Consider the following 288,358-nt stretch of genomic DNA (forward strand, 5'->3'; position numbering starts at 1 on the left):
CCGACACTGCTTCTAGGGCCATAAATACCAGTGTCCTGCTTCGTCGCCACGCCTGGCTCAGGATCTCAGGTTTCAAGCCTGAAGTCCAGGCATCCATACTCAATCACCCCTTTGACCAGGAAACACTCTTTGGGCCAAAGGTAGACGAAGCGCTCGAAAAGATGAAGAAAGACACAGACACAGCAAAGTCCATGGGGGCACTCCAAACACAAGCCTCCAAACGTTCCTTTCGACGCTCGTCCTTTCGTGGCACAGGCAGAGGCTCCTCCACCGATAACGCCTCTACCTCCTACAAGTCCCCTCCTCAAAATACCTTTTCAAAGGGCAATCAGAGAGGTGGTTACAGGGGTAACAACAATAAGGGCAGGGGCAAAACCAACAACACCCGTTCTGCCACCCCCCCCCGCACAATGACTCCCCTCCGCTCCCCCCAGACCATTCCACTCCGGTCGGGGGCAGACTACAAAACTTTATCCACGTATGGGAGTCCATAACATCGGACAAATGGGTAACCCAAATCATTCGGTCAGGGTACTGTCTCGAACTAACATCTACCCCACCCAATATCCCACCAAGGCACCGTCAAATGTCTCAAGAACATTCCACACTGCTCAAACAAGAGGTACTCTCACTCCTCCAAAAACACGCTATAGAGCAGGTCCCCGTCAATCAACAAAATCTAGGGGTCTACTCCCTATATTTCTTAATACCAAAGAAAGACGGGACCCTCAGACCCATTCTCGACCTCCGGCCTCTAAATGCCTACATACACTCAGACCATTTTCACATGGTCACCCTACAGCAAGTCCTCCCACTCCTCTGCCAGGGAGACTTTCTCACAACCTTGGATCTGAAAGACGCATACTTTCACATTCCAATACACCCCTCTCACAGGAAATACCTCAGGTTCGTGGTGGACGGGCAACATTACCAATTCACGGTTCTCCCCTTCGGGGTCACCACCGCACCGCGGGTGTTTACCAAATGCCTAGCAGTAGTAGCAGCACACCTCAGACGTCAACACATTCACGTCTTCCCTTACCTGGACGACTGGCTGATAAAAGCCGCGTCCTACGACCAATGTGTGCAGCATACAAACAGCACCATCCAACTGCTCCACCAGCTAGGCTTCACGGTGAACTACCAAAAGTCCCACCTCATACCATCTCACACAAAGCAATATCTCGGGGCCACTATAGACACCTCCAAGGGTATTGCCTATCCAAACTCAGCCAGAATCACAAGCATTCAAGCCTTACGCAAAACATTCCTTCCTCAACACTCTCTTCCAGCAAGAGTGTTTATGAAGCTCATAGGGATGATTGCATCTTCATAGTGCCCCATGCAAGACTCCACATGCGTCCACTCCAAGAGTGCCTAGCACAACAGTGGAACCAGGCCCAGGGTCAGCTGACGGATCTGGTGTTGGTGGACGGCCGCACACATCACTCTCTGCAGTGGTGGAACACCACAAACCTTTCCAAAGGGCGGCCGTTCCTGGACCCGGTTCCTCAGGTGATTCTAACAGCGGACGCATCGCTCTCCGGCTGGGGAGCGCACCTCCTACACCTCACCATGCAAGGTCTATGGACGCCACAGCAAAAATCGCTCCACATCAACCACCTGGAGCTCTTGGCGATCTTTCTAGCCCTAAAATCTTTCCAAAAACAGATTTCGGGCAAAGCAGTCCTCATTCGCACAGACAATATGACTGCGATGTATTATATACAAAAACAGGGGGGGACACACTCTCCCCAGCTCTCCCGCTTAGCCCAGAGCATATGGAGATGGGCAATTCCCCAAAACATCTTTCTCCTGGCACAGCACGTTCCAGGCGTACAAAACACCATGGCAGATCTGCTCAGCAGACAAACACAACAACTACACGAATGGGAACTGCATCCACAAGTTCTTCACCCATTCTTCCAACAGTGGGGGCATCCTCAGATAGACCTCTTCGCCACCCACGAAAACAAAAAATGCCCAAGCTTCGCCGCCAGATACCCACACCCATTGTCCAAGGGCAATGCGATATGGATGAACTGGTCAGGCAGATTTGCATACGCCTTTCCACCTCTCCCACTAATTCCATTAGTGGTCAGGAAGCTACAACAGCACTCCCTCACACTCATTCTGGTAGCTCCGACGTGGGCCAGGCAGCCGTGGTACACCACGCTACTACAACTGTCAGTGGTACCACATCAAAAATTGCATCTATCCCCATGCCTCCTAACCCAGAACCATGGAGAAATCAGGCACCCGGACCCAGCTCAGCTCAACCTGGCGATCTGGCTCCTGAAATCCTAGAATTCGGATACCTTAACCTTCCCCCTGATTGCATGAACATCATCATGGAAGCCAGGCGTCCTACCACTAGAGCATGCTATGCCGCAAAGTGGAAAAGATTCGTAATTTACTGCCGTAACAATACAATCAACCCTCTAGATGCATCCATACAGCACATAATATGCTATCTGCTCCATCTTCACAGGTGTAACCTGGCATATTCATCCATACGCCTACACCTAGCAGCGATCGCTGCCTATCTACAAAACAGGCAGCATTTATCACTCTTCAGAGTGCCCGCTATTAAAGCCTTCATGGAAGGCCTTAAACGAGTAATTCCTCCCAGGGCACCACCCTCCCCTGTATGGAATCTAAATTTGGTTCTTACACGTCTAATGGGTCCGCCCTTCGAACCAATGCACAAATGTGAGCTACAGTTTCTCACCTGGAAAACAGCTTTTCTTGTAGCTATCACTTCCCTTAGAAGGGTTGGTGAAATACAGGCGTTCACCATACAGGAACCCTACATACAAATGCATCACAGCAAGGTCATACTTCGCACAAATCCGAAGTTTCTGCCCAAAGTCATTTCCCCCTTCCACCTCAATCAATCAGTGGAATTACCTGTCTTCTTTTCGCAACCCCAATCTGTTGCAGAAAGGGCCTTACACACGCTTGATGTAAAAAGGGCGTTACTATACTACATACAAAGAACGCAACCCTTCAGGAAGACTAAACAATTGTTCGTTTCCTTCTCTCCACCACATAAAGGCAACCCCATTTCAAAATCAGGGATAGCTAGGTGGATTGTAAAATGCATACAAATTTGCTATCAAAAGGCAAAGAGAACATTATCTGTTCCCCCTAAAGCCCACTCTACAAGAAAGTTAGGGGCTTCTATGGCTTTTCTAGGGAATATACCCTTAGATGACATCTGCAAGGCAGCCACATGGTCTACACCGCACACCTTCACAAAACACTACTGTGTAGATGTGCATTCCAAGCAGCAAGCTAGGGTGGGCCAGGCTGTACTAAAGACACTTTTTCAAACAGCTGCAACGGATACCGGTGGTCGCCGCTAAGGTTGGGTACTGCTATATAATCTATGCTAAGTGTACAATCTGCAGCTCATATGCCTCGAACGGAATATGCTACTTACCAGTATGCATCTGTTCTTGGCATGTAGAGCTGCAGAGTTGTACACGCCCACCCGCCTCCCCGGCTACCTGTATCCGTTCCAGTACATCTTATTTAGATACAACACATGGGTTTCTCACTGTTATTACTACGCTCCATCATTTCCCTGTTGGCGAAAAACAATCTGAGGATGGAGCCGAAGCCCATGCGCAGTACGGACCGAAGGAGGAGTCACCAAACTCGTGACTTCCAAAGACTGTCCAAGAAGAAAAACAAACTGCAAACATCCGGGCCCAACACCAGATGGCGATCTATGCTAAGTGTACAACTCTGCAGCTCTACATGCCAAGAACAGATGCATACTGGTAAGTAGCATATTCCATCTCACAAATGGGAGGCAAATGCTAACATTTGAAATTGATATGGTAGATTTTACTTTTAATCATGCAATGGGTAAGGTTGTTCCTACATGTTCAAAACTCCAATTAACCCTTACCACACATGTACTTTTATATACATCACTCCAATGTTTATGCTGTTGTGGAAGCGTACATGCACATGTCTATTGTAACTGAAAATACACAGTCTGCAGAAGCAGACTCTTAGCACACACCCAGCTGCTTATCCTGTACTATCATGCTTAGTATTCACAACTGTGTGGTGTTTCAGATAGCAGTGAGTAATGCTAATACATTCAACATCACCAAGGCTCATTTCCTTTGCTGGAGTGTAGTCAGTCACCCAGGTTACACATGTTCATGGTCTCAAAAAGCTGTTTGGACATGTGCTCTTTTCTGTTTCTGAAAACTATAATGAAAATGTGTCAGATTGTTAGAGTAATTATTACTTGCTCTACCACAGTAGTAAGTGTGCTTTCAAATTGCAAATCAAATTTCGTTTTCTGCCTAGAATCACACCATGAGTCTGTGCGCACACAGGAATTGTTGTCAGAGATTTAATTCGTATTACTCTGGTTCTTTTAGAATTGCATTCGTAGGAAAGGGGAAGCTTTAATTCGTGTTGGTTTTATTGTGTTTTTCACTCGTAGGAAAGGGGTAGATAGTATAAGATTTGAAAAGCTCAAAAAAAATATAGTAATATATTTAAATTACATAAAGGTATTTTTTTTTTAAGTTTCTTTCAGGTATTGCTGAACAACAGTGAAATAAATTAAAGATGCCTATAAAATCAAGAAAGAGAAAAGAACAGAAAAAACATTTATATTTGAAGACAACTGGAGGACCCAAATTAGTTGAAGATCCTCATGTTGGAAAAAAGAAAAAGTCTTCTGGTAAGCAGACTAAGGATTTTGTTTAAAATATCTTCAAAAAAAGAAAAAAATTGAAAAATGTCCCCTCTGCAAATAGTGTTTCAAGTACAAAACAGGACAAAAGTGAGAAATTACTAAATGCTAATGTACAATCAGAAGCAATAAAGATTGACTTAAAAAGAAAAACAGCATTTAAAGACATTCGTAGAAAAATGTTTCAGAGAAGAGTGATGTCCAATTTGCTAAAGGATTTGAAAAAATATAAGAAGAAAGCGAAATTTTATAAGAGAAAGAAAGATATAGAATCAATTGTAGCTAAGGCTTTAGATTTGAAAAGAAAACTATTCATTTTAATTTTGAACAGGATCCGTACATTAGATAAAATGGTCAATGTAATGAAGTCACAAAGCAAAACGAAAAGAGAAGTGAAAAGAAATAACTTTTGTAAAGTGTTTTTAGGAGAATGGATGCATAGTTCAAATACTGAACCGTTTTTAAATTAAGAGAGTTCTCTTCAAAGTAATAGTTTGCTGCATGCAGTTGACACCAGAGGTCGTGCTTATGAAGTGAAAGATGTGTAATGGAAAAGGAGAAAATGGTTCCAAGAAATGAGGAAGAAGTGATAGCTGATGAGGTTATGGGGAGACGTCCTAAAGCCCCAGTGTACACTTGGAATTGTAGTAGTAGTTGTACTGTATGACAAGAATCTATTGATAAATTACGTGAGTTTCTAAGAGAATATAGTAAAAAAAAAAAGTGTTAAACAGAAGATTAAGGTGCTTCAAAGACTAGATCCATGTAGAGTGAGAGAATACTGGTTTGCAAGGACATTCTCTGGCTTGTCTTTCTAGGAAAGTTTGCCAAAGTGTTTTTCACCATTTTAGGATGCTGGCAGTTCATCATACTGAAATGAGAAAGTTTGTGAGAAGATTGTATTTTGCTAAAAGTCCAGCACAAAAGTTAAATGAGTTGAATAGGGCTCTGTTCCGTGGATCTGTATCAGATGTACAGAAGGTTACTCATGAAATTCAGTTTTGTTACTTTGGTCCGGAACAAGAAAGTGCAGGTAATGACACAGTTATTGAAGAAAATGTGGAAGAAAATGTAGAACCCACTGTTAGTAAAAAATTTGAAGATCAAATGACAACATTTACTATCATCTCTAATGAAAGACCAAATATTACTTGTGTTTGTTGCCGGAGAAGCCATTACAAAATTCAAACAAGAAATGTTGATCTGTATAAAAAAAAAAGTGAAAATGAAGATCATTATAAGTGGAAGAATTTTGCAACATATATATTTCTGGAAAATAGTTTTGATTTGGGTGAAGATCAGCGTATTTGTAAATACTGTTATAACAAGTTAGAAGAAAATAGAATACCAGCCAGAGCTGTAGATAATAATTTAGAATTGGTTGATATTGCTGCAGAACTTTCTGATTTAAATACGTATGAGTCTATACTCATTCAATGTGTCCATCCGTTTCAGACCATAGTGCGTAAGGAGCCAAAAACAGGTAAATTACCTCCTTCGGATTTACAAAGAGGTTTAAAAGGAAGAGTTGTCTATTTGCCATTGGATTTGAAAAAAAATATGGAAACAATTGATGCAGATAGATTGGAAACTGAACCATTAGTTATTCTGGTTAATGGAGTACCAACAAAGAATAAGAAAATTTGGCAGGAGCTGGTAGATGTACGAAAAGTACAAAGAGCAAATTTATATTTGAAAAGAAATAATAAATGGTATGAAACCATTTATATGGATGAAGAAGTTTTACTACCAGACTCAGGAATACCAGCTGGGCAAATTGAAAAAGTGGATAAGTCAAAAGAAGAAGAAATTTATGAACATTTCAGCATACATCCTCTTCATTCAAAAGAAGTTATGGCAAACACTATTGATCTGTTTCAGATTAAAAAAGCACAAGGAACTCCCGTGAGTGTATGGGAGGAGAGCTTGGAAGCTCGTTGTTTTCCCCAGCTGTTTCCTACAGGAAAAGGTGGACGATATGATGAACGTCCAGTACAGATTCCTGCTTCTGAGTATCGGACTACAAGATTATATGCAGAAGATCCCAGATTTCGTCAAAGTATTCCTTATTTGTTCCATCTTTTATTTGAAAGTGACTTATCTGCACTATTTTATGCAGTAAATCCCATTTTAAAAACTGGAGTACATCTACATAATGTGTCTGCAAAGGATTTTATTAAACAAGTGCAACAGCGAGATGATCATTTGGAATCTCAATTGATTAATCTGATGGCTTGTCAGCGTGGGACAAATTAATATTGGTACCGACGCCATGGAGAATTGAAATGTATGTTACGGAATTTAGGAACTCCTACACGGTTTCTCACCCTAAGCTGTGCTGAGTACACTTGGGATGTTCTTCTGGATTTTCTTCGAGAGGCAAATTCAAATATTGAAAACATCCAATACAAGACAGCAGGAGAATTGTGCTCATTGGATCCGGTTAATGTTTGCAGATATTTCAATCATAGATTTGAGGCTATGATGTCCTTCATCTGCAATAAAAAAAATCCACCTCTTGGAGAAGTTGTGGATTTCTTTTGGAGAAAAGAGTACCAAGCAAGAGGTGCTATTCATATGCTGTTGTGGATCAAGGATGCCCCAAAATTTGGAACAGATTCTGATGATGCAGTTTTAAGTTTCATTGAAGAATATGCAACATGTGCTATACCTAAAAGCACAGAAGAGAAAAACTTAAAAGAGCAAGTTTTACGTTTCCAAAGTCATCGGTGTGGAAAATACTGTCGACGAAAGTACAAGAGTAAAGAAAAATTCTACACAAAATGTCGATTTGGATTTCTACGACCTGTTCTTTCAAAAGGAAGAGTCAACAGTTTTATGTCAGCTGTGCGACATACTATTACAAGAAAATCGCCCAAAAATACGTACAACCTAAGAAGAAAAGAAGAGTCAAAATATATAAATGACTACAACCCAGTCATTTTATCCATGTGGAATGCTAACATGGATATACAGTATGTTGCTGACAATTCTATTGCTGTTGCTCGGTATGTCACATCTTACATCACTAAATCTGAGAAAACGGAATTGAAGGAAATGTGGGAAGAGATTTCTCACGAGAAGACTGTCAGTAAGAAGCTATACAGTTTCAGTTTAAAGATGTTATCGCATCGAGAAATTGGATCCTACGAATGCTCAGATAGGTTATCATCTGCAAGTCTGTACTCCAAATCCAGAAGAATAATTTGGGTAAGTTTAGGCCTTGCAGGAATGCGAAATCGGGTACTGAAATCTGTTGGAGAAATTGAATATTTGGCAGAGAACGACCCGGAAAGTACCGATATTTTGAAATCAAACATGTTGGACACATATTACCCAAAAAGAAGTCGTCCTCTTGAGAACGTGTCTCTAGGAAGTGCTGCAGAACTATATTTTTACACGGAAAGCCACAGAAGACATCAACAATGGAAAATATAAAGTCATTGGTGAGGAAGGATGTTTGGTGAAGCAAACAAAAGGAAGTTTGATTAATCACAGGAAGCTGAGTTGCGACACTCCTGACAAAAAGGAATTTTACTACTTAGCACTTTTACAGCTGTTTAAACCATGGTGTTCAGAGGATGAATTACTTGGAGATTTTCACAGCTATGAAGATTCCTTTAATGCATGTAAAGATACGATTGAATGCAGTACTTTCACAAATTATGTACAAATGTTAAATGAAGAAATTGAACAGGAAGCTACAATTGCAGCTGAAGTAGCTAGAGACAGTTCTCAAGACAGCCAAAGTTCTGGAACGCTCAGTCAAGATCCCCTAGGACAACCAATCGTAGAAAATGAAGCTGCAATAGCAATGACTGAAGTGGAAACAGCTATGAATCAAGCTCAGGAAGATTTAATAGACTTACCAAATTTGGAACAGCAACTGAATGAAGAACAACAACAAATTTATGAAGTCACACAAAAAATTGATCATGGATTACTACATGAAAGAAAGAGTGCTCATGCACATCATTTGAACCAATCAGGATGTATGTGAGTGGACAAGCTGGAACTGGAAAAAGTTTCTTAATTAAAGTCATCAGAAGCTACCTACAGCAAAAAACAGATTCAACTTTGTCTTGTGTTGTTACTGCTCCAACTGGGTTAGCAGCATATAACATAAAAGGAATTACCTTACATCGCTTGCTAATGTTACCAGTGGAGCATGAGAACAAAATAGAATATCACAAGCTAACAGGAGAAGCATGCTTCGAAGTTTCAAGAGTGTTGAAGAAGATGCAAGTTCTCATTATTGATGAAGTAAGCATGGTATCAAACTTAATGCTTGCCTTTGTGCATTTAAGAATGCAGCAAATTCTAAAGAGACTGACGTGTTATTTGGTGGAAAACATGTTATAGTTTTTGGGGATCTTCTGCAGCTCACTCCAGTTAAAGGACAACCAGTGTTTAATACTGTGACACATGAAGACACAAAGAAGTCATTAGGAAGTATTGGTAATGCAAATATTTGGTCATTCTTTGAGTATAAAGAAATCACTACCAATATGAGGCAAGCAAATGATGAAGATTATGCAAGTATTCTGAAAAAGATCAGAATTGGACTACACACAGAAGTTGGCAGAAAAGCATTACAGAGTCGGTTGCTACATAATTTATTTCCAAGTGAAGAAATAGTTGCAGAGAAAATATATCAGAACATTGCAGAAAAAAATACTGTAGTCTGCTTAATGCCAACACTACGTGAATGCTCGATATTCAATGAGGAACTTTTGAAATTGGAAAAGGAAGAGATTAAGAAAATGGAAGCAGTGAACAAAATTCAGCATGAAGGAATTACTATTACATTAACAGGCAAATTGAAAAATAAATTGGATTCTCTAGAGAAGAACATTTCGAAAACAGCTGGATTAGAAAAAAATCTTTGTTTGTATGAACTGTCGAGTATTTTTAAGAAGAAATTTGGATGTAGAAAAAGGTTTAGTGAATGGAGCTATGGGTAAAGTTGTGGGTTTTGTGAAATACCAGAAAAAAGATGGGATTGAATTTTTAAAAATAAAATTTGATCGGATTGAAGAGGTTAAAGACATTAGTAGTTGTTCAGTCCGTTTTTTGCTTGTAAAAGACTTATATGTACGTAGGAAGCAGTTTACGTTTTCTCTAGCATATGCTGTAACTATTCACAAATCTCAAGGATTAACTGTAGATAGTGCTTTTGTAAACATTGGTTCTACTGTGTTCAAAGAAGGTATGGCATATGTTGCTTTGTCACGAGTGAAAACATCTGGTTTATTCATGATAGACTTTGATGACTCAAAAGTTAGTGCTGATGCAAATTGTGTAAAGGAGTATAATAGATTAAGAAGAACCTATGCTCCTCATTTAGGTCAGTATCCTGTGTTTGAAAAACGTGTTGTTTCTCGGAAAAGGAGAATTGAGAATATCTGTAATGAGGATGTACAGAAGAGAAAACAAAAGGAGAGTGATGTGATTGCAAGCAAAAAGAAAAAGGACAATGTTCAAGATGTTAGAAAACTTTTAGATGTATGTTCAGGATGTACACAGTTTACTCAAAATGTCCAGCAAGATGCACAGGAATTCTTGATGTATATCCTTATGGTACTGGAAGAAGAAGGGGTAGAAATAGAAAATAGGTTTGGTCTCTTATAAATGGGAACATAGTTGTGAAAACTGTTTCAACACATGCAGCTCTAATGTTGATTCAGAAAGGTTTATATATTTAACATTACCAGAGACTAAATCAGTGACTTTTAGTAAATTAGTTAAAGATGCCAATCACAACATGGAATGTTGTAAATGTAAATCAGACATGTTTTCAACGTTATTTTTAAAGAAATATGGACAGTATGTAATTTTAATGATGCAACGTTGTAGAGCTGATGGTTCAAAATTGGACACTTTAATAAAGAAGTTTACAGGACATCAATTATCAATATCTGGAAAAACTTTTGTTGCTATTTCAATAATTTTCCATGATGGACCTTCTATAACTTCTGGTCATTACACAGTTTATCTTACATGTGAAAAAGGCTGGACACTGTGTAATGATTCTCAATTGATTTTCAAGCAACGTTTGCCTGCAGAATTACCAAATTCCTATTTAATTTTTCTGAAACTAAAATTTTAGATACAAATTGCAACATCTGAACAAATCATTTTTGCGATTTTATTGGATTACCATTGGATATTTCATCAAAAAAGAAGTTAAAAATTACCATTTGGCCTCATGGAAAGGTAAAAATTTCTCTTGTGGACTTCTTTGACAGATATTATTTTGATGTATGTGCTTAAGCAACAAGATTTACAGACTATATTTATTGAAAATAGTTATTGTTTTTAGATGATGTTTTTATTAAATATGTTACATTTCTATAAAGGTATGTTTTACTACAAAGATTGTTAATTGTTTTGGCCGCTGTTAAGTGATAAATGCAATTGGTTTCACGATTTACAGTGAAATTCAATATATTCTGAAAACAGCAAAAAAAGGGCAAAATATTGTTTTTTTAAATAAGAAAATGTGTACTGTATTCTAAAATGTATTGTTAAATATTAATACTTTTTTTCTTTTTTTACAGATTGAGAAAGAACATTTAGGAAAATTAATCCTTTTTTCTAGCAATTAAAAAAAAACATTTATTGATAATTAAGTTATTTTGTTGGTCAGGTAAGTTTGAAATATCTGTATTTATCACACATTTACTTTCATACTCCCTTTTTTTCACTTCTCCTCACTCTGCTTTTCTCATTTCCCTTGTGGTCCCTCAAGTACCTTGAAGGGTGAAATAAATATTTTTTTTATTTATTTTTTTAAATGGGTGCGCGCATGGTAAAAATATTTTTTTTAAAAAGTGATAAAAATAATTAAAAAAACATTGTGAGGTAAGGTGGCTCTTAAAAGAGCCGTTGTGTTAATACAGGGACAGAGGAAGGAAAGAATGGCAATATTATAAGGTACCACACTTGTGCTGTTCTATCTTATTGTCTATTAGAGAAATACTAGACTCCCCATAAGCAATAAGAGAGTAGCAAGTATTGCACCTTATATGTACACTCTGAAACCGAGGGTAAATGTCCAGAGGAGCAGAAGAGGGTGACTCTCCCACCGCAGAGGAAGTGCTCGACTGAGCTGCCGAAGATGTACTCGGCTGAGCAGCTGCGGATGTGCTCGGCTGAGCTGCTGAAGGGGTTGCTGCAGTAGCTCGAGCAAAAGTCTTGGGATGTACATCCCTAATGTGTCTGAACATAGTGCAGATTCCAAAAGAGTACTTCTTCTTTGGATCTCCTCTAGACAAGACACGCTCACAAAGTTTGCAGGTTGACTAATGGAGCATTGACTTTCTTCTGCCCCTCTGGAAATGTAAAATATTGCCAGACAAAAGAATCCTTCTGTTTCCTCTTTCTCTGTCTGATAATGCTGTCCTGCTCACTCCCAGAAGAGGACTGCTGCTCTGCCATTGTATCCCAAAGACACTTCAGCTCCTTCTCCTAGGGAATCACAAACAACAATGAGGGGAATGGGTGTGGTGTTGGGCGTTTCTGGAAATGAAAGAAGTTTAAACCAATGAAAAGTGTTGTTTCTGGATCACATGACCTACCGTGCGTGCTCCGTACGCTTACCGTACGCGCACGGTAAAAGTACGCATGCGCGTACGTAAGACGCAGGCACATGCGCATTAGAGGCACGCGCGCATGCGCGTACGGCGTTTCCGCGTAAGGTGCATGCGCGCATGCGCGTAGGAAGCAAGCGCATAAGCGTCGCATACGAAGTACGGATGCGTTCGTAAATCGCGTACGCATGCGCGCACGGAACATAGATATTACGTACGCGCACCGTACTTGTAGCGTACCGTGCGCGTACCGTAAGCTTACCGTACGCGCACGGTAAAAAATCCTAAAAAAAAAAGTATAAAGGTTTGTAGAAGATATTAACTATGTTGTTCAACTATATCTAAACATTTATTTAAAAAAGGTGAACCATTCCATATTGCAGGATACAGTAAATCAATGATTATATACATAGGTAGCATATTGTTTTAAAAAAAAAATCTCAAAAGAAATAATAAAAAAAAAAAATGGATTTAAAAAACCTTGCAAATTCATTAAAAAAAACATTGGTTTCACACACGTTATAGTTAGGAATTAGCATTTAAAAAACCTTGCAAATTCACTGAAAAAACCAGAGGTTTCACACATGTTATAGTTAGCTGGACATTTCACTCGTACAAAACCATTGAAATTCCCCGTTATAGTTAGTTCAGCTAACTATAACTCGTGCGCCCGCAATCCACTGCTGATGACGTCACATATTGCATCACTCATGACATGGTCAGTGACATCACTCATGACATCACTGATGACATTTCAAATGACATCACTGATGACGTCATCCATGTGATAAATTACCACATCTTCTCACACCCTAATATAACGTTTGATACACCGACTCAAAATTTAAGAGTTCCATTCTCAAAACCATACATACTGCAATACCAATAACTACATAACCACTTATTAACTCTTAGGTCTACATACACCTCCGACTCACTCACCTGTAAAGTCACTCATACTTAGTCACTCCATACAAAACTATCATATGCATTTATACACCTATATAGACACTCACACACTTCCAATCATCCATAGAGCTACTCTCACACCTACTCAGTCATGCAAATAATCACACTCCCATTTACTCACCTATGCGGTTATACACACTCAAGTTCACTTACTCATAAAAATAGTATCACATTCTTACACTCTTATAGGATCATTGATACAAGCACACACTCATCCATACAGTCACTCTCACAATCACACACTATCACATCTACCCACTTATATACTTTTACACGCATATATACTGCCTTTCACATATGTAGTTAGTCACAAATGTACCACTGAGATATACATTCAATCCCTAACACACCCATACATACACTCACTCAACCATACAGTCCATCACAGATGCACTCTTAAAACCATGCACCCATAGAATCACCCACTCACACATCTATGCATAGTCACACACACCCTACCCTCAAAAAAACACTCAGGAACCCATACAGATACTGAGACAAGCAATCAATAACTCATATAGACACTTATATAGGTATTCACAAAACCATGCCGCCACTTATACACCAACATACAGACACATACAAACATTTACACAGTTTAGTCACTAGTCTGCAGTGAGATGCATTTAATGACTTATAGAGTCAGTTACGCACCACAGAAAATCATCCATTTACACACTTGTACACCCACTCATTCTTCAACAGGCCTTTCCCTATATATATTAAACATATTAAAATTGTTCAGAAACACATACTCAATGGATGATGTCATCAGTGATGTCACTGACCATGTCATGAGTGATGTAATATGTGACGTCATCAGCAGTAGATTGCGGGCACGCGAGTTATAGTTAGCTGAACTAACTATAACGGGGGAATTTCAATGGTTTTGTACGAGTGAAATGTCCAGCTAACTATAACGTGTGAAACCTCTGGTTTTTTCAGTGAATATATATATATATATATATATACACATATATACACATATATACACACACATATATATGCACATATACCTTGTTTAACAAACTTTAAACATTTATTGTGTTTGAGAGCACAAATTCTGTAAGTGGATTTCCAGAATGGAGCTAGCTGTCCTTTGTGCAAGAGTAGAAAAAAATCAAGTTGGCAGTGGTACATCCGCCTTTTTATGGGAAGACACATTCTCAAAATGTGCCGAGGTGAAACATGGTAAACTTTCACAAAGTTGAAACATCTATTTGTTCAGCCTTTTATATTTGGAGTGTAAAATAGAAATTCTTAAACAAGGCTTAAACATTCTCAAAAGTGCCCATGTCCGCTACAAACGACTTATTCAGCTTTGATTGTTGTGCTATTTGAAGGGCAAATCATATACAAGAGTCTTACAAATTGTATTCCTGAACTGAGCTTGTATGCTCATAATGTAAGAGTAGAGAAAGTCACTGTGGCTGACATACAGCTGTCTTTTTCATGGAAATAAAAACCTCAGAATGTGCCTACTTTAATTACAGGAATCTTTCACACTGTTAAAGTATTTTTGAGGAGTGAGCCCAAATGTTGTACTTCGGTGTGTGGGGGTATAAAACTAGGCTTCCTGAAAGGAGCCGTTTATTCCTTTGTTCAGGAAGGACAATTTGATAGTCATGCACTAGCTGTTTTTGTGAGAAAAGAAACCTTAAAATGTGCCAATGTTAAAGATAGGAGTCCTCCACAAAGTTGAAAAACTTGTTTTTGGCAGTGGGAATTTTATACATACAGTCTTAAACACTAAGGGCCTCATTTATGAAAAGTGTTGCATCGCTGCGGGAAATCAGCAATGCAAAACTATTCAGTGTGCCCTCCTTGCGACATGATGGATGTGCCGCATTAATTGTACTGCGCACCATGTCGCAAGGAATGACAGATACTTCAGGAATCCTGACGTATCTGTCGGCATGAAACCCACACATTGCTGGAGTTGTGTAGTAAGCATGATGCAACTCCAGCAATGAATGGGGGAAACCTATTCCCATTGCACTGCGTCACCCTTATGCCTGATGTGAGGCAGGCGTTAGGTTGTGTCACAGTAGCGTCCTAGAAGTGGCACAGTGAAATCCAATAGATTTCACTGTGCCACTTCTACTAGGCTTTTGCCGGGGAACACCCACCCTACATACATTATACCAGACACAGGTATAATGTGGCGCAGGGCTTTATACAGTGACGCATCTGCTTAGATGCATCACTTTGTAAATATGGTGCAACATGGCACATATTTTATGCAGCTGCACCCTCACAAAAAGTGACGCAACAGCAGGGCAAAAGTGTAAAAAGGGGCTCATAAATAAGCTCCTCATTTTGCAATTAGGTTTGTGGTCCCTTTGTGCCGGAGTAGAGAAAATGACTAATAGTTCTGTAACTACACTTTACATGAGAAAAGGGACATTTTCAAAATGGGCGCATGTTAAATATGGTGAATAAAACATATTGATTCCAAAATATCATGTGACATAAATATGTTGTCAAAAATATCACCGCTGCAAAAATATAGAGGAACAGAATATCAAAATTAGGAATGTAAGTTTTATTGTATACAATATGGTAAGAGAAAGTGTTGGACTTCAGAAAGGTTACATATACTATTCCAATACAGTCATTTAAAAAAAATGTAAATACCTAAAAACATAAAATGATTAACCATAGTTAAACTATAAAATACATATTGGATAAATGTAAATAAATGCACAATTTATTATAAATATACTAAATAAACGTATCAAATGAAATATTTAAATTAACTTAAGTAAAATTCACTTCTCTCGCTACTACTGAAACCGCAAACACCAAGAAAATAAATTAAAATATTAATAAAATAATACAATTTAAATAAATGAAACATATAAAAATAATAAATATAATATACACTTGCTGATACATATTACTAATTATTTCTTGCATAGTCTAAATAAAACTATTTTTTTCATTTTAAATATTCAATGAAAAAATATCATTTATAAATTAAATATTTAAATAACAATTATTTTCATTTAAATATTTTCTCACCCTATTCCCCTACAAACTGAACATGCTGCTAAATTGGGTATAACTAATTATGCAGTACAAAATATAAATTAAATATCAGAAATTAAACCCAAATGAATGAAAGAACAATTAAAACATTGCATACTAATAATTTATGTATTGATTTTACCTTACATTACTTAACATTAAAAAACATTTAGTTAAAATGTAATTTACCTCCCACCATATTCCCCCAAAAACCCAATATCCCACTACTAAATTATAAACTACTTAAAATAGGTATTTGTAGATCGCACATTAACTCTTAGGCATTTTAGCACTAACAGATGTTTATTGCTACCCAACGGTACTCATTTTGTCGACCTCAGATGGTTGAAAGGCTGAGTGGACCCGCCGGGATTTGAACCTATGACCATGAGATTGAACACAGGGCCCTGACGTGGACACTTTAGTCCACTGAGCCACCAGACCCATCTAATTGTCTTTTAAAAATTCAATTACACATTTAAAATTGCAAACTATATTTTAAAAAAGACAATTTTACTAGTATTATAAGTATATATATATTTAATAAAAAAAACAATGTTTATTACAAGTATACTAAAGTACACAATATTAATTACAACAATTTTCTTCATTGTACTGTTGCTTAAATTGGAGTGGGAAGAGTAAATCTAGTCAATCCAATTCCTATGTTTTCCTTATTATTGCTTAATTGGGGTGGGGATAGTTAATATAACCCTTACAAAGTCCAACACTTTCCCTACTGTTGCTTAGGATGGAGTGAGAATAGTAAATATAACCCCTTTCAAGTCCAGTACTTTTCCTTCTGTTTCATATATGTTGGGGTGGGAATAGCAAATCTAATCCCTCTGAAGTCCAACACTTTTCCAGCTGTTGCTTACATTGCAGTGGGAATAGCAAATCTAACCTCCAAAATTCAGCACTTTCCCTACTTTTGCTTAGGGTGGAATGGGAATAGTAAATTTGACCCCTCAGAGGTTCAACACCTTCCCTACTGTTGTTTAGACTGGAGTGGAAATGGCCATTTGAACCCCTCTGAAGTCCCACACTTTCCCTACTTTTACTTGGATTGGAGTGGAAGCAGCAAACACCGACTTTCTAGAGGACTTACTCCCTTCACAGCGAAGCTCTGCCTGGTGGCTGCTGCTGCCCCTGTTGCTGCTTCTGACCCTTGGTCAAGGCCTACGTCCACCCGCAGGCCCCTGCCTGCGCCTCCTATCTGGTGGTCTAGTGGTAGAGCGTCACTGCTCTGCTGCTGGGCTGTCCCTCTGGCTCTTTTTTGATTTCTGCCTTAGAGCCTTTATTCGGCTTTTTCCTTTTTTGCCTTTTTCTTCCGTTTGTTTGCCACCCTTGTCCCTGTTGCAGTGACCCCCAGGCCCGCCCCCCTCCAGTGACCCTTCCCGCATTTCCTGCCACCCAGCTGTCCATCCCCCCAGCACAACTGAATGGCAGCCGATGGGGCACCAAAGATAAACCTGTTTGCACTGGTCTGTGCCTGGACCATGCCCAGCGCCTGGTATCCTGGTTCTCAGACCTTCCACCCCTTTGACGCCAGCACCCTCCTCACCCACAACTCAGGACGCCATACTGCCTGTCACCTCGCGTCACCGAAGAAGACCCAAGGACCTTTCTCCTGCCAGAACTGCAGCCACATCCTCACCCATGCCAGCATGCTAGATCCTCTTGCCGCCCAACCGACCAACAGCACACTTGACCGACTCAACTACATCCTCTTCAATGTGCGATCCCTCCACAAACACGGCACAGAAATCTGGGATCTTCTCACCCAACATCACCTTCACGGAAACCTTGATCGACCCCTGGACCGGACCGGACATCGCCATCACCATCACCATCCCTGACAGCTACAAAATCACCTACAAGGACTTCATGGACCGACCAGGAAGAGGCATCGCCATCATCCACAAGAACACCCTCCGACTGACCATGCACTCAAACGACCCAATGACAACCATCTTGAACCTGGTCCTTGAAATGATTATTATGTAATGTTTTAATTGATTTAATTGTTCTTTCATTTATTTGGGTTTAATTTCTGATTTTTTAATTTATATTTTGCATAGTATAATTAGTTATTGCTAATGTAGCAACATGTTCAGTTTGTAGGGGAATAGGGTGAGAAAATATTTTGTTTTCTTTATTAATTTTTGTTATTTAAATATTTAATTTTTAAATCATTATATCATTTTTTTCATTGAATATCTGTGCAAGAGTAGGGAAAGCATTGGATGTCAGAGGGGTAACATTTACTATTCCCACTCCAGTCTTTGCAACAGTAGAAAGTGTTGGGCTCTCAAGGGGTAAAATTTACTTATCCCAATCCAGTCTGTGCAACAGCAGGGAAATCATTGCACTTCGGAGAGGTAAAATTCACTATTCCCACTCCAGTCTGTACAACAGTAGGGTTAGTAGTTCACTTCAAACACATAACTTACATGAAACACAACACTAATAATATAATAAAGATCTTAATATAAACTTTATTAATTAACCAAAAAAATAAAAAAACAATTAGCATAATTATTAACCAAATTTATAATCAATTATCAATAAATACAAATTGGCAATTATTTATTACTTAAGTGAAATACCACACTATACCCCACAAACCTAGCAGATCACACTTCATGCCATAATCAATTGCTAATTAAATATTAATTAATACATTAATATGTAATCGTTAATCAATCTGTTCTTAATTCATAATTATTTATTCATGACTTTAATTACCAATTAACTTTCCACCCTATATCCCTACAAACTCACCAACCCGCACAAATAACTTAGAAAATATAATTTTATAAACGAGCTCATTGAACAAAATAATAATCAATTGTATAATAATAAAGTGTAAATAAGTTGTTAATTCATTATTACTTAACTTCCCACCCTCCACCCCTACAAACCTAGCAACCTACACCTGATAAATAACTTGGTAAATAATTTAGATAATTATTAATCAAGTAAATATCGATAATACAGTTATTATTATTAATTACTTAATTATACTTAAATAACTTCCTACCTTACAGCTCTACAAACCTAGCAACCCACTACAGAAGTGTAAATTACTCTTGTAATTAAATTAAAAATTAGAAATCACTTAACTTTACAATCTATATTTAAAAATATTATATATAACAAAACGATATTTAAAAAACTATTTTTACAACTATATTAATGAACAATATTTACAATGATATTCTTGAACTATATTACTAATCTAAAAATAAAATCGATATTCTTGACCACTATATTCCTGCATCATGATATTGTTGTGTTTCAATATTTTTTTCTTGATATTTCTGCATCCAATATTTCCAACTCAATATTTTGTCACAACACTAATCTGTCACTTTAGGGAGCTTTTCAATGCAAATCATGATTTGCGTTGAAAAGTAAACCCCACTACAACAGTTTGCACTTGGTTTGCATCACTTTGGGTCTAAATCACATTTTGAGACCGCCTACCTTATACTGTAATACTATTTTTAAAATATGACTTGCATATTCTCAGTGTTTTCAGTCACAGGATGGGACATCCTAGCACTATAAATGTCACTATTCACCAGTGCACCAACCAGAAATCTGTTCTGTGGGTAGTTACACAAACCGAAATCTGCAATGATTGCATTAGCGAACTGAGCTTTCATAACATAAGACAGTTGTTCCCAACAATCACTTGTAAAAAGTTCCCAATTTTTTTATGCACTTTAGCCTGTCAATGAACTGCAAAATATTAGGGCCGTATTGATGACCAAGTCATGCACTGCAGCGCAGCAAGTCACCTTGCTGTGCTGCACTGCGTGAGAAGGAATGGGTAGGAATGCACCTTTTGTATATTAATAGGTGCATGAATGAATGACGTCATTTGTAAAGCGCTGGCTTTCACTCTGAAGGAGCATCTTGGCGCTGAAAGCGGGTAAGCTGAGTGTCAAGGAGTGTGGTCTCTGATGGCGCCGTTATCAGATGAGAGATAAGGCCAGACTATCTGGTACTGCGAAGACCCAGGAAATGGGGGAGTACTAACAGATTTTCCGTGGTGGATCTCAGATTGCATGCAGGTACATAAGCTTTTATTCTAGTCCTGAGGTATTTGGGGCCGCTTTTGTTTTACAGCTCTGAAGGTTCTTATCCGGATCTTAAAGAGAATCCTCTTGTGTATTGGCAACCAGTGGAGGATTTAGAGGGCCTCCGAGGTAGATGACCCCCTTGGTAGTTTCAGTACCATTCGGGCTGCTGCATTTTGAACAGTCTGCAGCTTTTTCAGAGAACTCTTCTTTACTCCTGCATAGAGACTGTTAAAAAAGTCTAGGCGTGATAAGATCAAAGCCACTGTCTTACGAGCTGTAACTGGAAGGAGGTAAAATCATTTTTTTAAGAGTTTTTACCCAATGGAAGCAGGCTCCTGCCACCGACAGTGCCTGCTGGTGAAAGGAGAGGGAGGTATTGAATCTGAGCCCTAGGTTCTTAACAGTATCCACCGTCGTGGGGGGGCGGGGGGGGGGGGGGGGGTGGGGTGGGGTGGGTGCTGTATCGGTTGGCTACCACAGTTTGGGCGTGAAGATGTTACATTTTCCCAGCAGCATAATCTCCGTCTTTTGGCTGTTGCACTTGAGGTGATTGGCCTTCATCCATTCAAAGACAGCAGAGAGACATTGTTGGAAATGTTCTTCTGCTGCTGTGGATTCTTTATCCAGGGTTAAAATAAGCTGTGTCGTCAGCGCAAGACAGTCTCGATGTCAAAAGATGACACCAGGTCTAATAAGGGCACCATGTATATATTAATATGCATTCCTGCCTTTTCCCCTGCACTGGCACTCTTTTGGCTGCCTAGTGCCAACGGCGGCACCCTTGCCTGCGTTGCGGATTGTTTTTATGCAGCGTTGCGGATTGTTTTTGTGCAGGCATCTTCCATCACTAAAGCAATCCACTGAGACTTTTTCCTCTTTCTATGTATATTACAGAATGCAGCACACAAAGAAAGAGGAGATAACTGTTACGCCTCACCTGGGAAGGTGTAGGTTTTGGTGCATTCCCGGCTCTACCACTTCTGGAAATACATCAAAATCCATGCATGTTGCGTGGGAAATGACTCCATGGCACATAGTAATACAGTGCAGCGATTTGCGCTGTATTGCAGTACTCAAGATTTAAGAAGTCACTCAGGACCACACAAGATGGCCTGGCATGACTTCATGAATCTAATTTTTAATTTGCATCGCTCTTGCATGAGTGAAGCAAAGAGGCTTGTAAATATGCCCCTTAGTTTGAGGCTGTCACTCAGGTACCATCTTCAGCGCAGCTAAACAACTGTATATATGGTGGAGGCACATGACGGAGGAAATGGGGAAGAGCTCTTCTCTTTAGAAGAAGAAAACTTTCTGCAATGATACTTGAAAAGAACGAGCTGTCAGACTCAAATTCCCTACATGTTGCTCATGCTAGCAGTGACTACAGGGAGGACATTTTTCTTACACCTATGAAAAGGGGCATTTCTCACCCACTTATGCTGACTGTCAAATGCAGTCTAGAATTTGCCTAGCACCAGTAAGTGACTTTTAGGGTAAAAAAAAATATAATTATGAAAAATGTCTTATTTCAAAAATACTTAAAAATACTACCATCTCTACACATGCATTAGGGATATATATATATATATATATCTGAAGCAAAGGGTGTCCCCAATGGAAAGGTCGCACACAGTAGGGTATCCGCACAATATCTCCGGTAGTAACCACCACCATGGGCATACGCAGCCATCCTGATTGCAGTATGCCAAACGTTTCAAGCCGTAGCCCTTGATCACCGGCCTGCAATCAACACAAGGAGGCATCCACATAGAATAGGAACTTGTTTATTGGCTAATAACAGTCCCGCCCCAGTGGGCGTAAGCAGGCATGGCATTCTGGTAGATGCAGTCCATCTGCTAAAAACTGACGTTCCCTATACACCCCAGTGGATTGGATGCCTCATAGTGTCACAAACCAACCGGGTTTTGTATGGGATCTTGACTCAGCGACGATGGGCTGTACTACAAAGACCATGATGCCCTGTTTTGCTTACGCCCACATGGGCGGGTCTACACATTCAAATAAAAGGTGTTCCCACTCAAATCCGTTTTTCCTTGTCTAATTGGAATGAGCCAGTGATCAAGAGGAGAGTATCCTCGAAACGCGTATGGCAGTCACTTTTGAGAACTGAAGGGCCGGCTGAGAACCCTGCTGCCGGTAGCTGTGTGGGCTACCTCTTCATGTGTGATATCCTCACTTGGGGCAACCTGTGGCTTTTGTATTTAGCGGCTGGTCCGGCCGCGAGGATGTCCTGCCGCCGCTGCGGTTCCTTGACGCTCGGATTTGACGAGCGCTGTTTGGGAATGAAGGGGGCCTAGCTGCTGGACTGACATTGGCAGAGTTGGAAGCGGCCTTTTCAGTCCTCATGCCCACTGGGGTAGACATTATTTTAGTGAACATTTCAAGTTTCAAAAGCTTTATTCGACAGCATGTCATAAAAGCAAATACATCCTAACCATTTCATAAATACTAAGCTAAAATACAATATATAAAAGTACATTAAATCATAATGCTGGCGAATAACATTGAGTAAAAACAACATCAATAGATAAAATCCTTTTAAAAGATCAAATATTGAATAAGAAATTAATTAGACATTTCTTGGTATCAAGCATTCACTGGCCAGTTTCAAGGGATTTCAGGGCACGAAGACGTAATATCCATGCCCACCCCAGAAATTTTGCAACAGCAATAGCCAAGCAGGGGGTGCAATCAGATTCAAGAATTCTTAGGGCTTCCTTGTAACTACGTGTTCCCAAGTTTGAACATACTGGCTTTAACCACCTAAGGCGGGGGGCAATATACAACGGACACACAAACAACAAGTGACCTGTATCCTCAATCAGGTCTAAACAATAATGGCATTTATCATCCTGGGAAGGTGACCATCTATGGGTAAAAGCTTTTACAGGGAGAGACCCAATTCTAAACTGGAAATACAGTTTCCTGTCCATGGGCCTCTCTATGATATCCCAAAATGCCTCACAAGATGGTAGAGATTTAATATAAAAAAATCGACCAGTCAAGTTGGAGTCTTGGCCAGCACAAGAGGCAGATGTCAAGGTCATATCCCAGTACAATTTCTTAAGGATTGGCTTTGATGGAAGACTTGAACGATTTGGGTCATTCCATAAGTGCCCTAACACCAATTTTGTAAGCAAATCCTTAATTTCTTTAAGCCATAAGATAGAATGAAAACAATCAGCCCTAATAATATCTTTCAGGGCGGTGGCGTAATGTGCTAATTCTGGCGTTGCCATGATTCGCCGCCAATACAGGAGTGGACGTAATCGTGCCAGATCCTCAACTTTTTTCCTACCTAGATCATATTTTAGCGGGATCATTGGAGTACTTTGGGGAACACCTGTTAGGCAACGTAAGAACTTGTTTTCAGCCAACCTTAAGTGATTCAGGTTGGCAAAACCCCATAGTTCCGAGCCATACAAGGAAGCACGAATAACTTTCATGTTATAAATTTCCAGGGCGGGACTAATTGGTTTAGTCAGAGAAGATTTATATTTAGAAATAATCGCACCTGCTAGCTGGTGAAACTTTAAAACAGCCATGTCAATATGGTTTGACCATTTCATGTTATTTTGAAGGGATATTCCTAGATATGTAAAAGCCTCAACCTGTTCCAGCGGAATACCATTAAATTTAATAACTCCTCTAAAGTTTTGTCGCTGGTTTAAACACATAAATTTAGTTTTGGAGGTATTTATCTCAAGGCACCGTTCTTGGCAGAAATCAGCAAACACATTTAGCGCTTTCTGTAATCCACTTGGAGTTCGCGAAACTAACAACGTGTCATCCGCGAACATGAGAACAGGCACTCGGGACCCTGCCAATATAGGGGCGTCCGTGGGGGAACATCCAAGGTGGTCAACTATCCCATTGATGTACAAGGAGAACAACGTAGGCGCCAAGACACATCCCTGTCGAACACCACGTTCGACAGGAAATGGGTCAGTCACCTCCCCCTGACTTCCCCATCTAATTTGTGCGTAATTATTCTCATGTAAGCGGATAAGTAACGTTAGTAGTTCCGGGGCCATTCCTTCTTGAGCGAGGACCCTCCAAAGTTTAGGACGAGGCACCAGGTCAAAAGCTGATCTCAGGTCTATAAAGACCGCATAAAGGGTCCCGTTAGTCATTCCTCCAGTAAAGAGCTAAAAAATAAAAAAACTTGGTCAATAGAGCTAGTGCAAGGTCTAAACCCGGCTTGATATGGTGATAAAATATTATTTTCTTCAACCCAAGATTGTAACTTATTTTGCACTAATCGACCTATTAGTTTTTGTGCTGAGTCTATAAGACTAATAGGTCTATAGTTACTTGGGAGTGATTTGTCCCCTTTTTTAAAAACCGGAATTATTTCCGCCCCTTTCCAAGAAGAAGGAATAGGTGCACCCATAGCTATTGAGTTGGCTAGCCATTGAAAATATTGACACCAAGATGATCTGTCTGTTAAAAACACATCCGCGGGTATCCCATCCATTCCAGGAGCACGGCCCACTGTTACACTATCCAAAGCTAAGTTGACTTCTTTAATCGAAAACACCTGCGTTTGGACATAGATGGTAGGGGGAAGTGGATACTCTCCTTCAGATAAGACAGAAGCATACTGTGGTCTAAAAAAGTCTATCCATTGGTTTTTTGCCACATTATTTTGGGGAGAAGGTACAGTCCCACCTCTATCCCACTTTACTATGGCCCAAAATTGTTTTTGGTCTTTGGCCGAGCATGCATGTTTCAAATCTTGCCACTGTTCCTCATCCCACTCTTTCTTAGCTACTAACTGCGCTTGTCTATATAGCTTCCTAGCTAGTCTCACATCTTCCGTGTTTCTTGATCTCAAAGCTACATTCAAATTCTGGCGAGCTATTTTACAGGTTTTATTGAACCATCCCTCCTCAGGTGGATATCCCTTATTGGCTTTTCCAGTCCTAGAAGGCTTCATAAAAAACCCTTGAAGTTTTGAGAAAAAGATATTATGGGCCTCAAGCATAGTTAGATGGAAATTTTTATTAGTCAATTGGGAACTTAAATTGGCCACCTCACTAGTGGTCGCTTTTTTAAGGTCCTCTAAATTTTCCAACTTCTCTATAAATCTATCCCATTTGACATGTCGCATGTTATTCGATACGACAATGTCCAGGGTAATTTTCTCTCCTCCAGTTTTGGGTACTCTAGGACTATTTGGCAATTGTAGTTCCAAACACAGGGTATTATGGTCACTTTCATCCCGTGGGATTATGGACATATCATTCAGTCTATTCCAGACTCTAACATCCACCAGAAAATAATCAATACGACTAGAAAACCTGCCATTATCAAACGTACTTGCGCCCTGGCGGTCTGACTGGGTACGCCCATTGGCGGCTCTGAGCCCTCTTTCCAGACAGAGTGCTTTAAGTTGAATAGCTGCAGCTAACCATCTCTTGACTGGGGGAAGATCCAGCTGGGGAATACCCCACCTATTATCCTCTTCAACGGCAAGAAACTGATCCTCCGGGCCAAGGGGCTCAAAGGTTGTATTAAAATCTCCTCCTACGATTATCATCATTTCAGGAGGAAGCGCTGCAAGCTGATAATCCAAAACAGTTGTCACATCAGACAAGGTTCCTCCAACCATCCCTCGAGCGTAAGTATTGAAAATAGCCATACCCTGGTCATTGGGCCAGATGAGATTTAGAGACAAAATATCTTTAGATGGAAGGTTAGGTTGGTTAATTTTGCAACATAATGATTGACGTACCCAGATTATTAAACCACCCGATGGTCGACCTTTTGCTTTTTTAGTAGCAGGTATGTGGAAGTTGAGAAATCCAGTGCGAAAGACTGGGACCAGGGACCACGATTCCTGGAAGAAAATTATATCAAATTGGTCAACAAAGCTGCACCATGCAGTAGAATGTAGCTTGTTGGCTATACCTGCAAGGTTCCAGGATAGGATAGTCAATCCTGAATTGATTGCAGGAGGGCAAGGAGGATCTTTAATCAATAAGCCTTGTGTCTCACCAGCTGTCCTACCCACATGGACAATATTAGTGCATGAAAAACCTGGTGAGACATTTACTAATGCATCGGGTACTAAACTCGCACCCCCAGGATTATTGAGGAATGTTAGCCCCGGTGGTTCAATTGTGTTGACCTGGATTTCTCTATGGTTATCTACTGCCCCAATTTCTCTGGAGCTAACTAGAATTGTAGAGGCGGTCACAGTATTGGACAGTACTATATTCTTGTTCACTGGATTAGTTTCTCCATCAAGTCAATCGCATGCATTTAAGTCTGATAAAACCCCAAACCTATTTTGTAGACTAATATTCCACTTACTGGTGGAATCACTCCTGCCCCCTTTACTTAGGGCCGGAATCCACCCTGGTCTCAATGTCACTCGGTGGGCATCTCTGTTTCTCCTATAATAGAAATGTTTGAGAGTTAGTGGTATAATAGCACCCTGTCTTCGTTGGGGGGGATGTATATTAGCCAAAACATTGGGGAGGACTTCGGGATTAGAAAAATTAAGAACCACACAATCTCCTTTGAATTTTTTTGGATAGTGCCCTAGCCATTGGACTCTTCTAGCCATAATAATTTCCCCTGCTAGTTTTTGCTCGCCCCAAGGAGACATCGTCATATTGTTTACCAACCAGTGCAAAGATTTACTGATCAAGGAAGATGTAGATTCTGCTTTATCAGCCGACAAAGTAGGGACATTAGCAAGAACCAATGTAAGGGGTTCAGCCTCAGTGATACATTGGAATTGGTCACTTACCAGTGGTAGGACATTATAACTGTCTTTATTTGCCTTCCGGAGATTTTTATTAGTTCCAGATTGCTGGAGTGGGGCATTGGCTATCTCGTTTGCTGCAGCACTTAATCCTCCATTAGAGGGCACCCTATTAATGATAGATGCTTTTGGTGACAAAGGTATTACTCTAGTGACTTTGTCCACTGGCCTATTTATTATAGCGTTCAATCTAGCTACCTCTGCCATAAGGTGATCGATTTTAGCTACCAATGGTGTGATGATACTTTCTATTTTGGTATCGATCATGTTTACAATCTTCGCAGAGAGCTCGGTCTCAGGATCTTTGTTAGCAAGCGGCCCTAATACATCTTCTTTATTCGCGCTTTTGTTTGCAGTGGTTACCCTTTTCCTCCCTAAGCGAGTCCCATTATTTTTAATCTGGGATTTTCTACACGCTCTAACTACCCTGGTCCTCGGGGGAAGGGCAGGAGACTGTAGATCTGCCCCTTCAACAACCTCTACTATGTCTGAGACAAGATTTGATGGCGAATTAAGAGCTAGGGGCACACATGATTCAAAATTGTCGCTATCTAGGATCGCTAAGTCGGTGGAAGTGCTACTAATGGCCTGTGAAGGAGAATCCAACGGTAAACCGGACAAGGGAATCAACGGTGGGGAATTGGGAGAACATGTTAACCCCAGTGACGCCCTCCTATCATTATTGATTTTGCTAACGATCTGGACCAAGTAGTTGTCCATGGTATTTGTCGTCAAAGGATTTTTTTGTTTAGACATTGTACCACTATACTATAGCACTAACTGGAGTTAAATCAAGTGTTAGTATCACGAAACGTCAATTGACTTCAACAGCAGCAATACCTGTAAAGTCTCAGTCCCAAAGGTAGTGGCACATAAGCGCAGATGCCAATAATGTGGCCCGTCCCGTCCTCGCTCGCCCTCGGACGGCCTCAGACGGCCCGCCCTCTGCCCGGGCTCAGACCGGCGTCGCCCGCGCGCGTCCGCGAGGCGGAGGGGGCTGTGCTCTTTTCAACTCCTCCGGCGCGGGAAGCAGGCAGTGGGCGGAGTCACTGGGCAGGCTGGGAATTGTAGTCCGCACCACTCCGCGGCCGCGCGATGTAAGGGCACGGCGGCGGGTGCGACCACAACTGCAAGGCTCTTGGGCTGCTCCGCTTCAATATTACCAGGTAGGCGAGCAGGTAATAAATGTCAGCGTGACCTCCTCCGAATCTACTGCGGCTCGATAGTGCTCCCCCCAGATACTACTGGTGTTCCTCCAGGCTCAAGGTGACATTTCTCGCGTGGATACTAACGACGCGCTGGTGTGATCGTTCTTGCCCGGTGATGGTGAGAACCCTCTCCTTGTGGGAGTACGGTACCCAACCGGGTTTTGTATGGGATCTTGACTCAGCGACGATGGGCTTTACTACAAAGACCATGATGCCCTGTTTTGCTTACGCCCACATGGGCGGGTCTACACATTCAAATAAAAGGTGTTCCCACTCAAATCCGTTTTTCCTTGCCTAATTGGAATGAGCCAGTGATCAAGAGGAGAGTATCCTCGAAACGCGTATGGCAGTCACTTTTGAGAACTGAAGGGCTGTCTGAGAACCCTGCTGCCGGTAGCTGTGTGCGCTACCTCTTCATGTGTGATATCCTCACTTGGGGCAACCTGTGGCTTTTATATATATATATATATATATATATATATATATATATATATATATATATATATATATATATATATTACACACTGTCATCTTAATTTTGTGTGCTTATGCTTTTTACCTAATTTGAATGTTGTACATAAAATGCCTGAATTTAAAGAGTGTCCATAGTATGTTGCAGGGATGTCTTACTCACACTTCACTCTCTAATAAGGAAGGGGGCTGAAGACAGAATTATAAAGTTAAACTTGCTGTGGTCGGTTGGCAAAATATAAATTAAATCATATAAGAACTGTGCCACTGATCCCAATCTATTATTTTAAGGTTTTTAGAGGGACTATGATTGATAGTTCTCCATCAGAATCACAAACTTTCACCCCACTGTGGCGAGTCAAAAGGTTGCAAAATATATGTATGTCAAGAAACACTTGAGGGATCATAAAACGTAACATGTCACAGAAAATGTTGGAAACTGGTAATCGGGGACATTTTCTTATGCAGTGTAGAGGAAATATTGCATCTAGTTTAATTTAGTGTTCAACTTTACGATGATATACCTTACCTTTTTTTAAATCTAATTGCATGCAATGGATCAGGGTATTAATTAGGGTATTTCATTCACTGACTTTGCATAGAAAAAAGAGTACAGAAAAATGTCTCAAAAGGGTTATTCGTAACAAAAAATAATTAAAAAACTAAAGTTACACATGCACCACACAGATGATTGACATTTGCTCTGTTTTTTTGTAACAAACTCCGCTTTTTATTTTCCATTTTTCATGCTATGTTTCAAACCCAGAGGTAACGTCCATAGTTTTAAATGACATGATAGACACATAGCTTCTGTTTGCATCTATCCAATTTTGTAGCACACACAAAAACAAGTTGAATGCATATGCGTATTGAAGGCGAAGTCACAGAAAACTCTCTTTGGAGGAGTCACAGTTGTTGGACTAAGTTACTTGGTCTGATTTAGCAGGGTGATCCACACCAATGAAGTAAAGGTCCAGTGGACACATTTTGGTGAAGGGTTATAAAAGGCTTTACCAGGCCAAATGGGCAACCATAGTAATCAAACATGACAGGCACATGTGTGGCCTTAGTTCATTACTTCATTAACAGTACCCGTAAAATTATGAATATTTTTAATAAAGCTGATTATAAGAACATAAACAAGTTAGTGAGGAACAAGAATTAATGTAAAGATGAGGAATGGAAGTTTTCCTACACATACAAGGACTCCCCCGCGATTGTATAAAGTCAACGCCAAAACAAGATCATCTCTTTGCTTGGCTCAAGGAGATTATAATTGTAGTGAACACTTGGGGCCAGATTACGAGTTTGGTGCTCGGAGGCTGCAGAACAGGCATTGACTCAACACACCATAGATTCTGCCCCAGGAAGAGAGATATAGGTTGACAAAGCAGAGCACCATACTTTCTGCAGCCAAGACGAAGTGAGTGTTGGGATTCCATGCAATCTCAAGGGTTCAATACAGCTTCCAGATTTGCATGTGTCCTCCCATATGGGATGTCTAGCACGGAAACATGACACGGGTATGAACACAACTAGCGCCCAAAATTCAGGGCGATGTGGGGGCAGACTTAGACTTGGACTGGGTTCCTCTGCAAGATCAACACAACTCTGTAGGCCAATGGCACTCCAATTAAAACCCCTGACCTCTACCATTGGCAAGATCTCTGGCACCTTCGTCCCACAGCCCCACTTTCTTCACATGTACAGATGTACCATCCCCAGAAAAATTCAGACATTATCCACTGTGAACAAGTGATCAATCTCCACTGATGTGCCTGGAAAGCGATTTCTCATTGTGAGAAACTGGGTTGTTGGTTTAGGGGGGGTGGGAGCCCTTTCCACGCAGCATCCACAATCCCTGTCAGAGTGCCCACATAAAGTCACTAAATTAACTGTTGCTTAATCCTTTGTTAGGTTGGTACAAAAGCAGTCAGGCTTAACTTAGAGGCAATGTGTGAAAACGCACCCAAGAAAAATTCCACACTGATTTAGAAAAATAGAGTAAAATTTAATAAATTATTTGACACCACAACAACAATAATCCAATAAGTAGAACCGGAAATATGCAATTTTATAGAATTCAAATAAGTAAAGCCCCCAAAAGCACAAAGTGCTACTCACAGTTATCCGGCTGTGCAAGACCAGGAGAAAGTCACAAGTTCAGGTCAACCACACTGAAGTCTGGGCCAGATACAGGGAACAGTTAAGTCCAGCTGAAAAAGTTACCTTTTAAAGTCCAGCGCGAAGAGTACTGTCATGGTGGATGAAGCTGCGAGGAGTAGGGAAAGCATTGCAGATATTCTTTGCTGTAGCGTGTAGATCCTGTTAGACGTTGCAGGCTGTCATTGCTGGGAGCTGCATTGGCAGAACCGGAGGGCTGCCGATGCTGTAGCGCGAAGTGCAGATCTTCCATTGCCAGTCATCACTGGTGGTCTCTGTAGCACAAAGAGTCTGGTTCACCAGGCACAGGCAGCAGGACCTCAGCGTTAACAAGCTCATTTGCATTTGGGAAAAGCCCAGAACATCAGGATCTCTCCTTTTCTTCACTGAGAAGCTCAACTGATGCCATACAAAGGGTCCAGGATCTGGGAGGCACCTCTTGGGGATGAACAGCATCATCAGCAGAGTTCAGGCAGGTCTAGTTGCAGGTTCAGTCAAGTCCAGTTACTGCAGGTCAGCTGGGCAGTTGCAGAAGGTGCTCTAGAGCTTGTTGTGGCCTTGTAGCACAGAATTGGAGGTCGGTCAGCTGACCCTTGGAGTCACTTTAGCCTGTGATGAACGGTGCAGGTCTAGTCTCTCTTCTCAGACAGCAGGACAGGCCTCAAGCAACAAGATAATCCTCTTACAGTGGGGCAATCCTTCTTCTGTAGTATCAACAGGCCAAGAAGTGCACCGAAGAGTCGGTCTGAGGGTCACACTTTTATACCTGGTGCCATGCTACAGAAGTGTCTGGAATTTTCTGCCTCCCTACCCTGGTTCCAATCTGCCTGTGTGCACAATAGGCTATTGCCAGTCATGTGACCCAGGAACAGGCTGCAGGCACCAAATGGTTAGGATAAGAAAATACCAACTTTTTAAAAATGCCATTTTCAGAATTGCAACTTAAAATCAGAATTTACCATTAAAGAGGCTTTTAAATTACAATTCCTTAGATACCAAACATGATATTCCTACCAGCTCCCAACAAAAGTTATCACTTATTAAATGCAATAAGGCAACTCAATGTTATCCTATGGGAGAGGTAAGCCTTGCAATAGTGAAAAATGAATTTGAGAATTTTGTTTTATTACTGGGACATGTAAAACATAATCATACATGTCCAACTTTTTAAATATAACACACCCTGCCCCATGGGCTGTTTAGGCCCTACCGTAGGGGTAATTTATAGGGATTAAAAATGAAGATTTAGGCCTAACAAAAGTTTTAGTTTGTCAGGTCGAAATAGCAGTTTAAAACTGTACACAGAGACTGTAATGGCAGACCGAATACTGTGTAAGTGAGTGGCACAATGAGTGCTGCATGCCCACTAGTAGCATACAATTTAAAGGCCCTGGATACATGTAGCAATACTTTACAAGGGACTTATAATAGCGTGTGGGTAGACCAGTGTGTAGATTAGAGATGTGGGCCTTGGTGTCCACCTAGAGGGCTTAAGGTGTTTTTCCCTCATCTACTGCACCGCACTTAGAGGATGAGTTTTAAGATTACGCTTACCTGAGAGGCACCAGTACCCCACAGTCAAGAAGCACCCCACCTGCATTTATTAACTGATTTAAACTGTGTTCATCCAGGAAGGTCCACACTTACTTAAAAAGGCAGGTATTTGAGTTCTCGTTTTCTTTTCTAGCACCATTTTATGAATTCTAGTCTCCATAAGAAAGATACGACGGTATTTCTGATTGCAACTAACTCCCCATACTGATTCGTTCTAGCCCTTTAATTTCAGAACTGGCACACCTTTATAATTTTTGTCTCTATAATAAGAGAATGTAATGGTCCTCTCCTCACAAAGCTCTTATTTCTCTCAAAGTATTTATTCTACCTGATTTGTGGCTCTTTCTAGCTACCCAGGCTCACACTCTATAAATACCTGTATATATGTACATAAATCTTGTTTAACAAACTTAAATTCAATCCGGGCCTAATTACAAGGACCGCCAGACTCATAGTGGGGCAGCAGTGGTGGTCTTCTGACTGCCACATTGCGACCGTTTCGGCCGTGCCTCCCTGGGACCACCGACTCCACCGGGAAACTGCTGTTCAAGAGGCATCAATATGCTTGGTGGGACCGCCGCGGTACCCCCTAGCATATTACAACTTTTCTCACCACCACTGATTACATGGAGGTCTTTCCTCCATGAAAACAATGGCAGTGAGGAAAAAAAGTCCCCTTGTGCTTCACTCCATGTGGATGAACAAAGGGGGGGCACAATATGCACCCCCCTGTGTGCATGCACCCCCAGTTCCAGCATGCCATGGACTTCACAGCCCATGCCGTGCTGGAACTTCCTTTGACATTCCCAATGCGGTGCCTATTTTATAGGCACCGCCTTGAGAATGCCAAATAATCTCCCACCAATGACTAAAAAAGTAATTATACAGGGGTTTGGCGGTGGGGTGGCCCTGCTGCTGCACCATCAAACTCGTAATCTGGCCCTTACTGTGTTTGGGAGCCCAAAGTCTGTAAGTGGATTTCCAGAATGGGGCTATCTAGCCTTTGTGCAAGAGTAGAAAAAGACCACGGCAGTGGTACATTCACCTTTTTATGGGAAGCCACATTCTCAAAATGTGCCCAGGTCAAACATGGGAAACTTTCACAAAGTTAAAACATCCATTTGAGAACCAACACTTTATATTTGGAATGTAAAATCTAATTTTTTAAACAAGACTTATACAATCTCAGAAGTGCCCATGTCAACTACAAGAGACTTTCTCAGCGTTGAAGGTCCTGTTATTTGAAGGCCAAATCATATATAAGAGTGTTACAAATTGTATTCCTGAACTGAGCTGGTATGCTCCTTCTGTAAGATTAGAGAAAGTGATGTACAGCGGTCTCTTTCATGGGAATAAAAACCTGAGAATGTGCCTACTTTAATTAAAGGAATCATTTGCAACGTTAATAAAAATATTTTTGAGGGGTGAGCTTAAATGTTGTACTTAGGTGTGTGTGGGGTATACAACTAGGCTTCAGAAAAGGAGCTGGTGAATCCTTTGTTCGGGAATAGAGAAGGACAATTTGATAGTCATGCACTAGCTGTTTCTGTGCAAAAAGAATCCATAAAACATGCCCCTGTTAAAGATAAGAGTCCTTCACAAAGTTGAAAAACAGGTTTTCAGCAGTGGGCATTTTGTACTTCGTCTTAAACACACATTTTTGAATTAGCTTAGTGGTCTCTTTGTGCCGGAGTAGACAAAATCACTTATAGTTGTGTAACTACACTTCCGTCCGCTCAAGGGAGTCAATGCTTTGTTAAAAAATTAGATTTTTTAGTGCGGCATGTGGCTATATTAGTCCTATTGTTTCTCTCGTATTTTTCTTAATCTTGCCAGATAGATGAAAATGTATTTTGTGGTATTTTGTTGTATTTCTCTGATAGTTTTTGCTATTTTAGTGCTTTTATGACTGTTCGCAGTTGAATAAAGAAGAACTACTCTTTTCATGAGAAAAGGGACATTTTCAAAATGTGCACATTTTGAATATGGTAAATGAAAGAGATATTGATTGCCAAATATCATGTGACATAAATATGTTATCAAAAATATCACCACTGCAAAAATATAGAATATCAAAAGTAGGAATACAGGTTTTATTGTATACAATATTGTAATGAAGAAATTGTTGTAGTTAATATTGTGTACTTTAATATTGTTGTAATAAACATTGAGGGTCATTCTGATGACTATCGGACCGCATCTGATGTTTTATCGAATGCAGTCCAACCACCATCTGCCGTTGTGCTCCGACCGACGCATTACAATGCGTTCGGTCAGAGGTAGCCGGGGGAGGGACAGACAAGAAGCTGTCGGACCGTCGAAGGATCAGTAATCACTACAATAGGGGTGGTGCCTTCACAGACAATGCGGTAGGGATTACAATGTCCCTTTCTGCCTGCACTTTCATGATGGTTCGTCCGCCATGAAAATGCATGCTAAAAGTGATTTTGTGATCTCTACCAGGCCCCCCTTTCCCTTTGTCCCTTCACTATGGGGTCCGGGTGGCACCTATGGTACCCACCTAAACAAGTGGAACCAGGAGCTTTTGATTAGGTCCAGCACACATGCTCCCTTTCTGTAATAGTTAAATACAAGGGTGTGCAGTCCCTGAAACGGGAAGGTGGTCAGGTCAGTGAAACAGCCTCCAATTGGAGGAAGTGCCCTCACACACCCCGAGAGGTGTCATGCTTCATCATCTGAGTGTGCTTGTCGGACCGGCGCTACAATGCCCGACAGGCACCTGTGAAGGGGCTCTTTGGGGGAGTTCTTTTTGATAATGTTGTTGGGTGAATTAAGGTATGTGGACTGTGATAAATAGTGGAGTGGAGTGATAGAGGTGGTTAAAATAGGTTTTTTGATGCTTGATTTTACTAAACTTTATTGGTGGGGCTCTCGGGGTGTGTGAGGGCACTTACTCCAATTGGAGGCTATTCCACTGACCTGACCACCTTCCCCTGTTTCAGGAACTGCACCCCCTTGTATTTAGCTAAGGCCACCTAAACATCCCTGCACCATGTGGCAGGTAACGCATGGTGCCTGCCACACTGTGCAGGGATGTATTTAAAGTGTATTTTTTCAATTGAGGCTTGTGCTGCAGCCTGCACACACACACACACACACACGATAATAATATTAGTATAATTGTCTTTTTTAGTTAGATTACAATGTTGAATGTGTAATTTAAGTTTTAAATTTAATTTGTAGTTTAGAATTTAGTTGCAGGATATTTTGTTTGTATGGGAATATGGTGGGAAGTTAATTACGTTTAGAAGAATTGTTTTTTAATGTTAAGTAACAAGGTAAATGAAATATTTAGGGGCCTATTACGTGCTCGTCAGGAAGGTCTCTAAAGGAGATTTGGAAAAAGCATCTGAATCGGATCCAATGTTATTGAACAAATCGTCCCCCTTTCCGAACGACCAAGTACTATGCGAGGAAGCAGTCTGCGCTGAACTAATTGGTTCTGAACTCGAATCGGGCAGACTGAGTCGTTCAGGGCTGTATCGTGAAGCTCAATGAGGACGGCTTCCAAACGAGCGAGTATGATGACCAATTCCGACAGCCGTACCGGCTCGGTATTCCCGAGATGAAACAGCTGTGGGAATCAGACTTCGGGGGGCTGTAGCAGGCCCCCCTTCACCCGTGGCCCTCCAATTCAGTCACAGGGGGGTACCCATGGGGCCCCCCTTTCCATGCATGCACAGTGTGGCAGGCACCATGGGTTGCCCACCACTGGGTGCATGATTTTCCCCACCTACCCCTTTTTTTTAATGGGAGCCTGTGTTCACGTTGGGTTCACAGGCTCCCATTGAAATCAATGAGAGTCTGACCGAACTGAGTCCGTGCACACACTCGGACACATCATACTCGGTTGTTGGGACTCCTGGAGTGCGATTCATTCGGAAAGCATTACCAACCTGATTTGGTGGGAATGCTTTCTTAGCGAGATCGTAATCGGCCCCTTAGTTATTATGTAAATGTTTAAATTGTTTAATTGGTCTTTCAATTATTTGAGTTTCAGTTCAGGTTTTTAATTGATATTTTGTATAGCATAATTAGTTATCTCTAATTTAGTAGTGTGTTGTTCAGTTTGTACAGGAATGGGATAAGACAAGATTTAAATTAAAATAGTTGTCTTTATTAATATTTTGTTATTTAAATAATTAATTATAAATCATTGTATAATTTTTTACTTGATTATTTAATATGTAAAATTATTTTATTTAGACTGTGAAATAATTAGCAATATTTATAAATAAGTGTATATTATATTTATTTTTATATGCTTCATTTATTCATTTTATTTGGATTTTTTTATTGTTTTTATGTATATTTTAGTTTATCTTCTTGGTGTTTGTGTTTTTTTTAAGTAGAAGTGAGAGAAGTGAATTCTATGTATGTTTATTGAAATAATTTATTTATACATTTATTTTGTATACTTATAATGAATTGTGCATTGTATTTAATTGTATACACTATTTATTATTTAGTTTAAATATGGTTAATCATTTTATTTTATTAGGTATTTAAATATTTTTTTAATTATTTTTTTAAATGACTGTGTTGGAATGTTATATGTAACCTTTCTGAAGTCCAACATTTTTTCCTACTGTTGCTTAGATTGAAATGAGAATAGTACATCTAGCTCATCCAGTTCCAATACTTTCCTTATTATTGTTTAATTGGAGTGGGGTTAGTTAATAAAACCCTTTCAAAGTCCAACGCTTTCCCTACAATTGCTTAGGAAAGAGAGAGAATAGTAAATATAACCCAATACTTTTCTTTCTATTGTTTATATATTGGGGTGGGAATAGTAAATCTATCCCTCTGAAGTCCAACACTTTCACAGCTGTTGCTTACATTGCAGTGGGATTCGTAAATCTAACCTCTCCAAAATTCAGCACGTTCCCTGTCTTGGCTTAGGTTGGAATGGGAATAGTAAATTTGACCCCTCAGAAGTTCAACATCTTCCATACTGTTGCGTAGCAAATTGAACCCCTCTAAAGTCCAACACTTTCCCTACTGGTATTTAGATTGGAGAGGGAGTAGCAAATCTAACTTGTCCAGAGTACAACACTTTCCCTACTGTTGCTTAGACTGGAGTGGAAATAGTAACTCTAATCCCTCCTAAATCCAACCCCATCCCTACTGTTGCCTAGATCCGAGTGGGAATAGTAATTTCATCCCTTCTGAAGTCCAACATTTTTCCTTGGGTTGCTTAAATAAGAGTGGGACTAGTTAATCTAACCCCTCCAAAATCCAATCCTTTCTTTACTGTTCCTTAGGCTGGAGTGGGAATAGTTAATCTAACTCGTCAGAAGTCCAATATTTTCCCTTATTTAGTTTCTGTTGGAGTGGGAATAGTAAATGTAACCCCTTTCAAGTGTAATATTTTTCCTACTTTTATTTTAATTGGAGTTAAATAATGTATTTTTGCTGTTTCTTTTAATTGCTGTAATTATTTATAAAATGATGTATCTGTGTATTATTTTTATTTTTAAATCTATTTTTATTTGGATTTATTTTATATTTTTATTTATTTACCTAATTGTGTTATGTTTTTAATATGTGTTTTACAATTATTTTTATTAATGTTAATATTATTCATGTACCTACAAATTATCAGGTACTTTAAAAATTGTGCAGTTCACCCTAATCTGCTATAAAAATATAGAATTTTTAAAGTAAAAATCTCCACCTATTACCACTTAAATAAAGCGGTAATAGATAGTGAACAGCAATAAAACCTTATACATGCCTATAAGTAAGACCCTAACCCAGAAGGCAGCAAAACTGTGATAAATAGTTCATGACTGACTTTTGCCTTTGGTAAACACAGCCAATCACATATTCATTGATCAGCCCCATATCGTGGTATACCACGAGCGTACCACGGTAAAACGTGGCACAGTATACAAGTACATGTTTTAAAAGGTATATGTTTAACACTACTTACGCTATTTACGGATATAACCAAAAATGACCATTTACACATCACAATGTATATCACTGCCACATGACAATTTCATTTGTTTCCACACTTAGGGGCCAATTATGATTTCGTTAGGAAAGCCTTCCCGACTAGTCGGTTCGGTAAAGCTTTTATGTATGAATCGCACTCTGGGAGTCCCACTGAACGATTACGATGTGTCCGTATGTCTACGGACTTGGTTCGGTCGGACTCCCATTGAATTCAGTGGGAACCTGTGTACCCAACGTGAACACAGGCTCCCATTGAAAAAAGGGGTAGGTGGGAAAAAGTATGCACCCTGTGGCCGACACCCCATGGTGCCTGCCACAATGTGCATGCATGCAAAGGGGGGACCCATGGGTACCACTACAGGACAGATTTGGAGGTTCATGGGTGAAGGGGGGCCTGCTACGGGTCTCCAGAGGTAAATTCCGAAGACCGATCCGTCTCGGAATAACCAAGTCTGTTGAGCTGTCCGATTCGGACATCCTAATCGCTCGGCTAGAAACGTAGTCCATAGACGGCTACATATTGGCCCTGACCAACTCAATTCCTCCCAATGCCTATGGGAACCAAGTCGGACTTCGCGAACGCTATCCAGAAATCCTAATCGGTCGTCCGGAAAGCTATCTGAGTTCTTTGCAAACAAGGGGACCGAATCGGATTTGATAGTTTTGGATGTCGTTAGGAGGCCTTCCTAACGACATCGTAATCAACCCCATCTGTCTACTTTAATTAACACACCCTGCTCTACGCCACGCCACTTTATGACACTTCACTTTACGGAACTCCACTCTATACTATTCAACTCTAAGCGACTCCACTTTGCGTCAGTCCATTATACATCACTAAACTGTACGCTAATCCACTGTATGCCACTCCACTGTACTCCACCCCACCCCACTCTAGGGCACTCCATGCTACAGCACTCTCCTTTACGCTATTATACTGTATTCCACTCTATTCTATTACACTCCAGTCTATGCCACTTCACTGTACCCCCCTCCACTGTACGCTATTCAACTATATGCAACTATGTCTACAACACTACATTCTATGTTACTCTACTCTGTGCCATTCCACTCTGCTCAACTTTGTGGTATACCACTGCTCTCTACATTATTCCACTGGCTACCACTCCACTCTCTGGCACTCAACTGCAGTATACGCCACTCCACTCTACCACAATCCACTGTATGCTACTACACCGTACAACACTACATTGTATGCCACTCCACTGTATGTCACTACACTCTACACGTCTACAGTCTATGCTATTCCACTGTATTACCCTGTACTCTACGGTACTCCACTAAATGCCACCCCGCTGTACATCACTAGACTTAATGCCACTAAAGTCAACGTTATTCCACTCGACACTAGTCCTTTGTATGCTACTCCACTGTACGGCACTCCACTCTATGCTACTCCATTGTCTCTATACTGTACGACAATATACTTTACAACATTGTCCTTCACTGTTTTGTACCACACTCAATTTAATGACACTCCACTCAACAGCAGCTCACTGTATGATTATAAACAAAATGCTACTAAAATGTTAACAACCATTGAAACCCCAAGAAAAGGGTTAAGGATAAGATATAGTTAGGAAAACTTTATTTCTTCTTTGTATACAAACCAAACTTAAACTACACAGACATTAGAAATTCTAAAGTTATAGTTATAACTTTAATTTATGATTTACGCACGACCCTCAAATTATTAGACGTTGTGCACCTCCCTACACAGACTTGTCACCTCACTCGCCACACTGAATGGACTATAACTCGTCACAATACCATGCACTGTGTTCTGACAAATTATGTCATTTCAGATGTCATAAGTGTTATCAGTGCTATGATTTCACATGCTATTACTTATATAATATGCAAGGATATTGCTAGTGCATGGAAAGGGAGAGAGTTATAGTTCATGTGTGGCGAGTGAGGCGACCCGACTGTGTACGTAGCTGAACAATTTATAGTAATTTCAAGGTTGTGCACAAGTATAAATGTGAGTTATAACTATGACATATTACTTTGAAAGTGGTATGTAAATCATAAATTAAAGTCATAACTTTTGAATTTCTAATATTTGTGTAGTTTAAGTTTGGTTTGCAAACTAAGAAGAACTAATGTTTTCCTAACTATAAATTGTCCTTAATCTCTTTTTACACAAAGTTTAATGAAACATTTAGGTTAGGTCTTCTAATAATCAAAAAACTGGAGCTTCAATGATGGATTTATTGAGTTAATTATAACGTGATCCACTGCCATGCACTGCTTAAGACTTCTCATATTACTTCACCCATGACATTTTCAGTGACCTCATTGATGAAACTACTGATGACATCTCAGATTACATGATTGATGACATCACTGATGACATCACTAATGGCATCATCCAATGAGTGTATGTTTGCTATACTCTTAAATGTATTTAGTATGGTACATCTAGAGAAAATCATATATACCTTCTCTACTGCTAATGAGTGTATTTTTTTGCAACATGCTTGGTCACCTAATCGGGCTTGGGAGTCTGGAGGGAGTTCTTGGCTGTGTGTAGTAGAGTCTTGGCCATCTAGTGGGGCTTGTGTGTCTACAGGGAGTGGACTCTCTTTGAAGAGCTCTGCACAGGGTGAAGGTTGTGTATTGTAGGAGTTTGGGCACCTAATGGGGCTTGGCTCTCTGGAGGGAGTGGGCTGTCCGTGAAGAGCTGTGCACATGTCAAGGGTTGTATATAGTAGGGGATTAGCCACGGAATTGGGATAGGGTGTCTGGAGGGAGTGGGCTGACCACAGGATGAAAGCTATGCATGCTTAATAGGTGCCTGGCCACTTAGAAAATCACTTTAACCTTTACTTTTTGTCTGTGAATTTCCGTGTTTTTTTAGATAGATATTTAAGTAGTTAGATACCATGTCCATACCGAAGTATAATGTCACTGAGAGAAAGTGGATTATTAATTGGGGTAAATGGTAGTCCCCAACAAGTAATAATGGCACTGTTCCTGTTTGGTTCAGTAAAGGTTTCAGTAATTTAAACCTGAGCTCAACCCCTGGTAGTTATGGCACAGAACAGACAGGCTTACATTAGGAAAATGTGGAAAGCATTTGTGCGTACTAAAACAGCTAAAAAGTTGAAAACACAACATCATAAGAATTCCTCTCCAATTTATGAAAATAGAGAATATTTTAATTAACAAAATGACATCAAAACGATTAAATTCCAGTAAGGGGAACCGGAGAAAGAAAGACAAAATGGCAGGGAGAGATGCAAAATATACAATGCTGCACATTGAAAAATTGGACCAATTATCTTTTACCGTGGCTGAGTACACCCTCCACAGAATGGTTAATCCATGACCATATTACATTGCCAGTCACAACATTCCAATTTCAGTACTGTTTACAGTATCACCAGATAGGCAGGTATGAAGCATTGGGAGATAGGTACATACATGAATCTTGGGAATTACCTGTACAGATTTATATACAGGCTGTGAGGATTCTTTAAGTGGGTCACTAATGTGTCACGATATTGTGCTTCATGGAGCATGTAATGCTTCAGTTGCAAACCTATTGTGTTACTTGAAAGGGTCCCCAGCTGCCATGATTCATTGGGTGTTCAAACTGCTCTCCAATGGGACTTATTTGATATTGAATGATAAAGGTTGTTGTGGGATGCTGCCAGGCATTGCATATCTGGTCACAGTAAGTTCTAGGGTTACTTGTTGTATGCAAGTATTGTTTCCACTGACCCACACAGTCAGGGAGGTGCCGCTATGGCCTTTACTCAATGTTACCCTTATACGGATTGATTCACTGAGCAGACTGAAACCCATGCTTTTACAGAAGGATGTGGCCTTTACCTCAGCCCAAAAGACTTTTGATCTCCAGGTTGCAACGTCTTCAGCTAAGATACAGGCACTAGTCCGAACGAACTTCCCACTCCATTTCAGGAAAATGATACATTGTATCTTTAATGAAATCTTCTAGAATGCTATCCATTATAACTTTAATATGGTTCCAGACCTACCAATGGTGAAGTCGCCTCTACTACTATTAATATTAGGGCTTTCTTTAAATCAAGGATTCCTTGTTCTTACCCAACTACTAGCCTAGTACTAGGGTCCCTATGTCAGCGATAATTAAGCAGCTAGACTCTCCATTGGCAGAGAATCCACCAAAAGGAACACTTGGCTTGGTATTGTAAGCAGCTATCACTAAATCAGCGTGCATCTAAATCACACAATGAGAAATTAATTTGTTTAACCACACCAATTCTGGACGGTGAATGCTGCTACCGGTAAACCAAATAATATCCCAGAAATACACTGTTTCTTTTGATACTTTGAAGTACCATATTTCGTAGTACCATTTGGAAGTTACCAACAACACCAAGGAACATTACAACATTGTTAAGGAATTCTCCAATCTGGCTGCCAGTGAAATCATCACACCCTCACAGGAGCTGTGTGATAACCTTGTCTACTTCTTCCACAATAAGATTGCAACCATATACAGAAACTTCAAACCCCAACCCACACCTACGGACTTCCTTGACAGATACGCCAACACCATAACCGACACAAACCACACACTGACCACCTGGAACATCCTCTCCACCCAGGACACCTCTTCCCCCATGAAATCCATCCACTCAGGAGCTCCCAAAGACCCATGCCTGCACCACATCTTCAACCTCAGAAACCAAAAGAGCGGCCAGAAACTCCCCACCCTACTCAACACTTCTGTCACCATTGCAACATTTCCTTACACATGAAACATGCCAAAGTCAGGCCACTAACCAAAATACTCTCCACCGACCCCAGCAAACTCAAAGACTGCTGGCTAATCTCCTTGCTTCCATTGCCAGCGAAGGTACTGGAAATGATAATCAACAATCAACTCGTGACACCTGGAGCAGAACCAGCTGCTCAGTGCCTCCCAATCCAGCTTCTGCAGCAATCACAGCACCAAAACCTTCCTGATCACAGCAACCAACATCATCCATACCCTCCTCGACTGAGGAGAAGCAGCAGCTTTAATCCTCCTTGACCTCTTGGCAGCCCTTGACACTGTATCCCACCACTCACTGTTCATAAGAGTCCACCACGTTGGCATCCAAGGGGTCGCACTCAGATGGATTATCTCCTTTCTTACCAGAAGAACCCAGAGGATATACCTCCCACCTTTCACCCTGAACACCAGGAGATCATCTGTAGTGTTCCCCAGGGCTCATCCCTCAGCCCCACACACTTCAACGCATATATAACCCCGCTGACCAACATCGTCCGATCCCACATTTTCAACATAAGTTCGTATGCAGACGACACCCTACTCATCCTCTCACTCACGGATGACCCCACCACCACCAGAACCAACATCCACAGATGCATGACAAACGTCACCGACTGGAAGAAGAACTGCCTGCAGCTGAACACAGATAAGATGGAAGTACTGATATTTGGCAACAGCAGCAACACATGGAATGACTCCTGGTGGCCATCAGACCTAAGAGCCACACCCACTCCCTCCAAACACGCCAGAAGCCTCAAAATCATCATTGACAACAAGCTCACCATGAAATTACAGATTAATGCTGTCTCCTCTGCCTACTTCCTCACTGTGCAAGCTATGTAAGATCTTCAAGTGGCTACCCCTACACACGAGACGCACCATGACACGAGTCCTCATCACCAGCCGACTAGACTACAGCAGTGCCCTCTACATAGGAATCACCACACATTTTCTACAGAGACTTCAGACCATACAGAATGCCGCAGCCAGATTCATCTTCAGCCTTCCCTGACAAACCAACATCACACCATACCTCAGCAAACTCCACTGGCAGAAAATATACCAATTTACGCTGCTTCCTCACGCACACAAGGCTCTACTCAATCAAGGACTCGCCTACATTAACCACCGCCTGAACTTCCACCAATCATCTAGAAGACTACGATCCACCTCCCTTTCACTTGCCCATACTACCTGCATCTACTGAAGCAGAACTGGAGAACACTCCTTCTCCCACATTGCAGCAAAGAACTGGAACAGCCTCCCCATGCACCGGACCATCACCTCACTTCTGGAATTCTGAATGACTCTCAAGACCTGGCCGTTCGAATAAGCCTCCAGGGCCTGCAAGCAACTGGATACCCTATCGGGTGATTAGCTGCGCTTTAAAAATCCTGATTGATTGATTGAGCACTGCTGATTTGTCTAAATGTAACTCTGTACTCACCAGTGTGGCCAGTAGCCTCTCCACAGTAAAAAATGACAATGCAAGGTTAAACTGTCAGGACATGTAAAAACATAACACGTCTTTGTTTCTAATTCAAACTACCCTGCCCTAGGGCTAATTATGCCTACCTTAGGGATGACATATATATATTAAAAAGAAAGGTTTGGGTTTTGCCATAACTTCAAATGCAGACATCGAGGTAGCAGTTTAAAAAATGCTCTACCAGTCTGCAGTGGTAGGGTGGGAGACATGGTTTACTTTGTCACACTTGTGGTGGCAAAATCAGTGCTGTATCTGTGATGGACACTTAGCTTACAGGTCCTTGGTACACCTGGTATCATACACTAGGGATTCATATGTAAGTTAACATGTTTGTTGGGGGTAAGACAATTAAACCTATACTTTTAGCGGTTCGAGCACATGCACTGAGGCCTGGTAAGTAGGACCCAGGGCTCTACAGAGTCATTACACCAGCACCTAACAGTCAAAAAATTGGGGCCAAAAATTAGTGGTCAATCTGCAAAAAAGCCAGTGTTGCACAGTAGCAACTTCATAACGGACAATATGGCATATCTGACCTGTTTGGAATGTATGTAGAGTGTTCTGTCTAATGCATTATAATGGATCTATATGTGTGATGAATTTTGTTGGGAAGTACTGTTGGAAGTGGAATGATGTAAGATTTTGAGGCATATTTGTGCTTTGTTGTTTAGCTGTGCCAGTAGGTGCCATGTCCTATAGGTAAAACTCCATGAAAGAAGCAGAAGTCCAGAAGAAAAGTGCTTGTAAAGTCCCAATAAAGGTGAAAAAATCCTGTTCACAAATATATCAGCCATCATGAAAAGTGCAAGTATTGTCAATTATTGTTATAGTAACCCAGTGGAGAAGTGCAGGAACTGTCCCTCATACGTAAACCAGTCCTAACGAGTGAGTGTAGTATCAGTAGTTAAACACGTGTGGTGCTGGACTTACTGTTTCTTTTTTAGAGGTAGTAACTTACACTTGTACATTTGGCTCTAACCACTTCTTCAGGAAGTGAAGACATAGGTTTATATACTTTACACTCAGATTTTGTGAATAACCAAAAGTTGTAACTCGAAAGTGTAAATTACATGTGTAAAAGTAAATTACATGTATAAATTAAACACATGTGTAAGTTACCTTTGTAAATAACCCTGCTAGAGTTTTTGATTCCCTAAACTGATGGGCATGACCGATCATCCTTTTGTAAAATATCTTTGTCTTGTTGTCTGTACCTCCTGTAGTAGAGCTGGCAGTGGAATGTTTCATGAGGGCAGAGTGTCTGGAATGTATGGTTTGTTCTGGAGTTTGTGCAAGTCTGATGTGTGTGCGAGACTGAATGGTATGACATTGTGAGTGGCAGTTGATGGTCAGAATTACCAGGTGACAGCCTTCCTCTTGCACTCCTCATGTGGTTCTGTAACTTCTTCAATAACCTCCAGGAAGGTGTTAGTGCATACCTCTATCTTTTTTCTGACCTCGTTACATCTTCCTCTTCCATTGCTCTGTCCTAAGGCCATATCTCAAAGTTTATTTCTCCCTATTACAGTGTTCCTGTACTAGTGCTCATTTCTTTCTGTGCCAATATATGTGTCTGCCTATATCAGAGTCAATGTAAGCATGTCTCACTGACAGAGAATGCGCGTTAGTGGGCTTTCCTTCTTTTACCATACCTTGACCATTCTTTTCTTCCGTTTCTATATCTCCCCATGTCACTGTCTCATGACTCTACCTCTCTGTCTTCATTCTGTGTCTTCAATCCTTGTGATACTGAGTGCCTGAGTCTGTGTCTTCTTGTGGCTATGTGATTTTTTTGTATCATTATTTTTTCCCCATTTCTACCCGAGTCCTAGCATCCTATGTTGTCTCTCTTTTTGTTTGTGTCTTTCTGTCTTCCCACATCTGTCCATTTCCATATCCTCCCATGTCTACCTTCCTCTGTCTCTCGTTCTCTATCTTCCCCTTTGTTTATGACTCCACGTGTGTCTATTTCCAGTGCCAAACATCAGCAAAATAAACACTGCGTTTTCATTTTTTTTTTCTGTTCAACATACAGTATTTATAACTTCCAGGAACAGCAGGACAATGTACAGGGAAGACTTTTATTTAGAAGGAGCTTCTCGAACACGAGATGCTGTACGTCGAAAAATGCGTGCAGGGCCAGCAGTGAGGATTACAGACACAAGGATATGATAGGAACTTGCAGAATGTAAAGACAGTCAAGAATGGAGATTAAGCGACTGCCTTAGATTTGCAAAGTGTTTTTGTTTAGCGCATAAGACACATCTGATGTCGAGGTGCAAAACAATTTCCTTAAATTCTCCTAACAAAATTAATAACTCATTCTTCACCATCTAGACTTCCAGATCTGAATGGTCATTTGTATGTGGACAATATAGAGAGATACGGTATTGTGAAATAAATCTTTTTTTGCGCTAAATCCTTAATTACGCTATGCTTATGAACACGCATCATTCTTGTAGTACTCTGATAAAGGTTTATTAAATTCAGATTGCTGCTGTCATTGCCCATTATTAGATCACTAAACATTTTACAACTTAAAGAGATTTAGTGTAAAATTAAAATTTTGACAGCAGCTTGCAGCATCAAAGCTTTTTGCATATGGAGAAAGCGCACTAACCTTTTAGAAATATGTTTTGCAACTAAACAGAAAACAGTAATCATGTTGTTATGTGCGTAGCTACACTTGCCTTCCTTTCCTTGCACATTTGAGAGGTGAAGTTCTGAAAAAGTTAGTTTTCAGTGAAAAGCTTTCTGTAAATGTCTATGCCATGCTTAATTCAAGGCTATTACGTTCAGATAAAAGTAACTGTTTCATATGCTAAACTCGTGTGAAGACAGCTTCGTGTGACACAACACACCACCAGCCCCTGGATCCCTTCCCTCACTTCAGCCTGCTGCAGGTGTTTCCCGGGAAGGCACACTGCTGGGGAAGTCAAGCTCTCGGCCCTTTGTTATGCTGAACCTGGGGTAGAGGCATTCACACCTCTCCTCAGCCATAGTCCTGACAACGGAGGCCAGCCGGCCTGGGCGAGGCTCTCAACTTGCATATCAACAGGTACACTGGGAGGGCTGCAAAAAGGATACAACTGCCTGCCTACCTATAGTGCCCGCCTACATTTCCCTTCACCAAGTGGCAGGCACTGCATGGTGAAGGGACCGCATGGTGCCTGCCACATAGTGCAGGGAAATGCAAACAGTGCATTTTTAACATTGCGGCGGGTGCTGCAGCCAGCAACACCCACTGCAATATAAAACGTTCTATTTGCAACCGCCGTAGTGGCGGTCGCATCGTAATGTCATTTGCGGGACCGCCGCCTTATAGGCAGGCAGTCCCAATCCCCGACATGATCCGTCTGCCATCGTAATAAGGCCCTATGTGTTTAGAGGAGTTTCGAAAACGATTGGGCTCAGTACCACTGCACCTGCTGCACCATTCAAATCATGCCCCTAATGCCTGCAAGACAACTGCATTTTGACTGCCTGCTTAGTATTAAAGTATAGCAATATTTGGTATTTAGAACAGTTCTGCCAACTTTCAGTCCTGGTGCCACTGCACCTGCTGTACCATTCAAATCATGACCCTATTGCCTGAGGTAATCGAACTTGTCACTGCCTGCTTAGTAGTAAAATTTTGCAATATTTGGTGTTTAGAGGGGTTCCTAGAGCTTTGGGCCCCGGTGTCACTGCACTTGCTGCACCATTGAATTCATGACCCTAGTGCCTGCAATGTAACTGCACTTGTGACTGCTTGTTTAGTAGTTAAATATAGCAATATTTGGTGTTTAGTGGGGTCCCTAGAGTTTTTGGCCCCAGTGCCACTGCACCTGCTGCATCATTCAAAGCAAGCACCTTTTAACTGCAAGATAACTGCAATTGTAACTGCCTGTTTGGTAGTCAAATATAGCAAGATTATGTGTTTAGAGGAGTTATGACAACTGTTGTGCCAAGTGCTACGGCACCTCCTGTACCATTCAAATCATGACCCTGTGGTCTGCACTTGTGGTTGCATGTTTAGGAACAAAAAGTAGCAATATCCGGTGTTTAGTGGGGTGCTTGAAGCTTTTGGTCCCAGTGCCACTAAACCTGCTGCACGATTGAAATCATGACCCTAGTGCTTGCTAGATAACTGCACTCAAGCTTCATCCCATTTTCAATGCAAAGTTAGCATATGGGGTGTCACATAATAACCTTGGTGCCCATCAACTTATAATCAAATGTACACATAGTCTCTCAAACGCAAAGTTAAAATTATTAAATGGCAGAGTTGGAATAATTGAGCCACTGTTCCATACTTTAGTGTGCTTTGCGGGACATCCTGTCGACTTATATACAAATTATTCAGCCTTGGCACAGTAGTCCATTCCATGGGTCAATACAGCCACTGTTAGGGCCGTTATAGATCTCCACTGTCTTGCCAAGTCTCTTTTGTATATTAGATAACCCTAGGCCACTAATAGACAGGTGTGTCTTCTACCTTCCAACGCATTCATCAGTTCTAGCAGTATCATCTTGGGCTCCAGTTCTATTCACTACATACCCCAGGATGTCGTAGTTGTTATGCCAGTATTTTGGGGCAGTCCCATATCATGTGAAAAAAAGGTTCCCGCTCCAGATCACATCTTTGGCAGCAATGATGTGTGACAGGTTTCATCTTACTCATAGGGCTATAATGTACCCTGTGCAGGTATTTAAGCTGTTTCACCCTCAGTCTCTTAGAGACCAACAATACTCTGAGGGTCATTTTACCCTCCACCGTGTCTTTCTCTTCCAGTGTACTTACATCTTGCTCCCAGCGTTCTTCAAGAGTTAACATGGGTCTGGAGTGCTGTTGACCAGCGTGAGCTACAGTCGAGAAATTCTCTTCTCACTATGCCTTCACATAGAGATGCATGCCTCTATGAGTTTGGCCCCAAATTGGTAACAGTACAGCTTTTGCTTCTCTGTTTCCTATTTAAATAAATAAAGTGCTGTTTGATGAATAACACCACACATTTGCCATGCATCCTTTCATACATCTCAATCAGCAATAAAGGAGAAAAGTCAAAATCTGGCTAACAGGAAAAATGTATGTGTTTGCACAATGTACACTTGCAATCAGGAACATTTTTTATCTTGGTGCATCCTCCTTTTGCAATGATTGTTCTTCACCCACCCTTTGGAAAGTCAAAAAACGGTTTTAATTTGTAAAGGTTTAGGAACAGTTTTTAAATTAAGCAATTCAAATGATTTTTATGTAGTTACATATTACAATATTTGAATATATCTGCAAAGAAATTCATTAATTTTATAAGAACATGCCTTTTCTGTTAAAAATAAACTTTGCAGTGCTTTGGGCATAACAGTGCTTCAGTTTGCTGTCTGCAAGAACGTATGCCTTTAGTAAAATGCAACCCTAATTGCTCACTCATCCAGCCATCATCTAAAATAACATATTCCATTGTGCATATTTATATCCAAACAAAGGAAAAGCAAAATAAAGACTCTGAAGTCCTGGTACAAGCAGTAACATGTAACAATAGACATTGATGCCTGTAAGTTATATGCAAAACCGGATCAAATCAGTTTAAATTGAATCACTGTGTAGTACACCTTCATTGTTTAATAGCAGTACGGCAATAGTGAAGCATTTTCGGATTTGAAACTGGCCCAAATTGCTTTAGCAATGTTCATAAAACCACTAAACATTTTCAGACACAAAAAGTCTAAATTTAATAGCTTCATATAAATAAAGTTTTATTTTAATTAATAGAGGAAAGGTGAATATGAATGAAAAATATTTGGCTAAACACTAGTTATTTAGTTTTTCCTTTGAAATGTCTTTCCTTGCTGCTGCTAGTGTGTGTTTCTGCAGAGAAAAGTGTGTTTAAATGCAGTGTGTTTAAGACTGCAGTACCACTACCTGTCTACAGGGGCAGAGCTGAGCAAAAATATAAACACACTTGATGAAACACAGGTCCATGCCAACTCCAGCAATGCGCCAAAAAACCCTGCGTCATGGTGCGCCGTATTGTAAATACGGCGCATCCATGGTGGCGCAAGAGTTTCTCCCGCAGGTGCAAAAAAACTGATGCATCCGCTCCTTTAACGCAGCGATGCGTCACTTCTTGTAAATCTGCCCCTAAGTGTTTCTACACCCGGCTGTGTCGCACAGGGTGGACAGCATTCCCAGGCTCGCATTCCCAGGCTCCCAGTCCCTGTCTGAGCGACGAACTGGAACGCTCAGACTTATCATGGAGCTGTTGTCATGCTGGTAATAGTATTGCCAGCATCATGATTGGCTTAGGGGTGTCTGGGAGCCTGTGTGCTTCCGTGAGTCGACCCAAGAGGACGGAGGAGAGGCGGCAGCCAGCAAGTAGGTGAATTTTTCTTTTATTTCCTTCCCACCGCTCCCCACCAGTAATATTCTGTGGCAGCCACCATTGCCCCCACATTCCAAGTTCCGCTGGACAGCAAGCGGGAGAACATGTAAATGCTGAATTATTTCTGCATTCCGAAGTTTAAATGTAAAAATATTGCAATCTGTGCCATAATTCTGTACTTTTGTGCGGATTTAGAGTTTGCCGGAGAAGGTACAGACTACCCTCTCCCAAAAATGTTTGGTCTGCCTCCTCGATTTAGACTTCCGATTTATACCGATGGATTGACATTTACTCTGTTTGTAAACCTGATGCCCAGAAGGAGTAGAGACCATCTGAGCCAAATCATCCAGCAGATGGCTTTTCTTTTACTGTCCATCACCGGTAGGATATACCTCGTGGTGAAGGACATTCAAAATAGAAAATATCCCCACACCATGGGAGACAACTCGCCATCATGGCAGTTCCTGCCAATATATAGAGATGTCAGCAGGACTGGTAGACATCTCTAAATGTGGCTGGTAGGATAAAGGCAGGGTGTTGGACTTGGCCCTCTCTGCAGAGATACTCTGAAACGGTTTACCTTCTCCTGTTTACAAAATTTGTTTTTGTAGGCCTTCAATAAATCAATCAATCATGACATTTGTAAAGCACGCTACATACCCGTGAGGGTCTCAAGGTGCTGGGGGAAGGGTGGGGCTGCTACTGTTCGAAGAGCCATGTCTTGGGAAGTCTTCTGAAGGCAATCAGGTCCTACGTCTGTCGTAGGTCGGTGGGGAGAGTGTTCCAGGTCTTGGCGGCGAGGTGGGAGAAGGATCTGCCGCCAGAGGTGGATTTCCGGATGCGCGGGACTGTGGCGAGGTTGGCAGAGCGGAGGCTGCGGGTGGGAGTGTAGAAGTTGAGTCGGTCGTTGAGGTATTCTGGTCCGGCGTTGTGTAGGGCTTTGTGCGCGTGGATGAGGTGTTTGAAGGTGATCCTCGTATTGACGGGGAGCCAGTGCAGGTCTCTCAGGTGGGGTGTGATGTGGCTGCGTCGGGGGATGTTGAGGATCAGTCGTGCTGAGGCGTTCTGGATGCGTTGCAGCCGTCTCACGAGCTTGGTTGTTGTTCCTACGTAGAGGGCGTTCCCGTAGTCCAGTCTGCTGGTGACGAGGGCCTGGGTGACAGTTCTTCTTGTGTCCGAGGGGATCCATTTGTAGATCCTGCGGAGCATTCGGAGGGTGTTGAAGCAGGATGCGGAGACCGCGCTGACTTGCTTGGCCATGGAGAGGGAGGAGTCGAGGATGGCCCCCAGATTACGTGCGTGGTCGCTGGGTTCTGGGGCTGTTCCCAGCGATGTTGGCTACCAGGAGTCGTCCCAGGCTGAGGGGGTGCGGCCGAGGATGAGGACTTCCGTCTTGTCAGAGTTCAGCTTCAGTCTGCTGTGCTTCATCCATTCTGCGACTGCCTTCATTCCTTTGTGTAGGTTGGCTTTGGCGGTGTGGGGGGTCTTCGGTGAGGGATATGATCAGCTAGGTGTCGTCGGCGTAGGAGGTGATGTTGAGGCAGTGTTGTCGTGCGACGTGGGCGAGTGGTGCCATGTAGATATTGAACAGCGTCGGGCTGAGGGAAGATCCCTGAGGGACGCCGCAGATGATCTCGGTGGTCTTGGAGTGGAAGGGTGGGAGGCGGACACTCTGGGTTCTGCCGGAGAGGAAAGGTGTGGTCCATGCCAGGGCCTTCTCTCGGATACCGGCGTCATGGAGGCGTGCTGTTAGGGTGCGGTGGCAGACCGTGTCGAAGGCTGCTGACAGGTCCAAGAGGATGAGGGCGGCTCTTTCTCCTTTGTCCATGAGGATTCGGATGTCGTAGGTGGCGGCGATGAGGGCCGTCTCGGTGCGGTGGTTGCTGCGGAAGCCGAACTGGGATGGGTCCAGGATGTCCTTGTCATCAAGGTAGCGGGTGAGCTGTTTGTTGACGATCTTCTCAATAACTTTAGGACCTTAGGACTCTGTGCACTTTACCACTGCTAACCAGTGCTAAAGTGCTTCTACTCACGCTCTAAAACATGGTAACATTGTCTTCCACCATAATGGCTCATTTATTTTACTTGTAGGTCCATAGTAAATTGGTAATGCATGTACCCAGATCCTACAAATCAAATGCTGCTAGTGTGCCTGCAGCACTTATTGTGCCACCCACTTAAGTAGGCTTTTTTAAACATATCAGGTCTGCCCCTGTAGCCTGTATGGAGTTTAAATTGACAATTCGACTTGGCAAAATTAAACTTTTGGCAATCAAAAAATTCCTTTTTTAGAACAAATAAGTCACACCTAGTATAGTCTCTTTGAAGTCCACAGGGCAGGGTGCAGTATATTTGCAGTGCATTTGAAGAGTTGGACATGTATTTTTAAGTTTTACATGTCCTGGTAGTGGAAAACTCTCAAATTCATTTTTCACTACTGTGAGGCCTACCATAACACTTCATTTAATAAGTTGCAAGTTTTGTTTGGGAGCAGTTAGAAATGTTATGTTTGGTGTCTAAGGCATTGTAATTTAAAATCCTCTTTAATGGTAAAGTCGGATTTTAAGCAACTATTCTGAAAATGCCACTTTTAGTAAGCTATTAAACAAAAAACAGTGGTTCCTGTGGACACTAAATGATTGATATTACAATATATATATCAGCGCAGTTGCAATAAAATGTGGGTGCAGGAGTGTCAGAGAAAGAAGGACATGTACCACAGAGTGTGTAGAGAAACAAAATGTTTTATATATAAAAATTGACATTTGTTATAAATTTTGAGTGCGAAGTGTCCCATGTGAAAAAAAGTGAAACCTAGGAGTATCAATTGTGACTTTTTGTGACATAAGAACAAGGTTTCAATATTGTTAGGGACTGAGAATTGGTTCGCTTCAAGTTGACAAATTGAAGCGAACCAATTCTCAGTCCCTACTATTATACTAGGAGGCTGCTAACATTTATTGTGTATCCATTGAATGGTCGTTTCTGTAGGTTTGTGCTAAAATGGTGTGTCTACTAGACAGTGACATAATAAGAAGAAATATCTTTATTTCTCCCATTACTTGCTCTTTCCATGTGTGCTGCACTCTGCAGCACACATGGAAAGAGTAATATGCCTCTATGAAGTGTTTTTGTGTAGGAAGGTATGCCTTCCTGAACAAAAGAAGTCCTGTCCGAAACACAGATACCCTTGCACCAGGCTGTAAAGGTGGTTATGATGGCGCTGGGCGGCCTCAACTGTGCCAGTGCTTCAAAGAGCTGAAGTAGATATTCTGTATATAGGTGTCAATGTCTGTATTTTCAAAGTGTTGTATAGCTAGCATGTTTATTTCTTATTGTAATTGAGCTCTGATGTCAACTGGGCATGGGCCATGCTATAAAGTACTTCCAAAATACATAGAAAAAAAATCTAAGTTTGTTAATGGAGATTTGGCCTTAAACCCTAGGAGCAAAGAGTCACCAAATGAGCCAACGTGACCTGCGTGAAAGTAGGGAAAATCAGAACCCAAACCAAGTCTATGCCTGCCCGGGACAATTACAGAATCTGAGTTAATCGCAGTGCTTTAAATGGGCCGGTACTCACCGGTACGGAGTACTGCTACTTTTTATTTTTCACCCTTTGAGTACCAGAACTTTTCCTTGGCCAAGGAGAGTACCGGGTACTCTGAAAGTCAGGCAGTGCAGGCTTGATGGCATTGGGGGCTGTGCTGCTGCGCAAAGAGTGCTTTGCTCAACTGCTGCCGAAAAAGAGAAGGCAGAATGGGAGGGGCAGTGTACACCTCTGAAAGGAGCCGCTGCTGAGCAATCCCGCAGCGGCTCATTTGCATCACTTAAGGGATGTTTAGGGTTGTGGATGCCCTGCTAATGAAAGTGAAGGGTCCAATAAGACCCTTCCCAGTCAATCCTACTGTAGGTGTGGGACTCTGAGCCTATCCCCTACCCCAAAAATCTAATTACAGTGTGACACCTGAGATTAATGCACCTCTCAACACGAGTCGGGGGGGGAGGTTTACGCGCTACCCAGCATCAGATTGGGAAGGCGGGCATTGGGTGATGGGATGGTGCCTAAGGGTCTCTCTGCTGTTCTTTCCTGCTCCCTGTCCAGGCTAACACCCTGAAGCTATAGTTTCCTGGGAAAGGGGGAGAGTTAGTGAATTGGCCTTGCTGTGTGCCTGTTTTTAGCACCTTCACTCCAGTGTCTTTTAGGCCTTGGCAAGGTATTTATGTTTGCATAGGCTGTGAGGCAGCTTTCCCAGATAGGAAAATTGAGAGGATGTAATGTTAGGGTCAGAGCTACCTAATAAGGTACTATGGAAATAGGTTTGAGTCCCAGCTTCCGCTCAACATCCTGTGATTCTGGGCAGATGACTTAATTGTCCAAGGCCTAAAATAAAAATGTATTTGATTTTCTGTAATGTAACTGGTGCTCGTGTAATCTCTGACTTGGGCCTAGTTCACCTTACATAAATAAAAGTGCAATAAAAAAAGAATGTTCTGTTTGCTCATGCTTTCAGAGTCTGCAAAGGCTGCAACATAATGACAGCGGATTATTTATACAATAATACAAAAGTTTGTATTTCTTCAAAATTGCTTTTTTTTGTTCTAACCAACAGTATCGGGTCATTAAAGCAGCTATACGCTACATTTTAAACTGCTTTCACCTTATGTTTACTGTTTATACTTTAAAGTGCATATCGATCAGAGGAGAAAATATCGGCTTTAGGGGATTTTCTTTATTTTTATACCGGCAAGGACATTCGAATACTGGTAATGGCGGTAAAAAAAAACAGTCAGGTGTCAAACATAGCCAGATCAGGAGTTGCAGCCACTTTATTTCACATCCCCTGTCTGGCCAAAATGTGGTGCTTCTAGTATTTGCTGATATTTCTGGATCTATGAGCTTTAACCCCTTCCATGCTCATGACGGAACGGTTCCGTCATGAGCATCGGTTGAGCTGTGCTCATGACGGAACCGTTCCGTCATGGCCCCGCCCGCGCTCGAACCCTTCAGCACCGCGGAGGAATCCGCGCAGCGCTGAAGGGGTTAAAATACATAATTTATCAAACGTGTCTAAAAATGAGCCCAATGAGATTTGCTGTTTCAGGAACAGGCATGATCCGGGAATGTGGGCCACTTTTTTGTTGGTGCCCAGGCCGAATTGTGATTCCAATCCGACGCTGCTGTTACCATCTATTGGGCGATTATCATTCAGCTAGGCAGTCCATTGTAGGGAAGGCAGACAGTCCCTCAGCATGCACAGTACTGTCTCTACCAGTCCCAGCCCACCTGTGTCCATTTGACAAGTTTCACATACTCACCCGAATTGCAGTATTAATTTGGTTAAGTGATGTGCATGCTCCAATTGTTCCTTTGACTTTTCAAGGGGCAGAGTGTGCTAAAGCAAGAAAACTGGGAATCCACTACATATTTCTGTAACAGAACTTTGGGACGAAGTGATTTAGACAGACTTGAGGTTCGGAGGAAAAACTGATTCTACAGTTGTGGGGTTAATCCTTTTTACTATCAAAAGATTTGAAAATACCAAAAGGCCCCCTTCGGGCAGCGAGTACTCTACAAATTTCAGTGATATCAACCTACTAACAATTAATTAAATTCCCCTGCCCGTAAGATCAGGGTTGAATGTCTTTAGTTTAGTTGCCCATTAAAAAATGAACTCCATCATCAGTTTTGTAATCTGCAACCTCGTCTCATGTTTGTGGGCTTTTTATTGTGTGCATGAATATTACTTTTTCTGACTTCTGAAAGATTATTGTGGACAAGGGGTGTCCACCATAGGTTCAGAAGGGCCAGTGTGAGTGCAGGTTTTCTGGCTATTGATATTAGGTAAATGTGCAAGCTAAATATCTGAATCAAATTGTGTTTCAGTGGTCGTGAATGTGTGTGAGTTTTTTTATGTGATGGGTGAGTATGTGTGTATAAACGTGTTTAGTCTGGGAAGACGAGCTCACAACCACATAATGGAGTACAGCCGGGTCTGTGTGAACCAGGGGCAGCATAAGTTCATACTACAGGGTTTGCCAGACTGAGGGTGAGAGGTAGATGACCCACAGAACACAAGATAAAGATCCTCCAGGCATGGGAGAGCAGGCAGTCAATGAATACCAAAGGTGAGAAAGCAAGAGGTTGGGGGTGTGTTCAAGCATGGATGATAGGGTTCAACAGACTGTGGATAATAAACAGGTTTCCTTGGCACTGAAAAAGAGGTGTTGAATAAAATCTCATGGATTTTGAGACGCAGAAGGAGATGGGAAATGAGTGACTTGAGTGGCTTGAAAAAGAATGGTCTTCAAAATAACGCACACTCTGATGATACATACCTGACTTTAATATTTATGACTAGTGTGATTTTGTCCAGGTGTAACCTCGTCACATTCTGTCTTTTTGTTCAGGCACTTCCGCAAACCCTTTTTTAAAAAAAAACATTTTGTCTTTACTGAGCCTCTCACACCATAGGTGATCTTGAAAAGTTGTGATTATGCATTAAGCGTGGTGTTGTCCTATTTTTGAAAAACTGAAGAGCTCATACCCCTTAAGGGACTCTCAGTCTAAGAAAAAAACACAGTTCTCGCAGCCCAGGCCAGCATCTCTCTAAAAAAGGTACGATAGAATGTTTGATGATGTCAGACGGGGTTTGAGATCTAATGTGACAGTATTCAATAGATGGCCTCTTTAATTTGTGTGTTATTCAATGAGAGGTATCAAGAAACAGAGGTGCGTTTGCTCGTGTTTCATATTGCAGTAAAGCAAAGCTTTAATTACATTTAGTGAAAAGCAACACAGCCTTTGCATTCTGGGCCAGTATTACAGCCAGAGTCTCTGTTTGAGGTAGTCAGGCTGCACATAAATTCCAGACCGCGCATAAAGTCTTTTGTTGGTGATCCATTATATTGGAAAGAAGAGAAGCAGGGGTGGAACCTTCTTTGTTTTTTGCACCTTTCATATGAAGCTCTTTTCTGAAACCAAAATGTTTTTCCCAATGTCTACGCTTGTACTATCTGGAGGGATGTTGTAGGGAACACCCAAATTCTAGAAAATTGTACTAACATCTCTTTTGCATCTCTCAAATGCCCAGGAGGCCTGGTCCATGCTACAAAAACTACTTTAAAATCCCATGGTCTCCTGACCTTTAGGTGCCCACTGTACCTACAATGTGCTGGATTTATCCAGCCTTTACATGCCTTGCACATCTTCTGTTTGCTTTATGCCGCTCCCACAGACCCAGATTACTTGCTTTACTCAACCGGTCATCATCTAGACCACCATGTACTCACCTGTGCTTTACTCACCCATCCTGTATTTTCCTTGCCAACCCTTGCTTACATCAAGCAAGATGTGCTTGGCTCTTCCACTCTGCACAGACCCACCATGTTTGATTTACTCAACCTGCCTTAACTGACCCATCCTTTTTCTCCTCTCTTCATTCTCACCTTACCCACCCAGTTCAAGGCACATTTGCCCTGTGCTTGCCTTGCTTACCCTGGTGCCTCTCGTTGTTAATTTCATTCATTTTATGTTGACATATGCTAGGTCAACTTGTCCAATTGCGTTCATCTCAGCCATTTATATAAACCATTCATCATGTGTCACCACTCTAGTTCGCTGTAATCAATTCACTTGACCACTGCTCACATTAGGTACCTTGTGCTCCCTTTGAAGGAGCTGTGGATGGTTTTGATTGTCTATAGTGGGTGCCTGCTGAATAACAGATGATGGCTGAGACAGTATTGTAGGTAAACAATGTTTACCACGAAAAGTTTTCTCTGCAGGGAATTACAACGCGGTCGTTACAATGACCGCTTTGTAACTACGCATACCATTACTCCGCAAGTCGGAACAACGACTTGCGGAGGGGGGGGGGGGGGGAGGTGATGGATTTAAAATCCAACACCTTCCCTACTGTCTGCACAGACTGGAGTTGGAATAGTAAATTATACTACTCCAACATACAGCGCCCCCCCCTCCGCAAGTCGTTGTTACGACTTACGGGTAATGGTATGCATGGTTACAACATGGTCGTTATAACAACCGCGTTGTAATTCCCTGCGGGAATAAATAATGCGTGAAAATGAGGTATATTCAGTATTGTAGTCTGCATTGTGTTGAAAACCAGATTGAAAATGTTCCCTTTCCATTGGGTTGGTTCTGTGACTTCAGTTTTGATGTTTACTGTGTGAAAAGTGGAGGAGGCAACAGAGAGGAAAAGGATGTAAAGATGTAAGGTGTACCCTAAAGAGTAAATGCCAAAAGGAATAGGCCTATTGTTATCCAGGTTTCTTAGTCAAATTGCCTACAATAGCTTTTGTGCACAATGAGAAAATTCATGAGTTTTATGGTTCACATGTGCCTAGGCTCAGAGACAATCTGCATTGGTATGATATTCCCGCAATAATAAATGTAACCTTTTGCACATGGGAGGAAAAAATACTCTTCAGATAGCAGAAATATTTCTGTATGATCAAGCACAATTGGCACTAAGAAAATGTGTCTCCCATTAAAAAAAGCCTGCCTCCAATGTCTGCCCCTAGTCCCGCCCATAATTGCTCCTCCTCTATTCAATGCTTAAATTGATGAGTACCTGAATTTATTTTTTCCCATTTAATGCACTGGTTAATCGGTATAATATTTGCACATATGCCCTGCCTCCACTCTGTGATTTTGTTTCGGAAAGCTGGGCAAGCCAGGCCCAAGCTTATAAGGTCTGTTGACTAAATGCTTACGGTACCAGGCATTGATCTCTTTGCAAATGTGTATTTATGGGATCACCGCTAGCTAGAAATCTTGTGCTAAATATGTACACAGAGGGAGACTTACTGCAAACCGATTTAGATCTCACTACACAGACAAGCCCCTAGGTGGGAGGCCAAACCCTAGATGCAATGACTGTTCAGATGCTTTAGCAAAAAGCAACTGCCCAGGCAACGTTCGCAGTATCTATGTCCACTTTACTAGCACTATCAGCTTAAGCAAACACAGGTCCAAAGAGCAAAAGCAGCACTAATAAGTGGGGTTCAAGAGGGACTTGTAAAGTGACAGCGCAGAGGTTGGGTAGCTGCAGGCAACGCAGAGGGATGCCACTAGGGCATAGCAGAGCCTGAGCAACAGTCATGCTAGGAAGCCTTCAGCAGAGATCCTTCCTGACCTGTTCTGCCTGCAACGAAGGATCCATATTCACTAACCACAGAGCCATCTCCAGCCAGAAGAAGAAAGACCATAGAGTACTCAAGCTAGCTGGATGGGACATTCTCCATTGGTGGACCTAGTCCTTCCACCTCCTTGTCAGCGGCCGGGCTTCCTCCCACCCCTTATGTTCCACTTGCCTCAATATTCTCTGCCTGCAGTGCCTCGCCCTGGTCTCCTGCTGAAGGAAGAACTGATTGTCCATCACACCAACTCCAGCACTCCTCGGTGCGCACTAAAATACAAATATGCTCCTAAGTGTATACTCTGCATCTGAACTGGTTTCCAGCTTGATGGTTTGTTACACGGATGGGTGCAAAGATGGCTGACACAGAGCTCACATTACCCTGTTTAACGGATGCCCATAGGTATACTGATGTATGGCCAAAGGTATGTAAATGACACTACGGCTCATTCGGTTGATTCTCATGCAGGCACACACCGATGTATATTTATTTTGTATGTGGTATTTGTGCCGCACATTTCACCCTATAATCACTGTGGTTAACACTTGCGTTCAAATAAACAGATATATACCTACATCTGGTGCACAGAGCCCTGGCTTGTGTGATAGGTATTAACATGTACACATCACACACATTAGGTTGATATACAGATGCATGCACACACACAGAGAGGGCACACACATAATGCACAGTTGACAGCTTGGTTGGGTCTCTAATATTAAAGCCAGAGGTTTGAGGTATCTATCACACATAATGCCACATTCGATCAATTCTCGCATTAATAAACATTACACACAATGTCCCTGTTAGCTAGTAATAGAGTGTACACAAACAGATTGCGGGCACATGTTGGGAACAATTGCAGGTTAGCTCATACACACTTACACGTATCCATGTATAGAGACAAAACACACGCCGTCATCTTCCTGTTGCTAGCCATGTTGGTGGTTGATCTGGGGTTCACATGATTGTGTTTTCTTTCTTTTTTGTGCATTTAGAGGTTTTGTATATAGGGGCTGTTTTTCTTTAACCTGAACCGAGCCCAGGACCTTGCTTGTAGTTCTAAGGGGGTTGCAGTGCACTCTGAACCTTCCCTCAGTGCTTTATGCCTTCACTAAGGGCACCCCCATTCCTATCCTATTTGTTGGGGGCTGATGTTCTTCTGACTTTAGTGAACGTTCTGCTTTTTTCACGATTGAGATGTATATTGAATCAAACTCCTCTACTACCATTTTATTTTGGGGAGAATGAGTCCTATTTTGTTTGTCCCTACTATGCTTGATATACATTTATTTAATCTTCTCCCTACAGTTTGCAGCCCATTTAACCAATATTTCCACATATGCCTTATTTTTGATCTCCAGCAGAGTTTCTCAGGTGGTTGTTGGAGTTTATTATGTGCAGATCGCATTGTTTTGAACACGTTTCTAGTGTTTGAAGTCGTCAATCTCCCCTAACACTTTAACAGCAATTTTGTTTACAAATTTCCAATTTGGAAAGCCCATGCTCACTTTGGCTGTTTTTACTCCAGCGGGGTATTTTGCTGTAAAGTCTTAACTGTCATTTCAAGTTATGGGTAGCCAAGAGGCAATGTTTATTCCTTGTTTCTATTTGGAGGATTCGTCAGTTCCACAGTGTTGCACCCTATGTATTGTTAGTGGCTCTTTAGAGATTGTCCAGATTGACTTAATGTATTTTATATTTTAATTAGTGTTCGAGTTTTTTTGTAATGTGGGTTTTAGTACTCTAGTACTTGTTCATTTTAATTGATTTGAGGATATCTGTCAATTTCACGATAACCCATCATTTCTGCCATGATGCCGGGTCTGGTGGCTCGGTGGACCAATGCATCCACTGCAGGGGCCTCTGTTGGACTTCATGGTCACAGGTTCAAATCATGGCGAGTTCACTCATCCTTTCTGAGGTCGATAAAATGAGTACTGTTGGGTAACAATAAACATCTGTTAAACAGGGCCAAAATGCCCCTACGGGGGTGAACGTGCGCTTTACAAATACACATGTTGTGTTATGCGGCCTAACTGCATCAGTCACTAATGGTGCTGGGTTTGTTTTGTACAGTCAATGTTACTAGTTGCTGCACTATATCACATGCCTTTTTGTTGTTTACTCTAGTGTTGTTTATTAGGCTGTAGGTATTGTAATTGCTTTCATTTTTCATTTTACTGTGCTATTAATTGAAAATGAGCTTGCTTCACATTAGTGTTCTGTTCTTCATGTTACTTAAATGCTAACTATGTTTATTCGGTATGTACTGACTTCATGCATAAACTGCATTGACATGTTTGTTCTTTTGACTTTTTTTTTCTATCCTCTAAGTTGATTATGTTATCTGTTAAAGACTAAACTGTTCTCTCCTCTATTCTCATGCATGCTGGTGCCTCAGGGTTCTTCGTATTGAGTTCTATTTAACAGTTTGCCAACTTTTACATTTGTTTTCTGTTGCATTGTGATCTTTTATTTGAGGTCAGACATGCTGGCTTCTTTTCATCAAAATATGTCAGAATAATCCTTCTATTCTATTATAAGTATATTTCAGCATACACGCAGCTCCTCTCAAGGTCTCCTTTATACATTTTTTCAGTATCAAGGTGTCTTTCAGGGCCACTAGTGGATGATATGTTGCAGTAGTAATTCAAGAAGACAGAGCAGGTGTCATAGAAGTGACAGATGATTCACTGGTGGCCCGGACCGCTTGTTTACCCATTTCAAAAGGGCAAACATCCAGTTGTTTGCTTTTCCTTTGAGTTCGACTTGCTGTTTCCTTACCCCTTAATGTACCCCTTCTTTATAATCCCTCTCTCTTTTTAGGTCTCGCCTGAGCCAGCGCGCATGTGTTGCTCTGCGTGTGTTTTTTTTTTAATCACTTGCTATTGGGCTTTGCATGCGTCTTTCTAAGAAAGATAGCACAAAATTGGCCCAAGGAGGGGTGCGTGTCCTTCATCCCCCCATCCTCCTACGCCTCTTCCCGCTTTGGAACAAAACACAGCTCCCCGGATCCCGAGACTCAACTCGGCCGAAGAAGCAGGTGAGCGAGAGGTTTCCTCTTCCAGGCAGCAAGAAGCGATTGGCAGGCACCCAGTGCAGTTGGAGCCGGTCCACTAAGTTGATAGGGAATTTTCGATACGTGTAAACGTCACACTTTGTAAGAAACTCTCCGTGACCACCCAACAACACTTCAGCGGTGAGCTACTTCCTAATCTGAGGGGGGTGCCGCAGGTGCCATGAAACCCAAAAGGTCAAACAGGTAGCACCGAAGAGCTTGAAAGTAGAGTTGCGTCAGCAAGAAAGATCAACGTGTACACCTGCATACCCCACTGCCTGCGTTCTCAGCTATTCCATGGGAATACGTACCAGTCATATAGTGTCTGCAGCCGCAAGCGTAGAGGGTGATGTCTATGGTGTATTGTATATGACTAGGCGATTTTGACAAGCGGATCCAATATTTAAGCGTCAAACCATTTAAAATCATAGCTTAAGCACTAGAGTGCACTGTGTGATTCAGGATTTCTCTGTAAAATAATCACGGAAGGCATTGTGTGTGGTCTGGGAACATTTGAGTCAGTAAGAAATGGCACTTTCTAGCCCCGAATGTTCATTATTGGCTATTTAAACAAGCATTGACAAAGTTAACAGTTAGGGCTGTTGTAAAGACAGAACTCTGAAGATTTTATCAAACGTCACAAACGCACAGAGAAAAGGTACAGCAAAGCCAGAAGCGGTACAAACATCCCACACTCGGAAAAGGTTCGGCAGAAGGAAGTGGAGTAAGCTTGCTTTACGCGCAGAAGGGCCCAGCAGAGGTAGACCTAGTGCAAACATCAGATGCAACCACAACAGACGAGTTATGGCACGGACCGCAACACTACAAACCTGCCTCATCCACAAAGCAGGCTTCCCTCAGGAACACTGAATGGGTGCAGCTGTAGGTGGTGAAAGAGTCTCTCTGTACACATAAAAGTGCACAGGACAGGAAGTTCACAGGGAGAGCGGAGGCAGAGCCAGCCAGGGGTCTGACTTGACTATAAACCCCAAAACACGAGCCGGGCCATAAAAGACTATGCATGTAAAAGATACAGCAGAAGTCTTGTAAAAACGCGACAAAGACTTTCAGATCGAATTGCTTATTCTACGAGTGCCCCAAGAGATGTCCATTTATCATGTGCAGTGTATACATGGCCGCCAATGTTATACGTCGAATAACACTATCTATCAAACCACACGTGTGTGTTTTTTATATAGCATGCATCCAAGTTTCAAGTTTAAGTTTATTGTTATTTAAAACCTTAACAATTGTGGAAAGAAAACCGATCACAACTACATTTATAAGATAGACCAGATTACTTTGTATTCACATGATTATGACCGGCCTTAACACATCATAATCAGACCTTCCGTTCTTGACTTGTATTTCTACGTAACTAAAGTGCCATTGTGCATTATATAAATAGTTAGTTGTTAATCCTTAGCAACACCTAATACTTCACAATCAATTGTAAGACCCTATCAAACCTTATTTAAACATGAAAACAATCTGAAGCTTTCTTCTGCGAAGGAGACAAAAGAATTTGCAATACGAGACATTTCCACCACCTGAATATTGCATGAGAGTAAGGCTGGGGATACAATTAAAATCCTACATTGTGCTAAAGTGCCTATGTGGTTGAATAACTCATCCAGCTGTTCCAATGTTCTTGGTTGAGTGCTTTTTTGCCCTTACAAAACGTTTTAAAATACTCAGTCAGTCATAAAGCCTAATTTACGGGAAGGGGTGTTGCCTAACGGCTAGAGCATTGGCCCACGAAGCTGGGGAACCCGGTTCGAGGCTCAGCAGGGAGGATCAACATCCAGCGATTCTGGGCAAATCACTTAATCTCCACGTGCCTAACAAAACAAGCATTTGCAATGCAATAGGTCTCGCATATACAAGAGTTTGAGCTATTCTCATTGTAAATGACAATGCCTTTTATTTATGTTTTGAAAACCTGCAAGCGGTGCGTAAACACGCACTTTGTACTTATAGTCCTTGCTTTCGAGAAGCAAGGCTAGCAGTAAAAGAGGCGCGGTTACTGTCAGCCTTGCTTCTCATAAGCAATGACTAGAAGTTCAAAGTGTGTGCTTACACACCGCTTGCAAGGTTTTCAAAACACATTAATAAAAGGCATTGTCATTTACAATGCCAATAGCTCAAACTCTAGCAAATGCGAGACCTATTGCATTGCAAATGGTTGTTTTGCCTTCCTTTTACCAAAGTATAGCTAACTTCTCTTGCTTCATCGTTAGGCAATTATTGATGCAATAGGATTCGATCGCTCCCAATGTATGTTGCAATCCTATGCTGGCATGGCCAAAAATCCCAGCGTTGCCTGCATACATTAATAGTGGAATTGGACCACCCCAAAATGTTGGTGACATGCCCTTTATTTGACCTGTGCTTTGGAAATGTCAGACCATTTGCTCTACAATAATGCCTGTGTAACGAAGGAGGAAGTCACCTGATTACAAATTATTGATGACTGTATAATGGTTTTCCATTGAATTACAACTTCATCAGTTTTCAAAACTGCTAATTTTCCTAGGTGAGTTGTCTGTCACTTCAGCCTATTTAATTTTTGTAAACTTGTGACGGGTTTGTTGTAGTATCCATTTAAATTGGAATTATTGACAAGCTTGGGGATTGAAGGATGCCATAACTTTCAGGACAATACAGTATTTTGTAATCTGTTACATATTTGAACAGGGAGAGACTAGCAAAGGTGGAATCCGAAAATGCTCTGATATGTTTTATGAGTATATCTAGTTGGTTTGTCTGATGGAAATCTCCCACTGAAGATGCACTTGCCCAGGGGCAGTTTCTGCTTTATGGCCCTAGAATACTTACATCTTTTCTGCAAAAAAAAAATTATATATATATATATCTCGATTTATTTAGAGATATGAACTTCGATTCTATTGCTAAATAAATCGATGTATTAAACATCGAGCTGCCTGTCCCACTTGCCTTCTACGCCTCACTCTGAACAAGGAGCTGGAAGCTAGACTGTAAATCAACTTTCTGAAATATGACACACAATGCTGAACGTACCTTTCTACAGCCCTTCAGTGCCATGGGAGTCTTTGGTGATATCATGTTTGAGCCAGTGACGCTGGCGCTTTCACGGTTTCGGGCGTTGCAGGCTGCATCTCTGCTTGAGGCGAGGAGTCGTTCCACAGGCATAGATCCCGCCCTTTCAACACAGGGTAGGATTAGATGCAAGAGTGTGAATGAGATTTGGCACCTTTTCCTTGGTAATATGCTAAACTGGTGCTGGGTATATTGTGCTGAGACACCTGATCACACTAACCTCCCCCACTACGACTCTCCAGGCTAGGGCTGTTGGTCGCTGGCCTGTTTTTTTAAAAGTGGAGCTACTGTATTTGTTCCGCAGCAAAGTTGATCCAAAAGTCATGCAAGGCTTTTGCTGCCTGGCGAAGTTGATCCAGCTATCCTCAGCATTTGAGGGAGTCGAGCACAAAGGGAGAAATATGTATATATGGTCTCCAGATTTGGGGAATACCAGAACATTTTAAAAATAATTAAATACCGAGTATGCATGCCTAGAATATGGGGCACATACTTTGTGCTTATTTACTTAGATTGATCGGTTCAGGAATGTTTATTCCCACTCTGAATATGTTTCGATTTTAAAGACAGGTGCTGTAGCATGATAGATGTTTGTGGTTGCATAATTCTGGGGATCTGGCTCTGCCATATGGCATTAAAATAAACATTGAGATGGGTCCCTGACGAGCTCTATGCTCATGCCCTTAACATTAATGGCGAAACACTGATTGATTCCCGAACAATGAGTGTCAAAAACGTTAAGGAAATGCACGTCAGCGATTTAGTTGCATTCCCTAACAGTTTTCACTATTTCCAGCATGTTGTGTTTCTCTGTTCTTTTCGTGCATACCACTTATTACTCATATATTGTGCAGTCATTGAATTGAGTCGCACCAGGTGTTAATGGGGAGCCACGATTGAGAGCGCTGGCATTGAGGCTGAAGGCAGTGTGAGTTTCTCACAGTGCCTGTCAGTAAGTTGGCCTCTTTGCAGGGCACACAGAGCAGTGATCAAGCATTTCAGATGCAACTGAAATTCTATGTAAAGAAGTAAAAGAAAATAAAGTGCTTTCATGTGAGTGAGTGCAGTGTATGTTTAAGGGCAGAAGGGAAGGCTATGCAAAGAGGTGCATTCCGGAGAGAGTAAAAACTGAGTGCTGAAGAGGAAAAAGATGAGGTTTAAGATATGCAGATAAACGAGATGTGAAGAGAAAAAAGAGATAAATGGGTAACATAAATTGCACATAACTGAAGACCAATACTCTTTCCACAAGCCTCCATAACATTTAATTCACAGACTCACAATTTCAGAATGTAAACATTTTCATAATTCATTTTTTACAGCAAAATCATTGTTGATACTCATTGATCTTAAACAACTAACAACCATTAACAAAGCCAATTGTGCTGGAAGGTTTAGGTGCATGTCAGTTGTTGTGATATATCTGGATGCGCAATAGAAAGCTCATAGAAAAACTAAAATACTGGTTTGGTGGCACACTATCATAATCATAGAAGTGTAGTTTACATGTTTAAGTCAAGCCCCTTTTAGAGCCCACCTCTTTTTTTCATCCCATTTAATGCAATGTCTGCACATATTCTCACTTATTCAATATTGGCACTTACATGGGGAGCGATTAATTCATGTTACCTAGGGGGAGCAGAATCGGTAGCGGGAATCTATCACAGGGTTCTTGACAATTTGAATTATTATGACATTATCACAATTTACTGTTGAACTTGACATAATCATTTGCCAAAAAGTGAAACTTGCTGAAAATCGTACATAATTTCTCCACCATCGTTTCAGATGCTTTTGCTCGATTTCCTCCTTTTGACTTACCGTTTGCTCGTCATTTTTGCATTTGTCTTTCTGTTCTTTTTTTTTTCTTCTTCTCTCCTTTTCTTTGAATGTTTCAGCCCTTTTTTCGCTGTATTCTTTTCCTGTTCTTGTGAGGAAGTGTTTACTCTTGGATTATACATATCAGAACAGAACTATAATGTATCATGATGACTTAAGAATTAAGATGTTAGTAAGAAAAGAGTACAGTTATAACCATCTAACTTCATGTACAATTGCTTAGATGAAATGGACATTAACAAAACAAATTCAAAAGTGTGGTGAACAGCTGTCAAATCCGACGGCAGCCATCCACAACACCCTTTAGTAGATTGAAAGGAACCGTGCACCATGACGATGGGTCCTTTCAAGGTACAGAAATGACTGAAGGGTAGGCACTCATCATCTCTCAATTTAGCAGGGAGAGAGCTCTTGAGATTGCGGACACTATTCAGACCCTCACTGTAGGGTCAAACTGTTTTGGTACCGTCTGCATAATATATGACATGCAAAAACTCAAACTACGAGAGTATTCTAAGAGAAGTTAATCTGCATATTAATAACATATTACAGCATTTACATACACTGTAAATGTGATGCCACTACAGTTACTGAGATAAACTATACACAAACATTGTAGGCACTGTGTGGATAAATGCATACATGAAAATAAAAGCTTAGCAGGAAGTATGCAGAATGTAATCCTGATCTGCAGATGGTGCTTCAGTATTATTATCCAGGTTTGTTTTGACAAAGAGACTGGTCCCAGACCAGTGTCATTTGAAAACCAATGCGTCTTTCCAGAGCTGCTGCTCCTCAATTCTCGATATGTTTCAAGTTAAAAGAGTAGTGGAGTAAGGCACTTCCTACAAAAGGTCTTCCGGTAGACCTAGATTCCCTCGATTGCAAGCAAGATGGCCACCCCTTGTGTTTGGGTGAAAAGATGTATGACTCCAGGTTCCATATGCCGAAGCACTGAAAATCATTCAACGTTTGGCTGAGGAACACTTCTTGGCAGGTTTCAGCCGCACACTTGAAGCTGGGCTCCATGTACTGTTGCCACTGACCTCCCAGGACTCCAGCCTGCTCCGGAGTGGGCTTTTCCACTGACCAGTTCTCTCCAACCCTCTCTATGGTACCATCTCCATCACGACACCCAGTGGAATCCACAGCTGTTATGCCAACATCTCCTCCACAGTGTAGAGCTCCAAACTTCAGCCCTAACATGCCAGCCACTGCTTGTAACAAAGTTGTCTCCACCTGTCCCAGGAGAACTTGTTAGCCACAGTAAGAGAGGAAGGATCAGATGTATTAAGATGTTGGGGCAGTGCCACCTGCCTATTCCTCGAGTCTGCTCAGCAATAAGTCATAGTCCACTGTGTCTTGACTGCTCAAAGGTTGAGGTATGCTGATGCTGTATTCTTGCTTTGATCTAAGGACAGTAGCAGCTTTTCTTTGATGTTAGCCAGGGTGCAGAGCTCAATTTGAGGGTAGATGCAGGTACATGCCATCTAGCCACTATTTTCAGAGGATGACGCTGTCTACCTTGTTGCAAAGCTGGCCACTTTCAGTGGAGTGCCACGTTCCTTGAAATTCACAGAAATATGCTGAAATCATTCCTGTGTAACTTTGTGACACCCGGGGAGAGGGTTGATCGGATTCAAGCTTTGCCCATGACAAAAGCCAAAGTTAGGGGGCCATCAGGCCTCCTTTTGTTGGTGAATCCTGGCTGGGAGCTATCGGAAGCCTCATACCTAAATGCAATGGAGGGGAAACACACACAGCTTATTACTTCACAGGTACTTAAGAGCAGGGCCGGACTGGGAACCAAAACCAGCGCTGGCAACGTGCTCGGCAGGCCCCCACCCCTGGGAGGGGGGGTGTTGGGGGTGCCGTCGAGCTCTTTGCCAGGGCCAGTTTTCGGCCGATTTCGTTACAGGGCCGATTTTGCAGCTATGCTGCAAAAACGGCCCGGTAACAAAACCGGCCCCCTGGGGCTCAAAACCGGCCCCCACCCATGCGGCGAACCGGGGGATTGCCCGGTGCCCGCTACGGCCAGCCCTGCTTAAGATAGAAATGCGTTTGACTTTTTTCAGTTCCTGTATATAAGAGATGTGCATGCACTGTAAGAATGTCAGATGTGTTGGTTGTCCCAGTGTTTACACAAATAATTTAAATACCACTATTTTGTTTTATTTCTGTTATAGCGCTTTAGCACTACTCATCCCAGTGCAGGGTGTCAGAGCACTTTACATCACACATGCAGATTATACATTGACAATAAATCATATGCGTGTACATATGGTCAGGTTCCCCGGGCTAGGCTGGAGCTGCTGGCCTGACCTTCGGGCACAAAAAGGTATTCCTGCGAGGACAGTTGCAGCCCTGACAGTCCTGTGTATGGCTTTATTGCTTTGACAATCGAAACACTAATGCATGTTATCAGAATACAACATGATTCTTTCTTTCCATAATAAAGAGTTGTGAGTCGCTATTTAAAGTGAACAGGTGAAATGGGTCAAAGCTGCAATTATGGCATCCCACACCCGCCAAGAAATAACAGCCGGGGTACCCAGCAACACTTTCACTCTAACCAAAGAGCTAGAATAAGTATCCATCAGAATGGCAGTTAAGATAGGCAATTTTTGACCAGAAGAATAACTTTGCGTCATATATTAAACTATAACATACATTTTAATAGCATCTTGTCTCATACTTTCTTGGTGCTGTAAAGAGTAGACATCGATATTATGCAACACTAATTAAACAAAGTGCAGAAAGGATATATTGCTTTTTGACATCAAGGAAAAAAGAATACTCCACTCTTTTTAATAAACATTATAGGCAACTGCATATCAATAGTAATATGTACCATTATTATGCCAGCTGCAGACATATAAAGACAACCTGCTTAAATGTTCAATGCCAGTAGGGGTGTTTCAGACATTCATCTCTCTGGGATTGACAACATCACTATAACTTGGTTAAGGTCAGCACACGATGTTTGCAGGGATGCATAATTGGAGCAGGACCAAGGTGGATTTACATATCACTAGTTCCAGTCTGAGGTCACATGATGGGCAAAAATCAATGGACTAGAATGCAGCACTAAGTAATTGCCAGTGGCTGAGATTAATTCAAGCATTCCACCCATCACTTGTTTGCTTTCTTCGGTGTGACACTCAAAGAGCGATGGGTGTACCCAGACCAGGGTCCTATGTTCAATGTACTATAGCACTCAAGTTGTACCGTACCAGCTGTGGCCCAAATAGGTTGAAACTTGTTTAGGGTTACCTATGTTCCCATTCATAGGCTTCCTGGCCTTGTAGATTAGCCTAGGCTTTTCCTATTTCAGCAGGGCCAAGGCTGATCTGCATATTTCTTCTTCCTGTCAGAGATGGTATGGTGGACAAAAAACAAAATGAATGAACTGGAACATAGTCCCAAATAATTACAAGTGACTGATTTAATTCAAGGATTCTACCCATCACTTTTTTGCTTTCTGCAAAATCTTCTGTAGCAAGCAACCTTATATATTTGCAAAATGAAAAAAAGGTTCCATGAATGTCGTTGGATTACGCACCCTGGCCTGGCTGGTAATTTTGGAAATGCTGTCACATCCCAGCCTTTTAACTGTTTGGAGGGTGAAGTAGGATACGGTACCAGAGGATATAATGTTTGTTTTCCTATCTTTGATTGTAGTCCAATCAAGTACCCTAAATTTCTAATGTGAAACATCTAATCACATAAGTAATCAATGTAAATTGTTAAACATTTTAGCAGGTTACATTATGGGAGGGTGGGGTGTACCAAAATAATTTTAACTCGAGGGTGGCTCTGCATAAAAGGTTTGAAAACCACTACATTAAAATGTGTGCCCTTTGTCATTTTAAAAACATTCCAATTCTCATGCTTTTGTCAAGCATTCCCAAAGAGGTAGCTAGGCCATTGACAGATTTTTCGGTCCATGAGCCCCACCAGCCAAAAATCCATGCAGCTAGTAAAGGACTAGTGGCAGGAAATATGATGACCGCTTTGTGGCAAGCATTCCTTCCAGCTGGGTGGTTAAGTTTCTGACTTTGTGCGATCTGCATTTGATTGTAAATAACACTTGCACCTCACCCAAGAGATCACCCTTTACCAGGATTTTGTTTTGCAGCAGGCCTTGTCATGCAGTGTGGTGGAGGACTAGGGAGAAGGTAGATAGGAGATTGATGAAGAGAGCAAGCATATTTTCCAGTGGAGAATAAGGTTGAAGAAAGGTCAGAACAGAGACTAGTAGAAGGGACTGTAGTGGAAGATGGAAAGCATGTAACAGTAAAGAATGCGGACAGTGAAAGGATGAGCATGGCAAGTGGAGATGGAGGAAAATCTCTAATGTAGATCTGAAGGAGTATGTAGGAGTAGGTGAATAGCTATGGGGAGATGGATAAGGGAAGAAGAAGTGCTAAGTGTTTGCAGGATGAGGAGCAGAGGAAGGACTCAGGGATGTGGAAGGGCTTGCTGTTCTGGAACAAGAGGATGATGCACTTTGTGGCAAAGAATTTGGGACTGTTTAGTGGAGGATGATAGCGAGAAGTACAGCAGAGACTGCATATTGATTTTCAAAGTCTTGTGAATCATTCTTGTTCTCTATACAGTGACTATGCACATGCCAATATGAAGTACTTAAGAGAGATCTAGAGAAGGAGGCATTCAAAGAGAGATTGGCAGAGAAAGAGAGACACTGAAAGAAGCCTTAAAATAGAATCCCAGAGAAAGTGACAAAGACCAAGGTAAATTTTAGGTTAAGAGAGGTACTCAAAGAAATATAAAGAGGAAGAAAGAGAAACATTAGTGGTTCAAAGTAAATAAACTGTTAACTTATACTTTTAGAACGAAGGGACTTCAGTTGATGTCTTTGTTTTAAGATTTTACATTGCTTATTTGTATTGCTTTTTAAGCTGTGATAAGCTCATCTAAAAGCACAAAGTGGGTGAGAGAAAACATGGGCAAGGGAGAGACAACAGGAAAGGACACTTGTTGGTGAAGCTGATAATGCCCAAAACATTGGTATCTCACTGGATAGGCAACAATGATTTATAGGTAACCAACCTTAGGCATCTTACAACAGGTAGGGGGCGAAGAAAAGGAGATGCAGTGGGTGGCAGGAGGGCTGATGGGAAGGAAGTACGTTTTTGGGGCAACATTGAGAAGAATCAGATAGTGACCGTGCTTTGTAAATCATGGTATACTATTAGTGATGGTAAGGTATCTCAGGTGGTGTCCCTTGAGGTAGGAAACGGTTCAGCCGCTATTCAAAATCTAAAGTATGACCTCTCGTGCCTCTTCCTAATAGTAACATTTCACTGTGTGGTCACTGCTGAAGATGGAATAAGTTTTAGAGGAATATCTGAGGTCCTAGGAGGGTAGAGCGGGCATCAAGGTTAGGTATTAGGTCTTTTTGCAATTATTTAAGGGGTGTGAGTGAATGAGTTAGGTTAAGTGGAGCAACAGTGATCATTACTCATGTTTATCCACTATTGTTATCTTAAATTTTCTGAGTTTCCACACATCACTGCTGTTTGAAGCCAGTCAGCCATTGTTCTTTAAATATATTTTTATGCTTTTACTGAATATAATCCCAAAAAGTCATATTCCATGATCCTTTTGCTCCACACAAGGATTCCAATTAAATATATACAGCATGCTATGTGTAAAACATTAACTTCCACAGACGCAAACTTTTGAGTTGTAGCATTTTCTTCTCTATGTACTGTTGCTGCATATTTCTAGAAAGTATTATTACTCAAACCTCTCCTGATAATAATAATTATGTATGTGATACATGCTTGGGAATTGAGTCTGTGCTGCTATGGATTTCAAATGTTTAAAATGCCAAAGTGGAAGTGACTTCAAACACGTTCCCCGCAAATAGCTAGTCACGGTTGACACCTTCAATCTCGTAGAGTTTCTCAACAGACTCCCAGTGACTCATCTAGCTGGAACAAAAGGAGTGTGAACCAAATAACATTTGATTGATGGTTAATTTCTGATCTTGTAACTGTATTGATGAACCCCAAAACCAGCCGCTAGCGACAGTGCCATGTTAGCAAATGGCCTAACAAGGTTTACCTGTTAATATGCTAGTTAAGTTTAATTTGTATAGTTAGATCAAGCTAGCCTGGCTGATGAGTGGTGATACCCTGAAACCGGTCCCAGGATGCTTGTTTCTGGTCCAGGGAGGACCTGGCTTAGCAGTTCGGGTGGACTGTTCCCACAAGGAGCAGGGTCAAGAATGATTTGCAAATGGCTGGGTCTAAACTGGGGTGTCATGGTGAGCAAAAGAAAGATGAATTTAACCTAGATCTCTTGACAGGGGGTGAAAGTTTATTTGTTCTCTATTCCGTCCAACATTTGTAAGTCATTTAACAAACTAGCTAATATCACAATTGGAGATAATGTATTCCTCCACAAGAAGATTAATGTGATTATAGTGATGATGGACCTAGCAAGACCTCCCACAATGTACTCGTCAATGTGCAGCATGACGCCGGCCTTCTGTTATGTAAAGCAATACAATTACATATTTTTTTTAAAGTACAATTTGGAGGCAACTTTGTTTTATGTTATTTTCCAAGCTTTGCAGGTAGAAAATATCTGTGCACCATAAGAATATCAGATGCATCTTTCTATAGAAATAATTACACTAAAAGCCATTTATACAGCACTTGCTAATGTCTTTCTTATAACCAATAAAACCCTTCTTAGCAACATTAGAATAATAAAAGAATGAGCAAAAATAGTAATGTCTAAGCTTATGCCTTGCAGTTTGTAAGCAGGTCCTTGAAGCTGGTTCACAAATCACTAAACTATATTACAAGGGTTGTAACTTGTGACCTACAGGTAACACAAGCATCTCTGCAACAAAAGCAGTAACCCATTGATCTGCTTATATAAAATACGTCACCTAAATGTTACAAACTGTCCTTTGCAACACGTATGTTAGCCCCTTGCCCTAAGTCAAACCTGTGGTCCAACTGCACACAAATCTCTCAGGCTAGTGCAATGCAGTGGCAGCTGGTGGGGAATGGTGGCGGGGGGTATGGCGCGAGGGGGTTAGGGGGTAGCATGGAGGGGGCCAGAGAAAATAAAGAAATATAGAAAGAATAAAGCAAACTTAACTGTCAGTCGCGTCCCAGCCTCCGCTGCCTCTGCTCCTCGCAGGAAACACCCGGGCTCCCAGGCTCCCTAAGCCAATGACGACGCTGCAATGTAGTGTTGTGATTGGTTCCTCTAAGTTCCCCTAAGCCAGTCACACCATGATTGGTCTGAGCGTTGGGGTTTCGGCGCTCAGACAGGGGCTGGGTGCTTGTGCATGTTTCCAACCAGGCTGTGTAATGCAGCCTGGTGGGGAACATGCAAAGTGCCCATGAATGTTTGGCCGACCCAAGACGGCCGATCATACATTTATGCACACTTTAAGTGTGCTCACCACTCCTTTCCTGGCCTCTGATTTGGCCAGCCCCACCCCTCCTCGCACCTAGGAAGGAAAAATAAAATAATGCTTCAGTATCATTTTATTTTCCATCTGCACTGCTCATAAAGCAGTGTGGCGACGCTCCTCTGCCTTAGCGGGGGAGTCGCCCCTGTTGCACTGACAACCCCAGTTTTCTCACCACTATTACACCCTGGAACTTACTGACTACACCAAGTTCTCTGTAGCAGGTGCCTTAACCCCATACTTTGAAACTTGACTGGTCTGTGACCAACTGTGCAAGGCAGAACAGATTTACTATTCCATATGTCCTTGTCAATTTCTTTGGGGCAGAGATTATTATTATTTTTTTAAATAAATGTATACTTTGACTTTCAGACTCAATTACTCACAACTTTGTCATTTGTGGCTCCCCTTCGCTTGGGCCACCAACCATTCGGTAGAGCTGCCAATGAGTATAACTGATATAATAGTAAGGGACACCGCCCTGCTGTAGGCAGGATTGAAGGGTGTTGACACTGACTATAGCCAATGTCAATAATGGACATGGCTCTGCTGTGGATCAGGATTGATGCGCATTGGTAGTAGAGCCGTCTGCCATTATGGCTAGTGTAACAACTAGGTGAACCGCACTGGTACAGAGCAGGACCAAGAGACATGCACAGATCTGGACAAGTCTAATGGGTCATTAAAGGGGCGCTGCACTGTGTAGGCCAAGATCAAGGGACATTGGCAGAGTCTGTCTGTATAAAACCTAATGTGACCATACAGGACACCGAAATGCTGCTGGCGAAGATTGAGGGACATTGGCAGAGCTGCCGGCATACCTGCCAACTCACACGGGTGCTACCGTGTATAACACGATTTCAGCTTCCTTCACACTGTCACTCGGTGAGAAGCCAAAATTACACAGTGGCAGAGAAACAAGCTGAAAACCACCGTCAACAGTGGATTTTCAGCTCTTTTTCAGAGACTGTAAGCAGCCGATGTCCATTGCGGGGGAGGGTGGGAGGGTAGCTGGGTAAGGGGCAGAGTGCCTCTTAGGTAGCTCTCGACATGAGACTTCACCCCCTTCAAGGCCCTGACCCCTACTTACACAGTGGCATTCATTTGTAAGTTGGTAGATAGGTGCTTGTGAGTATGTGTTACATAACAATAGGGGGCACCTCACCGCTGTAGGCTGGACTAAGGGACATTGGCAGAGCTGATCTTTTCTAATGTGACTTTAGGGAACACCTCACTGCTGTAGGCTGGATTGAGGGACATTGGCAGAGCTGGCAAATCTAATATGACTTGAACGGGCACCTCACCGCTGCAGGCTACACTGAGGGACATTGGCAGAGCTGCCACATCTAGTGTTACTTTAAGGGGCTCCTCACCGCTGTGGGCTGGATTGGGGGACATTGGCGGAGCTGATCTTCTCTAATGTGACTTTCAGGGACTCGTCACCTTTGTAGGCTGGACTGAGGGACATTGGCAGAGCTGATCTTATCTAATGTGACTTTCAGGGACTCGTCACCGCTGTAGGCTGGACTGAGGGACGTTGGTAGAGCTGATCTTCTAATGTGACTTTCGGGACTCGTCACCGCTGTAGGCTGGACTAAGGGACATTGGCAGAGCTGATCTTCTCTAATGTGACTTTCGGGGACTCGTCACCGCTGTAGGCTGGACTGAGGGACGTTGGCAGAGCTGATCTTCTCTAATGTGACTTTCGGGGACTCGTCACCTCTGTAGGCTGGACTGAGGGACGTTGGCAGAGCTGATCTTCTCTAATGTGACTTTCAGGGACTCGTCACCACTGTAGGCTGGACTGAGGGACGTTGGCAGAGCTGATCTTCTCTAATGTGACTTTCAGGGACTCGTCACCTCTGTAGGCTGGACTGAGGGATGTTCGCAGAGCTGATCTTCTCTAATGTGACTTTCAGGGACTCGTCACCGCTGTAGGCTGGACTGAGGGACGTTGGCAGAGCTGATCTTCTCTAATGTGACTTTCAGGGACTCGTCACCGCTGTAGGCTGGACTGAGGGACGTTGGCAGAGCTGATCTTCTCTAATGTGACTTTCGGGGACTCATCACCTCTGTAGGCTGGACTGAGGGACGTTGGCAGAGCTGATCTTATCTAATGTGACTTCCGGGGACTCGTCACCGCTGTAGGCTGGACTGAGAAAGGTTGGCACATATGATCTTCTGTAGTGGGACTTTCGGGGACTCGTCACCGCTGTAGGCTGGACTGAGGGAGGTTGGCACAGCTGATCTTCTGTAATGGGACTTTCGGGGACTCGTCACCGCTGTAGGCTGGACTGAGGGAGGTTGGCAGAGCCGATCTTCTCTAATGGGACTTTCAGGGAATCGTCACCGCTGTAGGCTGAACTGAGGGACATTGACAGAGCTAATCTTCTCTAATGGGACTTTCAGGGACTCATCACCACTATAGGCTGGACTGAGGGACGTTGGCAGAGCTGATCTAATCTAATGGGACTTTCAGGGACTCATCACCACTGTAGGCTGGACTGAGGGACGTTGGCAGAGCTGATCTAATCTAATGTGACTTTCAGGGACTCGTCACCGCTGTAGGCTGGACTGAGGGACGTTGGTAGAGCTGATCTTCTAATGTGACTTTCGGGACTCGTCACCGCTGTAGGCTGGACTAAGGGACATTGGCAGAGCTGATCTTCTCTAATGTGACTTTCGGGGACTCGTCACCTCTGTAGGCTGGACTGAGGGACGTTGGCAGAGCTGATCTTATCTAATGTGACTTCCGGGGACTCGTCACCGCTGTAGGCTGGATTGAGGGACGTTGGCAGAGCTGAATTTCTCTAATGTGACTTTCAGGGACTCTTCACCACTGTAGGCTGGACTGAGGGACGTTGGCAGAGCTGATCTTCTCTAATGTGACTTTCGGGGACTCGTCACCGCTGTAGGCTGGACTGAGGGACGTTGGCAGAGCTGATCTTCTCTAATGTGACTTTCGGGGACTCGTCACCTCTGTAGGCTGGACTGAGGGACGTTGGCAGAGCTGATCTTCTCTAATGTGACTTTCAGGGACTCGTCACCGCTGTAGGCTGGACTGAGGGACGTTGGCAGAGCTGATCTTTTCTAATGTGACTTTCAGGGACTCGTCACCTCTGTAGGCTGGACTGAGGGACGTTGGCAGAGCTGATCTTCTCTAATGTGACTTTCAGGGACTCGTCACCGCTGTAGGCTGGACTGAGGGACGTTGGCAGAGCTGATCTTCTCTAATGTGACTTTCAGGGACTCGTCACCGCTGTAGGCTGGACTGAGGGACGTTGGCAGAGCTGATCTTCTCTAATGTGACTTTCGGGGACTCATCACCTCTGTAGGCTGGACTGAGGGACGTTGGCAGAGTTGATCTTATTTAATGTGACTTCCGGGGACTCGTCACCGCTGTAGGCTGGACTGAGAAAGGGTGGCACATATGATCTTCTGTAGTGGGACTTTCGGGGACTCGTCACCGCTGTAGGCTGCACTGAGGGAGGTTGGCACAGCTGATCTTCTGTAATGGGACTTTCGGGGACTCGTCACCGCTGTAGGCTGGACTGAGGGAGGTTGGCAGAGCCGATCTTCTCTAATGGGACTTTCAGGGAATCGTCACAGCTGTAGGCTGAACTGAGGGACATTGACAGAGCTAATCTTCTCTAATGGGACTTTCAGGGACTCATCACCGCTATAGGCTGGACTGAGGGACGTTGGCAGAGCTGATCTAATCTAATGGGACTTTCAGGGACTCCTCACCACTGTAGGCTGGACTGAGGGACGTTGGCAGAGCTGATCTAATCTAATGTGACTTTCAGGGACTCGTCACCGCTGTAGGCTGGACTGAAGGACACTGGCAGAGCTAATCTTCTCTAATGGGACTTTCAGGGACTCATCACCGCTATAGGCTGGACTGAGGGACGTTGGCAGAGCTGATCTAATCTAATGGGACTTTCAGGGACTCATCACCACTGTAGGCTGGACTGAGGGACGTTGGCACAGCTGATCTAATCTAATGTGACTTTCAGGGACTCGTCACCGCTGTAGGCTGGACTGAAGGACACTGGCAGAGCCGATCTTCTCTAATGGGACTTTCAAGGACTCTTCACCGCTGTGCGCTGGACTGAAGGACGTTGGCAGAGCTGATCTTATCTAATGGGACTTTCAGGTACTCGTCACCGCTGTAGGCTGGACTGAGGTACATCCGCAGAGCTGATATTTTCTTATGTGACTTTAAGCGGCACCTCACTTCTGCAGGCTGGAATGAGGCACATTGGCAAATCTGCCACTTCTAATGTGACTTTAAGTGGGACTGCAGCGCCATGGGTCAGCGGCAGTGAGGTGCACCGCCGGCGCTGTGTGTGTTGCAGGCCCAGAATAGCCCAGGCTGGGTGCTGCCTTGACAGAGCTGGACGGGAGAGCTGCTGGCGTTTTTCAGCAGGTGGGTTGCAGGATTAGAGTGACAGGGGAGGGTCTGAAATAACAGACAGCAGAGCCCCATACCCACCCACACAGCACACACTCTCTCTATACATCTGTCGAATTCTTCCACACATTCCGATTTTATTATCTTAACCTCATAGTTGATCCATTTTCCCACTTCAAAAACCCTCCAGACCCAGCTCACAAACTCACAAGTATGCAGCCAGTGGTTCTTAGTGTCATAGGTATTTTCCACTGCTTTCAGTCCCGTGGCAGCCTCACAACAAAGGAGGCCTCCTAGCTAGTGCATAATTTGTGCCGGTGGTTGCATGCGCTGGGCACTGGCACTCACTTTTGGTGCCAGAGCTTACTTTTTACCCTCACACTGTGTCCCAGCCTAAGAGACAGGAAGGCAAAAAGGGAGAAAAACAGGGACAAAGGCAGAAAGCATGAAAGAAAAAGATCCACCAAGAGTGAGATAGAGTAATACGCCGCCCCTGTTTTGCTGCTTCATTAACTACTGCTTCATAGACTACTCCACGGCCTTCGACAGAGTCAATCAAAGATCGGTTATGGGCAAATCTCAAATCTTTGGGGGATACCGGAAACCTTGCTAAAAGCAATATAAACCCTCTACGAGGGGACATGGGTACGGGTTAAACTAAGTCCAACAATTGTAACCCCAAGAATCAAAACTAACACCGGGCTAAAGCAGGGATGTGTTTTGGCCCCCCTACTATTTAATTAGTACACGGCAGACCTGGGGCCAGCCTTGAAAGACGCCAGCCTAGTACCACTGAGATTGGGCAAGTTGACCCTGGGAACCCTCCAGTATGTGGACGATACAGTGGTCATGGACCACACTAGGGTGGGGCTCCAAAGAGCATTAAATAGACTTGCAGTGTACAACAGGGAAAACAGCCTGCAGATCAATGACAGCAAGAAAAAGATAGTAATCTTTGGTAAATACCCTCACAAAAAACAAGCAACATGGTCTTTGGGTGAGCAGCGAATCAGGACAGCTACATCCTACAATTGCTTGGGAGTATGGGTGACGGAGAGGGCCACAGCAGCCAAACACATAAAGGAGTTAACACCGATAATTATTCTGTCACTCAGACGTCTAAGCCATTGCCTAGTAAGTCCATCTATAGGACCCATGCTGACTGTACTTGGGGCAAAACTAATTCCAGCAATCACTTACGGTCACTTAGCCTTCCCAGGAGCACTTGAGAAAGTCATCAATGTGGCCCAGATAAAAGCTTACAAGACCGTGATACAAGCTCCCAGACAAGCAAGGAACACCAGGCTAAGGCTGGGAATAGGACTGAACAGACTGGACCTGGCACTACAGGGGGACCTAATAAAATATTACATCAGAGTACTGAAAGCCCCTGAAATCAATCTTAAATATTTTATAAAACTATTTTTCAGGGCAGAGGGTTCCCCCTGGCACTCTAAGTTGGATCAAGCAATAGACCAACTGAAAATCGAGGCAAAGAGCATGCCCCTTCACGAAATTCCTTACCCTGCTTGGGCCAAAGCTGTGAAGCACCAAGTCCAGACTATCTCTTTTGAACTGGATCGATCCTCACTCCGGTACAACTCCCTCACACTGGCCCTGGATAAGTCATATACCCCTGGGAAAGTTCAACCATACATGCAGGACTCACTCTCAGCCCAAGAAAGAAAATCCTGTACTTGCGCCTCACTGCCCTCAAGATTTCGGATTCCAACCCAAAATGGGCACGGACAGACATCATCTCCTGCCGGTTATGCAATTACCACAGAGAATCTTGGCTACATCTTTTATGGTGCTGCCCCAAGCTGGCCAGCGATCGTCGTCGTTTGATGCGCCCGACCCTAGGGGACAAGGGCCTCAGAACTTGCAGTGAGGCCTCGAAATGGTGCTTTTCAGAAACCACAACTTTTTTTACTTGCCAGAGCTGGCAAGTTCACCCATCAAATTAGAATTGCACTTGATTTCCATCAAAAGGCCACAGATTTCAGGGTCCCTGTCATTCTGTAATGAAAATCATCTGGTGCCCTAACCCTGTCAGTTGTCACCTAACCCAGGGGTTTTTCGCACGGACACTGGGATCATAAAGTGAACGTGGGGCCCACTAGGGGGCACACTAAGAACTTTTATTAATGACAATTGACATCTTGGAGGGAATGACCCTGTTGGATTTTTATATAACCATTGATCCCTACAGGCGTTAAAGTGTGAAAGAGTGGTGACCCAATATTTTAACTCACTTTTAAATTGAAGTTTTAAAGGGACATAAAGTAGTAAATAGAGCCCATGTAGCCATGGTGCTATTTTAAGTTGAATACCGGGTTGCTCCTGGGGAAGGGTGGTTGGGAGGGGGGTGTTGTTCATGTGTTTTGTACTGTAAAGATTTTTTAAGTAATCGCACAGTTAATAAAGAATCACAGAGTGAGATAGAGACACTGCAAGAGTTGGCTGGTAAAAGAGAGACATGAGATAGAATCAAGGATACGCAGCCTTGGCCGTTCAGCAGCACGTGTGGTAAACTACAAAGAAAAACTTAAGGCCTCTGCACTAATTTTTTTCTTTTTTAACAAAGTAAGCACTGAGTTGATACACTATACTCACACTGTACAGAAAGTAAGTTAAAGGTGAATAGAAAATATGTACACACTCTATCATCCATCGTTATCTCCAACACATGTAACTTTTCAACAATGAGCTTTTGATGCATTGGAATGCAGCAGTAAATAACTATAGGCCAGATTTATCAAGGCTTTGTGCCAGTGCAAAGTCACGAAAAGTGATGGAAACCAGTGCAATGTCTTGATACACTACCCACTCTATAGTGCAAATCTTGATCTGAGCTGGAAAGTGACACTAAAGTAAAGCAAAGCAGCACAATTCACTGCTTTGCATCGAAGGGACGCCCCATGGGTGGTCCATGGGCAGTCCCATGCAATATCCATGGTCTTTAATGCAAAACTCTACCTACTGAAAGAGTTCAACAAGAACTTTGTGCCCAAAATATATGCCTTCTCGAGGCAGGTATAATATTTGAAAAAGGGCTTTGGTTTTTCAAAACTTTTAGGACTTTATATGGCGTGTGGTTACAGCGCACATACAAAGTTAGAAAAGTTTAAAACTATGTCTTAGCATAGTATTTTCTATTGGAAGAGTACCCTTCTAGAACAAAACCTATGGTACACATCGGACTATGGGGCAAGGGTGTGTGAGTGGCACCAGTCAGCCTAAAGTGCTCCAGTGCAGAAGCAAAGAGTATCAGCACCATATCTTAGTAGCTATGGTGATGTCCTCCTTTCCCTATCATGCAATGTTGCTTAGCAAAGCTGGGGTTGTTTTGCAAAAGTGACCCAAACTGATGCAAAGTGCTAAATTGGGATTTACTTTTCAGCACAGTTTTGTTATGCACTACTTTGCTTATAGCTGAACTGGCGGTGCAAGTGCCGAAGTGCTACTGCCTCCCAAGACCGCCATCGAGCCTGATCCTAATTGCAGCTCGGCCCGCGGCTGACATCTTGGGACATACAATGATTGCCGGAGTTGATCACGGCGAATCCCCCTGGGTGGCCAGCCGATGGTCCTGAGCACCGGAGATCGCTGTGTTCTGCGCTACACCAAACGGCCCCATGGAGAGGAGAGCGTGAACGGGCCTGGCTCTGGGAGGACCTGCGGGCTGCCATCTTGAGACGTGGTCTCTCTCTTTTCCGTTCATAACCCGGTTGCAATGCTCGAAGTCTAAAACTTAATCGTCTGCTAACAGCCCCAAAACTGCAGATCCGACGTACCACGCAGGAAAAGGTAGACCAGTTAGATACCTTGGTTCTCTCTTTCGCTGTGCATTGTTTCACCTTGCTGCAGACCTCCGACTTGTCTGACTTGCCTGACCCTGATGCTGGGAACTAAAATGGCGGATCCTACCGCGGGGTTGAACGCTGCCTTGGAGTCCGACAGGCGATCCTGATCAATTGGCATTTATCCTTCTTCCAAAGAGAACATAGTAAGCCCTACCTACCCTTGCATTCATCCTTTCCTAAGCACTCAAGCTTCCTCACCACACAAAACAAACCTTGTGCTTGCCTGTCTCAGATGCCTGACCTTAAGATGGCGGACCTACCTGCAGTTGAAACGTGATCAGTCGCCCCCCGGACATGACGTGCCTGACGTTAAAATGGCAGCCTCCTCTGCCTTTGTTTCCTCGGCAGCCTAAATGGCAGCCCCCAGCTCCTTCTCTGGATTATTTTTTATTCCCCCCTCCTTTTCTTTTACCTCTGCCCTCTAGTCTTTTACCTCTGCCCTCTAATGTTCTTCCGCTACTCGACTGTAGCCTATGTATGTATTCTAAACTGTTTTTTCCTGAACGCTGAGACCTGAGCAACATGGGTGATGTCCTGTTGAGCTGCTAGACAGATATTGAGGAGATTGGCCCTGGTTTCCCCCTCGACCGTCACCTATCCAGCCAGACATTGGGCACAGTTCTTCCTCATCTCCCTGCTATGGCTCCTTCCTCCCCTCCCTCCTACGAATTCTCGCAACATTGTTTTGTTTACTGTACCTTTCTATGCTCTTGTAACTGATGTAACCTGTAACGCAACGATCCTAAATGTAAAGCGCTCTGATACCCTCTGGGGTCTGGTTCACGCTATATAAAACTTTATAAATAAAATAAAAAATAAATATAGGGGGCCGTACCGTGGGTGGTACATAGATGTTCCCATGCAACCATCTATCGGTTTTGGCCCTATTCTGCTTTCTTACTTTCAAGCAACAGTGTATCAAACTTGGTCGCTCTCCTGCAGTGCATCACTTCTTTGTAAATTTGCCCCAGTATGCCAAAGCCTCTTAGCTCAGTTTACCAACTTCTTTTGTAGATTTCGGTGCCCTTCTGCCAGCTAGTTAGTCAACATAGGCACGCCATATATTCTTGAGTCCCCTGTTCACCTCTTCACTTTACCTTCACTTTTACGCTTTCTTCATACATTTCATTTGGCAAAATGTATCCAGAGAGAACTGTGGGAGTTTGATACTTGCCGCCAAACTCATAATTCTGGTATGTGCATTAGCAGTAGTTACCGTACATACCAGAATTTTCTGGGCCACTCAAAATTAGGGTCTCAGTCGAGAAGGTCAACTATAGTAAGAGTAGATGTGCCTAGCTCCTTTGTATTAGCAGGGTCGTCAGTTTGGTGATGCATGTGAGGGATGGGGTCTGGAAACTGTGGGACAGCCTTCTTAGGTGAGGACACTACACAGTAACACGTCCAAAACCCAAAGAATGATTGAAAAGTTAAACAGGGGAAAATAAAACAAAACTGGACAGGACACAACAGTGAGTCCATCGGTCTCAGAATCAATGAGCTAGACAGCAGAGGATGGCTGGGCACACAGTGCTGGCTGCAACAGGACATCATCACATACTTTAACATGCCATGAATCAGGGCATGAATACTTATGCAGAGAAGTCCAGAATCTTTAGATGGCCTACACATTAGGATGATATACAGAGAGTCCAAAGTCAGCCTAACTCTGCTGGCTGCAACAGGACATCATTACATACTTTAACATGATGTCCAGAGTCAGCCCACTTTGCTGTCACTTTGGGCAATATATGATTGATGCTCAAAGTTCAAACGGTGCATTTGGAGTGTTGCTGGAGTCATGTGGAGCCCCTTGCATAACTTGTTTTTCCATTAGCTGTTTCACTTGAGTCTCCAAAGACAGTCTTTATTGGCCATAGAAACTTGTCAGTGAGCTTCTGATATTTCCCTCTGGACCATCTCTTACTTCAGTATCCTTCCCTCTGTGTCCATCTCTTGCTTGAGGCACCTCAATGTGTCATTACGGCACTACATGTGGGCAGTGCTGGAGTTGGGTGTGTGCTGCATCTCAATCACTGCAAGAACATTGAAAAGCCACAGCTTAGCCACTTACTGCACACTTTGGGACAGGGGAATGATGGTCAAGGTGTGCTGAAGACTAGACCAGAACACCAGCGGAATCAGTGTTCTTTTTCTGACTGACCCTCGAAGGCCAGTGGTAACGCATAACATTATTTACTAATGTATTTACTTACACGGATCCTCACTTCACATCGCGGGACATGTATTTAGTTGAATACAAATTGCCAGGACACCAGTTTCCCTCGTCTTGCCTGCAGTGTGCCCCTGGGGTGGCTACCTGGGAGGTGCTTCCCTTGTCCTGGGATAAGCTCAACAGTAGTCCAAGAGCTAGACCGGAATACTAGGTCCTGTTGAGTACTTGGAAGGTGCCTAGTCCTCCCCTGGTTCAGAAGAAATGGCCTACCCTTACGTCCACAGGGGAACCTCAAACAGTGGATCTGATAGTGTCACACTGTCTTCGTTCATGGATGTGTTTGACTTTAGATTTCGTATTGCTGAGGCAGTATGGGCCCTCGTGCTCATACAACCGCCACGAAGCTTGTTTTCTTTCTCGGTTGCTGTAGGATGAACCCAAAGGAAAGGGGGTCGGGCCGAATAATAAAACAGAGGGGCTGGTTCACCTCTACCTTCAAGAAAATGACACACCTTATTCCCTAGACCTCCCCGTTTTGTTGTAACCCTCTATTGGAACATAACCTTACCTGGGAACCAGTGTCTGTCTGGTTTCTACTGGATACTGGTGAGAGGATGGGATTCGAGGGTCCCTCAGTGCCAAATGCAATTTCCAGACTGATTGCACTACAGTTCCACCTGAACCAAATCACGTTGGGAACTTAGTTACATCACCAAGTTTACTAGTCTCACAGATCTTGTAATGGAAAGTTCTATAATCTGAGAACTTGTGAGGAGCACAGATCTCTGACTGGGGAAGATTCCCCTTGGTTCAAACATTCAGGAAATCCTTGGTAGGAATTTAGTTCACTGTATAAGTTTACCAAAACCCTGTTAACTTAAAAGGATCGAAAGGTCAGGAGCGGTCAAAGGTTTTTTTGAACTTTGGTTGACAGTCTTGCAACAATGTCTTTAGTCTTACTCCTGGTAGTACATTCAATACACACCTTGAATGCTTGGCATCAAATTCCACAATGGTTTAAGACTATAGTTTTACAGGGTTACGTGTTCCGCTTTACAATAGTTCAAAAAGTATAAAAAGCAGTGACTTAACTTTTTAGGTTGGAACTCGGGTTCTGGAGCGTCACATTACTCTTGGCTCTCCTGTCGGATACTCAGTGCAAAGCATTGGGGTCAGAGGGGCCTTTATCCAAGGACCCGGCTTTATAGTTTTATAGTCCAGGGGCCTAAAATGGCCGCTATGACTTGGAGAACGCACACTTGGACACAGCGCTCTTGCGAGTGGCACAAGTGAAAGGCAAGTGTTCAAATGTCCATCCTTGTGAGAGTGTGAAAAAGGCTGGTGCAGGTGTTGGTCACCTTAGGAGTATTCTGGGGAGCTGGAGGTGGTGACTGGTGGAACATAAAGTTATATACATACATAAAGGTATATAACATACATGAGCAGTTGCAGCATATTGTTTTCAAAGCGCAATACAGAACTACCTATGTTAAAGCTCAATACCAGAACACCAATATAGGGCATGGCGCGACTGCGCAGGCAAGCTGTGCAGCAAACGTCTGTGTTAGGAAATGGCCCTAGACAATCTGCGATGGATAATGTGTGTTCAAGACAGGTATAATTCTGCAATGCAAGTTGTCCTACTCGTGTTGACTACGGGGAACATGAGTCAGTCAATTCCAGGCTCTTTTATCCCTTTGCTATAGGTTCTTATGGAAGTGGTCTGGATGCAAAGGATACAGGATGCTGAAGATGCTGAAGGGTGCTGTAGATGCAATACAGTCAACAGGGCCTTCCTGTGGTTGCTCCTTGCTGCACGGAGGGGGTGTTACAATCAATCGAAGTCCTCTCAATTCTAGTAGAATTACAGTCACCACCGGTTGCCTGGTATTGTAGTCACATGCAAATCACTCAATGGGCAGTAACTCATTTAATGGGCAAATGAGCTGAACTCTGATGACCCTGCCGAGTCCAGCGAACTCTGCTGCAACTTTGAGGGCAGGGTTCTGGTCTCTGTTGCTGAATGGCTGTGGTTTGTGGCAGTGTGAAGATTCTGGGCTATCAGCTTGCCTCCTTCAGATGTTGTGGGCCTGTGCTGCGAACAGGATGTCAGCTAACTGACCCTTGGAGTCTCTTGCTTCAACTGGGCTCTAGATACGATTTCTCCATGAGCAGGACACACCAGGCACAGTCCCTTCTCATTTCCTAGCCACCAGGTTCAGCAGGTGCAGTCCATGCCGGTGCAGTCTCTCTTTGCTGGTTCTTCGATGCAGCAGGACAGTCCGTCTTCAGTCCATCTTCCAGTCCAGTCGAGATCTGAGTTCTGGGCACCAGGGGTGCCCTTTTTGTGCTCAGAGAGTGCCCTCAGGGTAGAAACGGTCAGTAGCCAACAGGCTACTAGGCTGTCTCCCTCCGATGACCTCATTCTGGGAAGTGTGGCATCTGCCTATCTCAGGATGCACCATTCTGCCTACTCCTGGCATGGCAGAACCCCGCTCTCGGTGGCCAGAGCTTTCCTAGCCCAATGCAGAGGTGTTGCTACCAAGGGGGCTACATACCCCTGAGAAAATGGTTTGGTAACTGTTTTCCCTTTTCCTGTACGTAGTGCCAGCCTGCCTACCTAGACGATGAAGCTTCCTCTCTCCTTGGTGTTACCCATATGCTCTTCAAAAGTGGCTACTCCTTTGAAGCTCACCTTTTGGGCAAACACTAGTGTGGCTTCCTACCGTAGAAGCGGGGAAACACCTATCGCCAGTTCAGGCTTCTAATGTCTCCTTTCGTGGGAGTCGTGAGCACGTCTCCACAGGAGGACAGAAAGCTGTCTCAGGTACAGGCTCATTGTACAACCATTGGAGGCACAGGAGGCTACAGGCAACAAAGTAGCCAATTTGTAAAGTTGCACACTGCAACATGTTACATTAATTTAGACTTGATAATCTAGTCGGGCTAATGTAAAGGGTTGTTTGATACATTGGAGTATCAACTTTGGCTGCACCCTTCAGGAGTTAGCACAGCTGAAGAGTGCAGCAGCATGCAACCCTGTACTTGCCGATGGGGTGACCAAGTCTTTCCACAGTAAAAACATCAGTTTCGCGTTTTTACTGCCAGAACATTGTCATGTAGCCGGCCTCAAAGGGGACACAACACATGTTAGCTTGGGTGTGCAGGTATTTATTCGAATAGAATTCAGTCAAGAAGAACGAAGTTGAATAATTCTTGTCTCTGTTCTTCTGTTGATGGGGAAGTCGGGACCACCAGATCTTCAATCACCCCTTGGGAGAAAGATAGAGTCCACAGGTAAGTGTACAGAGTTCTATTCCTTATTAATTGACCGTTTTGGGAGAGGTTTGTGAAGAGAATTTATGCGCTATACCTTTATCATCACCCAATGGTATTGTGCTTTGAGAAAGAAAAATAAATATTCTCAACTGAGATTTCCAACAAACGAAAATAATAACCACATAGGTATACACCATTTTCTTATGCCTCTGCATTCTCTTGGAATACTACTCTTCTCACATTTGGGTTGATTTCATATGTTGGGGTAATTAGCTTCACACTCAGTCAAAAGGCTTAGGCAGGGATTTGTGATAGGGAATAGGTTTCTTGGGAAAGAAAAAGGTTTGACCCAAATCAGGTAATCAGGGTTCCTGGAGTACATGCAGTTAGAAAAGCTTGTTCCCCGAGTGGACTTCACCTGCCTCCTGAACCTTTCCAGGAGTCACGATAGTACCTGGCTGAGCCACACTCCTCCTGGAGCGAGGCTGGGCCTAGCACGTCTCTGGTAGTCTTCGGGCTCCCTCTCGTCGTCCCTGACTTGCTTACTCTGTTCAGTGTTGCACTCTTCCTGGAAGTGGGTAAATGGATCTTACTCCTCACACATCTCATTCCATCTTCTTTGCTTGCTGCCCTTATGGTCTCCAAACTCTTCCCTCATCCACTCGCCGCAATCGTTCCCAACTTCCCACTATTTTCTCCTCAACATTTGACGTCACTCCAGGGTCTTCCATCCATTTAAAGGGACCGCGTTCCATGGTCTTCGCTTCGGCCGCCTCCCACTTCCTATCAGGCTCATTAATGGTGGCATTTCCGGATGTCCCTTCTCCTAGTGCCTGACCTTGGAGACCAGGCTGAAAAAGGAAAGCAGGCATGTGAAAGTCCAGGAAGGACCTGCTTTTACAGTGCCATGGTAAGTCCCCTACTAAATCTTCTGGGGAGTCCACGCTACCCTCGCCCCCTTGATAAACATGTAAAATAAATGTTCTGCCCATGGATTATGTTGCACCCTGCCTTTCGGGCTCAGTGGGCCTGTCATTGGGGTGACTTAAGCATATTACAGAGGGATGTTTAGCTTTGCCATTGCTTTAAATGGCAAAGTCGGGCTAGCAGATTGAAACTGCTCTTCCAGTCTGCAATGGAAGACTGGTAGACTTGTTTTACCTGAGTCACACCCAGGGTAGACTTTCTTACTTACATGCCCTGGGTACCATATACTAGGGACTTACAGTAAGTTAGCCTGTGCCAATTGGGTATATCCAATGTAACATGCATGTTTTGGGGCCAGGGCACTGGGGTCTGGTTAGCAGGTCTCCGTGCACTGTGAGAGTCAAAAAACCAGCAGCATCAGTCAAAAAACTAGTGGGGTACCCATACAAAAAGAGTTATTTCCTTACATGGCCCCCTCCAGACGAAAGGTGATAAGCACCTACTCTTTATCCTGACAGTTCTCATCATTTAAGTGGAAGCACCTGGAAAGGCTATCTGCATTGGTATAGTCAGTCTCAAGTCTGTGTTCCACTGTAAAGTCCATACTCCTCAGGAAAATGGACCACCGCAACAACTTGGGGTTTTCTCTTCTCATCTGCATCAGCCATCTGAGAGGTGTGGTCAGTTTGAACTCTGAAGTAAGTCCCAAACAGGTAGGGTCTCAGCTTCTTCAGGGACCAAACAACAGCAAAGGCTTCACTCTCAATGGCACAGTGCTGCTGTCTGCGGAGGAGTCGCCTGCTAATATAGGCTACTGGCTTATAATGGCCCAAATCATTTGCGTATGATTAGACTGCTCGAATCATATGCTCAGGGGCACCTGTCTGAACAATTAATTCCTTACTTAATACAGCTGCATCCAGGACAGGTCCTGAGCAAAGCCTTTTGACACTGCTCAGTCCAGATGACTTTTCTGGGATGCTTCTTGGAGGTAATTTCAGTTAGTGGTGCCACTATGGTATTATAACCCTTCAAAAATCTCCTGTTGTATCCAGTCAGGTAAAGGAAGGCTGTGACTTGAGTCTGCATCTTAGGAGCTTCCCAGGACAAAATTGTATGGATCTTGGGCTGAAGAGGTTGTGCATGGGCTCCACCAAGTTGGTGGCCCAAGTACACAACAGAGGTTTGCCCTACCTGGCACTTACTGGCTTTGATAGTCAGGCCCGTCTGCTGCAGGGCCTGAAGTACTTACTTGAGGTGGACCAGGTGATCCACCCAGGTGGAAGTAAATACAGCTATATCATCAAGATAAGCTACACTGAATCTTTCCAGACCTGAAACGACTTGATTCACCAAAACTGTGACAGGTGCATTTTTCAACCAATAGGGCATCACATTAAATTGAAAGTTGCTATCAGGTGTGGGAAAAGAAGTCCTCTCATTTTGTGCAGATAATCTGTTTATTTAGTTTTTCAGTTCAGTATACATCAAAGTAACATAACATTTGAACCAAGAAAAATAATCATACGTCTGTTCTCCCCTGGTTGCTTCTGTTTCCCCCAATAATATTGTTTCACCGGATACATACTCATCGTCTTATACCACATACCTTCTCCCTACCTCTGGCAGTCGTTTTCCCTGTCACCAGGCCCAACCGGATGTCGTGATCCCTGTTTCTGCATGACGTAAGCTGGTGTGCTATTTATGGTACTAACCCCTCATACTTTAACACTCATCACTCACCCTGTTATGCTTCCTTAGACATTATTGAACCCTTACTGATGTGCAGATGTTATTCCTTACTTCCTGGTGTGCAGGCTCTTGGCATAAAAGACATACCAAGGAAAGTATGGGTTATAAGTGCCTTCTTGCCATACAGAGACTTCCAGTGACAATAGCCTACAAGTGCCTTCTTGCTATGCTAAGACATTTAGTTATAATAGACAGACAGAATGATATGTATGGGCAAGTAAACATGTCATTAAAAGGACCTATGGAATGTTCTGTATAAACAAATATGTACTGAGTAGCAACAGCGCATTGCCTGAAAGCGCATTAGCAAAAGATGCTCACACAATAATTGTTCTTGTGTGCCTAGCGCTGTCACCTATGTTTTTTTAATTTCGTTGCCATTTTGTCAATGGAGTCCTTTTTTAGTTTTCTGGCTCTTTAAATATGGCCATGCCCATCCGCCGAACGTGGATTAATAAGGCTTCTATGACCGCTAACTGAAGGCTTCTTCAGCAGCCAAAACTCCTGAGAGAGTCGAGTGCAAGACTGCGGTGGGTCTGTCCTGGCATAGAAGCAGGTAAGGAAGCTCCTCCTGTTATTGCGCTCATCGCGCTCCGTGTAGCAGTGATTTCTCAGTCCCAGAAGGGAGAACAGTGCATAACGTTGTGTCTGCAGTCCTTCGTGACATCACTTGACTGGTGCTGAAAGACCCTTGTTTTGGAGTACGTTGTCAGGTAGAATTTAGTTGCAACAGCATTATATGAGCACTTTGTGTCTATTTGGTATTTGCATTACGAGGGTCTTCTGAACACTCATGTGAGTAATTGGCCACTAGCAGAAATGTTTTGATGATGCAGGAAAGAGCCATAAAGACTGGGACAGCATTTCCTACATGGACCTTGAGTTTTGAGTTATTCAAATAAATAACAAACTAGTGGTTTAAAAAGAACACTGAGCAATCTATCTGAAGTATCTCCAAACACTTTGAATCCCAAGTATACAGTTGTAACGACTACCTAATCCACGAGTGTTTCATTTTCAGGTAAACGTAGTGATATTGTTTCTCTTGTTGTGAACTGTCTAGTATAATTAAATTGTTCCAAGGGATAACCACAGCAATGTTAACGATTTGGATACTCTGTTCTAGGTCTTCCTCCCTAATTCCCTTCCCCTCATTTGGCCATTCTGATCCTCGGTTGCCTATTTCTCAGAGTTGGAGCTGCCAGAAGGTGGGCCTCTTGAGGGTACTGCTCCTGAGGAACCGACAAACATATGACACCGGATCAGTGTTTGTCCAGTATGAGTGAATCCTTCTTCATCTAGGATATGAAGAAATGCCATTTTGAGTGTAAGGGTAATTCTCTGGGCTAGGCTAGCCCCCAGTCCCGCCTCTATCGAGTTCCTCTATGTGTGGAGAACCCGGAACTCCAGATGGTGTGGAGGAAGTCACCCCTTCCCCTCATCACAGGCAAGCCGGTGTATCTGATTTATACATGCACCACAGGCATTGCTGAGTCAAATACACAGGATGCAGGTACTTACATTAAATAAGGCAAAACCTCAGTGATTGCCGATTCTCTGGGGCTCATGAGTGCAATGACCCATTCACCCTCCTCAAACTCCCCTAGATCCTCCTCCCATTTCTTCTTTAGTATGTGGAAGGAGTGCAGGTGTTAGTCACTAGGGATCTATAAATATGGGCGATGCAGCCTTTAGCTGGGAGGGACTCCAGCGTTAGCTTTGTCTCTAATGTATTATGTTCTGGGAAGTCATCATGCCCCTGTAGAATTGTGATTCTTCCAATCCAAAGTCCTTCTGCAACTGAGTAAAGGACTTTAGATCTGAACCAGTCAGCACATGTCCCAGAGAGTTGATTCCCAACATCTCCCACCCCTGAAATCCTGCTAGCTCTGAGACATCTGCCATGTGGGAGACCCACCAAAGAGGGGTTTCGTGTCTGAGTCTACCATCTCTCCTTTGCTCCTGAAGAGTTGTTGTCTGCCTTTTCAACACTGCCCTCATTAGAGGCACGAAAATAGCCCAACAAGTCTATCACCAAGCCCCCGTCGAACGTGAACCTAACAAAGGTCATACGCTGAGGTCCACAGCCCCAGATGAACACCACGAGAGCCGAGGTAAATTTTGCCAGGTTCAACTTTGGTATATAATAGGGATAATTTAGCATAAAGTATAGTAGTCTCTGGAGAGCCACCATCTTCACCAAAGCCACTCTTCGCATGATGGAAAGGGGGTAATGACGACCATTGTTGAAGCTCAGTCCTAGTCCAAATGAGCAGGGGGGGGGGGGGGGGAGTGTCCGCCTAGACCACAGCTCAGTCATCTGCACATTCACTCCCAGGAATCGAATTCACACTGTTGCCAGTCTGAGGGCTGCATCTCATGCCCAGTGTTCCGTCTCGCCTTTATTCCCACAGGCAGGGGGCAGTTTGTTTTTGCCCCAATTTACCCAGTGCCCTGAGTGTCTCTCAAACTTGTTGAGAAGCTGCATGATCAGGGGCTCGGTAATATGCGGGTAGCTGAGGTATGTAAGTAGGTCATCTGCGTATATGGAGGCCCTGTTCTCGCAGATCTCTGACCAGCGAAATCCCTCCGTCTCCGGATCGGACTTTATATTATGAGCCAAGGGCTCTACCATAAGGGCGACCAGAAGACATCCCTGTTGTGACCCCCCCTGTAGCACCAGCGGTGCAGATACAACACCTCCCAATTGGACACGGCCGTTGGACTACTGTAGAGGAAACGTGACATAAGACAGAAGTGATCAGCCAGTGCCAACACCGAACGTTGTGTCTCATCGACCTAAGGGGCATAAAGCCACTCTGGCCTTTATGAACAAGGTCTGTGATGTCCGTACCTAGTTGCGTCGTGTCGCAAGGACCCTGCCTAGTGGTTTCGGAGTTTATCAATGATATGTACGATCTACACCTCTCCGGGGGCAATCTGGTTTAGGTATGACTACTATGTGACTCTTCCAGCTCAGCTGGGAGCCAGCCCCTTACCCTGGCCTGCATATAGAGGCCCAATAGGGGTTGAGTTAGGATATCTGCCTGACATCAGAAGAATTCCACTGGTACCCTGTTAGGGTCCGGTGTTCTCCCGCCCGAGTATTGGGCAATATCGTTAGCAATCTCGCTTCTCGTGAGCGGTGCTTCTAGCGCCTACCACTGAACTAAGCTATGACATCATTGTTAGACCGTTAAGAGGTAGAAGTTGAGTGTCCCCACTGGAGAGGGTCATGTCTCCCGATATAACTCCTCATAGTATTCTGCAAATGCATTAGCTATTGAATTTAGGGTAGAGAAGCCGTTGCCCATCTCGTTCCCTATGGAGGTCAGGGGTCGTTGCCTGTCCACGTGTTAGCTCAACCAATATAACAGTTTGTCCATTTGGTTGCCATGCTCATATAGGTGGCTTTGAGATGCCTGCCAAATCTTTCTGGCTTCATCTATCTGGATTTGTTGCAGCTCCAGCTGTGCATGCTCTAAAGCATGCTGCGCCTCCTCAGAGAGCACCAAGGCATTCATTTGCTCGATATCTATTGCAGCCCATTCTAAAACCGGCGTGTTCTTTCTCCTGTTTATTGTGGGCCAGCCTTGAGATTACCTGCCGCCTGGTTATTGCACTGTAGGTGTCCCATAGGGTTGTTGCCGAGTTCACTGTACCAGTGTTTTCACTGAAGAATTGGGTTGAAGTGTCCAGTAGGGCATCGCGAAAGATTTGCTGGGTCAGCCACCAGGAGCTAAGCCGTTACAATGTTGTGCTGGTCGGACGCCCATAGACGAGTAGCGGTGTGCGCTCCATTGCGGTTGTTTATATAAATGGCTCCCTTGAGCTTTGAGCTGACGAGCTCCTGGACGACGCACCTGCGTGCCTGTGCGGGCACTGAGGCCCTTGACGGTTGCTTGGCGGCCCTCTCTTCCACCCCTAACTATTTTCACTACTGAGGAGGGAAGTTATCCCGAAACCCGAGCCATGTCTCGGGCGATATTTTAAAACCCGGGACATGTATCGGGTCTAGAGATTATCCGTTTAACAAGTACTTACTTGCACCCACTGGGGTGAACCACTCAAGAACTTCATGTACCAGCTTCCCATGGGGCAACCCGGAGGAGGAGCTAGTGGTGTGCGCTCCATTGCGGTTGTTTATATAAATGGCTCCCTTGAGCTTTGAGCTGACGAGCTCCTGGACGACGCACCTGCGTGCCTGTGCGGGCACTGAGGTCCTTGACGGTTGCTTGGCGGCCCTCTCTTCCACCCCTAACTATTTTCTCTACTGAGGAGGGAAGTTATCCCGAAACCCGAGCCATGTCTCGGGCGATATTTTAAAACCCGGGACATGTATCGGGTCTAGAGATTATCCGTTTAACAAGTACTTACTTGCACCCACTGGGGTGAACCACTCAAGAACTTTATGTACCAGCGTCCCATGGGGCAACCCGGAGGAGGAGCTAGCGGTGTGCGCTCCATTGCGATTGTTTATATAAATGTCAGGTTCCGCCTCTGGATATCCTCGGGGTTGCGCTGATGCTCAATGGGGTCCACCTCTTGACTGCCCCAAGTCCGGAATAGATATTAACACGGACTAGTGAAGTAGTCAAGTGAGGGAAGGAAAGGATGGGGACTGCAGGGAGGGAGACCTAGAAGAAGAGACAAGAAAGCACCCTATTAGATTATGGTTGTTCACTCCCCCTTATTACCTACAACAGCTGAAACAGTGGAATTCCTATACAGTACAACCCCCTACCTGTAAAGGAAGAAAACTAAGTGAAGACTGCCAGAAGAGAAAAGGGGGTGCGAGCACTGAATATCCTGCAAAGGGCCAGAAAGGGAAACACATCAAATATGCATGCTACCCTAAGACAGTTGTTCTCAACACCCACTTTTTCCCTCTACACTGAGTACATGGGAGAAGGCTTTTCACCTACCCAAAGAAACCAATACATCGTGTCGTAAGGAACTGCAATGCTCTGTCAAACACCCTTCTGCACCTTACTCTCTCCTGCAATCAAATAAACAATTAACGCACAGGTGTACGTGTTGAACAGCTCATGGCAAAATAAATCGTCACAGGTATAGCCGTGTCGTGTGAACCCTTGCAGCACTTGGTCTTTGGTTCATAGGACACAGAGAGTTCTCTGCGTGGCAATAGTTATTTCCACTTGACAAGTAACCTAACCACTACTCTCCGGTGTGGTAGGCTGTTTACATTCCTCTGCAATGGGACTCGGCAATGGTCCCGTCCAACAGAGGAATGTGCGAGTAAGGGTAGACCAGCGTTGCCCTGGAGGGGGCCTGAACAAAGGGACTTGCCCCAAGGAGACAAGCGCAGCGTTCCTCTGGCCTCAGGGAACCTGCGCGGGAGTTTAAATGACAAGGCCCCCCAGAGAGGAGAACCGGAATTCTAGGCGTCAGGAGTTAAGGGCTCTCCCCCCCCTGGGACGGAACAGGAGCAAGCAAGCAGGTAGGCGCTCCTCTGCATGAGACGCGGATTGCGATCTCGCCAACGGAGGAGCGCGTGTGTGAACAAACACACGTTCATCAGTGTACTCACGGTACCAAGCTGAGCGACGAAGGCTCCAAGATCAGGTCAGGATACTGCACGAAGAAACCAGGACTGCCGCTCCGGAAGGAATATCCGACAATGCTTGATCTTCTTACCGACTCAAGTAACGGAACGTTGTACTGCTTCCTGGTCACGTGGGGCGTGACTCGCGCTATGACCGTCGGGGAATGTAGTTCCCGAACGGATTACGGGAAACGGAATTGGCGGCGTGTAGGCAGTGTTTACCGGACGCGCTGCCTGACAGTACATCCCCCTCTCCGAGGACACTGCCGTACACCCGGCTTACCCGGATAACGGGCATGAACCAATCGCACTAGGCGGTCAGCATGTACAGCCTCAGCCGGTTCCCAGGAGTTTTCTTCCGGGCCATACCCCTTCCATGCAATCAGGTACCAGAGTTTGCGCCGAACAATCTTGGAATCCAATATTCCCTGGACTTCGTACTCTGGTTCCTGCTGAACCCACACAGGTATGGGCCGCTTCTTCATCGGGCAATGGGAGGGTTTCAGCAGGGACACGTGGAATACGGGGTGCAAACGAAGGTGCGGAGGCAATGCAAGTTTGACAGCGACAGGATTGACATGTTTGATCACTCGGTATGGCCCAATTAATTTAGGGTGAAACACACTATGCTTCTTAAATTTAATATGTTTCGTCGACAACCAGACCCTTTCCCCTGACTTATAGTAGGGGGCTGGTCGTCGATGTTTATCGGCTTGGGCCTTGTACCTGGTCTTGGCTCGGAGTAGATTATTCTGGGTGTTTATTATGTGGTCAAGTCTAGCCTGTACATCAGGGAGTTTGGTATTTAGACTAGGAAGGATTAGTGGCGTAAATCGGGGGTGAAACCCATATGTGCTAAAGAAAGGTGTGTGTTGAGTGGAGGCATGTTTGGCGTTGTTATATGCTATCTCTGCTACCCATAGCCATTCTACCCAAGCTTCGGTGTTGTTGTTGACATAGCATCTGAGATATTGTTTCAGGGTTTGATTGAGGCGTTCGGTCTGCCCGTCTGTTTGGGGGTGAAAACTGGTTGACAGAGATGATTCTATTCTGAGTTCGGAACACCAGGTCTTCCAGAAATGGGCAGTGAACTGGGCCCCTCGATCACAAACGATGACTTTCGGAAGGCCATGGAGATGAATTACATGGGCTAGCAACAGCTTGGCTACCAGTCCAGCGGTCGGGACCTGTTTACAGGCTATGAAATGCCCCATCTTAGACAAGTAAACCACCACGACCATGATGGCTGTGCACCCTTGGTCTCGAGGTAGTCCAACGATAAAATCCATCGAGAACCTTTCCCATGGGGTGTCAGGTGTGGGTATGGCTGTAACAACCCTTGAGTGGGGCGATGGTCGGTCTTCATCTGAGCGCAGGTGAAGCACCGTTTTACCCACGAAAGTACATCAAGACGCACCGTAGGCCACCAGAATTGCCGTAGGACTCGCTCCAAGGTCTTCTGTCCTCCGGTATGTCCTGCACAGGGAAGGTCATGACACCAGGCGAACACCGTCTTCCTCAGTTCTTGTGTTGGCACCAAGAGTTGGTCCCCTTTCATGGGGAGACCCTGCCGACTCCGCCATTCCGGGTGGCGTTTTAGCCAGTCTCTCCACGTGAAGGTTTGTATACCTCTTTGAACTTTTTGTAGGAATATGTCGGTGTATGTGGTACCGATCACTCGGCTAGGCTCGATAATGGCCCTTTCCTCCGACACCTGTTGTTGTAGAGGATTTTCTTGCCTCGTGAGTGCATCGGCCTTCTTATTGTCACGGCCAGGGCGAAACGTAACGATGAAGTGGAACTTGGCAAAAAACAACATCCATCGAAGCTGGCGAGGGGTGAGATGGCGTGCTGCTCGCATGAACTGAAGGTTTCTGTGATCTGTGTAGACCGTCACTGGATGGATCGCTCCTAACAGCCAATGTCTCCATTCCAGAAACGCTTCACGTATGGCTAAAAGTTCCTTCTCGGCGATGGTATAATTTTGTTCCGCTGCATTGAGCTTTCTGGACATGAAAGCGATAGGATGGAGATGTCCAGTATCTTCCCGTCGCTGGGACAGGACGGCTCCCACCACCACGTCGGAGGCATCGGCTTCTACAAGGAAAGGCGTTTCAGGACGAGCATGGGCCAGAACGGGAGCCGAAGTAAAGGCCTTTTTTAGAAGTTAGTATGCGTTCTGTGCCTCGACAGACCAGCGGAAAGGCGTTTTCTTACGCGTCAAGTTGGTGAGGGGAGTTACCTTGTCCGAAAAGCCGTGGATAAACCGCCTATAGAAGTTGGCGAATCTGACAAAACTCTGGACGTCCTTCATGTTCTTCGGTTGTGGCCAGTCGAGGATCGCCTTTACTTTTCTCTCAGCCATAATTTGGCCCGATGGTGTGAGCATGACTCCTAGGAATTCCACGGAAGTCACGTGAAACTCACATTTGGTTATTTTGCAGAACAGTTTGTGGTTCTGCAATGCCTCTAGCACACGTCTGACATGGACCACGTGTTCTTCCTCAGTAGCCGAATACACCAGGATATCATCTATATAGACGACTACGAAGCGATCCAAGAAGTCAGTCAGGACATCGTTGAGGAAGAACTGGAACGCGGCAGGGGCGTTGCAAAGCCCGAAGGGCATAACCAAGTACTGGAACAGCCCATACCGCGTCTTGAAGGCCGTCTTCCATTCGTCGCCTTCGTGCATTCGAACAAGGTGATACGCCCCTCTAAGATCCAACTTGGTGTATATTGTGGCTGTTCGTACCTGCTCCAAAAGAACGGGGATCAGAGGCAATGGATACTGGTTTCTGACGGTGATGGCATTCAACGCCCTGTAATCGATACGTTTGGTAAATAATTTGTATAATTTCGATTCTTAATTAAAGGTAGGGCAGTTATATACCTACAAATTTATTAATTATCACTTTTTCAATACTTAAATCAGCTTAGTTTGTCAGAATCAGGATTGAATAAAGTGGGAGTGAATCATCACATATTGACCTGAATACAATAAAATCAATAAACCAAACGGAGGAGAAACAAGCGGGTGTATATATAAAAATTGAATTTATATTTCTAGTTCAAAAAAGGGTACTTCAAATTACAACAATTAAATACAGTGAAAGGAAATATTTCAATATTTGATGCCTTCACTTTCAAATTGATCCAACACTTTTTCACAACAATATATAGCCATTTCTCTGGAAAACAGTGTGATTGTCGACGTTTCGGTCTTTAGGTTTTCTTTACCAAGACCATCCTCAGGACAATTTTATTTACAAGGTTGACCCCTAATAAAATAAAAGAACATTGTCTTAATTAACGAAAAATCAACACCCTAAATAACGATACTTTTCCTCCAAAAAGTATATGTCGTTTCCTTAGTGATATTCTTAATCATGCATCTAGGATATTACTCTAGACTTGTAGTCACAATTATTTCGCATTCCTATTGAAAAACATACTTGTTTTACATAAATGAATAAACAAAGCAATGATCCAGAACGAGTCATAATAAATAATGAAAAGCGTCAGCATAATACTATAAATCATTTAAACTCATTTATCGGTTGTGCTTTTTGATCATTGTTGTCAGACATATAAAATGTAGGTTAGTCTTTATAAGCAATAGTAGTCCATTTTTTCTTATCCTCATCGTATTGATCTTAAATGTTGTCCCTATGGCTTTTTATGGGGGCAACATTTATAGAGGTTGTTAATAAACATTTTCAATATATTCCAGACCTCAAGGTATATATATCTTAGTATCTTGACACTATCCCAGTGCAAATAGTCAGGATATTTAGCTTAGTCCTTCCAAGAATATTGTAGTATTTAACTGAAAAAAGGGCACCAGAACATTAACGTGTCTTTGTTTGCAAAAATAGAAGAAAATAATGAAATCTAGTCATTATTTGATCTAATCTTTGTGCTAAAGTTGATACGACTAATGTTGTGAGCCCAAGAAGGTGATCAGGAGATATCCATAATAAATAAACATATTAATCTTGGTATTTCTAGTTCATAATAGGAACGAGCTTATCCAGATATTGAGAGACTGAAGTATATTAATCAATGAAGACATACCTCAAATCACTGCGGGTTATTTTATCCACTGAAAATCAAGCGGGACGTCCTAAATTCGTAACTAATCAGTATATTGTAGTCAAAGAAATTCAGTTGATTGTCAAAAAGCTCCCATCTTAATCTAAGATCAAACATATATTGAATCAATTATTGGGTCAGCGGTAAACAAAGGATCTAGATTTTAGGCAGTGAGCTACTTAGAACATACCTGTAGGTTATTTAAATCTCAAAAGAGCCTCTGTGTGGCAAAACTACTCTTGTGTCTGTTTACCGACACCGTTAAACACTCAAGTGGTCGTGATGATGTCAGCGAATTAATCTAAAACGAAGAAAATATCTAATTGAGTTTGAGGTTAGAAGTTGGAGAAGGGTCTTACACTCCACTGCTTAACTACTTATAACATACCTGGCTGTTCTGAAGGTTTGAGTCTTGCATGCACGTCTGGACGTCGAACCAACTGTAGTGTTCGTTTGACGACAGCATTTATGCTGTTTAGATAGCGAAAAAGGACTTGGGGAAGTTTGTCAAATGACTAAAACGCTAAAAGGTGGCCATCTTTGAATGGAGTGATTGTTCTGTTCATTCAAGATCTTGAGTGCCAGTATATGTTAAAAATCACTTTGTCTTCTCGCATTGTGAATATTTCATAATGAATAATCAATTGGAGTGGTTATTGTTGTTATTGATCGTATTGTATCGTCCAATAGAGTTGGAACTGACCAAACATTGCCGTTTTTAGGAGTAGTGTTACTTATAGTTCGATGTATAGAAGTGTTGAAATTTAGTCTTTCTAAACATCGATTTTGTAAATTCATTCAAATAGTGATTTAAATATAGGATCAACGTGATTACCCTTTAGTATGCTAAATGGGACGTTTACTCGACTTTATAAATTAATCAGAGTCATTTCACGACTCAATATTTTCTTTTGTTGCACTGATTTACTCTTAGAGCATAAAAAACTGCCTATACAAAACTAGAATATTTTATTTTGCAGCACTTTGTTCTTCGAGTATAAACAACTACCTATACAAATCTAAAATGTACATAACAATAGTCACTATGCTACAACTCGTACTTAAACGTGCGTTGTTAACCATAAACATGTTAAATCAATTAAATGATGAAACATTGCTATAGTCAAAATCTCTATTCCATACATCAACTTTGGTAGACTTCGTGAGAGAATACACAAAATAATGATGAATCTGCTTTACACTGGAGAGAAGTATTTCATCAGAATAAATCTGTCAGACATAATCAAAAAATAGATAGTGACAAAGGGAATCGTTGTACATAGAGACTCATATGATTAATAGTCATTCTCTAGTGTAACCCTATTTCATTTGCAGTAGTTATGATCTTTTTATAAGTGGTCACTTGATGAATATTTAAGTGATACATGCTAGAGTATGCCATTCCGTTGCTGAGTTCAGTCCCCGGTTTACTACATCAGTCTGACAAATAAGTCTACCCTCTTTGATGGTTAGTAGTTGATCCACATTATTCTGTCTCTTAGTTGGTTTAACTACTTCCAAGACCCACCAGCGCATTTCTTTATCGGTGTGACCCTGGCTTTGGTAGTGTTCTACCAGGGGGGCATTTGCTGTACGACATCTAATGCGAGACTGATGTTGTAAAATTCATTTTTTGACTGGTTGAACTGTTTTTCCAATGTAGTATAGGTTGCAAGGACATTGTATGCAATATATCACATTTGGTGTGTTACAGTTCGAAAAGGTTTTGCGGGTGATAGTCGTGTTGTTAATGACACTAGTTTTAGTTGTTTGAGTGGTATTGCATGCCAAACACATGTTGCATTTATAATGACCAACAATGGGAGATAGTTGTCTCATATTGTCTATTGTGTCTTGATGTTTGTCATCATATGCTCTAACCAGTCTGTCTTGAAGGTTGGTACCCCTTTTGAAAGCAAATAAGGGTTTTTCAATGAAAACTGGTAAATGTTTTAGGAGACTCCAATGTCTATTTATGATTTTTTTGATGACATTTGTGTGAGTTCCAAATGTGGAAACACAGACTATTTGGGGATTTTTTGGACGATCCTTGACTGTCAGTAGTGCATCTCTATTGTTGAACCATGCACGTTTCATGGACCTTTTGAGCAGTTTGGATGGATATCCTCGAGCCTTAAGTTTCTCTTTTAATTTCTTTGCCTCTGAGAAATAGTCTTCTTTATAGGTGCAGTTCCTGCGTAAACGCAGAAATTGCCCAAATGGTAGGCCATCCTTGAGTGCTTGGGGATGATGACTTTGGTATTTTAAGAGAGTATTTCTGGCGGTCGGTTTGGTATATAAAGTTGTGTACAGATGATTAGACGTGTCGTTCTTGATCGTAATGTCTAAAAAATTCATCTCACATCTATCAAATTCCATAGTGAATTGTAAATGTGCACTTCTAGTATTCAACCATTCATGGAAAGTTTGGAGCTCCTGATGTGTGCCATGCCAAACTAAAAAAATGTCGTCTATGTATCTAAGCCAATTTTTAATATTAGACAAAAACGGGGATAGTGTCAAGATACTAAGATATATATACCTTGAGGTCTGGAATATATTGAAAATGTTTATTAACAACCTCTATAAATGTTGCCCCCATAAAAAGCCATAGGGACAACATTTAAGATCAATACGATGAGGGTAAGAAAAAATGGACTACTATTGCTTATAGAGACTAACCTACATTTTATATGTCTGACAACAATGATCAAAAAGCACAACCGATAAATGAGTTTAAATGATTTATAGTATTATGCTGACGCTTTTCATTATTTATTATGACTCGTTCTGGATCATTGCTTTGTTTATTCATTTATGTAAAACAAGTATGTTTTTCAATAGGAATGCGAAATAATTGTGACTACAAGTCTAGAGTAATATCCTAGATGCATGATTAAGAATATCACTAAGGAAACGACATATACTTTTTGGAGGAAAAGTATCGTTATTTAGGGTGTCGATTTTTCGTTAATTAAGACAATGTTCTTTTATTTTATTAGGGGTCAACCTTGTAAATAAAATTGTCCTGAGGATGGTCTTGGTAAAGAAAACCTAAAGACCGAAACGTCGACAATCACACTGTTTTCCAGAGAAATGGCTGTATATTGTTGTGAAAAAGTGTTGGATCAATTTGAAAGTGAAGGCATCAAATATTGAAATATTTCCTTTCACTGTATTTAATTGTTGTAATTTGAAGTACCCTTTTTTGAACTACAAATATAAATTAAATTTTTATATATACACCCGCTTGTTTCTCCTCCTATAGGTTTATTGATTTTATTGTATTCAGGTCAATATGTGATGATTCACTCACACTTTATTCAATCCTGATTCTGACAAACTAAGCTGATTTAAGTATTGAAAAAGTGATAATTAATACATTTGTAGGTATATAACTGCCCTACCTTTAATTAAGAATCGAAATTATACAAATTATTTACCAAACAAATCCCTTGAAGGCACCTTTCTACCTGTTTATTCATATTTGCCCGAGCCCTCAAGGGTATATTGGGTTGTCCACTGCACTTATCTTACTGTAATCGATACAGCATCTCAACTCTCCATTGGCTTTCGGGATGAAAAAGAGGGGAGATGCTGCCGGTGATCTGGAAGGGCGGATGAACCCCAAGGCCAGGTATTTGTCGAGGTATTCCCGGAGATGCAGAGTTTCAGGGGCTGTCAGCGCATAAATCCTACCGCAAGGTATAGCTGCTCCCGGAATCAATTCTATCCGGCAATCGTAGGTCCGATGTTGCGGCAATTCCTCTGCCTTGGTGTCGCTGAATACCCCAGCAAATGTTTTGTAGCACTTGGGTAGGGACACGTCCTTTTCTGCCGCCGTGGCTAGGTGGAAACAAGTGGCCAGGGTCTCCGAAGGCCGTGGGGGAGCTTGGTTACATACAGCCTGGCAATAGGTGGACCGGAGGGATAATTTCGCAGTGGTCCAGTGTATGGTTGGTTCGTGCCTCCGTAGCCATGGAAGACCTAGTATCGCTCCGTAGTGAGGTGCTTGGATGACTTGAAAGGAAATCCATTCATGGTGATACCCTTCATAGACGAGTTCATGTTCTTCGGTAACAAACCCTATGGGGCCCGACTCCAACTCCTTGCCATCCACTGCGTAGACGCGTTCGGGAAAGGGTTTGGGAACGAGTTGTATTCTCAACCGTTGCGCTTCCTGACGGTCCATAAAACACCCTGTGGCACCTGAATCCACCATGGCTTTGATGTTCTTGGGTTCTTGGTTAACCCTGATTTCTAACGCGATAAAAAAGTGGCTTGAATTCCGGACGGCGGGAGAGGTCAAGGAAGGGATTATAAACGAGCTTGATGGTTCCCCTTCGTGTTCCTTCAAGCTTTGGAGTTTTCCGAGTCCTTATCAGTAGAGACGGAGGCCATTTGTCCCGGCCGAGGACGTCCGTATTTTGGCCTAACAGGGCAGTCACGGAGGAAGTGTCCCTTCTTTCCACAATAAAGACATAGGCCTTGTTTCCGTCTATGGTCCTTTTCGCTGAGTGTCAACGAAGCTCTTACCGCCCCTATGTCCATAGGTTCTGGTCTAGTTCCATTAGGTTCCACGGAAGGAGTCCGATCAAGTTGTGGGGAGCTCCGGTCTTTCTTATTGTGGTCTCCTTTTCGTTCTTTCAGACGGTGTAGAGTTAATTCAATAAGGGCGTTACATGTTTGTGGTTGTGGATCGATCTGAGCGAGGACGTCCTTCAGCTCATCTTTCAGCCCCTGATAGAATATGGCTGCTTGCTTCGACTCTGGCCACTCGGTTTTGGCCACCAGGCGACGGAAACTGTTTAAGTAAGTTATCAGGTCCGTGTTCCCTTGCCGGAGTTCGAGCAAGTCCCTGTCTGCAGCGAAGGACTCCGTTCTACGGTCAAACGTTTTCTCGAACTCAATCCGAAACGTGTCCCAGTTGTAGAGTAACGGGTCGTCCCGCTTTACTAAAGGGACTGCCCACTGCGCTGCTTCCCCTGCTAAATAAGAGATCACAAAGGCCACCCTAGCCTGATTTGTTGAAAACAGTTTAGGCTTACAGTTAAAATGAAGCAGTGCTTGGGTCATAAAGACTTGTACCTTTCTGTTGTCCCCATGGAAACGTTCAGGAGGGGCTAACGGGATCTGCAAGGGCATTTCCACAACAACCGGTACCGGGGCAGCGTGTGAGAGCAGGCCAGCATCGAACGGGTTCCTTTGTAACCTCTCTACCCTGGCCTGTAGGGCGGCTGTTTCGCTCCTAGAGGCTGTGAGCTCAGCCTGAACAAGAGCCAACGCAGCCATAACATCCTCAAGAGTGGCCATTCTGACAACAGCGCAACCAGGCGGAATAGAATTCGTGGGTCGGATATTCTGTCAGGTTCCGCCTCTGGATATCCTCGGGGTTGCGCTGATGCTCAATGTGGTCCACCTCTTGACTGCCCCAAGTCCGGAATAGATATTAACACGGACTAGTGAAGTAGTCAAGTGAGGGAAGGAAAGGATGGGGACTGCAGGGAGGGAGACCTAGAAGAAGAGACAAGAAAGCACCCTATTAGATTATGGTTGTTCACTCCCCCTTATTACCTACACCAGCTGAAACAGTGGAATTCCTATACAGTACAACCCCCTACCTGTAAAGGAAGAAAACGAAGTGAAGACTGCCAGAAGAGAAAAGGGGGTGCGAGCACTGAATATCCTGCAAAGGGCCAGAAAGGGAAACACATCAAATATGCATGCTACCCTAAGACAGTTGTTCTCAACACCCACTTTTTCCCTCTACACTGAGTACATGGGAGAAGGCTTTTCACCTACCCAAAGAAACCAATACATCGTGTCGTAAGGAACTGCAATGCTCTGTCAAACACCCTTCTGCACCTTACTCTCTCCTGCAATCAAATAAACAATTAACGCACAGGTGTACGTGTTGAACAGCTCATGGCAAAATAAATCGTCACAGGTATAGCCGTGTCGTGTGAACCCTTGCAGCACTTGGTCTTTGGTTCATAGGACACGGAGAGTTCTCTGCGTGGCAATAGTTATTTCCACTTGACAAGTAACCTAACCACTACTCTCCGGTGTGGTAGGCTGTTTACATTCCTCTGCAATGGGACTCGGCAATGTTCCCGTCCAACAGAGGAATGTGCGAGTAAGGGTAGACCAGCGTTGCCCTGGAGGGGGCCTGAACAAAGGGACTTGCCCCAAGGAGACAAGCGCAGCGTTCCTCTGGCCTCAGGGAACCTGCGCGGGAGTTTAAATCACAAGGCCCCCCAGAGAGGAGAACCGGAATTCTAGGCGTCAGGAGTTAAGGGCTCTCCCCCCCTGGGACGGAACAGGAGCAAGCAAGCAGGTAGGCGCTCCTCTGCATGAGACGCGGATTGCGATCTCGCCAACGGAGGAGCGCGTGTGTGAACAAACACACGTTCATCAGTGTACTCACGGTACCAAGCTGAGCGACGAAGGCTCCAAGATCAGGTCAGGATACTGCACGAAGAAACCAGGACTGCCGCTCCGGAAGGAATATCCGACAATGCTTGATCTTCTTGCCGACTCAAGTAACGGAACGTTGTACTGCTTCCTGGTCATGTGGGGCGTGACTCGCGCTATGACCGTCGGGGAATGTAGTTCCCGAACGGATTACGGGAAACGGAATTGGCGGCGTGTAGGCAGTGTTTACCGGACGCGCTGCCTGACACTAAATGGCTCCCTTGAGCTTTGAGCTGACGAGCTCCTGGACGACGCACCTGCGTGCCTGTGCGGGCCCTGAGACCCTTGACGGTTGCTTGGCGGCCCTCTCTTCCACCCCTAACTATTTTCTCTACTGAGGAGGGAAGTTATCCCGAAACCCGAGCCATGTCTCGGGCAATATTTTAAAACCTGGGACATGTATCGGGTCTATGGATTATCCGTTTAACAAGTACTTACTTGCACTCACTGGGGTGAACCACTCAAGAACTTCATGTACCAGCTTCCCATGGGGAAACCTGGAGGAGGAGCTAGCGGTGTGCGCTCCATTGCGGTTGTTTATATAAATGGCTCCCTTGAGCTTTGAGCTGACGAGCTCCTAGACGACGCACCTGCGTGCCTGTGCGGGCACTGAGGCCCTTGACGGTTGCTTGGCGGCCCTCTCTTCCATCCCTAACTATTTTCTCTACTGAGGAGGGAAGTTATCCCGAAACCCAAGCCATGTCTCGGGCGATATGCTAAAACCCGGGACATTTATCGGGTCTAGAGATTATCCGTTTAACAAGTACTTACTTGCACCCACTGGGGTGAACCACTCAAGAACTTCAAGTACCAGCTTCCCATGGGGCAACCCGGAGGAGGAGCTAGCGGTGTGCGCTCCATTGCGGTTGTTTATATAAATGGCTCCCTTGAGCTTTGAGCTGACGAGCTCCTGGACGACGCACCTGCGTGCCTGTGCGGGCACTGAGGCCCTTGACGGTTGCTTGGCGGCCCTCTCTTCCACCCCTAACTATTTTCTCTACTGAGGAGGGAAGTTATCCCGAAACCCGAGCCATGTCTCGGGCGATATTTTAAAACCCGGGACATGTATCGGGTCTAGAGATTATCCGTTTAACAAGTACTTACTTGCACCCACTGGGGTGAACCACTCAAGAACTTCATGTACCAGCTTCCCATGGGGCAACCCGGAGGAGGAGCTAGCGGTGTGCGCTCCATTGCGGTTGTTTATATAAATGGCTCCCTTGAGCTTTGAGCTGACGTGCTCCTGGACGACGCACCTGCGTGCCTGTGCGGGCACTGAGGCCCTTGACGGTTGCTTGGCGGCCCTCTCTTCCACCCCTAACTATTTTCTCTACTGAGGAGGGAAGTTATCCCGAAACCCGAGCCATGTCTCGGGCGATATTTTAAAACCCGGGACATGTATCGGGTCTAGAGATTATCCGTTTAACAAGTACTTACTTGCACCCACTGGGGTGAACCACTCAAGAACTTCATGTACCAGCTTCCCATGGGGCTACCCGGAGGAGGAGCTAGCGGTGTGCGCTCCATTGCGGTTGTTTATATAAATGGCTCCCTTGAGCTTTGAGCTGACGAGCTCCTGGACGACACACCTGCGTGCCTGTGCGGGCACTGAGGCCCTTGACGGTTGCTTGGCGGCCCTCTCTTCCACCCCTAACTATGTTCTCTACTGAGGAGGGAAGCTATCCCGAAACCCGAGCCATGTCTCGGGCGATATTTTAAAACCCGGGACATGTATCGGGTCTATGGATTATCCGTTTAACAAGTACTTACTTGCACTCACTGGGGTGAACCACTCAAGAACTTCATGTACCAGCTTCCCATGGGGCAACCCGGAGGAGGAGCTAGCGGTGTGCTCTCCATTGCGGTTGTTTATATAAATGGCTCCCTTGAGCTTTGAGCTGACGAGCTCCTGGACGACGCACCTGCGTAGGCACTGAGGCCCTTGACGGTTGCTTGGCGGCCCTCTCTTCCACCCCTAACTATTTTCTCTACTGAGGAGGGAAGTTATCCCGAAACCCGAGCCATGTCTTGGGCGATATTTTAAAACCCGGGACATGTATCGGGTCTAGAGATTATCCGTTTAACAAGTACTTACTTGCACCCACTGGGGTGAACCACTCAAGAACTTCATGTACTAGCTTCCCATGGGGCAACCCGGAGGAGGAGCTAGCGGTGTGCGCTCCATTGCGGTTGTTTATATAAATGGCTCCCTTGAGCTTTGAGCTGACGAGCTCCTGGACGACGCACCTGCGTGCCTGTGCGGGCACTGAGGCCCTTGACGGTTGCTTGGCGGCCCTCTCTTCCACCCCCAACTATTTTCTCTACTGAGGAGGGAAGTTATCATGAAACCCGAGCCATGTCTCGGGCGATATTTTAAAACCCGGGTCATGTATCGGGTCTAGAGATTATCCGTTTAACAAGTACTTACTTGCACCCACTGGGGTGAACCACTCAAGAACTTCATGTACCAGCTTCCCATGGGGCAACCCGGAGGAGGAGCTAGCGGTGTGCGCTCCATTGCGGTTGTTTATATAAATGGCTCCCTTGAGCTTTGAGCTGACGAGCTCCTGGACGACGCACCTGCGTGCCTGTGCGGGCACTGAGGTCCTTGACGGTTGCTTGGCGGCCCTCTCTTCCACCCCTAACTATTTTCTCTACTGAGGAGGGAAGTTATCCCGAAACCCGAGCCATGTCTCGGGCGATATTTTAAAACCCGGGACATGTATCGGGTCTAGAGATTATCCGTTGAACAAGTACTTACTTGCACCCACTGGGGTGAACCACTCAAGAACTTCATGTACCAGCTTCCTATGGGGCAACACGGACCAGGAGCTAGCGGTGTGCGCTTCATTGCGGTTGTTTATATAAATGGCTCCCTTGAGCTTTGAGCTGACGAGCTCCTAGACGACGCACCTGCGTGCCTGTGCGGGCACTGAGGCCCTTGACGGTTGCTTGGCGGCCCTCTCTTCCATCCCTAACTATTTTCTCTACTGAGGAGGGAAGTTATCCCGAAACCCAAGCCATGTCTCGGGCGATATGCTAAAACCCGGGACATTTATCGGGTCTAGAGATTATCCGTTTAACAAGTACTTACTTGCACCCACTGGGGTGAACCACTCAAGAACTTCATGTACCAGCTTCCCATGGGGCAACCCGGAGGAGGAGCTATCGGTGTGCGCTCCATTGCGGTTGTTTATATAAATGGCTCCCTTGAGCTTTGAGCTGACGAGCTCCTGGACGACGCACCTGCGTGCCTGTGCGGGCACTGAGGCCCTTGACGGTTGCTTGGCGGCCCTCTCTTCCACCCCTAACTATTTTCTCTACTGAGGAGGGAAGTTATCCCGAAACCCGAGCCATGTCTCGGGCGATATTTTAAAACCCGGGACATGTATCGGGTCTAGAGATTATCCGTTTAACAAGTACTTACTTGCACCCACTGGGGTGAACCACTCAAGAACTTCAAGTACCAGCTTTTCATGGGGCAACCCGGAGGAGGAGCTAGCGGTGTGCGCTCCATTGCGGTTGTTTATATAAATGGCTCCCTTGAGCTTTGAGCTGACGAGCTCCTGGACGACGCACCTGCGTGCCTGTGCGGGCACTGAGGCCCTTGACGGTTGCTTGGCGGCCCTCTCTTCCACCCCTAGCTATTTTCTCTACTGAGGAGGGAAGTTATCCCGAAACCCGAGCCATGTCTCGGGCGATATTTTAAAACCCGGGACATGTATCGGGTCTAGAGATTATCCGATTAACAAGTACTTACTTGCACCCACTGGGGTGAACCACTCAAGAACTTCATGTACCAGCTTCCCATGGGGCAACCCGGAGGAGGAGCTAGCGGTGTGCGCTCCATTGCGGTTGTTTATATAAATGGCTCCCTTGAGCTTTGAGCTGACGTGCTCCTGGACGACGCACCTGCGTGCCTGTGCGGGCACTGAGGCCCTTGACGGTTGCTTGGCGGCCCTCTCTTCCACCCCTAACTATTTTCTCTACTGAGGAGGGAAGTTATCCCGAAACCCGAGCCATGTCTCGGTCGATATTTTAAAACCCGGGACATGTATCGGGTCTAGAGATTATCCGTTTAACAAGTACTTACTTGCACCCACTGGGGTGAACCACTCAAGGACTTCATGTACCAGCTTCCCATGGGGCTACCCGGAGGAGGAGCTAGCGGTGTGCGCTCCATTGCGGTTGTTTATATAAATGGCTCCCTTGAGCTTTGAGCTGACGAGCTCCTGGACGACACACCTGCGTGCCTGTGCGGGCACTGAGGCCCTTGACGGTTGCTTGGCGGCCCTCTCTTCCACCCCTAACTATGTTCTCTACTGAGGAGGGAAGCTATCCCGAAACCCGAGCCATGTCTCGGGCGATATTTTAAAACCCGGGACATGTATCGGGTCTAGAGATTATCCGTTTAACAAGTACTTACTTGCACCCACTGGGGTGAACCACTCCAGAACTTCATGTACCAGCTTCCCATGGGGCAACCCGGAGGAGGAGCTAGCTGTGTGCGCTCCATTGCGGTTGTTTATATAAATGGCTCCCTTGAGCTTTGAACTGACGAACTCCTGGACGACGCACCTGCGTGCCTGTGCGGGCACTGAGGCCCTTCATGGTTGCTTGGCGGCCCTCTCTTCCACCCCTAACTATTTTCTCTACTGAGGAGGGAAGTTATCCCGAAATCTGAGCCATGTCTCGGGCGATATTTTAAAACCCGGGACATGTATCGGGTCTAGAGATTATCCGTTTAACAAGTACTTACTTGCACCCACTGGGGTGAACCACTCAAGAACTTCATGTACTAGCTTCCCATGGGGCAACCCGGAGGAGGAGCTAGCGGTGTGCGCTCCATTGCGGTTGTTTATATAAATGGCTCCCTTGAGCTTTGAGCTGACGAGCACCTGGACGACGCACCTGCGTGCCTGTGCGGGCACTGAGGCCCTTGACAGTTGCTTGGCGGCCTTCTCTTCCACCCCCAACTATTTTCTCTACTGAGGAGGGAAGTTATCATGAAACCCGAGCCATGTCTCGGGCGATATTTTAAAACCCGGGACATGTATCGGGTCTAGAGATTATCCGTTTAACAAGTACTTACTTGCACCCACTGGGGTGAACCACTCAAGAACTTCATGTACCAGCTTCCCATGGGGCAACCCGGAGGAGGAGCTAGCGGTGTGCGCTCCATTGCGGTTATTTATATAAATGGCTCCCTTGAGCTTTGAGCTGACGAGCTCCTGGACGACGCACCTGCGTGCCTGTGCGGGCACTGAGGTCCTTGACGGTTGCTTGGCGGCCCTCTCTTCCACCCCTAACTATTTTCTCTACTGAGGAGGGAAGTTATCCCGAAACCAAAGCCATGTCTCGGGCGATATTTTAAAACCCGGGACATGTATCGGGTCTAGAGATTATCCGTTGAACAAGTACTTACTTGCACCCACTGGGGTGAACCACTCAAGAACTTCATATACCAGCTTCCCATGGGGCAACACGGACTAGGAGCTAGCGGTGTGCGCTTCATTGCGGTTGTTTATATAAATGGCTCCCTTGAGCTTTGAGCTGACGAGCTCCTAGACGACGCACCTGCGTGCCTGTGCGGGCACTGAGGCCCTTGACGGTTGCTTGGCAGCCCTCTCTTCCACCCCTAACTATTTTCTCTACTGAGGAGGGAAGTTATCCCGAAACCCGAGCCATGTCTTGGGCGATATTTTAAAACCCGGGACATGTATCGGGTCTAGAGATTATCCGTTTAACAAGTACTTACTTGCACCCACTGGGGTGAACCACTCAAGAACTTCATGTACCAGCTTCCCATGGGGCAACCCGGAGGAGGAGCTAGCGGTGTGCGCTCCATTGCGGTTGTTTATATAAATGGCTCCCTTGAGCTTTGAGCTGACGAGCTCCTGGACAACGCACCTGCGTGCCTGTGCGGGCACTGAGGCCCTTGACGGTTGCTTGGCGGACCTCTCTTCCACCCCTAACTATTTTCTCTACTGAGGAGGGAAGTTATCCCGAAACCCGAGCCATGTCTCGGGCGATATTTTAAAACCCGGGACATGTATCGGGTCTAGAGATTATCCGTTTAACAAGTACTTACTTGCACCCACTGGGGTGAACCACTCAAGAACTTCATGTACCAGCTTCCCATGGGGCTACCCGGAGGAGGAGCTAGCGGTGTGCGCTCCATTGCGGTTGTTTATATAAATGGCTCCCTTGAGCTTTGAGCTGACGAGCTCCTGGACGACGCACCTGCGTGCCTGTGCGGGCACTGAGGCCCTTGACGGTTGCTTGGCGGCCCTCTCTTCCACCCCTAACTATGTTCTCTACTGAGGAGGGAAGCTATCCCGAAACCCGAGCCATGTCTCGGGCGATATTTTAAAACCCGGGACATGTATCGGGTCTAGAGATTATCCGTTTAACAAGTACTTACTTGCACCCACTGGGGTGAACCACTCCAGAACTTCATGTACCAGCTTCCCATGGGGCAACCCGGAGGAGGAGCTAGCTGTGTGCGCTCCATTGCGGTTGTTTATATAAATGGCTCCCTTGAGCTTTGAACTGACGAGCTCCTGGACGACGCACCTGCGCGCCTGTGCGGGCACTGAGGCCCTTCATGGTTGCTTGGCGGCCCTCTCTTCCACCCCTAACTATTTTCTCTACTGAGGAGGGAAGTTATCCCGAAACCTGAGCCATGTCTCGGGCGATATTTTAAAACCCGGGACATGTATCAGGTCTAGAGATTATCCGTTTAACAAGTACTTACTTGCACCCACTGGGGTGAACCACTCAAGAACTTCATGTACCAGCTTCCCATGGGGCAACCCGGAGGAGGAGCTAGCAGTGTGCGCTCCATTGCGGTTGTTTATATAAATGGCTCCCATGAGCTTTGAGCTGACGAGCTCCTGGACGATGCACCTGCAAGCCTGTGCGGGCACTGAGGCCCTTGACGGTTGCTTGGCGGCCCTCTCTTCCACCCCTAACTATTTTCTCTACTGAGGAGGGAAGTTATCCCGAAACCCGAGCCATGTCTCGGGCGATATTTTAAAACCCGGGACATGTATCGGGTCTAGAGATTATCCGTTTAACAAGTACTTACTTGCACCCACTGGGGTGAACCACTCAAGAACTTCATGTACTAGCTTCCCATGGGGCAACCCGGAGGAGGAGCTAGGGGAGTGCGCTCCATTGCGGTTGTTTATATAAATGGCTCCCTTGAGCTTTGAGCTGACGAGCTCCTGGACGACGCACCTGCGTGCCTGTGCGGGCACTGAGGCCCTTGACAGTTGCTTGGCGGCCCTCTCTTCCACCCCCAACTATTTTCTCTACTGAGGAGGGAAGTTATCATGAAACCCGAGCCATGTCTCGGGCGATATTTTAAAACCCGGGACATGTATCGGGTCTAGAGATTATCCGTTTAACAAGTACTTACTTGCACCCACTGGGGTGAACCACTCAAGAACTTCATGTACCAGCTTCCCATGGGGCAACCCGGAGGAGGAGCTAGCTGTGTGCGCTCCATTGCGGTTGTTTATATAAATGGCTCCCTTGAGCTTTGAGCTGACGAGCTCCTGGACGACGCACCTGCGTGCCTGTGTGGGCACTGAGGTCCTTGACGGTTGCTTGGCGGCCCTCTCTTCCACCCCTAACTATTTTCTCTACTGAGGAGGGAAGTTATCCCGAAACCCGAGCCTTGTCTCGGGCGATATTTTAAAACCCGGGACATGTATCGGGTCTAGAGATTATCCGTTGAACAAGTACTTACTTGCACCCACTGGGGTGAACCACTCAAGAACTTCATATACCAGCTTCCCATGGGGCAACACGGACTAGGAGCTAGCGGTGTGCGCTTCATTGCGGTTGTTTATATAAATGGCTCCCTTGAGCTTTGAGCTGACGAGCTCCTAGACGACGCACCTGCGTGCCTGTGCGGGCACTGAGGCCCTTGACGGTTGCTTGGCGGCCCTCTCTTCCATCCCTAACTATTTTCTCTACTGAGGAGGGAAGTTATCCCGAAACCCAAGCCATGTCTCGGGCGATATGCTAAGACCCGGGACATGTATCGGGTCTAGAGATTATCCGTTTAACAAGTACTTACTTGCACCCACTGGGGTGAACCACTCAAGAACTTCATGTACCAGCTTCCCATGGGGCAACCCGGAGGAGGAGCTATCGGTGTGCGCTCCATTGTGGTTGTTTATATAAATGGCTCCCTTGAGCTTTGAGCTGACGAGCTCCTGGACGACGCACCTGCGTGCCTGTGCGGGCACTGAGGCCCTTGACGGTTGCTTGGCGGCCCTCTCTTCCACCCCTAACTATTTTCTCTACTGAGGAGGGAAGTTATCCCGAAACCCGAGCCATGTCTCGGGCGATATTTTAAAACCCGGGACATGTATCAGGTCTAGAGATTATCCGTTTAACAAGTACTTACTTGCACCCACTGGGGTGAACCACTCAAGAACTTCAAGTACCAGCTTCCCATGGGGCAACCCGGAGGAAGAGCTAGCGGTGTGCCCTCCATTGCGGTTGTTTATATAAATGGCTCCCTTGAGCTTTGAGCTGACGAGCTCCTGGACGACGCACCTGCGTGCCTGTGCGGGCACTGAGGCCCTTGACGGTTGCTTGGCGGCCCTCTCTTCCACCCCTAGCTATTTTCTCTACTGAGGAGGGAAGTTATCCCGAAACCCGAGCCATGTCTCAGGCGATATTTTAAAACCCGGGACATGTATCGGGTCTAGAGATTATCCGTTTAACAAGTACTTACTTGCACCCACTGGGGTATACCACTCAAGAACTTCATGTACCAGCTTCCCATGGGGCTACCCGGAGGAAGAGCTAGCGGTGTGCGCTCCATTGCGGTTGTTTATATAAATGGCTCCCTTGAGCTTTGAGCTGACGAGCTCCTGGACGACGCACCTGCGTGCCTGTGCGGGCACTGAGGCCCTTGACGGTTGCTTGGCGGCCCTCTCTTCCACCCCTAACTATTTTCTCTACTGAGGAGGGAAGTTATCCCGAAACCCGAGCCATGTCTCGGGCGATATTTTAAAACCCGGGACATGTATCAGGTCTAGAGATTATCCGTTTAACAAGTACTTACTTGCACCCACTGGGGTGAACCACTCAAGAACTTCAAGTACCAGCTTCCCATGGGGCAACCCGGAGGAAGAGCTAGCGGTGTGCCCTCCATTGCGGTTGTTTATATAAATGGCTCCCTTGAGCTTTGAGCTGACGAGCTCCTGGACGACGCACCTGCGTGCCTGTGCGGGCACTGAGGCCCTTGACGGTTGCTTGGCGGCCCTCTCTTCCACCCCTAGCTATTTTCTCTACTGAGGAGGGAAGTTATCCCGAAACCCGAGCCATGTCTCAGGCGATATTTTAAAACCCGGGACATGTATCGGGTCTAGAGATTATCCGTTTAACAAGTACTTACTTGCACCCACTGGGGTATACCACTCAAGAACTTCATGTACCAGCTTCCCATGTGGCAACCCGGAGGAGGAGCTAGCGGTGTGCGCTCCATTGCGGTTGTTTATATAAATGGCTCTCTTGAGCTTTGAGCTGACGTGCTCCTGGACGACGCACCTGCGTGCCTGTGCGGGCACTGAGGACCTTGACGGTTGCTTGGCGGCCCTCTCTTCCACCCCTAACTATTTTCTCTACTGAGGAGGGAAGTTATCCCGAAACCCGAGCCATGTCTCGGGCGATATTTTAAAACCCGGGACATGTATCGGGTCTAGAGATTATCCGTTTAACAAGTACTTACTTGCACCCACTGGGGTGAACCACTCAAGAACTTCATGTACCAGCTTCCCATGGGGCAACCCGGAGGAGGAGCTAGCGGTGTGCGCTCCATTGCGGTTGTTTATATAAATGGCTCCCTTGAGCTTTGAGCTGACGAGCTCCTGGACAACGCACCTGCGTGCCTGTGCGGGCACTGAGGCCCTTGACGGTTGCTTGGCGGACCTCTCTTCCACCCCTAACTATTTTCTCTACTGAGGAGGGAAGTTATCCCGAAACCCGAGCCATGTCTCGGGCGATATTTTAAAACCCGGGACATGTATCGGGTCTAGAGATTATCCGTTTAACAAGTACTTACTTGCACCCACTGGGGTGAACCACTCAAGAACTTCATGCACCAGCTTCCCATGGGGCTACCCGGAGGAAGAGCTAGCGGTGTGCGCTCCATTGCGGTTGTTTATATAAATCGCTCCCTTGAGCTTTGAGCTGACGAGCTCCTGGACGACGCACCTGCGTGCCTGTGCGGGCACTGAGGCCCTTGACGGTTGCTTGGCGGCCCTCTCTTCCACCCCTAACTATGTTCTCTACTGAGGAGGGAAGCTATCCCGAAACCCGAGCCATGTCTCGGGCGATATTTTAAAACCCGGGACATGTATCGGGTCTAGAGATTATCCGTTTAACAAGTACTTACTTGCACCCACTGGGGTGAACCACTCCAGAACTTCATGTACCAGCTTTCCATGGGGCAACCCGGAGGAGGAGCTAGCGGTGTGCGCTCCATTGCGGTTGTTTATATAAATGGCTCCCTTGAGCTTTGAGCTGACGAGCTCCTGGACGACACACCTGCGTGCCTGTGCGGGCACTGAGGCCCTTCACGGTTGCTTGGCAGCCCTCTCTTCCACCCCTAACTATTTTCTCTACTGAGGAGGGAAGTTATCCCGAAACCCGAGCCATGTCTCGGGCGATATTTTAAAACCCGGGACATGTATCGGGTCTAGAGATTATCCGTTTAAACTGTACTTATTTGCACCCACTGGGGTGAACCACTCAAGAACTTCATGTACCAGCTTCCCATGGGGCAACCCGGAGGAGGAGCTAGCGGTGTGCGCTCCATTGCGGTTGTTTATATAAATGGCTCCCTTGAGCTTTGAGCTGACGAGCTCCTGGACGACGCACCTGCGTGCCTGTGCGGGCACTGAGGCCCTTCACGGTTGCTTGGCGGCCCTCTCTTCCACCCCTAACTATTTTCTCTACGGAGGAGGGAAGTTATCCCGAAACCCGAGCCATGTCTCGGGCGATATTTTAAAACCCGGGACATGTATCGGGTCTAGAGATTATCCATTTAACAAGTACTTACTTGCACCCACTGGGGTGAACCACTCAAGAACTTCATGTACCAGCTTCCCATGGGGAAACCCGGGGGAGGAGCTAGCAGTGTGTGCTCCATTGCGGTTGTTTATATAAATGGCTCCCTTGAGCTTTGAGCTGACGAGCTCCTGGACGACGCACCTGCGTGCCTGTGCGGGCATTGAGGCCCTTGACGGTTGCTTGGCGGCCCTCTCTTCCACCCCTAACTATTTTCTCTACTGAGGAGGGAAGTTATCCCGAAACCCGAGCCATGTCTCGGGCGATATTTTAAAACCTGGGACATGTATTGGGTCTAGAGATTATCCGTTTAACAAGTACTTACTTGCACCCACTGGGGTGAACCACTCAAGAACTTCATGTACCAGCTTCCTCATGGGGCTACCCGGAGGAGGAGCTAGCGGTGTGCGCTCCATTGCGGTTGTTTATATAAATGGCTCCCTTGAGCTTTGAGCTGACGAGCTCCTGGACGACGCACCTGCGTGCCTGTGCGAGCACTGAGGCCCTTGACGGTTGCTTGGCGGCCCTCTCTTCCACCCCTAACTATTTCCTCTACTGAGGAGGGAAGTTATCCCGAAACCCGAGCCATGTCTCGGCGATATTTTAAAACCCGGGACATGTATCCTGTCTAGAGATTATCCGTTTAACAAGTACTTACTTGCACCCACTGGGGTGAACCACTCAAGAACTTCATGTACCAGCTTCCCATGGGGCAACCCGGAGGAGGAGCTAGCGGTGTGCGACCCATTGCAGTTGTTTATATAAATGGCTCCCTTGAGCTTTGAGCTGACGAGCTCCTGGACGACGCACCTGCGTGCCTGTGCGGGCACTGAGGCCCTTGACGGTTGCTTGGCGGCCCTCTCTTCCACCCCTAACTATTTTCTCTACTGAGGAGGGAAGTTATCCCGAAACCCGAGCCATGTCTCGGGCGATATTTTTAAAACCCGGGACATGTATCGGGTCTAGAGATTATCCGTTTAACAAGTACTTACTTGCACCCACTGGGGTGAACCACTCAAGAACTTCATGTACCAGCTTCCCATGGGGCAACCCGGAGGAGGAGCTAGCGGTGTGCGCTCCATTGCGGTTGTTTATATAAATGGCTCCCTTGAGCTTTGAGCTGAAGAGCTTCTGGACGACGCACCTGCGTGCCTGTGCGGGCACTGAGGCCCTTGACGGTTGCTTGGCGGCCCTCTCTTCCACCCTTAACTATTTTCTCTACTGAGGAGGGAAGTTATCCCGAAACCCGAGCCATGTCTCGGGCGATATTTTAAAACCCGGGACATGTATCTGGTCTAGAGATTATCCGTTTAACAAGTACTTACTTGCACCCACTGGGGTGAACCACTCAAGAACTTCATGTACCAGCTTCCCATGGGGCAACCCGGAGGAGGAGCTAGCGGTGTGCGCTCCATTGCGGTTGTTTATATAAATGGCTCCCTTGAGCTTTGAGCTGACGAGCTCCTGGACGACGCACCTGCGTGCCTGTGCGGGCACTGAGGCCCTTGACGGTTGCTTGGCGGCCCTCTCTTCCACCCCTAGCTATTTTCTCTACTGAGGAGGGAAGTTATCCCGAAACCCGAGCCATGTCTTGGGCGATATTTTAAAACCCGGGACATGTATCGGGTCTAGAGATTATCCGTTTAACAAGTACTTACTTGCACCCACTGGGGTGAACCACTCAAGAACTTCATGTACCAGCTTCCCATGGGGCAACCCGGAGGAGGAGCTAGCGGTGTGCGCTCCATTGCGGTTGTTTATATAAATGGCTCCCTTGAGCTTTGAGCTGACGTGCTCCTGGACGACGCACCTGCGTGCCTGTGCAGGCACTGAGGCCCTTGACGGTTGCTTGGCGGCCCTCTCTTCCACCCCTAACTATTTTCTCTACTGAGGAGGGAAGTTATCCCGAAACCCGAGCCATGTCTTGGGCGATATTTTAAAACCCGGGACATGTATCGGGTCTAGAGATTATCCGTTTAACAAGTACTTACTTGCACCCACTGGGGTGAACCACTCAAGAACTTCATGTACCAGCTTCCCATGGGGCAACCCGGAGGAGGAGCTAGCGGTGTGCGCTCCATTGCGGTTGTTTATATAAATGGCTCCCTTGAGCTTTGAGCTGACGAGCTCCTGGACAACGCACCTGCGTGCCTGTGCGGGCACTGAGGCCCTTGACGGTTGCTTGGCGGACCTCTCTTCTACCCCTAACTATTTTCTCTACTGAGGAGGGAAGTTATCCCGAAACCCGAGCCATGTCTCGGGCGATATTTTAAAACCCGGGACATGTATCGGGTCTAGAGATTATCCGTTTAACAAGTACTTACTTGCACCCACTGGGGTGAACCACTCAAGAACTTCATGTACCAGCTTCCCATGGGGGCTACCCGGAGGAGGAGCTAGCGGTGTGCGCTCCATTGCGGTTGTTTATATAAATGGCTCCCTTGAGCTTTGAGCTGACGAGCTCCTGGACGACGCACCTGCGTGCCTGTGCGGGCACTGAGGCCCTTGACGGTTGCTTGGCGGCCCTCTCTTCCACCCCTAGCTATTTTCTCTACTGAGGAGGGAAGTTATCCCGAAACCCGAGCCATGTCTCGGGCGATATTTTAAAACCCGGGACATGTATCGGGTCTAGAGATTATCCGATTAACAAGTACTTACTTGCACCCACTGGGGTGAACCACTCAAGAACTTCATGTACCAGCTTCCCATGGGGCAACCCGGAGGAGGAGCTAGCGGTGTGCGCTCCATTGCGGTTGTTTATATAAATGGCTCCCTTGAGCTTTGAGCTGACGTGCTCCTGGACGACGCACCTGCGTGCCTGTGCGGGCACTGAGGCCCTTGACGGTTGCTTGGCGGCCCTCTCTTCCACCCCTAACTATTTTCTCTACTGAGGAGGGAAGTTATCCCGAAACCCGAGCCATGTCTCGGTCGATATTTTAAAACCCGGGACATGTATCGGGTCTAGAGATTATCCGTTTAACAAGTACTTACTTGCACCCACTGGGGTGAACCACTCAAGAACTTCATGTACCAGCTTCCCATGGGGCTACCCGGAGGAGGAGCTAGCGGTGTGCGCTCCATTGCGGTTGTTTATATAAATGGCTCCCTTGAGCTTTGAGCTGACGAGCTCCTGGACGACACACCTGCGTGCCTGTGCGGGCACTGAGGCCCTTGACGGTTGCTTGGCGGCCCTCTCTTCCACCCCTAACTATGTTCTCTACTGAGGAGGGGAGCTATCCCGAAACCCGAGCCATGTCTCGGGCGATATTTTAAAACCCGGGACATGTATCGGGTCTAGAGATTATCCGTTTAACAAGTACTTACTTGCACCCACTGGGGTGAACCACTCCAGAACTTCATGTACCAGCTTCCCATGGGGCAACCCGGAGGAGGAGCTAGCTGTGTGCGCTCCATTGCGGTTGTTTATATAAATGGCTCCCTTGAGCTTTGAACTGACGAGCTCCTGGACGACGCACCTGCGTGCCTGTGCGGGCACTGAGGCCCTTCATGGTTGCTTGGCGGCCCTCTCTTCCACCCCTAACTATTTTCTCTACTGAGGAGGGAAGTTATCCCGAAATCTGAGCCATGTCTCGGGCGATATTTTAAAACCCGGGACATGTATCAGGTCTAGAGATTATCCGTTTAACAAGTACTTACTTGCACCCACTGGGGTGAACCACTCAAGAACTTCATGTACCAGCTTCCCATGGGGCAACCCGGAGGAGGAGCTAGCAGTGTGCGCTCCATTGCGGTTGTTTATATAAATGGCTCCCATGAGCTTTGAGCTGACGAGCTCCTGGACGACGCACCTGCGTGCCTGTGCGGGCACTGAGTCCCTTGACGGTTGCTTGGCGGCCCTCTCTTCCACCCCTAACTATTTTCTCTACTGAGGAGGGAAGTTATCCCGAAACCCGAGCCATGTCTCGGGCGATATTTTAAAACCCGGGACATGTATCGGGTCTAGAGATTATCCGTTTAACAAGTACTTACTTGCACCCACTGGGGTGAACCACTCAAGAACTTCATGTACTAGCTTCCCATGGGGCAACCCGGAGGAGGAGCTAGCGGTGTGCGCTCCATTGCGGTTGTTTATATAAATGGCTCCCTTGAGCTTTGAGCTGACGAGCACCTGGACGACGCACCTGCGTGCCTGTGCGGGCACTGAGGCCCTTGACAGTTGCTTGGCGGCCTTCTCTTCCACCCCCAACTATTTTCTCTACTGAGGAGGGAAGTTATCATGAAACCCGAGCCATGTCTCGGGCGATATTTTAAAACCCGGGACATGTATCGGGTCTAGAGATTATCCGTTTAACAAGTACTTACTTGCACCCACTGGGGTGAACCACTCAAGAACTTCATGTACCAGCTTCCCATGGGGCAACCCGGAGGAGGAGCTAGCGGTGTGCGCTCCATTGCGGTTATTTATATAAATGGCTCCCTTGAGCTTTGAGCTGACGAGCTCCTGGACGACGCACCTGCGTGCCTGTGCGGGCACTGAGGTCCTTGACGGTTGCTTGGCGGCCCTCTCTTCCACCCCTAACTATTTTCTCTACTGAGGAGGGAAGTTATCCCGAAACCAAAGCCATGTCTCGGGCGATATTTTAAAACCCGGGACATGTATCGGGTCTAGAGATTATCCGTTGAACAAGTACTTACTTGCACCCACTGGGGTGAACCACTCAAGAACTTCATATACCAGCTTCCCATGGGGCAACACGGACTAGGAGCTAGCGGTGTGCGCTTCATTGCGGTTGTTTATATAAATGGCTCCCTTGAGCTTTGAGCTGACGAGCTCCTAGACGACGCACCTGCGTGCCTGTGCGGGCACTGAGGCCCTTGACGGTTGCTTGGCAGCCCTCTCTTCCACCCCTAACTATTTTCTCTACTGAGGAGGGAAGTTATCCCGAAACCCGAGCCATGTCTTGGGCGATATTTTAAAACCCGGGACATGTATCGGGTCTAGAGATTATCCGTTTAACAAGTACTTACTTGCACCCACTGGGGTGAACCACTCAAGAACTTCATGTACCAGCTTCCCATGGGGCAACCCGGAGGAGGAGCTAGCGGTGTGCGCTCCATTGCGGTTGTTTATATAAATGGCTCCCTTGAGCTTTGAGCTGGCGAGCTCCTGGACAACGCACCTGCGTGCCTGTGCGGGCACTGAGGCCCTTGACGGTTGCTTGGCGGACCTCTCTTCCACCCCTAACTATTTTCTCTACTGAGGAGGAAAGTTATCCCGAAACCCGAGCCATGTCTCGGGCGATATTTTAAAACCCGGGACATGTATCGGGTCTAGAGATTATCCGTTTAACAAGTACTTACTTGCACCCACTGGGGTGAACCACTCAAGAACTTCATGTACCAGCTTCCCATGGGGCTACCCGGAGGAGGAGCTAGCGGTGTGCGCTCCATTGCGGTTGTTTATATAAATGGCTCCCTTGAGCTTTGAGCTGACGAGCTCCTGGACGACGCACCTGCGTGCCTGTGCGGGCACTGAGGCCCTTGACGGTTGCTTGGCGGCCCTCTCTTCCACCCCTAACTATGGTCTCTACTGAGGAGGGAAGCTATCCCGAAACCCGAGCCATGTCTCGGGCGATATTTTAAAACCCGGGACATGTATCGGGTCTAGAGATTATCCGTTTAACAAGTACTTACTTGCACCCACTGGGGTGAACCACTCCAGAACTTCATGTACCAGCTTCCCATGGGGCAACCCGGAGGAGGAGCTAGCTGTGTGCGCTCCATTGCGGTTGTTTATATAAATGGCTCCCTTGAGCTTTGAACTGACGAGCTCCTGGACGACGCACCTGCGTGCCTGTGCGGGCACTGAGGCCCTTCATGGTTGCTTGGCGGCCCTCTCTTCCACCCCTAACTATTTTCTCTACTGAGGAGGGAAGTTATCCCGAAACCTGAGCCATGTCTCGGGCGATATTTTAAAACCCGGGACATGTATCAGGTCTAGAGATTATCCGTTTAACAAGTACTTACTTGCACCCACTGGGGTGAACCACTCAAGAACTTCATGTACCAGCTTCCCATGGGGCAACCCGGAGGAGGAGCTAGCAGTGTGCGCTCCATTGCGGTTGTTTATATAAATGGCTCCCATGAGCTTTGAGCTGACGAGCTCCTGGACGATGCACCTGCGTGCCTGTGCGGGCACTGAGGCCCTTGACGGTTGCTTGGCGGCCCTCTCTTCCACCCCTAACTATTTTCTCTACTGAGGAGGGAAGTTATCCCGAAACCCGAGCCATGTCTCGGGCGATATTTTAAAACCCGGGACATGTATCGGGTCTAGAGATTATCCGTTTAACAAGTACTTACTTGCACCCACTGGGGTGAACCACTCAAGAACTTCATGTACTAGCTTCCCATGGGGCAACCCGGAGGAGGAGCTAGCGGAGTGCGCTCCATTGCGGTTGTTTATATAAATGGCTCCCTTGAGCTTTGAGCTGACGAGCTCCTGGACGACGCACCTGCGTGCCTGTGCGGGCACTGAGGCCCTTGACAGTTGCTTGGCGGCCCTCTCTTCCACCCCCAACTATTTTCTCTACTGAGGAGGGAAGTTATCATGAAACCCGAGCCATGTCTCGGGCGATATTTTAAAACCCGGGACATGTATCGGGTCTAGAGATTATCCGTTTAACAAGTACTTACTTGCACCCACTGGGGTGAACCACTCAAGAACTTCATGTACCAGCTTCCCATGGGGCAACCCGGAGGAGGAGCTAGCTGTGTGCGCTCCATTGCGGTTGTTTATATAAATGGCTCCCTTGAGCTTTGAGCTGACGAGCTCCTGGACGACGCACCTGCGTGCCTGTGCGGGCACTGAGGTCCTTGACGGTTGCTTGGCGGCCCTCTCTTCCACCCCTAACTATTTTCTCTACTGAGGAGGGAAGTTATCCCGAAACCCGAGCCTTGTCTCGGGCGATATTTTAAAACCCGGGACATGTATCGGGTCTAGAGATTATCCGTTGAACAAGTACTTACTTGCACCCACTGGGGTGAACCACTCAAGAACTTCATATACCAGCTTCCCATGGGGCAACACGGACTAGGAGCTAGCGGTGTGCGCTTCATTGCGGTTGTTTATATAAATGGCTCCCTTGAGCTTTGAGCTGACGAGCTCCTAGACGACGCACCTGCGTGCCTGTGCGGGCACTGAGGCCCTTGACGGTTGCTTGGCGGCCCTCTCTTCCATCCCTAACTATTTTCTCTACTGAGGAGGGAAGTTATCCCGAAACCCAAGCCATGTCTCGGGCGATATGCTAAGACCCGGGACATGTATCGGGTCTAGAGATTATCCGTTTAACAAGTACTTACTTGCACCCACTGGGGTGAACCACTCAAGAACTTCATGTACCAGCTTCCCATAGGGCAACCCGGAGGAGGAGCTATCGGTGTGCGCTCCATTGTGGTTGTTTATATAAATGGCTCCCTTGAGCTTTGAGCTGACGAGCTCCTGGACGACGCACCTGCGTGCCTGTGCGGGCACTGAGGCCCTTGACGGTTGCTTGGCGGCCCTCTCTTCCACCCCTAACTATTTTCTCTACTGAGGAGGGAAGTTATCCCGAAACCCGAGCCATGTCTCGGGCGATATTTTAAAACCCGGGACATGTATCAGGTCTAGAGATTATCCGTTTAACAAGTACTTACTTGCACCCACTGGGGTGAACCACTCAAGAACTTCAAGTACCAGCTTCCCATGGGGCAACCCGGAGGAAGAGCTAGCGGTGTGCCCTCCATTGCGGTTGTTTATATAAATGGCTCCCTTGAGCTTTGAGCTGACGAGCTCCTGGACGACGCACCTGCGTGCCTGTGCGGGCACTGAGGCCCTTGACGGTTGCTTGGCGGCCCTCTCTTCCACCCCTAGCTATTTTCTCTACTGAGGAGGGAAGTTATCCCGAAACCCGAGCCATGTCTCAGGCGATATTTTAAAACCCGGGACATGTATCGGGTCTAGAGATTATCCGTTTAACAAGTACTTACTTGCACCCACTGGGGTATACCACTCAAGAACTTCATGTACCAGCTTCCCATGGGGCTACCCGGAGGAAGAGCTAGCGGTGTGCGCTCCATTGCGGTTGTTTATATAAATGGCTCCCTTGAGCTTTGAGCTGACGAGCTCCTGGACGACGCACCTGCGTGCCTGTGCGGGCACTGAGGCCCTTGACGGTTGCTTGGCGGCCCTCTCTTCCACCCCTAACTATGTTCTCTACTGAGGAGGGAAGCTATCCCGAAACCCGAGCCATGTCTCGGGCGATATTTTAAAACCCGGGACATGTATCGGGTCTAGAGATTATCCGTTTAACAAGTACTTACTTGCACCCACTGGGGTGAACCACTCCAGAACTTCATGTACCAGCTTTCCATGGGGCAACCCGGAGGAGGAGCTAGCTGTGTGCGCTCCATTGCGGTTGTTTATATAAATGGCTCCCTTGAGCTTTGAGCTGACGAGCTCCTGGACGACGCACCTGCGTGCCTGTGCGGGCACTGAGGCCCTTGACGGTTGCTTGGCGGCCCTCTCTTCCACCCCTAACTATTTTCTCTACTGAGGAGGGAAGTTATCCCAAAACCCGAGCCATGTCTCGGGCGATATTTTAAAACCCGGGACATGTATCGGGTCTAGAGATTATCCGTTGAACAAGTACTTACTTGCACCCACTGGGGTGAACCACTCAAGAACTTCATATACCAGCTTCCCATGGGGCAACACGGACTAGGAGCTAGCGGTGTGCGCTTCATTGCGGTTGTTTATATAAATGGCTCCCTTGAGCTTTGAGCTGACGAGCTCCTAGACGACGCACCTGCGTGCCTGTGCGGGCACTGAGGCCCTTGACGGTTGCTTGGCGGCCCTCTCTTCCATCCCTAACTATTTTCTCTACTGAGGAGGGAAGTTATCCCGAAACCCAAGCCATGTCTCGGGCGATATGCTAAGACCCGGGACATGTATCGGGTCTAGAGATTATCCGTTTAACAAGTACTTACTTGCACCCACTGGGGTGAACCACTCAAGAACTTCATGTACCAGCTTCCCATGGGGCAACCCGGAGGAGGAGCTATCGGTGTGCGCTCCATTGTGGTTGTTTATATAAATGGCTCCCTTGAGCTTTGAGCTGACGAGCTCCTGGACGACGCACCTGCGTGCCTGTGCGGGCACTGAGGCCCTTGACGGTTGCTTGGCGGCCCTCTCTTCCACCCCTAACTATTTTCTCTACTGAGGAGGGAAGTTATCCCGAAACCCGAGCCATGTCTCGGGCGATATTTTAAAACCCGGGACATGTATCAGGTCTAGAGATTATCCGTTTAACAAGTACTTACTTGCACCCACTGGGGTGAACCACTCAAGAACTTCAAGTACCAGCTTCCCATGAAGCAACCCCGAAGGAAGAGCTAGCGGTGTGCCCTCCATTGCGGTTGTTTATATAAATGGCTCCCTTGAGCTTTGAGCTGACGAGCTCCTGGACGACGCACCTGCGTGCCTGTGCGGGCACTGAGGCCCTTGACGGTTGCTTGGCGGCCCTCTCTTCCACCCCTAGCTATTTTCTCTACTGAGGAGGGAAGTTATCCCGAAACCCGAGCCATGTCTCAGGCGATATTTTAAAACCCGGGACATGTATCGGGTCTAGAGATTATCCGTTTAACAAGTACTTACTTGCACCCACTGGGGTATACCACTCAAGAACTTCATGTACCAGCTTCCCATGGGGCAACCCGGAGGAGGAGCTAGCGGTGTGCGCTCCATTGCGGTTGTTTATATAAATGGCTCTCTTGAGCTTTGAGCTGACGTGCTCCTGGACGACGCACCTGCGTGCCTGTGCGGGCACTGAGGCCCTTGACGGTTGCTTGGCGGCCCTCTCTTCCACCCCTAACTATTTTCTCTACTGAGGAGGGAAGTTATCCCGAAACCCGAGCCATGTCTCGGGCGATATTTTAAAACCCGGGACATGTATCGGGTCTAGAGATTATCCGTTTAACAAGTACTTACTTGCACCCACTGGGGTGAACCACTCAAGAACTTCATGTACCAGCTTCCCATGGGGCAACCCGGAGGAGGAGCTAGCGGTGTGCGCTCCATTGCGGTTGTTTATATAAATGGCTCCCTTGAGCTTTGAGCTGACGAGCTCCTGGACAACGCACCTGCGTGCCTGTGCGGGCACTGAGGCCCTTGACGGTTGCTTGGCGGACCTCTCTTCCACCCCTAACTATTTTCTCTACTGAGGAGGGAAGTTATCCCGAAACCCGAGCCATGTCTCGGGCGATATTTTAAAACCCGGGACATGTATCGGGTCTAGAGATTATCCGTTTAACAAGTACTTACTTGCACCCACTGGGGTGAACCACTCAAGAACTTCATGTACCAGCTTCCCATGGGGCTACCCGGAGGAAGAGCTAGCGGTGTGCGCTCCATTGCGGTTGTTTATATAAATGGCTCCCTTGAGCTTTGAGCTGACGAGCTCCTGGACGACGCACCTGCGTGCCTGTGCGGGCACTGAGGCCCTTGACGGTTGCTTGGCGGCCCTCTCTTCCACCCCTAACTATGTTCTCTACTGAGGAGGGAAGCTATCCCGAAACCCGAGCCATGTCTCGGGCGATATTTTAAAACCCGGGACATGTATCGGGTCTAGAGATTATCCGTTTAACAAGTACTTACTTGCACCCACTGGGGTGAACCACTCCAGAACTTCATGTACCAGCTTTCCATGGGGCAACCCGGAGGAGGAGCTAGCGGTGTGCGCTCCATTGCGGTTGTTTATATAAATGGCTCCCTTGAGCTTTGAGCTGACGAGCTCCTGGACGACACACCTGCGTGCCTGTGCGGGCACTGAGGCCCTTCACGGTTGCTTGGCAGCCCTCTCTTCCACCCCTAACTATTTTCTCTACTGAGGAGGGAAGTTATCCCGAAACCCGAGCCATGTCTCGGGCGATATTTTAAAACCCGGGACATGTATCGGGTCTAGAGATTATCCGTTTAAACTGTACTTATTTGCACCCACTGGGGTGAACCACTCAAGAACTTCATGTACCAGCTTCCCATGGGGCAACCCGGAGGAGGAGCTAGCGGTGTGCGCTCCATTGCGGTTGTTTATATAAATGGCTCCCTTGAGCTTTGAGCTGACGAGCTCCTGGACGACGCACCTGCGTGCCTGTGCGGGCACTGAGGCCCTTCACGGTTGCTTGGCGGCCCTCTCTTCCACCCCTAACTATTTTCTCTACGGAGGAGGGAAGTTATCCCGAAACCCGAGCCATGTCTCGGGCGATATTTTAAAACCCGGGACATGTATCGGGTCTAGAGATTATCCATTTAACAAGTACTTACTTGCACCCACTGGGGTGAACCACTCAAGAACTTCATGTACCAGCTTCCCATGGGGAAACCCGGGGGAGGAGCTAGCAGTGTGTGCTCCATTGCGGTTGTTTATATAAATGGCTCCCTTGAGCTTTGAGCTGACGAGCTCCTGGACGACGCACCTGCGTGCCTGTGCGGGCATTGAGGCCCTTGACGGTTGCTTGGCGGCCCTCTCTTCCACCCCTAACTATTTTCTCTACTGAGGAGGGAAGTTAACCCGAAACCCGAGCCATGTCTCGGGCGATATTTTAAAACCTGGGACATGTATTGGGTCTAGAGATTATCCGTTTACCAAGTACTTACTTGCACCCACTGGGGTGAACCACTCAAGAACTTCATGTACCAGCTTCCTCATGGGGCTACCCGGAGGAGGAGCTAGCGGTGTGCGCTCCATTGCGGTTGTTTATATAAATGGCTCCCTTGAGCTTTGAGCTGACGAGCTCCTGGACGACGCACCTGCGTGCCTGTGCGGGCACTGAGGCCCTTGACGGTTGCTTGGCGGCCCTCTCTTCCACCCCTAACTATGTTCTCTACTGAGGAGGGAAGCTATCCCGAAACCCGAGCCATGTCTCGGGCGATATTTTAAAACCCGGGACATGTATCGGGTCTAGAGATTATCCGTTTAACAAGTACTTACTTGCACCCACTGGGGTGAACCACTCCAGAACTTCATGTACCAGCTTCCCATGGGGCAACCCGGAGGAGGAGCTAGCTGTGTGCGCTCCATTGCGGTTGTTTATATAAATGGCTCCCTTGAGCTTTGAACTGACGAGCTCCTGGACGACGCACCTGCGTGCCTGTGCGGGCACTGAGGCCCTTCATGGTTGCTTGGCGGCCCTCTCTTCCACCCCTAACTATTTTCTCTACTGAGGAGGGAAGTTATCCCGAAACCTGAGCCATGTCTCGGGCGATATTTTAAAACCCGGGACATGTATCAGGTCTAGAGATTATCCGTTTAACAAGTACTTACTTGCACCCACTGGGGTGAACCACTCAAGAACTTCATGTACCAGCTTCCCATGGGGCAACCCGGAGGAGGAGCTAGCAGTGTGCGCTCCATTGCGGTTGTTTATATAAATGGCTCCCATGAGCTTTGAGCTGACGAGCTCCTGGACGATGCACCTGCGTGCCCGTGCGGGCACTGAGGCCCTTGACGGTTGCTTGGCGGCCCTCTCTTCCACCCCTAACTATTTTCTCTACTGAGGAGGGAAGTTATCCCGAAACCCGAGCCATGTCTCGGGCGATATTTTAAAACCCGGGACATGTATCGGGTCTAGAGATTATCCGTTTAACAAGTACTTACTTGCACCCACTGGGGTGAACCACTCAAGAACTTCATGTACTAGCTTCCCATGGGGCAACCCGGAGGAGGAGCTAGGGGAGTGCGCTCCATTGCGGTTGTTTATATAAATGGCTCCCTTGAGCTTTGAGCTGACGAGCTCCTGGACGACGCACCTGCGTGCCTGTGCGGGCACTGAGGCCCTTGACAGTTGCTTGGCGGCCCTCTCTTCCACCCCCAACTATTTTCTCTACTGAGGAGGGAAGTTATCATGAAACCCGAGCCATGTCTCGGGCGATATTTTAAAACCCGGGACATGTATCGGGTCTAGAGATTATCCGTTTAACAAGTACTTACTTGCACCCACTGGGGTGAACCACTCAAGAACTTCATGTACCAGCTTCCCATGGGGCAACCCGGAGGAGGAGCTAGCTGTGTGCGCTCCATTGCGGTTGTTTATATAAATGGCTCCCTTGAGCTTTGAGCTGACGAGCTCCTGGACGACGCACCTGCGTGCCTGTGCGGGCACTGAGGTCCTTGACGGTTGCTTGGCGGCCCTCTCTTCCACCCCTAACTATTTTCTCTACTGAGGAGGGAAGTTATCCCGAAACCCGAGCCTTGTCTCGGGCGATATTTTAAAACCCGGGACATGTATCGGGTCTAGAGATTATCCGTTGAACAAGTACTTACTTGCACCCACTGGGGTGAACCACTCAAGAACTTCATATACCAGCTTCCCATGGGGCAACACGGACTAGGAGCTAGCGGTGTGCGCTTCATTGCGGTTGTTTATATAAATGGCTCCCTTGAGCTTTGAGCTGACGAGCTCCTAGACGACGCACCTGCGTGCCTGTGCGGGCACTGAGGCCCTTGACGGTTGCTTGGCGGCCCTCTCTTCCATCCCTAACTATTTTCTCTACTGAGGAGGGAAGTTATCCCGAAACCCAAGCCATGTCTCGGGCGATATGCTAAGACCCGGGACATGTATCGGGTCTAGAGATTATCCGTTTAACAAGTACTTACTTGCACCCACTGGGGTGAACCACTCAAGAACTTCATGTACCAGCTTCCCATGGGGCAACCCGGAGGAGGAGCTATCGGTGTGCGCTCCATTGTGGTTGTTTATATAAATGGCTCCTTTGAGCTGACGAGCTCCTGGACGACGCACCTGCGTGCCTGTGCGGGCACTGAGGCCCTTGACGGTTGGTTGGCGGCCCTCTCTTCCACCCCTAACTATTTTCTCTACTGAGGAGGGAAGTTATCCCGAAACCCGAGCCATGTCTCGGGCGATATTTTAAAACCCGGGACATGTATCAGGTCTAGAGATTATCCGTTTAACAAGTACTTACTTGCACCCACTGGGGTGAACCACTCAAGAACTTCAAGTACCAGCTTCCCATGGGGCAACCCGGAGGAAGAGCTAGCGGTGTGCCCTCCATTGCGGTTGTTTATATAAATGGCTCCCTTGAGCTTTGAGCTGACGAGCTCCTGGACGACGCACCTGCGTGCCTGTGCGGGCACTGAGGCCCTTGACGGTTGCTTGGCGGCCCTCTCTTCCACCCCTAGCTATTTTCTCTACTGAGGAGGGAAGTTATCCCGAAACCCGAGCCATGTCTCAGGCGATATTTTAAAACCCGGGACATGTATCGGGTCTAGAGATTATCCGTTTAACAAGTACTTACTTGCACCCACTGGGGTATACCACTCAAGAACTTCATGTACCAGCTTCCCATGGGGCTACCCGGAGGAAGAGCTAGCGGTGTGCGCTCCATTGCGGTTGTTTATATAAATGGCTCCCTTGAGCTTTGAGCTGACGAGCTCCTGGACGACGCACCTGCGTGCCTGTGCGGGCACTGAGGCCCTTGACGGTTGCTTGGCGGCCCTCTCTTCCACCCCTAACTATTTTCTCTACTGAGGAGGGAAGTTATCCCGAAACCCGAGCCATGTCTCGGGCGATATTTTAAAACCCGGGACATGTATCAGGTCTAGAGATTATCCGTTTAACAAGTACTTACTTGCACCCACTGGGGTGAACCACTCAAGAACTTCAAGTACCAGCTTCCCATGGGGCAACCCGGAGGAAGAGCTAGCGGTGTGCCCTCCATTGCGGTTGTTTATATAAATGGCTCCCTTGAGCTTTGAGCTGACGAGCTCCTGGACGACGCACCTGCGTGCCTGTGCGGGCACTGAGGCCCTTGACGGTTGCTTGGCGGCCCTCTCTTCCACCCCTAGCTATTTTCTCTACTGAGGAGGGAAGTTATCCCGAAACCCGAGCCATGTCTCAGGCGATATTTTAAAACCCGGGACATGTATCGGGTCTAGAGATTATCCGTTTAACAAGTACTTACTTGCACCCACTGGGGTATACCACTCAAGAACTTCATGTACCAGCTTCCCATGGGGCAACCCGGAGGAGGAGCTAGCGGTGTGCGCTCCATTGCGGTTGTTTATATAAATGGCTCTCTTGAGCTTTGAGCTGACGTGCTCCTGGACGACGCACCTGCGTGCCTGTGCGGGCACTGAGGCCCTTGACGGTTGCTTGGCGGCCCTCTCTTCCACCCCTAACTATTTTCTCTACTGAGGAGGGAAGTTATCCCGAAACCCGAGCCATGTCTCGGGCGATATTTTAAAACCCGGGACATGTATCGGGTCTAGAGATTATCCGTTTAACAAGTACTTACTTGCACCCACTGGGGTGAACCACTCAAGAACTTCATGTACCAGCTTCCCATGGGGCAACCCGGAGGAGGAGCTAGCGGTGTGCGCTCCATTGCGGTTGTTTATATAAATGGCTCCCTTGAGCTTTGAGCTGACGAGCTCCTGGACAACGCACCTGCGTGCCTGTGCGGGCACTGAGGCCCTTGACGGTTGCTTGGCGGACCTCTCTTCCACCCCTAACTATTTTCTCTACTGAGGAGGGAAGTTATCCCGAAACCCGAGCCATGTCTCGGGCGATATTTTAAAACCCGGGACATGTATCGGGTCTAGAGATTATCCGTTTAACAAGTACTTACTTGCACCCACTGGGGTGAACCACTCAAGAACTTCATGTACCAGCTTCCCATGGGGCTACCCGGAGGAAGAGCTAGCGGTGTGCGCTCCATTGCGGTTGTTTATATAAATGGCTCCCTTGAGCTTTGAGCTGACGAGCTCCTGGACGACGCACCTGCGTGCCTGTGCGGGCACTGAGGCCCTTGACGGTTGCTTGGCGGCCCTCTCTTCCACCCCTAACTATGTTCTCTACTGAGGAGGGAAGCTATCCCGAAACCCGAGCCATGTCTCGGGCGATATTTTAAAACCCGGGACATGTATCGGGTCTAGAGATTATCCGTTTAACAAGTACTTACTTGCACCCACTGGGGTGAACCACTCCAGAACTTCATGTACCAGCTTTCCATGGGGCAACCCGGAGGAGGAGCTAGCGGTGTGCGCTCCATTGCGGTTGTTTATATAAATGGCTCCCTTGAGCTTTGAGCTGACGAGCTCCTGGACGACACACCTGCGTGCCTGTGCGGGCACTGAGGCCCTTCACGGTTGCTTGGCAGCCCTCTCTTCCACCCCTAACTATTTTCTCTACTGAGGAGGGAAGTTATCCCGAAACCCGAGCCATGTCTCGGGCGATATTTTAAAACCCGGGACATGTATCGGGTCTAGAGATTATCCGTTTAAACTGTACTTATTTGCACCCACTGGGGTGAACCACTCAAGAACTTCATGTACCAGCTTCCCATGGGGCAACCCGGAGGAGGAGCTAGCGGTGTGCGCTCCATTGCGGTTGTTTATATAAATGGCTCCCTTGAGCTTTGAGCTGACGAGCTCCTGGACGACGCACCTGCGTGCCTGTGCGGGCACTGAGGCCCATCACGGTTGCTTGGCGGCCCTCTCTTCCACCCCTAACTATTTTCTCTACGGAGGAGGGAAGTTATCCCGAAACCCGAGCCATGTCTCGGGCGATATTTTAAAACCCGGGACATGTATCGGGTCTAGAGATTATCCATTTAACAAGTACTTACTTGCACCCACTGGGGTGAACCACTCAAGAACTTCATGTACCAGCTTCCCATGGGGAAACCCGGGGGAGGAGCTAGCAGTGTGTGCTCCATTGCGGTTGTTTATATAAATGGCTCCCTTGAGCTTTGAGCTGACGAGCTCCTGGACGACGCACCTGCGTGCCTGTGCGGGCATTGAGGCCCTTGACGGTTGCTTGGCGGCCCTCTCTTCCACCCCTAACTATTTTCTCTACTGAGGAGGGAAGTTATCCCGAAACCCGAGCCATGTCTCGGGCGATATTTTAAAACCTGGGACATGTATTGGGTCTAGAGATTATCCGTTTAACAAGTACTTACTTGCACCCACTGGGGTGAACCACTCAAGAACTTCATGTACCAGCTTCCTCATGGGGCTACCCGGAGGAGGAGCTAGCGGTGTGCGCTCCATTGCGGTTGTTTATATAAATGACTCCCTTGAGCTTTGAGCTGACGAGCTCCTGGACGACGCACCTGCGTGCCTGTGCGAGCACTGAGGCCCTTGACGGTTGCTTGGCGGCCCTCTCTTCCACCCCTAACTATTTTCTCTACTGAGGAGGGAAGTTATCCCGAAACCCGAGCCATGTCTCGGCGATATTTTAAAACCCGGGACATGTATCCGGTCTAGAGATTATCCGTTTAACAAGTACTTACTTGCACCCACTGGGGTGAACCACTCAAGAACTTCATGTACCAGCTTCCCATGGGGCAACCCGGAGGAGGAGCTAGCGGTGTGCGACCCATTGCAGTTGTTTATATAAATGGCTCCCTTGAGCTTTGAGCTGACGAGCTCCTGGACGACGCACCTGCGTGCCTGTGCGGGCACTGAGGCCCTTGACGGTTGCTTGGCGGCCCTCTCTTCCACCCCTAACTATTTTCTCTACTGAGGAGGGAAGTTATCCCGAAACCCGAGCCATGTCTCGGGCGATATTTTTAAAACCCGGGACATGTATCGGGTCTAGAGATTATCCGTTTAACAAGTACTTACTTGCACCCACTGGGGTGAACCACTCAAGAACTTCATGTACCAGCTTCCCATGGGGCAACCCGGAGGAGGAGCTAGCGGTGTGCGCTCCATTGCGGTTGTTTATATAAATGGCTCCCTTGAGCTTTGAGCTGAAGAGCTTCTGGACGACGCACCTGCGTGCCTGTGCGGGCACTGAGGCCCTTGACGGTTGCTTGGCGGCCCTCTCTTCCACCCTTAACTATTTTCTCTACTGAGGAGGGAAGTTATCCCGAAACCCGAGCCATGTCTCGGGCGATATTTTAAAACCCGGGACATGTATCTGGTCTAGAGATTATCCGTTTAACAAGTACTTACTTGCACCCACTGGGGTGAACCACTCAAGAACTTCATGTACCAGCTTCCCATGGGGCAACCCGGAGGAGGAGCTAGCGGTGTGCGCTCCATTGCGGTTGTTTATATAAATGGCTCCCTTGAGCTTTGAGCTGACGAGCTCCTGGACGACGCACCTGCGTGCCTGTGCGGGCACTGAGGCCCTTGACGGTTGCTTGGCGGCCCTCTCTTCCACCCCTAGCTATTTTCTCTACTGAGGAGGGAAGTTATCCCGAAACCCGAGCCATGTCTCGGGCGATATTTTAAAACCCGGGACATGTATCGGGTCTAGAGATTATCCGTTTAACAAGTACTTACTTGCACCCACTGGGGTGAACCACTCAAGAACTTCATGTACCAGCTTCCCATGGGGCAACCCGGAGGAGGAGCTAGCGGTGTGCGCTCCATTGCGGTTGTTTATATAAATGGCTCCCTTGAGCTTTGAGCTGACGTGCTCCTGGACGACGCACCTGCGTGCCTGTGCAGGCACTGAGGCCCTTGACGGTTGCTTGGCGGCCCTCTCTTCCACCCCTAACTATTTTCTCTACTGAGGAGGGAAGTTATCCCGAAACCCGAGCCATGTCTTGGGCGATATTTTAAAACCCGGGACATGTATCGGGTCTAGAGATTATCCGTTTAACAAGTACTTACTTGCACCCACTGGGGTGAACCACTCAAGAACTTCATGTACCAGCTTCCCATGGGGCAACCCGGAGGAGGAGCTAGCGGTGTGCGCTCCATTGCGGTTGTTTATATAAATGGCTCCCTTGAGCTTTGAGCTGACGAGCTCCTGGACAACGCACCTGCGTGCCTGTGCGGGCACTGAGGCCCTTGACGGTTGCTTGGCGGACCTCTCTTCTACCCCTAACTATTTTCTCTACTGAGGAGGGAAGTTATCCCGAAACCCGAGCCATGTCTCGGGCGATATTTTAAAACCCGGGACATGTATCGGGTCTAGAGATTATCTGTTTAACAAGTACTTACTTGCACCCACTGGGGTGAACCACTCAAGAACTTCATGTACCAGCTTCCCATGGGGGCTACCCGGAGGAGGAGCTAGCGGTGTGCGCTCCATTGCGGTTGTTTATATAAATGGCTCCCTTGAGCTTTGAGCTGACGAGCTCCTGGACGACGCACCTGCGTGCCTGTGCGGGCACTGAGGCCCTTGACGGTTGCTTGGCGGCCCTCTCTTCCACCCCTAGCTATTTTCTCTACTGAGGAGGGAAGTTATCCCGAAACCCGAGCCATGTCTCGGGCGATATTTTAAAACCCGGGACATGTATCGGGTCTAGAGATTATCCGATTAACAAGTACTTACTTGCACCCACTGGGGTGAACCACTCAAGAACTTCATGTACCAGCTTCCCATGGGGCAACCCGGAGGAGGAGCTAGCGGTGTGCGCTCCATTGCGGTTGTTTATATAAATGGCTCCCTTGAGCTTTGAGCTGACGTGCTCCTGGACGACGCACCTGCGTGCCTGTGCGGGCACTGAGGCCCTTGACGGTTGCTTGGCGGCCCTCTCTTCCACCCCTAACTATTTTCTCTACTGAGGAGGGAAGTTATCCCGAAACCCGAGCCATGTCTCGGTCGATATTTTAAAACCCGGTACATGTATCGGGTCTAGAGATTATCCGTTTAACAAGTACTTACTTGCACCCACTGGGGTGAACCACTCAAGAACTTCATGTACCAGCTTCCCATGGGGCTACCCGGAGGAGGAGCTAGCGGTGTGCGCTCCATTGCGGTTGTTTATATAAATGGCTCCCTTGAGCTTTGAGCTGACGAGCTCCTGGACGACACACCTGCGTGCCTGTGCGGGCACTGAGGCCCTTGACGGTTGCTTGGCGGCCCTCTCTTCCACCCCTAACTATGTTCTCTACTGAGGAGGGGAGCTATCCCGAAACCCGAGCCATGTCTCGGGCGATATTTTAAAACCCGGGACATGTATCGGGTCTAGAGATTATCCGTTTAACAAGTACTTACTTGCACCCACTGGGGTGAACCACTCCAGAACTTCATGTACCAGCTTCCCATGGGGCAACCCGGAGGAGGAGCTAGCTGTGTGCGCTCCATTGCGGTTGTTTATATAAATGGCTCCCTTGAGCTTTGAACTGACGAGCTCCTGGACGACGCACCTGCGTGCCTGTGCGGGCACTGAGGCCCTTCATGGTTGCTTGGCGGCCCTCTCTTCCACCCCTAACTATTTTCTCTACTGAGGAGGGAAGTTATCCCGAAATCTGAGCCATGTCTCGGGCGATATTTTAAAACCCGGGACATGTATCAGGTCTAGAGATTATCCGTTTAACAAGTACTTACTTGCACCCACTGGGGTGAACCACTCAAGAACTTCATGTACCAGCTTCCCATGGGGCAACCCGGAGGAGGAGCTAGCAGTGTGCGCTCCATTGCGGTTGTTTATATAAATGGCTCCCATGAGCTTTGAGCTGACGAGCTCCTGGACGACGCACCTGCGTGCCTGTGCGGGCACTGAGTCCCTTGACGGTTGCTTGGCGGCCCTCTCTTCCACCCCTAACTATTTTCTCTACTGAGGAGGGAAGTTATCCCGAAACCCGAGCCATGTCTCGGGCGATATTTTAAAACCCGGGACATGTATCGGGTCTAGAGATTATCCGTTTAACAAGTACTTACTTGCACCCACTGGGGTGAACCACTCAAGAACTTCATGTACTAGCTTCCCATGGGGCAACCCGGAGGAGGAGCTAGCGGTGTGCGCTCCATTGCGGTTGTTTATATAAATGGCTCCCTTGAGCTTTGAGCTGACGAGCACCTTGACGACGCACCTGCGTGCCTGTGCGGGCACTGAGGCCCTTGACAGTTGCTTGGCGGCCTTCTCTTCCACCCCCAACTATTTTCTCTACTGAGGAGGGAAGTTATCATGAAACCCGAGCCATGTCTCGGGCGATATTTTAAAACCCGGGACATGTATCGGGTCTAGAGATTATCCGTTTAACAAGTACTTACTTGCACCCACTGGGGTGAACCACTCAAGAACTTCATGTACCAGCTTCCCATGGGGCAACCCGGAGGAGGAGCTAGCGGTGTGCGCTCCATTGCGGTTATTTATATAAATGGCTCCCTTGAGCTTTGAGCTGACGAGCTCCTGGACGACGCACCTGCGTGCCTGTGCGGGCACTGAGGTCCTTGACGGTTGCTTGGCGGCCCTCTCTTCCACCCCTAACTATTTTCTCTACTGAGGAGGGAAGTTATCCCGAAACCAAAGCCATGTCTCGGGCGATATTTTAAAACCCGGGACATGTATCGGGTCTAGAGATTATCCGTTGAACAAGTACTTACTTGCACCCACTGGGGTGAACCACTCAAGAACTTCATATACCAGCTTCCCATGGGGCAACACGGACTAGGAGCTAGCGGTGTGCGCTTCATTGCGGTTGTTTATATAAATGGCTCCCTTGAGCTTTGAGCTGACGAGCTCCTAGATGACGCACCTGCGTGCCTGTGCGGGCACTGAGGCCCTTGACGGTTGCTTGGCAGCCCTCTCTTCCACCCCTAACTATTTTCTCTACTGAGGAGGGAAGTTATCCCGAAACCCGAGCCATGTCTTGGGCGATATTTTAAAACCCGGGACATGTATCGGGTCTAGAGATTATCCGTTTAACAAGTACTTACTTGCACCCACTGGGGTGAACCACTCAAGAACTTCATGTACCAGCTTCCCATGGGGCAACCCGGAGGAGGAGCTAGCGGTGTGCGCTCCATTGCGGTTGTTTATATAAATGGCTCCCTTGAGCTTTGAGCTGGCGAGCTCCTGGACAACGCACCTGCGTGCCTGTGCGGGCACTGAGGCCCTTGACGGTTGCTTGGCGGACCTCTCTTCCACCCCTAACTATTTTCTCTACTGAGGAGGGAAGTTATCCCGAAACCCGAGCCATGTCTCGGGCGATATTTTAAAACCCGGGACATGTATCGGGTCTAGAGATTATCCGTTTAACAAGTACTTACTTGCACCCACTGGGGTGAACCACTCAAGAACTTCATGTACCAGCTTCCCATGGGGCTACCCGGAGGAGGAGCTAGCGGTGTGCGCTCCATTGCGGTTGTTTATATAAATGGCTCCCTTGAGCTTTGAGCTGACGAGCTCCTGGACGACGCACCTGCGTGCCTGTGCGGGCACTGAGGCCCTTGACGGTTGCTTGGCGGCCCTCTCTTCCACCCCTAACTATGGTCTCTACTGAGGAGGGAAGCTATCCCGAAACCCGAGCCATGTCTCGGGCGATATTTTAAAACCCGGGACATGTATCGGGTCTAGAGATTATCCGTTTAACAAGTACTTACTTGCACCCACTGGGGTGAACCACTCCAGAACTTCATGTACCAGCTTCCCATGGGGCAACCCGGAGGAGGAGCTAGCTGTGTGCGCTCCATTGCGGTTGTTTATATAAATGGCTCCCTTGAGCTTTGAACTGACGAGCTCCTGGACGACGCACCTGCGTGCCTGTGCGGGCACTGAGGCCCTTCATGGTTGCTTGGCGGCCCTCTCTTCCACCCCTAACTATTTTCTCTACTGAGGAGGGAAGTTATCCCGAAACCTGAGCCATGTCTCGGGCGATATTTTAAAACCCGGGACATGTATCAGGTCTAGAGATTATCCGTTTAACAAGTACTTACTTGCACCCACTGGGGTGAACCACTCAAGAACTTCATGTACCAGCTTCCCATGGGGCAACCCGGAGGAGGAGCTAGCAGTGTGCGCTCCATTGCGGTTGTTTATATAAATGGCTCCCATGAGCTTTCAGCTGACGAGCTCCTGGACGATGCACCTGCGTGCCTGTGCGGGCACTGAGGCCCTTGACGGTTGCTTGGCGGCCCTCTCTTCCACCCCTAACTATTTTCTCTACTGAGGAGGGAAGTTATCCCGAAACCCGAGCCATGTCTCGGGCGATATTTTAAAACCCGGGACATGTATCGGGTCTAGAGATTATCCGTTTAACAAGTACTTACTTGCACCCACTGGGGTGAACCACTCAAGAACTTCATGTACTAGCTTCCCATGGGGCAACCCGGAGGAGGAGCTAGCGGAGTGCGCTCCATTGCGGTTGTTTATATAAATGGCTCCCTTGAGCTTTGAGCTGACGAGCTCCTGGACGACGCACCTGCGTGCCTGTGCGGGCACTGAGGCCCTTGACAGTTGCTTGGCGGCCCTCTCTTCCACCCCCAACTATTTTCTCTACTGAGGAGGGAAGTTATCATGAAACCCGAGCCATGTCTCGGGCGATATTTTAAAACCCGGGACATGTATCGGGTCTAGAGATTATCCGTTTAACAAGTACTTACTTGCACCCACTGGGGTGAACCACTCAAGAACTTCATGTACCAGCTTCCCATGGGGCAACCCGGAGGAGGAGCTAGCTGTGTGCGCTCCATTGCGGTTGTTTATATAAATGGCTCCCTTGAGCTTTGAGCTGACGAGCTCCTGGACGACGCACCTGCGTGCCTGTGCGGGCACTGAGGTCCTTGACGGTTGCTTGGCGGCCCTCTCTTCCACCCCTAACTATTTTCTCTACTGAGGAGGGAAGTTATCCCGAAACCCGAGCCTTGTCTCGGGCGATATTTTAAAACCCGGGACATGTATCGGGTCTAGAGATTATCCGTTGAACAAGTACTTACTTGCACCCACTGGGGTGAACCACTCAAGAACTTCATGTACTAGCTTCCCATGGGGCAACCCGGAGGAGGAGCTAGCGGAGTGCGCTCCATTGCGGTTGTTTATATAAATGGCTCCCTTGAGCTTTGAGCTGACGAGCTCCTGGACGACGCACCTGCGTGCCTGTGCGGGCACTGAGGCCCTTGACAGTTGCTTGGCGGCCCTCTCTTCCACCCCCAACTATTTTCTCTACTGAGGAGGGAAGTTATCATGAAACCCGAGCCATGTCTCGGGCGATATTTTAAAACCCGGGACATGTATCGGGTCTAGAGATTATCCGTTTAACAAGTACTTACTTGCACCCACTGGGGTGAACCACTCAAGAACTTCATGTACCAGCTTCCCATGGGGCAACCCGGAGGAGGAGCTAGCTGTGTGCGCTCCATTGCGGTTGTTTATATAAATGGCTCCCTTGAGCTTTGAGCTGACGAGCTCCTGGACGACGCACCTGCGTGCCTGTGCGGGCACTGAGGTCCTTGACGGTTGCTTGGCGGCCCTCTCTTCCACCCCTAACTATTTTCTCTACTGAGGAGGGAAGTTATCCCGAAACCCGAGCCTTGTCTCGGGCGATATTTTAAAACCCGGGACATGTATCGGGTCTAGAGATTATCCGTTGAACAAGTACTTACTTGCACCCACTGGGGTGAACCACTCAAGAACTTCATATACCAGCTTCCCATGGGGCAACACGGACTAGGAGCTAGCGGTGTGCGCTTCATTGCGGTTGTTTATATAAATGGCTCCCTTGAGCTTTGAGCTGACGAGCTCCTAGACGACGCACCTGCGTGCCTGTGCGGGCACTGAGGCCCTTGACGGTTGCTTGGCGGCCCTCTCTTCCATCCCTAACTATTTTCTCTACTGAGGAGGGAAGTTATCCCGAAACCCAAGCCATGTCTCGGGCGATATGCTAACACCCGGGACATGTATCGGGTCTAGAGATTATCCGTTTAACAAGTACTTACTTGCACCCACTGGGGTGAACCACTCAAGAACTTCATGTACCAGCTTCCCATGGGGCAACCCGGAGGAGGAGCTATCGGTGTGCGCTCCATTGTGGTTGTTTATATAAATGGCTCCCTTGAGCTTTGAGCTGACGAGCTCCTGGACGACGCACCTGCGTGCCTGTGCGGGCACTGAGGCCCTTGACGGTTGCTTGGCGGCCCTCTCTTCCACCCCTAACTATTTTCTCTACTGAGGAGGGAAGTTATCCCGAAACCCGAGCCATGTCTCGGGCGATATTTTAAAACCCGGGACATGTATCAGGTCTAGAGATTATCCGTTTAACAAGTACTTACTTGCACCCACTGGGGTGAACCACTCAAGAACTTCAAGTACCAGCTTCCCATGGGGCAACCCGGAGGAAGAGCTAGCGGTGTGCCCTCCATTGCGGTTGTTTATATAAATGGCTCCCTTGAGCTTTGAGCTGACGAGCTCCTGGACGACGCACCTGCGTGCCTGTGCGGGCACTGAGGCCCTTGACGGTTGCTTGGCGGCCCTCTCTTCCACCCCTAGCTATTTTCTCTACTGAGGAGGGAAGTTATCCCGAAACCCGAGCCATGTCTCAGGCGATATTTTAAAACCCGGGACATGTATCGGGTCTAGAGATTATCCGTTTAACAAGTACTTACTTGCACCCACTGGGGTATACCACTCAAGAACTTCATGTACCAGCTTCCCATGGGGCTACCCGGAGGAAGAGCTAGCGGTGTGCGCTCCATTGCGGTTGTTTATATAAATGGCTCCCTTGAGCTTTGAGCTGACGAGCTCCTGGACGACGCACCTGCGTGCCTGTGCGGGCACTGAGGCCCTTGACGGTTGCTTGGCGGCCCTCTCTTCCACCCCTAACTATGTTCTCTACTGAGGAGGGAAGCTATCCCGAAACCCGAGCCATGTCTCGGGCGATATTTTAAAACCCGGGACATGTATCGGGTCTAGAGATTATCCGTTTAACAAGTACTTACTTGCACCCACTGGGGTGAACCACTCCAGAACTTCATGTACCAGCTTTCCATGGGGCAACCCGGAGGAGGAGCTAGCTGTGTGCGCTCCATTGCGGTTGTTTATATAAATGGCTCCCTTGAGCTTTGAGCTGACGAGCTCCTGGACGACGCACCTGCGTGCCTGTGCGGGCACTGAGTCCCTTGACGGTTGCTTGGCGGCCCTCTCTTCCACCCCTAACTATTTTCTCTACTGAGGAGGGAAGTTATCCCAAAACCCGAGCCATGTCTCGGGCGATATTTTAAAACCCGGGACATGTATCGGGTCTAGAGATTATCCGTTGAACAAGTACTTACTTGCACCCACTGGGGTGAACCACTCAAGAACTTCATATACCAGCTTCCCATGGGGCAACACGGACTAGGAGCTAGCGGTGTGCGCTTCATTGCGGTTGTTTATATAAATGGCTCCCTTGAGCTTTGAGCTGACGAGCTCCTAGACGACGCACCTGCGTGCCTGTGCGGGCACTGAGGCCCTTGACGGTTGCTTGGCGGCCCTCTCTTCCATCCCTAACTATTTTCTCTACTGAGGAGGGAAGTTATCCCGAAACCCAAGCCATGTCTCGGGCGATATGCTAAGACCCGGGACATGTATCGGGTCTAGAGATTATCCGTTTAACAAGTACTTACTTGCACCCACTGGGGTGAACCACTCAAGAACTTCATGTACCAGCTTCCCATGGGGCAACCCGGAGGAGGAGCTATCGGTGTGCGCTCCATTGTGGTTGTTTATATAAATGGCTCCCTTGAGCTTTGAGCTGACGAGCTCCTGGACGACGCACCTGCGTGCCTGTGCGGGCACTGAGGCCCTTGACGGTTGCTTGGCGGCCCTCTCTTCCACCCCTAACTATTTTCTCTTCTGAGGAGGGAAGTTATCCCGAAACCCGAGCCATGTCTCGGGCGATATTTTAAAACCCGGGACATGTATCAGGTCTAGAGATTATCCGTTTAACAAGTACTTACTTGCACCCACTGGGGTGAACCACTCAAGAACTTCAAGTACCAGCTTCCCATGGGGCAACCCGGAGGAAGAGCTAGCGGTGTGCCCTCCATTGCGGTTGTTTATATAAATGGCTCCCTTGAGCTTTGAGCTGACGAGCTCCTGGACGACGCACCTGCGTGCCTGTGCGGGCACTGAGGCCCTTGACGGTTGCTTGGCGGCCCTCTCTTCCACCCCTAGCTATTTTCTCTACTGAGGAGGGAAGTTATCCCGAAACCCGAGCCATGTCTCAGGCGATATTTTAAAACCCGGGACATGTATCGGGTCTAGAGATTATCCGTTTAACAAGTACTTACTTGCACCCACTGGGGTATACCACTCAAGAACTTCATGTACCAGCTTCCCATGGGGCAACCCGGAGGAGGAGCTAGCGGTGTGCGCTCCATTGCGGTTGTTTATATAAATGGCTCTCTTGAGCTTTGAGCTGACGTGCTCCTGGACGACGCACCTGCGTGCCTGTGCGGGCACTGAGGCCCTTGACGGTTGCTTGGCGGCCCTCTCTTCCACCCCTAACTATTTTCTCTACTGAGGAGGGAAGTTATCCCGAAACCCGAGCCATGTCTCGGGCGATATTTTAAAACCCGGGACATGTATCGGGTCTAGAGATTATCCGTTTAACAAGTACTTACTTGCACCCACTGGGGTGAACCACTCAAGAACTTCATGTACCAGCTTCCCATGGGGCAACCCGGAGGAGGAGCTAGCGGTGTGCGCTCCATTGCGGTTGTTTATATAAATGGCTCCCTTGAGCTTTGAGCTGACGAGCTCCTGGACAACGCACCTGCGTGCCTGTGCGGGCACTGAGGCCCTTGACGGTTGCTTGGCGGACCTCTCTTCCACCCCTAACTATTTTCTCTACTGAGGAGGGAAGTTATCCCGAAACCCGAGCCATGTCTCGGGCGATATTTTAAAACCCGGGACATGTATCGGGTCTAGAGATTATCCGTTTAACAAGTACTTACTTGCACCCACTGGGGTGAACCACTCAAGAACTTCATGTACCAGCTTCCCATGGGGCTACCCGGAGGAAGAGCTAGCGGTGTGCGCTCCATTGCGGTTGTTTATATAAATGGCTCCCTTGAGCTTTGAGCTGACGAGCTCCTGGACGACGCACCTGCGTGCCTGTGCGGGCACTGAGGCCCTTGACGGTTGCTTGGCGGCCCTCTCTTCCACCCCTAACTATGTTCTCTACTGAGGAGGGAAGCTATCCCGAAACCCGAGCCATGTCTCGGGCGATATTTTAAAACCCGGGACATGTATCGGGTCTAGAGATTATCCGTTTAACAAGTACTTACTTGCACCCACTGGGGTGAACCACTCCAGAACTTCATGTACCAGCTTTCCATGGGGCAACCCGGAGGAGGAGCTAGCGGTGTGCGCTCCATTGCGGTTGTTTATATAAATGGCTCCCTTGAGCTTTGAGCTGACGAGCTCCTGGACGACACACCTGCGTGCCTGTGCGGGCACTGAGGCCCTTCACGGTTGCTTGGCAGCCCTCTCTTCCACCCCTAACTATTTTCTCTACTGAGGAGGGAAGTTATCCCGAAACCCGAGCCATGTCTCGGGCGATATTTTAAAACCCGGGACATGTATCGGGTCTAGAGATTATCCGTTTAAACTGTACTTATTTGCACCCACTGGGGTGAACCACTCAAGAACTTCATGTACCAGCTTCCCATGGGGCAACCCGGAGGAGGAGCTAGCGGTGTGCGCTCCATTGCGGTTGTTTATATAAATGGCTCCCTTGAGCTTTGAGCTGACGAGCTCCTGGACGACGCACCTGCGTGCCTGTGCGGGCACTGAGGCCCTTCACGGTTGCTTGGCGGCCCTCTCTTCCACCCCTAACTATTTTCTCTACGGAGGAGGGAAGTTATCCCGAAACCCGAGCCATGTCTCGGGCGATATTTTAAAACCCGGGACATGTATTGGGTCTAGAGATTATCCATTTAACAAGTACTTACTTGCACCCACTGGGGTGAACCACTCAAGAACTTCATGTACCAGCTTCCCATGGGGAAACCCGGGGGAGGAGCTAGCAGTGTGTGCTCCATTGCGGTTGTTTATATAAATGGCTCCCTTGAGCTTTGAGCTGACGAGCTCCTGGACGACGCACCTGCGTGCCTGTGCGGGCATTGAGGCCCTTGACGGTTGCTTGGCGGCCCTCTCTTCCACCCCTAACTATTTTCTCTACTGAGGAGGGAAGTTATCCCGAAACCCGAGCCATGTCTCGGGCGATATTTTAAAACCTGGGACATGTATTGGGTCTAGAGATTATCCGTTTACCAAGTACTTACTTGCACCCACTGGGGTGAACCACTCAAGAACTTCATGTACCAGCTTCCTCATGGGGCTACCCGGAGGAGGAGCTAGCGGTGTGCGCTCCATTGCGGTTGTTTATATAAATGGCTCCCTTGAGCTTTGAGCTGACGAGCTCCTGGACGACGCACCTGCGTGCCTGTGCGAGCACTGAGGCCCTTGACGGTTGCTTGGCGGCCCTCTCTTCCACCCCTAACTATTTTCTCTACTGAGGAGGGAAGTTATCCCGAAACCCGAGCCATGTCTCGGGCGATATTTTAAAACCCGGGACATGTATCCGGTCTAGAGATTATCCGTTTAACAAGTACTTACTTGCACCCACTGGGGTGAACCACTCAAGAACTTCATGTACCAGCTTCCCATGGGGCAACCCGGAGGAGGAGCTAGCGGTGTGCGACCCATTGCAGTTGTTTATATAAATGGCTCCCTTGAGCTTTGAGCTGACGAGCTCCTGGACGACGCACCTGCGTGCCTGTGCGGGCACTGAGGCCCTTGACGGTTGCTTGGCGGCCCTCTCTTCCACCCCTAACTATTTTCTCTACTGAGGAGGGAAGTTATCCCGAAACCCGAGCCATGTCTCGGGCGATATTTTTAAAACCCGGGACATGTATCGGGTCTAGAGATTATCCGTTTAACAAGTACTTACTTGCACCCACTGGGGTGAACCACTCAAGAACTTCATGTACCAGCTTCCCATGGGGCAACCCGGAGGAGGAGCTAGCGGTGTGCGCTCCATTGCGGTTGTTTATATAAATGGCTCCCTTGAGCTTTGAGCTGAAGAGCTTCTGGACGACGCACCTGCGTGCCTGTGCGGGCACTGAGGCCCTTGACGGTTGCTTGGCGGCCCTCTCTTCCACCCTTAACTATTTTCTCTACTGAGGAGGGAAGTTATCCCGAAACCCGAGCCATGTCTCGGGCGATATTTTAAAACCCGGGACATGTATCTGGTCTAGAGATTATCCGTTTAACAAGTACTTACTTGCACCCACTGGGGTGAACCACTCAAGAACTTCATGTACCAGCTTCCCATGGGGCAACCCGGAGGAGGAGCTAGCGGTGTGCGCTCCATTGCGGTTGTTTATATAAATGGCTCCCTTGAGCTTTGAGCTGACGAGCTCCTGGACGACGCACCTGCGTGCCTGTGCGGGCACTGAGGCCCTTGACGGTTGCTTGGCGGCCCTCTCTTCCACCCCTAGCTATTTTCTCTACTGAGGAGGGAAGTTATCCCGAAACCCGAGCCATGTCTCGGGCGATATTTTAAAACCCGGGACATGTATCGGGTCTAGAGATTATCCGTTTAACAAGTACTTACTTGCACCCACTGGGGTGAACCACTCAAGAACTTCATGTACCAGCTTCCCATGGGGCTACCCGGAGGAGGAGCTAGCGGTGTGCGCTCCATTGCGGTTGTTTATATAAATGGCTCCCTTGAGCTTTGAGCTGACGAGCTCCTGGACGACGCACCTGCGTGCCTGTGCGGGCACTGAGGCCCTTGACGGTTGCTTGGCGGCCCTCTCTTCCACCCCTAACTATGTTCTCTACTGAGGAGGGAAGCTATCCCGAAACCCGAGCCATGTCTCGGGCGATATTTTAAAACCCGGGACATGTATCGGGTCTAGAGATTATCCGTTTAACAAGTACTTACTTGCACCCACTGGGGTGAACCACTCCAGAACTTCATGTACCAGCTTCCCATGGGGCAACCCGGAGGAGGAGCTAGCTGTGTGCGCTCCATTGCGGTTGTTTATATAAATGGCTCCCTTGAGCTTTGAGCTGACGAGCTCCTGGACGACGCACCTGCGTGCCTGTGCGGGCACTGAGGCCCTTCATGGTTGCTTGGCGGCCCTCTCTTCCACCCCTAACTATTTTCTCTACTGAGGAGGGAAGTTATCCCGAAACCCGAGCCATGTCTCGGGCGATATTTTAAAACCCGGGACATGTATCAGGTCTAGAGATTATCCGTTTAACAAGTACTTACTTGCACCCACTGGGGTGAACCACTCAAGAACTTCATGTACCAGCTTCCCATGGGGCAACCCGGAGGAGGAGCTAGCAGTGTGCGCTCCATTGCGGTTGTTTATATAAATGGCTCCCTTGAGCTTTGAGCTGACGAGCTCCTGGACGACGCACCTGCGTGCCTGTGCGGGCACTGAGGCCCTTGACGGTTGCTTGGCGGCCCTCTCTTCCACCCCTAGCTATTTTCTCTACTGAGGAGGGAAGTTATCCCGAAACCCGAGCCATGTCTCGGGCGATATTTTAAAACCCGGGACATGTATCGGGTCTAGAGATTATCCGTTTAACAAGTACTTACTTGCACCCACTGGGGTGAACCACTCAAGAACTTCATGTACCAGCTTCCCATGGGGCTACCCGGAGGAGGAGCTAGCGGTGTGCGCTCCATTGCGGTTGTTTATATAAATGGCTCCCTTGAGCTTTGAGCTGACGAGCTCCTGGACGACGCACCTGCGTGCCTGTGCGGGCACTGAGGCCCTTGACGGTTGCTTGGCGGCCCTCTCTTCCACCCCTAACTATGTTCTCTACTGAGGAGGGAAGCTATCCCGAAACCCGAGCCATGTCTCGGGCGATATTTTAAAACCCGGGACATGTATCGGGTCTAGAGATTATCCGTTTAACAAGTACTTACTTGCACCCACTGGGGTGAACCACTCCAGAACTTCATGTACCAGCTTCCCATGGGGCAACCCGGAGGAGGAGCTAGCTGTGTGCGCTCCATTGCGGTTGTTTATATAAATGGCTCCCTTGAGCTTTGAGCTGACGAGCTCCTGGACGACGCACCTGCGTGCCTGTGCGGGCACTGAGGCCCTTCATGGTTGCTTGGCGGCCCTCTCTTCCACCCCTAACTATTTTCTCTACTGAGGAGGGAAGTTATCCCGAAACCCGAGCCATGTCTCGGGCGATATTTTAAAACCCGGGACATGTATCAGGTCTAGAGATTATCCGTTTAACAAGTACTTACTTGCACCCACTGGGGTGAACCACTCAAGAACTTCATGTACCAGCTTCCCATGGGGCAACCCGGAGGAGGAGCTAGCAGTGTGCGCTCCATTGCGGTTGTTTATATAAATGGCTCCCTTGAGCTTTGAGCTGACGAGCTTCTGGACGACGCACCTGCGTGCCTGTGCGGGCACTGAGGCCCTTGACAGTTGCTTGGCGGCCCTCTCTTCCACCCCCAACTATTTTCTCTACTGAGGAGGGAAGTTATCATGAAACCCGAGCCATGTCTCGGGCGATATTTTAAAACCCGGGACATGTATCGGGTCTAGAGATTATCCGTTTAACAAGTACTTACTTGCACCCACTGGGGTGAACCACTCAAGAACTTCATGTACCAGCTTCCCATGGGGCAACCCGGAGGAGGAGCTAGCGGTGTGCGCTCCATTGCGGTTGTTTATATAAATGGCTCCCTTGAGCTTTGAGCTGACGAGCTCCTGGACGACGCACCTGCGTGCCTGTGCGGGCACTGAGGTCCTTGACGGTTGCTTGGCGGCCCTCTCTTCCACCCCTAACTATTTTCTCTACTGAGGAGGGAAGTTATCCCGAAACCCGAGCCATGTCTCGGGCGATATTTTAAAACCCGGGACATGTATCGGGTCTAGAGATTATCCGTTGAACAAGTACTTACTTGCACCCACTGGGGTGAACCACTCAAGAACTTCATATACCAGCTTCCCATGGGGCAACACGGACTAGGAGCTAGCGGTGTGCGCTTCATTGCGGTTGTTTATATAAATGGCTCCCTTGAGCTTTGAGCTGACGAGCTCCTAGACGACGCACCTGCGTGCCTGTGCGGGCACTGAGGCCCTTGACGGTTGCTTGGCGGCCCTCTCTTCCATCCCTAACTATTTTCTCTACTGAGGAGGGAAGTTATCCCGAAACCCAAGCCATGTCTCGGGCAATATGCTAAAACCCGGGACATGTATCGGGTCTAGAGATTATCCGTTTAACAAGTACTTACTTGCACCCACTGGGGTTAACCACTCAAGAACTTCATGTACCAGCTTCCCATGGGGCAACCCGGAGGAGGAGCTATCGGTGTGCGGTCCATTGCGGTTGTTTATATAAATAGCTCCCTTGAGCTTTGAGCTGACGAGCTCCTGGACGACGCACCTGCGTGCCTGTGCGGGCACTGAGGCCCTTGACGGTTGCTTGGCGGCCCTCTCTTCCACCCCTAACTATTTTCTCTACTGAGGAGGGAAGTTATCCCGAAACCCGAGCCATGTCTCGGGCGATATTTTAAAACCCGTGACATGTATCAGGTCTAGAGATTATCCGTTTAACAAGTACTTACTTGCACCCACTGGGGTGAACCACTCAAGAACTTCAAGTACCAGCTTCCCATGGGGCAACCCGGAGGAGGAGCTCGCGGTGTGCCCTCCATTGCGGTTGTTTATATAAATGGCTCCCTTGAGCTTTGAGCTGACGAGCTCCTGGACGACGCACCTGCGTGCCTGTGCGGGCACGGAGGCCCTTGACGGTTGCTTGGCGGCCCTCTCTTCCACCCCTAGCTATTTTCTCTACTGAGGAGGGAAGTTATCCCGAAACCCGAGCCATGTCTCGGGCGATATTTTAAAACCCGGGACATGTATCGGGTCTAGAGATTATCCGTTTAACAAGTACTTACTTGCACCCACTGGGGTGAACCACTCAAGAACTTCATGTACCAGCTTCCCATGGGGCAACCCGGAGGAGGAGCTAGCGGTGTGCGCTCCATTGCGGTTGTTTATATAAATGGCTCCCTTGAGCTTTGAGCTGACGTGCTCCTGGACGACGCACCTGCGTGCCTGTGCGGGCACTGAGGCCCTTGACGGTTGCTTGGCGGCCCTCTCTTCCACCCCTAACTATTTTCTCTACTGAGGAGGGAAGTTATCCCGAAACCCGAGCCATGTCTCGGGCGATATTTTAAAACCCGGGACATGTATCGGGTCTAGAGATTATCCGTTTAACAAGTACTTACTTGCACCCACTGGGGTTAACCACTCAAGAACTTCATGTACCAGCTTCCCATGGGGCAACCCGGAGGAGGAGCTATCGGTGTGCGGTCCATTGCGGTTGTTTATATAAATGGCTCCCTTGAGCTTTGAGCTGACGAGCTCCTGGACGACGCACCTGCGTGCCTGTGCGGGCACTGAGGCCCTTGACGGTTGCTTGGCGGCCCTCTCTTCCACCCCTAACTATTTTCTCTACTGAGGAGGGAAGTTATCCCGAAACCCGAGCCATGTCTCGGGCGATATTTTAAAACCCGTGACATGTATCAGGTCTAGAGATTATCCGTTTAACAAGTACTTACTTGCACCCACTGGGGTGAACCACTCAAGAACTTCAAGTACCAGCTTCCCATGGGGCAACCCGGAGGAGGAGCTCGCGGTGTGCCCTCCATTGCGGTTGTTTATATAAATGGCTCCCTTGAGCTTTGAGCTGACGAGCTCCTGGACGACGCACCTGCGTGCCTGTGCGGGCACGGAGGCCCTTGACGGTTGCTTGGCGGCCCTCTCTTCCACCCCTAGCTATTTTCTCTACTGAGGAGGGAAGTTATCCCGAAACCCGAGCCATGTCTCGGGCGATATTTTAAAACCCGGGACATGTATCGGGTCTAGAGATTATCCGTTTAACAAGTACTTACTTGCACCCACTGGGGTGAACCACTCAAGAACTTCATGTACCAGCTTCCCATGGGGCAACCCGGAGGAGGAGCTAGCGGTGTGCGCTCCATTGCGGTTGTTTATATAAATGGCTCCCTTGAGCTTTGAGCTGACGTGCTCCTGGACGACGCACCTGCGTGCCTGTGCGGGCACTGAGGCCCTTGACGGTTGCTTGGCGGCCCTCTCTTCCACCCCTAACTATTTTCTCTACTGAGGAGGGAAGTTATCCCGAAACCCGAGCCATGTCTCGGGCGATATTTTAAAACCCGGGACATGTATCGGGTCTAGAGATTATCCGTTTAACAAGTACTTACTTGCACCCACTGGGGTGAACCACTCAAGAACTTCATGTACCAGCTTCCCATGGGGCAACCCGGAGGAGGAGCTAGCGGTGTGCGCTCCATTGCGGTTGTTTATATAAATGGCTCCCTTGAGCTTTGAGCTGACGAGCTCCTGGACAACGCACCTGCGTGCCTGTGCGGGCACTGAGGCCCTTGACGGTTGCTTGGCGGACCTCTCTTCCACCCCTAACTATTTTCTCTACTGAGGAGGGAAGTTATCCCGAAACCCGAGCCATGTCTCGGGCGATATTTTAAAACCCGGGACATGTATCGGGTCTAGAGATTATCCGTTTAACAAGTACTTACTTGCACCCACTGGGGTGAACCACTCAAGAACTTCATGTACCAGCTTCCCATGGGGCGACCCGGAGGAGGAGCTAGCGGTGTGCGCTCCATTGCGGTTGTTTATATAAATGGCTCCCTTGAGCTTTGAGCTGACGAGCTCCTGGACGACGCACCTGCGTGCCTGTGCGGGCACTGAGGCCCTTGACGGTTGCTTGGCGGCCCTCTCTTCCACCCCTAACTATGTTCTCTACTGAGGAGGGAAGCTATCCCGCAACCCGAGCCATGTCTCGGGCGATATTTTAAAACCCGGGACATGTATCGGGTCTAGAGATTATCCGTTTAACAAGTACTTACTTGCACCCACTGGGGTGAACCACTCCAGAACTTCATGTACCAGCTTTCCATGGGGCAACCCGGAGGAGGAGCTAGCTGTGTGCGCTCCATTGCGGTTGTTTATATAAATGGCTCCCTTGAGCTTTGAGCTGACGAGCTCCTGGACGACGCACCTGCGTGCCTGTGCGGGCACTGAGGCCCTTGACGGTTGCTTGGCGGCCCTCTCTTCCACCCCTAACTATGTTCTCTACTGAGGAGGGAAGTTATCCCGAAACCCGAGCCATGTCTCGGGCGATATTTTAAAACCCGGGACATGTATCGGGTCTAGAGATTATCCGTTTAACAAGTACTTACTTGCACCCACTGGGGTGAACCACTCCAGAACTTCATGTACCAGCTTCCCATGGGGCAACCCGGAGGAGGAGCTAGCGGTGTGCGCTCCATTGCGGTTGTTTATATAAATGGCTCCCTTGAGCTTTGAGCTGACGAGCTCCTGGACGACGCACCTGCGTGCCTGTGCGGGCACTGAGGCCCTTGACGGTTGCTTGGCGGCCCTCTCTTCCACCCCTAACTATGTTCTCTACTGAGGAGGGAATCTATCCCGAAACCCGAGCCATGTCTCGGGCGATATTTTAAAACCCGGGACATGTATCGGGTCTAGAGATTATCCGTTTAACAAGTACTTACTTGCACCCACTGGGGTGAACCACTCCAGAACTTCATGTACCAGCTTTCCATGGGGCAACCCGGAGGAGGAGCTAGCTGTGTGCGCTCCATTGCGGTTGTTTATATAAATGGCTCCCTTGAGCTTTGAGCTGACGAGCTCCTGGACGACGCACCTGCGTGCCTGTGCGGGCACTGAGGCCCTTGACGGTTGCTTGGCGGCCCTCTCTTACACCCCTAACTATGTTCTCTACTGAGGAGGGAAGTTATCCCGAAACCCGAGCCATGTCTCGGGCGATATTTTAAAACCCGGGACATGTATCGGGTCTAGAGATTATCCGTTTAACAAGTACTTACTTGCACCCACTGGGGTGAACCACTCCAGAACTTCATGTACCAGCTTCCCATGGGGCAACCCGGAGGAGGAGCTAGCGGTGTGCGCTCCATTGCGGTTGTTTATATAAATGGCTCCCTTGAGCTTTGAGCTGACGAGCTTCTGGACGACGCACCTGCGTGCCTGTGCGGGCACTGAGGCCCTTCACGGTTGCTTGGCAGCCCTCTCTTCCACCCCTAACTATTTTCTCTACTGAGGAGGGAAGTTATCCCGAAACCCGAGCCATGTCTCGGGCGATATTTTAAAACCCGGGACATGTATCGGGTCTAGAGATTATCCGTTTAAACTGTACTTATTTGCACCCACTGGGGTGAACCACTCAAGAACTTCATGTACCAGCTTCCCATGGGGCAACCCGGAGGAGGAGCTAGCGGTGTGCGCTCCATTGCGGTTGTTTATATAAATGGCTCCCTTGAGCTTTGAGCTGACGAGCTCCTGGACGACGCACCTGCGTGCCTGTGCGGGCACTGAGGCCCTTGACGGTTGCTTGGCGGCCCTCTCTTCCACCCCTAACTATTTTCTCTACTGAGGAGGGAAGTTATCCCGAAACCCGAGCCATGTCTCGGGCGATATTTTTAAAACCCGGGACATGTATCGGGTCTAGAGATTATCCGTTTAACAAGTACTTACTTGCACCCACTGGGGTGAACCTCTCAAGAACTTCATGTACCAGCTTCCCATGGGGCAACCCGGAGGAGGAGCTAGCGGTGTGCGCTCCATTGCGATTGTGTATATAAATGGCTCCCTTGAGCTTTGAGCTGAAGAGCTCCTGGACGACGCACCTGCGTGCCTGTGCGGGCACTGAGGCCCTTGACGGTTGCTTGGCGGCCCTCTCTTCCACCCCTAACTATTTTCTCTACTGAGGAGGGAAGTTATCCCGAAACCCGAGCCATGTCTCGGGCGATATTTTAAAACCCGGGACATGTATCGGGTCTAGAGATTATCCGTTTAACAAGTGCTTACTTGCACCCACTGGGGTGAACCACTCAAGAACTTCATGTACCAGCTTCCCATGGGGCAACACGGACCAGGAGCTAGCGGTGTGCGCTTCATTGCGGTTGTTTATATAAATGGCTCCCTTGAGCTTTGAGCTGACGAGCTCCTGGACGACGCACCTGCGTGCCTGTGCGGGCTCTGAGGCCCTTCACGGTTGCTTGGCGGCCCTCTCTTCCACCCCTAACTATTTTCTCTACGGAGGAGGGAAGTTATCCCGAAACCCGAGCCATGTCTCGGGCGATATTTTAAAACCCGGGACATGTATCGGGTCTAGAGATTATCCGTTTAACAAGTACTTACTTGCACCCACTGGGGTGAACCACTCAAGAACTTCATGTACCAGCTTCCCATGGGGAAACCCGGGGGAGGAGCTAGCAGTGTGTGCTCCATTGCGGTTGTTTATATAAATGGCTCCCTTGAGCTTTGAGCTGACGAGCTCCTGGACGACGCACCTGCGTGCCTGTGCGGGCACTGAGGCCCTTGACGGTTGCTTGGCGGCCCTCTCTTCCACCCCTAACTATGTTCTCTACTGAGGAGGGAAGTTATCCCGAAACCCGAGCCATGTCTCGGGCGATATTTTAAAACCCGGGACATGTATCGGGTCTAGAGATTATCCGTTTAACAAGTACTTACTTGCACCCACTGGGGTGAACCACTCCAGAACTTCATGTACCAGCTTCCCATGGGGCAACCCGGAGGAGGAGCTAGCGGTGTGCGCTCCATTGCGGTTGTTTATATACATGGCTCCCTTGAGCTTTGAGCTGACGAGCTCCTGGACGACGCACCTGCGTGCCTGTGCGGGCACTGAGGCCCTTGACGGTTGCTTGGCGGCCCTCTCTTCCACCCCTAACTATGTTCTCTACTGAGGAGGGAATCTATCCCGAAACCCGAGCCATGTCTCGGGCGATATTTTAAAACCCGGGACATGTATCGGGTCTAGAGATTATCCGTTTAACAAGTACTTACTTGCACCCACTGGGGTGAACCACTCCAGAACTTCATGTACCAGCTTTCCATGGGGCAACCCAGAGGAGGAGCTAGCTGTGTGCGCTCCATTGCGGTTGTTTATATAAATGGCTCCCTTGAGCTTTGAGCTGACGAGCTCCTGGACGACGCACCTGCGTGCCTGTGCGGGCACTGAGGCCCTTGACGGTTGCTTGGCGGCCCTCTCTTCCACCCCTAACTATGTTCTCTACTGAGGAGGGAAGTTATCCCGAAACCCGAGCCATGTCTCGGGCGATATTTTAAAACCCGGGACATGTATCGGGTCTAGAGATTATCCGTTTAACAAGTACTTACTTGCACCCACTGGGGTGAACCACTCCAGAACTTCATGTACCAGCTTCCCATGGGGCAACCCGGAGGAGGAGCTAGCGGTGTGCGCTCCATTGCGGTTGTTTATATAAATGGCTCCCTTGAGCTTTGAGCTGACGAGCTCCTGGACGACGCACCTGCGTGCCTGTGCGGGCACTGAGGCCCTTCACGGTTGCTTGGCAGCCCTCTCTTCCACCCCTAACTATTTTCTCTACTGAGGAGGGAAGTTATCCCGAAACCCGAGCCATGTCTCGGGCGATATTTTAAAACCCGGGACATGTATCGGGTCTAGAGATTATCCGTTTAAACTGTACTTATTTGCACCCACTGGGGTGAACCACTCAAGAACTTCATGTACCAGCTTCCCATGGGGCAACCCGGAGGAGGAGCTAGCGGTGTGCGCTCCATTGCGGTTGTTTATATAAATGGCTCCCTTGAGCTTTGAGCTGACGAGCTCCTGGACGACGCACCTGCGTGCCTGTGCGGGCACTGAGGCCCTTCACGGTTGCTTGGCGGCCCTCTCTTCCACCCCTAACTATTTTCTCTACGGAGGAGGGAAGTTATCCCGAAACCCGAGCCATGTCTCGGGCGATATTTTAAAACCCGGGACATGTATCGGGTCTAGAGATTATCCGTTTAACAAGTACTTACTTGCACCCACTGGGGTGAACCACTCAAGAACTTCATGTACCAGCTTCCCATGGGGAAACCCGGGGGAGGAGCTAGCAGTGTGTGCTCCATTGCGGTTGTTTATATAAATGGCTCCCTTGAGCTTTGAGCTGACGAGCTCCTGGACGACGCACCTGCGTGCCTGTGCGGGCACTGAGGCCCTTGACGGTTGCTTGGCGGCCCTCTCTTCCACCCCTAACTATTTTCTCTACTGAGGAGGGAAGTTATCCCGAAACCCGAGCCATGTCTCGGGCGATATTTTAAAACCCGGGACATGTATTGGGTCTAGAGATTATCCGTTTAACAAGTACTTACTTGCACCCACTGGGGTGAACCACTCAAGAACTTCATGTACCAGCTTCCTCATGGGGCAACCCGGAGGAGGAGCTAGCGGTGTGCGCTCCATTGCGGTTGTTTATATAAATGGCTCCCTTGAGCTTTGAGCTGACGAGCTCCTGGACGACGCACCTGTGTGCCTGTGCGAGCACTGAGGCCCTTGACGGTTGCTTGGCGGCCCTCTCTTCCACCCCTAACTATTTTCTCTACTGAGGAGGGAAGTTATCCCGAAACCCGAGCCATGTCTCGGGCGATATTTTAAAACCCGGTACATGTATCGGTTCTAGAGATTATCCGTTTAACAAGTACTTACTTGCACCCACTGGGGTGAACCACTCAAGAACTTCATGTACCAGCTTCCCATGGGGCAACCCGGAGGAGGAGCTAGCGGTGTGCGCTCCATTGCGGTTGTTTATATAAATGGCTCCCTTGAGCTTTGAGCTGACGAGCTCCTGGACGACGCACCTGCGTGCCTGTGCGGGCACTGAGGCCCTTGACGGTTGCTTGGCGGCCCTCTCTTCCACCCCTAACTATTTTCTCTACTGAGGAGGGAAGTTATCCCGAAACCCGAGCCATGTCTCGGGCGATATTTTTAAAACCCGGGACATGTATCGGGTCTAGAGATTAACCGTTTAACAAGTACTTACTTGCACCCACTGGGGTGAACCACTCAAGAACTTCATGTACCAGCTTCCCATGGGGCAACCCGGAGGAGGAGCTAGCGGTGTGCGCTCCATTGCGATTGTGTATATAAATGGCTCCCTTGAGCTTTGAGCTGAAGAGCTCCTGGACGACGCACCTGCGTGCCTGTGCGGGCACTGAGGCCCTTGACGGTTGCTTGGCGGCCCTCTCTTCCACCCCTAACTATTTTCTCTACTGAGGAGGGAAGTTATCCCGAAACCCGAGCCATGTCTCGGGCGATATTTTAAAACCCGGGACATGTATCGGGTCTAGAGATTATCCGTTTAACAAGTATTTACTTGCACCCACTGGGGTGAACCACTCAAGAACTTCATGTACCAGCTTCCCATGGGGCAACCCGGAGGAGGAGCTAGCGGTGAGCGCTCCATTGCGGTTGTTTATATAAATGGCTCCCTTGAGCTTTGAGCTGACGAGCTCCTGGACGACGCACCTGCGTGCCTGTGCGGGCACTGAGGCCATTCACGGTTGCTTGGCGGCCCTCTCTTCCACCCCTAACTATTTTCTCTACTGAGGAGGGAAGTTATCCCGAAACCCGAGCCATGTCTCGCGCGATATTTTAAAACCCGTGACATGTATCGGGTCTAGAGATTATCCGTTTAACAAGTACTTACTTGCACCCACTGGGGTGAACCACTCAAGAACTTCATGTACCAGCTTCCCATGGGGAAACCCGGGGGAGGAGCTAGCAGTGTGTGCTCCATTGCGGTTGTTTATATAAATGGCTCCCTTGAGCTTTGAGCTGACGAGCTCCTGGACGACGCACCTGTGTGCCTGTGCGGGCACTGAGGCCCTTGACGGTTGCTTGGCGGCCCTCTCTTCCACCCCTAACTATTTTCTCTACTGAGGAGGGAAGTTATCCCGAAACCCGAGCCATGTCTCGGGCGATATTTTAAAACCCGGGACATGTATCAGGTCTAGAGATTATCCGTTGAACAAGTACTTACTTGCACCCACTGGGGTGAACCACTCAAGAACTTCATGTACCAGCTTCCCATGGGGCAACACGGACCAGGAGCTAGCGGTGTGCGCTTCATTGCGGTTGTTTATATAAATGGCTCCCTTGAGCTTTGAGCTGACAAGCTCCTAGACGACGCACCTGCGTGCCTGTGCGGGCACTGAGGCCCTTGACGGTTGCTTGGCAGCCCTCTCTTCCATCCCTAACTATTTTCTCTACTGAGGAGGGAAGTTATCCCGAAACCCAAGCCATGTCTCGGGCGATATGCTAAAACCCGGGACATTTATCGGGTCTAGAGATTATCCGTTTAACAAGTACTTACTTGCACCCACTGGGGTGAACCACTCAAGAATTTCATGTACCAGCTTCCCATGGGGCAACCCGGAGGAGGAGCTAGCGGTGTGCGCTCCATTGCGGTTGTTTATATAAATGGCTCCCTTGAGCTTTGAGCTGACGAGCTCCTGGACGACGCACCTGCGTGCCTGTGCGGGCACTGAGGCCCTTGACGGTTGCTTGGCGGCCCTCTCTTCCACCCCTAACTATTTTCTCTACTGAGGAGGGAAGTTATCCCGAAACCCGAGCCATGTCTCGGGCGATATTTTAAAACCCGGGACATGTATCGGGTCTAGAGATTATCCGTTTAACAAGTACTTACTCGCACCCACTGGGGTGAACCACTCAAGAACTTCAAGTACCAGCTTCCCATGGGGCAACCCGGAGGAGGAGCTAGCGGTGTGCGCTCCATTGCGGTTGTTTATATAAATGGCTCCCTTGAGCTTTGAGCTGACGAGCTCCTGGACGACGCACCTGCGTGCCTGTGCGGGCACTGAGGCCCTTGACGGTTGCTTGGCGGCCCTCTCTTCCACCCCTAGCTATTTTCTCTACTGAGGAGGGAAGTTATCCCGAAACCCGAGCCATGTCTCGGGCGATATTTTAAAACCCGGGACATGTATCGGGTCTAGAGATTATCCGTTTAACAAGTACTTACTTGCACCCACTGGGGTGAACCACTCACGAACTTCATGTACCAGCTTCCCATGGGGCAACCCGGAGGAGGAGCTAGCGGTGTGCGCTCCATTGCGGTTGTTTATATAAATGGCTCCCTTGAGCTTTGAGCTGACGTGCTCCTGGGCGACGCACCTGCGTGCCTGTGCGGGTACTGAGGCCCTTGACGGTTGCTTGGCGGCCCTCTCTTCCACCCCTAACTATTTTCTCTACTGAGGAGGGAAGTTATCCCGAAACCCGAGCCATGTCTCGGGCGATATTTTAAAACCCGGGACATGTATCGGGTCTAGAGATTATCCGTTTAACAAGTACTTACTTGCACCCACTGGGGTGAACCACTCAAGAACTTCATGTACCAGCTTCCCATGGGGCAACCCGGAAGAGGAGCTAGCGGTGTGCGCTCCATTGCGGTTGTTTATATAAATGGCTCGCTTGAGCTTTGAGCTGACGAGCTCCTGGACAACGCACCTGCGTGCCTGTGCGGGCACTGAGGCCCTTGACGGTTGCTTGGCGGCCCTCTCTTCCACCCCTAACTATTTTCTCTACTGAGGAGGGAAGTTATCCCGAAACCCGAGCCATGTCTCGGGCGATATTTTAAAACCCGGGACATGTATCAGGTCTAGAGATTATCCGTTGAACAAGTACTTACTTGCACCCACTGGGGTGAACCACTCAAGAACTTCATGTACCAGCTTCCCATGGGGCAACACGGACCAGGAGCTAGCGGTGTGCGCTTCATTGCGGTTGTTTATATAAATGGCTCCCTTGAGCTTTGAGCTGACAAGCTCCTAGACGACGCACCTGCGTGCCTGTGCGGGCACTGAGGCCCTTGACGGTTGCTTGGCAGCCCTCTCTTCCATCCCTAACTATTTTCTCTACTGAGGAGGGAAGTTATCCCGAAACCCAAGCCATGTCTCGGGCGATATGCTAAAACCCGGGACATTTATCGGGTCTAGAGATTATCCGTTTAACAAGTACTTACTTGCACCCACTGGGGTGAACCACTCAAGAATTTCATGTACCAGCTTCCCATGGGGCAACCCGGAGGAGGAGCTAGCGGTGTGCGCTCCATTGCGGTTGTTTATATAAATGGCTCCCTTGAGCTTTGAGCTGACGAGCTCCTGGACGACGCACCTGCGTGCCTGTGCGGGCACTGAGGCCCTTGACGGTTGCTTGGCGGCCCTCTCTTCCACCCCTAACTATTTTCTCTACTGAGGAGGGAAGTTATCCCGAAACCCGAGCCATGTCTCGGGCGATATTTTAAAACCCGGGACATGTATCGGGTCTAGAGATTATCCGTTTAACAAGTACTTACTCGCACCCACTGGGGTGAACCACTCAAGAACTTCAAGTACCAGCTTCCCATGGGGCAACCCGGAGGAGGAGCTAGCGGTGTGCGCTCCATTGCGGTTGTTTATATAAATGGCTCCCTTGAGCTTTGAGCTGACGAGCTCCTGGACGACGCACCTGCGTGCCTGTGCGGGCACTGAGGCCCTTGACGGTTGCTTGGCGGCCCTCTCTTCCACCCCTAGCTATTTTCTCTACTGAGGAGGGAAGTTATCCCGAAACCCGAGCCATGTCTCGGGCGATATTTTAAAACCCGGGACATGTATCGGGTCTAGAGATTATCCGTTTAACAAGTACTTACTTGCACCCACTGGGGTGAACCACTCACGAACTTCATGTACCAGCTTCCCATGGGGCAACCCGGAGGAGGAGCTAGCGGTGTGCGCTCCATTGCGGTTGTTTATATAAATGGCTCCCTTGAGCTTTGAGCTGACGTGCTCCTGGGCGACGCACCTGCGTGCCTGTGCGGGTACTGAGGCCCTTGACGGTTGCTTGGCGGCCCTCTCTTCCACCCCTAACTATTTTCTCTACTGAGGAGGGAAGTTATCCCGAAACCCGAGCCATGTCTCGGGCGATATTTTAAAACCCGGGACATGTATCGGGTCTAGAGATTATCCGTTTAACAAGTACTTACTTGCACCCACTGGGGTGAACCACTCAAGAACTTCATGTACCAGCTTCCCATGGGGCAACCCGGAAGAGGAGCTAGCGGTGTGCGCTCCATTGCGGTTGTTTATATAAATGGCTCGCTTGAGCTTTGAGCTGACGAGCTCCTGGACAACGCACCTGCGTGCCTGTGCGGGCACTGAGGCCCTTGACGGTTGCTTGGCGGACCTCTCTTCCACCCCTAACTATTTTCTCAACTGAGGAGGGAAGTTTTCCCGAAACCCGAGCCATGTCTCGGGCGATATTTTAAAACCCGGGACATGTATCGGGTCTAGAGATTATCCGTTTAACAAGTACTTACTTGCACCCACTGGGGTGAACCACTCAAGAACTTCATGTACCAGCTTCCCATGGGGCTACCCGGAGGAGGAGCTAGCGGTGTGCGCTCCATTGCGGTTGTTTATATAAATGGCTCCCTTGAGCTTTGAGCTGACGAGCTCCTGGACGACGCACCTGCGTGCCTGTGCGGGCACTGAGGCCCTTGACGGTTGCTTGGCGGCCCTCTCTTCCACCCCTAACTATGTTCTCTACTGAGGAGGGAAGCTATCCCGAAACCCGAGCCATGTCTCGGGCGATATTTTAAAACCCGGGACATGTATCGGGTCTAGAGATTATCCGTTTAACAAGTACTTACTTGCACCCACTGGGGTGAACCACTCCAGAACTTCATGTACCAGCTTCCCATGGGGCAACCCGGAGGAGGAGCTAGCTGTGTGCGCTCCATTGCGGTTGTTTATATAAATGGCTCCCTTGAGCTTTGAGCTGACGAGCTCCTGGACGACGCACCTGCATGCCTGTGCGGGCACTGAGGCCCTTCATGGTTGCTTGGCGGCCCTCTTTTCCACCCCTAACTATTTTCTCTACTGAGGAGGGAAGTTATCCCGAAACCCGAGCCATGTCTCGGGCGATATTTTAAAACCCGGGACATGTATCAGGTCTAGAGATTATCCGTTGAACAAGTACTTACTTGCACCCACTGGGGTGAACCACTCAAGAACTTCATGTACCAGCTTCCCATGGGGCAACCCGGAGGAGGAGCTAGCGGTGTGCGCTCCATTGCGGTTGTTTATATAAATGGCTCCCTTGAGCTTTGAGCTGACGAGCTCCTGGACGACGCACCTGCGTGGCTGTGCGGGCACTGAGGTCCTTGACGGTTGCTTGGCGGCCCTCTCTTCCACCCCTAACTATTTTCTCTACTGAGGAGGGAAGTTATCCCGAAACCCGAGCCATGTCTCGGGCGATATTTTAAAACCCGGGACATGTATCGGGTCTAGAGATTATCCGTTGAACAAGTACTTACTTGCACCCACTGGGGTGAACCACTCAAGAACTTCATGTATCAGCTTCCCATGGGGCAACACGGACTAGGAGCTAGCGGTGTGCGCTTCATTGCGGTTGTTTATATAAATGGCTCCCTTGAGCTTTGAGCTGACGAGCTCCTAGACGACGCACCTGCGTGCCTGTGCGGGCACTGAGGCCCTTGACGGTTGCTTGGCGGCCCTCTCTTCCATCCCTAACTATTTTCTCTACTGAGGAGGGAAGTTATCCCGAAACCCAAGCCATGTCTCGGGCGATATGCTAAAACCCGGGACATGTATCGGGTCTAGAGATTATCCGTTTAACAAGTACTTACTTGCACCCACTGGGGTGAACCACTCAAGAACTTCATGTACCAGCTTCCCATGGGGCAACCCGGAGGAGGAGCTATCGGTGTGCGCTCCATTGCGGTTGTTTATATAAATGGCTCCCTTGAGCTTTGAGCTGACGAGCTCCTGGACGACGCACCTGCGTGCCTGTGCGGGCACTGAGGCCCTTGACGGTTGCTTGGCGGCCCTCTCTTCCACCCCTAACTATTTTCTCTACTGAGGAGGGAAGTTATCCCGAAACCCGAGCCATGTCTCGGGCGATATTTTAAAACCCGGGACATGTATCAGGTCTAGAGATTATCCGTTTAACAAGTACTTACTTGCATCCACTGGAGTGAACCACTCAAGAACTTCAAGTACCAGCTTCCCATGGGGCAACCCGGAGGAGGAGCTAGCGGTGTGCGCTCCATTGCGGTTGTTTATATAAATGGCTCCCTTGAGCTTTGAGCTGACGAGCTCCTGGACGACGCACCTGCGTGCCTGTGCGGGCACTGAGGCCCTTGACGGTTGCTTGGCGGCCCTCTCTTCCACCCCTAGCTATTTTCTCTACTGAGGAGGGAAGTTATCCCGAAACCCGAGCCATGTCTCGGGCGATATTTTAAAACCTGGGACATGTATCGGGTCTAGAGATTATCCGTTTAACAAGTACTTACTTGCACCCACTGGGGTGAACCACTCAAGATCTTCATGTACCAGCTTCCCATGGGGCAACCCGGAGGAGGAGCTAGCGGTGTGCGCTCCATTGCGGTTGTTTATATAAATGGCTCCCTTGAGCTTTGAGCTGACGTGCTCCTGGACGACGCACCTGCGTGCCTGTGCGGGCACTGAGGCCCTTGACGGTTGCTTGGCGGCCCTCTCTTCCACCCCTAACTATGTTCTCTACTGAGGAGGGAAGTTATCCCGAAACCCGAGCCATGTCTCGGGCGATATTTTAAAACCCGGGACATGTATCGGGTCTAGAGATTATCCGTTTAACAAGTACTTACTTGCACCCACTGGGGTGAACCACTCCAGAACTTCATGTACCAGCTTCCCATGGGGCAACCCGGAGGAGGAGCTAGCGGTGTGCTCTCCATTGCGGTTGTTTATATAAATGGCTCCCTTGAGCTTTGAGCTGACAAGCTCCTGGACGACGCACCTGCGTGCTTGTGCGGGCACTGAGGCCCTTGACGGTTGCTTGGCGGCCCTCTCTTCCACCCCTAACTATTTTCTCTACTGAGGAGGGAAGTTATCCCGAAACCCGAGCCATGTCTCGGGCGATATTTTAAAACCCGGGACATGTATCGGGTCTAGAGATTATCCGTTTAAACTGTACTTATTTGCACCCACTGGGGTGAACCACTCAAGAACTTCATGTACCAGCTTCCCATGGGGCAACCCGGAGGAGGAGCTAGCGGTGTGCGCTCCATTGCGGTTGTTTATATAAATGGCTCCCTTGAGCTTTGAGCTGACAAGCTCCTGGACGACGCACCTGCGTGCCTGTGCGGGCACTGAGGCCCTTCACGGTTGCTTGGCGGCCCTCTCTTCCACCCCTAACTATTTTCTCTACGGAGGAGGGAAGTTATCCCGAAACCCGAGCCATGTCTCGGGCGATATTTTAAAACCCGGGACATGTATCGGGTCTAGAGATTATCCGTTTAACAAGTACTTACTTGCACCCACTGGGGTGAACCACTCAAGAACTTCATGTACCAGCTTCCCATGGGGAAACCCGGGGGAGGAGCTAGCAGTGTGTGCTCCATTGCGGTTGTTTATATAAATGGCTCCCTTGAGCTTTGAGCTGACGAGCTCCTGGACGACGCACCTGCGTGCCTGTGCGGGCACTGAGGCCCTTGACGGTTGCTTGGCGGCCCTCTCTTCCACCCCTAACTATTTTCTCTACTGAGGAGGGAAGTTATCCCGAAACCCGAGCCATGTCTCGGGCGATATTTTAAAACCCGGGACATGCATCGGGTCTAGAGATTATCCGTTTAACAAGTACTTACTTGCACCCACTGGGGTGAACCACTCAAGAACTTCATGTACCAGCTTCCTCATGGGGCAACCCGGAGGAGGAGCTATCGGTGTGCGCTCCATTGCGGTTGTTTATATAAATGGCTCCCTTGAGCTTTGAGCTGACGAGCTCCTGGACGACGCACCTGCGTGCCTGTGCGAGCACTGAGGCCCTTGACGGTTGCTTGGCGGCCCTCTCTTCCACCCCTAACTATTTTCTCTACTGAGGAGGGAAGTTATCCCGAAACCCGAGCCATGTCTCGGGCGATATTTTAAAACCCGGGACATGTATCGGGTCTAGAGATTATCCGTTTAACAAGTACTTACTTGCACCCACTGGGGTGAACCACTCAAGAACTTCATGTACCAGCTTCCCATGGGGCAACCCGGAGGAGGAGCTAGCCGTGTGCGACCCATTGCGGTTGTTTATATAAATGGCTCCCTTGAGCTTTGAGCTGACGAGCTCCTGGACGACGCACCTGCGTGCCTGTGCGGGCACTGAGGCCCTTGAAGGTTGCTTGGCGGCCCTCTCTTCCACCCCTAACTATTTTCTCTACTGAGGAGGGAAGTTATCCCGAAACCCGAGCCATGTCTCGGGCAATATTTTTAAAACCCGGGACATGTATCGGGTCTAGAGATTATCCGTTTAACAAGTACTTACTTGCACCCACTGGGGTGAACCACTCAAGAACTTCAAGTACCAGCTTTTCATGGGGCAACCCGGAGGAGGAGCTAGCGGTGTGCGCTCCATTGCGGTTGTTTATATAAATGGCTCCCTTGAGCTTTGAGCTGACGAGCTCCTGGACGACGCACCTGCGTGCCTGTGCGGGCACTGAGGCCCTTGACGGTTGCTTGGCGGCCCTCTCTTCCACCCCTAGCTATTTTCTCTACTGAGGAGGGAAGTTATCCCGAAACCCGAGCCATGTCTCGGGCGATATTTTAAAACCCGGGACATGTATCGGGTCTAGAGATTATCCGATTAACAAGTACTTACTTGCACCCACTGGGGTGAACCACTCAAGAACTTCATGTACCAGCTTCCCATGGGGCAACCCGGAGGAGGAGCTAGCGGTGTGCGCTCCATTGCGGATGTTTATATAAATGGCACCCTTGAGCTTTGAGCTGACGAGCTCCTGGACGATGCACCTGCGTGCCTGTGCGGGCACTGAGGCCCTTGACGGTTGCTTGGCGGCCCTCTCTTCCACCCCTAACTATTTTCTCTACTGAGGAGGGAAGTTATCCCGAAACCCGAGCCATGTCTCGGGCGATATTTTGAAACCCGGGACATGTATCGGGTCTAGAGATTATCCGTTTAACAAGTGCTTACTTGCACCCACTGGGGTGAACCACTCCAGAACTTCATGTACCAGCTTCCCATGGGGCAACCCGGAGGAGGAGCTAGCTGTGTGCGCTCCATTGCGGTTGTTTATATAAATGGCTCCCTTGAGCTTTGAGCTGACGAGCTCCTGGACGACGCACCTGCGTGCCTGTGCGGGCACTGAGGCCCTTCATGGTTGCTTGGCGGCCCTCTCTTCCACCCCTAACTATTTTCTCTACTGAGGAGGCAAGTTATCCCGAAACCCGAGCCATGTCTCGGGCGATATTTTAAAACCCGGGACATGTATTTGCTCTAGAGATTATCCGTTTAACAAGTACTTACTTGCACCCACTGGGGTGAACAACTCAAGAACTTCATGTACCAGCTTCCTCATGGGGCAACCCGGAGGAGGAGCTAGCGGTGTGCGCTCCATTGCGGTTGTTTATATAAATGGCTCCCTTGAGCTTTGAGCTGACGAGCTCCTGGACGACGCACCTGCGTGCCTGTGCGAGCACTGAGGCCCTTGACCGTTGCTTGGCGGCCCTCTCTTCCACCCCTAACTATTTTCTCTACTGAGGAGGGAAGTTATCCCGAAACCCGAGCCATGTCTCGGGCGATATTTTAAAACCCGGGACATGTATCGGGTCTAGAGATTATCCGTTTAACAAGAACTTACTTGCACCCACTGGGGTGAACCACTCAAGAACTTCATGTGCCAGCTTCCCATGGGACAACCCGGAGGAGGAGCTAGCGGTGTGCGACCCATTGCGGTTGTTTATATAAATGGCTCCCTTGAGCTTTGAGCTGACGAGCTCCTGGACGACGCACCTGCGTGCCTGTGCGGGCACTGAGGCCCTTGATGGTTGCTTGGCGGCCCTCTCTTCCACCCCTAACTATTTTCTCTACTGAGGAGGGAAGTTATCCCGAAACCCGAGCCATGTCTCGGGCGATATTTTTAAAACCCGGGACATGTATCGGGTCTAGAGATTATCCGTTTAACAAGTACTTACTTGCACCCACTGGGGTGAACCACTCCAGAACTTCATGTACCAGCTTCCCATGGGGCAACCCGGAGGAGGAGCTAGCGGTGTGCGCTCCATTGCGGTTGTTTATATAAATGGCTCCCTTGAGCTTTGAGCTGAAGAGCTCCTGGACGACGCACCTGCGTGCCTGTGCGGGCACTGAGGCCCTTGACGGTTGCTTGGCGGCCCTCTCTTCCACCCCTAACTATTTTCTCTACTGAGGAGGGAAGTTATCCTGAAACCCGAGCCATGTCTCGGGCGATATTTTAAAACCCGGGACATGTATCGGGTCTAGAGATTATCCGTTTAACAAGTACTTACTTGCACCCACTGGGGTGAACCACTCAAGAACTTCATGTACCAGCTTCCCATGGGGCAACCCGGAGGAGGAGCTAGCGGTGTGCGCTCCATTGCGGTTGTTTATATAAATGGCTCCCTTGAGCTTTGAGCTGACGAGCTCCTGGACGACGCACCTGCGTGCCTGTGCGGGCACTGAGGCCCTTGACGGTTGCTTGGCGGCCCTCTCTTCCACCCCTAGCTATTTTCTCTACTGAGGAGGGAAGTTATCCCGAAACCCGAGCCATGTCTCGGGCGATATTTTAAAACCCGGGACATGTATCGGGTCTAGAGATTATCCGTTTAACAAGTACTTACTTGCACCCACTGGGGTGAACCACTCAAGAACTTCATGTACCAGCTTCCCATGGGGCAACCCGGAGGAGGAGCTAGCGGTGTGCGCTCCATTGCGGTTGTTTATATAAATGGCTCCCTTGAGCTTTGAGCTGACGTGCTCCTGGACGACGCACCTGCGTGCGTGTGCGGGCACTGAGGCCCTTGACGGTTGCTTGGCGGACCTCTCTTCCACCCCTAACTATTTTCTCTACTGAGGAGGGAAGTTATCCCGAAACCCGAGCCATGTCTCGGGCGATATTTTAAAACCCGGGACATGTATCGGGTCTAGAGATTATCCGTTTAACAAGTACTTACTTGCACCCACTGGGGTGAACCACTCAAGAACTTCATGTACCAGCTTCCCATGGGGCAACCCGGAGGAGGAGCTAGCGGTGTGCGCTCCATTGCGGTTGTTTATATAAATGGCTCCCTTGAGCTTTGAGCTGACGAGCTCCTGGACAACGCACCTGCGTGCCTGTGCGGGCACTGAGGCCCTTGACGGTTGCTTGGCGGACCTCTCTTCCACCCCTAACTATTTTCTCTACTGAGGAGGGAAGTTATCCCGAAACCCGAGCCATGTCTCGGGCGATATTTTAAAACCCGGGACATGTATCGGGTCTAGAGATTATCTGTTTAACAAGTACTTACTTGCACCCACTGGGGTGAACCACTCAAGAACTTCATGTACCAGCTTCCCATGGGGCTACCCGGAGGAGGAGCTAGCGGTGTGCGCTCCATTGCGGTTGTTTATATAAATGGCTCCCTTGAGCTTTGAGCTGACGAGCTCCTGGACGACGCACCTGCGTGCCTGTGCGGGCACTGAGGCCCTTGACGGTTGCTTGGCGGCCCTCTCTTCCACCCCTAACTATGTTCTCTACTGAGGAGGGAAGCTATCCCGAAACCCGAGCCATGTCTCGGGCGATATTTTAAAACCCGGGACATGTATCGGGTCTAGAGATTATCCGTTTAACAAGTACTTACTTGCACCCACTGGGGTGAACCACTCCAGAACTTCATGTACCAGCTTCCCATGGGGCAACCCGGAGGAGGAGCTAGCTGTGTGCGCTCCATTGCGGTTGTTTATATAAATGGCTCCCTTGAGCTTTGAGCTGACGAGCTCCTGGACGACGCACCTGCGTGCCTGTGCGGGCACTGAGGCCCTTCATGGTTGCTTGGCGGCCCTCTCTTCCACCCCTAACTATTTTCTCTACTGAGGAGGGAAGTTATCCCGAAACCTGAGCCATGTCTCGGGCGATATTTTAAAACCCGGGACATGTATCAGGTCTAGAGATTATCCGTTTAACAAGTACTTACTTGCACCCACTGGGGTGAACCACTCAAGAACTTCATGTACCAGCTTCCCATGGGGCAACCCGGAGGAGGAGCTAGCAGTGTGCGCTCCATTGCGGTTGTTTATATAAATGGCTCCCTTGAGCTTTGAGCTCACGAGCTCCTGGACGACGCACCTGCGTGCCTGTGCGGGCACTGAGGCCCTTGACGGTTGCTTGGCGGCCCTCTCTTCCACCCCTAACTATTTTCTCTACTGAGGAGGGAAGTTATCCCGAAACCCGAGCCATCTCTCGGGCGATATTTTAAAACCCGGGACATGTATCGGGTCTAGAGATTATCCGTTTAACAAGTACTTACTTGCACCAACTGGGGTGAACCACTCAAGAACTTCATGTACCAGCTTCCCATGGGGCAACCCGGAGGAGGAGCTATCGGTGTGCGCTCCATTGCGGTTGTTTATATAAATGGCTCCCTTGAGCTTTGAGCTGACGAGCTCCTGGACGACGCACCTGCGTGCCTGTGCTGGCACTGAGGCCCTTGACGGTTGCTTGGCGGCCCTCTCTTCCACCCCTAACTATGTTCTCTACTGAGGAGGGAAGTTATCCCGAAACCCGAGCCATGTCTCGGGCGATATTTTAAAACCCGGGACATGTATCGGGTCTAGAGATTATCCGTTTAACAAGTACTTACTTGCACCCACTGGGGTGAACCACTCCAGAACTTCATGTACCAGCTTCCCATGGGGCAACCCGGAGGAGGAGCTAGCGGTGTGCGCTCCATTGCGGTTGTTTATATAAATGGCTCCCTTGAGCTTTGAGCTGACGAGCTCCTGGACGACGCACCTGCGTGCCTGTGCGGGCACTGAGGCCCTTCACGGTTGCTTGGCAGCCCTCTCTTCCACCCCTTACTATTTTCTCTACTGAGGAGGGAAGTTATCCCGAAACCCGAGCCATGTCTCGGGCAATATTTTAAAACCCGGGACATGTATCGGGTCTAGAGATTATCCGTTTAACAAGTACTTACTTGCACCCACTGGGGTGAACCACTCAAGAACTTCATGTACCAGCTTCCCATGGGGCAACCCGGAGGAGGAGCTAGCGGTGTGCGCTCCATTGCGGTTGTTTATATAAATGGCTCCCTTGAGCTTTGAGCTGACGAGCTCCTGGACGACGCACCTGTGTGCCTGTGCGAGCACTGAGGCCCTTGACGGTTGCTTGGCGGCCCTCTTTTCCACCCCTAACTATTTTCTCTACTGAGGAGGGAAGTTATCCCGAAACCCGAGCCATGTCTCGGGCGATATTTTAAAACCCGGGACATGTATCGGTTCTAGAGATTATCCGTTTAACAAGTACTTACTTGCACCCACTGGGGTGAACCACTCAAAAACTTCATGTACCAGCTTGCCATGGGGCAACCCGGAGGAGGAGCTAGCGGTGTGCGCTCCATTGCGGTTGTTTATATAAATGGCTCCCTTGAGCTTTGAGCTGACGAGCTCCTGGACGACGCACCTGCGTGCCTGTGCGGGCACTGAGGCCCTTGACGGTTGCTTGGCGGCCCTCTCTTCCACCCCTAACTATTTTCTCTACTGAGGAGGGAAGTTATCCCGAAACCCGAGCCATGTCTCGGGCGATATTTTTAAAACCCGGGACATGTATCGGGTCTAGAGATTATCCGTTTAACAAGTACTTACTTGCACCCACTGGGGTGAACCACTCAAGAACTTCATGTACCAGCTTCCCATGGGGCAACCCGGAGGAGGAGCTAGCGGTGTGCGCTCCATTGCGATTGTTTATATAAATGGCTCCCTTGAGCTTTGAGCTGAAGAGCTCCTGGACGACGCACCTGCGTGCCTGTGCGGGCACTGAGGCCCTTGACGGTTGCTTGGCGGCCCTCTCTTCCACCCCTAACTATTTTCTCTACTGAGGAGGGAAGTTATCCCGAAACCCGAGCCATGTCTCGGGCGATATTTTAAAACCCGGGACATGTATCGGGTCTAGAGATTATCCGTTTAACAAGTGCTTACTTGCACCCACTGGGGTGAACCACTCAAGAACTTCATGTACCAGCTTCCCATGGGGAAACCCGGGGGAGGAGCTGGCAGTGTGTGCTCCATTGCGGTTGTTTATATAAATGGCTCCCTTGAGCTTTGAGCTGACGAGCTCCTGGACGACGCACCTGCGTGCCTGTGCGGGCACTGAGGCCCTTGACGGTTGCTTGGCGGCCCTCTCTTCCACCCCAAACTATTTTCTCTACTGAGGAGGGAAGTTATCCCGAAACCCGAGCCATGTCTCGGGCGATATTTTAAAACCCGGGACATGTATTGGGTCTAGAGATTATCCGTTTAACAAGTACTTACTTGCACCCACTGGGGTGAACCACTCAAGAACTTCATGTACCAGCTTCCCATGGGGCAACCCGGAGGAGGAGCTAGCAGTGTGCGCTCCATTGCGGTTGTTTATATAAATGGCTCCCTTGAGCTTTGAGCTGACGAGCTCCTGGACGACGCACCTGCGTGCCTGTGCGAGCACTGAGGCCCTTGACGGTTGCTTGGCGGCCCTCTCTTCCACCCCTAACTATTTTCTCTACTGAGGAGGGAAGTTATCCCGAAACCCCAGCCATGTCTCGGGCGATATTTTAAAACCCGGAACATGTATCGGGTCTAGAGATTATCCGTTTAACAAGTACTTACTTGCACCCACTGGGGTGAACCACTCAAGAACTTCATGTACCAGCTTCCCATGGGGCAACCCGGAGGAGGAGCTAGCGGTGTGCACTCCATTGCGGTTGTTTATATAAATGGCTCCCTTGAGCTTTGAGCTGACGAGCTCCTGGACGACGCACCTGCGTGCCTGTGCGGGCACTGAGGCCCTTGACGGTTGCTTGGCGGCCCTCTCTTCCACCCCTAACTATTTTCTCTACTGAGGAGGGAAGTTATCCCGAAACCCGAGCCATGTCTCGGGCGATATTTTTAAAACCCGGGACATGTATCGGGTCTAGAGATTATCCGTTTAACAAGTACTTACTTGCACCCACTGGGGTGAACCACTCAAGAACTTCATGTACCAGCTTCCCATGGGGCAACCCGGAGGAGGAGCTAGTGGTGTTTGCTCCATTGCGGTTGTTTATATAAATGGCTCCCTTGAGCTTTGAGCTGACGAGCTCCTGGACGACGCACCTGCGTGCCTGTGCGGGCACTGAGGCCCTTGACGGTTGCTTGGCGGCCCTCTCTTCCACCCCTAACTATTTTCTCTACTGAGGAGGGAAGTTATCCCGAATCCCGAGCCATGTCTCGGGCGATATTTTAAAACCCGGGACATGTATCGGGTCTAGAGATTATCCGTTTAACAAGTGCTTACTTGCACCCACTGGGGTGAACCACTCAAGAACTTCATGTACCAGCTTCCCATGCGGCAACCCGGAGGAGGAGCTAGCAGTGTGCGCTCCATTGCGGTTGTTTATATAAATGGCTCCCTTGAGCTTTGAGCTGACGAGCTCCTGGACGACGCACCTGCGTGCCTGTGCGGGCACTGAGGCCCTTGACGGTTGCTTGGCGGCCCTCTCTTCCACCCCTAACTATTTTCTCTACTGAGGAGGGAAGTTATCCCGAAACCCGAGCCATGTCTCGGGCGATATTTTAAAACCCGGGACATGTATTGGGTCTAGAGATTATCCGTTTAACAAGTACTTACTTGCACCCACTGGGGTGAACCACTCAAGAACTTCATGTACCAGCTTCCCATGGGGCAACCCGGAGGAGGAGCTAGCGGTGTGCGCTCCATTGCGGTTGTTTATATAAATGGCTCCCTTGAGCTTTGAGCTGACGAGCTCCTGGGCGACGCACCTGCGTGCCTGTGCGAGCACTGAGGCCCTTGACGGTTGCTTGGCGGCCCTCTCTTCCACCCCTAACTATTTTCTCTACTGAGGAGGGAAGTTATCCCGAAACCCCAGCCATGTCTCGGGCGATATTTTAAAACCCGGGACATGTATCGGGTCTAGAGATTATCCGTTTAACAAGTACTTACTTGCACCCACTGGGGTGAACCACTCAAGAACTTCATGTACCAGCTTCCCATGGGGCAACCCGGAGGAGGAGCTAGCGGTGTGCGCTCCATTGCGGTTGTTTATATAAATGGCTCCATTGAGCTTTGAGCTGAAGAGCTCCTGGACGACGCACCTGCGTGTCTGTGCGGGCACTGAGGCCCTTGACGGTTGCTTGGCGGCCCTCTCTTCCACCCCTAACTATTTTCTCTACTGAGGAGGGAAGTTATCCCGAAACCCGAGCCATGTCTCGGGCGATATTTTAAAACCCGGGACATGTATCGGGTCTAGAGATTATCCGTTTAACAAGTACTTACTTGCACCCACTGGGGTGAACCACTCAAGAACTTCATGTACCAGCTTCCCATGGGGTAACCCGGAGGAGGAGCTAGCGGTGTGCGCTCCATTGCGGTTGTTTATATAAATGGCTCCCTTGAGCTTTGAGCTGACGAGCTCCTGGACGACGCACCTGCGTGCCTGTGCGGGCACTGAGGCCCTTGACGGTTGCTTGGCGGCCCTCTCTTCCACCCCTAGCTATTTTCTCTACTGAGGAGGGAAGTTATCCCGAAACCCGAGCCATGTCTCGGGCGATATTTTAAAACCCGGGACATGTATCGGGTCTAGAGATTATCCGTTTAACAAGTACTTACTTGCACCCACTGGGGTGAACCACTCAAGAACTTCATGTACCAGCTTCCCATGGGGCAACCCGGAGGAGGAGCTAGCGGTGTGCGCTCCATTGCGGTTGTTTATATAAATGGCTCCCTTGAGCTTTGAGCTGACGTGCTCCTGGACGACGCACCTGCGTGCCTGTGTGTTGGACAGGCCACACGAAGGGCTTGCTCCCTCCCCGCACGACAGGGCCCGAGCTCCGGCCCGCCAGGCATAACCCACGAAAAGCACCCGTACCCCGTCTCCCGACGGATCTTCTGCCCTCGGACCTCTACTCATCACGGGGCCCAGCCTCACCGGCTCCCCCGGCCGGTTCAAGCCGCCATCTTGGGCCCTGCACCACGAGGCCGCGTGGCCTCACCCCGACCCTAACCCCGGGCCTGACCGGCCCCGACATCCCGGCACCACCATCCACCCGGGAGGTGAGCGGACCACTTGGCAGGTCAATGGGAGGACGAAGTGTCAAGAGCTCTTCCCCCGCCAGGTGCCGATCGCCTCCAACTCCCCCAGGCGCTGGCTCCACCCCCTGCTGGGTGTCTGGACACCTTCATCCCGGGCCCTCCGACCTCCAAGTGCGAGGGTCCGGACATCAAAGAGCGCCTGCCCTATAACTGGGGCAACTCCGGAGCAGGAAGGCAGTTGTATCCTGGAGTCGAGAGACACCGAGAGAACTCAGCCTTGACGGACTACTGGCGCTGCCGTAGCCCGCTCTTGTGAACCATCGTCCTGCCTGCTGGCGCTGCCGCGGCCTTCTACAACATCCATCCTCGTCGGGACATGCTGGCGCTGCCACGGCCCGTTGTAACGACCATCCTCACCGGGACCTGCTGGCGCTGCCGCGGACCGTACATCGACCATCTTTCCGGGACCTGCTGGCGCTGCCGCGGCCCGTTGTAACGACCATCCTCACCGGGACCTGCTGGCGCTGCCGCGGCCCGCACCAACTAAGCTCGAGGATTGTGAGCTAATCATCATCTCATCCAAACTACCTGACTGGTAGACCGACTGTCCCGCTACCCCTTACCCTACTTTGAGAGACTTGAATCGAGGGGACCCCTGAGTCCAGACCTCCTTGTACCATTCAACCGTACCTTAAGAAGTGCTTATAAAGAACACTGACCCTTATCCGTGTGTGATATCTGTCTGTGGGGGGGAAGTTACTTGTCTGTACGATCGCTGGAGACGGCTCTCCCCGGAGACCTCTCCTCCTGACCCCGGCCGACCCTCCCGGTCCGTCTATCCTTTCTAACATTGGTGGCCAGCGGCGCGATCCGAATCAACGCGTAATCGTACAGAGAGTAGCTCACCCCACGACAACAACACGATGTCAGCCAAAGATAGCAACTCCACCGAGAAATTCCAAATGGATAAATTAGAAGAATACAACCACCACGAACTGAGACAATTCTGCATAGAACTTGGCATTGCTACCACCGGCCTGAGTACCAAAGATGATCTAAAGCACGCCCTAGAGTCGTGGACAGAAACTGGGGTCGCCGGACCCTCCGACCAAAGCAGCATCACACCAGAGGGGAACGCCACGGCTCCCGAGGAGCGGGGAACGGGCCTCTCGCAGGAGGAAATCCGAGAAAGAGAAAGAACCAGATTGCACGAGTTGGAAATGGCACGACTCAAGATGGATGGGGAACTCAAGTTAGCTGAACAGAAACTCAACCTCGAGCACATGCGGCTCCGAGATGAACGAGAAGAGAAGCAGAGACAGAGAGAGCTGGAGGAGAAAAAAATAACGCTCGAGCACGAGCGCAAACTGGCCGAAATAGAACTTCGGAAACAGAATAAAGAACTGGGGGTGCCTGAGCGACCACACCCCCCGGGGCCAATCGAGAAAAAAGTCCACATCCCCAAGGATGTTGTCCGCGAGTATGTCCGAGAAGACGACATACAACAGTGGTTTAAAGCCTACGAGATCGCCATGACCTCCCACCGGATCGACCGGAGTGATTGGGGAGCCGGACTCTGGGGGAGGTTTATCAACGAGGGGCGCGATGCCCTACTGCAGCTCCCAGATCACCAAATGTCGTCCTACGACCACATGAAGGCTGCCCTCCTCACCCGCTACGGCCTCACACCCGAGATGTACCGCCAGAGGTTCAGAGATTGCACCCGGATCCCAGGTACAACTTGGGTAGAATACGTGAACTATTTCAGCCGTGCCTTCGAGGGTTGGATAAAGGGGAGCCAGGTCACCACCTACGAACAACTCTTTAACCTGATGGTATGGGAGCACCTGTCGAACAACTGCTTCGTCGAGCTCAGGCAGCACCTCCTCGACAGTAAGCTGACTGACCCCCGGCAGCTCGCCGCCGAAGCTGACCGATGGGAAAGCACCCGAGTGGGCCGGAGGGGGCCACACGAACAGAACAGAAACAACCCAGGCCAGCACCGTCCTCGGGGAGGAGGAGGGGGCCAGGGGCGAGGGAGAGACGCCTTGCCCGCAACACCCGTGGCCAGCACCCCGGCTCCGGCCGGTCGGGGCAACCCCCCGTGGCGTCCTGGGGTCCGAGCCAACGTCACGTGCCACCGATGCCAGCGAGTCGGCCACTACGCCAATGACCCGAGCTGTCCGCAGAACCAAACACCCAAGCCCCGCCAGGTAGCTGCCGCCGCCCTGGGGGAAGAGCGATCATTGGAGGAACCAGAAGAGTATGAGCCGGCCCAGCAAGAGTGGGAACCGGCCGCCATGGTCCTGGCGTGCTTAGGGGGAAGAGACATGGTCCCGCGGGCTCCCCTACCCGCTAACACCAGGAAATACGGTCAGTGGGTGACCATTAATGGACAGCGAGCCGAGGCCTTGCGTGACACAGGCGCCAGTGTGACGGCCGTCCGCTGTCACCTGGTGAAGCCCGAGCAGATCCTGCCGAACATTCTCTGCCCCGTCCGCTCGGCAGACAACTCTGAAAGTATGTGTCAAATGGCCTGCGTGCCATTCGAATGGGGAGGGGTCTCCGGCCTGTTGAAGGTGACGGTCCGGGACGATGCCCCCGTGGACTGCCTCCTGGGGAATGACCTCGAGAGTTCCCCGTGGGCCACCGTTGAGAGAAGAGAGCACCTGGGGATGCTGGGCCTCCCGGACTGGGCCTGCGTAACCACCCGGTCCATGGCCGCCCGTGCCGTCCCTCGAGCAGAAGAACCAGAATGGCCAGCACCTCCGCCCCCAGTCGCCCCAGTAGAAGACAACGACGAGGCCAGCCTCCCAGACCCGACGGCCGAAGGGGGCGCGCAACCCCAGGACCTTCCTGACCTGGCTCAGTGGCGTCAAGGGGGGGGGCCCACCCAAGCACAGTTCCGCCAGGAACAAAAGACCTGTCCCTCCCTCGAGGGACTCCGCCAACAAGCCAGCGCCCAGAACGCAGGGGACTCCACCGGAACTCACTGGGTCTACTGGGATAACGACCTGCTATACAGCGAGCAAAGAATCGCCGAGCTGGGGGCCGGTCGAGTACTGGTGGTACCTCTCCGCTTCAGAGACTTTCTGCTCAACCTGGCCCACGATGTCCCCCTGGCTGGACACCTGGGCCAAGATAAAACGTACAGCCGCCTAGTGACCCACTTTTTCTGGCCGAAGATGAGGAACGACGTCCTGAACCACTGCCGATCTTGCCCCACATGCCAAGCCAGCGGGAAGAGTGGTCGGAAGCTGAAAGCCCCTCTGCAACCCTTCCCTGTGGTCACCACCCCGTTCGAGAGGGTGGGGATAGACATCGTGGGGCCTCTGGACCCCCGCACGGCACAAGGACACAGGTTCATCTTAGTACTGGTGGACCATGCCACCCGCTACCCCGAGGCGGTGCCCCTACGGACCGTGACAGCTCCGGTGGTTGGCCGGGCCCTAATGGGGATCTTCTCCCGGGTAGGCTTCCCCCGAGAAGTCGTCAGCGACCGAGGCACGAACTTTATATCCAAATACATGAAGTCCCTCTGGCAACAATGCGGGGTCACCTACAGATTCACGACCCCCTATCACCCCCAAGGGAACGGACTAGTGGAGCGTTTTAACCGCACCCTCAAGGGGATGATTGGGGGATTGGAAGAGCCCCTCCGTCGCCAGTGGGATGTACTACTCCCGTGCCTCCTCTTCGCCTACCGCGAAGTTCCCCAGAAGTCCCTCGGTTTTAGCCCTTTCGAACTCCTGTACGGGCACCCTGTGCGAGGGCCCCTCAGCCTAGTAAAAGAAGGTTGGGAGATGCCCCCCTAAAGACCCCTCCAGACGTCTTCAAATACCTCCTGGCCCTACGCAATCAGACCCGGCGCTTCAGAGAGATGGCCAAGGCGAACCTCGAGGCCAGCCAGGAGGACATGAAGAAGTGGTATGATCACAATGCCTCCTCCGTTGAGTTCGAGCCTGGGCAACAAGTATGGGTGATGTCCCCCACCGAACCATGTGCCTTGCAAGATAAGTGGACGGGTCCCTTCAAAGTGGTCGAGCGCAAAAGCCCCGTCACTTACCTCATCGACCTGGGGACCTCCCGGAACCCCCTTCGGGTCCTCCACACCAACCGACTCAAACCACACTTTGTGCGCTCAGAACTCAGCCTCCTGATGGCTACGGACAGTGGGGCAGAGGAAGACTCCGAACCCCTCCCGGATCTTCTGAAGACTCAGGAGAATGACGGCTCCGTGGACGGGGTCCGGCTCTCTGACGCCCTCACTTCGGAGCAACGCCAGGGCTGCCGGAACCTCCTGCTGCAGTTCGCTACCCTGTTCTCCCTCACCCCCGGGGTCACCCCTTGGTGTTTGCACGACGTGGACACCGGGGACAGTCCCCCTGTCCGACACCGGGCCTACCGCGTACCAGATCGGGTACGGGCCTGCATACAGGAAGAGGTGGCCAAGATGCTCACAATCGGGGTCATCGAGCCCTCGGACAGTCCCTGGGCCAGTCCGGTTGTATTGGTCCCCAAAGCCGCTGCCCCCGGCACTGCACCTGAACTGAGATTCTGCGTCGACTACCGGGGCTTGAACGCTGTCACCCGGACCGACGCTCATCCGATCCCCCGAGCAGACGAGCTGATAGACCGGCTGGGGGCCGCCCGCTACCTCAGTATCTTCGACCTAACCGCGGGCTACTGGCAGATCGGCCTCACACCCAGGGCTCAGGAACGGTCAGCCTTCTCTACCCCCGATGGCCACTACCAATTCAAGGTCATGCCCTTCGGCATGAAGAATGCCCCCGCCACGTTTCAACGCCTCGTGAACCAGGTCTTGGCGGGGCTCGAAGAATTCAGCGCTGCCTACCTGGACGATATCGCTGTATACAGCCACCACTGGCCCGACCACCTCCGTCACCTCCAAGAGGTCCTACAGGCCCTCCAGCGGGCCGGCCTCACAATTAAGGCCGGCAAGTGCCAAATTGGCCAAGGGTCTGTGACCTACCTTGGGCACCAAGTGGGAAGCGGGCTGGTGGCCCCGCTACAACTTAAGATTGCTGCCATCCAGTCCTGGCAGCCCCCCGTCACCCAGACCGAGGTCTGAGCCTTCTTGGGGCTCACCGGCTACTACCGGCGGTTCGTGAAGGACTACGGCAGCATCGTGGGGCCCCTCACGGGTCTCACGTCCAAGAACCAGCCGAAGCGGATTAACTGGACCCCCGATTGTCAAGCGGCCTTCGAGAAGCTGAAGGCCGCTCTATGCACCGCCCCTGTGCTCCAGGCCCCCGATTACAGTCGGGAATTCATGGTACAGACCGACGCCTCCGACCACGGCATCGGAGCCGTCCTTTCTCAGTTAAACCCCGAAGGTCATGACCAGCCGGTGGCCTTCATCAGTCGACGTCTCCTGGCCCGAGTACAGCGCTGGAGCACCATCGAGAGGGAGGCCTTCGCAGTGGTGTGGGCCATCAAAAAGCTCCGGCCCTATCTCTTCGGTACCCACTTCCGGGTACAAACCGACCATCGACCCCTGCAGTGGCTGATGCAGATGCGGGGGGAGAACCCAAAACTCTTGCGCTGGTCCATTTCCCTGCAGGGAATGGACTTCACTGTGGAGCACCGACCAGGCCAAGACCACGCCAACGCGGATGGCCTGTCCCGCTTTTTCCGCCTCGACGAAGAGAGTCCCCAAGGAGATGGGTGACTCTCCCCGCCTTCAGCTGGGGGGGACGCATGTTGGACAGGCCACACGAAGGGCTTGCTCCCTCCCCGCACGACAGGGCCCGAGCTCCGGCCCGCCAGGCATAACCCACGAAAAGCACCCGTACCCCGTCTCCCGACGGATCTTCTGCCCTCGGACCTCTACTCATCACGGGGCCCAGCCTCACCGGCTCCCCCGGCCGGTTCAAGCCGCCATCTTGGGCCCTGCACCACGAGGCCGCGTGGCCTCACCCCGACCCTAACCCCGGGCCTGACCGGCCCCGACATCCCGGCACCACCATCCACCCGGGAGGTGAGCGGACCACTTGGCAGGTCAATGGGAGGACGAAGTGTCAAGAGCTCTTCCCCCGCCAGGTGCCAATCGCCTCCAACTCCCCCAGGCGCTGGCTCCACCCCCTGCTGGGTGTCTGGACACCTTCATCCCGGGCCCTCCGACCTCCAAGTGCGAGGGTCCGGACATCAAAGAGCGCCTGCCCTATAACTGGGGCAACTCCGGAGCAGGAAGGCAGTTGTATCCTGGAGTCGAGAGACACCGAGAGAACTCAGCCTTGACGGACTACTGGCGCTGCCGTAGCCCGCTCTTGTGAACCATCGTCCTGCCTGCTGGCGCTGCCGCGGCCTTCTACAACATCCATCCTCGTCGGGACCTGCTGGCGCTGCCACGGCCCGTTGTAACGACCATCCTCACCGGGACCTGCTGGCGCTGCCGCGGACCGTACATCGACCATCTTTCCGGGACCTGCTGGCGCTGCCGCGGCCCGTTGTAACGACCATCCTCACCGGGACCTGCTGGCGCTGCCGCGGACCGTCCATCGACCATCTTTTCGGGACCTGCTGGCGCTGCCGCGGCCCGCACCAACTAAGCTCGAGGATTGTGAGCTAATCATCATCTCATCCAAACTACCTGACTGGTAGACCGACTGTCCCGCTACCCCTTACCCTACTTTGAGAGACTTGAATCGAGGGGACCCCTGAGTCCAGACCTCCTTGTACCATTCAACCGTACCTTAAGAAGTGCTTATAAAGAACACTGACCCTTATCCGTGTGTGATATCTGTCTGTGGGGGGGAAGTTACTTGTCTGTACGATCGCTGGAGACGGCTCTCCTCGGAGACCTCTCCTCCTGACCCCGGCCGACCCTCCCGGTCCGTCTATCCTTTCTAACACTGTGCGGGCACTGAGGCCCTTGACGGTTGCTTGGCGGCCCTCTCTTCCACCCCTAACTATTTTTTCTACTGAGGAGGGACGTTATCCCGAAACCCGAGCCATGTCTCGGGCGATATTTTAAAACCCGGGACATGTATCGGGTTTAGAGATTATCCGTTTAACAAGTACTTACTTGCACCCACTGGGGTGAACCACTCAAGAACTTCATGTACCAGCTTCCCATGGGGCTACCCGGAGGAGGAGCTAGCGGTGTGCGCTCCATTGCGGTTGTTTATATAAATGGCTCCCTTGAGCTTTGAGCTGACGAGCTCCTGGACGACGCACCTGCGTGCCTGTGCGGGCACTGAGGCCCTTGACGGTTGCTTGGCGGCCCTCTCTTCCACCCCTAACTATGTTCTCTACTGAGGAGGGAAGCTATCCCGAAACCCGAGCCATGTCTCGGGCGATATTTTAAAACCCGGGACATGTATCGGGTCTAGAGATTATCTGTTTAACAAGTACTTACTTGCACCCACTGGGGTGAACCACTCCAGAACTTCATGTACCAGCTTCCCATGGGGCAACCCGGAGGAGGAGCTAGCAGTGTGCGCTCCATTGCGGTTGTTTATATAAATGGCTCCCTTGAGCTTTGAGCTGACGAGCTCCTGGACGACGCACCTGCGTGCCTGTGCGGGCACTGAGGCCCTTTACGGTTGCTTGGCGGCCCTCTCTTCCACCCCTAACTATTTTCTCTACTGAGGAGGGAAGTTATCCCGAAACCCGAGCCATGTCTCGGGCGATATTTTAAAACCCGGGACATGTATCGGGTCTAGAAATTATCCGTTTAACAAGTACTTACTTGCACCCACTGGGGTGAACCACTCAAGAACTTCATGTACCAGCTTCCCATGGGGCAACCCGGAGGAGGAGCTAGCGGTGTGCACTCCATTGCGGTTGTTTATATAAATGGCACCCTTGAGCTTTGAGCTGACGAGCTCCTGGACGATGCACCTGCGTGCCTGTGCGGGCACTGAGGCCCTTGACGGTTGCTTGGCGGCCCTCTCTTCCACCCCTAACTATTTTCTCTACTGAGGAGGCAAGTTATCCCGAAACCCGAGCCATGTCTCGGGCGATATTTTAAAACCCGGGACATGTATCGGGTCTAGAGATTATCTGTTTAACAAGTACTTACTTGCACCCACTGGGGTGAACCACTCAAGAACTTCATGTACCAGCTTCCCATGGGGCAACCCGGAGGAGGAGCTAGCAGTGTGCGCTCCATTGCGGTTGTTTATATAAATGGCTCCCTTGAGCTTTGAGCTGACGAGCTCCTGGACGACGCACCTGCGTGCCTGTGCGGGCACTGAGGCCCGTGACGGTTGCTTGGCGGCCCTCTCTTCCACCCCTAACTATTTTCTCTAATGAGGAGGGAAGTTATCCCGAAACCCGAGCCATGTCTCGGGCGATATTTTAAAACCCGGGACATGTATCGGGTCTAGAGATTATCCGTTTAACAAGTACTTACTTGCACCCACTGGGGTGAACCACTCAAGAACTTCATGTACCAGCTTCCCATGGGGCAACCCGGAGGAGGAGCTAGCGGTGTGCACTCCATTGCGGTTGTTTATATAAATGGCACCCTTGAGCTTTGAGCTGACGAGCTCCTGGACGATGCACCTGCGTGCCTGTGCGGGCACTGAGGCCCTTGACGGTTGCTTGGCGGCCCTCTCTTCCACCCCTAACTATTTTCTCTACTGAGGAGGGAAGTTATCCCGAAACCCGAGCCATGTCTCGGGCGATATTTTGAAACCCGGGACATGTATCGGGTCTAGAGATTATCCGTTTAACAAGTGCTTACTTGCACCCACTGGGGTGAACCACTCCAGAACTTCATGTACCAGCTTCCCATGGGGCAACCCGGAGGAGGAGCTAGCTGTGTGCGCTCCATTGCGGTTGTTTATATAAATGGCTCCCTTGAGCTTTGAGCTGACGAGCTCCTGGACGACGCACGTGCGTGCCTGTGCGGGCACTGAGGCCCTTCATGGTTGCTTGGCGGCCCTCTCTTCCACCCCTAACTATTTTCTCTACTGAGGAGGCAAGTTATCCCGAAACCCGAGCCATGTCTCGGGCGATATTTTAAAACCCGGGACATGTATCAGGTCTAGAGATTATCCGTTTAACAAGTGCTTACTTGCACCCACTGGGGTGAACCACTCAAGAACTTCATGTACCAGCTTCCCATGGGGCAACCCGGAGGAGGAGCTAGCAGTGTGCGCTCCATTGCGGTTGTTTATATAAATGGCTCCCTTGAGCTTTGAGCTGACGAGCTCCTGGACGACGCACCTGCGTGCCTGTGCGGGCACTGAGGCCCTTGACGGTTGCTTGGCGGCCCTCTCTTCCACCCCTAACTATTTTCTCTACTGAGGAGGGAAGTTATCCCGAAACCCGAGCCATGTCTCGGGCGATATTTTAAAACCCGGGACATGTATCAGGTCTAGAGATTATCCGTTTAACAAGTACTTACTTGCACCCACTGGGGTGAACCACTCAAGAACTTCATGTACCAGCTTCCCATGGGGCAACCCGGAGGAGGAGCTAGCAGTGTGCGCTCCATTGCGGTTGTTTATATAAATGGCTCCCTTGAGCTTTGAGCTGACGAGCTCCAGGACGACGCACCTGCGTGCCTGTGTGGGCACTTAGGCCCTTGACGGTTGCTTGGCGGCCCTCTCTTCCACCCCTAACTATTTTCTCTACTGAGGAGGGAAGTTATCCCGAAACCCGAGCCATCTCTCGGGCGATATTTTAAAACCCGGGACATGTATCGGGTCTAGAGATTATCCGTTTAACAAGTACTTACTTGCACCAACTGGGGTGAACCACTCAAGAACTTCATGTACCAGCTTCCCATGGGGCAACCCGGAGGAGGAGCTATCTGTGTGAGCTCCATTGCGGTTGTTTATATAAATGGCTCCCTTGAGCTTTGAGCTGACGAGCTCCTGGACGACGCACCTGCGTGCCTGTGCTGGCACTGAGGCCCTTGACGGTTGCTTGGCGGCCCTCTTTTCCACCCCTAACTATGTTCTCTACTGAGGAGGGAAGTTATCCCGAAACCCGAGCCATGTCTCAGGCAATATTTTAAAACCCGGGACATGTATCGGTTCTAGAGATTATCTGTTTAACAAGTACTTACTTGCACCCACTGGGGTGAACCACTCAAGAACTTCATGTACCAGCTTCCCATGGGGCAACCCGGAGGAGGAGCTAGCAGTGTGCGCTCCATTGCGGTTGTTTATATGAATGGCTCCCTTGAGCTTTGAGCTGACGAGCTCCTGGACGACGCACCTGCGTGCCTGTGCGGGCACTGAGGCCCTTGACGGTTGCTTGGCGTCCCTCTCTTCCACCCCTAACTATTTTCTCTACTGAGGAGGGAAGTTATCCCGAAACCCGAGCCATGTCTCGGGCGATATTTTAAAACCCGGGACATGTATCGGGTCTAGAGATTATCCGTTTAACAAGTACTTACTTGCACCCACTGGGGTGAACCACTCAAGAACTTCATGTACCAGCTTCCCATGGGGCAACCCGGAGGAGGAGCTAGCGGTGTGCACTCCATTGCGGTTGTTTATATAAATGGCACCCTTGAGCTTTGAGCTGACAAGCTCCTGGACGATGCACCTGCGTGCCTGTGCGGGCACTGAGGCCCTTGACGGTTGCTTGGCGGCCCTCTCTTCCACCCCTAACTATTTTCTCTACTGAGGAGGGAAGTTATCCCGAAACCCGAGCCATGTCTCGGGCGATATTTTAAAACCCGGGACATGTATCGGGTCTAGAGATTATCTGTTTAACAAGTACTTACTTGCACCCACTGGGGTGAACCACTCAAGAACTTCATGTACCAGCTTCCCATGGGGCAACCCGGAGGAGGAGCTAGCAGTGTGCGCTCCATTGCGGTTGTTTATATAAATGGCTCCCTTGAGCTTTGAGCTGACGAGCTCCTGGACGACGCACCTGCGTGCCTGTGCGGGCACTGAGGCCCTTGACGGTTGCTTGGCGGCCCTCTCTTCCACCCCTAACTATTTTCTCTAATGAGGAGGGAAGTTATCCCGAAACCCGAGCCATGTCTCGGGCGATATTTTAAAACCCGGGACATGTATCGGGTCTAGAGATTATCCGTTTAACAAGTACTTACTTGCACCCACTGGGGTGAACCACTCAAGAACTTCATGTACCAGCTTCCCATGGGGCAACCCGGAGGAGGAGCTAGCGGTGTGCACTCCATTGCGGTTGTTTATATAAATGGCACCCTTGAGCTTTGAGCTGACGAGCTCCTGGACGATGCACCTGCGTGCCTGTGCGGGCACTGAGGCCCTTGACGGTTGCTTGGCGGCCCTCTCTTCCACCCCTAACTATTTTCTCTACTGAGGAGGGAAGTTATCCCGAAACCCGAGCCATGTCTCGGGCGATATTTTGAAACCCGGGACATGTATCGGGTCTAGAGATTATCCGTTTAACAAGTGCTTACTTGCACCCACTGGGGTGAACCACTCCAGAACTTCATGTACCAGCTTCCCATGGGGCAACCCGGAGGAGGAGCTAGCTGTGTGCGCTCTATTGCGGTTGTTTATATAAATGGCTCCCTTGAGCTTTGAGCTGACGAGCTCCTGGACGACGCACGTGCGTGCCTGTGCGGGCACTGAGGCCCTTCATGGTTGCTTGGCGGCCCTCTCTTCCACCCCTAACTATTTTCTCTACTGAGGAGGCAAGTTATCCCGAAACCCGAGCCATGTCTCGGGCGATATTTTAAAACCCGGGACATGTATCAGGTCTAGAGATTATCCGTTTAACAAGTGCTTACTTGCACCCACTGGGGTGAACCACTCCAGAACTTCATGTACCAGCTTCCCATGGGGCAACCCGGAGGAGGAGCTAGCAGTGTGCGCTCCATTGCGGTTGTTTATATAAATGGCTCCCTTGAGCTTTGAGCTGACGAGCTCCTGGACGACGCACCTGCGTGCCTGTGCGGGCACTGAGGCCCTTGACGGTTGCTTGGCGGCCCTCTCTTCCACCCCTAACTATTTTCTCTACTGAGGAGGGAAGTTATCCCGAAACCCGAGCCATGTCTCGGGCGATATTTTAAAACCCGGGACATGTATTGGGTCTAGAGATTATCCGTTTAACAAGTACTTACTTGCACCGACTGGGGTGAACCACTCAAGAACTTCATGTACCAGCTTCCCATGGGGCAACCCGGAGGAGGAGCTAGCGGTGTGCGCTCCATTGCGGTTGTTTATATAAATGGCTCCCTTGAGCTTTGAGCTTTGAGCTCCTGGGCGACGCACCTGCGTGCCTGTGCGAGCACTGAGGCCCTTGACGGTTGCTTGGCGGCCCTCTCTTCCACCCCTAACTATTTTCTCTACTGAGGAGGGAAGTTATCCCGAAACCCCAGCCATGTCTCGGGCGATATTTTAAAACCCGGGACATATATCGGGTCTAGAGATTATCCGTTTAACAAGTACTTACTTGCACCCACTGGGGTGAACCACTCAAGAACTTCATGTACCAGCTTCCCATGGGGCAACCCGGAGGAGGAGCTAGCGGTGTGCGCTCCATTGCGGTTGTTTATATAAATGGCTCCATTGAGCTTTGAGCTGAAGAGCTCCTGGACGACGCACCTGCGTGTCTGTGCGGGCACTGAGGCCCTTGACGGTTGCTTGGCGGCCCTCTCTTCCACCCCTAACTATTTTCTCTACTGAGGAGGGAAGTTATCCCGAAACCCGAGCCATGTCTCGGGCGATATTTTAAAACCCGGGACATGTATCGGGTCTAGAGATTATCCGTTTAACAAGTACTTACTTGCACCCACTGGGGTGAACCACTCAAGAACTTCATGTACCAGCTTCCCATGGGGCAACCCGGAGGAGGAGCTAGCGGTGTGCGCTCCATTGCGGTTGTTTATATAAATGGCTCCCTTGAGCTTTGAGCTGACGAGTTCCTGGACAACGCACCTGCGTGCCTGTGCGGGCACTGAGGCCCTTGACGGTTGCTTGGCGGACCTCTCTTCCACCCCTAACTATTTTCTCTACTGAGGAGGGAAGTTATCCCGAAACCCGAGCCATGTCTCGGGCGATATTTTAAAACCCGGGACATGTATCGGGTTTAGAGATTATCCGTTTAACAAGTACTTACTTGCACCCACTGGGGTGAACCACTCAAGAACTTCATGTACCAGCTTCCCATGGGGCTACCCGGAGGAGGAGCTAGCGGTGTGCGCTCCATTGCGGTTGTTTATATAAATGGCTCCCTTGAGCTTTGAGCTGACGAGCTCCTGGACGACGCACCTGCGTGCCTGTGCGGGCACTGAGGCCCTTGACGGTTGCTTGGCGGCCCTCTCTTCCACCCCTAACTATGTTCTCTACTGAGGAGGGAAGCTATCCCGAAACCCGAGCCATGTCTCGGGCGATATTTTAAAACCCGGGACATGTATCGGGTCTAGAGATTATCCGTTTAACAAGTACTTACTTGCACCCACTGGGGTGAACCACTCCAGAACTTCATGTACCAGCTTCCCATGGGGCAACCCGGAGGAGTAGCTAGCTGTGTGCGCTCCATTGCGGTTGTTTATATAAATGGCTCCCTTGAGCTTTGAGCTGACGAGCTCCTGGACGACGCACCTGCGTGCCTGTGCGGGCACTGAGGCCCTTCATGGTTGCTTGGCGGCCCTCTCTTCCACCCCTAACTATTTTCTCTACTGAGGAGGGAAGTTATCCCGAAACCCGAGCCATGTCTCAGGCGATATTTTAAAACCCGGGACATGTATCAGGTCTAGAGATTATCCGTTTAACAAGTACTTACTTGCACCCACTGGGGTGAACCACTTGTAGGAAATGGGACCCCCGGCCGGCCAGGGCTTGCGCCACAGCCAGTCAGAGACCACCACTCCTATGAAAGGTCGACCCTGCTCGCCCTCTAGGCAACGCGGCGCGGGCAGCCAGGCCTATCTCGGAGGACATGTGAAGCATTTGCGCACGCACCCACCAACAACAACCTCCCGGGCCTCCCACAAAGGAACTCCACACCAAGTATATATATATGAAAAATAGATTCTGTATTAAGCAGGACACATAGGAACACACATCGTACCAGGTGCCAGGGGCACGGGTAGGGGCTTCGGGGAAGAAGGTACAGCACAGGGCCAAGGGACCACGGCCAGGAATCACATAGGGGACATCTGGTATTCAAGGGGGGAAAATAGGACAAGGTACACAACAACAGGAGCACCCGTAGAGGTGCAACACAGAATACGTGTAGGGATCACATTAGACCTGGTCCATGGCAATCCACAGGCCAGCGGGCCTTTCTGGGGCAAGGTGCCCAAGTGTCTCGATGTTCATGGCAGGGAGCCCGGGGCAAAGCTAAACGTAGCAGTGGCCCACTAAGTGCTGGGCCACTGAGGGACCCCGTGGGAGCCTTACCGGCCCTGGGGAAAAGGGTGCCAACGGGTGGGGCCACTCGGGCTCTGGGGGCAATGATACGGTGGAGCCTCTTGGGCTCTGGGGGCAATGCCACAGGTGGAGCCTCTCAGGGCTCAGACCATTGGGGGGGCACGCGGAGTCCCTCTCGGGGGACTGGGCTTCGTGGGAGGCCTCCTGGGCCTCGGGCACAACCGGAGATTCACTCGAGGGGGGGCGGACACCGACAACGTGTCCCGACGCCCCTCCTCCCTGGGGCTCGCAGCAGCACTCACCGGTTTTGGTGCGCCGGTCTCCTTCGCTGCGCCAGCCTTCTCCTTGTGCTCCGGGGCTCTCTCTCTCTCGGGAGCCCCGGGGAAGGTCAGCAGCTTCACGGGGGTATCGCAGGGGCGCGGAGTGAGCTCCCGCCGCTCCTGCTACGTCGTTTTCCTTCGGCCGGCCTCTCCTCCTTCTCCCGGGCCGGCAGCCAATCACGGCGCGGCCTGGGGGATGACGCCAGTGGGGAATCCCGGGCCGGCAGCCAATACCAGCGCGGCCCGGGGATGACGTCACTAGGGTCCCGGGCGGCGGCGGTGAACTCGGGGAGAAATCGACGAGGAGTGGGCTCCCTCGTAAGGCACACGGGCAGGGAATAAAGCGAGGTAGGCACTCGCTGGGGGTATCGAACACTGGGAGCACGGGGTAGACGCCGGGTGGGCACCGGCTCGTTGAATGTAGCGCTACCAGCGCTGGTGCAGGAGTGAAGGACCCCAAAGCGGCAGGGGCAGGGAGCAGCGCTTCCAGGCGCTGGGCAGAAGGGACAGCGCTCCCCCAGCGCTAGATGCAGGCTACCAAAGTCCGTCGGTAGTCCAGGACCTCAGGGGGGCCCAACAGCGCCAAAGAGGGGAAGGGGCCATCCTTAGTCCAGGAGTAGGGCAGGGCCCAGGGAGGCACGCCACCCCTGAGCCCCAGCAGCAGCAGCTCCGGGTAGATTCAAGTTGGAGAACAAGAACAAGTCCAGGGTGTCCCAGCACCCTTTTTATACACACATTCTTGGTCTGAAGGGGCAGGCAGGGGGAGAACCAGCTGGAACTGGTTATGGGGGATTCTTTACACTGGCCAGGCTAGGAACATCAGCCGCACCCCAGGGGGTGGAGCCAGCAGTGTCTGGGGAAAACCCAGCCTCATTCATGACACTCAAACCAGACGGTCACTCCACAAGCAGACCCAGGCTCACTCCTCCCCTCACATCAGTATGCTAAACACTCCATTCACCACCGGGCAGACCCTCCCAGATCCTGGGAGCCAGGCTCACCAGCCAGCCCCGGCCAATCATACGCCAGGCACATATTCCACAAATATGCCAACTTCCAAAAGAGGGACTTCTGCACTAGACACACTCATACCTCATATACCGTTGCGCAGCATTCAACCTCCCGAGTTCATCCATACCAGACTTGACCCTGCACACCCTACGCACCGGGAACTACTGAGGACTCATCCATTCCCCATGTATTCCTATGGAAGGGGAGGTCGCTCTCTCCTCACACTCACTCAGAGGAGGAATCACCATCCCCAGGTTACATATAGCATAAAAACTTCAGGGGCGGACCTGCCAGATGGGCCAGGTCCAACACACGTCCCTCCCAGCCCAAAGGCAGGGTAGACCAATCACTACCGTGATGGACTTCCCTGCTTGCAGGGCGATAGAACATGGACGTGGCCCGCGCTACCGAGCCACCCTCCAGTTCAACGCCTACCTGGACCGATAGACACACACAGGCTAAAAATGTGAAAAAAATGAAAAACAATAAAGACATAGGCCCAACCAGGCTATCCTACTGGTACGCCTTAGTTGTCTGTGACTAGGACCAGGCCCTGGGCTCCCCAGATACCACTGGTCCCTGCTAATCCGGAGTGGGGGGTGGTAACCCCGGGCCAACAATAGCCCTTCTCCACTCCCTTTCTCAGGGTAGCCACGCCTACCACTGTTCCTTCCACCTAGGGTCCGCACCCTCAGGCTTGCCAGAGGTCACGGGCAAGAATGCCCCACCCTACCTCTACTTCTGAGGTTCCGCGTCCTCCCAGGGGGAACACCCTCAGAACACACCTTCCTATCAGTTTTGGAACTTCCTCCCTCCACTGGTCTTCCACCTGGGAACTAAGCGTTCAGCTCTCCCCAAGGCAAGCCGCAGCAGCGCCAGCGGTCTCCCTTGTCCAGGATACAACTTAACATAAATTCAATAAAACGAGCCGCGGCAGCACTAGCCGGTCTCAAGGTTCAGCTCTCCCCAAGGCAAGCCGCGGCCGAGCCAGCAGGTCTTCCTTGTCCGGGATACAACTACCATAACTTTCACAAAACGAGCCGCGGCAGCGCCAGCAGGTCTCAAGGTTCAGCTCTCCCCAAGGCAAGCCGCGGCCGAGCCAGCAGGGCTTCCTTGTCCGGGATACAACTACCATAACTTTCACAAAACGAGCCGCGGCAGCGCCAGCAGGTCTCAATGTTCAGCTCTCCCCAAGGCAAGCCGCGGCCGAGCCAGCAGGTCTTCCTTGTCCAGGATACAACTTAACGTAAATTCAGCCAGGGCGACACCTGACGCCTAAACCATATTCAGCGGGGTACGGGGGGGACACCTGACGCATCAGACACATTCAGCGGTGCACGGAACACATGATGCCTCCAACACATTCAGCGGGGTAAGGAAGGACCCTGACGCATCAGACACATTCAGCGGTGCACGGAACACATGATGCCTCCAACACATTCAGCGCGGTAACGTAAATTCAGCCAGGGCGACACCTGACGCCTAAACCATATTCAGCGGGGTACGGGGGGGACACCTGACGCATCAGACACATTCAGCGGTGCACGGAACACATGATGCCTCCAACACATTCAGCGGGGTAACGTCAATTCAGCCAGGGCGACACCTGACGCCTAAACCATATTCAGCGGGGTACGGGGGGGACACCTGACTCAAACACATCTTTCACAGAGCGGACATTTACGTAACCCCTTAAAACAATAATCTCCTTTCTTTGCGACCATGTACAATACAGAGTTTTGCAGGGAGGCCAGTTATCGTTGGGGTACTGCGCAAACACAAGTCCGGATCCCACTTCTGACACCAGTGTAGGAAATGGGACCCCGGCCGGCCAGGGCTTGCGCCACAGCCAGTCAGAGACCACAACTCCTATGAAAGGTCGACCCCTGCTCGCCCTCTAGGCAACGCGGCGCGGGCAGCCAGGCCTATCTCGGAGGACATGTGAAGCATTTGCGCACGCACCCACCAACAACAACCTCCCCGGCCTCCCACAAAGGAACTCCACACCAAGTATATATATATGAAAAATAGATTCTGTATTAAGCAGGACACATAGGAACACACATCGTACCAGGTGCCAGGGGCACGGGTAGGGGCTTCGGGGAAGAAGGTACAGCACAGGGCCAAGGGACCACGGCCAGGAATCACATAGGGGACATCTGGTATTCAAGGGGGGAAAATAGGACAAGGTACACAACAACAGGAGCACCCGTAGAGGTGCAACACAGAATACGTGTAGGGATCACATTAGACCTGGTCCATGGCAATCCACAGGCCAGCGGGCCTTTCTGGGGCAAGGTGCCCAAGTGTCTCGATGTTCATGGCAGGGAGCCCGGGGCAAAGCTAAACGTAGCAGTGGCCCACTAAGTGCTGGGCCACTGAGGGACCCCGTGGGAGCCTTACCGGCCCTGGGGAAAAGGGTGCCAACGGGTGGGGCCACTCGGGCTCTGGGGGCAATGATACGGTGGAGCCTCTTGGGCTCTGGGGGCAATGCCACAGGTGGAGCCTCGCAGGGCTCAGACCATTGGGGGGGCACGCGGAGTCCCTCTCGGGGGACTGGGCTTCGTGGGAGGCCTCCTGGGCCTCGGGCACAACCGGAGATTCACTCGAGGGGGGGCGGACACCGACAACGTGTCCCGACGCCCCTCCTCCCTGGGGCTCGCAGCAGCACTCACCGGTTTTGGTGCGCCGGTCTCCTTCGCTGCGCCAGCCTTCTCCTTGTGCTCCGGGGCTCTCTCTCTCTCGGGAGCCCCGGGGAAGGTCAGCAGCTTCACGGGGGTATCGCAGGGGCGCGGAGTGAGCTCCCGCCGCTCCTGCTATGTCGTTTTCCTTCGGCCGGCCTCTCCTCCTTCTCCCGGGCCGGCAGCCAATCACGGCGCGGCCTGGGGGATGACGCCAGTGGGGAATCCCGGGCCGGCAGCCAATACCAGCGCGGCCCGGGGATGACGTCACTAGGGTCCCGGGCGGCGGCGGTGAACTCGGGGAGAAATCGACGAGGAGTGGGCTCCCTCGTAAGGCACACGGGCAGGGAATAAAGCGAGGTAGGCACTCGCTGGGGGTATCGAACACTGGGAGCACGGGGTAGACGCCGGGTGGGCACCGGCTCGTTGAATGTAGCGCTACCAGCGCTGGTGCAGGAGTGAAGGACCCCAAAGCGGCAGGGGCAGGGAGCAGCGCTTCCAGGCGCTGGGCAGAAGGGACAGCGCTCCCCCAGCGCTAGATGCAGGCTACCAAAGTCCGTCGGTAGTCCAGGACCTCAGGGGGGCCCAACAGCGCCAAAGAGGGGAAGGGGCCATCCTTAGTCCAGGAGTAGGGCAGGGCCCAGGGAGGCACGCCACCCCTGAGCCCCAGCAGCAGCAGCTCCGGGTAGATTCAAGTTGGAGAACAAGAACAAGTCCAGGGTGTCCCAGCACCCTTTTTATTCACACATTCTTGGTCTGAAGGGGCAGGCAGGGGGAGAACCAGCTGGAACTGGTTATGGGGGATTCTTTACACTGGCCAGGCTAGGAACATCAGCCGCACCCCAGGGGGTGGAGCCAGCAGTGTCTGGGGAAAACCCAGCCTCATTCATGACACTCAAACCAGACGGTCACTCCACAAGCAGACCCAGGCTCACTCCTCCCCTCACATCAGTATGCTAAACACTCCATTCACCACCGGGCAGACCCTCCCAGATCCTGGGAGCCAGGCTCACCAGCCAGCCCCGGCCAATCATACGCCAGGCACATATTCCACAAATATGCCAACTTCCAAAAGAGGGACTTCTGCACTAGACACACTCATACCTCATATACCGTTGCGCAGCATTCAACCTCCCGAGTTCATCCATACCAGACTTGACCCTGCACACCCTACGCACCGGGAACTACTGAGGACTCATCCATTCCCCATGTATTCCTATGGAAGGGGAGGTCGCTCTCTCCTCACACTCACTCAGAGGGGGAATCACCATCCCCAGGTTACATATAGCATAAAAACTTCAGGGGCGGACCTGCCAGATGGGCCAGGTCCAACACACGTCCCTCCCAGCCCAAAGGCAGGGTAGACCAATCACTACCGTGATGGACTTCCCTGCTTGCAGGGCGATAGAACATGGACGTGGCCCGCGCTACCGAGCCACCCTCCAGTTCAACGCCTACCTGGACCGATAGACACACACAGGCTAAAAATGTGAAAAAAATGAAAAACAATAAAGACATAGGCCCAACCAGGCTATCCTACTGGTACGCCTTAGTTGTCTGTGACTAGGACCAGGCCCTGGGCTCCCCAGATACCACTGGTCCCTGCTAATCCGGAGTGGGGGGTGGTAACCCCGGGCCCACAATAGCCCTTCTCCACTCCCTTTCTCAGGGTAGCCACGCCTACCACTGTTCCTTCCACCTAGGGTCCGCACCCTCAGGCTTGCCAGAGGTCACGGGCAAGAATGCCCCACCCTACCTCTACTTCTGAGGTTCCGCGTCCTCCCAGGGGGAACACCCTCAGAACACACCTTCCTATCAGTTTTGGAACTTCCTCCCTCCACTGGTCTTCCACCTGGGAACTAAGCGTTCAGCTCTCCCCAAGGCAAGCCGCAGCAGCGCCAGCGGTCTCCCTTGTCCAGGATACAACTTAACATAAATTCAATAAAACGAGCCGCGGCAGCACTAGCCGGTCTCAAGGTTCAGCTCTCCCCAAGGCAAGCCGCGGCCGAGCCAGCAGGTCTTCCTTGTCCGGGATACAACTACCATAACTTTCACAAAACGAGCCGCGGCAGCGCCAGCAGGTCTCAAGGTTCAGCTCTCCCCAAGGCAAGCCGCGGCCGAGCCAGCAGGGCTTCCTTGTCCGGGATACAACTACCATAACTTTCACAAAACGAGCCGCGGCAGCGCCAGCAGGTCTCAATGTTCAGCTCTCCCCAAGGCAAGCCGCGGCCGAGCCAGCAGGTCTTCCTTGTCCAGGATACAACTTAACGTAAATTCAGCCAGGGCGACACCTGACGCCTAAACCATATTCAGCGGGGTACGGGGGGGACACCTGACGCATCAGACACATTCAGCGGTGCACGGAACACATGATGCCTCCAACACATTCAGCGGGGTAAGGAAGGACCCTGACGCATCAGACACATTCAGCGGTGCACGGAACACATGATGCCTCCAACACATTCAGCGCGGTAACGTAAATTCAGCCAGGGCGACACCTGACGCCTAAACCATATTCAGCGGGGTACGGGGGGGACACCTGACGCATCAGACACATTCAGCGGTGCACGGAACACATGATGCCTCCAACACATTCAGCGGGGTAAGGAAGGACACCTGACGCATCAGACACATTCAGCGGTGCACGGAACACATGATGCCTCCAACACATTCAGCGGGGTAACGTCAATTCAGCCAGGGCGACACCTGACGCCTAAACCATATTCAGCGGGGTACGGGGGGGACACCTGACTCGAACACATCTTTCACAGAGCGGACATTTACGTAACCCCTTAAAACAATAATCTCCTTTCTTTGCGACCATGTACAATACAGAGTTTTGCAGGGAGGCCAGTTATCGTTGGGGTACTGCGCAAACACAAGTCCGGATCCCACTTCTGACACCAGTGTAGGAAATGGGACCCCCGGCCGGCCAGGGCTTGCGCCACAGCCAGTCAGAGACCACCACTCCTATGAAAGGTCGACCCCTGCTCGCCCTCTAGGCAACGCGGCGCGGGCAGCCAGGCCTATCTCGGAGGACATGTGAAGCATTTGCGCACGCACCCACCAACAACAACCTCCCGGGCCTCCCACAAAGGAACTCCACACCAAGTATATATATATGAAAAATAGATTCTGTATTAAGCAGGACACATAGGAACACACATCGTACCAGGTGCCAGGGGCACGGGTAGGGGCTTCGGGGAAGAAGGTACAGCACAGGGCCAAGGGACCACGGCCAGGAATCACATAGGGGACATCTGGTATTCAAGGGGGGAAAATAGGACAAGGTACACAACAACAGGAGCACCCGTAGAAGTGCAACACAGAATACGTGTAGGGATCACATTAGACCTGGTCCATGGCAATCCACAGGCCAGCGGGCCTTTCTGGGGCAAGGTGCCCAAGTGTCTCGATGTTCATGGCAGGGAGCCCGGGGCAAAGCTAAACGTAGCAGTGGCCCACTAAGTGCTGGGCCACTGAGGGACCCCGTGGGAGCCTTACCGGCCCTGGGGAAAAGGGTGCCAACGGGTGGGGCCACTCGGGCTCTGGGGGCAATGATACGGTGGAGCCTCTTGGGCTCTGGGGGCAATGCCACAGGTGGAGCCTCGCAGGGCTCAGACCATTGGGGGGGCATGCGGAGTCCCTCTCGGGGGACTGGGCTTCGTGGGAGGCCTCCTGGGCCTCGGGCACAACCGGAGATTCACTCGAGGGGGGGCGGACACCGACAACGTGTCCCGACGCCCCTCCTCCCTGGGGCTCGCAGCAGCACTCACCGGTTTTGATGCGCCGGTCTCCTTCGCTGCGCCAGCCTTCTCCTTGTGCTCCGGGGCTCTCTCTCTCTCGGGAGCCCCGGGGAAGGTCAGCAGCTTCACGGGGGTATCGCAGGGGCGCGGAGTGAGCTCCCGCCGCTCCTGCTACGTCGTTTTCCTTCGGCCGGCCTCTCCTCCTTCTCCCGGGCCGGCAGCCAATCACGGCGCGGCCTGGGGGATGACGCCAGTGGGGAATCCCGGGCCGGCAGCCAATACCAGCGCGGCCCGGGGATGACGTCACTAGGGTCCCGGGCGGCGGCGGTGAACTCGGGGAGAAATCGACGAGGAGTGGGCTCCCTCGTAAGGCACACGGGCAGGGAATAAAGCGAGGTAGGCACTCGCTGGGGGTATCGAACACTGGGAGCACGGGGTAGACGCCGGGTGGGCACCGGCTCGTTGAATGTAGCGCTACCAGCGCTGGTGCAGGAGTGAAGGACCCCAAAGCGGCAGGGGCAGGGAGCAGCGCTTCCAGGCTCTGGGCAGAAGGGACAGCGCTCCCCCAGCGCTAGATGCAGGCTACCAAAGTCCGTCGGTAGTCCAGGACCTCAGGGGGGCCCAACAGCGCCAAAGAGGGGAAGGGGCCATCCTTAGTCCAGGAGTAGGGCAGGGCCCAGGGAGGCACGCCACCCCTGAGCCCCAGCAGCAGCAGCTCCGGGTAGATTCAAGTTGGAGAACAAGAACAAGTCCAGGGTGTCCCAGCACCCTTTTTATACACACATTCTTGGTCTGAAGGGGCAGGCAGGGGGAGAACCAGCTGGAACTGGTTATGGGGGATTCTTTACACTGGCCAGGCTAGGAACATCAGCCGCACCCCAGGGGGTGGAGCCAGCAGTGTCTGGGGAAAACCCAGCCTCATTCATGACACTCAAACCAGACGGTCACTCCACAAGCAGACCCAGGCTCACTCCTCCCCTCACATCAGTATGCTAAACACTCCATTCACCACCGGGCAGACCCTCCCAGATCCTGGGAGCCAGGCTCACCAGCCAGCCCCGGCCAATCATACGCCAGGCACATATTCCACAAATATGCCAACTTCCAAAAGAGGGACTTCTGCACTAGACACACTCATACCTCATATACCGTTGCGCAGCATTCAACCTCCCGAGTTCATCCATACCAGACTTGACCCTGCACACCCTACGCACCGGGAACTACTGAGGACTCATCCATTCCCCATGTATTCCTATGGAAGGGGAGGTCGCTCTCTCCTCACACTCACTCAGAGGGGGAATCACCATCCCCAGGTTACATATAGCATAAAAACTTCAGGGGCGGACCTGCCAGATGGGCCAGGTCCAACACCACTCAAGAACTTCATGTACCAGCTTCCCATGGGGCTACCCGGAGGAGGAGCTAGCGGTGTGCGCTCCATTGCGGTTGTTTATATAAATGGCTCCCTTGAGCTTTGAGCTGACGAGCTCCTGGACGACGCACCTGCGTGCCTGTGCGGGCACTGAGGCCCTTGACGGTTGCTTGGCGGCCCTCTCTTCCACCCCTAACTATGTTCTCTACTGAGGAGGGAAGCTATCCCGAAACCCGAGCCATGTCTCGGGCGATATTTTAAAACCCGGGACATGTATCGGGTCTAGAGATTATCCGTTTAACAAGTACTTACTTGCACCACTGGGGTGAACCACTCCAGAACTTCATGTACCAGCTTCCCATGGGGCAACCCGGAGGAGGAGCTAGCTGTGTGCGCTCCATTGCGGTTGTTTATATAAATGGCTCCCTTGAGCTTTGAGCTGACGAGCTCCTGGACGACGCACCTGCGTGCCTGTGCGGGCACTGAGGCCCTTCATGGTTGCTTGGCGGCCCTCTCTTCCACCCCTAACTATTTTCTCTTCTGAGGAGGGAAGTTATCCCGAAACCCGAGCCATGTCTCGGGCGATATTTTAAAACCCGGGACATGTATCAGGTCTAGAGATTATCCGTTTAACAAGTACTTACTTGCACCCACTGGGGTGAACCACTCAAGAACTTCATGTACCAGCTTCCCATGGGGCAACCCGGAGGAGGAGCTAGCAGTGTGCGCTCCATTGCGGTTGTTTATATAAATGGCTCCCTTGAGCTTTGAGCTGATGAGCTCCTGGACGACGCACCTGCGTGCCTGTGCGGGCACTTAGGCCCTTGACGGTTGCTTGGCGGCCCTCTCTTCCACCCCTAACTATTTTCTCTACTGAGGAGGGAAGTTATCCCGAAACCCGAGCCATCTCTCGGGCGATATTTTAAAACCCGGGACATGTATCGGGTCTAGAGATTATCCGTTTAACAAGTACTTACTTGCACCAACTGGGGTGAACCACTCAAGAACTTCATGTACCAGCTTCCCATGGGGCAACCCGGAGGAGGAGCTATCTGTGTGCACTCCATTGCGGTTGTTTATATAAATGGCTCCCTTGAGCTTTGAGCTGACGAGCTCCTGGACGACGCACCTGCGTGCCTGTGCTGGCACTGAGGCCCTTGACGGTTGCTTGGCGGCCCTCTCTTCCACCCCTAACTATGTTCTCTACTGAGGAGGGAAGTTATCCCGAAACCCGAGCCATGTCTCGGGCGATATTTTAAAACCCGGGACATGTATCGGGTCTAGAGATTATCCGTTTAACAAGTACTTACTTGCACCCACTGGGGTGAACCACTCCAGAACTTCATGTACCAGCTTCCCATGGGGCAACCCGGAGGAGGAGCTAGCGGTGTGCGCTCCATTGCAGTTGTTTATATAAATGGCTCCCTTGAGCTTTGAGCTGACGAGCTCCTGGACGACGCACCTGCGTGCCTGTGCGGGCACTGAGGCCCTTCACGGTTGCTTGGCAGCCCTCTCTTCCACCCCTAACTATTTTCTCTACTGAGGAGGGAAGTTATCCCGAAACCCGAGCCATGTCTCGGGCAATATTTTAAAACCCGGGACATGTATCGGGTCTAGAGATTATCTGTTTAACAAGTACTTACTTGCACCCACTGGGGTGAACCACTCAAGAACTTCATGTACCAGCTTCCCATGGGGCAACCCGGAGGAGGAGCTAGCAGTGTGCACTCCATTGCGGTTGTTTATATAAATGGCACCCTTGAGCTTTGAGCTGACGAGCTCCTGGACGATGCACCTGCGTGCCTGTGCGGGCACTGAGGCCCTTGACGGTTGCTTGGCGGCCCTCTCTTCCACCCCTAACTATTTTCTCTACTGAGGAGGGAAGTTATCCCGAAACCCGAGCCATGTCTCGGGCGATATTTTGAAACCCGGGACATGTATCGGGTCTAGAGATTATCCGTTTAACAATTGCTTACTTGCACCCACTGGGGTGAACCACTCCAGAACTTCATGTACCAGCTTCCCATGGGGCAACCCGGAGGAGGAGCTAGCTGTGTGCGCTCCATTGCGGTTGTTTATATAAATGGCTCCCTTGAGCTTTGAGCTGACGAGCTCCTGGACGACGCACGTGCGTGCCTGTGCGGGCACTGAGGCCCTTCATGGTTGCTTGGCGGCCCTCTCTTCCACCCCTAACTATTTTCTCTACTGAGGAGGCAAGTTATCCCGAAACCCGAGCCATGTCTCGGGCGATATTTTAAAACCCGGGACATGTATCAGGTCTAGAGATTATCCGTTTAACAAGTACTTACTTGCACCCACTGGGGTGAACCACTCAAGAACTTCATGTACCAGCTTCCCATGGGGAAACCCGGGGGAGGAGCTAGCAGTGTGTGCTCCATTGCGGTTGTTTATATAAATGGCTCCCTTGAGCTTTGAGCTGACGAGCTCCTGGACGACACACCTGCGTGCCTGTGCGGGCACTGAGGCCCTTGACGGTTGCTTGGCGGCCCTCTCTTCCACCCCTAACTATTTTCTCTACTGAGAAGGGAAGTTATCCCGAAACCCGAGCCATGTCTCGGGCGATATTTTAAAACCCGGGACATGTATTGGGTCTAGAGATTATCCGTTTAACAAGTACTTACTTGCACCCACTGGGGTGAACAACTCAAGAACTTCATGTACCAGCTTCCTCATGGGGCAACCCGGAGGAGGAGCTAGCGGTGTGCGCTCCATTGCGGTTGTTTATATAAATGGCTCCCTTGAGCTTTGAGCTGACGAGCTCCTGGACGACGCACCTGCGTGCCTGTGCGAGCACTGAGGCCCTTGACGGTTGCTTGGCGGCCCTCTCTTCCACCCCTAACTATTTTCTCTACTGAGGAGGGAAGTTATCCCGAAACCCGAGCCATGTCTCGGGCGATATTTTAAAACCCGGGACATGTATCGGGTCTAGAGATTATCCGTTTAACAAGAATTTACTTGCACCCACTGGGGTGAACCACTCAAGAACTTCATGTACCAGCTTCCCATGGGACAACCCGGAGGAGGAGCTAGCGGTGTGCGACCCATTGCGGTTGTTTATATAAATGGCTCCCTTGAGCTTTGAGCTGACGAGCTCCTGGACGACGCACCTGCGTGCCTGTGCGGGCACTGAGGCCCTTGACGGTTGCTTGGCGGCCCTCTCTTCCACCCCTAACTATTTTCTCTACTGAGGAGGGAAGTTATCCCGAAACCCGAGCCATGTCTCGGGCGATATTTTTAAAACCCGGGACATGTATCGGGTCTAGAGATTATCCGTTTAACAAGTACTTACTTGCACCCACTGGGGTGAACCACTCCAGAACTTCATGTACCAGCTTCCCATGGGGCAACCCGGAGGAGGAGCTAGCGGTGTGCGCTCCATTGCGGTTGTTTATATAAATGGCTCCCTTGAGCTTTGAGCTGAAGAGCTCCTGGACGACGCACCTGCGTGCCTGTGCGGGCACTGAGGCCCTTGACGGTTGCTTGGCGGCCCTCTCTTCCACCCCTAACTATTTTCTCTACTGAGGAGGGAAGTTATCCCGAAACCCGAGCCATGTCTCGGGCGATATTTTAAAACCCGGGACATGTATCGGGTCTAGAGATTATCCGTTTAACAAGTACTTACTTGCACCCACTGGGGTGAACCACTCAAGAACTTCATGTACCAGATTCCCATGGGGCAACCCGGAGGAGGAGCTAGCGGTGTGCGCTCCATTGCGGTTGTTTATATAAATGGCTCCCTTGAGCTTTGAGCTGACGAGCTCCTGGACGACGCACCTGCGTGCCTGTGCGGGCACTGAGGCCCTTGACGGTTGCTTGGCGGCCCTCTCTTCCACCCCTAGCTATTTTCTCTACTGAGGAGGGAAGTTATCCCGAAACCCGAGCCATGTCTCGGGCGATATTTTAAAACCCGGGACATGTATCGGGTCTAGAGATTATCCGTTTAACAAGTACTTACTTGCACCCACTGGGGTGAACCACTCCAGAACTTCATGTACCAGCTTCCCATGGGGCAACCCGGAGGAGGAGCTAGCGGTGTGCGCTCCATTGCAGTTGTTTATATAAATGGCTCCCTTGAGCTTTGAGCTGACGAGCTCCTGGACGACGCACCTGCGTGCCTGTGCGGGCACTGAGGCCCTTCACGGTTGCTTGGCAGCCCTCTCTTCCACCCCTAACTATTTTCTCTACTGAGGAGGGAAGTTATCCCGAAACCCGAGCCATGTCTCGGGCAATATTTTAAAACCCGGGACATGTATCGGGTCTAGAGATTATCTGTTTAACAAGTACTTACTTGCACCCACTGGGGTGAACCACTCAAGAACTTCATGTACCAGCTTCCCATGGGGCAACCCGGAGGAGGAGCTAGCAGTGTGCGCTCCATTGCGGTTGTTTATATAAATGGCTCCCTTGAGCTTTGAGCTGACGAGCTCCTGGACGACGCACCTGCGTGCCTGTGCGGGCACTGAGGCCCTTGACGGTTGCTTGGCGGCCCTCTCTTCCACCCCTAACTATTTTCTCTACTGAGGAGGGAAGTTATCCCGAAACCCGAGCCATGTCTCGGGCGATATTTTAAAACCCGGGACATGTATCGGGTCTAGAGATTATCCGTTTAACAAGTACTTACTTGCACCCACTGGGGTGAACCACTCAAGAACTTCATGTACCAGCTTCCCATGGGGCAACCCGGAGGAGGAGCTAGCGGTGTGCACTCCATTGCGGTTGTTTATATAAATGGCACCCTTGAGCTTTGAGCTGACGAGCTCCTGGACGATGCACCTGCGTGCCTGTGCGGGCACTGAGGCCCTTGACGGTTGCTTGGCGGCCCTCTCTTCCACCCCTAACTATTTTCTCTACTGAGGAGGGAAGTTATCCCGAAACCTGAGCCATGTCTCGGGCGATATTTTGAAACCCGGGACATGTATCGGGTCTAGAGATTATCCGTTTAACAATTGCTTACTTGCACCCACTGGGGTGAACCACTCCAGAACTTCATGTACCAGCTTCCCATGGGGCAACCCGGAGGAGGAGCTAGCTGTGTGCGCTCCATTGCGGTTGTTTATATAAATGGCTCCCTTGAGCTTTGAGCTGACGAGCTCCTGGACGACGCACGTGCGTGCCTGTGCGGGCACTGAGGCCCTTCATGGTTGCTTGGCGGCCCTCTCTTCCACCCCTAACTATTTTCTCTACTGAGGAGGCAAGTTATCCCGAAACCCGAGCCATGTCTCGGGCGATATTTTAAAACCCGGGACATGTATCAGGTCTAGAGATTATCCGTTTAACAAGTACTTACTTGCACCCACTGGGGTGAACCACTCAAGAACTTCATGTACCAGCTTCCCATGGGGAAACCCGGGGGAGGAGCTAGCAGTGTGTGCTCCATTGCGGTTGTTTATATAAATGGCTCCCTTGAGCTTTGAGCTGACGAGCTCCTGGACGACACACCTGCGTGCCTGTGCGGGCACTGAGGCCCTTGACGGTTGCTTGGCGGCCCTCTCTTCCACCCCTAACTATTTTCTCTACTGAGGAGGGAAGTTATCCCGAAACCCGAGCCATGTCTCGGGCGATATTTTAAAACCCGGGACATGTATTGGGTCTAGAGATTATCCGTTTAACAAGTACTTACTTGCACCCACTGGGGTGAACAACTCAAGAACTTCATGTACCAGCTTCCTCATGGGGCAACCCGGAGGAGGAGCTAGCGGTGTGCGCTCCATTGCGGTTGTTTATATAAATGGCTCCCTTGAGCTTTGAGATGACGAGCTCCTGGACGACGCACCTGCGTGCCTGTGCGAGCACTGAGGCCCTTGACGGTTGCTTGGCGGCCCTCTCTTCCACCCCTAACTATTTTCTCTACTGAGGAGGGAAGTTATCCCGAAACCCGAGCCATGTCTCGGGCGATATTTTAAAACCCGGGACATGTATCGGGTCTAGAGATTATCCGTTTAACAAGAATTTACTTGCACCCACTGGGGTGAACCACTCAAGAACTTCATGTACCAGCTTCCCATGGGACAACCCGGAGGAGGAGCTAGCGGTGTGCGACCCATTGCGGTTGTTTATATAAATGGCTCCCTTGAGCTTTGAGCTGACGAGCTCCTGGACGACGCACCTGCGTGCCTGTGCGGGCACTGAGGCCCTTGACGGTTGCTTGGCGGCCCTCTCTTCCACCCCTAACTATTTTCTCTACTGAGGAGGGAAGTTATCCCGAAACCCGAGCCATGTCTCGGGCGATATTTTTAAAACCCGGGACATGTATCGGGTCTAGAGATTATCCGTTTAACAAGTACTTACTTGCACCCACTGGGGTGAACCACTCCAGAACTTCATGTACCAGCTTCCCATGGGGCAACCCGGAGGAGGAGCTAGCGGTGTGCGCTCCATTGCGGTTGTTTATAAAAATGGCTCCCTTGAGCTTTGAGCTGAAGAGCTCCTGGACGACGCACCTGCGTGCCTGTGCGGGCACTGAGGCCCTTGACGGTTGCTTGGCGGCCCTCTCTTCCACCCCTAACTATTTTCTCTACTGAGGAGGGAAGTTATCCCGAAACCCGAGCCATGTCTCGGGCGATATTTTAAAACCCGGGACATGTATCGGGTCTAGAGATTATCCGTTTAACAAGTACTTACTTGCACCCACTGGGGTGAACCACTCAAGAACTTCATGTACCAGATTCCCATGGGGCAACCCGGAGGAGGAGCTAGCGGTGTGCGCTCCATTGCGGTTGTTTATATAAATGGCTCCCTTGAGCTTTGAGCTGACGAGCTCCTGGACGACGCACCTGCGTGCCTGTGCGGGCACTGAGGCCCTTGACGGTTGCTTGGCGGCCCTCTCTTCCACCCCTAGCTATTTTCTCTACTGAGGAGGGAAGTTATCCCGAAACCCGAGCCATGTCTCGGGCGATATTTTGAAACCCGGGACATGTATCGGGTCTAGAGATTATCCGTTTAACAAGTGCTTACTTGCACCCACTGGGGTGAACCACTCCAGAACTTCATGTACCAGCTTCCCATGGGGCAACCCGGAGGAGGAGCTAGCTGTGTGCGCTCCATTGCGGTTGTTTATATAAATGGCTCCCTTGAGCTTTGAGCTGACGAGCTCCTGGACGACGCACGTGCGTGCCTGTGCGGGCACTGAGGCCCTTCATGGTTGCTTGGCGGCCCTCTCTTCCACCCCTAACTATTTTCTCTACTGAGGAGGCAAGTTATCCCGAAACCCGAGCCATGTCTCGGGCGATATTTTAAAACCCGGGACATGTATCAGGTCTAGAGATTATCCGTTTAACAAGTACTTACTTGCACCCACTGGGGTGAACCACTCAAGAACTTCATGTACCAGCTTCCCATGGGGAAACCCGGGGGAGGAGCTAGCAGTGTGTGCTCCATTGCGGTTGTTTATATAAATGGCTCCCTTGAGCTTTGAGCTGACGAGCTCCTGGACGACACACCTGCGTGCCTGTGCGGGCACTGAGGCCCTTGACGGTTGCTTGGCGGCCCTCTCTTCCACCCCTAACTATTTTCTCTACTGAGGAGGGAAGTTATCCCGAAACCCGAGCCATGTCTCGGGCGATATTTTAAAACCCGGGACATGTATTGGGTCTAGAGATTATCCGTTTAACAAGTACTTACTTGCACCCACTGGGGTGAACAACTCAAGAACTTCATGTACCAGCTTCCTCATGGGGCAACCCGGAGGAGGAGCTAGCGGTGTGCGCTCCATTGCGGTTGTTTAAATAAATGGCTCCCTTGAGCTTTGAGCTGACGAGCTCCTGGACGACGCACCTGCGTGCCTGTGCGAGCACTGAGGCCCTTGACGGTTGCTTGGCGGCCCTCTCTTCCACCCCTAACTATTTTCTCTACTGAGGAGGGAAGTTATCCCGAAACCCGAGCCATGTCTCGGGCGATATTTTAAAACCCGGGACATGTATCGGGTCTAGAGATTATCCGTTTAACAAGAACTTACTTGCACCCACTGGGGTGAACCACTCAAGAACTTCATGTACCAGCTTCCCATGGGACAACCCGGAGGAGGAGCTAGCGGTGTGCGACCCATTACGGTTGTTTATATAAATGGCTCCCTTGAGCTTTGAGCTGACGAGCTCCTGGACGACGCACCTGCGTGCCTGTGCGGGCACTGAGGCCCTTGACGGTTGCTTGGCGGCCCTCTCTTCCACCCCTAACTATTTTCTCTACTGAGGAGGGAAGTTATCCCGAAACCCGAGCCATGTCTCGGGCGATATTTTTAAAACCCGGGACATGTATCGGGTCTAGAGATTATCCGTTTAACAAGTACTTACTTGCACCCACTAGGGTGAACCACTCCAGAACTTCATGTACCAGCTTCCCATGGGGCAACCCGGAGGAGGAGCTAGCGGTGTGCGCTCCATTGCGGTTGTTTATATAAATGGCTCCCTTGAGCTTTGAGCTGAAGAGCTCCTGGACGACGCACCTGCGTGCCTGTGCGGGCACTGAGGCCCTTGACGGTTGCTTGGCGGCCCTCTCTTCCACCCCTAACTATTTTCTCTACTGAGGAGGGAAGTTATCCCGAAACCCGAGCCATGTCTCGGGCGATATTTTAAAACCCGGGACATGTATCGGGTCTAGAGATTATCCGTTTAACAAGTACTTACTTGCACCCACTGGGGTGAACCACTCAAGAACTTCATGTACCAGCTTCCCATGGGGCAACCCGGAGGAGGAGCTACCGGTGTGCGCTCCATTGCGGTTGTTTATATAAATGGCTCCCTTGAGCTTTGAGCTGACGAGCTCCTGGACGACGCACCTGCGTGCCTGTGCGGGCACTGAGGCCCTTGACGGTTGCTTGGCGGCCCTCTCTTCCACCCCTAGCTATTTTCTCTACTGAGGAGGGAAGTTATCCCGAAACCCGAGCCATGTCTCGGGCGATATTTTAAAACCCGGGACATGTATCGGGTCTAGAGATTATCCGTTTAACAAGTACTTACTTGCACCCACTGGGGTGAACCACTCAAGAACTTCATGTACCAGCTTCCCATGGGGCAACCCGGAGGAGGAGCTAGCGGTGTGCGCTCCATTGCGGTTGTTTATATAAATGGCTCCCTTGAGCTTTGAGCTGACGTGCTCCTGGACGACGCACCTGCGTGCCTGTGCGGGCACTGAGGCCCTTGACGGTTGCTTGGCGGACCTCTCTTCCACCCCTAACTATTTTCTCTACTGAGGAGGGAAGTTATCCCGAAACCCGAGCCATGTCTCGGGCGATATTTTAAAACCCGGGACATGTATCGGGTCTAGAGATTATCCGTTTAACAAGTACTTACTTGCACCCACTGGGGTGAACCACTCAAGAACTTCATGTACCAGCTTCCCATGGGGCAACCCGGAGGAGGAGCTAGCGGTGTGCGCTCCATTGCGGTTGTTTATATAAATGGCTCCCTTGAGCTTTGAGCTGACGAGCTCCTGGACAACGCACCTGCGTGCCTGTGCGGGCACTGAGGCCCTTGACGGTTGCTTGGCGGACCTCTCTTCCACCCCTAACTATTTTCTCTACTGAGGAGGGAAGTTATCCCGAAACCCGAGCCATGTCTCGGGCGATACTTTAAAACCCGGGACATGTAACGGGTCTAGAGATTATCCGTTTAACAAGTACTTACTTGCACCCACTGGGGTGAACCACTCAAGAACTTCATGTACCAGCTTCCCATGGGGCTACCCGGAGGAGGAGCTAGCGGTGTGCGCTCCATTGCGGTTGTTTATATAAATGGCTCCCTTAAGCTTTGAGCTGACGAGCTCCTGGACGACGCACCTCCGTGCCTGTGCGGGCACTGAGGCCCTTGACGGTTGCTTGGCGGCCCTCTCTTCCACCCCTAACTATGTTCTCTACTGAGGAGGGAAGCTATCCCGAAACCCGAGCCATGTCTCGGGCGATATTTTAAAACCCGGGACATGTATCGGGTCTAGAGATTATCGGTTTAACAAGTACTTACTTGCACCCACTGGGGTGAACCACTCCAGAACTTCATGTACCAGCTTCCCATGGGGCAACCCAGAGGAGGAGCTAGCTGTGTGCGCTCCATTGCGGTTGTTTATATAAATGGCTCCCTTGAGCTTTGAGCTGACGAGCTCCTGGACGACGCACCTGCGTGCCTGTGCGGGCACTGAGGCCCTTCATGGTTGCTTGGCGGCCCTCTCTTCCACCCCTAACTATTTTCTCTACTGAGGAGGGAAGTTATCCCGAAACCTGAGCCATGTCTCGGGCGATATTTTAAAACCCGGGACATGTATCAAGTCTAGAGATTATCCGTTTAACAAGTACTTACTTGCACCCACTGGGGTGAACCACTCAAGAACTTCATGTACCAGCTTCCCATGGGGCAACCCGGAGGAGGAGCTAGCAGTGTGCGCTCCATTGCGGTTGTTTATATAAATGGCTCCCTTGAGCTTTGAGCTGACGAGCTCCTGGACGACGCACCTGCGTGCCTGTGCGGGCACTGAGGCCCTTGACGGTTGCTTGGCGGCCCTCTCTTCCACCCCTAACTATTTTCTCTACTGAGGAGGGAAGTTATCCCGAAACCGGAGCCATCTCTCGGGCGATATTTTAAAACCCGGGACATGTATCGGGTCTAGAGATTATCCGTTTAACAAGTACTTACTTTCACCCACTGGGGTGAACCACTCCAGAACTTCATGTACCAGCTTCCCATGGGGCAACCCGGAGGAGGAGCTAGCGGTGTGCGCTCCATTGCGGTTGTTTATATAAATGGCTCCCTTGAGCTTTGAGCTGACGAGCTCCTGGACGACGCACCTGCGTGCCTGTGCGGGCACTGAGGCCCTTCACGGTTGCTTGGCAGCCCTCTCTTCCACCCCTAACTATTTTCTCTACTGAGGAGGGAAGTTATCCCGAAACCTGAGCCATGTCTCGGGCAATATTTTAAAACCCGGGACATGTATCGGGTCTAGAGATTATCTGTTTAACAAGTACTTACTTGCACCCACTGGGGTGAACCACTCAAGAACTTCATGTACCAGCTTCCCATGGGGCAACCCGGAGGAGGAGCTAGCAGTGTGCGCTCCATTGCGGTTGTTTATATAAATGGCTCCCTTGAGCTTTGAGCTGACGAGCTCCTGGACGACGCGCGTGCGTCCCTGTGCGGGCACTGAGGCCCTTCATGGTTGCTTGGCGGCCCTCTCTTCCACCCCTAACTATTTTCTCTACTGAGGAGGCAAGTTATCCCGAAACCCGAGCCATGTCTCGGGCGATATTTTAAAACCCGGGACATGTATCAGGTCTAGAGATTATCCGTTTAACAAGTGCTTACTTGCACCCACTGGGGTGAACCACTCAAGAACTTCATGTACCAGCTTCCCATGGGGCAACCCGGAGGAGGAGCTAGCAGTGTGCGCTCCATTGCGGTTGTTTATATAAATGGCTCCCTTGAGCTTTGAGCTGACGAGCTCCTGGACGACGCACCTGCGTGCCTGTGCGGGCACTGAGGCCCTTGACGGTTGCTTGGCGGCCCTCTCTTCCACCCCTAACTATTTTCTCTACTGAGGAGGGAAGTTATCCCGAAACCCGAGCCATGTCTCGGGCGATATTTTAAAACCCGGGACATGTATTGGGTCTAGAGATTATCCGTTTAACAAGTACTTACTTGCACCCACTGGGGTGAACCACTCAAGAACTTCATGTACCAGCTTCCCATGGGGCAACCCGGAGGAGGAGCTAGCGGTGTGCGCTCCATTGCGGTTGTTTATATAAATGGCTCCCTTGAGCTTTGAGCTGACGAGCTCCTGGGCGACGCACCTGCGTGCCTGTGCGAGCACTGAGGCCCTTGACGGTTGCTTGGCGGCCCTCTCTTCCACCCCTAACTATTTTCTCTACTGAGGAGGGAAGTTATCCCGAAACCCCAGCCATGTCTCGGGCGATATTTTAAAACCCGGGACATGTATCGGGTCTAGAGATTATCCGTTTAACAAGTACTTACTTGCACCCACTGGGGTGAACCACTCAAGAACTTCATGTACCAGCTTCCCATGGGGCAACCCGGAGGAGGAGCTAGCGGTGTGCGCTCCATTGCGGTTGTTTATATAAATGGCTCCATTGAGCTTTGAGCTGAAGAGCTCCTGGACGACGCACCTGCGTGTCTGTGCGGGCACTGAGGCCCTTGACGGTTGCTTTGCGGCCCTCTCTTCCACCCCTAACTATTTTCTCTACTGAGGAGGGAAGTTATCCCGAAACCCGAGCCATGTCTCGGGCGATATTTTAAAACCCGGGACATGTATCGGGTCTAGAGATTATCCGTTTAACAAGTACTTACTTGCACCCACTGGGGTGAACCACTCAAGAACTTCATGTACCAGCTTCCCACGGGGCAACCCGGAGGAGGAGCTAGCGGTGTGCGCTCCATTGCGGTTGTTTATATAAATGGCTCCCTTGAGCTTTGAGCTGACGAGCTCCTGGACGACGCACCTGCGTGCCTGTGCGGGCACTGAGGCCCTTGACGGTTGCTTGGCGGCCTTCTCTTCCACCCCTAGCTATTTTCTCTACTGAGGAGGGAAGTTATCCCGAAACCCGAGCCATGTCTCGGGCGATATTTTAAAACCCGGGACATGTATCGGGTCTAGAGATTATCCGTTTAACAAGTACTTACTTGCACCCACTGGGGTGAACCACTCAAGAACTTCATGTACCAGCTTCCCATGGGGCAACCCGGAGGAGGAGCTAGCGGTGTGCGCTCCATTGCGGTTGTTTATATAAATGGCTCCCTTGAGCTTTGAGCTGACGTGCTCCTGGACGACGCACCTGCGTGCCTGTGCGGGCACTGAGGCCCTTGACGGTTGCTTGGCGGCCCTCTCTTCCACCCCTAACTATTTTCTCTACTGAGGAGGGAAGTTATCCCGAAACCCGAGCCATGTCTCGGGCGATATTTTAAAACCCGGGACATGTATCGGGTCTAGAGATTATCCGTTTAACAAGTACTTACTTGCACCCACTGGGGTGAACCACTCAAGAACTTCATGTACCAGCTTCCCATGGGGCAACCCGGAGGAGGAGCTAGCGGTGTGCGCTCCATTGCGGTTGTTTATATAAATGGCTCCCTTGAGCTTTGAGCTGACGAGCTCCTGGACAACGCACCTGCGTGCCTGTGCGGGCACTGAGGCCCTTGACGGTTGCTTGGCGGACCTCTCTTCCACCCCTAACTATTTTCTCTACTGAGGAGGGAAGTTATCCCGAAACCCGAGCCATGTCTCGGGCGATATTTTAAAACCCGGGACATGTATCGGGTTTAGAGATTATCCGTTTAACAAGTACTTACTTGCACCCACTGGGGTGAACCACTCAAGAACTTCATGTACCAGCTTCCCATGGGGCTACCCGGAGGAGGAGCTAGCGGTGTGCGCTCCATTGCGGTTGTTTATATAAATGGCTCCCTTGAGCTTTGAGCTGACGAGCTCCTGGACGACGCACCTGCGTGCCTGTGCGGGCACTGAGGCCCTTGACGGTTGCTTGGCGGCCCTCTCTTCCACCCCTAACTATGTTTTCTACTGAGGAGGGAAGCTATCCCGAAACCCGAGCCATGTCTCGGGCGATATTTTAAAACCCGGGACATGTATCGGGTCTAGAGATTATCCGTTTAACAAGTACTTACTTGCACCCACTGGGGTGAACCACTCCAGAACTTCATGTACCAGCTTCCCATGGGGCAACCCGGAGGAGGAGCTAGCTGTGTGCGCTCCATTGCGGTTGTTTATATAAATGGCTCCCTTGAGCTTTGAGCTGACGAGCTCCTGGACGACGCACCTGCGTGCCTATGCGGGCACTGAGGCCCTTCATGGTTGCTTGGCGGCCCTCTCTTCCACCCCTAACTATTTTCTCTTCTGAGGAGGGAAGTTATCCCGAAACCCGAGCCATGTCTCGGGCGATATTTTAAAACCCGGGACATGTATCAGGTCTAGAGATTATCCGTTTAACAAGTACTTACTTGCACCCACTGGGGTGAACCACTCAAGAACTTCATGTACCAGCTTCCCATGGGGCAACCCGGAGGAGGAGCTAGCAGTGTGCGCTCCATTGCGGTTGTTTATATAAATGGCTCCCTTGAGCTTTGAGCTGATGAGCTCCTGGACGACGCACCTGCGTGCCTGTGCGGGCACTTAGGCCCTTGACGGTTGCTTGGCGGCCCTCTCTTCCACCCCTAACTATTTTCTCTACTGAGGAGGGAAGTTATCCCGAAACCCGAGCCATCTCTCGGGCGATATTTTAAAACCCGGGACATGTATCGGGTCTAGAGATTATCCGTTTAACAAGTACTTACTTGCACCAACTGGGGTGAACCACTCAAGAACTTCATGTACCAGCTTCCCATGGGGCAACCCGGAGGAGGAGCTATCTGTGTGCGCTCCATTGCGGTTGTTTATATAAATGGCTCCCTTGAGCTTTGAGCTGACGAGCTCCTGGACGACGCACCTGCGTGCCTGTGCTGGCACTGAGGCCCTTGATGGTTGCTTGGCGGCCCTCTCTTCCACCCCTAACTATCTTCTCTACTGAGGAGGGAAGTTATCCCGAAACCCGAGCTATGTCTCGGGCGATATTTTAAAACCCGGGACATGTATCGGGTCTAGAGATTATCCGTTTAACAAGTACTTACTTGCACCCACTGGGGTGAACCACTCCAGAACTTCATGTACCAGCTTCCCATGGGGCAACCCGGAGGAGGAGCTAGCGGTGTGCGCTCCATTGCAGTTGTTTATATAAATGGCTCCCTTGAGCTTTGAGCTGACGAGCTCCTGGACGACGCACCTGCGTGCCTGTGCGGGCACTGAGGCCCTTCACGGTTGCTTGGCAGCCCTCTCTTCCACCCCTAACTATTTTCTCTACTGAGGAGGGAAGTTATCCCGAAACCCGAGCCATGTCTCGGGCAATATTTTAAAACCCGGGACATGTATCGGGTCTAGAGATTATCTGTTTAACAAGTACTTACTTGCACCCACTGGGGTGAACCACTCAAGAACTTCATGTACCAGCTTCCCATGGGGCAACCCGGAGGAGGAGCTAGCAGTGTGCGCTCCATTGCGGTTGTTTATATAAATGGCTCCCTTGAGCTTTGAGCTGACGAGCTCCTGGACGACGCACCTGCGTGCCTGTGCGGGCACTGAGGCCCTTGACGGTTGCTTGGCGGCCCTCTCTTCCACCCCTAACTATTTTCTCTACTGAGGAGGGAAGTTATCCCGAAACCCGAGCCATGTCTCGGGCGATATTTTAAAACCCGGGACATGTATCGGGTCTAGAGATTATCCGTTTAACAAGTACTTACTTGCACCCACTGGGGTGAACCACTCAAGAACTTCATGTACCAGCTTCCCATGGGGCAACCCGGAGGAGGAGCTAGCGGTGTGCACTCCATTGCGGTTGTTTATATAAATGGCACCCTTGAGCTTTGAGCTGACGAGCTCCTGGACGATGCACCTGCGTGCCTGTGCGGGCACTGAGGCCCTTGACGGTTGCTTGGCGGCCCTCTCTTCCACCCCTAACTATTTTCTCTACTGAGGAGGGAAGTTATCCCGAAACCCGAGCCATGTCTCGGGCGATATTTTGAAACCCGGGACATGTATCGGGTCTAGAGATTATCCGTTTAACAAGTGCTTACTTGCACCCACTGGGGTGAACCACTCCAGAACTTCATGTACCAGCTTCCCATGGGGCAACCCGGAGGAGGAGCTAGCTGTGTGCGCTCCATTGCGGTTGTTTATATAAATGGCTCCCTTGAGCTTTGAGCTGACGAGCTCCTGGACGACGCACGTGCGTGTCTGTGCGGGCACTGAGGCCCTTCATGGTTGCTTGGCGGCCCTCTCTTCCACCCCTAACTATTTTCTCTACTGAGGAGGGAAGTTATCCCGAAACCCGAGCCATGTCTCGGGCGATATTTTAAAACCCGGGACATGTATTGGGTCTAGAGATTATCCGTTTAACAAGTACTTACTTGCACCCACTGGGGTGAACCACTCAAGAACTTCATGTACCAGCTTCCCATGGGGCAACCCGGAGGAGGAGCTAGCGGTGTGCGCTCCATTGCGGTTGTTTATATAAATGGCTCCCTTGAGCTTTGAGCTGACGAGCTCCTGGGCGACGCACCTGCGTGCCTGTGCGAGCACTGAGGCCTTTGACGGTTGCTTGGCGGCCCTCTCTTCCACCCCTAACTATTTTCTCTACTGAGGAGGGAAGTTATCCCGAAACCCCAGCCATGTCTCGGGCGATATTTTAAAACCCGGGACATGTATCGGGTCTAGAGATTATCCGTTTAACAAGTACTTACTTGCACCCACTGGGGTGAACCACTCAAGAACTTCATGTACCAGCTTCCCATGGGGCAACCCGGAGGAGGAGCTAGCGGTGTGCGCTCCATTGCGGTTGTTTATATAAATGGCTCCCTTGAGCTTTGAGCTGACGAGCTCCTGGACGACGCACCTGCGTGCCTGTGCGGGCACTGAGGCCCTTGACGGTTGCTTGGCGGCCCTCTCTTCCACCCCTAGCTATTTTCTCTACTGAGGAGGGAAGTTATCCCGAAACCCGAGCCATGTCTCGGGCGATATTTTAAAACCCGGGACATGTATCGGGTCTAGAGATTATCCGTTTAACAAGTACTTACTTGCACCCACTGGGGTGAACCACTCAAGAACTTCATGTACCAGCTTCCCATGGGGCAACCCGGAGGAGGAGCTAGCGGTGTGCGCTCCATTGCGGTTGTTTATATAAATGGCTCCCTTGAGCTTTGAGCTGACGTGCTCCTGGACGACGCACCTGCGTGCCTGTGCGGGCACTGAGGCCCTTGACGGTTGCTTGGCGGCCCTCTCTTCCACCCCTAACTATTTTCTCTACTGAGGAGGGAAGTTATCCCGAAACCCGAGCCATGTCTCGGGCGATATTTTAAAACCCGGGACATGTATCGGGTCTAGAGATTATCCGTTTAACAAGTACTTACTTGCACCCACTGGGGTGAACCACTCAAGAACTTCATGTACCAGCTTCCCATGGGGCAACCCGGAGGAGGAGCTAGCGGTGTGCGCTCCATTGCGGTTGTTTATATAAATGGCTCCCTTGAGCTTTGAGCTGACGAGCTCCTGGACAACGCACCTGCGTGCCTGTGCGGGCACTGAGGCCCTTGACGGTTGCTTGGCGGACCTCTCTTCCACCCCTAACTATTTTCTCTACTGAGGAGGGAAGTTATCCCGAAACCCGAGCCATGTCTTGGGCGATATTTTAAAACCCGGGACATGTATCGGGTTTAGAGATTATCCGTTTAACAAGTACTTACTTGCACCCACTGGGGTGAACCACTCAAGAACTTCATGTACCAGCTTCCCATGGGGCTACCCGGAGGAGGAGCTAGCGGTGTGCGCTCCATTGCGGTTGTTTATATAAATGGCTCCCTTGAGCTTTGAGCTGACGAGCTCCTGGACGACGCACCTGCGTGCCTGTGCGGGCACTGAGGCCCTTGACGGTTGCTTGGCGGCCCTCTCTTCCACCCCTAACTATGTTCTCTACTGAGGAGGGAAGCTATCCCGAAACCCGAGCCATGTCTCAGGCGATATTTTAAAACCCGGGACATGTATCGGGTCTAGAGATTATCCGTTTAACAAGTACTTACTTGCACCCACTGGGGTGAACCACTCCAGAACTTCATGTACCAGCTTCCCATGGGGCAACCCGGAGGAGGAGCTAGCTGTGTGCGCTCCATTGCGGTTGTTTATATAAATGGCTCCCTTGAGCTTTGAGCTGACGAGCTCCTGGACGACGCACCTGCGTGCCTGTGCGGGCACTGAGGCCCTTCATGGTTGCTTGGCGGCCCTCTCTTCCACCCCTAACTATTTTCTCTTCTGAGGAGGGAAGTTATCCCGAAACCCGAGCCATGTCTCGGGCGATATTTTAAAACCCGGGACATGTATCAGGTCTAGAGATTATCCGTTTAACAAGTACTTACTTGCACCCACTGGGGTGAACCACTCAAGAACTTCATGTACCAGCTTCCCATGGGGCAACCCGGAGGAGGAGCTAGCAGTGTGCGCTCCATTGCGGTTGTTTATATAAATGGCTCCCTTGAGCTTTGAGCTGATGAGCTCCTGGACGACGCACCTGCGTGCCTGTGCGGGCACTTAGGCCCTTGACGGTTGCTTGGCGGCCCTCTCTTCCACCCCTAACTATTTTCTCTACTGAGGAGGGAAGTTATCCCGAAACCCGAGCCATCTCTCGGGCGATATTTTAAAACCCGGGACATGTATCGGGTCTAGAGATTATCCGTTTAACAAGTACTTACTTGCACCAACTGGGGTGAACCACTCAAGAACTTCATGTACCAGCTTCCCATGGGGCAACCCGGAGGAGGAGCTATCTGTGTGCGCTCCATTGCGGTTGTTTATATAAATGGCTCCCTTGAGCTTTGAGCTGACGAGCTCCTGGACGACGCACCTGCGTGCCTGTGCTGGCACTGAGGCCCTTGACGGTTGCTTGGCGGCCCTCTCTTCCACCCCTAACTATGTTCTCTACTGAGGAGGGAAGTTATCCCGAAACCCGAGCCATGTCTCGGGCGATATTTTAAAACCCGGGACATGTATCGGGTCTAGAGATTATCCGTTTAACAAGTACTTACTTGCACCCACTGGGGTGAACCACTCCAGAACTTCATGTACCAGCTTCCCATGGGGCAACCCGGAGGAGGAGCTAGCGGTGTGCGCTCCATTGCAGTTGTTTATATAAATGGCTCCCTTGAGTTTTGAGCTGACGAGCTCCTGGACGACGCACCTGCGTGCCTGTGCGGGCACTGAGGCCCTTCACGGTTGCTTGGCAGCCCTCTCTTCCACCCCTAACTATTTTCTCTACTGAGGAGGGAAGTTATCCCGAAACCCGAGCCATGTCTCGGGCAATATTTTAAAACCCGGGACATGTATCGGGTCTAGAGATTATCTGTTTAACAAGTACTTACTTGCACCCACTGGGGTGAACCACTCGAGAACTTCATGTACCAGCTTCCCATGGGGCAACCCGGAGGAGGAGCTAGCAGTGTGCGCTCCATTGCGGTTGTTTATATAAATGGCTCCCTTGAGCTTTGAGCTGACGAGCTCCTGGACGACGCACCTGCGTGCCTGTGCGGGCACTGAGGCCCTTGACGGTTGCTTGGCGGCCCTCTCTTCCACCCCTAACTATTTTCTCTACTGAGGAGGGAAGTTATCCCGAAACCCGAGCCATGTCTCGGGCGATATTTTAAAACCCGGGACATGTATCGGGTCTAGAGATTATCCGTTTAACAAGTACTTACTTGCACCCACTGGGGTGAACCACTCAAGAACTTCATGTACCAGCTTCCCATGGGGCAACCCGGAGGAGGAGCTAGCGGTGTGCACTCCATTGCGGTTGTTTATATAAATGGCACCCTTGAGCTTTGAGCTGACGAGCTCCTGGACGATGCACCTGCGTGCCTGTGCGGGCACTGAGGCCCTTGACGGTTGCTTGGCGGCCCTCTCTTCCACCCCTAACTATTTTCTCTACTGAGGAGGGAAGTTATCCCGAAACCCGAGCCATGTCTCGGGCGATATTTTGAAACCCGGGACATGTATCGGGTCTAGAGATTATCCGTTTAACAAGTGCTTACTTGCACCCACTGGGGTGAACCACTCCAGAACTTCATGTACCAGCTTCCCATGGGGCAACCCGGAGGAGGAGCTAGCTGTGTGCGCTCCATTGCGGTTGTTTATATAAATGGCTCCCTTGAGCTTTGAGCTGACGAGCTCCTGGACGACGCACGTGCGTGTCTGTGCGGGCACTGAGGCCCTTCATGGTTGCTTGGCGGCCCTCTCTTCCACCCCTAACTATTTTCTCTACTGAGGAGGCAAGTTATTCCGAAACCCGAGCCATGTCTCGGGCGATATTTTAAAACCCGGGACATGTATCAGGTCTAGAGATTATCCGTTTAACAAGTACTTACTTGCACCCACTGGGGTGAACCACTCAAGAACTTCATGTACCAGCTTCCCATGGGGAAACCCGGGGGAGGAGCTAGCAGTGTGTGCTCCATTGCGGTTGTTTATATAAATGGCTCCCTTGAGCTTTGAGCTGACGAGCTCCTGGACGACACACCTGTGTGCCTGTGCGGGCACTGAGGCCCTTGACGGTTGCTTGGCGGCCCTCTCTTCCACCCCTAACTATTTTCTCTACTGAGGAGGGAAGTTATCCCGAAACCCGAGCCATGTCTCGGGCGATATTTTAAAACCCGGGACATGTATTGGGTCTAGAGATTATCCGTTTAACAAGTACTTACTTGCACCCACTGGGGTGAACAACTCAAGAACTTCATGTACCAGCTTCCTCATGGGGCAACCCGGAGGAGGAGCTAGCGGTGTGCGCTCCATTGCGGTTGTTTATATAAATGGCTCCCTTGAGCTTTGAGCTGACGAGCTCCTGGACGACGCACCTGCGTGCCTGTGCGAGCACTGAGGCCCTTGACGGTTGCTTGGCGGCCCTCTCTTCCACCCCTAACTATTTTCTCTACTGAGGAGGGAAGTTATCCCGAAACCCGAGCCATGTCTCGGGCGATATTTTAAAACCCGGGACATGTATCGGGTCTAGAGATTATCCGTTTAACAAGAACTTACTTGCACCCACTGGGGTGAACCACTCAAGAACTTCATGTACCAGCTTCCCATGGGACAACCCGGAGGAGGAGCTAGCGGTGTGCGACCCATTGCGGTTGTTTATATAAATGGCTCCCTTGAGCTTTGAGCTGACGAGCTCCTGGACGATGCACCTGCGTGCCTGTGCGGGCACTGAGGCCCTTGACGGTTGCTTGGCGGCCCTCTCTTCCACCCCTAACTATTTTCTCTACTGAGGAGGGAAGTTATCCCGAAACCCGAGCCATGTCTCGGGCGATATTTTTAAAACCCGGGACATGTATCGGGTCTAGAGATTATCCGTTTAACAAGTACTTACTTGCACCCACTGGGGTGAACCACTCCAGAACTTCATGTACCAGCTTCCCATGGGGCAACCCGGAGGAGGAGCTAGCGGTGTGCGGTCCATTGCGGTTGTTTATATAAATGGCTCCCTTGAGCTTTGAGCTGAAGAGCTCCTGGACGACGCACCTGCGTGCCTGTGCGGGCACTGAGGCCCTTGACGGTTGCTTGGCGGCCCTCTCTTCCACCCCTAACTATTTTCTCTACTGAGGAGGGAAGTTATCCCGAAACCCGAGCCATGTCTCGGGCGATATTTTAAAACCCGGGACATGTATCGGGTCTAGAGATTATCCGTTTAACAAGTACTTACTTGCACCCACTGGGGTGAACCACTCAAGAACTTCATGTACCAGCTTCCCATGGGGCAACCCGGAGGAGGAGCTAGCGGTGTGCGCTCCATTGCGGTTGTTTATATAAATGGCTCCCTTGAGCTTTGAGCTGACGAGCTCCTGGACGACGCACCTGCGTGCCTGTGCGGGCACTGAGGCCCTTGACGGTTGCTTGGCGGCCCTCTCTTCCACCCCTAGCTATTTTCTCTACTGAGGAGGGAAGTTATCCCGAAACCCGAGCCATGTCTCGGGCGATATTTTGAAACCCGGGACATGTATCGGGTCTAGAGATTATCCGTTTAACAAGTGCTTACTTGCACCCACTGGGGTGAACCACTCAAGAACTTCATGTACCAGCTTCCCATGGGGCAACCCGGAGGAGGAGCTAGCGGTGTGCGCTCCATTGCGGTTGTTTATATAAATGGCTCCCTTGAGCTTTGAGCTGACGAGCTCCTGGACGACGCACCTGCGTGCCTGTGCGGGCACTGAGGCCCTTGACGGTTGCTTGGCGGCCCTCTCTTCCACCCCTAACTATGTTCTCTACTGAGGAGGGAAGCTATCCCGAAACCCGAGCCATGTCTCGGGCGATATTTTAAAACCCGGGACATGTATCGGGTCTAGAGATTATCCGTTTAACAAGTACTTACTTGCACCCACTGGGGTGAACCACTCCAGAACTTTATGTACCAGCTTCCCATGGGGCAACCCGGAGGAGGAGCTAGCTGTGTGCGCTCCATTGCGGTTGTTTATATAAATGGCTCCCTTGAGCTTTGAGCTGACGAGCTCCTGGACGACGCACCTGCGTGCCTGTGCGGGCACTGAGGCCCTTCATGGTTGCTTGGCGGCCCTCTCTTCCACCCCTAACTATTTTCTCTACTGAGGAGGGAAGTTATCCCGAAACCCGAGCCATGTCTCAGGCGATATTTTAAAACCCGGGACATGTATCAGGTCTAGAGATTATCCGTTTAACAAGTACTTACTTGCACCCACTGGGGTGAACCACTTGTAGGAAATGGGACCCCCGGCCGGCCAGGGCTTGCGCCACAGCCAGTCAGAGACCACCACTCCTATGAAAGGTCGACCCCTGCTCGCCCTCTAGGCAACGCGGCGCGGGCAGCCAGGCCTATCTCGGAGGACATGTGAAGCATTTGCGCACGCACCCACCAACAACAACCTCCCGGGCCTCCCACAAAGGAACTCCACACCAAGTATATATATATGAAAAATAGATTCTGTATTAAGCAGGACACATAGGAACACACATCGTACCAGGTGCCAGGGGCACGGGTAGGGGCTTCGGGGAAGAAGGTACAGCACAGGGCCAAGGGACCACGGCCAGGAATCACATAGGGGACATCTGGTATTCAAGGGGGGAAAATAGGACAAGGTACACAACAACAGGAGCACCCGTAGAGGTGCAACACAGAATACGTGTAGGGATCACATTAGACCTGGTCCATGGCAATCCACAGGCCAGCGGGCCTTTCTGGGGCAAGGTGCCCAAGTGTCTCGATGTTCATGGCAGGGAGCCCGGGGCAAAGCTAAACGTAGCAGTGGCCCACTAAGTGCTGGGCCACTGAGGGACCCCGTGGGAGCCTTACCGGCCCTGGGGAAAAGGGTGCCAACGGGTGGGGCCACTCGGGCTCTGGGGGCAATGATACGGTGGAGCCTCTTGGGCTCTGGGGGCAATGCCACAGGTGGAGCCTCGCAGGGCTCAGACCATTGGGGGGGCACGCGGAGTCCCTCTCGGGGGACTGGGCTTCGTGGGAGGCCTCCTGGGCCTCGGGCACAACCGGAGATTCACTCGAGGGGGGGCGGACACCGACAACGTGTCCCGACGCCCCTCCTCCCTGGGGCTCGCAGCAGCACTCACCGGTTTTGGTGCGCCGGTCTCCTTCGCTGCGCCAGCCTTCTCCTTGTGCTCCGGGGCTCTCTCTCTCTCGGGAGCCCCGGGGAAGGTCAGCAGCTTCACGGGGGTATCGCAGGGGCGCGGAGTGAGCTCCCGCCGCTCCTGCTACGTCGTTTTCCTTCGGCCGGCCTCTCCTCCTTCTCCCGGGCCGGCAGCCAATCACGGCGCGGCCTGGGGGATGACGCCAGTGGGGAATCCCGGGCCGGCAGCCAATACCAGCGCGGCCCGGGGATGACGTCACTAGGGTCCCGGGCGGCGGCGGTGAACTCGGGGAGAAATCGACGAGGAGTGGGCTCCCTCGTAAGGCACACGGGCAGGGAATAAAGCGAGGTAGGCACTCGCTGGGGGTATCGAACACTGGGAGCACGGGGTAGACGCCGGGTGGGCACCGGCTCGTTGAATGTAGCGCTACCAGTGCTGGTGCAGGAGTGAAGGACCCCAAAGCGGCAGGGGCAGGGAGCAGCGCTTCCAGGCGCTGGGCAGAAGGGACAGCGCTCCCCCAGCGCTAGATGCAGGCTACCAAAGTCCGTCGGTAGTCCAGGACCTCAGGGGGGCCCAACAGCGCCAAAGAGGGGAAGGGGCCATCCTTAGTCCAGGAGTAGGGCAGGGCCCAGGGAGGCACGCCACCCCTGAGCCCCAGCAGCAGCAGCTCCGGGTAGATTCAAGTTGGAGAACAAGAACAAGTCCAGGGTGTCCCAGCACCCTTTTTATACACACATTCTTGGTCTGAAGGGGCAGGCAGGGGGAGAACCAGCTGGAACTGGTTATGGGGGATTCTTTACACTGGCCAGGCTAGGAACATCAGCCGCACCCCAGGGGGTGGAGCCAGCAGTGTCTGGGGAAAACCCAGCCTCATTCATGACACTCAAACCAGACGGTCACTCCACAAGCAGACCCAGGCTCACTCCTCCCCTCACATCAGTATGCTAAACACTCCATTCACCACCGGGCAGACCCTCCCAGATCCTGGGAGCCAGGCTCACCAGCCAGCCCCGGCCAATCATACGCCAGGCACATATTCCACAAATATGCCAACTTCCAAAAGAGGGACTTCTGCACTAGACACACTCATACCTCATATACCGTTGCGCAGCATTCAACCTCCCGAGTTCATCCATACCAGACTTGACCCTGCACACCCTACGCACCGGGAACTACTGAGGACTCATCCATTCCCCATGTATTCCTATGGAAGGGGAGGTCGCTCTCTCCTCACACTCACTCAGAGGGGGAATCACCATCCCCAGGTTACATATAGCATAAAAACTTCAGGGGCGGACCTGCCAGATGGGCCAGGTCCAACACACGTCCCTCCCAGCCCAAAGGCAGGGTAGACCAATCACTACCGTGATGGACTTCCCTGCTTGCAGGGCGATAGAACATGGACGTGGCCCGCGCTACCGAGCCACCCTCCAGTTCAACGCCTACCTGGACCGATAGACACACACAGGCTAAAAATGTGAAAAAAATGAAAAACAATAAAGACATAGGCCCAACCAGGCTATCCTACTGGTACGCCTTAGTTGTCTGTGACTAGGACCAGGCCCTGGGCTCCCCAGATACCACTGGTCCCTGCTAATCCGGAGTGGGGGGTGGTAACCCCGGGCCCACAATAGCCCTTCTCCACTCCCTTTCTCAGGGTAGCCACGCCTACCACTGTTCCTTCCACCTAGGGTCCGCACCCTCAGGCTTGCCAGAGGTCACGGGCAAGAATGCCCCACCCTACCTCTACTTCTGAGGTTCCGCGTCCTCCCAGGGGGAACACCCTCAGAACACACCTTCCTATCAGTTTTGGAACTTCCTCCCTCCACTGGTCTTCCACCTGGGAACTAAGCGTTCAGCTCTCCCCAAGGCAAGCCGCAGCAGCGCCAGCGGTCTCCCTTGTCCAGGATACAACTTAACATAAATTCAATAAAACGAGCCGCGGCAGCACTAGCCGGTCTCAAGGTTCAGCTCTCCCCAAGGCAAGCCGCGGCCGAGCCAGCAGGTCTTCCTTGTCCGGGATACAACTACCATAACTTTCACAAAACGAGCCGCGGCAGCGCCAGCAGGTCTCAAGGTTCAGCTCTCCCCAAGGCAAGCCGCGGCCGAGCCAGCAGGGCTTCCTTGTCCGGGATACAACTACCATAACTTTCACAAAACGAGCCGCGGCAGCGCCAGCAGGTCTCAATGTTCAGCTCTCCCCAAGGCAAGCCGCGGCCGAGCCAGCAGGTCTTCCTTGTCCAGGATACAACTTAACGTAAATTCAGCCAGGGCGACACCTGACGCCTAAACCATATTCAGCGGGGTACGGGGGGGACACCTGACGCATCAGACACATTCAGCGGTGCACGGAACACATGATGCCTCCAACACATTCAGCGGGGTAAGGAAGGACCCTGACGCATCAGACACATTCAGCGGTGCACGGAACACATGATGCCTCCAACACATTCAGCGCGGTAACGTAAATTCAGCCAGGGCGACACCTGACGCCTAAACCATATTCAGCGGGGTACGGGGGGGACACCTGACGCATCAGACACATTCAGCGGTGCACGGAACACATGATGCCTCCAACACATTCAGCGGGGTAAGGAAGGACACCTGACGCATCAGACACATTCAGCGGTGCACGGAACACATGATGCCTCCAACACATTCAGCGGGGTAACGTCAATTCAGCCAGGGCGACACCTGACGCCTAAACCATATTCAGCGGGGTACGGGGGGGACACCTGACTCGAACACATCTTTCACAGAGCGGACATTTACGTAACCCCTTAAAACAATAATCTCCTTTCTTTGCGACCATGTACAATACAGAGTTTTGCAGGGAGGCCAGTTATCGTTGGGGTACTGCGCAAACACAAGTCCGGATCCCACTTCTGACACCAGTGTAGGAAATGGGACCCCCGGCCGGCCAGGGCTTGCGCCACAGCCAGTCAGAGACCACCACTCCTATGAAAGGTCGACCCCTGCTCGCCCTCTAGGCAACGCGGCGCGGGCAGCCAGGCCTATCTCGGAGGACATGTGAAGCATTTGCGCACGCACCCACCAACAACAACCTCCCGGGCCTCCCACAAAGGAACTCCACACCAAGTATATATATATGAAAAATAGATTCTGTATTAAGCAGGACACATAGGAACACACATCGTACCAGGTGCCAGGGGCACGGGTAGGGGCTTCGGGGAAGAAGGTACAGCACAGGGCCAAGGGACCACGGCCAGGAATCACATAGGGGACATCTGGTATTCAAGGGGGGAAAATAGGACAAGGTACACAACAACAGGAGCACCCGTAGAGGTGCAACACAGAATACGTGTAGGGATCACAGTAGACCTGGTCCATGGCAATCCACAGGCCAGCGGGCCTTTCTGGGGCAAGGTGCCCAAGTGTCTCGATGTTCATGGCAGGGAGCCCGGGGCAAAGCTAAACGTAGCAGTGGCCCACTAAGTGCTGGGCCACTGAGGGACCCCGTGGGAGCCTTACCGGCCCTGGGGAAAAGGGTGCCAACGGGTGGGGCCACTCGGGCTCTGGGGGCAATGATACGGTGGAGCCTCTTGGGCTCTGGGGGCAATGCCACAGGTGGAGCCTCGCAGGGCTCAGACCATTGGGGGGGCACGCGGAGTCCCTCTCGGGGGACTGGGCTTCGTGGGAGGCCTCCTGGGCCTCGGGCACAACCGGAGATTCACTCGAGGGGGGGCGGACACCGACAACGTGTCCCGACGCCCCTCCTCCCTGGGGCTCGCAGCAGCACTCACCGGTTTTGGTGCGCCGGTCTCCTTCGCTGCACCAGCCTTCTCCTTGTGCTCCGGGGCTCTCTCTCTCTCGGGAGCCCCGGGGAAGGTCAGCAGCTTCACGGGGGTATCGCAGGGGCGCGGAGTGAGCTCCCGCCGCTCCTGCTACGTCGTTTTCCTTCGGCCGGCCTCTCCTCCTTCTCCCGGGCCGGCAGCCAATCACGGCGCGGCCTGGGGGATGACGCCAGTGGGGAATCCCGGGCCGGCAGCCAATACCAGCGCGGCCCGGGGATGACGTCACTAGGGTCCCGGGCGGCGGCGGTGAACTCGGGGAGAAATCGACGAGGAGTGGGCTCCCTCGTAAGGCACACGGGCAGGGAATAAAGCGAGGTAGGCACTCGCTGGGGGTATCGAACACTGGGAGCACGGGGTAGACGCCGGGTGGGCACCGGCTCGTTGAATGTTGCGCTACCAGCGCTGGTGCAGGAGTGAAGGACCCCAAAGCGGCAGGGGCAGGGAGCAGCGCTTCCAGGCGCTGGGCAGAAGGGACAGCGCTCCCCCAGCGCTAGATGCAGGCTACCAAAGTCCGTCGGTAGTCCAGGACCTCAGGGGGGCCCAACAGCGCCAAAGAGGGGAAGGGGCCATCCTTAGTCCAGGAGTAGGGCAGGGCCCAGGGAGGCACGCCACCCCTGAGCCCCAGCAGCAGCAGCTCCGGGTAGATTCAAGTTGGAGAACAAGAACAAGTCCAGGGTGTCCCAGCACCCTTTTTATACACACATTCTTGGTCTGAAGGGGCAGGCAGGGGGAGAACCAGCTGGAACTGGTTATGGGGGATTCTTTACACTGGCCAGGCTAGGAACATCAGCCGCACCCCAGGGGGTGGAGCCAGCAGTGTCTGGGGAAAACCCAGCCTCATTCATGACACTCAAACCAGACGGTCACTCCACAAGCAGACCCAGGCTCACTCCTCCCCTCACATCAGTATGCTAAACACTCCATTCACCACCGGGCAGACCCTCCCAGATCCTGGGAGCCAGGCTCACCAGCCAGCCCCGGCCAATCATACGCCAGGCACATATTCCACAAATATGCCAACTTCCAAAAGAGGGACTTCTGCACTAGACACACTCATACCTCATATACCGTTGCGCAGCATTCAACCTCCCGAGTTCATCCATACCAGACTTGACCCTGCACACCCTACGCACCGGGAACTACTGAGGACTCATCCATTCCCCATGTATTCCTATGGAAGGGGAGGTCGCTCTCTCCTCACACTCACTCAGAGGGGGAATCACCATCCCCAGGTTACATATAGCATAAAAACTTCAGGGGCGGACCTGCCAGATGGGCCAGGTCCAACACACGTCCCTCCCAGCCCAAAGGCAGGGTAGACCAATCACTACCGTGATGGACTTCCCTGCTTGCAGGGCGATAGAACATGGACGTGGCCCGCGCTACCGAGCCACCCTCCAGTTCAACGCCTACCTGGACCGATAGACACACACAGGCTAAAAATGTGAAAAAAATGAAAAACAATAAAGACATAGGCCCAACCAGGCTATCCTACTGGTACGCCTTAGTTGTCTGTGACTAGGACCAGGCCCTGGGCTCCCCAGATACCACTGGTCCCTGCTAATCCGGAGTGGGGGGTGGTAACCCCGGGCCCACAATAGCCCTTCTCCACTCCCTTTCTCAGGGTAGCCACGCCTACCACTGTTCCTTCCACCTAGGGTCCGCACCCTCAGGCTTGCCAGAGGTCACGGGCAAGAATGCCCCACCCTACCTCTACTTCTGAGGTTCCGCGTCCTCCCAGGGGGAACACCCTCAGAACACACCTTCCTATCAGTTTTGGAACTTCCTCCCTCCACTGGTCTTCCACCTGGGAACTAAGCGTTCAGCTCTCCCCAAGGCAAGCCGCAGCAGCGCCAGCGGTCTCCCTTGTCCAGGATACAACTTAACATAAATTCAATAAAACGAGCCGCGGCAGCACTAGCCGGTCTCAAGGTTCAGCTCTCCCCAAGGCAAGCCGCGGCCGAGCCAGCAGGTCTTCCTTGTCCGGGATACAACTACCATAACTTTCACAAAACGAGCCGCGGCAGCGCCAGCAGGTCTCAAGGTTCAGCTCTCCCCAAGGCAAGCCGCGGCCGAGCCAGCAGGGCTTCCTTGTCCGGGATACAACTACCATAACTTTCACAAAACGAGCCGCGGCAGCGCCAGCAGGTCTCAATGTTCAGCTCTCCCCAAGGCAAGCCGCGGCCGAGCCAGCAGGTCTTCCTTGTCCAGGATACAACTTAACGTAAATTCAGCCAGGGCGACACCTGACGCCTAAACCATATTCAGCGGGGTACGGGGGGGACACCTGACGCATCAGACACATTCAGCGGTGCACGGAACACATGATGCCTCCAACACATTCAGCGGGGTAAGGAAGGACCCTGACGCATCAGACACATTCAGCGGTGCACGGAACACATGATGCCTCCAACACATTCAGCGCGGTAACGTAAATTCAGCCAGGGCGACACCTGACGCCTAAACCATATTCAGCGGGGTACGGGGGGGACACCTGACGCATCAGACACATTCAGCGGTGCACGGAACACATGATGCCTCCAACACATTCAGCGGGGTAAGGAAGGACACCTGACGCATCAGACACATTCAGCGGTGCACGGAACACATGATGCCTCCAACACATTCAGCGGGGTAACGTCAATTCAGCCAGGGCGACACCTGACGCCTAAACCATATTCAGCGGGGTACGGGGGGGGACACCTGACTCGAACACATCTTTCACAGAGCGGACATTTACGTAACCCCTTAAAACAATAATCTCCTTTCTTTGCGACCATGTACAATACAGAGTTTTGCAGGGAGGCCAGTTATCGTTGGGGTACTGCGCAAACACAAGTCCGGATCCCACTTCTGACACCAGTGTAGGAAATGGGACCCCCGGCCGGCCAGGGCTTGCGCCACAGCCAGTCAGAGACCACCACTCCTATGAAAGGTCGACCCCTGCTCGCCCTCTAGGCAACGCGGCGCGGGCAGCCAGGCCTATCTCGGAGGACATGTGAAGCATTTGCGCACGCACCCACCAACAACAACCTCCCGGGCCTCCCACAAAGGAACTCCACACCAAGTATATATATATGAAAAATAGATTCTGTATTAAGCAGGACACATAGGAACACACATCGTACCAGGTGCCAGGGGCACGGGTAGGGGCTTCGGGGAAGAAGGTACAGCACAGGGCCAAGGGACCACGGCCAGGAATCACATAGGGGACATCTGGTATTCAAGGGGGGAAAATAGGACAAGGTACACAACAACAGGAGCACCCGTAGAGGTGCAACACAGAATACGTGTAGGGATCACATTAGACCTGGTCCATGGCAATCCACAGGCCAGCGGGCCTTTCTGGGGCAAGGTGCCCAAGTGTCTCGATGTTCATGGCAGGGAGCCCGGGGCAAAGCTAAACGTAGCAGTGGCCCACTAAGTGCTGGGCCACTGAGGGACCCCGTGGGAGCCTTACCGGCCCTGGGGAAAAGGGTGCCAACGGGTGGGGCCACTCGGGCTCTGGGGGCAATGATACGGTGGAGCCTCTTGGGCTCTGGGGGCAATGCCACAGGTGGAGCCTCGCAGGGCTCAGACCATTGGGGGGGCACGCGGAGTCCCTCTCGGGGGACTGGGCTCCGTGGGAGGCCTCCTGGGCCTCGGGCACAACCGGAGATTCACTCGAGGGGGGGCGGACACCGACAACGTGTCCCGACGCCCCTCCTCCCTGGGGCTCGCAGCAGCACTCACCGGTTTTGGTGCGCCGGTCTCCTTCGCTGCGCCAGCCTTCTCCTTGTGCTCCGGGGCTCTCTCTCTCTCGGGAGCCCCGGGGAAGGTCAGCAGCTTCACGGGGGTATCGCAGGGGCGCGGAGTGAGCTCCCGCCGCTCCTGCTACGTCGTTTTCCTTCGGCCGGCCTCTCCTCCTTCTCCCGGGCCGGCAGCCAATCACGGCGCGGCCTGGGGGATGACGCCAGTGGGGAATCCCGGGCCGGCAGCCAATACCAGCGCGGCCCGGGGATGACGTCACTAGGGTCCCGGGCGGCGGCGGTGAACTCGGGGAGAAATCGACGAGGAGTGGGCTCCCTCGTAAGGCACACGGGCAGGGAATAAAGCGAGGTAGGCACTCACTGGGGGTATCGAACACTGGGAGCACGGGGTAGACGCCGGGTGGGCACCGGCTCGTTGAATGTAGCGCTACCAGCGCTGGTGCAGGAGTGAAGGACCCCAAAGCGGCAGGGGCAGGGAGCAGCGCTTCCAGGCGCTGGGCAGAAGGGACAGCGCTCCCCCAGCGCTAGATGCAGGCTACCAAAGTCCGTCGGTAGTCCAGGACCTCAGGGGGGCCCAACAGCGCCAAAGAGGGGAAGGGGCCATCCTTAGTCCAGGAGTAGGGCAGGGCCCAGGGAGGCACGCCACCCCTGAGCCCCAGCAGCAGCAGCTCCGGGTAGATTCAAGTTGGAGAACAAGAACAAGTCCAGGGTGTCCCAGCACCCTTTTTATACACACATTCTTGGTCTGAAGGGGCAGGCAGGGGGAGAACCAGCTGGAACTGGTTATGGGGGATTCTTTACACTGGCCAGGCTAGGAACATCAGCCGCACCCCAGGGGGTGGAGCCAGCAGTGTCTGGGGAAAACCCAGCCTCATTCATGACACTCAAACCAGACGGTCACTCCACAAGCAGACCCAGGCTCACTCCTCCCCTCACATCAGTATGCTAAACACTCCATTCACCACCGGGCAGACCCTCCCAGATCCTGGGAGCCAGGCTCACCAGCCAGCCCCGGCCAATCATACGCCAGGCACATATTCCACAAATATGCCAACTTCCAAAAGAGGGACTTCTGCACTAGACACACTCATACCTCATATACCGTTGCGCAGCATTCAACCTCCCGAGTTCATCCATACCAGACTTGACCCTGCACACCCTACGCACCGGGAACTACTGAGGACTCATCCATTCCCCATGTATTCCTATGGAAGGGGAGGTCGCTCTCTCCTCACACTCACTCAGAGGGGGAATCACCATCCCCAGGTTACATATAGCATAAAAACTTCAGGGGCGGACCTGCCAGATGGGCCAGGTCCAACACCACTCAAGAACTTCATGTACCAGCTTCCCATGGGGCTACGCGGAGGAGGAGCTAGCGGTGTGCGCTCCATTGCGGTTGTTTATATAAATGGCTCCCTTGAGCTTTGAGCTGACGAGCTCCTGGACGACGCACCTGCGTGCCTGTGCGGGCACTGAGGCCCTTGACGGTTGCTTGGCGGCCCTCTCTTCCACCCCTAACTATGTTCTCTACTGAGGAGGGAAGCTATCCCGAAACCCGAGCCATGTCTCGGGCGATATTTTAAAACCCGGGACATGTATCGGGTCTAGAGATTATCCGTTTAACAAGTACTTACTTGCACCCACTGGGGTGAACCACTCCAGAACTTCATGTACCAGCTTCCCATGGGGCAACCCGGAGGAGGAGCTAGCTGTGTGCGCTCCATTGCGGTTGTTTATATAAATGGCTCCCTTGAGCTTTGAGCTGACGAGCTCCTGGACGACGCACCTGCGTGCCTGTGCGGGCACTGAGGCCCTTCATGGTTGCTTGGCGGCCCTCTCTTCCACCCCTAACTATTTTCTCTTCTGAGGAGGGAAGTTATCCCGAAACCCGAGCCATGTCTCGGGCGATATTTTAAAACCCGGGACATGTATCAGGTCTAGAGATTATCCGTTTAACAAGTACTTACTTGCACCCACTGGGGTGAACCACTCAAGAACTTCATGTACCAGCTTCCCATGGGGCAACCCGGAGGAGGAGCTAGCAGTGTGCGCTCCATTGCGGTTGTTTATATAAATGGCTCCCTTGAGCTTTGAGCTGATGAGCTCCTGGACGACGCACCTGCGTGCCTGTGCGGGCACTTAGGCCCTTGACGGTTGCTTGGCGGCCCTCTCTTCCACCCCTAACTATTTTCTCTACTGAGGAGGGAAGTTATCCCGAAACCCGAGCCATCTCTCGGGCGATATTTTAAAACCCGGGACATGTATCGGGTCTAGAGATTATCCGTTTAACAAGTACTTACTTGCACCAACTGGGGTGAACCACTCAAGAACTTCATGTACCAGCTTCCCATGGGGCAACCCGGAGGAGGAGCTATCTGTGTGCGCTCCATTGCGGTTGTTTATATAAATGGCTCCCTTGAGCTTTGAGCTGACGAGCTCCTGGACGACGCACCTGCGTGCCTGTGCTGGCACTGAGGCCCTTGACGGTTGCTTGGCGGCCCTCTCTTCCACCCCTAACTATGTTCTCTACTGAGGAGGGAAGTTATCCCGAAACCCGAGCCATGTCTCGGGCGATATTTTAAAACCCGGGACATGTATCGGGTCTAGAGATTATCCGTTTAACAAGTACTTACTTGCACCCACTGGGGTGAACCACTCCAGAACTTCATGTACCAGCTTCCCATGGGGCAACCCGGAGGAGGAGCTAGCGGTGTGCGCTCCATTGGAGTTGTTTATATAAATGGCTCCCTTGAGCTTTGAGCTGACGAGCTCCTGGACGACGCACCTGCGTGCCTGTGCGGGCACTGAGGCCCTTCACGGTTGCTTGGCAGCCCTCTCTTCCACCCCTAACTATTTTCTCTACTGAGGAGGGAAGTTATCCCGAAACCCGAGCCATGTCTCGGGCAATATTTTAAAACCCGGGACATGTATCGGGTCTAGAGATTATCTGTTTAACAAGTACTTACTTGCACCCACTGGGGTGAACCACTCAAGAACTTCATGTACCAGCTTCCCATGGGGCAACCCGGAGGAGGAGCTAGCAGTGTGCGCTCCATTGCGGTTGTTTATATAAATGGCTCCCTTGAGCTTTGAGCTGACGAGCTCCTGGACGACGCACCTGCGTGCCTGTGCGGGCACTGAGGCCCTTGACGGTTGCTTGGCGGCCCTCTCTTCCACCCCTAACTATTTTCTCTACTGAGGAGGGAAGTTATCCCGAAACCCGAGCCATGTCTCGGGCGATATTTTAAAACCCGGGACATGTATCGGGTCTAGAGATTATCCGTTTAACAAGTACTTACTTGCACCCACTGGGGTGAACCACTCAAGAACTTCATGTACCAGCTTCCCATGGGGCAACCCGGAGGAGGAGCTAGCGGTGTGCACTCCATTGCGGTTGTTTATATAAATGGCACCCTTGAGCTTTGAGCTGACGAGCTCCTGGACGATGCACCTGCGTGCCTGTGCGGGCACTGAGGCCCTTGACGGTTGCTTGGCGGCCCTCTCTTCCACCCCTAACTATTTTCTCTACTGAGGAGGGAAGTTATCCCGAAACCCGAGCCATGTCTCGGGCGATATTTTGAAACCCGGGACATGTATCGGGTCTAGAGATTATCCGTTTAACAAGTGCTTACTTGCACCCACTGGGGTGAACCACTCCAGAACTTCATGTACCAGCTTCCCATGGGGCAACCCGGAGGAGGAGCTAGCTGTGTGCGCTCCATTGCGGTTGTTTATATAAATGGCTCCCTTGAGCTTTGAGCTGACGAGCTCCTGGACGACGCACGTGCGTGTCTGTGCGGGCACTGAGGCCCTTCATGGTTGCTTGGCGGCCCTCTCTTCCACCCCTAACTATTTTCTCTACTGAGGAGGCAAGTTATTCTGAAACCCGAGCCATGTCTCGGGCGATATTTTAAAACCCGGGACATGTATCAGGTCTAGAGATTATCCGTTTAACAAGTACTTACTTGCACCCACTGGGGTGAACCACTCAAGAACTTCATGTACCAGCTTCCCATGGGGAAACCCGGGGGAGGAGCTAGCAGTGTGTGCTCCATTGCGGTTGTTTATATAAATGGCTCCCTTGAGCTTTGAGCTGACGAGCTCCTGGACGACACACCTGCGTGCCTGTGCGGGCACTGAGGCCCTTGACGGTTGCTTGGCGGCCCTCTCTTCCACCCCTAACTATTTTCTCTACTGAGGAGGGAAGTTATCCCGAAACCCGAGCCATGTCTCGGGCGATATTTTAAAACCCGGGACATGTATTGGGTCTAGAGATTATCCGTTTAACAAGTACTTACTTGCACCCACTGGGGTGAACAACTCAAGAACTTCATGTACCAGCTTCCTCATGGGGCAACCCGGAGGAGGAGCTAGCGGTGTGCGCTCCATTGCGGTTGTTTATATAAATGGCTCCCTTGAGCTTTGAGCTGACGAGCTCCTGGACGACGCACCTGCGTGCCTGTGCGAGCACTGAGGCCCTTGACGGTTGCTTGGCGGCCCTCTCTTCCACCCCTAACTATTTTCTCTACTGAGGAGGGAAGTTATCCCGAAACCCGAGCCATGTCTCGGGCGATATTTTAAAACCCGGGACATGTATCGGGTCTAGAGATTATCCGTTTAACAAGAACTTACTTGCACCCACTGGGGTGAACCACTCAAGAACTTCATGTACCAGCTTCCCATGGGACAACCCGGAGGAGGAGCTAGCGGTGTGCGCTCCATTGCGGTTGTTTATATAAATGGCTCCCTTGAGCTTTGAGCTGACGAGCTCCTGGACGATGCACCTGCGTGCCTGTGCGGGCACTGAGGCCCTTGACGGTTGCTTGGCGGCCCTCTCTTCCACCCCTAACTATTTTCTCTACTGAGGAGGGAAGTTATCCCGAAACCCGAGCCATGTCTCGGGCGATATTTTTAAAACCCGGGACATGTATCGGGTCTAGAGATTATCCGTTTAACAAGTACTTACTTGCACCCACTGGGGTGAACCACTCCAGAACTTCATGTACCAGCTTCCCATGGGGCAACCCGGAGGAGGAGCTAGCGGTGTGCGCTCCATTGCGGTTGTTTATATAAATGGCTCCCTTGAGCTTTGAGCTGAAGAGCTCCTGGACGACGCACCTGCGTGCCTGTGCGGGCACTGAGGCCCTTGACGGTTGCTTGGCGGCCCTCTCTTCCACCCCTAACTATTTTCTCTACTGAGGAGGGAAGTTATCCCGAAACCCGAGCCATGTCTCGGGCGATATTTTAAAACCCGGGACATGTATCGGGTCTAGAGATTATCCGTTTAACAAGTACTTACTTGCACCCACTGGGGTGAACCACTCAAGAACTTCATGTACCAGCTTCCCATGGGGCAACCCGGAGGAGGAGCTAGCGGTGTGCGCTCCATTGCGGTTGTTTATATAAATGGCTCCCTTGAGCTTTGAGCTGACGAGCTCCTGGACGACGCACCTGCGTGCCTGTGCGGGCACTGAGGCCCTTGACGGTTGCTTGGCGGCCCTCTCTTCCACCCCTAGCTATTTTCTCTACTGAGGAGGGAAGTTATCCCGAAACCCGAGCCATGTCTCGGGCGATATTTTGAAACCCGGGACATGTATCGGGTCTAGAGATTATCCGTTTAACAAGTGCTTACTTGCACCCACTGGGGTGAACCACTCAAGAACTTCATGTACCAGCTTCCCATGGGGCAACCCGGAGGAGGAGCTAGCGGTGTGCGCTCCATTGCGGTTGTTTATATAAATGGCTCCCTTGAGCTTTGAGCTGACGAGCTCCTGGACGACGCACCTGCGTGCCTGTGCGGGCACTGAGGCCCTTGACGGTTGCTTGGCGGCCCTCTCTTCCACCCCTAACTATGTTCTCTACTGAGGAGGGAAGCTATCCCGAAACCCGAGCCATGTCTCGGGCGATATTTTAAAACCCGGGACATGTATCGGGTCTAGAGATTATCCGTTTAACAAGTACTTACTTGCACCCACTGGGGTGAACCACTCCAGAACTTCATGTACCAGCTTCCCATGGGGCAACCCGGAGGAGGAGCTAGCTGTGTGCGCTCCATTGCGGTTGTTTATATAAATGGCTCCCTTGAGCTTTGAGCTGACGAGCTCCTGGACGACGCACCTGCGTGCCTGTGCGGGCACTGAGGCCCTTCATGGTTGCTTGGCGGCCCTCTCTTCCACCCCTAACTATTTTCTCTACTGAGGAGGGAAGTTATCCCGAAACCCGAGCCATGTCTCAGGCGATATTTTAAAACCCGGGACATGTATCAGGTCTAGAGATTATCCGTTTAACAAGTACTTACTTGCACCCACTGGGGTGAACCACTTGTAGGAAATGGGACCCCCGGCCGGCCAGGGCTTGCGCCACAGCCAGTCAGAGACCACCACTCCTATGAAAGGTCGACCCCTGCTCGCCCTCTAGGCAACGCGGCGCGGGCAGCCAGGCCTATCTCGGAGGACATGTGAAGCATTTGCGCACGCACCCACCAACAACAACCTCCCGGGCCTCCCACAAAGGAACTCCACACCAAGTATATATATATGAAAAATAGATTCTGTATTAAGCAGGACACATAGGAACACACATCGTACCAGGTGCCAGGGGCACGGGTAGGGGCTTCGGGGAAGAAGGTACAGCACAGGGCCAAGGGACCACGGCCAGGAATCACATAGGGGACATCTGGTATTCAAGGGGGGAAAATAGGACAAGGTACACAACAACAGGAGCACCCGTAGAGGTGCAACACAGAATACGTGTAGGGATCACATTAGACCTGGTCCATGGCAATCCACAGGCCAGCGGGCCTTTCTGGGGCAAGGTGCCCAAGTGTCTCGATGTTCATGGCAGGGAGCCCGGGGCAAAGCTAAACGTAGCAGTGGCCCACTAAGTGCTGGGCCACTGAGGGACCCCGTGGGAGCCTTACCGGACCTGGGGAAAAGGGTGCCAACGGGTGGGGCCACTCGGGCTCTGGGGGCAATGATACGGTGGAGCCTCTTGGGCTCTGGGGGCAATGCCACAGGTGGAGCCTCGCAGGGCTCAGACCATTGGGGGGGCACGCGGAGTCCCTCTCGGGGGACTGGGCTTCGTGGGAGGCCTCCTGGGCCTCGGGCACAACCGGAGATTCACTCGAGGGGGGGCGGACACCGACAACGTGTCCCGACGCCCCTCCTCCCTGGGGCTCGCAGCAGCACTCACCGGTTTTGGTGCGCCGGTCTCCTTCGCTGCGCCAGCCTTCTCCTTGTGCTCCGGGGCTCTCTCTCTCTCGGGAGCCCCGGGGAAGGTCAGCAGCTTCACGGGGGTATCGCAGGGGTGCGGAGTGAGCTCCCGCCGCTCCTGCTACGTCGTTTTCCTTCGGCCGGCCTCTCCTCCTTCTCCCGGGCCGGCAGCCAATCACGGCGCGGCCTGGGGGATGACGCCAGTGGGGAATCCCGGGCCGGCAGCCAATACCAGCGTGGCCCGGGGATGACGTCACTAGGGTCCCGGGCGGCGGCGGTGAACTCGGGGAGAAATCGACGAGGAGTGGGCTCCCTCGTAAGGCACACGGGCAGGGAATAAAGCGAGGTAGGCACTCGCTGGGGGTATCGAACACTGGGAGCACGGGGTAGACGCCGGGTGGGCACCGGCTCGTTGAATGTAGCGCTACCAGCGCTGGTGCAGGAGTGAAGGACCCCAAAGCGGCAGGGGCAGGGAGCAGCGCTTCCAGGCGCTGGGCAGAAGGGACAGCGCTCCCCCAGCGCTAGATGCAGGCTACCAAAGTCCGTCGGTAGTCCAGGACCTCAGGGGGGCCCAACAGCGCCAAAGAGGGGAAGGGGCCATCCTTAGTCCAGGAGTAGGGCAGGGCCCAGGGAGGCACGCCACCCCTGAGCACCAGCAGCAGCAGCTCCGGGTAGATTCAAGTTGGAGAACAAGAACAAGTCCAGGGTGTCCCAGCACCCTTTTTATACACACATTCTTGGTCTGAAGGGGCAGGCAGGGGGAGAACCAGCTGGAACTGGTTATGGGGGATTCTTTACACTGGCCAGGCTAGGAACATCAGCCGCACCCCAGGGGGTGGAGCCAGCAGTGTCTGGGGAAAACCCAGCCTCTTTCATGACACTCAAACCAGACGGTCACTCCACAAGCAGACCCAGGCTCACTCCTCCCCTCACATCAGTATGCTAAACACTCCATTCACCACCGGGCAGACCCTCCCAGATCCTGGGAGCCAGGCTCACCAGCCAGCCCCGGCCAATCATACGCCAGGCACATATTCCACAAATATGCCAACTTCCAAAAGAGGGACTTCTGCACTAGACACACTCATACCTCATATACCGTTGCGCAGCATTCAACCTCCCGAGTTCATCCATACCAGACTTGACCCTGCACACCCTACGCACCGGGAACTACTGAGGACTCATCCATTCCCCATGTATTCCTATGGAAGGGGAGGTCGCTCTCTCCTCACACTCACTCAGAGGGGGAATCACCATCCCCAGGTTACATATAGCATAAAAACTTCAGGGGCGGACCTGCCAGATGGGCCAGGTCCAACACACGTCCCTCCCAGCCCAAAGGCAGGGTAGACCAATCACTACCGTGATGGACTTCCCTGCTTGCAGGGCGATAGAACATGGACGTGGCCCGCGCAACCGAGCCACCCTCCAGTTCAACGCCTACCTGGACCGATAGACACACACAGGCTAAAAATGTGAAAAAAATGAAAAACAATAAAGACATAGGCCCAACCAGGCTATCCTACTGGTACGCCTTAGTTGTCTGTGACTAGGACCAGGCCCTGGGCTCCCCAGATACCACTGGTCCCTGCTAATCCGGAGTGGGGGGTGGTAACCCCGGGCCCACAATAGCCCTTCTCCACTCCCTTTCTCAGGGTAGCCACGCCTACCACTGTTCCTTCCACCTAGGGTCCGCACCCTCAGGCTTGCCAGAGGTCACGGGCAAGAATGCCCCACCCTACCTCTACTTCTGAGGTTCCGCGTCCTCCCAGGGGGAACACCCTCAGAACACACCTTCCTATCAGTTTTGGAACTTCCTCCCTCCACTGGTCTTCCACCTGGGAACTAAGCGTTCAGCTCTCCCCAAGGCAAGCCGCAGCAGCGCCAGCGGTCTCCCTTGTCCAGGATACAACTTAACATAAATTCAATAAAACGAGCCGCGGCAGCACTAGCCGGTCTCAAGGTTCAGCTCTCCCCAAGGCAAGCCGCGGCCGAGCCAGCAGGTCTTCCTTGTCCGGGATACAACTACCATAACTTTCACAAAACGAGCCGCGGCAGCGCCAGCAGGTCTCAAGGTTCAGCTCTCCCCAAGGCAAGCCGCGGCCGAGCCAGCAGGGCTTCCTTGTCCGGGATACAACTACCATAACTTTCACAAAACGAGCCGCGGCAGCGCCAGCAGGTCTCAATGTTCAGCTCTCCCCAAGGCAAGCCGCGGCCGAGCCAGCAGGTCTTCCTTGTCCAGGATACAACTTAACGTAAATTCAGCCAGGGCGACACCTGACGCCTAAACCATATTCAGCGGGGTACGGGGGGGACACCTGACGCATCAGACACATTCAGCGGTGCACGGAACACATGATGCCTCCAACACATTCAGCGGGGTAAGGAAGGACCCTGACGCATCAGACACATTCAGCGGTGCACGGAACACATGATGCCTCCAACACATTCAGCGCGGTAACGTAAATTCAGCCAGGGCGACACCTGACGCCTAAACCATATTCAGCGGGGTACGGGGGGGACACCTGACGCATCAGACACATTCAGCGGTGCACGGAACACATGATGCCTCCAACACATTCAGCGGGGTAAGGAAGGACACCTGACGCATCAGACACATTCAGCGGTGCACGGAACACATGATGCCTCCAACACATTCAGCGGGGTAACGTCAATTCAGCCAGGGCGACACCTGACGCCTAAACCATATTCAGCGGGGTACGGGGGGGACACCTGACTCGAACACATCTTTCACAGAGCGGACATTTACGTAACCCCTTAAAACAATAATCTCCTTTCTTTGCGACCATGTACAATACAGAGTTTTGCAGGGAGGCCAGTTATCGTTGGGGTACTGCGCAAACACAAGTCCGGATCCCACTTCTGACACCAGTGTAGGAAATGGGACCCCCGGCCGGCCAGGGCTTGCACCACAGCCAGTCAGAGACCACCACTCCTATGAAAGGTCGACCCCTGCTCGCCCTCTAGGCAACGCGGCGCGGGCAGCCAGGCCTATCTCGGAGGACATGTGAAGCATTTGCGCACGCACCCACCAACAACAACCTCCCGGGCCTCCCACAAAGGAACTCCACACCAAGTATATATATATGAAAAATAGATTCTGTATTAAGCAGGACACATAGGAACACACATCGTACCAGGTGCCAGGGGCACGGGTAGGGGCTTCGGGGAAGAAGGTACAGCACAGGGCCAAGGGACCACGGCCAGGAATCACATAGGGGACATCTGGTATTCAAGGGGGGAAAATAGGACAAGGTACACAACAACAGGAGCACCCGTAGAGGTGCAACACAGAATACGTGTAGGGATCACATTAGACCTGGTCCATGGCAATCCACAGGCCAGCGGGCCTTTCTGGGGCAAGGTGCCCAAGTGTCTCGATGTTCATGGCAGGGAGCCCGGGGCAAAGCTAAACGTAGCAGTGGCCCACTAAGTGCTGGGCCACTGAGGGACCCCGTGGGAGCCTTACCGGCCCTGGGGAAAAGGGTGCCAACGGGTGGGGCCACTCGGGCTCTGGGGGCAATGATACGGTGGAGCCTCTTGGGCTCTGGGGGCAATGCCACAGGTGGAGCCTCGCAGGGCTCAGACCATTGGGGGGGGCACGCGGAGTCCCTCTCGGGGGACTGGGCTTCGTGGGAGGCCTCCTGGGCCTCGGGCACAACCGGAGATTCACTCGAGGGGGGGCGGACACCGACAACGTGTCCCGACGCCCCTCCTCCCTGGGGCTCGCAGCAGCACTCACCGGTTTTGGTGCGCCGGTCTCCTTCGCTGCGCCAGCCTTCTCCTTGTGCTCCGGGGCTCTCTCTCTCTCGGGAGCCCCGGGGAAGGTCAGCAGCTTCACGGGGGTATCGCAGGGGCGCGGAGTGAGCTCCCGCCGCTCCTGCTACGTCGTTTTCCTTCGGCCGGCCTCTCCTCCTTCTCCCGGGCCGGCAGCCAATCACGGCGCGGCCTGGGGGATGACGCCAGTGGGGAATCCCGGGCCGGCAGCCAATACCAGCGAGGCCCGGGGATGACGTCACTAGGGTCCCGGGCAGCGGCGGTGAACTCGGGGAGAAATCGACGAGGAGTGGGCTCCCTCGTAAGGCACACGGGCAGGGAATAAAGCGAGGTAGGCACTCGCTGGGGGTATCGAACACTGGGAGCACGGGGTAGACGCCGGGTGGGCACCGGCTCGTTGAATGTAGCGCTACCAGCGCTGGTGCAGGAGTGAAGGACCCCAAAGCGGCAGGGGCAGGGAGCAGCGCTTCCAGGCGCTGGGCAGAAGGGACAGCGCTCCCCCAGCGCTAGATGCAGGCTACCAAAGTCCGTCGGTAGTCCAGGACCTCAGGGGGGCCCAACAGCGCCAAAGAGGGGAAGGGGCCATCCTTAGTCCAGGAGTAGGGCAGGGCCCAGGGAGGCACGCCACCCCTGAGCCCCAGCAGCAGCAGCTCCGGGTAGATTCAAGTTGGAGAACAAGAACAAGTCCAGGGTGTCCCAGCACCCTTTTTATACACACATTCTTGGTCTGAAGGGGCAGGCAGGGGGAGAACCAGCTGGAACTGGTTATGGGGGATTCTTTACACTGGCCAGGCTAGGAACATCAGCCGCACCCCAGGGGGTGGAGCCAGCAGTGTCTGGGGAAAACCCAGCCTCATTCATGACACTCAAACCAGACGGTCACTCCACAAGCAGACCCAGGCTCACTCCTCCCCTCACATCAGTATGCTAAACACTCCATTCACCACCGGGCAGACCCTCCCAGATCCTGGGAGCCAGGCTCACCAGCCAGCCCCGGCCAATCATACGCCAGGCACATATTCCACAAATATGCCAACTTCCAAAAGAGGGACTTCTGCACTAGACACACTCATACCTCATATACCGTTGCGCAGCATTCAACCTCCCGAGTTCATCCATACCAGACTTGACCCTGCACACCCTACGCACCGGGAGCTACTGAGGACTCATCCATTCCCCATGTATTCCTATGGAAGGGGAGGTCGCTCTCTCCTCACACTCACTCAGAGGGGGAATCACCATCCCCAGGTTACATATAGCATAAAAACTTCAGGGGCGGACCTGCCAGATGGGCCAGGTCCAACACACGTCCCTCCCAGCCCAAAGGCAGGGTAGACCAATCACTACCGTGATGGACTTCCCTGCTTGCAGGGCGATAGAACATGGACGTGGCCCGCGCTACCGAGCCACCCTCCAGTTCAACGCCTACCTGGACCGATAGACACACACAGGCTAAAAATGTGAAAAAAATGAAAAACAATAAAGACATAGGCCCAACCAGGCTATCCTACTGGTACGCCTTAGTTGTCTGTGACTAGGACCAGGCCCTGGGCTCCCCAGATACCACTGGTCCCTGCTAATCCGGAGTGGGGGGTGGTAACCCCGGGCCCACAATAGCCCTTCTCCACTCCCTTTCTCAGGGTAGCCACGCCTACCACTGTTCCTTCCACCTAGGGTCCGCACCCTCAGGCTTGCCAGAGGTCACGGGCAAGAATGCCCCACCCTACCTCTACTTCTGAGGTTCCGCGTCCTCCCAGGGGGAACACCCTCAGAACACACCTTCCTATCAGTTTTGGAACTTCCTCCCTCCACTGGTCTTCCACCTGGGAACTAAGCGTTCAGCTCTCCCCAAGGCAAGCCGCAGCAGCGCCAGCGGTCTCCCTTGTCCAGGATACAACTTAACATAAATTCAATAAAACGAGCCGCGGCAGCACTAGCCGGTCTCAAGGTTCAGCTCTCCCCAAGGCAAGCCGCGGCCGAGCCAGCAGGTCTTCCTTGTCCGGGATACAACTACCATAACTTTCACAAAACGAGCCGCGGCAGCGCCAGCAGGTCTCAAGGTTCAGCTCTCCCCAAGGCAAGCCGCGGCCGAGCCAGCAGGGCTTCCTTGTCCGGGATACAACTACCATAACTTTCACAAAACGAGCCGCGGCAGCGCCAGCAGGTCTCAATGTTCAGCTCTCCCCAAGGCAAGCCGCGGCCGAGCCAGCAGGTCTTCCTTGTCCAGGATACAACTTAACGTAAATTCAGCCAGGGCGACACCTGACGCCTAAACCATATTCAGCGGGGTACGGGGGGGACACCTGACGCATCAGACACATTCAGCGGTGCACGGAACACATGATGCCTCCAACACATTCAGCGGGGTAAGGAAGGACCCTGACGCATCAGACACATTCAGCGGTGCACGGAACACATGATGCATCCAACACATTCAGCGCGGTAACGTAAATTCAGCCAGGGCGACACCTGACGCCTAAACCATATTCAGCGGGGTACGGGGGGGACACCTGACGCATCAGACACCACCGGGCAGACCCTCCCAGATCCTGGGAGCCAGGCTCACCAGCCAGCCCCGGCCAATCATACGCCAGGCACATATTCCACAAATATGCCAACTTCCAAAAGAGGGACTTCTGCACTAGACACACTCATACCTCATATACCGTTGCGCAGCATTCAACCTCCCGAGTTCATCCATACCAGACTTGACCCTGCACACCCTACGCACCGGGAACTACTGAGGACTCATCCATTCCCCATGTATTCCTATGGAAGGGGAGGTCGCTCTCTCCTCACACTCACTCAGAGGGGGAATCACCATCCCCAGGTTACATATAGCATAAAAACTTCAGGGGCGGACCTGCCAGATGGGCCAGGTCCAACACCACTCAAGAACTTCATGTACCAGCTTCCCATGGGGCAACCCGGAGGAGGAGCTAGCAGTGTGCGCTCCATTGTGGTTGTTTATATAAATGGCTCCCTTGAGCTTTGAGCTGACGAGCTCCTGGACGATGCACCTGCGTGCCTGTGCGGGCACTGAGGCCCTTGACGGTTGCTTGGCGGCCCTCTCTTCCACCCCTAACTATTTTCTCTACTGAGGAGGGAAGTTATCCCGAAACCCGAGCCATGTCTCGGGCGATATTTTGAAACCCGGGACATGTATCGGGTCTAGAGATTATCCGTTTAACAATTGCTTACTTGCACCCACTGGGGTGAACCACTCCAGAACTTCATGTACCAGCTTCCCATGGCTCCCTTGAGCTTTGAGCTGATGAGCTCCTGGACGACGCACCTGCGTGCCTGTGCGGGCACTTAGGCCCTTGACGGTTGCTTGGCGGCCCTCTCTTCCACCCCTAACTATTTTCTCTACTGAGGAGGGAAGTTATCCCGAAACCCGAGCCATCTCTCGGGCGATATTTTAAAACCCGGGACATGTATCGGGTCTAGAGATTATCCGTTTAACAAGTACTTACTTGCACCAACTGGGGTGAACCACTCAAGAACTTCATGTACCAGCTTCCCATGGGGCAACCCGGAGGAGGAGCTATCTGTGTGCGCTCCATTGCGGTTGTTTATATAAATGGCTCCCTTGAGCTTTGAGCTGACGAGCTCCTGGACGACGCACCTGCGTGCCTGTGCTGGCACTGAGGCCCTTGACGGTTGCTTGGCGGCCCTCTCTTCCACCCCTAACTATGTTCTCTACTGAGGAGGGAAGTTATCCCGAAACCCGAGCCATGTCTCGGGCGATATTTTAAAACCCGGGACATGTATCGGGTCTAGAGATTATCCGTTTAACAAGTACTTACTTGCACCCACTGGGGTGAACCACTCCAGAACTTCATGTACCAGCTTCCCATGGGGCAACCCGGAGGAGGAGCTAGCGGTGTGCGCTCCATTGCGGTTGTTTATATAAATGGCTCCCTTGAGCTTTGAGCTGACGAGCTCCTGGACGACGCACCTGCGTGCCTGTGCGGGCACTGAGGCCCTTCACGGTTGCTTGGCAGCCCTCTCTTCCACCCCTAACTATTTTCTCTACTGAGGAGGGAAGTTATCCCGAAACCCGAGCCATGTCTCGGGCGATATTTTAAAACCCGGGACATGTATCGGGTCTAGAGATTATCGGTTTAACAAGTACTTACTTGCACCCACTGGGGTGAACCACTCCAGAACTTCATGTACCAGCTTCTCATGGGGCAACCCAGAGGAGGAGCTAGCTGTGTGCGCTCCATTGCGGTTGTTTATATAAATGGCTCCCTTGAGCTTTGAGCTGACGAGCTCCTGGACGACGCACCTGCGTGCCTGTGCGGGCACTGAGGCCCTTGACGGTTGCTTGGCGGCCCTCTCTTCCACCCCTAACTATTTTCTCTACTGAGGAGGGAAGTTATCCCGAAACCCGAGCCATGTCTCGGGCGATATTTTAAAACCCGGGACATGTATCGGGTCTAGAGATTATCCGTTTAACAAGTACTTACTTGCACCCACTGGGGTGAACCACTCAAGAACTTCATGTACCAGCTTCCCATGGGGCAACCCGGAGGAGGAGCTAGCGGTGTGCACTCCATTGCGGTTGTTTATATAAATGGCACCCTTGAGCTTTGAGCTGACGAGCTCCTGGACGATGCACCTGCGTGCCTGTGCGGGCACTGAGGCCCTTGACGGTTGCTTGGCGGCCCTCTCTTCCACCCCTAACTATTTTCTCTACTGAGGAGGGAAGTTATCCCGAAACCCGAGCCATGTCTCGGGCGATATTTTGAAACCCGGGACATGTATCGGGTCTAGAGATTATCCGTTTAACAATTGCTTACTTGCACCCACTGGGGTGAACCACTCCAGAACTTCATGTACCAGCTTCCCATGGGGCAACCCGGAGGAGGAGCTAGCTGTGTGCGCTCCATTGCGGTTGTTTATATAAATGGCTCCCTTGAGCTTTGAGCTGACGAGCTCCTGGACGACGCACGTGCGTGCCTGTGCGGGCACTGAGGCCCTTCATGGTTGCTTGGCGGCCCTCTCTTCCACCCCTAACTATTTTCTCTACTGAGGAGGCAAGTTATCCCGAAACCCGAGCCATGTCTCGGGCGATATTTTAAAACCCGGGTGTTGGACAGGCCTCACAGACGGTTTGCTCCCTCCCCGCACGACAAGGCCCGAACTCCGGCCCACCTGGCATACCCCCGCGACAAGCACCCGTACTCCGTCTTCCGACGGACCCTCTGCCCTCGGACCCCTACTCATCACGGGGTCCAGCCCCACCGGCTTCCCCGGCCGGGTCAAGCCGCCCTCTTGGGCCCTGCACCACGCGGCCGCATGGCCTCACCTCGACCCTAACCCCGGGCCTGACCGGCCCCGACATCCCGGCACCACCATCCACCCAGGAGGTGAGCGGACCACTTGGCAGGTCAATGGGAGAAAGAAGTACCAAGGGCTCTCCCCCGCCAGGTGCCGATCGCCCCCAGCTCCCCCAGGCACTGGCTCCACCCCCTGCTGGGTGTCTGGACACCTTCATCCCGGACCCTCCGACCTCCAAGTGCGAGGGTCCGGACATCAAAGGGCACCAGCCCTATAACTGAGGCAGCTCCGGAGCAGGAAGGCAGTTGTATCCTGGAGTCGAGAGACACCGAGTGAACTCAACCTTGACGGTCTACTGGCGCTGCCGTAGCCGCTCTTGTGAACCCTCGTCCTGCCTGCTGGCGCTGCCGCGGCCTTCTGCAACATTCATCTTCCTGGGACCTGCTGCCGCGGCCCGTTGTAACGACCATCCTCACCGGGACCTGCTGGCGCTGCCGCGGCCTTCTGCAACATTCATCTTCCTGGGACCTGCTGGCGCTGCCGCGGCCCGTTGTAACGACCATCCTCACCGGGACCTGCTGGCGCTGCCGCGGCCTTCTGCAACCTTCATCTTCCTGGGACCTGCTGGCGCTGCCGCGGCCCGTTGTAACGACCATCCGCACCGGGACCTGCTGGCGCTGCCGCGGACCGTACCACCTAACCACCAAGCTCGAGGATTGTGAGCTCATCATCCTCTCATCCGAACTACCTGATTGGTAAATAGACTGTCCCGCTACCCCCTTCCCTACCTTGCGAGACTCTAATCGAGGGGACCCCTGAGTCCAGACCTCCTTGTACCATTCAACCGTACCTTAAATAAGTGCTTATAAAGAACACTGAACCTTATCCGTGTGTGATATCTGTCTGTGGGGGGGAAGTTACTTGTCTGTACGATCACTGGAGACGGCTCTCCCCGGAGACCTCTCCCCCTGACCCCGGCCGGCCCTCCCGGTCCGTCTACTTTTTCTAACACCGGGACATGTATCAGGTCTAGAGATTATCCGTTTAACAAGTACTTACTTGCACCCACTGGGGTGAACCACTCAAGAACTTCATGTACCAGCTTCCCATGGGGAAACCCGGGGGAGGAGCTAGCAGTGTGTGCTCCATTGCGGTTGTTTATATAAATGGCTCCCTTGAGCTTTGAGCTGACGAGCTCCTGGACGACACACCTGCGTGCCTGTGCGGGCACTGAGGCCCTTGACGGTTGCTTGGCGGCCCTCTCTTCCACCCCTAACTATTTTCTCTACTGAGGAGGGAAGTTATCCCGAAACCCGAGCCATGTCTCGGGCGATATTTTAAAACCCGGGACATGTATTGGGTCTAGAGATTATCCGTTTAACAAGTACTTACTTGCACCCACTGGGGTGAACAACTCAAGAACTTCATGTACCAGCTTCCTCATGGGGCAACCCGGAGGAGGAGCTAGCGGTGTGCGCTCCATTGCGGTTGTTTATATAAATGGCTCCCTTGAGCTTTGAGCTGACGAGCTCCTGGACGACGCACCTGCGTGCCTGTGCGAGCACTGAGGCCCTTGACGGTTGCTTGGTGGCCCTCTCTTCCACCCCTAACTATTTTCTCTACTGAGGAGGGAAGTTATCCCGAAACCCGAGCCATGTCTTGGGCGATATTTTAAAACCCGGGACATGTATCGGGTCTAGAGATTATCCGTTTAACAAGAATTTACTTGCACCCACTGGGGTGAACCACTCAAGAACTTCATGTACCAGCTTCCCATGGGACAACCCGGAGGAGGAGCTAGCGGTGTGCGACCCATTGCGGTTGTTTATATAAATGGCTCCCTTGAGCTTTGAGCTGACGAGCTCCTGGACGACGCACCTGCGTGCCTGTGCGGGCACTGAGGCCCTTGACGGTTGCTTGGCGGCCCTCTCTTCCACCCCTAACTATTTTCTCTACTGAGGAGGGAAGTTATCCCGAAACCCGAGCCATGTCTCGGGCGATATTTTTAAAACCCGGGACATGTATCGGGTCTAGAGATTATCCGTTTAACAAGTACTTACTTGCACCCACTGGGGTGAACCACTCCAGAACTTCATGTACCAGCTTCCCATGGGGCAACCCGGAGGAGGAGCTAGCGGTGTGCGCTCCATTGCGGTTGTTTATATAAATGGCTCCCTTGAGCTTTGAGCTGAAGAGCTCCTGGACGACGCACCTGCGTGCCTGTGCGGGCACTGAGGCCCTTGACGGTTGCTTGGCGGCCCTCTCTTCCACCCCTAACTATTTTCTCTACTGAGGAGGGAAGTTATCCCGAAACCCGAGCCATGTCTCGGGCGATATTTTAAAACCCGGGACATGTATCGGGTCTAGAGATTATCCGTTTAACAAGTACTTACTTGCACCCACTGGGGTGAACCACTCAAGAACTTCATGTACCAGATTCCCATGGGGCAACCCGGAGGAGGAGCTAGCGGTGTGCGCTCCATTGCGGTTGTTTATATAAATGGCTCCCTTGAGCTTTGAGCTGACGAGCTCCTGGACGACGCACCTGCGTGCCTGTGCGGGCACTGAGGCCCTTGACGGTTGCTTGGCGGCCCTCTCTTCCACCCCTAGCTATTTTCTCTACTGAGGAGGGAAGTTATCCCGAAACCCGAGCCATGTCTCGGGCGATATTTTGAAACCCGGGACATGTATCGGGTCTAGAGATTATCCGTTTAACAAGTGCTTACTTGCACCCACTGGGGTGAACCACTCCAGAACTTCATGTACCAGCTTCCCATGGGGCAACCCGGAGGAGGAGCTAGCTGTGTGCGCTCCATTGCGGTTGTTTATATAAATGGCTCCCTTGAGCTTTGAGCTGACGAGCTCCTGGACGACGCACGTGCGTGCCTGTGCGGGCACTGAGGCCCTTCATGGTTGCTTGGCGGCCCTCTCTTCCACCCCTAACTATTTTCTCTACTGAGGAGGCAAGTTATCCCGAAACCCGAGCCATGTCTCGGGCGATATTTTAAAACCCGGGACATGTATCAGGTCTAGAGATTATCCGTTTAACAAGTACTTACTTGCACCCACTGGGGTGAACCACTCAAGAACTTCATGTACCAGCTTCCCATGGGGAAACCCGGGGGAGGAGCTAGCAGTGTGTGCTCCATTGCGGTTGTTTATATAAATGGCTCCCTTGAGCTTTGAGCTGACGAGCTCCTGGACGACACACCTGCGTGCCTGTGCGGGCACTGAGGCCCTTGACGGTTGCTTGGCGGCCCTCTCTTCCACCCCTAACTATTTTCTCTACTGAGGAGGGAAGTTATCCCGAAACCCGAGCCATGTCTCGGGCGATATTTTAAAACCCGGGACATGTATTGGGTCTAGAGATTATCCGTTTAACAAGTACTTACTTGCACCCACTGGGGTGAACAACTCAAGAACTTCATGTACCAGCTTCCTCATGGGGCAACCCGGAGGAGGAGCTAGCGGTGTGCGCTCCATTGCGGTTGTTTAAATAAATGGCTCCCTTGAGCTTTGAGCTGACGAGCTCCTGGACGACGCACCTGCGTGCCTGTGCGAGCACTGAGGCCCTTGACGGTTGCTTGGCGGCCCTCTCTTCCACCCCTAACTATTTTCTCTACTGAGGAGGGAAGTTATCCCGAAACCCGAGCCATGTCTCGGGCGATATTTTAAAACCCGGGACATGTATCGGGTCTAGAGATTATCCGTTTAACAAGAACTTACTTGCACCCACTGGGGTGAACCACTCAAGAACTTCATGTACCAGCTTCCCATGGGACAACCCGGAGGAGGAGCTAGCGGTGTGCGACCCATTACGGTTGTTTATATAAATGGCTCCCTTGAGCTTTGAGCTGACGAGCTCCTGGACGACGCACCTGCGTGCCTGTGCGGGCACTGAGGCCCTTGACGGTTGCTTGGCGGCCCTCTCTTCCACCCCTAACTATTTTCTCTACTGAGGAGGGAAGTTATCCCGAAACCCGAGCCATGTCTCGGGCGATATTTTTAAAACCCGGGACATGTATCGGGTCTAGAGATTATCCGTTTAACAAGTACTTACTTGCACCCACTGGGGTGAACCACTCCAGAACTTCATGTACCAGCTTCCCATGGGGCAACCCGGAGGAGGAGCTAGCGGTGTGCGCTCCATTGCGGTTGTTTATATAAATGGCTCCCTTGAGCTTTGAGCTGAAGAGCTCCTGGACGACGCACCTGCGTGCCTGTGCGGGCACTGAGGCCCTTGACGGTTGCTTGGCGGCCCTCTCTTCCACCCCTAACTATTTTCTCTACTGAGGAGGGAAGTTATCCCGAAACCCGAGCCATGTCTCGGGCGATATTTTAAAACCCGGGACATGTATCGGGTCTAGAGATTATCCGTTTAACAAGTACTTACTTGCACCCACTGGGGTGAACCACTCAAGAACTTCATGTACCAGCTTCCCATGGGGCAACCCGGAGGAGGAGCTAGCGGTGTGCGCTCCATTGCGGTTGTTTATATAAATGGCTCCCTTGAGCTTTGAGCTGACGAGCTCCTGGACGACGCACCTGCGTGCCTGTGCGGGCACTGAGGCCCTTGACGGTTGCTTGGCGGCCCTCTCTTCCACCCCTAGCTATTTTCTCTACTGAGGAGGGAAGTTATCCCGAAACCCGAGCCATGTCTCGGGCGATATTTTAAAACCCGGGACATGTATCGGGTCTAGAGATTATCCGTTTAACAAGTACTTACTTGCACCCACTGGGGTGAACCACTCAAGAACTTCATGTACCAGCTTCCCATGGGGCAACCCGGAGGAGGAGCTAGCGGTGTGCGCTCCATTGCGGTTGTTTATATAAATGGCTCCCTTGAGCTTTGAGCTGACGTGCTCCTGGACGACGCACCTGCGTGCCTGTGCGGGCACTGAGGCCCTTGACGGTTGCTTGGCGGACCTCTCTTCCACCCCTAACTATTTTCTCTACTGAGGAGGGAAGTTATCCCGAAACCCGAGCCATGTCTCGGGCGATATTTTAAAACCCGGGACATGTATCGGGTCTAGAGATTATCCGTTTAACAAGTACTTACTTGCACCCACTGGGGTGAACCACTCAAGAACTTCATGTACCAGCTTCCCATGGGGCAACCCGGAGGAGGAGCTAGCGGTGTGCGCTCCATTGCGGTTGTTTATATAAATGGCTCCCTTGAGCTTTGAGCTGACGAGCTCCTGGACAACGCACCTGCGTGCCTGTGCGGGCACTGAGGCCCTTGACGGTTGCTTGGCGGACCTCTCTTCCACCCCTAACTATTTTCTCTACTGAGGAGGGAAGTTATCCCGAAACCCGAGCCATGTCTCGGGCGATACTTTAAAACCCGGGACATGTATCGGGTCTAGAGATTATCCGTTTAACAAGTACTTACTTGCACCCACTGGGGTGAACCACTCAAGATCTTCATGTACCAGCTTCCCATGGGGCTACCCGGAGGAGGAGCTAGCGGTGTGCGCTCCATTGCGGTTGTTTATATAAATGGCTCCCTTAAGCTTTGAGCTGACGAGCTCCTGGACGACGCACCTCCGTGCCTGTGCGGGCACTGAGGCCCTTGACGGTTGCTTGGCGGCCCTCTCTTCCACCCCTAACTATGTTCTCTACTGAGGAGGGAAGCTATCCCGAAACCCGAGCCATGTCTCTGGCGATATTTTAAAACCCGGGACATGTATCGGGTCTAGAGATTATCCGTTTAACAAGTACTTACTTGCACCCACTGGGGTGAACCACTCCAGAACTTCATGTACCAGCTTCCCATGGGGCAACCCAGAGGAGGAGCTAGCTGTGTGCGCTCCATTGCGGTTGTTTATATAAATGGCTCCCTTGAGCTTTGAGCTGACGAGCTCCTGGACGACGCACCTGCGTGCCTGTGCGGGCACTGAGGCCCTTCATGGTTGCTTGGCGGCCCTCTCTTCCACCCCTAACTATTTTCTCTACTGAGGAGGGAAGTTATCCCGAAACCTGAGCCATGTCTCGGGCGATATTTTAAAACCCGGGACATGTATCAAGTCTAGAGATTATCCGTTTAACAAGTACTTACTTGCACCCACTGGGGTGAACCACTCAAGAACTTCATGTACCAGCTTCCCATGGGGCAACCCGGAGGAGGAGCTAGCAGTGTGCACTCCATTGCGGTTGTTTATATAAATGGCTCCCTTGAGCTTTGAGCTGACGAGCTCCTGGACGACGCACCTGCGTGCCTGTGCGGGCACTGAGGCCCTTGACGGTTGCTTGGCGGCCCTCTCTTCCACCCCTAACTATTTTCTCTACTGAGGAGGGAAGTTATCCCGAAACCGGAGCCATCTCTCGGGCGATATTTTAAAACCCGGGACATGTATCGGGTCTAGAGATTATCCGTTTAACAAGTACTTACTTGCACCAACTGGGGTGAACCACTCAAGAACTTCATGTACCAGCTTCCCATGGGGCAACCCGGAGGAGGAGCTATCTGTGTGCGCTCCATTGCGGTTGTTTATATAAATGGCTCCCTTCAGCTTTGAGCTGACGAGCTCCTGGACGACGCACCTGCGTGCCTGTGCTGGCACTGAGGCCCTTGACGGTTGCTTGGCGGCCCTCTCTTCCACCCCTAACTATGTTCTCTACTGAGGAGGGAAGTTATCCCGAAACCCGAGCCATGTCTCGGGCGATATTTTAAAACCCGGGACATGTATCGGGTCTAGAGATTATCCGTTTAACAAGTACTTACTTGCACCCACTGGGGTGAACCACTCCAGAACTTCATGTACCAGCTTCCCATGGGGCAACCCGGAGGAGGAGCTAGCGGTGTGCGCTCCATTGCGGTTGTTTATATAAATGGCTCCCTTGAGCTTTGAGCTGACGAGCTCCTGGACGACGCACCTGCGTGCCTGTGCGGGCACTGAGGCCCTTCACGGTTGCTTGGCAGCCCTCTCTTCCACCCCTAACTATTTTCTCTACTGAGGAGGGAAGTTATCCCGAAACCTGAGCCATGTCTCGGGCAATATTTTAAAACCCGGGACATGTATCGGGTCTAGAGATTATCTGTTTAACAAGTACTTACTTGCACCCACTGGGGTGAACCACTCAAGAACTTCATGTACCAGCTTCCCATGGGGCAACCCGGAGGAGGAGCTAGCAGTGTGCGCTCCATTGCGGTTGTTTATATAAATGGCTCCCTTGAGCTTTGAGCTGACGAGCTCCTGGACGACGCGCGTGCGTCCCTGTGCGGGCACTGAGGCCCTTCATGGTTGCTTGGCGGCCCTCTCTTCCACCCCTAACTATTTTCTCTACTGAGGAGGCAAGTTATCCCGAAACCCGAGCCATGTCTCGGGCGATATTTTAAAACCCGGGACATGTATCAGGTCTAGAGATTATCCGTTTAACAAGTGCTTACTTGCACCCACTGGGGTGAACCACTCAAGAACTTCATGTACCAGCTTCCCATGGGGCAACCCGGAGGAGGAGCTAGCAGTGTGCGCTCCATTGCGGTTGTTTATATAAATGGCTCCCTTGAGCTTTGAGCTGACGAGCTCCTGGACGACGCACCTGCGTGCCTGTGCGGGCACTGAGGCCCTTGACGGTTGCTTGGCGGCCCTCTCTTCCACCCCTAACTATTTTCTCTACTGAGGAGGGAAGTTATCCCGAAACCCGAGCCATGTCTCGGGCGATATTTTAAAACCCGGGACATGTATTGGGTCTAGAGATTATCCGTTTAACAAGTACTTACTTGCACCCACTGGGGTGAACCACTCAAGAACTTCATGTACCAGCTTCCCATGGGGCAACCCGGAGGAGGAGCTAGCGGTGTGCGCTCCATTGCGGTTGTTTATATAAATGGCTCCCTTGAGCTTTGAGCTGACGAGCTCCTGGGCGACGCACCTGCGTGCCTGTGCGAGCACTGAGGCCCTTGACGGTTGCTTGGCGGCCCTCTCTTCCACCCCTAACTATTTTCTCTACTGAGGAGGGAAGTTATCCCGAAACCCCAGCCATGTCTCGGGCGATATTTTAAAACCCGGGACATGTATCGGGTCTAGAGATTATCCGTTTAACAAGTACTTACTTGCACCCACTGGGGTGAACCACTCAAGAACTTCATGTACCAGCTTCCCATGGGGCAACCCGGAGGAGGAGCTAGCGGTGTGCGCTCCATTGCGGTTGTTTATATAAATGGCTCCATTGAGCTTTGAGCTGAAGAGCTCCTGGACGACGCACCTGCGTGTCTGTGCGGGCACTGAGGCCCTTGACGGTTGCTTGGCGGCCCTCTCTTCCACCCCTAACTATTTTCTCTACTGAGGAGGGAAGTTATCCCGAAACCCGAGCCATGTCTCGGGCGATATTTTAAAACCCGGGACATGTATCGGGTCTAGAGATTATCCGGTTAACAAGTACTTACTTGCACCCACTGGGGTGAACCACTCAAGAACTTCATGTACCAGCTTCCCACGGGGCAACCCGGAGGAGGAGCTAGCGGTGTGCGCTCCATTGCGGTTGTTTATATAAATGGCTCCCTTGAGCTTTGAGCTGACGAGCTCCTGGACGACGCACCTGCGTGCCTGTGCGGGCACTGAGGCCCTTGACGGTTGCTTGGCGGCCCTCTCTTCCACCCCTAGCTATTTTCTCTACTGAGGAGGGAAGTTATCCCGAAACCCGAGCCATGTCTCGGGCGATATTTTAAAACCCGGGACATGTATCGGGTCTAGAGATTATCCGTTTAACAAGTACTTACTTGCACCCACTGGGGTGAACCACTCAAGAACTTCATGTACCAGCTTCCCATGGGGCAACCCGGAGGAGGAGCTAGCGGTGTGCGCTCCATTGCGGTTGTTTATATAAATGGCTCCCTTGAGCTTTGAGCTGACGTGCTCCTGGACGACGCACCTGCGTGCCTGTGCGGGCACTGAGGCCCTTGACGGTTGCTTGGCGGCCCTCTCTTCCACCCCTAACTATTTTCTCTACTGAGGAGGGAAGTTATCCCGAAACCCGAGCCATGTCTCGGGCGATATTTTAAAACCCGGGACATGTATCGGGTCTAGAGATTATCCGTTTAACAAGTACTTACTTGCACCCACTGGGGTGAACCACTCAAGAACTTCATGTACCAGCTTCCCATGGGGCAACCCGGAGGAGGAGCTAGCGGTGTGCGCTCCATTGCGGTTGTTTATATAAATGGCTCCCTTGAGCTTTGAGCTGACGAGCTCCTGGACAACGCACCTGCGTGACTGTGCGGGCACTGAGGCCCTTGACGGTTGCTTGGCGGACCTCTCTTCCACCCCTAACTATTTTCTCTACTGAGGAGGGAAGTTATCCCGAAACCCGAGCCATGTCTCGGGCGATATTTTAAAACCCGGGACATGTATCGGGTTTAGAGATTATCCGTTTAACAAGTACTTACTTGCACCCACTGGGGTGAACCACTCAAGAACTTCATGTACCAGCTTCCCATGGGGCTACCCGGAGGAGGAGCTAGCGGTGTGCGCTCCATTGCGGTTGTTTATATAAATGGCTCCCTTGAGCTTTGAGCTGACGAGCTCCTGGACGACGCACCTGCGTGCCTGTGCGGGCACTGAGGCCCTTGACGGTTGCTTGGCGGCCCTCTCTTCCACCCCTAACTATGTTCTCTACTGAGGAGGGAAGCTATCCCGAAACCCGAGCCATGTCTCGGGCGATATTTTAAAACCCGGGACATGTATCGGGTCTAGAGATTATCCGTTTAACAAGTACTTACTTGCACCCACTGGGGTGAACCACTCCAGAACTTCATGTACCAGCTTCCCATGGGGCAACCCGGAGGAGGAGCTAGCTGTGTGCGCTCCATTGCGGTTGTTTATATAAATGGCTCCCTTGAGCTTTGAGCTGACGAGCTCCTGGACGACGCACCTGCGTGCCAGTGCGGGCACTGAGGCCCTTCATGGTTGCTTGGCGGCCCTCTCTTCCACCCCTAACTATTTTCTCTTCTGAGGAGGGAAGTTATCCCGAAACCCGAGCCATGTCTCGGGCGATATTTTAAAACCCGGGACATGTATCAGGTCTAGAGATTATCCGTTTAACAAGTACTTACTTGCACCCACTGGGGTGAACCACTCAAGAACTTCATGTACCAGCTTCCCATGGGGCAACCCGGAGGAGGAGCTAGCAGTGTGCGCTCCATTGCGGTTGTTTATATAAATGGCTCCCTTGAGCTTTGAGCTGATGAGCTCCTGGACGACGCACCTGCGTGCCTGTGCGGGCACTTAGGCCCTTGACGGTTGCTTGGCGGCCCTCTCTTCCACCCCTAACTATTTTCTCTACTGAGGAGGGAAGTTATCCCGAAACCCGAGCCATCTCTCGGGCGATATTTTAAAACCCGGGACATGTATCGGGTCTAGAGATTATCCGTTTAACAAGTACTTACTTGCACCAACTGGGGTGAACCACTCAAGAACTTCATGTACCAGCTTCCCATGGGGCAACCCGGAGGAGGAGCTATCTGTGTGCGCTCCATTGCGGTTGTTTATATAAATGGCTCCCTTGAGCTTTGAGCTGACGAGCTCCTGGACGACGCACCTGCGTGCCTGTGCTGGCACTGAGGCCCTTGACGGTTGCTTGGCGGCCCTCTCTTCCACCCCTAACTATGTTCTCTACTGAGGAGGGAAGTTATCCCGAAACCCGAGCTATGTCTCGGGCGATATTTTAAAACCCGGGACATGTATCGGGTCTAGAGATTATCCGTTTAACAAGTACTTACTTGCACCCACTGGGGTGAACCACTCCAGAACTTCATGTACCAGCTTCCCATGGGGCAACCCGGAGGAGGAGCTAGCGGTGTGCGCTCCATTGCAGTTGTTTATATAAATGGCTCCCTTGTGCTTTGAGCTGACGAGCTCCTGGACGACGCACCTGCGTGCCTGTGCGGGCACTGAGGCCCTTCACGGTTGCTTGGCAGCCCTCTCTTCCACCCCTAACTATTTTCTCTACTGAGGAGGGAAGTTATCCCGAAACCCGAGCCATGTCTCGGGCAATATTTTAAAACCCGGGACATGTATTGGGTCTAGAGATTATCTGTTTAACAAGTACTTACTTGCACCCACTGGGGTGAACCACTCAAGAACTTCATGTACCAGCTTCCCATGGGGCAACCCGGAGGAGGAGCTAGCAGTGTGCGCTCCATTGCGGTTGTTTATATAAATGGCTCCCTTGAGCTGACGAGCTGACGAGCTCCTGGACGACGCACCTGCGTGCCTGTGCGGGCACTGAGGCCCTTGACGGTTGCTTGGCGGCCCTCTCTTCCACCCCTAACTATTTTCTCTACTGAGGAGGGAAGTTATCCCGAAACCCGAGCCATGTCTCGGGCGATATTTTAAAACCCGGGACATGTATCGGGTCTAGAGATTATCCGGTTAACAAGTACTTACTTGCACCCACTGGGGTGAACCACTCAAGAACTTCATGTACCAGCTTCCCACGGGGCAACCCGGAGGAGGAGCTAGCGGTGTGCGCTCCATTGCGGTTGTTTATATAAATGGCTCCCTTGAGCTTTGAGCTGACGAGCTCCTGGACGACGCACCTGCGTGCCTGTGCGGGCACTGAGGCCCTTGACGGTTGCTTGGCGGCCCTCTCTTCCACCCCTAGCTATTTTCTCTACTGAGGAGGGAAGTTATCCCGAAACCCGAGCCATGTCTCGGGCGATATTTTAAAACCCGGGACATGTATCGGGTCTAGAGATTATCCGTTTAACAAGTACTTACTTGCACCCACTGGGGTGAACCACTCAAGAACTTCATGTACCAGCTTCCCATGGGGCAACCCGGAGGAGGAGCTAGCGGTGTGCGCTCCATTGCGGTTGTTTATATAAATGGCTCCCTTGAGCTTTGAGCTGACGTGCTCCTGGACGACGCACCTGCGTGCCTGTGCGGGCACTGAGGCCCTTGACGGTTGCTTGGCGGCCCTCTCTTCCACCCCTAACTATTTTCTCTACTGAGGAGGGAAGTTATCCCGAAACCCGAGCCATGTCTCGGGCGATATTTTAAAACCCGGGACATGTATCGGGTCTAGAGATTATCCGTTTAACAAGTACTTACTTGCACCCACTGGGGTGAACCACTCAAGAACTTCATGTACCAGCTTCCCATGGGGCAACCCGGAGGAGGAGCTAGCGGTGTGCGCTCCATTGCGGTTGTTTATATAAATGGCTCCCTTGAGCTTTGAGCTGACGAGCTCCTGGACAACGCACCTGCGTGACTGTGCGGGCACTGAGGCCCTTGACGGTTGCTTGGCGGACCTCTCTTCCACCCCTAACTATTTTCTCTACTGAGGAGGGAAGTTATCCCGAAACCCGAGCCATGTCTCGGGCGATATTTTAAAACCCGGGACATGTATCGGGTTTAGAGATTATCCGTTTAACAAGTACTTACTTGCACCCACTGGGGTGAACCACTCAAGAACTTCATGTACCAGCTTCCCATGGGGCTACCCGGAGGAGGAGCTAGCGGTGTGCGCTCCATTGCGGTTGTTTATATAAATGGCTCCCTTGAGCTTTGAGCTGACGAGCTCCTGGACGACGCACCTGCGTGCCTGTGCGGGCACTGAGGCCCTTGACGGTTGCTTGGCGGCCCTCTCTTCCACCCCTAACTATGTTCTCTACTGAGGAGGGAAGCTATCCCGAAACCCGAGCCATGTCTCGGGCGATATTTTAAAACCCGGGACATGTATCGGGTCTAGAGATTATCCGTTTAACAAGTACTTACTTGCACCCACTGGGGTGAACCACTCCAGAACTTCATGTACCAGCTTCCCATGGGGCAACCCGGAGGAGGAGCTAGCTGTGTGCGCTCCATTGCGGTTGTTTATATAAATGGCTCCCTTGAGCTTTGAGCTGACGAGCTCCTGGACGACGCACCTGCGTGCCAGTGCGGGCACTGAGGCCCTTCATGGTTGCTTGGCGGCCCTCTCTTCCACCCCTAACTATTTTCTCTTCTGAGGAGGGAAGTTATCCCGAAACCCGAGCCATGTCTCGGGCGATATTTTAAAACCCGGGACATGTATCAGGTCTAGAGATTATCCGTTTAACAAGTACTTACTTGCACCCACTGGGGTGAACCACTCAAGAACTTCATGTACCAGCTTCCCATGGGGCAACCCGGAGGAGGAGCTAGCAGTGTGCGCTCCATTGCGGTTGTTTATATAAATGGCTCCCTTGAGCTTTGAGCTGATGAGCTCCTGGACGACGCACCTGCGTGCCTGTGCGGGCACTTAGGCCCTTGACGGTTGCTTGGCGGCCCTCTCTTCCACCCCTAACTATTTTCTCTACTGAGGAGGGAAGTTATCCCGAAACCCGAGCCATCTCTCGGGCGATATTTTAAAACCCGGGACATGTATCGGGTCTAGAGATTATCCGTTTAACAAGTACTTACTTGCACCAACTGGGGTGAACCACTCAAGAACTTCATGTACCAGCTTCCCATGGGGCAACCCGGAGGAGGAGCTATCTGTGTGCGCTCCATTGCGGTTGTTTATATAAATGGCTCCCTTGAGCTTTGAGCTGACGAGCTCCTGGACGACGCACCTGCGTGCCTGTGCTGGCACTGAGGCCCTTGACGGTTGCTTGGCGGCCCTCTCTTCCACCCCTAACTATGTTCTCTACTGAGGAGGGAAGTTATCCCGAAACCCGAGCTATGTCTCGGGCGATATTTTAAAACCCGGGACATGTATCGGGTCTAGAGATTATCCGTTTAACAAGTACTTACTTGCACCCACTGGGGTGAACCACTCCAGAACTTCATGTACCAGCTTCCCATGGGGCAACCCGGAGGAGGAGCTAGCGGTGTGCGCTCCATTGCAGTTGTTTATATAAATGGCTCCCTTGTGCTTTGAGCTGACGAGCTCCTGGACGACGCACCTGCGTGCCTGTGCGGGCACTGAGGCCCTTCACGGTTGCTTGGCAGCCCTCTCTTCCACCCCTAACTATTTTCTCTACTGAGGAGGGAAGTTATCCCGAAACCCGAGCCATGTCTCGGGCAATATTTTAAAACCCGGGACATGTATCGGGTCTAGAGATTATCTGTTTAACAAGTACTTACTTGCACCCACTGGGGTGAACCACTCAAGAACTTCATGTACCAGCTTCCCATGGGGCAACCCGGAGGAGGAGCTAGCAGTGTGCGCTCCATTGCGGTTGTTTATATAAATGGCTCCCTTGAGCTTTGAGCTGACGAGCTCCTGGACGACGCACCTGCGTGCCTGTGCGGGCACTGAGGCCCTTGACGGTTGCTTGGCGGCCCTCTCTTCCACCCCTAACTATTTTCTCTACTGAGGAGGGAAGTTATCCCGAAACATCGGGTCTAGAGATTATCCGTTTAACAAGTACTTACTTGCACCCACTGGGGTGAACCACTCAAGAACTTCATGTACCAGCTTCCCATGGGGCAACCCGGAGGAGGAGCTAGCGGTGTGCACTCCATTGCGGTTGTTTATATAAATGGCACCCTTGAGCTTTGAGCTGACGAGCTCCTGGACGATGCACCTGCGTGCCTGTGCGGGCACTGAGGCCCTTGACGGTTGCTTGGCGGCCCTCTCTTCCACCCCTAACTATTTTCTCTACTGAGGAGGGAAGTTATCCCGAAACCCGAGCCATGTCTCGGGCGATATTTTGAAACCCGGGACATGTATCGGGTCTAGAGATTATCCGTTTAACAAGTGCTTACTTGCACCCACTGGGGTGAACCACTCCAGAACTTCATGTACCAGCTTCCCATGGGGCAACCCGGAGGAGGAGCTAGCTGTGTGCGCTCCATTGCGGTTGTTTATATAAATGGCTCCCTTGAGCTTTGAGTTGACGAGCTCCTGGACGACGCACGTGCGTGTCTGTGCGGGCACTGAGGCCCTTCATGGTTGCTTGGCGGCCCTCTCTTCCACCCCTAACTATTTTCTCTACTGAGGAGGGAAGTTATCCCGAAACCCGAGCCATGTCTCGGGCGATATTTTAAAACCCGGGACATGTATTGGGTCTAGAGATTATCCGTTTAACAAGTACTTACTTGCACCCACTGGGGTGAACCACTCAAGAACTTCATGTACCAGCTTCCCATGGGGCAACCCGGAGGAGGAGCTAGCGGTGTGCGCTCCATTGCGGTTGTTTATATAAATGGCTCCCTTGAGCTTTGAGCTGACGAGCTCCTGGGCGACGCACCTGCGTGCCTGTGCGAGCACTGAGGCCCTTGACGGTTGCTTGGCGGCCCTCTCTTCCACCCCTAACTATTTTCTCTACTGAGGAGGGAAGTTATCCCGAAACCCCAGCCATGTCTCGGGCGATATTTTAAAACCCGGGACATGTATCGGGTCTAGAGATTATCCGTTTAACAAGTACTTACTTGCACCCACTGGGGTGAACCACTCAAGAACTTCATGTACCAGCTTCCCATGGGGCAACCCGGAGGAGGAGCTAGCGGTGTGCGCTCCATTGCGGTTGTTTATATAAATGGCTCCATTGAGCTTTGAGCTGAAGAGCTCCTGGACGACGCACCTGCGTGTCTGTGCGGGCACTGAGGCCCTTGACGGTTGCTTGGCGGCCCTCTCTTCCACCCCTAACTATTTTCTCTACTGAGGAGGGAAGTTATCCCGAAACCCGAGCCATGTCTCGGGCGATATTTTAAAACCCGGGACATGTATCGGGTCTAGAGATTATCCGTTTAACAAGTACTTACTTGCACCCACTGGGGTGAACCACTCAAGAACTTCATGTACCAGCTTCCCATGGGGCAACCCGGAGGAGGAGCTAGCGGTGTGCGCTCCATTGCGGTTGTTTATATAAATGGCTCCCTTGAGCTTTGAGCTGACGAGCTCCTGGACGACGCACCTGCGTGCCTGTGCGGGCACTGAGGCCCTTGACGGTTGCTTAGCGGCCCTCTCTTCCACCCCTAGCTATTTTCTCTACTGAGGAGGGAAGTTATCCCGAAACCCGAGCCATGTCTCGGGCGATATTTTAAAACCCGGGACATGTATCGGGTCTAGAGATTATCCGTTTAACAAGTACTTACTTGCACCCACTGGGGTGAACCACTCAAGAACTTCATGTACCAGCTTCCCATGGGGCAACCCGGAGGAGGAGCTAGCGGTGTGCGCTCCATTGCGGTTGTTTATATAAATGGCTCCCTTGAGCTTTGAGCTGACGTGCTCCTGGACGACGCACCTGCGTGCCTGTGCGGGCACTGAGGCCCTTGACGGTTGCTTGGCGGCCCTCTCTTCCACCCCTAACTATTTTCTCTACTGAGGAGGGAAGTTATCCCGAAACCCGAGCCATGTCTCGGGCGATATTTTAAAACCCGGGACATGTATCGGGTCTAGAGATTATCCGTTTAACAAGTACTTACTTGCACCCACTGGGGTGAACCACTCAAGAACTTCATGTACCAGCTTCCCATGGGGCAACCCGGAGGAGGAGCTAGCGGTGTGCGCTCCATTGCGGTTGTTTATATAAATGGCTCCCTTGAGCTTTGAGCTGACGAGCTCCTGGACAACGCACCTGCGTGCCTGTGCGGGCACTGAGGCCCTTGACGGTTGCTTGGCGGACCTCTCTTCCACCCCTAACTATTTTCTCTACTGAGGAGGGAAGTTATCCCGAAACCCGAGCCATGTCTTGGGCGATATTTTAAAACCCGGGACATGTATCGGGTTTAGAGATTATCCGTTTAACAAGTACTTACTTGCACCCACTGGGGTGAACCACTCAAGAACTTCATGTACCAGCTTCCCATGGGGCTACCCGGAGGAGGAGCTAGTGGTGTGCGCTCCATTGCGGTTGTTTATATAAATGGCTCCCTTGAGCTTTGAGCTGACGAGCTCCTGGACGACGCACCTGCGTGCCTGTGCGGGCACTGAGGCCCTTCATGGTTGCTTGGCGGCCCTCTCTTCCACCCCTAACTATTTTCTCTTCTGAGGAGGGAAGTTATCCCGGAACCCGAGCCATGTCTCGGGCGATATTTTAAAACCCGGGACATGTATCAGGTCTAGAGATTATCCGTTTAACAAGTACTTACTTGCACCCACTGGGGTGAACCACTCAAGAACTTCATGTACCAGCTTCCCATGGGGCAACCCGGAGGAGGAGCTAGCAGTGTGCGCTCCATTGCGGTTGTTTATATAAATGGCTCCCTTGAGCTTTGAGCTGATGAGCTCCTGGACGACGCACCTGCGTGCCTGTGCGGGCACTTAGGCCCTTGACGGTTGCTTGGCGGCCCTCTCTTCCACCCCTAACTATTTTCTCTACTGAGGAGGGAAGTTATCCCGAAACCCGAGCCATCTCTCGGGCGATATTTTAAAACCCGGGACATGTATCGGGTCTAGAGATTATCCGTTTAACAAGTACTTACTTGCACCAACTGGGGTGAACCACTCAAGAACTTCATGTACCAGCTTCCCATGGGGCAACCCGGAGGAGGAGCTATCTGTGTGCGCTCCATTGCGGTTGTTTACATAAATGGCTCCCTTGAGCTTTGAGCTGACGAGCTCCTGGACGACGCACCTGCGTGCCTGTGCTGGCACTGAGGCCCTTGACGGTTGCTTGGCGGCCCTCTCTTCCACCCCTAACTATTTTCTCTACTGAGGAGGGAAGTTATCCCGAAACCCGAGCCATGTCTCGGGCGATATTTTAAAACCCGGGACATGTATCGGGTCTAGAGATTATCCGTTTAACAAGTACTTACTTGCACCCACTGGGGTGAACCACTCAAGAACTTCATGTACCAGCTTCCCATGGGGCAACCCGGAGGAGGAGCTAGCGGTGTGCACTCCATTGCGGTTGTTTATATAAATGGCACCCTTGAGCTTTGAGCTGACGAGCTCCTGGACGATGCACCTGCGTGCCTGTGCGGGCACTGAGGCCCTTGACGGTTGCTTGGCGGCCCTCTCTTCCACCCCTAACTATTTTCTCTACTGAGGAGGGAAGTTATCCCGAAACCCGAGCCATGTCTCGGGCGATATTTTGAAACCCGGGACATGTATCGGGTCTAGAGATTATCCGTTTAACAAGTGCTTACTTGCACCCACTGGGGTGAACCACTCCAGAACTTCATGTACCAGCTTCCCATGGGGCAACCCGGAGGAGGAGCTAGCTGTGTGCGCTCCATTGCGGTTGTTTATATAAATGGCTCCCTTGAGCTTTGAGCTGACGAGCTCCTGGACGACGCACGTGCGTGTCTGTGCGGGCACTGAGGCCCTTCATGGTTGCTTGGCGGCCCTCTCTTCCACCCCTAACTATTTTCTCTACTGAGGAGGGAAGTTATCCCGAAACCCGAGCCATGTCTCGGGCGATATTTTAAAACCCGGGACATGTATTGGGTCTAGAGATTATCCGTTTAACAAGTACTTACTTGCACCCACTGGGGTGAACCACTCAAGAACTTCATGTACCAGCTTCCCATGGGGCAACCCGGAGGAGGAGCTAGCGGTGTGCGCTCCATTGCGGTTGTTTATATAAATGGCTCCCTTGAGCTTTGAGCTGACGAGCTCCTGGGCGACGCACCTGCGTGCCTGTGCGAGCACTGAGGCCCTTGACGGTTGCTTGGCGGCCCTCTCTTCCACCCCTAACTATTTTCTCTACTGAGGAGGGAAGTTATCCCGAAACCCCAGCCATGTCTCGGGCGATATTTTAAAACCCGGGACATGTATCGGGTCTAGAGATTATCCGTTTAACAAGTACTTACTTGCACCCACTGGGGTGAACCACTCAAGAACTTCATGTACCAGCTTCCCATGGGGCAACCCGGAGGAGGAGCTAGCGGTGTGCGCTCCATTGCGGTTGTTTATATAAATGGCTCCATTGAGCTTTGAGCTGAAGAGCTCCTGGACGACGCACCTGCGTGTCTGTGCGGGCACTGAGGCCCTTGACGGTTGCTTGGCGGCCCTCTCTTCCACCCCTAACTATTTTCTCTACTGAGGAGGGAAGTTATCCCGAAACCCGAGCCATGTCTCGGGCGATATTTTAAAACCCGGGACATGTATCGGGTCTAGAGATTATCCGTTTAACAAGTACTTACTTGCACCCACTGGGGTGAACCACTCAAGAACTTCATGTACCAGCTTCCCATGGGGCAACCCGGAGGAGGAGCTAGCGGTGTGCGCTCCATTGCGGTTGTTTATATAAATGGCTCCCTTGAGCTTTGAGCTGACGAGCTCCTGGACGACGCACCTGCGTGCCTGTGCGGGCACTGAGGCCCTTGACGGTTGCTTGGCGGCCCTCTCTTCCACCCCTAGCTATTTTCTCTACTGAGGAGGGAAGTTATCCCGAAACCCGAGCCATGTCTCGGGCGATATTTTAAAACCCGGGACATGTATCGGGTCTAGAGATTATCCGTTTAACAAGTACTTACTTGCACCCACTGGGGTGAACCACTCAAGAACTTCATGTACCAGCTTCCCATGGGGCAACCCGGAGGAGGAGCTAGCGGTGTGCGCTCCATTGCGGTTGTTTATATAAATGGCTCCCTTGAGCTTTGAGCTGACGTGCTCCTGGACGACGCACCTGCGTGCCTGTGCGGGCACTGAGGCCCTTGACGGTTGCTTGGCGGCCCTCTCTTCCACCCCTAACTATTTTCTCTACTGAGGAGGGAAGTTATCCCGAAACCCGAGCCATGTCTCGGGCGATATTTTAAAACCCGGGACATGTATCGGGTCTAGAGATTATCCGTTTAACAAGTACTTACTTGCACCCACTGGGGTGAACCACTCAAGAACTTCATGTACCAGCTTCCCATGGGGCAACCCGGAGGAGGAGCTAGCGGTGTGCGCTCCATTGCGGTTGTTTATATAAATGGCTCCCTTGAGCTTTGAGCTGACGAGCTCCTGGACAACGCACCTGCGTGCCTGTGCGGGCACTGAGGCCCTTGACGGTTGCTTGGCGGACCTCTCTTCCACCCCTAACTATTTTCTCTACTGAGGAGGGAAGTTATCCCGAAACCCGAGCCATGTCTTGGGCGATATTTTAAAACCCGGGACATGTATCGGGTTTAGAGATTATCCGTTTAACAAGTACTTACTTGCACCCACTGGGGTGAACCACTCAAGAACTTCATGTACCAGCTTCCCATGGGGCTACCCGGAGGAGGAGCTAGTGGTGTGCGCTCCATTGCGGTTGTTTATATAAATGGCTCCCTTGAGCTTTGAGCTGACGAGCTCCTGGACGACGCACCTGCGTGCCTGTGCGGGCACTGAGGCCCTTCATGGTTGCTTGGCGGCCCTCTCTTCCACCCCTAACTATTTTCTCTTCTGAGGAGGGAAGTTATCCCGAAACCCGAGCCATGTCTCGGGCGATATTTTAAAACCCGGGACATGTATCAGGTCTAGAGATTATCCGTTTAACAAGTACTTACTTGCACCCACTGGGGTGAACCACTCAAGAACTTCATGTACCAGCTTCCCATGGGGCAACCCGGAGGAGGAGCTAGCAGTGTGCGCTCCATTGCGGTTGTTTATATAAATGGCTCCCTTGAGCTTTGAGCTGATGAGCTCCTGGACGACGCACCTGCGTGCCTGTGCGGGCACTTAGGCCCTTGACGGTTGCTTGGCGGCCCTCTCTTCCACCCCTAACTATTTTCTCTACTGAGGAGGGAAGTTATCCCGAAACCCGAGCCATCTCTCGGGCGATATTTTAAAACCCGGGACATGTATCGGGTCTAGAGATTATCCGTTTAACAAGTACTTACTTGCACCAACTGGGGTGAACCACTCAAGAACTTCATGTACCAGCTTCCCATGGGGCAACCCGGAGGAGGAGCTATCTGTGTGCGCTCCATTGCGGTTGTTTATATAAATGGCTCCCTTGAGCTTTGAGCTGACGAGCTCCTGGACGACGCACCTGCGTGCCTGTGCTGGCACTGAGGCCCTTGACGGTTGCTTGGCGGCCCTCTCTTCCACCCCTAACTATTTTCTCTACTGAGGAGGGAAGTTATCCCGAAACCCGAGCCATGTCTCGGGCGATATTTTAAAACCCGGGACATGTATCGGGTCTAGAGATTATCCGTTTAACAAGTACTTACTTGCACCCACTGGGGTGAACCACTCAAGAACTTCATGTACCAGCTTCCCATGGGGCAACCCGGAGGAGGAGCTAGCGGTGTGCACTCCATTGCGGTTGTTTATATAAATGGCACCCTTGAGCTTTGAGCTGACGAGCTCCTGGACGATGCACCTGCGTGCCTGTGCGGGCACTGAGGCCCTTGACGGTTGCTTGGCGGCCCTCTCTTCCACCCCTAACTATTTTCTCTACTGAGGAGGGAAGTTATCCCGAAACCCGAGCCATGTCTCGGGCGATATTTTGAAACCCGGGACATGTATCGGGTCTAGAGATTATCCGTTTAACAAGTGCTTACTTGCACCCACTGGGGTGAACCACTCCAGAACTTCATGTACCAGCTTCCCATGGGGCAACCCGGAGGAGGAGCTAGCTGTGTGCGCTCCATTGCGGTTGTTTATATAAATGGCTCCCTTGAGCTTTGAGCTGACGAGCTCCTGGACGACGCACGTGCGTGTCTGTGCGGGCACTGAGGCCCTTCATGGTTGCTTGGCGGCCCTCTCTTCCACCCCTAACTATTTTCTCTACTGAGGAGGGAAGTTATCCCGAAACCCGAGCCATGTCTCGGGCGATATTTTAAAACCCGGGACATGTATTGGGTCTAGAGATTATCCGTTTAACAAGTACTTACTTGCACCCACTGGGGTGAACCACTCAAGAACTTCATGTACCAGCTTCCCATGGGGCAACCCGGAGGAGGAGCTAGCGGTGTGCGCTCCATTGCGGTTGTTTATATAAATGGCTCCCTTGAGCTTTGAGCTGACGAGCTCCTGGGCGACGCACCTGCGTGCCTGTGCGAGCACTGAGGCCCTTGACGGTTGCTTGGTGGCCCTCTCTTCCACCCCTAACTATTTTCTCTACTGAGGAGGGAAGTTATCCCGAAACCCCAGCCATGTCTCGGGCGATATTTTAAAACCCGGGACATGTATCGGGTCTAGAGATTATCCGTTTAACAAGTACTTACTTGCACCCACTGGGGTGAACCACTCAAGAACTTCATGTACCAGCTTCCCATGGGGCAACCCGGAGGAGGAGCTAGCGGTGTGCGCTCCATTGCGGTTGTTTATATAAATGGCTCCATTGAGCTTTGAGCTGAAGAGCTCCTGGACGACGCACCTGCGTGTCTGTGCGGGCACTGAGGCCCTTGACGGTTGCTTGGCGGCCCTCTCTTCCACCCCTAACTATTTTCTCTACTGAGGAGGGAAGTTATCCCGAAACCCGAGCCATGTCTCGGGCGATATTTTAAAACCCGGGACATGTATCGGGTCTAGAGATTATCCGTTTAACAAGTACTTACTTGCACCCACTGGGGTGAACCACTCAAGAACTTCATGTACCAGCTTCCCATGGGGCAACCCGGAGGAGGAGCTAGCGGTGTGCGCTCCATTGCGGTTGTTTATATAAATGGCTCCCTTGAGCTTTGAGCTGACGAGCTCCTGGACGACGCACCTGCGTGCCTGTGCGGGCACTGAGGCCCTTGACGGTTGCTTGGCGGCCCTCTCTTCCACCCCTAGCTATTTTCTCTACTGAGGAGGGAAGTTATCCCGAAACCCGAGCCATGTCTCGGGCGATATTTTAAAACCCGGGACATGTATCGGGTCTAGAGATTATCCGTTTAACAAGTACTTACTTGCACCCACTGGGGTGAACCACTCAAGAACTTCATGTACCAGCTTCCCATGGGGCAACCCGGAGGAGGAGCTAGCGGTGTGCGCTCCATTGCGGTTGTTTATATAAATGGCTCCCTTGAGCTTTGAGCTGACGTGCTCCTGGACGACGCACCTGCGTGCCTGTGCGGGCACTGAGGCCCTTGACGGTTGCTTGGCGGCCCTCTCTTCCACCCCTAACTATTTTCTCTACTGAGGAGGGAAGTTATCCCGAAACCCGAGCCATGTCTCGGGCGATATTTTAAAACCCGGGACATGTATCGGGTCTAGAGATTATCCGTTTAACAAGTACTTACTTGCACCCACTGGGGTGAACCACTCAAGAACTTCATGTACCAGCTTCCCATGGGGCAACCCGGAGGAGGAGCTAGCGGTGTGCGCTCCATTGCGGTTGTTTATATAAATGGCTCCCTTGAGCTTTGAGCTGACGAGCTCCTGGACAACGCACCTGCGTGCCTGTGCGGGCACTGAGGCCCTTGACGGTTGCTTGGCGGACCTCTCTTCCACCCCTAACTATTTTCTCTACTGAGGAGGGAAGTTATCCCGAAACCCGAGCCATGTCTTGGGCGATATTTTAAAACCCGGGACATGTATCGGGTTTAGAGATTATCCGTTTAACAAGTACTTACTTGCACCCACTGGGGTGAACCACTCAAGAACTTCATGTACCAGCTTCCCATGGGGCTACCCGGAGGAGGAGCTAGCGGTGTGCGCTCCATTGCGGTTGTTTATATAAATGGCTCCCTTGAGCTTTGAGCTGACGAGCTCCTGGACGACGCACCTGCGTGCCTGTGCGGGCACTTAGGCCCTTGACGGTTGCTTGGCGGCCCTCTCTTCCACCCCTAACTATTTTCTCTACTGAGGAGGGAAGTTATCCCGAAACCCGAGCCATCTCTCGGGCGATATTTTAAAACCCGGGACATGTATCGGGTCTAGAGATTATCCGTTTAACAAGTACTTACTTGCACCAACTGGGGTGAACCACTCAAGAACTTCATGTACCAGCTTCCCATGGGGCAACCCGGAGGAGGAGCTATCTGTGTGCGCTCCATTGCGGTTGTTTATATAAATGGCTCCCTTGAGCTTTGAGCTGACGAGCTCCTGGACGACGCACCTGCGTGCCTGTGCTGGCACTGAGGCCCTTGACGGTTGCTTGGCGGCCCTCTCTTCCACCCCTAACTATGTTCTCTACTGAGGAGGGAAGTTATCCCGAAACCCGAGCTATGTCTCGGGCGATATTTTAAAACCCGGGACATGTATCGGGTCTAGAGATTATCCGTTTAACAAGTACTTACTTGCACCCACTGGGGTGAACCACTCCAGAACTTCATGTACCAGCTTCCCATGGGGCAACCCGGAGGAGGAGCTAGCGGTGTGCGCTCCATTGCAGTTGTTTATATAAATGGCTCCCTTGTGCTTTGAGCTGACGAGCTCCTGGACGACGCACCTGCGTGCCTGTGCGGGCACTGAGGCCCTTCACGGTTGCTTGGCAGCCCTCTCTTCCACCCCTAACTATTTTCTCTACTGAGGAGGGAAGTTATCCCGAAACCCGAGCCATGTCTCGGGCAATATTTTAAAACCCGGGACATGTATCGGGTCTAGAGATTATCTGTTTAACAAGTACTTACTTGCACCCACTGGGGTGAACCACTCAAGAACTTCATGTACCAGCTTCCCATGGGGCAACCCGGAGGAGGAGCTAGCAGTGTGCGCTCCATTGCGGTTGTTTATATAAATGGCTCCCTTGAGCTTTGAGCTGACGAGCTCCTGGACGACGCACCTGCGTGCCTGTGCGGGCACTGAGGCCCTTGACGGTTGCTTGGCGGCCCTCTCTTCCACCCCTAACTATTTTCTCTACTGAGGAGGGAAGTTATCCCGAAACCCGAGCCATGTCTCGGGCGATATTTTAAAACCCGGGACATGTATCGGGTCTAGAGATTATCCGTTTAACAAGTACTTACTTGCACCCACTGGGGTGAACCACTCAAGAACTTCATGTACCAGCTTCCCATGGGGCAACCCGGAGGAGGAGCTAGCGGTGTGCACTCCATTGCGGTTGTTTATATAAATGGCACCCTTGAGCTTTGAGCTGACGAGCTCCTGGACGATGCACCTGCGTGCCTGTGCGGGCACTGAGGCCCTTGACGGTTGCTTGGCGGCCCTCTCTTCCACCCCTAACTATTTTCTCTACTGAGGAGGGAAGTTATCCCGAAACCCGAGCCATGTCTCGGGCGATATTTTGAAACCCGGGACATGTATCGGGTCTAGAGATTATCCGTTTAACAAGTGCTTACTTGCACCCACTGGGGTGAACCACTCCAGAACTTCATGTACCAGCTTCCCATGGGGCAACCCGGAGGAGGAGCTAGCTGTGTGCGCTCCATTGCGGTTGTTTATATAAATGGCTCCCTTGAGCTTTGAGTTGACGAGCTCCTGGACGACGCACGTGCGTGTCTGTGCGGGCACTGAGGCCCTTCATGGTTGCTTGGCGGCCCTCTCTTCCACCCCTAACTATTTTCTCTACTGAGGAGGGAAGTTATCCCGAAACCCGAGCCATGTCTCGGGCGATATTTTAAAACCCGGGACATGTATTGGGTCTAGAGATTATCCGTTTAACAAGTACTTACTTGCACCCACTGGGGTGAACCACTCAAGAACTTCATGTACCAGCTTCCCATGGGGCAACCCGGAGGAGGAGCTAGCGGTGTGCGCTCCATTGCGGTTGTTTATATAAATGGCTCCCTTGAGCTTTGAGCTGACGAGCTCCTGGGCGACGCACCTGCGTGCCTGTGCGAGCACTGAGGCCCTTGACGGTTGCTTGGCGGCCCTCTCTTCCACCCCTAACTATTTTCTCTACTGAGGAGGGAAGTTATCCCGAAACCCCAGCCATGTCTCGGGCGATATTTTAAAACCCGGGACATGTATCGGGTCTAGAGATTATCCGTTTAACAAGTACTTACTTGCACCCACTGGGGTGAACCACTCAAGAACTTCATGTACCAGCTTCCCATGGGGCAACCCGGAGGAGGAGCTAGCGGTGTGCGCTCCATTGCGGTTGTTTATATAAATGGCTCCATTGAGCTTTGAGCTGAAGAGCTCCTGGACGACGCACCTGCGTGTCTGTGCGGGCACTGAGGCCCTTGACGGTTGCTTGGCGGCCCTCTCTTCCACCCCTAACTATTTTCTCTACTGAGGAGGGAAGTTATCCCGAAACCCGAGCCATGTCTCGGGCGATATTTTAAAACCCGGGACATGTATCGGGTCTAGAGATTATCCGTTTAACAAGTACTTACTTGCACCCACTGGGGTGAACCACTCAAGAAGTTCATGTACCAGCTTCCCATGGGGCAACCCGGAGGAGGAGCTAGCGGTGTGCGCTCCATTGCGGTTGTTTATATAAATGGCTCCCTTGAGCTTTGAGCTGACGAGCTCCTGGACGACGCACCTGCGTGCCTGTGCGGGCACTGAGGCCCTTGACGGTTGCTTGGCGGCCCTCTCTTCCACCCCTAGCTATTTTCTCTACTGAGGAGGGAAGTTATCCCGAAACCCGAGCCATGTCTCGGGCGATATTTTAAAACCCGGGACATGTATCGGGTCTAGAGATTATCCGTTTAACAAGTACTTACTTGCACCCACTGGGGTGAACCACTCAAGAACTTCATGTACCAGCTTCCCATGGGGCAACCCGGAGGAGGAGCTAGCGGTGTGCGCTCCATTGCGGTTGTTTATATAAATGGCTCCCTTGAGCTTTGAGCTGACGTGCTCCTGGACGACGCACCTGCGTGCCTGTGCGGGCACTGAGGCCCTTGACGGTTGCTTGGCGGCCCTCTCTTCCACCCCTAACTATTTTCTCTACTGAGGAGGGAAGTTATCCCGAAACCCGAGCCATGTCTCGGGCGATATTTTAAAACCCGGGACATGTATCGGGTCTAGAGATTATCCGTTTAACAAGTACTTACTTGCACCCACTGGGGTGAACCACTCAAGAACTTCATGTACCAGCTTCCCATGGGGCAACCCGGAGGAGGAGCTAGCGGTGTGCGCTCCATTGCGGTTGTTTATATAAATGGCTCCCTTGAGCTTTGAGCTGACGAGCTCCTGGACAACGCACCTGCGTGCCTGTGCGGGCACTGAGGCCCTTGACGGTTGCTTGGCGGACCTCTCTTCCACCCCTAACTATTTTCTCTACTGAGGAGGGAAGTTATCCCGAAACCCGAGCCATGTCTTGGGCGATATTTTAAAACCCGGGACATGTATCGGGTTTAGAGATTATCCGTTTAACAAGTACTTACTTGCACCCACTGGGGTGAACCACTCAAGAACTTCATGTACCAGCTTCCCATGGGGCTACCCGGAGGAGGAGCTAGTGGTGTGCGCTCCATTGCGGTTGTTTATATAAATGGCTCCCTTGAGCTTTGAGCTGACGAGCTCCTGGACGACGCACCTGCGTGCCTGTGCGGGCACTGAGGCCCTTCATGGTTGCTTGGCGGCCCTCTCTTCCACCCCTAACTATTTTCTCTTCTGAGGAGGGAAGTTATCCCGAAACCCGAGCCATGTCTCGGGCGATATTTTAAAACCCGGGACATGTATCAGGTCTAGAGATTATCCGTTTAACAAGTACTTACTTGCACCCACTGGGGTGAACCACTCAAGAACTTCATGTACCAGCTTCCCATGGGGCAACCCGGAGGAGGAGCTAGCAGTGTGCGCTCCATTGCGGTTGTTTATATAAATGGCTCCCTTGAGCTTTGAGCTGATGAGCTCCTGGACGACGCACCTGCGTGCCTGTGCGGGCACTTAGGCCCTTGACGGTTGCTTGGCGGCCCTCTCTTCCACCCCTAACTATTTTCTCTACTGAGGAGGGAAGTTATCCCGAAACCCGAGCCATCTCTCGGGCGATATTTTAAAACCCGGGACATGTATCGGGTCTAGAGATTATCCGTTTAACAAGTACTTACTTGCACCAACTGGGGTGAACCACTCAAGAACTTCATGTACCAGCTTCCCATGGGGCAACCCGGAGGAGGAGCTATCTGTGTGCGCTCCATTGCGGTTGTTTATATAAATGGCTCCCTTGAGCTTTGAGCTGACGAGCTCCTGGACGACGCACCTGCGTGCCTGTGCTGGCACTGAGGCCCTTGACGGTTGCTTGGCGGCCCTCTCTTCCACCCCTAACTATTTTCTCTACTGAGGAGGGAAGTTATCCCGAAACCCGAGCCATGTCTCGGGCGATATTTTAAAACCCGGGACATGTATCGGGTCTAGAGATTATCCGTTTAACAAGTACTTACTTGCACCCACTGGGGTGAACCACTCAAGAACTTCATGTACCAGCTTCCCATGGGGCAACCCGGAGGAGGAGCTAGCGGTGTGCACTCCATTGCGGTTGTTTATATAAATGGCACCCTTGAGCTTTGAGCTGACGAGCTCCTGGACGATGCACCTGCGTGCCTGTGCGGGCACTGAGGCCCTTGACGGTTGCTTGGCGGCCCTCTCTTCCACCCCTAACTATTTTCTCTACTGAGGAGGGAAGTTATCCCGAAACCCGAGCCATGTCTCGGGCGATATTTTGAAACCCGGGACATGTATCGGGTCTAGAGATTATCCGTTTAACAAGTGCTTACTTGCACCCACTGGGGTGAACCACTCCAGAACTTCATGTACCAGCTTCCCATGGGGCAACCCGGAGGAGGAGCTAGCTGTGTGCGCTCCATTGCGGTTGTTTATATAAATGGCTCCCTTGAGCTTTGAGCTGACGAGCTCCTGGACGACGCACGTGCGTGTCTGTGCGGGCACTGAGGCCCTTCATGGTTGCTTGGCGGCCCTCTCTTCCACCCCTAACTATTTTCTCTACTGAGGAGGGAAGTTATCCCGAAACCCGAGCCATGTCTCGGGCGATATTTTAAAACCCGGGACATGTATTGGGTCTAGAGATTATCCGTTTAACAAGTACTTACTTGCACCCACTGGGGTGAACCACTCAAGAACTTCATGTACCAGCTTCCCATGGGGCAACCCGGAGGAGGAGCTAGCGGTGTGCGCTCCATTGCGGTTGTTTATATAAATGGCTCCCTTGAGCTTTGAGCTGACGAGCTCCTGGGCGACGCACCTGCGTGCCTGTGCGAGCACTGAGGCCCTTGACGGTTGCTTGGTGGCCCTCTCTTCCACCCCTAACTATTTTCTCTACTGAGGAGGGAAGTTATCCCGAAACCCCAGCCATGTCTCGGGCGATATTTTAAAACCCGGGACATGTATCGGGTCTAGAGATTATCCGTTTAACAAGTACTTACTTGCACCCACTGGGGTGAACCACTCAAGAACTTCATGTACCAGCTTCCCATGGGGCAACCCGGAGGAGGAGCTAGCGGTGTGCGCTCCATTGCGGTTGTTTATATAAATGGCTCCATTGAGCTTTGAGCTGAAGAGCTCCTGGACGACGCACCTGCGTGTCTGTGCGGGCACTGAGGCCCTTGACGGTTGCTTGGCGGCCCTCTCTTCCACCCCTAACTATTTTCTCTACTGAGGAGGGAAGTTATCCCGAAACCCGAGCCATGTCTCGGGCGATATTTTAAAACCCGGGACATGTATCGGGTCTAGAGATTATCCGTTTAACAAGTACTTACTTGCACCCACTGGGGTGAACCACTCAAGAACTTCATGTACCAGCTTCCCATGGGGCAACCCGGAGGAGGAGCTAGCGGTGTGCGCTCCATTGCGGTTGTTTATATAAATGGCTCCCTTGAGCTTTGAGCTGACGAGCTCCTGGACGACGCACCTGCGTGCCTGTGCGGGCACTGAGGCCCTTGACGGTTGCTTGGCGGCCCTCTCTTCCACCCCTAGCTATTTTCTCTACTGAGGAGGGAAGTTATCCCGAAACCCGAGCCATGTCTCGGGCGATATTTTAAAACCCGGGACATGTATCGGGTCTAGAGATTATCCGTTTAACAAGTACTTACTTGCACCCACTGGGGTGAACCACTCAAGAACTTCATGTACCAGCTTCCCATGGGGCAACCCGGAGGAGGAGCTAGCGGTGTGCGCTCCATTGCGGTTGTTTATATAAATGGCTCCCTTGAGCTTTGAGCTGACGTGCTCCTGGACGACGCACCTGCGTGCCTGTGCGGGCACTGAGGCCCTTGACGGTTGCTTGGCGGCCCTCTCTTCCACCCCTAACTATTTTCTCTACTGAGGAGGGAAGTTATCCCGAAACCCGAGCCATGTCTCGGGCGATATTTTAAAACCCGGGACATGTATCGGGTCTAGAGATTATCCGTTTAACAAGTACTTACTTGCACCCACTGGGGTGAACCACTCAAGAACTTCATGTACCAGCTTCCCATGGGGCAACCCGGAGGAGGAGCTAGCGGTGTGCGCTCCATTGCGGTTGTTTATATAAATGGCTCCCTTGAGCTTTGAGCTGACGAGCTCCTGGACAACGCACCTGCGTGCCTGTGCGGGCACTGAGGCCCTTGACGGTTGCTTGGCGGACCTCTCTTCCACCCCTAACTATTTTCTCTACTGAGGAGGGAAGTTATCCCGAAACCCGAGCCATGTCTTGGGCGATATTTTAAAACCCGGGACATGTATCGGGTTTAGAGATTATCCGTTTAACAAGTACTTACTTGCACCCACTGGGGTGAACCACTCAAGAACTTCATGTACCAGCTTCCCATGGGGCTACCCGGAGGAGGAGCTAGCGGTGTGCGCTCCATTGCGGTTGTTTATATAAATGGCTCCCTTGAGCTTTGAGCTGACGAGCTCCTGGACGACGCACCTGCGTGCCTGTGCGGGCACTGAGGCCCTTGACGGTTGCTTGGCGGCCCTCTCTTCCACCCCTAACTATGTTCTCTACTGAGGAGGGAAGCTATCCCGAAACCCGAGCCATGTCTTGGGCGATATTTTAAAACCCGGGACATGTATCGGGTCTAGAGATTATCCGTTTAACAAGTACTTACTTGCACCCACTGGGGTGAACCACTCCAGAACTTCATGTACCAGCTTCCCATGGGGCAACCCGGAGGAGGAGCTAGCTGTGTGCGCTCCATTGCGGTTGTTTATATAAATGGCTCCCTTGAGCTTTGAGCTGACGAGCTCCTGGACGACGCACCTGCGTGCCTGTGCGGGCACTGAGGCCCTTCATGGTTGCTTGGCGGCCCTCTCTTCCACCCCTAACTATTTTCTCTTCTGAGGAGGGAAGTTATCCCGAAACCCGAGCCATGTCTCGGGCGATATTTTAAAACCCGGGACATGTATCAGGTCTAGAGATTATCCGTTTAACAAGTACTTACTTGCACCCACTGGGGTGAACCACTCAAGAACTTCATGTACCAGCTTCCCATGGGGCAACCCGGAGGAGGAGCTAGCAGTGTGCGCTCCATTGCGGTTGTTTATATAAATGGCTCCCTTGAGCTTTGAGCTGATGAGCTCCTGGACGACGCACCTGCGTGCCTGTGCGGGCACTTAGGCCCTTGACGGTTGCTTGGCGGCCCTCTCTTCCACCCCTAACTATTTTCTCTACTGAGGAGGGAAGTTATCCCGAAACCCGAGCCATCTCTCGGGCGATATTTTAAAACCCGGGACATGTATCGGGTCTAGAGATTATCCGTTTAACAAGTACTTACTTGCACCAACTGGGGTGAACCACTCAAGAACTTCATGTACCAGCTTCCCATGGGGCAACCCGGAGGAGGAGCTATCTGTGTGCGCTCCATTGCGGTTGTTTATATAAATGGCTCCCTTGAGCTTTGAGCTGACGAGCTCCTGGACGACGCACCTGCGTGCCTGTGCTGGCACTGAGGCCCTTGACGGTTGCTTGGCGGCCCTCTCTTCCACCCCTAACTATGTTCTCTACTGAGGAGGGAAGTTATCCCGAAACCCGAGCCATGTCTCGGGCGATATTTTAAAACCCGGGACATGTATCGGGTCTAGAGATTATCCGTTTAACAAGTACTTACTTGCACCCACTGGGGTGAACCACTCCAGAACTTCATGTACCAGCTTCCCATGGGGCAACCCGGAGGAGGAGCTAGCGGTGTGCGCTCCATTGCAGTTGTTTATATAAATGGCTCCCTTGTGCTTTGAGCTGACGAGCTCCTGGACGACGCACCTGCGTGCCTGTGCGGGCACTGAGGCCCTTCACGGTTGCTTGGCAGCCCTCTCTTCCACCCCTAACTATTTTCTCTACTGAGGAGGGAAGTTATCCCGAAACCCGAGCCATGTCTCGGGCAATATTTTAAAACCCGGGACATGTATCGGGTCTAGAGATTATCTGTTTAACAAGTACTTACTTGCACCCACTGGGGTGAACCACTCAAGAACTTCATGTACCAGCTTCCCATGGGGCAACCCGGAGGAGGAGCTAGCAGTGTGCGCTCCATTGCGGTTGTTTATATAAATGGCTCCCTTGAGCTTTGAGCTGACGAGCTCCTGGACGACGCACCTGCGTGCCTGTGCGGGCACTGAGGCCCTTGACGGTTGCTTGGCGGCCCTCTCTTCCACCCCTAACTATTTTCTCTACTGAGGAGGGAAGTTATCCCGAAACCCGAGCCATGTCTCGGGCGATATTTTAAAACCCGGGACATGTATCGGGTCTAGAGATTATCCGTTTAACAAGTACTTACTTGCACCCACTGGGGTGAACCACTCAAGAACTTCATGTACCAGCTTCCCATGGGGCAACCCGGAGGAGGAGCTAGCGGTGTGCACTCCATTGCGGTTGTTTATATAAATGGCACCCTTGAGCTTTGAGCTGACGAGCTCCTGGACGATGCACCTGCGTGCCTGTGCGGGCACTGAGGCCCTTGACGGTTGCTTGGCGGCCCTCTCTTCCACCCCTAACTATTTTCTCTACTGAGGAGGGAAGTTATCCCGAAACCCGAGCCATGTCTCGGGCGATATTTTGAAACCCGGGACATGTATCGGGTCTAGAGATTATCCGTTTAACAAGTGCTTACTTGCACCCACTGGGGTGAACCACTCCAGAACTTCATGTACCAGCTTCCCATGGGGCAACCCGGAGGAGGAGCTAGCTGTGTGCGCTCCATTGCGGTTGTTTATATAAATGGCTCCCTTGAGCTTTGAGTTGACGAGCTCCTGGACGACGCACGTGCGTGTCTGTGCGGGCACTGAGGCCCTTCATGGTTGCTTGGCGGCCCTCTCTTCCACCCCTAACTATTTTCTCTACTGAGGAGGGAAGTTATCCCGAAACCCGAGCCATGTCTCGGGCGATATTTTAAAACCCGGGACATGTATTGGGTCTAGAGATTATCCGTTTAACAAGTACTTACTTGCACCCACTGGGGTGAACCACTCAAGAACTTCATGTACCAGCTTCCCATGGGGCAACCCGGAGGAGGAGCTAGCGGTGTGCGCTCCATTGCGGTTGTTTATATAAATGGCTCCCTTGAGCTTTGAGCTGACGAGCTCCTGGGCGACGCACCTGCGTGCCTGTGCGAGCACTGAGGCCCTTGACGGTTGCTTGGCGGCCCTCTCTTCCACCCCTAACTATTTTCTCTACTGAGGAGGGAAGTTATCCCGAAACCCCAGCCATGTCTCGGGCGATATTTTAAAACCCGGGACATGTATCGGGTCTAGAGATTATCCGTTTAACAAGTACTTACTTGCACCCACTGGGGTGAACCACTCAAGAACTTCATGTACCAGCTTCCCATGGGGCAACCCGGAGGAGGAGCTAGCGGTGTGCGCTCCATTGCGGTTGTTTATATAAATGGCTCCATTGAGCTTTGAGCTGAAGAGCTCCTGGACGACGCACCTGCGTGTCTGTGCGGGCACTGAGGCCCTTGACGGTTGCTTGGCGGCCCTCTCTTCCACCCCTAACTATTTTCTCTACTGAGGAGGGAAGTTATCCCGAAACCCGAGCCATGTCTCGGGCGATATTTTAAAACCCGGGACATGTATCGGGTCTAGAGATTATCCGTTTAACAAGTACTTACTTGCACCCACTGGGGTGAACCACTCAAGAACTTCATGTACCAGCTTCCCATGGGGCAACCCGGAGGAGGAGCTAGCGGTGTGCGCTCCATTGCGGTTGTTTATATAAATGGCTCCCTTGAGCTTTGAGCTGACGAGCTCCTGGACGACGCACCTGCGTGCCTGTGCGGGCACTGAGGCCCTTGACGGTTGCTTGGCGGCCCTCTCTTCCACCCCTAGCTATTTTCTCTACTGAGGAGGGAAGTTATCCCGAAACCCGAGCCATGTCTCGGGCGATATTTTAAAACCCGGGACATGTATCGGGTCTAGAGATTATCCGTTTAACAAGTACTTACTTGCACCCACTGGGGTGAACCACTCAAGAACTTCATGTACCAGCTTCCCATGGGGCAACCCGGAGGAGGAGCTAGCGGTGTGCGCTCCATTGCGGTTGTTTATATAAATGGCTCCCTTGAGCTTTGAGCTGACGTGCTCCTGGACGACGCACCTGCGTGCCTGTGCGGGCACTGAGGCCCTTGACGGTTGCTTGGCGGCCCTCTCTTCCACCCCTAACTATTTTCTCTACTGAGGAGGGAAGTTATCCCGAAACCCGAGCCATGTCTCGGGCGATATTTTAAAACCCGGGACATGTATCGGGTCTAGAGATTATCCGTTTAACAAGTACTTACTTGCACCCACTGGGGTGAACCACTCAAGAACTTCATGTACCAGCTTCCCATGGGGCAACCCGGAGGAGGAGCTAGCGGTGTGCGCTCCATTGCGGTTGTTTATATAAATGGCTCCCTTGAGCTTTGAGCTGACGAGCTCCTGGACAACGCACCTGCGTGCCTGTGCGGGCACTGAGGCCCTTGACGGTTGCTTGGCGGACCTCTCTTCCACCCCTAACTATTTTCTCTACTGAGGAGGGAAGTTATCCCGAAACCCGAGCCATGTCTTGGGCGATATTTTAAAACCCGGGACATGTATCGGGTTTAGAGATTATCCGTTTAACAAGTACTTACTTGCACCCACTGGGGTGAACCACTCAAGAACTTCATGTACCAGCTTCCCATGGGGCTACCCGGAGGAGGAGCTAGTGGTGTGCGCTCCATTGCGGTTGTTTATATAAATGGCTCCCTTGAGCTTTGAGCTGACGAGCTCCTGGACGACGCACCTGCGTGCCTGTGCGGGCACTGAGGCCCTTCATGGTTGCTTGGCGGCCCTCTCTTCCACCCCTAACTATTTTCTCTTCTGAGGAGGGAAGTTATCCCGAAACCCGAGCCATGTCTCGGGCGATATTTTAAAACCCGGGACATGTATCAGGTCTAGAGATTATCCGTTTAACAAGTACTTACTTGCACCCACTGGGGTGAACCACTCAAGAACTTCATGTACCAGCTTCCCATGGGGCAACCCGGAGGAGGAGCTAGCTGTGTGCGCTCCATTGCGGTTGTTTATATAAATGGCTCCCTTGAGCTTTGAGCTGACGAGCTCCTGGACGACGCACGTGCGTGTCTGTGCGGGCACTGAGGCCCTTCATGGTTGCTTGGCGGCCCTCTCTTCCACCCCTAACTATTTTCTCTACTGAGGAGGGAAGTTATCCCGAAACCCGAGCCATGTCTCGGGCGATATTTTAAAACCCGGGACATGTATTGGGTCTAGAGATTATCCGTTTAACAAGTACTTACTTGCACCCACTGGGGTGAACCACTCAAGAACTTCATGTACCAGCTTCCCATGGGGCAACCCGGAGGAGGAGCTAGCGGTGTGCGCTCCATTGCGGTTGTTTATATAAATGGCTCCCTTGAGCTTTGAGCTGACGAGCTCCTGGGCGACGCACCTGCGTGCCTGTGCGAGCACTGAGGCCCTTGACGGTTGCTTGGTGGCCCTCTCTTCCACCCCTAACTATTTTCTCTACTGAGGAGGGAAGTTATCCCGAAACCCCAGCCATGTCTCGGGCGATATTTTAAAACCCGGGACATGTATCGGGTCTAGAGATTATCCGTTTAACAAGTACTTACTTGCACCCACTGGGGTGAACCACTCAAGAACTTCATGTACCAGCTTCCCATGGGGCAACCCGGAGGAGGAGCTAGCGGTGTGCGCTCCATTGCGGTTGTTTAGATAAATGGCTCCATTGAGCTTTGAGCTGAAGAGCTCCTGGACGACGCACCTGCGTGTCTGTGCGGGCACTGAGGCCCTTGACGGTTGCTTGGCGGCCCTCTCTTCCACCCCTAACTATTTTCTCTACTGAGGAGGGAAGTTATCCCGAAACCCGAGCCATGTCTCGGGCGATATTTTAAAACCCGGGACATGTATCGGGTCTAGAGATTATCCGTTTAACAAGTACTTACTTGCATCCACTGGGGTGAACCACTCAAGAACTTCATGTACCAGCTTCCCATGGGGCAACCCGGAGGAGGAGCTAGCGGTGTGCGCTCCATTGCGGTTGTTTATATAAATGGCTCCCTTGAGCTTTGAGCTGACGAGCTCCTGGACGACGCACCTGCGTGCCTGTGCGGGCACTGAGGCCCTTGACGGTTGCTTGGCGGCCCTCTCTTCCACCCCTAGCTATTTTCTCTACTGAGGAGGGAAGTTATCCCGAAACCCGAGCCATGTCTCGGGCGATATTTTAAAACCCGGGACATGTATCGGGTCTAGAGATTATCCGTTTAACAAGTACTTACTTGCACCCACTGGGGTGAACCACTCAAGAACTTCATGTACCAGCTTCCCATGGGGCAACCCGGAGGAGGAGCTAGCGGTGTGCGCTCCATTGCGGTTGTTTATATAAATGGCTCCCTTGAGCTTTGAGCTGACGTGCTCCTGGACGACGCACCTGCGTGCCTGTGCGGGCACTGAGGCCCTTGACGGTTGCTTGGCGGCCCTCTCTTCCACCCCTAACTATTTTCTCTACTGAGGAGGGAAGTTATCCCGAAACCCGAGCCATGTCTCGGGCGATATTTTAAAACCCGGGACATGTATCGGGTCTAGAGATTATCCGTTTAACAAGTACTTACTTGCACCCACTGGGGTGAACCACTCAAGAACTTCATGTACCAGCTTCCCATGGGGCAACCCGGAGGAGGAGCTAGCGGTGTGCGCTCCATTGCGGTTGTTTATATAAATGGCTCCCTTGAGCTTTGAGCTGACGAACTCCTGGACAACGCACCTGCGTGCCTGTGCGGGCACTGAGGCCCTTGACGGTTGCTTGGCGGACCTCTCTTCCACCCCTAACTATTTTCTCTACTGAGGAGGGAAGTTATCCCGAAACCCGAGCCATGTCTTGGGCGATATTTTAAAACCCGGGACATGTATCGGGTTTAGAGATTATCCGTTTAACAAGTACTTACTTGCACCCACTGGGGTGAACCACTCAAGAACTTCATGTACCAGCTTCCCATGGGGCTACCCGGAGGAGGAGCTAGCGGTGTGCGCTCCATTGCGGTTGTTTATATAAATGGCTCCCTTGAGCTTTGAGCTGACGAGCTCCTGGACGACGCACCTGCGTGCCTGTGCGGGCACTGAGGCCCTTGACGGTTGCTTGGCGGCCCTCTCTTCCACCCCTAACTATGTTCTCTACTGAGGAGGGAAGCTATCCCGAAACCCGAGCCATGTCTTGGGCGATATTTTAAAACCCGGGACATGTATCGGGTCTAGAGATTATCCGTTTAACAAGTACTTACTTGCACCCACTGGGGTGAACCACTCCAGAACTTCATGTACCAGCTTCCCATGGGGCAACCCGGAGGAGGAGCTAGCTGTGTGCGCTCCATTGCGGTTGTTTATATAAATGGCTCCCTTGAGCTTTGAGCTGACGAGCTCCTGGACGACGCACCTGCGTGCCTGTGTGGGCACTGAGGCCCTTCATGGTTGCTTGGCGGCCCTCTCTTCCACCCCTAACTATTTTCTCTTCTGAGGAGGGAAGTTATCCCGAAACCCGAGCCATGTCTCGGGCGATATTTTAAAACCCGGGACATGTATCAGGTCTAGAGATTATCCGTTTAACAAGTACTTACTTGCACCCACTGGGGTGAACCACTCAAGAACTTCATGTACCAGCTTCCCATGGGGCAACCCGGAGGAGGAGCTAGCAGTGTGCGCTCCATTGCGGTTGTTTATATAAATGGCTCCCTTGAGCTTTGAGCTGATGAGCTCCTGGACGACGCACCTGCGTGCCTGTGCGGGCACTTAGGCCCTTGACGGTTGCTTGGCGGCCCTCTCTTCCACCCCTAACTATTTTCTCTACTGAGGAGGGAAGTTATCCCGAAACCCGAGCCATCTCTCGGGCGATATTTTAAAACCCGGGACATGTATCGGGTCTAGAGATTATCCGTTTAACAAGTACTTACTTGCACCAACTGGGGTGAACCACTCAAGAACTTCATGTACCAGCTTCCCATGGGGCAACCCGGAGGAGGAGCTATCTGTGTGCGCTCCATTGCGGTTGTTTATATAAATGGCTCCCTTGAGCTTTGAGCTGACGAGCTCCTGGACGACGCACCTGCGTGCCTGTGCTGGCACTGAGGCCCTTGACGGTTGCTTGGCGGCCCTCTCTTCCACCCCTAACTATGTTCTCTACTGAGGAGGGAAGTTATCCCGAAACCCGAGCCATGTCTCGGGCGATATTTTAAAACCCGGGACATGTATCGGGTCTAGAGATTATCCGTTTAACAAGTACTTACTTGCACCCACTGGGGTGAACCACTCCAGAACTTCATGTACCAGCTTCCCATGGGGCAACCCGGAGGAGGAGCTAGCGGTGTGCGCTCCATTGCAGTTGTTTATATAAATGGCTCCCTTGTGCTTTGAGCTGACGAGCTCCTGGACGACGCACCTGCGTGCCTGTGCGGGCACTGAGGCCCTTCACGGTTGCTTGGCAGCCCTCTCTTCCACCCCTAACTATTTTCTCTACTGAGGAGGGAAGTTATCCCGAAACCCGAGCCATGTCTCGGGCAATATTTTAAAACCCGGGACATGTATCGGGTCTAGAGATTATCTGTTTAACAAGTACTTACTTGCACCCACTGGGGTGAACCACTCAAGAACTTCATGTACCAGCTTCCCATGGGGCAACCCGGAGGAGGAGCTAGCAGTGTGCGCTCCATTGCGGTTGTTTATATAAATGGCTCCCTTGAGCTTTGAGCTGACGAGCTCCTGGACGACGCACCTGCGTGCCTGTGCGGGCACTGAGGCCCTTGACGGTTGCTTGGCGGCCCTCTCTTCCACCCCTAACTATTTTCTCTACTGAGGAGGGAAGTTATCCCGAAACCCGAGCCATGTCTCGGGCGATATTTTAAAACCCGGGACATGTATCGGGTCTAGAGATTATCCGTTTAACAAGTACTTACTTGCACCCACTGGGGTGAACCACTCAAGAACTTCATGTACCAGCTTCCCATGGGGCAACCCGGAGGAGGAGCTAGCGGTGTGCACTCCATTGCGGTTGTTTATATAAATGGCACCCTTGAGCTTTGAGCTGACGAGCTCCTGGACGATGCACCTGCGTGCCTGTGCGGGCACTGAGGCCCTTGACGGTTGCTTGGCGGCCCTCTCTTCCACCCCTAACTATTTTCTCTACTGAGGAGGGAAGTTATCCCGAAACCCGAGCCATGTCTCGGGCGATATTTTGAAACCCGGGACATGTATCGGGTCTAGAGATTATCCGTTTAACAAGTGCTTACTTGCACCCACTGGGGTGAACCACTCCAGAACTTCATGTACCAGCTTCCCATGGGGCAACCCGGAGGAGGAGCTAGCTGTGTGCGCTCCATTGCGGTTGTTTATATAAATGGCTCCCTTGAGCTTTGAGTTGACGAGCTCCTGGACGACGCACGTGCGTGTCTGTGCGGGCACTGAGGCCCTTCATGGTTGCTTGGCGGCCCTCTCTTCCACCCCTAACTATTTTCTCTACTGAGGAGGGAAGTTATCCCGAAACCCGAGCCATGTCTCGGGCGATATTTTAAAACCCGGGACATGTATTGGGTCTAGAGATTATCCGTTTAACAAGTACTTACTTGCACCCACTGGGGTGAACCACTCAAGAACTTCATGTACCAGCTTCCCATGGGGCAACCCGGAGGAGGAGCTAGCGGTGTGCGCTCCATTGCGGTTGTTTATATAAATGGCTCCCTTGAGCTTTGAGCTGACGAGCTCCTGGGTGACGCACCTGCGTGCCTGTGCGAGCACTGAGGCCCTTGACGGTTGCTTGGCGGCCCTCTCTTCCACCCCTAACTATTTTCTCTACTGAGGAGGGAAGTTATCCCGAAACCCCAGCCATGTCTCGGGCGATATTTTAAAACCCGGGACATGTATCGGGTCTAGAGATTATCCGTTTAACAAGTACTTACTTGCACCCACTGGGGTGAACCACTCAAGAACTTCATGTACCAGCTTCCCATGGGGCAACCCGGAGGAGGAGCTAGCGGTGTGCGCTCCATTGCGGTTGTTTATATAAATGGCTCCATTGAGCTTTGAGCTGAAGAGCTCCTGGACGACGCACCTGCGTGTCTGTGCGGGCACTGAGGCCCTTGACGGTTGCTTGGCGGCCCTCTCTTCCACCCCTAACTATTTTCTCTACTGAGGAGGGAAGTTATCCCGAAACCCGAGCCATGTCTCGGGCGATATTTTAAAACCCGGGACATGTATCGGGTCTAGAGATTATCCGTTTAACAAGTACTTACTTGCACCCACTGGGGTGAACCACTCAAGAACTTCATGTACCAGCTTCCCATGGGGCAACCCGGAGGAGGAGCTAGCGGTGTGCGCTCCATTGCGGTTGTTTATATAAATGGCTCCCTTGAGCTTTGAGCTGACGAGCTCCTGGACGACGCACCTGCGTGCCTGTGCGGGCACTGAGGCCCTTGACGGTTGCTTGGCGGCCCTCTCTTCCACCCCTAGCTATTTTCTCTACTGAGGAGGGAAGTTATCCCGAAACCCGAGCCATGTCTCGGGCGATATTTTAAAACCCGGGACATGTATCGGGTCTAGAGATTATCCGTTTAACAAGTACTTACTTGCACCCACTGGGGTGAACCACTCAAGAACT

The sequence above is a fragment of the Triturus cristatus genome, chromosome 1_1 (genome assembly GCF_964204655.1).
Source record: "Triturus cristatus chromosome 1_1, aTriCri1.1, whole genome shotgun sequence".
Classification (NCBI taxonomy): domain Eukaryota; kingdom Metazoa; phylum Chordata; class Amphibia; order Caudata; family Salamandridae; genus Triturus; species Triturus cristatus.